This window comes from Ovis canadensis, chromosome 13 (assembly GCF_042477335.2).
Source record: "Ovis canadensis isolate MfBH-ARS-UI-01 breed Bighorn chromosome 13, ARS-UI_OviCan_v2, whole genome shotgun sequence".
Taxonomy (NCBI): Eukaryota; Metazoa; Chordata; class Mammalia; order Artiodactyla; family Bovidae; genus Ovis; species Ovis canadensis.
The window spans coordinates 62,150,351-62,378,842 of record NC_091257.1 but is presented as its reverse complement, the minus strand read 5'-3'; the positions used below and the strand labels follow the sequence as shown (position 1 = coordinate 62,378,842).

The 228,492-nt window shown below is 41.0% G+C and overlaps 1 protein-coding gene across 1 annotated transcript; it reads left to right on the top strand.

Moving 5' to 3' along the window:
* The first annotated feature begins 70,308 nt into the window (after window positions 1-70,308).
* Window positions 70,309-208,593, top strand: SLC23A2 (solute carrier family 23 member 2). The gene is made up of 16 exons (XM_069547962.1): window positions 70,309-70,419; window positions 121,179-121,396; window positions 136,464-136,562; window positions 154,932-155,048; window positions 158,391-158,548; window positions 173,467-173,555; window positions 174,575-174,645; window positions 175,628-175,809; window positions 186,962-187,082; window positions 187,753-187,909; window positions 191,209-191,356; window positions 192,291-192,396; window positions 198,079-198,208; window positions 199,282-199,419; window positions 202,307-202,402; window positions 204,215-208,593. Exons 2-16 carry the CDS (start codon window positions 121,289-121,291, stop codon window positions 204,445-204,447), a joined length of 1,953 nt encoding a protein of 650 aa, XP_069404063.1. The 5' UTR covers window positions 70,309-70,419; window positions 121,179-121,288; the 3' UTR covers window positions 204,448-208,593.
* Window positions 208,594-228,492: the final 19,899 nt, after the last annotated feature.

Genomic DNA, 228,492 nt, shown 5'->3' with positions numbered 1-228,492 from the left:
AGAAATCAAATTAATCGGAAGTCACTGAATATATTTGAAGAAAATAATAAAAGCTTGCTGAGATACTTGAGAGATTAGTTTAGTCGCCAAGTTGTGTCCAACTCTTCGCAACCCCATGGACTACAGCACGCCAGGCCTCCCTGTCTTTCACCATCTCTCAGAGTTTGCCCAAGGTCATGTCCAAATTAGTAAGTTTATATTGTAAAGAGTTATACATTTTTCTACAAATATAATTCCATTGTAATCAAAATCATGTAGAAGGGGTAAGGAGGACTTGACAAAGTGATTCTTAAATCTATCTAAAAATTAAAGGGATGATACTAACCAGAAAAAGATTTCAAGAGAGAAACTTGAGGGGGTACTTATTATCCTTTTTGATATTGTATGACATTGTAAAGCTACAGAAATTAAAACAGAATAATTCTGCACACACATGAAAAGAGAAGTAAGTGGAACAGAAAGATTATTCAAAAAGAGGCCTAAATATCAATAAAAAATTTAGTATATGACAAATGCACAATTAAAATCATGAGAGGAAGGATGAGTTGTTTTAAAAATGGTGTTAGAACAATTGGTTAACAAATGTGCCCATTCCTGGACTCCTCTTTGTACTTCCTTGTTCCTTCAGGCTGGTGTCCTCATGTGACTTGTGATTGGCCAATGAAATGTGAATTTGAGTCATGCTTGTCACTTCTGATAAGCTGTAAGAGCCGGTGCACAGTAGCCCTTGTTTCCACTTCCTCTAGTGAGTCCTGAGTAAGGATGATGCACAGAAGAGCTCCTAAGTGACTCATAGTAAATGTGTAGTGTGAGAGGGAAATAAACCTTTGTTTAAAGCCACTGGAATTTAGAGTTTCTGTTATGCATCATAACCCAGCCTACCCTGACTGATATAGTTTCTATCTCACACTTCAAACTTGTCATGAGGCAGGAGGCAAATGAGTCCCCCCAGAGTAAAGCAACTGGAGATTCATTCTCTATTGATGGAGATTCATTCTCTATTGATGGGATTCATTCTCTATTGATGGAAATTCCAAAACAAGAATAGCAGGACAATTAAGGGAGGAGGCTAGATCCTGCACAGACCACATATTTCTCATTCCCAAAGTCAGGAGATCTCCCGGACCGTACAAACACAGAAAAGGCTCCTAGGAGGCCAAAGGGGAGTCATGTCAAGGGGTATTCTACCCAGCTGACTTTTCAGTAGGATCCATCTTAGCTAAGAGATGTGTGCACACACAAGGAAGGATCCTGAGATATACCAAATATGGAAAGTGAACCAGGTGAATCATAATGATTGGCCAAAGAAAACCAGAAGAAATGCCTCATTTAAGTGATTTTAAATGTTATGTGGGTGCAACTCAAGCACTCTCCCTCTGCCTGTGTGTCTGTCCACATGTACTATACTCTTTTCTCTCCTACTAAATACTTTACTTGCTTCACTACTTTCCGACTTTGTGGAAATTCTTTTCTGCAAAGTCAAAGAGCCAGGGCCCTTGTCACTGACCACTGGTCTAATGGCTAGGATCTGGTGTTTTCACCACTGCAACCTAGCCTTAATTGCTGGTTGGGAATCCAAGCCATGCTCCAAGCTATTGCAGGCCACCCAAGATCAGTTAGAAGAAAAACAATTCACACCAATATTTTAGAGATGCAAATCATTGATATCCAGAGTATTAATGTTTTGTAGTACTTGTGGTTTTGAGGGGAGTGTTAGGGAGAAGGCATTCAATTCAGTTCAGTTCAGTTCAGTCGCTCAGTCATGTCTGACTCTTTGTGACCCCATGGACTTCAGCACGCCAGGCCTCCCTATCCATCACCAACTCCCGGAGTTTACTCAAACTCATGCCCATTGAGCCAGTGATGCCATCCAGCCATCTCATCCTCTGTCGTCCCCTTCTCCTCCTGCCTTCCATCTTTCCCAGCATCAGGGTCTTTTCTAATGAGTCAGTTCTTTGCATCAGGTGGCCAAATTATTGGAGTTTCAGCTTCAAAGGCATTGCTGAACCCCCAAAATAAAGTGCTATATGCAGGGCCAGCTACATAATAAAGCACAAAATGAAAATGCAGGGTCCCTTGTTTTAAAATTTATATAATTTCAAGATGGTGACCACAGAGCATAAACTATGCATTGGGTGCTTCTCAGAGTGGGTCCCTGTAAAATTTCATAGACTACACATCTGTGAAGCTGGCCCTGGCTGTGTACAACTGATGTGGCTGCATCCTCCCTTTTCTCCTGGCACAATTTCCTCACTATGCTGCCTCAGATTATACTTCCACAAGGCAGTGAGGTTGATGTTCGTCTTTCATTCATGAAATCTTTACTCCAATGTTGCCTTCTCATTTAGGCTAACCTCTGTCCTCCATATTCCTTATTTATGTTTCTCCTGTAATACTTTTCACTATCCATCATGGTATACATTTATACATTTATCTTATTTATGTGTTTCTCCCCTACTAGAATGTAATCCATGAGGGCACATATTTTTGTCTGTTTTGGTCATTATCATATCTTCAACACCTAAGACAGTGCCTATCATATAGTGATTACTCAGTAAATATCTATTGAAAGAGTGAATAAATTAATTTAAAGAATATCAATAAGAATATCTAACAGGCATCCACACATTATTGGTCCACCTGCTCAACAATAGTTAATGATTTTGTTTCAAGTCACAGAATCACGTTATCCCCTCTGAATAGGGTAACAATTGCACCACAGCATTCCCTGTCCAATAAGAAAATTGGGTCCTTGGCCCATTGCTGGAAATCTTGACAGTAATTGTGAAATTGCTCATGACACAGGATATCATGAGGTTGGGACTCTATAGAACAGAGGGTCCCTGCCACCCACACCTGTTAGGAATTGGGCTGCACAGAAGGAGGTGAGCAGTGGCAAGCAAGCAAAGCTTCATCTGTATTTACAGCTGCTTCCTATCACCATCTGAGCTCTGCCTCCTGTCAGATCAGCAGCAGCATTAGATTCTCTTAAAAGCACAAACCCTACTGTGAACTGCACATTCCAGGGATATACATTGTGTGCTCCTCATGAGAATCATCCTGAAACCAACCCCCACCCCTGCCCTTATCCCCAGTCCGTGGAAAAAAATCACCTTCCATGAAATTGGTTCCTGGTGCGAAAAAGGTTAGGGACTGCTGCTACAGGGAAAGAATCTTTTTTAAAAAAATAATTTTACTAGGTTGTAATTTACCATAAAATGCACTCATTTGAATGGTATGCTTGATGCACTTAGATATATGTATATACTTACATTCTATGTTGTTTTATTTGGTAAAAACACACAAAATTAAGTTTACCATAATAACTATTTAAATGTACATTTCAGTAATGTTTAGTATATCCACATTGTTGTACAACAAAGAGTCTCTAAATCTTTTTATCTTGCAAAATTGAAACTGTATACCCACTGAACATGAATTCCTCCTCCCCAGGGGAAAAGTTTCATTTTAATTCATCCTTATAATGAAGCATTCAGAATACATAAAGAACTCCTTAAAGTAATCTCAAAATCAGACTACTTCCAGAAAGAGTCAAGGAATCATTTAGTACTCTTAAGTGTACAAATAAAAGAAAAACTATCCAACTCAAATCAACTAATAAATTAATAAAAAGGAATTTAGAGGCTCCTGCAAATAATAGTCTTCTATCTGGGGCTCAAATGATGGGACCAGGACTAGCTTCTCTTGCATTTCAGTTCTGTCTATAGGTGTTGTTTCCCTTCCCAGGGTGGTGGGAGCAGCACCAGCCAACCCTTTCTTCCTGGGCCTTGTGAGGAGGCTCTTCCTTCCCGGCAATCCAAACAGACAACTCCTCAGTCTAATGGTAAGATCACTTCCCATTAGATCAGTCTGGTTTCCTGCCCAAGATGGAACTAATTTCTGTGGGCAGAGGAATGGAGTCTATTGATCGTCTTAAACCAATTAGGATCCATGTGGGAGCTTGGGTAGGAGTCTACCTTCCATGCACTGACTGGCTGAGAATATGAGAGTGATGATTTTAATTAAGAAAATTGAGTGCAGGTGATAAGGGGGACTGCCTGCTGGGGCAACATCAGAATGCCATCATTGCTATGTACTTTATCAGTCAATTACTTAGTATTCAGTGAGTTCCAGTTACAAAACGAGCACCTCGATGAACTTTGGAGTTGTGGATCAGGTTGTACCTGAATTTTCATTTAGGGTTTATGAAAGAAGTGTTTCCAGGAGAAACCTGTAAGGTGGTGAGGCGGGGGAAGCAGGACAGGGAAGGCGAGGAAGCCTAGCAAGAATGTCAGGCCTGGCCTGATCATTCCAGAGCTGAGAGTAAATTACACACCCAGGCAAAGGAACTGGGCTATTGTACTCCCACACCAATGTTTGTCTACTGGCCATGGAGAAGGGGGGAAATTCCTGGTACTTCCAGCCCTCCAAGTAATCACGGAGGCATCTATACCCAGGGGCACTCTTCTGAAGGTTTCTAGTGGTAGCCATTCACAATGAAACTGACCAGAGATAGATGCACAGAGCTGGTCAAAAGTGCGCTTTCAACAGAAACCACTGCAGAACAGATGTGACCATGATCTTCTGTGAAAGCTGCTTCCAGATGAGCAGGCTCAGGGGCCCAACATCAGGGCAGAGGTCAAGCATTCTACCTTGAGAGGAGTTGTTACCAAAAGTGCCACACAAAGGAGCACGGTGCAAGGATGGCACTGGGAACAGCCACCATGGGCCTAGAAGAATGTAGTTGTGGAACAGAGAAGAGTGAAATGCAGGTGTCAAGAGGGACAGTCAAGTGGGTGGGGGGCTTCGCTAGTGGTCTAACGGTTAAGAATCCACCTGCCAATGCAAGGGGCACAGTTTTGATTCCAGGTCTGGTAAGATTCCACATTCGTTGTTGTTCAGTCACTCAGTTGCATGTGATTCTTTGCAGCCCCATGAACTGCAGCATGCTAGGCTCCGCTGTCCTTTACCATCTCCCAGAGTTTGCTCAAATTCATATACATTGAGTCAGTAATATCATCCAACCATCTCATCCTCTGTCACCCCCTTCTCCTCCCGCCTTCAATCTTTCCCAGCCTCAGGGTCTTTTCCAGTGAGTCACCTCTTTGCATCAGATGGCCAAAGTATTGGAGCTTTATCTTCAGCATTAGCCCTTCCAATGAATATTCAGGGTTGACTTCCTTTAGGATTGACAGGTTTGATCTCCTTGCTGTCCAAGGGACTCTCAAGCATCTTTTCCAGCACCACAGTTCAAAAGCATCAGTTCTTCAATGCTCAGCCATTTTTTATTTTCCAGCTTTTACATCTGAGAGTCCAACTTTGAAGGTCAGCAGGATTTAATTACAGAAGTTCTACAAGACTGGGGAAACAGAGACTCTTGGAGGATACAAGCAAAACCTTGTGCACACCAGGACCCAGAAGAAAGTAGCAGTAACCTCACAAAAGACTGAGCCAGACTTGGCTATGTGTGCTTGGGAGTCTGGTGGAGGTGTGGGTCAACTCGGCCTACCACAGGGTCAGGGGTACTGACTACAACAATCCTGAGAGGCCCAGCATGCTGGCGTAAGTCCCTTTGAAGGAGGTCACCATTGCCCCTACCATTGCCTCAGGTCAAACTACAGGGAGGGAACACAGCCCCACCCATTAGCAGAAAATTGGATTAAAGACTTAGTGAGCATGGCCTTGCCCACCAGAACAAGACGCAGTTTTCCTCATGGCCAGTCCGTCCCATCAGGAAGCTTGCACAAGATTCCACATGCCTTGAAGCAAATAAGCCTGTGTGCCACAACTACTGTGCCTGTGCTTTAGAGCCTAGGAGCCACAGTAAGAGAAGAAAAAAGTGAAAAGTGAAAGTGTTAGTCGCTCAGTTGTGTCCGACTCTTTGCAACCCCGTGGGCTGTAGCCTGCCAGGCTCCTCTGTCCATGGGCAAGAAGAGAAACCCCATCAATGAGAAGTCCATACACCACAATGAAGAGTAGCCTCCACTCACTGCAGCTAGAGAAAGCCCACATTCAGCAACGAAGACCCAGCTGAGCCAAATAGATAACTATAAATAAATAAATTAAGCAAATAAATCTTTCAAACAAATTTTCCTACTTCTTAACAACATAAAAAAAAAAAATGTGAGAAGGACAAGATAGCTCTTTTCCTATTTTCTCACCTTGCACCATCAACACTCACCAACCCAAACCTCAGATTGGCCTTGGGCTCACCCATCCCAGAGCTTGTTTGGGCTTGGCAAACTGCTCTTCACCTGGGCTCCAGAGATGCTCTCCCGGTGGTGTCACTGGTGCAAGGCCTCAGTCTGAATCTTCAGCTCTATCCCTCCAGCAGTGCCCTGACAACACCCAAGACCTCCAAGCTCGCTCCAGCAGTTAACTTTCCAGATAGTGACTTTGGCTGTGCAGCAGTTACTATCAGTGTGGCATCCAGATCCTCTGGCAGTCCTTTCACTGGTTATGTGTGCCCAGCCCTGGGGTTTCTGTTCTTTTTCAGGTCTGTGACTTTCATGGGAGGATGGTTTTGGAGTTCTTAGAGCTCTCCTATAAGCTCTAGGATTCTACATTCCCTGCGTGCTAAGGCATCTCAGTTGTGTCTGAATCTTTGTGACTCTATGGACTATTGCCAACCAGGCTCCTCTGTCCATGAGATTCTCCAGGCAAGAATACTGGAGTGGGTTGCCATGCCCTCCTCCAATGGATCTTCCTGACTTAAGGATCAAACCCATGTCTCTTATGTCTCTTGCATTGGCAGGCAGGTTCTTTATCCCTAGTGTCACCTGCATTTCCTGGGACAGCCCTTAATCAATGAGTGATAGCATAGGAGAAGGAAAAGTCCAGTTCTCTTGCCTGAGGGCAAGGTAACTCAAGAGCTCAGGTGAGGCTGGACTGCACCTGAAATGCTGCCCTAAATCAGGTTTTCTTCCCTGTCTTCTCCCATCTCATTTCCCCTAAGAAGCCCTTCCTCAGGAATCTGTTGCACATAACTCTTTTCAAAGTCTGTTTCCAGGGAATAAGACCTAAGTTACTATGCTGGTTGGCTCCAATTACTTGGGCCATCAGTCTCCATAAGAAGGCTGGAACTGAAACTGTACAACTTGGATTGGGACTTGAACTCATGATCTTTTAATTGAGATCACACACGTGGTCTCAGGACTCTATGAAACTCAGGTTCTTAATGTCTCACTGCAGAAAGAATTCAGTGAGAGACAAAGTGTTGGGTAAGAAGTGGATTTATTTAGAGAGGAACACAGTCCACAGAGTGTAAGCCACCTCAGAAGGTGAGAGTGGCACTAGAGTACAGGGTTGTCAGTTTTTATAGGGGTGGCTAACTGCACAGGCTAATAAGTGGGAGTATTTCAGCTATTTAGGGGAAGGAGTGGGGAGTTCCAAGAATCAGGCTATGACCCACTTTTGACCTTTTATGGTTGGCCTTGGAACTGTCACGGTGCCTATGGGTGTGTCATTTAGCATACTGATGTGTTACAATTAGTGTATGCTGAGGCTCAAAGTCTAGTGGAAGTCTTGTCTTCCACCTTGGACCTAGTTGTTTCTAACCATTTATGTCATGACCTGTGGCTATGGCATTCTTTTAAAGTTTGTGCCCTGTCCCCTTCCCTCCTATTTCAGAACGAGATCCTTAGGAATCTTCAGTTCATGCTCTGATAGCCTCATAACTGGTAAGGAGCCAGCTTCAGGTAGAAAAATCCCAGAAAGCGTTCTGTTTGGCCAGAGTGGATCCTGTGTCCATTCCTACAACCCTTACAATGGACAGGAAAATGGGACTCTGCAGACTCCCCAAGACCTGCATTGTTAGAAAGTAGGAAAGCATTCCCTAAGTGATAGGGACACTGTTCTGGTTAGATAGAGGAATAAATGGTAACCGCATTTGTGAGAATATAGGCTTGCTGCAAGTGACAGAGATAGAAAATAATACCACCCGAAGAAGATAGAAATGGGCTTTTCAATTGCCCTAGTGGTAAGGAATCCACTTGTCAATGCAGAAGATGCAAGAGACACAGTTTCAGTCCCTGGGTCAGGAAGATCTCCTGGAGTAGGAAATGACATTCCACATCAGCATTCTTGACTGAAAAATTCCATGGACAAAGAAGCCTGGAAGGCTAAATTTCATGGGGCTGCTAAAAGTTGGACATGACTGAGCAACTGAGCACAAACAGAAATAGTTTTTTCTCTCACAAAAATGTCCAAGGTGGTATAGCATCTTGACTTTATTCTTGGAAGCCATGTGCCCAACTAAAATTTGTTGTTCTGGAAAAACGGGAGAAGAAATATTGGGAGACAACTGGTCTCTCAAGACTCTTTCCAAATGTTTATATTCATGGGCATTTACGGAAAAGACTAAGGTGAGTTGAAGTCGCTTAGTCATGTCCGACTCTTTGCGACCCCGTGGACTATAACCTACTAGGCTTCTCCATCCATGGGATTCTCCAGGCAAGAATACTGGAGTGGATTGCCATTTTCTTCTCCAGGGGATCTTCCTGACCCAGGGATCGAACCCAGGTCTCCCATATTGGAGGCAGACGCTTTAACCTCTGAGCCACCAGGGAAGCCGAGGGAAAAGACTACTGGGATTCAAAAATCCCAGTGAAAAAGGACCAACTTAAAGTAATATTTCTCAGTCATATCCTATAAAATGCTTCTTCTAAGGGATTCTAATAGGTGTGACAGTAAATCAGAGTTCCATAATCAAATACATTTGGGAAATTCTGGGCTAAATGCTAGGGTTTTTTTTTCTTTAATCACATGACTTCCGTCATGCCCTTATGGACACTATGACACTCCCAGGAGGACACAGATTGCAATGACATGTACTGATATCTCCAGGAGGAGTGTTTTTAGGAAACTGTTTGGAAAATATTTTCTTCAAAAAGGGTCATCTTCTCCTCCAACTCTCTCATTGGCATTTTTCCATTGTAACTCCTACATTCACAAAGATAACTACCATACACATGGTCATTTTTCAGTTCATTTCTACTGAAACTTTTGTTATATGCCCCAAGCTGGTTCAGTTTTGGAGAGGTGGAGAGACCTGTGCACACACAGTCCCAAAGGTAGGGAGGAACAAGCAAGTATCTCAATGGGATGCTGACTAGGTTGATTTGACTGAAGTCAAGTACCTGTAGGGGCTCAGCCAATGAAGAATCTATGTGCAATGCAGAAGACCTGGGTTCAATCCCTGGGTCAGGAAGATCCCCTGGAGAAGGGAATGGAAACCCACTCCAGCATTCTTGCCTGGAGAATCCCATGGACAGAGGAGCCTGGAGGGCTACAGTCCATGGGGTCTTAAAGAGTTGGACATGACTGAGTGACTAACACTTTCACTTTCTTTCACGTATCTGCAGAGTTGGTTAATGTCAGATGATGACAGACTAGGAAAATAGCAGGCACTGAGGAGGCAGGCACTGAGGGGTCCTTGAAGGTTTTCGTTTATGAGGGAAGCAATACACTCAAATTTGTATTTTAGCAGGATAATTTCTTGGATGGCATTACCGATTCAATGAACATGAACTTGGGCAAACTCCAGGATACAGTAAGGGATGGGGAGGCCTGGTGTACTGCAGCCCATGGGTTTGCAAAGAGCTGGACATGACTTCGTGACTGGACAACGACAAGTAGGTGTGACAAGCTGGGGATGAGAAGAGGACATACAAAGTCAATGAAAGTCATTTTTGGAACCATCCAAGTTCATGTGGTACCAGGCGCAAACGTTTCTCTGTTCCATCTCCCAGTTTTGGCAGATTATGAGGGACTTTGAAGACAGGGCAGTGCAACTCAGCAGGCAGAGCCGCAGCTGTTTAGGAATGTCCTCAGACAATAAGCTTCTATTTTCTGGAATTAAGGTGGACCCCAGGTCTGCAGTTTGACCCATCTTGATACTTGTTCTTCCACTGTTTCTTAGCCTCGGCTCCATTCAGAGCTTTGTCTCTGTGGATATCCCTGGATTATTAATATCCCTCGCCCTGATTCCTGGACCTTGGGAGAGGTTAAGTTGCCCTCAAGAGTATCACAAAAGTCCACGAGTTTCTGTTGTCCAAAGGCTATTCTGGGCATATAGATGGTCCCAATACAGACCATCTTGGAGAAGGAGGTGGCAATCGACTCCAGTACTATTGCCTGGAAAATCCCATGGACAGAGGAGCCTGGTAGGCTACAGTCCATGGGGTCACAAAGAGTTGGACACGACTGAGCGACTTCACTAATACAGACCACAGAGGGCCAAAGTCTGTTGACTTTGTGCAGCCCAAATATTTACTTGTCAAGCCCCCTAAAATGAGGGAACAAGAGTAGAAATGAGTCAACGCATTGTTGTGTTTATTTTTTGACCTGGTTTGCTACAGAAGGACTCAGAAAACCTCAATGTGGCAACTATCTGCCCATCACCATGCTGAAGTTGCTCCAGTGAACTTAGAGGCCAAACTAAGTGAATTCTGGGTCTTGAGACACATCAAAGCAGACCACTCCTCCTACTTGGGTGAGCCAGAATTTTAAATTTCAGTGTTTAACTTCCTCTCTCCTTTTTCTCCTTTACTTTTTAACTGTTGTTATTGAAAATAATGCAACATTTTAAAATTGTACGTAAAAATAATTACCCTCAGGGAATTCCCTGGTTGTCCAGTGGTTAGGACTCAGAACTTTCACTGACGATGACCTGAGTTCGATCCCTGGTCAGGGAACTAATATTCCACAAGCCTTGTGGTGTGGCCAAAAAAAATTTTTTTTTCACCCTCAGCCCTCTCCCTTAACACAATCCCACTTATTTCATGTTTGGTTCCAGTTTTTTTCATTTTAAGATATTTTTGTGTGTAATTGTATTCATAGCACACATGCTATTGTGCACCAATTTTAAAACTTGCTGTTGATTAATTCCTAGGTTGTTTGAAAATATAACCATAGTTTTTAAAGATAAGATAACCTAATAGTAGTAAAAAAAATCAAAATTAGAAATACTCTTAGTATTACCAGCCCTCTTAACTTTCTATCCCAGTCTTATCTCAAGAATTTATTTTCTAGAGTCAGTTAATTTGGGGCTCAAATTCTGGGCCTGCCACTTAATACTTTGTGTAAGGTTACAGAAATTACTTGACATCAGATGTAAAGTTGACATAAAGTTATGAGAGCTCAGCTGGTAAAGAATCGCCTGCAATGCAAGAGACTCTGGTTTGATTCCTGGGTCAGGAAGATCCACTGGAGAAGGGATAGGCTACCCACTCCCATATTCTTGGACTTCCCTTGTGGCTCAGCTGGTAAAGAATCCACCTGAAATGCAGGAGACCTGGGTTTGATCCCTGAGTTGGAAAGATCCCCTAGAGAAGGGAAAGCCTACCCACTCCAGTATTCTGGCCTGGAGAATTCCATGGACTGTATAGTCCATGGGGTCGCAAAGAGTCGGACACGACTATATGACTTTCACTATGGTTGTAGTGAAAAATAAATAAGAGAATGTACATGAACTATCTGGCACATTTTTGGTCATGGTAAGTTTTCAAGACATCTGATTTCCTTTTCTTTGGTTTTACTATACACACATATTTCTGTAGAGTTGCAGTTATGAAATACTTGTTAGTTTCCCATTGAAATTGTATTGTAACTAATTTCTGTTACTGCAGCTTTCAGAATTACTATTTAGAAGTGGTGGAGTTAGGATTTGAAGCTAAGCACTTCAAATCCTGCTGTCCTACTCTTGATTTATTTTTTTTCCATCAAATGATTTGGAAGCTATATATCTCATCTTTATTTTATGTGATTACCTTTGAAATTTAAAGACATCTGAACTTATATTTTTTAGTCAGATGTCATCAATGAAACAGAATCTATTGCTTTCATTTGGTAAGGTAATTTAAACACAATTTTTCTTCTTTCCTCTTCTCTTGCCTCCTAGTTTCTATTTAGATCATTTAAACTTTTATTATTCATAGTGAAAATTTTTTTTAATTCTTTTAATAACTATTTTTATATCAGTAATGTTTTTAATAGTAACATAAACAAGAATTACTTAGACTTAGTTCAATGTTTTATTCGTTTCATTGTTCATCATCATTTATTTTATACAACTCTTCTTTCAAAAAACAGTCGTAAAGTTCACATAACATAAACTTTGCCATCTTAACCATTTGGGGGCTTCCCTGGTGGCACTAGTGGTAAAGAACATGCCTACCAGTGCAGGTAGACGTAAGAGTCACAGGTTCAGTCCCTGGGTCAAGAAGATCCCCTGGAGGAGGGCATGGCAACCCACTCCGGTACTCTTGCCTGGAGAATTCCATGGATGGAAGAGCCTGGCACATAGTGTCACAAAGAGTCGGACATGACTGAGTGACTTCACTTAGCAGCACTAAGTACATTCACATTCTTGTGCAACCATCAGCACCATCCATCTCAAGAATTCTTTTCTTTTTGCAAAAAAATTCTGCACCTTTAGTGGGTGCACTAACTCCTCATTTTCCCTCTCGCCAGCACTGCCAACCACCATTCTAATTTCTGTTTCTTTTAATCTGGCTACCCTAGGTACCTCGTGCAAGTGGAATCATACATTTGTCCTTTTGTGAATGGCTTATTTCACTTAGTATAATGTCTTCAAGGTTTATCAGTTGTAGCATGTGTCAGAATTTCCTTTCTTTTTAAGGCTGAATAATATCCACTGTATGTGTGTAACACATTTTGTTTATCCATGGGTTTCCTTGTAGCTCAGCTGGTAAAGAATACATCTGCAATGTGGGAAACCTAGGCTTGATCCCTGGGTTGGGAAGATACCCTGGAGAAGGGAAAGGCTACCCACTCCAGTATTCTGGCCTGGAGATTCCACGGACGCTATAGTCCATGAGCAAAGAGTTTGATACAACTGAGTGACTTACACTCACTCATTTATCCATATTCAGCTCTTTCTTAAGTTCTTTTTTTTCTTTTTAAAGAAATTTATCTGCTGAACTAATAGCAAACACATTACTTAAAATTATTTTAATTATTTAGAACTTTAATATTACTTAACACTATTTTAATAATTTCTGTATGTGCTGAAAATAGCACTTTGAGCTATCTTTTCAAGTAGGGCATTTGGTTCATCTCAAGCTGAATATTTCATGCCTGGCAGAATTCTAAAGATGGATTCCCTCCACCTCAGATTCTCATCCCCTGGATATCCAACAAACACTAGCCTAGGTACTGCTGGAAGGTGATGTTGCAATTACTAATTAAAGTTCCCAATCCAGAGGAACTTTAAAATACAGAGGTTATCTGGGTAGTCCTGATCAACTTATGTGGAGCCTTTTAAAAAGAAGTGGAAGGCAGAAGTAAAAAATGATTCACAGAATAAGAATGACTTTACATGTCATTCCTGAAGACTGCAGGGATCACATGAAAAGGAATGTGACTGGCATTAAGGAACTGAGAGAGAAGTCCCTAGTCATCAGCCAGTGAAGAAAGAGCCCTCAGTTCTCTAAACTTCAAGGAACTGAATTCTGCCCACATCAGAAGGAGTTTGAAAGAACCACAGTAGAAACTCCGGAGAAGAATGTAGCCTACTCCCACCTCAATTTTCAACCTGGTGAGACCCTGAGCAGAAAAACAAGCCAAACCTGCCCAGATACCTGAACTATAGAGAAGTGTAAGATAATAAAGAGGTGTGTTTCAAGCTGGTAAGTTTATGGTGATTTTTACACAGAAACAGGCAACTAATACAATGCTTCACTGTCTTTGTTCTCCCACATGGTTAGTAATAACTTTTTCTTTTAGATTTATTTTTTACTTTATTTAATTTTTTGGCTGTGGTGGGTCTTCGTTGCTGCATGGGGGCTTTTCTCGAGTTGCCACGTGCAGAGCTGCTCTCCGCTGTGGTGCTCCGGATTCTCTCGCTGCAGAGCACGGGCTCTAGAGCACTGGCTTAGTAATTGTGGTGCACAGGTTTAGTTGTTCCATGGCTTGTGGGCTCTTTCCAGACCAGGGATCAAACCAGTGTCCCTTCCATTGTAAGGCAGATTCTTAACCACTGGACCAGCAGGAAACGCTGGTTAATAATAACTTTTGATGCTTCATATAACAAATCCTTCCTCAGAGGATAAGAATCATTTACAATAAGATGAATCCATTTTATCACGGACCTATTTGTATATTATCATTAATAAAAGAATGTGCTGGAGGTTCTGAAAGTAATGTGCATGTTAAAAAGCCTTTCTGGATCAGAAATACCCACAAAGAAGCACTACTCTGTCCTGGAACAGCTTGGTTTAAAATTGGATATTTATCAAAGATGGTCATTTGTTGATAGTAACTATTTCACAGAAATAAAATATAGTCAGTTATATTATTAACTAATTGGGACCATGCACATAGCTTTAAAGATTTCCTCTTTTTCCTGATGATGGAAGCCCTCTACTTGCCTCGATACCCTAACTAGATGTGAGATAACTGAATGTGTCTGTTAGTCTGAAGCATTTCCTACAAAATGCTTTACACTTTTTCTGTATCTTTAGTCTTGTCTTTTCTTTTTTTTAAAAAAAAGGTTTTCTTTTGCACAAATGATACACAAGTTCATTTTAGGAAAACTACAATGTGTTGATGAGCAAAAGGGAAAAACTCCTACTTGCACTATCATCATACATAGGGAAATGAACTCTCATGTATAACACTTCTTTACACTTTTCTGTTTATACCTCTCTCTCTACGTGCACTTATTGGTATCTATATTCACCTCTATACATATTGCTATAATGATAAATCTATACATCCTTGTAAGTATATTCATGTCGTAGTCTTTCTCCAGCTCCCCATCTCCACACCTGTTTCTTTATCTGTCCAGATAACCGTGTGTTCTTGACTTGCTCCTTCCCTGGATTAAGCCACACATAGTTTAGTGATCCTTACTTTCTGAGCCGAGACGTTCCCTAATGACTGGAGTCAAATATATTGCCACTCCCAGTTTTACCATCCAGGTTTTACAGGGCATCTAAGGATATGAACATCTGATTTTTGAGTACATCCTGACAACCACCCCTTTGTGGATCACAGCCTTGTCATGATCAAAGGGCTTGTATAACTCAGTAAAGCTATAAGCCATGCCATGCAGGGCCACCCAAGACAGATGGATCACAGTGAAGAGTTCTTAGAAAATGTGGTCCACAAAATGGAGGAGGAAATGGCAAACCACTCTAGTATTCTTTACTTGGAACCCCAAGAACAGTGAAGAGGCAAAAAAGATGTGACATCAGAAGATGAGCCCCCCAGATCAGAAGGTGTCCAATATGATCCTGGAGAAGAGTGGAGGGCAGTTACTAATAGCTCCAGAAAGAATGAAGTGACTGGGCCAAAGGAGAAATGATGCTCAGTTGTGGATGTGTTTGGTGGTGAAAGTAAAGTCTGAAGCTGTAAAGAACACTATTCTAGAATGTTAGGTCCATGAACCAAGGTAAATTGGACATGGTCAAGCAGGAGATGACAAGAGTGAACACTGACATCTTAGGAATCAGTGAACTAAAATGGATGGGAATGGGAAAATTTAATTCAGATGTCCATTATATCTGCCATTGTGGGCAAGAATTCCTTAGAAGAACTGAAGCAGTCTTCATAGTCAACAAAAGAGTCCAAAATGCAGTATTTGGGTGCAATCTCAAAAATGACAGAATGACCTTGGTTGGTTTCCAAAGCAAACCGTTCAACATCACAGTAATCCAAGTCTATGCCACAACTACTAGTGCCAAAGAAGCTGAAGTTGACCTACTACATGACCTACTTCTCTCATGATCTACTTCACTGAAGATCTGCAAGACCTTCTAGAACTAACACCCAAGAAAAACGATGTCCTTTTCATAGAAGATTGGAATGCAAATGTAGGAAGACACCTGGAGTAACAGGCAAGTTTGACCTTGGAGTACAGAATGAAACAGGGCAAAGCCTAACAGAGTTTTGTCAAGAGAACACACTGGTCATAGCACACACCCTTTTCCAACAACACGAGATGACTGTATGCGCGGACATCATCAATGGTCAATATCGAAATCAGATTGATTATATTCTTTGCAGCCAAAGATGGAGAAGTTCTATACAGGCAGCAAAAACAAGACTTGGAGCTGACTGTGCCTCAGATCGTGAGCTCCTTACTGCCAAATTCAGACTTAAATTGAAGAAAGTAGAGAAGACTACTAGGCCATTCAGGTACAACATAAATCAAATCCCTTATGATTATACAGTGGAAGTGATGAGTCTATTACTCAGGGAATTAGATCTGGTAGACAGAGTGCCTGAGGAACTATGGACAGAATTTCACAACATTGTACAGGAAGTGGTGACCAAAATCATCCCCAAGAAAAAGAAATGCAAGGCAAATTGGTTGTCTGAGGAGGCTTTACAAATAGCTGGGGAAAGAAGAGAAGTGAAAGGAAAATGAGAGAGGGAAAGATATACCCATTTGAATGCAGAGTTCCAGAGAATAGCAAGGAGAGACAACAAGGCTTTCTTAAATGAACAGTGGAAAGAAATAAAGGAAAACAATAGAATGGGAAAGATTAGAGATTTCTTCAAGAAAACTGGAGATATCAAGGGGACATTTCGTGCAAGCATGGGCACGATAAAGGACAGAAATAGTAAGGATCTTACAGAAGCAGAAGATATTAAGAGGTGGCAAGAATATGTAGAAGAACTAAACAAAAAAGGCTTTGATGACTGGGATAAGCAAGATGGTGTGGTCAGTCACCTAGAGCCAGACATCCTGGAATGTGAAGTCAAGTGGGCCTTAGGAAGCATTACTACAAACAAAGCTAGTGAAGGTGATGAAATTCCAATTGAGCTATTGCCAATTCTAAGATAATGCTGTTAAAGTGCTGCACTCAATATGTAAGCAAATTTGGAAAACTCAGCAGTGGCCACAGGACTAGAAAAGTTCAGTGTTCATTCCAATCCCAAAGATGGCCAATGCCAGAGAATGTTCCAAGTACCATATAATTGCACTCATTTCACATGCTAGTAAGGTTATACTCAAAATCCTTCAAGCTAGGTTTCATCAATACATGCACTGAGAGCTTCTAGAAATACAAACTGAGTTTAGAAAAGGCAGAGGAACCAGAAATCAAATTACCAACATCCATTGGATCATAGAGAACGCAAAGGAATTCCAGAAAAACATCTACTTCTGCTTCATTGACTATGTTAAAGCCTCTGATTGTGTGGATCCCTGGGTTGGGAAGATCCCCTGGAGAAAGGAATGGCCAGTATTCCTGCCTGGAGAATCCCATGGACAGAGGAGCCTGGTGGGATACAGTCCATGGGGTCCCAAAAAGTTGGACATGATTGAACAACTGTCTCTCTCAGACATTCAGATGATACCACTCTAATGGTAGAAAGTGAAGAAGAACTGAAGAGCCTCTTGATGAGGATGAAAAAGGAGTTTAAAAGCTGACCTAAAACTCAATATTCAAAAAACTAAGATCATGGTATCTGGTCCCAACACTTCATGGCAAAAAGAAGGGGAAAAAGTGGAAATAGTGAAAGATTTTATTTTCTTGGCCTCCAAGATCACTGCAGACAGTGACTGCAGCCATGAAATTAAAAGACACTTGCTCCTTAGAAGGAGACAATGACAAACCTAGACTACATATTAAAAAGCAAAGACATCACTTTGCTGCCAAGGGTCTGCATAGTCAAAGCTATGGTTTTTCCAGTAATCATGGATGGATGTGAAAGTTGGACCATAAAGAAGGTTGAGGGCCAAAGAATTGATGCTTTCAAATTTGGTGTTGGAGAAGACTCTTGAGAGTCCTTTGGACTGCAAGGAGATCAAACCAGTCATTTCTAAAAAATTAACCCTCAATATTCATTGGAAGGACTGATGCTGAAGCTGAAGCTCTAATACTTGGCCACCTGATGGGAAAAGCCAATTTATTGGAAAAGATTCTGATGCTGGGAAAGGAGGAAAAAGGAGAAAGGAGTGGGAATGAATGAGATGGTTAAATAGCCTCACCAACTCAAAGGATGTGACTCTGAGCAAACTCTGGGAGCTCATGAAGGAGAGGGGAGCCTGGCATGCTGCAGTACATGGGGTCTCAGAGTCGGGTATGACTTAGGGATTGAACAACAACTGACAACCACTCCATTGCCATTCACCTGGAAACAGGACTTTGTCAGCTCCTAACCAAAAAGAAGGAACAACAACAAAAAAAATTCCAGACATCTTCTGAGAAGTGTATTTCTTTTCCTCTGCCATACTTGGTCCCAACAACAATAACAACAAACAAAGCTTGCCAGATTATTTGCCCAAGAGGGACAAAATCCTATGCAAATAATTTTAAAGTCTTCTCCCACTCAATAATGACCGCTTTTCACTTCCACTTGAATGAGTATAACCAGTGTGGTGGAAGAGTACCACCTGTTCCCTGCCACAGCTCTTACTGCACCTGGAAAAGGGGTATGGCAGAGCAGGTGTTGGGCTGTGCTTTCTCACCAGTGAGATTCCTGGTAATCAGAACAACTTCTTCAAGGTTCTCCTCTTTAGATTTCCTTCTTTCCATGTATCACTTCCCCACTTCTTCCTGCAATCACTTCCAAACTACTCATACCTAGATCCTACCTTTGTTGGGATTCACACTAAGACTAGTTGGAGGTCACTGGGTGCACCTAGAAGTTTCAAACAAGAGCTATAAAGTTGTGCCAATTTTTAAAATCTATTCATATATCTATAGTTTATTCTCTCTCATCCATCATGAGGGATCTTTGTTCCCTGACCAGGAATCGAACCCTCTAAACAACGGGGAAGTCCCAATAATTTTTTCTTATTAACATTGTTAAATGTTATTTTTGTTTTCTCCTTTTTGCTTTGATATTAATAATACTTTTCAAACTTGTCTATTTTATTGTTTTTCCTCCAGTTAATTTTTAGTTTTCTTTGGGGATTTTATTTGTTTTCATTTTATTCATTTATGCTTTTACTTTTAGTGATTTCTGCTTATTCTTCCTTTGGATTTATTTTGTTATTCACTTGCTAACTTCTTAGGTTGAAAACTTAATTCATCTAATGCCTGTCTTTCTTGTTTTGTCCTCAAAGCATCTGTGGGTATACATTTTCCTGACTACTGCTTTGACTACATGCCAAGATGCTGACATGTAGGTTTATAATTATTGTTTATTTCTGAATAGTTTATTAAAAATTCATTTTGCAAACAAAAAGAATCATTTAGAAAGCTTTTCCAAAAATTTTGGAAATAAATTTTTCTTATTTTGTAATTTTGTTGCATGGTGGCCAGAGAATATGGCCCATGTGAATTTTCACTTTTCTATAACTCTCACCCACCTCAAATATGTTCTTTGATCCTTTCAAAGAAACTTTAATTTCTTTTTCACAGAATGCCCCAGTGAACATGTGCCAGCAGTTCATCTGGAGGGAGAGGGGTGTGGTTCTCCCCTGGAAACTTCTTCATGGTAAGCTCTTCAACTGCCCACTTTTCTGCTCTCCACCCCATCACTGTCATTGTTGACCCAGGAGAGGAAAATCTGCTCTTAGACATCCACAGTAGGACCTGTGTGGTTTGCCTCTACTGACCTGGGGTGCATCTCTGGAGATGTTTCAATCTCCCCTCAATAAACCTAGGAAATCAAGATGGCATTCATTAGTTTTCAGGAAACTGGTGCCTCCTCTCTTTGCCCTGAAAACTATACTTCTCTTAATGTGTTCCAAAAGCAGCTTACTCTTTTTCACGGCCCAGACCATAAACTAAAACACCAAGCCAGTGTTTCCCACACTGTGTTCCATAATATCAGTCCTGTAAATATTAATAGGTGATGTACAGAAAGGGTTCTGTTTGGGCACTGTTGAATTAAACAAAGAGGAAATGACCACTTCAGAGCCTCTATATTTTTTAGTGCATTAATTGACATAATAAAAGAGGAGAGCATGAGTGTGTGTCCCAAACTAATCCGGAATGCAGCCTTTCTGTGGGACAACAAGGGTAATGTTTCACAGCAGACACTGTATGCCACTGCTATTTTCTTTTTTATTGTTGTTTAACGTTTTTTTTTAAATTTAAGTGCAGTTAATTTACAATGTGTCAGTTTTAAATGTACAGCAAAATGACTCAATTATGCATAGATATATTTATGAAGTGAAGTGAAGTGAAGTCGCTCAGTCGTGTCCGACTCTGTGACCCCATAGAATGCAGCCTGCCAGGCTCCTCTGTCCATGGGATTTTCCAGGCAATAGTACTACTGGAGTGGATTGCCATTTCCTTCTCCAGGGAGTCTTCCTAACCCAGGGCTCGAACCTGGGTCTCCTGCATTGTAGACAGACACTTTACCGTCTGAGCCACCAGGAAGTCCACACATACATTTATATGCCACTACTATTTTCAAATATGCTCCTACAAAGTCTTTAGTCTTGGTCAAATTTTATTTAGCCCAATGGTTAGAGCCATTCCTTCACTCCACACTCTGAATGTGCTTGTATCTTGATTCTGAAATCCAGTGTTTTTGCTACCCCTCTTGAATTCTTACTGTGGGTATATCAGATCAGCTTGCCATCTATGTTCTCGTGCAGTGCACAGATAAGCACTTGGGAAGGACAGGACCAAGGACAGAGCCTCACAGTGTGTTTCTGGAATAGGGAGGACACATAACGTTTCATTGATATTTTTTAGACAATGCCTAAGCTATCCCATGGAAAAGGCAATGGCAACCCACTCCAGTACTCTTGCCTGGAAAATCCCGTGGACAGAGGAGCCTGGTAGGCTGCAGTCCATGGGGTCGCTGGGAGTTGAACACGACTGAGCGACTTCACTTTCACTTTTCACCTTATGCATTGGAGAAGGAAATGGCAACCCACTCCAGTGTTCTTGCCTGGAGAATCCCAGGGACGGGGGAGCCTGGTGGGCTGCCGTCTATGGGGTCGCACAGAGTTGGACATGACTGAAGTGACTTAGCAGCGGCAGCAGCAAGCTATCCCAGGGACGGGGGAGCCTGGTGGGCTGCTGTCTATGGGGTCGCACAGAGTCGGACACGACTGAAGCGACTTAGCAGCAGCAGCAGCAGCAAGCCATCACTTCTCATACTTACTTGTGCAGGTGATCATCTGGGAATACTGTTAAATGCAGAATCTGGAAGATTGGACAAGAGTCTGGTATTCTGCATTTCCAACAAGCTCCCAGGAGATGCTAACCCTGCATGCCCCAAGACTACATTTTGAGTAGTAAGAGCACTGAGTTGAGGTGGATTCTAAGGCTACATTTGTACTCAGTGAGAAAGAATACCATGATCAGTTAGTAATGCTTGCCATGCACAGAGGAATGAGTTGATAATACATGTCATCTTTGTCCTATAACTCTATCTCTGTTTTGAAGATGATGCATTATTCAAGAGAGTAGAGAAAGAAAAGTCATAACATCCTGGGATGTGAAGTCAAGTGGGCCTTAGGAAGCATCACTATGAACAAAGCTAGTGGAGATGATGGAATTCCAGTTGAGCTATTGCAAATCCTGAAAGATGATGCTGTGAAAGTGCTGCACTCAGTACACCAGCAAATTTGGAAAACTCAGCAGTGGCCACAGGACTGGAAAAGGTCAGTTTTCATTCCAATCCCAAAGAAAGGCAATGCCAAAGAATGTTCAAACTACCACACAATTGCATTCATCTCACACACAAGCAAATTAATGCTCAAAATTCTCCAAGCCAGGCTTCAGTAATACATGAATCATGAAATTCCAGATTTTCAAGCTGGATTTAGAAAAGGCAGGGGAACCAGAGATCAAATGGTCAACATCCATTGGATCATCGAAAAAGCAAGAGTTCCAGGAAAATATCTACTTCTGCTTTATTGACTGTGCCAAAGCCTTTGACTGCGTGGATTACCACAAACTGTGGAAAATTCATAAAGAGATGGGAGTACCAGACCACCTGACCTGCCTCCTGAGAAATCTGTATGCAGGTCAAAAAGCAACATTAGAACTGGACATGGAACAACAGACTTGTCCCAAATCAGGAAAGGAGTACATAAAGGCCATATATTGTCACCCTGTTTTTTTAACTTATATGTAGAGTACATCATGAGAAATGCTGGACTAGATGAAGAACAAACTGGAATCAAGATTTCCAGGAGAAATACCAATAACCTCAGATATACAGAAGTGAAGAACTAAAGAGCCTCTTGGTGAAAGTGAAGGAGGAGAGTGAAAAAGTTGGCTTAAAAGTCAGCATTCAGAAAACTAAGATCATGGCATCTGATCCCATCACTTCACGGCAAATAGACGGGGAAACAGTGAAAATAGTGCAGACTTTACTTTGGGGGCTCCAAAATCACTGCAGATGGTGATTTCAGCCATGAAATTAAAATATGCTTGCTCCTTGGAAGAAAAGTTATGACCAACCTAGACAGCATATTAAAAAACAGAAAGATTAGTTTGCCAACAAAGGTCTGTCTAGTCAAAACTATGGTTTTTCCAATAGTTATGTATGATGTGAGAGTTGGACTCTAAAGAAAGCTGAGTGCCAAAGAATTGATGTTTTTGAACTGTAGTGTTGGAGAAGACTCTTGAGAGTCTCTTGGACAGCAAGGAGATCCAACCAGTCCATCCTAAAGGAAATCAGCCCTGAATATTCATCGGAAGGACTGATGTTGAAGCTGAAACTCCAATACTTTGACCACCCCATGCAAAGAACTGACTCATTGGAAAAGACCCTGATGCTGGGAAAGATTGAAGGCTGGAGGAGAAGGGGACGACAGAGGATGAGATGATTGAATGGCATCACTGACTCAATGGACATGAGTTTGCGTAAACTCCGGGAGATGGTGATGGACAAGGTGGCCTGGCATGCTGCAGTCCATGGTGTCGCAAAGAGTTGGACACGACTGAGTGACCGAACTGAACTGAACATAGATTCTCTAGTTGCATTGCCTGGGCTTATTTCTCCCAGGCATACAGTATCTTAGTTATCAACCACAGATGAAACTCATGTCCCTTGCATTGCAAAGTGGATTCTTAACCACTGGTCCACCAGGGAAGTCCCCTATCATAGGGATTTTTATCAATTGTTGATATCCAATTAAAGAATTAAAAATAAAATGACGTTGTTATATTACACTAAAAGGGGCAAGATTGGGGAATGAACTTTCTATGACTTTCCTATTTCTGTAAAATAATAATATATTCTGACAATACCAAGAACTAATAAAGCTATGGAAATTTCTTACACTGCTGGTGAGAATATAAACAGTTACAAACACTTTGGAGAACTGTCTGACAGTATTATTAAAGTTGAAGGTATTTGTGCTCAAAATCCTTAAAGCTAGGCTTCAGCAGTATGTGAACTGAGAACTTTCAGATGTACAAGCTGGGTTTAGAAAAGGCAAAGGAAACAGACACCAAGTTGCCAACATTCACTGGATCATAGAGAAAGCAAGGGAAGTCCAGAAAAACATCTACTTCTGCTTCATTGACTACACTAAAGTCTGCGACTGTGTGGATCACAATAAACTGTAAAATTCTTAAAGAGATAGGAGTACTGATCACCTTACCTGTCGCCTGAGAAACCAGTATATGGCTCAAGAAGGAACAGTTAGAATTGAACTTGGAACAACTGACTGGTTCAAAATTGGGAAAGGAGTATGTCAAGGCTGTATGTTGTTACCCTGTTGATTTAACTTATATGCAGAGTACATCATGTGAAATGCCTAGCTGCATGAATCACAGGCAGGAATCAAGACTGTCAGGAGAAATATCAACAACCTCAGATATGCAGATGGTATCACTTTAATGGCAGAAAGTGAAGAGGAACTAAAGAGCCTCTTGATGAAGGTGAAAGAGGAGAGTGAAGAGTTGGCTTAAGACTCAACATTTAAAAAACTGAGATCATGGCATCTGGTCCCATCACTTCATGACAAATAGAAAGAGAAGAAGTGGCATCAGGGACAGATTTTATTTTCTTGGCCTCCAAAATCACTGCAGACAATGACTACAGCCATGAAATTAAAAGATGCTTGCTCTGCAGAAGGAAAGCTATGACAAAGCTAGACAGCATATTAAAAAGCAGAGACATCAATTTGCCAATAAAGGTCCATATAGTCAAAGCTGTGGTTTTATCAATAATCGTGTATGGATGTGAGGAGTTGGACCATAAAGAAGGCTGAGCACCAAAGAAAGGGCACTTTCAAATTGTGGTGCTGGAGAAGACTCTTGAGAGTCCCTCGGCCAGCAAGGAGATCAAACTTGTCAATCCTAAAGGAAATCAACTGAATGTTTATTGGAAGGACTGATGCTGGATGAAGCATAAGCTGGCATCAAGATTGCTGGGAGAAATATCAATAACCTCAGATATGCAGTTGACACCACCCTTATGGCAGAAAGCAAAGCGGAACTAAAAAGCCTTTTGATGAAGGTGAAAGAGGAGAGTGCAAAAGCTGGCTTAAAACTCAACATTCAGAAAACTAAGATCATGGCATCTTTTTGGGTGTTATTTCTAAAAGGTCGTGTAGGTCTTCATAAAACCGTTCAACTTCAGTTTCTTCAGCGTTACTGGTTGGGGCATAGACTTGGATAACTGTGATATTGAATGGTTTGCCTTGGAGACGAACAGAGATCATTCTGTCGTTTTTGAGATTGCATCCAAGTACTGCATTTCAGACTCATTTGTTGACCATGATGGCTACTCCATTTCTTCTGAGGGATTCTTGCCCGCAGTAGTAGATATAATGGTCATCTGAGTTAAATTCACCCATTCCAGTCCATTTTAGTTCACTGATTCCTAGAATGTCGACGTTCACTCTTGCCATCGCTTGTTTGACCACTTCCAATTTGCCTTGATTCATGGACCTGACATTCCAGGTTCCTATGCAATATTGCTCTTTACAGCATCGGATCTTGCTTCTATCACCAGTCACATCCACAACTGGGTATTGTTTTTGCTTTGGCTCCATCCCTTCATTCTTCCTGGAGTTATTTCTCCACTGATCTCTAGTAGCATATTGGGCACCTAATGACCTGGGGAGTTCCTCTTTTGGTATCCTATCATTTTGCCTTTTCCTACTGTTCATGGGGTTCTCAAGGCAAGAATACTGAAGTGGCTTGCCATTCCCTTCTCCAGTGGACCACATTCTGTCAGACCTCTCCACCATGACCCGCCGGTCTTGGGTTGCCCCGCAGGCATGGTTTGATTTCATTGAGTTAGACAAGGCTGTGGTCCTAGTGTGATTAGATTGACTAGTTTTCTGTGAGCATGGTTTCAGTGTGTCTGCCTTCTGATGCCCTCTTGCAACACCTACCATCTTACTTGGGTTTCTCTTACCTTGGGCGTGGGGTATCTCTTCATGGCTGCTCCAGCAAAGCACAGCTGCTGCTCCTTACCTTGGAGGAGGGGTATCTCCTTACCGCCACCATTCCTGACTGTCAACATGGGATAGCTCCTCTAGGCCCTTCTGCGCCTGGCAAATTTGGCCTTGGGATGCAGAATGAAGCAGGGCAAAGACGAATAGTTTTGCCAAGAAAATGCACTGGTCATAGCAAACACCCTCTTCCAACAACACAAGAGAAGACTCTACACATGGACATCACCAGATGGTCAACACCTAAATCAGATTGATTATATTCTTTGCAGCCAAAGATGGAGAAGCTCTATACAGTCAACAAAAACAAGACCAGGAGCTGACTGTGGCTCAGATCATGAACTCCTTATTACCAAATTCAGACTCAAATTGAAGGAAATAGGGAATACCGCTAGACCATTCAGGTATGACCTAAATCAAATCCCTTATGATTATACAGTGGAAGTGAGAAATAGATTTAAGGGCCTAGATCTGATAGATAGAATGCCTGATGAACTATGGAATGAGGTTTGTGACATTGTACAGGAGACAGGGATCAAGACCATCCCCATGGAAAAGAAATGCAAAAAAGAAAAATGGTTGTCTGGGGAGGCCTTACAAATAGCTGTGAAAAGAAGAGAGGCAAAAAGCAAAGGAGAAAAGGAAAGATATAAGCATCTGAATGCAGAGTTCCAAAGAATAGCAAGAAGAGATAAGAAAGCCTTCTTCAGCGATCAATGCAAAGAAATAGAGGAAAACAACAGAATGGGAAAGACTAGAGATCTCTTCAAGAAAATTAGAGATACCAAGGATACATTTCATGCAAAGATAGGCTCGATAAAGGACAGCAATTGTCTGGACCTAACAGAAGCAGAAGATATTAAGAAGAGGTGGCAAGAATACACAGAAGAACTGTACAAAAAAGATCATCACGACCCAGATAATCATGATGATGTGATCACTAAAGTAGAGCCAGACATCTTGGAATGTGAAGTCAAGTGGGCCTTAGAAAGCATCACTATGAACAAAGCTAGTGGAGGTGATGGCATTCCAGTGGAGCTGTTTCAAATCCTGAAAGATGATGCTGTGAAAGTGCTGCACTCAATATGCCAGCAAATTTGGAAAACTCAGCAGTGGCCACAGGACTGGAAAAGGTCAGTTTTCATTCCACTTCCAAAGAAAGGCAATGCCAAAGAATGCTCAAACTACCGCACAATTGCACTCATCTCACATGCTAGTAAAGTAATGGTCAAAATTCTCCAAGCCAGGCTTTAGCAATACGTGAACCGTGAACTCCCTGATGTTCAAGCTGGTTTTAGAAAATGCAGAGGAACCAGAGATCAAATTGCCAACATCCGCTGGATCATGGAAAAAGCAAGAGAGTTCCAGAAAAACATCTATTTCTGCTTTCTTGACTATGCCAAAGCCTTTGACTGTGTGGATCACAATCAACTGTGGAAAATTCTGAAAGAGATGGGAATACCACACCACCTAACCTGCCTCTTGAGAAATCTGTATGCAGGTCAGGAAGCAACAGTTAGAACTGGACATGGAACAACACACTGGTTCCAAATAGGAAAAGGAGTACGTCAAGGCTGTATATTGTCACCATGCTTATTTAACTTCTATGCAGAGCACATCATGAGAAACGCTGGACTGGAAGGAACACAAGCTGGAATCAAGATTGCCGGGAGAAATATCAATAACCTCAGATATGTAGATGACACCACCCTCATGGCAGAGAGTGAAGAGGAACTAAAAAGCCTCTTGATGAAAGTGAAAGAGGAGAGTGAAAAAGTTGGCTTAAAGCTCAACGTTCAGAAAACGAAGATCATGGCATCCAGTCCCATCACTTCATGGGAAATAGGTGGGGAAACAGTAGAAACAGTGTCAGACCTAATTTTTTGGGGCTCCAAAATCACTGCAGATGGTGACTGCAGCCATGAAATTAAAGGACGCTTACTCCTTGGAAGAAAAGTTATGACCAACCTAGATAGTATATTCAAAAGCAGAGACATTACTTTGCTAACTAAGGTCCATCTAGTCAAGGCAATGGTTTTTCCTGTGGTCATGTATGGATGTGAGAGTTGGACTGTGAAGAAGGCTGAGCGCCGAAGAATTGATGCTTTTGAACTGTGGTGTTGGAGAAGACTCTTGAGAGTCCCTTGGACTGCACGGAGATCCAACCAGCCCATTCTGAAGGAGATCAGCCCTGAGATTTCTTTGGAAGAAATGATGCTAAAGCTGAACCTCCAGTACTTTGGCCACCTCATGGGAAGAGTTGACTCATTGGAAAAGACTCTGATGCTGGGAGGGATTGTGGGCAGGAGGAGAAGAGACGACCAAGGATGAGATGGCTGGATGGCATTACGAACTCGATGGAAGTGAGTCTGAGTGAACTCCGGGAGTTGGTGATGGACAGGGAGGCCTGGCGTGCTGCCATTCATGAGGTCGCAAGCAGTTGGGCACGACTGAGCGACTGAACTGAACTGAACTGAAAATCATGGCATCCAGTCCCAACACTTCATGGCAAATAGATGGGGAATCAATTGAATTAGTGACAGACTTTATTTTGGGGGCTCCAAAATCACTGCAAATGTTGACTGCAGCCACAAAATTGAAAGACACTTGCTCCTTGGAAGAAAAGCTATGACAATCTAGATAGTATATTAAAAAGCAGAGACATTACTTTACCAACAAAGGTCCATACTGTCAATGCTATGGGTTTTCCAGGAATCATGTATGGATGTGAGAGTTAGACCATAAAGAAGGCTGAGCACTGAAGAACTGATAACTTTCAAACTGTGGTGCTGGAGAAGATTCTTGAGAGTCCCTTGGACTACAAAGAGATCAAACCAGTCAGTCCTAAAGGAAATCAGTCCTGAATATTTATTGGAAGGACTGATGCTAAAACTGAAATTCCAATATTTTGGCCACCAGATGTGAAGAGCTGACTCATTAGTAAAAATCCTGATGCTGGGAAAGATTGAAGGCAAAAGGAGAAGGGGGCAGCAGGGCATAAGACGGTTAGATAGCATCACCGACTCAAAGGACATAAATCTGAGCAAACTTGAGAAATAGTGAGAGACAGGAGAACCTATCTCTGCATGGTGTGCTGCAGTCCATGGATTTGCAAAGAACCAAACATGACTTTTTCAATTTTCCATGACTTTTTGAAATTTTGAAATGTCCATGACTTTTTGATTTTTGAATCTCTATAAGAATTTTCCACAGTTTGTTGTGATCCACACAAAGGCTTTGATGTAGTCTATAAAGCAGAAGTGGATGTTTTCTGAAACTCTTGCTTTTTCGATCATCCAACAGATACTGGAAACTTGATCTCTGGTTCCTCCGCCTTTTCTAAACTCAGTTTGTACTTCTAGAAGCTCTCAGATCGTGTATTGATGAAACCTAGCTTGAAGGATTTTGAGTATAACTTTACTAGCATGTGAAATGAGTGCAATTGTGTGGTAGTTTGAACATTCTTTGGCCTTTCTTTGGGATTGGAATGAAAACTGACCTTTTCCAGTCCTGTGGCAACTGCTGAGTTTTCCAAATTTGTTGGCATATTGAGTGCAGCACTTTCACAGCATCATCTTTCAGGATTTGCAATAGCTCAACTGGAATTCCATCACCTCCACTAGCTTTGTTCATAGTGATGCTTCCTAAGGCCCACTTGACTTCGCATTCCAGGATGTTTGGCTTTAGGTGAGTGATCACATAATTGTGGTTGTCTGGGTCATGATCTTTTTTGTATAGTTCTTCTGTGTATTCTTGCCACCTCTTCTTAATGTCTTCTGCTTCTGTTAGAGCCATATCATTTCTGTCCTTTATACAAACACTTATATCTTTTAACCTATTCCCGCTAGGTAAAGATTAATGAATATAGTGATCACGGTGGTTTTTCAGGTGTTCAAAAGATTGAAATAAGATCCTCTGAAGTTTAAAGAAAAATCCAAATGGATGGTCATGATGCAAAGGACTGTCTTATACATTTCCACTTAGGTGGACTTTTAGATGAGGGATAGTATGGTTCCCTGTGGGGAGGAAGAGAATGAAGGTTAAAAGAGGGAAAAAGGATGCTGATGAGGCCTACTCAGTGATGAAAGGATTTTTCTTACTTAGTTCCTCTGCATCTCTTTCTCCATAACCCTAAAGAGCCTCCTAGTCTGGCCCTGGAGAGAAGATGCAGGACCTGGAGAAGGGTCTACATTTCAGAAAGGACTATCAGAAACAGGGAAGAGGGAACATTTACCAACAGTGACTGAGCCATGCATGCTTTCCTTTTTAAATAATTTTATGTATCTATTTAATGTATTAATGTCTGGCTGTACCAGGTCTTTGTTGCTGCAGAGGCTTTTCTCTAGTTGTGGCGAGTAGGGGCTACTGTCTAGCTGCCATGCACAGGCTTCTCCTCACAGAGGCTTCTCTTGTTGCAGAGCACAGGCCCCAGGATGCGTGGACTTCAGTAGTTGGGGCGTGTGGGCTCATTAGTTGTGGCTCCCAGGCTCTAGAGCACACGCTCGGTAGTTGTGGCACACTGGCTTAGCTGCTTCATGGCGTGTGGCATCTTCCCAGATCAGGGCGTGAATCTGTGTCTCCTGCATTGGCAGACAGACTCCTTACCACTGAGCCTTATGCATGCTTTCTAATGCAAGGAACATGTGAGTTGAAGACTTAGAAGACTTAGTGGATCTGAATATAAGCCTAACCCATGGGAACTGCCCTAAAACCCTTTGTTTTCAGAGCTGGGCCAGGGGTCCAGGGGAGCCTTGGGCTTCCCAGTTGGCACTAGTAGTAAAGAACCCACCTGCCAATGCAGGAGACATAAGAGGCTCAGGTTGGATCCTGGGTAGAGAAGATCCTCTGGAGGAGGGCAAAGCAATCCACTCCAGTATTCTTGCCTGGAGAATCCCCAAGGACAGAGCAGCCTGGCAGGCTGCAGTCCATAGGGTTAAAAAGAGTCAGACACGACTGAAGTGACTTAGCACACTTGTGTTATTACCTGATGTACTAACTGTTCCTTCATCCTTTGAGTCATTTACAATTTGATGAACATTTCTTCCATTTTTCATTTCAAATCACTGATTAATACGTTAAACAGGCATGGACTGTACAGGCTTCCATTTAAAGAGTATGAAAGTAAGCCTCCATTAATAAAGAAAGTGAAAGTGAAGTCGCTCAGTCGTTTCTGACTCTTTGCGACCCCATGGACACCAGGCTTCTCAGTCCATGGAATTTTCTAGGAAGAGTACTGGAGTGGGTTGCCATTTCCTTCTCCATTAATAAAAGATCCACACAATTCCTTGATTATGTTCACAAGGGTATCTCAAATTCAGATAGCTTATTATCAGGAAATGTTGGGATTTGGCTCACACAAGAGGATACTATGTAAGACTATGGACTTCTATCTTTGAGATCCATGAGTATATTGAAATATTGTTTAGTAAATGATAATATTATTGATTAAGCTTCCTTTGTGACTCAGATGGTAAAGAGTCTGCCTGCAATGCAGGAGACCTGGGTTTTGATCCCTGGTTTGGAAAGATCCTCTGGAGGAGGGCATGGAAATCCACTCAAGTATTCATGCCTGGAGAATCCCATGGACAGAGAAACCTGGTGGGTTACTATCCATGGGGTCCCATAGAGTTGGACATGAGTGAGTGGCTAACACACACACACACACACACACAATGCTGTTCCTGAGTCTGAAATTCTCTCCTCCTTCTGGGCATGAATACAATTATTTCCAGCCTTCAGGATTATCGGAACGACCTTTGGAAGGCAACACATAAGGTCTACTAATCATTTGGTTGTGTTCTTTTGTTTCTCTTATCCTGTAGTTATATAAAAAGATACATCGTATCTCTCAGTCTAGTTGTAGTCATGAGCCTTGAAGGGGGTCTTCATGATAATCACTTCATGGTATTCATGCCCTTGTGTAATCTCTTCCCAACCTGAAGCAAGCCTGGCCTGTGTGATCAATAGAATATGCAGAAGTAATGGTAAAGGTGGATGTCTTCCAAGGCCAGATAAGAACAGGCAATACTGCTTCTGCCTTGGTCTCTTACTTTGCTTTCTCTGGGAGAAGCCAGCCTCCATGTCATGAGGCCATTCAGCAGTTTCACAGAGAAACCCATATGGGGCCAGAGGAACCAGCTTGCCAACCATGAGAGAGCCTTGGCTAACCTTCCAGGTCACTGCAGTCCTGGCTGACTGTGACCTCAGAAGAGATCCTGAGCCAGAAACACCCGATGAAGCAACACCCAAATCTCTATATGGCAGAAACCATGGGAGATGCCATTAAATTTAGAATATTTTTCACACAGCAATAGTAACTAGTATACAAGTCCTTGAGCTCATGACATTAATCAATATCATAAAAGATGAAGATTTTGAAGGGAATAGTGCAGCAGAAAGATAGAAAGGTAAGTTAGGGACAAGCCCTGCTTACCAGCCTTACCAAAAAAAAAATTCTCCCAGCTGTTCCCAGGGGGGAAGTCAGGTTCTTTCTGCCCCTAAAACATGTTCAGTTCAATTCATGAGAAATTTAGTGAGCAATTGCTATGTGGCAGGTCCTGCATGAGATTCTGGGGTTTCAAGGACAAAACAAACTGCTTTTCCTCCAAGAGCCCACATTTGAGCTGGAAAGGCAGCCTCATATACAACTAGTAAGTGGGTAGTGAAAGAGCGATTCCTAGCATTCTGTGATAATGAGGTTGGGGGGCTCAGGCAAGAATGGAGCACACAGGTGGTAAGGCTTTGGGGAAAAGCAATATCTTCCCAGATGAAATGGAATGCAAGGGCATGAAATAAGCATTCATTCTAGGTAGAGAGGGCAGGCAACACGAGTTAACACCCTGTGATGAGTCTGGGGGAAGGTTGAGGTAGAGCCAGTCTAGGAAGGGCCTTGAAGGCCTTCCAAAGGAATATGGACTGTCTCCAGTAAGCAAAGAAAGGTAAGTGATGAAGGATGGTATTAGGAGCAAGCTGAGTGATGGGTATTAAACAGTTTTAAGCTGGACTAAAGTTTTATTCCTAACAGTTTTATGAAAAGGCACCATGCACCTCTGTACTTTAGCTGAAGTTAAAAAGAATAAAAGAAAAAGTTATTCAAATGCTGAATTCAAAAATTAATATCAATAAGACATATGAACAGTAAGCTTTGCTGTTATAAACAAGCACTTCATATACTGTATAGTGTTTTGGGTCAAATACATTTAGGAACATTTATACTTTGGGTAGCTAGATCATTAATATTGATATAAATGTATAGTATTTGTCATTGCATTATAATAAAAACTGATATACAATTGAGCTCATGAACACCAAATATTAATTTAGTTAATTAATATTTATAATTTATTAATATTAATTTGGTTTAATATCAGGTTCAGCAAATTGTTACTATTAAGTAGCAAAGTGAAAAAAATTTTAAGGAAATATTTATTATAAGGATATAAGGTAAGTTTTTATAATGCAGAAATGCACTAGGCTGCAGAAAGGAATTGGAACCAGAAAGACAGACAAGTCAGGAATCCAGGCTATAGTTCCTCTTTCATCTTGGCCTTTCTTTGCATTATAGCCTTCTTCTCCTTCTCTTTCACTTTGTCCTCTCTCCCTTCCTCCCCTGCCTCCTCCCCCTCCTACTTCTTTTTCTCTGTCCCTGCAGATTGGCTTTCTCTGCTTCTTGGGCCTTGCAGGTGCAGTGGTATGTTACAGTTAGCATCTTTATAGATTCTTGAAAGCTAATTGCTATTTTCAGGAATTTTGTAGGCTACTGCTTAAACACGCTTATTAAAAAATGTTATATAAATTAAAGATAGACATATTTTATTAAATATAAAAGTAATAAATACTTGAAAGTCATCAACTCTTAATTATGTATTTTACTACATTTTCTATTGCCTATGCTCTGGAGGCTATTTGTATCTGTTTTATTTGTATGTTGAAAATACAATATAATGGTATAGCATTGTGCATCTCTTTCCAACTCTGCATTTGGTTACCTTCATGTCTATAAGCTGAAATCAGCTATGATAGGAATTTTTACACCACAGAAATTGGCAAAAAATATAATTGATTCATTGTTTTGTTGACTGTCAAAACTTAAGAAATTAATGATAAAATGCTAATAATGCAGAGAAGACCACGTGAAAGGATTACCCATTCAAAAATTAAGCTTACAAGAGTATTTTTAAAAAATTATTTGGCTGTGCCAGGTTTCACTGTGGCACTCAGGATCCTCTATCTTCCCTGCGGCACGTGGCATCTTTTGGTTGAAGCGAGGGGGAATCTTTGTTGTAGCATGTGAACTTTTAGTTGCTCATGGAGGATCTAGTTCCCTTCAGTGCAGTTCAGTCGCTCAGTCGTGTCCGACTCTTAGCAGCACGCCAGGCCTCCCTGTCCATCACCAACTCCCGGAGTTCACTCAGACTCACGTCCATCAAGTCCGTGATGCCATCCAGCCATCTCATCCTCGGTTGTCCCCTTCTCCTCCTTACCCAAATCCCTCTCAGCATCAGAATCTTTTCCAATGAGTCAAATCTTCGCATGAGGTGGCCAAAGTACTGGAGCTTCAGCGTTAGCATCATTTCTTCCAAAGAAATCCCAGGGCTGATCTCCTTCAGAATGAACTCGTTGGATCTCCTTGCAGTCCAAGGGACTCTCAAGAGTCTTCTCCAACACCACAGCTCAAAAGCATCAATTCTTCGGCGCTCAGCCTTCTTCACAGTCCAACTCTCACATCCATACATGACCACAGGAAAAACCATTGCCTTGACTAGATGGACCTTAGTCGGCAAAGTAATGTCTCTGCTTTTGAATATACTATCTAGGTTGGTCATAACTTCTCTTCCAAGGAGTAAGTGTCTTTTAATTTCATGGCTGCAGTCACCATCTGCAGTAATTTTGGAGCCCAAAAAAATGAAGTCCGACACTGTTTCTACTGTTTCCCCTGTTTCCCCACCTATTTCCCATGAAGTGATGGGACCGGATGCCATGATCTTCGTTTTCTGAATGTTGAGCTTTAAGCCAACTTTTTCACTCTCCTCTTTCACTTTCATCAAGAGGCTTTTTAGCTCCTCTTCACTTTCTGCCATAAGGGTGGTGTCATCTGCATATCTAATTCCCTTTCCAGGGATCAAACCTGGGCCTCCTGCATAGGGAGCTCGGATTCTTAGCCACTGAACCACCATGAAAGTTCCAAAATAGTATGTTATGAACTGCAAAAATAGTATACAATTAACATATTGTGTATATGTAACCTTGCACTGAGAATAGCACAAAAATTTAAGGAAATATTTTTCCAGTGTTCAAAAACCATTGCCTTTTTTAGCAAAGAAGTTTTTTGTGTTTTTTTTTTGCCACTTTATATTTTTAATTGAAGGATATGTGCTTTACAGAATTTTGTGGTTTTCTGTCATACATCAACAAGAATCAGCCATAGGTACACCTATGTCCCCTCCCTCCCCAACCTCCCTCCCATCTCCCTCCCCATCTCACCCTTCTAGATTGTCACAGAGCCCCTGTTTGAGTTTCCTGAGTCATACAGCAAATTCCCATTGGCTATCTGTTTTACATATGGTATTAGAAATTTCCATGTTACTCTCTCCATACATCTCACCCTCTCCTTCCTCCCCTCCCCCAGGGTCCTTAGGTCTGTTTTTCTATGTCTGTTTCTCCATTGCAGCCCTGAAAACAAATTCATCAATACCATCTTTCTAGATTCCATACATATGCATCAGTGTACGATATTTATATTTCTCTTTCTGACTTACTTCACTCTGTATAATAGGCTCTAGGTTCATCCACCTCATTAGAACTGACTCAAATGCATTCCTTTTTATGGCTGAGTAGTATTCCATCGTATTCATGCACCACAGCTTCCATATCCATTCATCTGTCGATGGACACCTAGGTTGCTTCCATGTTCTAGCTATTGTAAATATTCCTGCAGTGAACACTGGGGTACATGTGTCTTTTTCAGTTTTGGTTTCCTCGGGGTATATGCCTAGTAATGGAATTGCTGGGTCATATGATGGTTTTACTCCTAGTTTTTTAAGGAATCTCCATACTGTCTTCCACAGTGGCTATATCAATTTACATTCACACCAGCAATACAAGAGGGTTCCCTTTTCTCCACATCCTTTCCTGCATTTATTATTTGTAGACTTTTTGATGATGGCCATTCTGACTGGTGTGAGGTGACATCTCATTGCAGTTTTGATTTGCGTTTCTAATAATGAGTGATGTTGAGCATCTTTTCATGTGTTTGTTAGTCATCTTTATGTCTTCTTTGGAGAAATCTGTTTAGGTCTTTATCCTACTTTTGGATTGGGTTGTTTGTTTTTCTGAAGTTGAACAGCTTGTATATTATGGAAATTAATTCTTTGCAAGTTGTTTCATTTGCCATTATTTCTCCCATTCTGAGGGTTGTCTTTTTCACCTTGTTTGTAGTTTCCTTTGCTGCACAAAGGCTTTTACATTTAATTAGATCCCACTTGTTTATTTTTGCTTTTATTTTTTATTTATTTTTTTGAAAGTCACAAAACTTTTATTTACTCATTTTTCAGGATTGATGGCAATGTCTATTTTAATGGGGTTGAATTTATATAAATATACAATCCATTTGCAAAAATTCAGCAAATGAACACTTAATCTTGTGCAGTTTGTTGTACATATATTTTACATCAAAAATTTGTAAACAAACATTGAACTAATTCACTCTGAAATACTTTTTATTTTTTTTAATTTAAAAAAATTTATTTTATTAAAATGTAAACTTATTTATTTTAATTGGAGACTAATTACTTTATACTACTGTAGTGGTTTTGCCATACATTGATATGAATCTGCCACAGGTGTACATGTGTTCCCCATCCTGAACCCGCCTCCCACCTCCCTCCCCATCCCATCCCTTTGGGTCATCTCAGTGCACCTGAGCACCTGTCTCATGCATTTTTGCTTTTATTTCCATTACTCTAGAAGGTGGGTCATAGAAGATTTTGCTTTGATTTATGTCATCGGGTGTTCTGCCTATGCTTTCCTCTAAGAGTTTTATAGTTTCTGGTCTTGCATCCATTTTGAGTTTATCTTTGTGTATGGCATTAAGAAGTGTGCTAATTTCATTCAGAAAAATACCTGGCAGGTTTTTTTTTTTTTTTTGTAAAGTTCTAAAATATGTTTTCGTTGTCTTACTTTTGTCCTCCTTGGTTACATAAATGAAAATTCATATTCATAACATTCATATTGGAGCTATCAGTTCAGTTCACTCAGTAGTGTCTGACTCTTTTTGACCCCATGGACTGCAGCACAGGCTTCCTTGTCCATCACCAACTCCTGGAGCTTGCTCAAACTCATGTCCATCAAGTCAGTGATATCATCCAGCCATCTCATCCTCTGTCATCCCCTTCTCCTGGCTTGAATTTTTCCCAGCATCAGGGTCTTTTCTAAGAAGTCAATTCTTTGCATCAGGTGGTCAAAGTATTGGAGCTTCAGCTTCATCATCAGTCCTTCCAATGAATCAGGACTGATTTCCCTTAGGATTGACTGGTTTGATCTTCTGGCAGTCCAAGGTACTCTCAAGAGTCTTCAGCACCACAGTTCAAAAGCATCAATCAGTTGGAGCCATACTCATTTTTAATTGCAACTATAGTTTTGCTACAAATACAAGAGTTCAGCAAAAATCAGTGAAAGTTTTCTGTTAGAATCAATTGGCTAAGTGGAATTTGCAATAAACAATATTGTATATTTTATTATCTATAAATTTTTTGCCATGCATCTTTATGTCAGAAGGGTTTGTAATAAATTTATGTATTAATACATTATAGGCATTTATTTTTCATGAAGGCTAGTAAACATCTACCAACATACCACCTGATGGTCACCTTTTTATTTTTATTGTTTTGCTGGTGCTGGATCTTCACGGCTGCGCTCAAGCTTTCTCTAGTTGCGTGTGGGGGCTTCTCGTTGCAGTGGCTTCTCTTATTGCAGAGCACAGGCTCTAGGTGCATGGGCTTCAGTAGTTGCAGCACTTGGGCCCAGTAGTTGCCCCTCTCGGGTTCTAGAGCATGGGTTCAGTAGTTGTGGCCCACAGGCTTGGTTGCTCTGTGGCATGTGGAATCTTTCTGGATCAGGAATCAAACCCATGTCCCTTGCACTGGCAATCAGATCCTTAACAATTGTACCACCAGGGAAGTCCTGGATGGCCACCTTACACTCAAATTTCCAACCAGATTAAAATACTGCCTTTAAATTCCAATTTCATATTTCCATGTCAGGTAATCTTTCAGTATGAGTCAATTGGTTGCCTTTGGTTTAGTCAGCTGAACTGACGATGCTGGTCACATAGTATTTAAATCTTCCCCCAAGGCCAGGGAGCCCTTAGAGAAGAGGGGTGGGCGATGGGCTGAGCATGCATTCCAAAAAAATGATGTCTACTCTAACATATTCAGTAGACAAACTCATATTTCTTCAAAAAGTAAGCAAAAGTCACACAGAAGGAAATGGCTGAGACAAAAGATAGTAGGATAAGTTAGAAGAGGAAAGATGGATGAGATCAGAAAATATTGCAGAAAAACTAAAATTTAAAAACAGAATTAAAATCCATTTGGAGAATGACCTTTAGAAGCGGACCTCTAGTTTTGTTGGAGTTCACATTAAATACATTTTACCATCTCCCTTAAAGAAAGCTGAGTGCCGAAAAATTAACTCTTTTGAACTGTGATGTTGGACGAAGACTCTTGAGAGTCCCTTGGCCTGAAAGGAGATACAACCAGTCAATCCTAAAGGAACTCAATCCTGAATATTCATTGGAAGGACTGATGCTGAAGCTAAAGCTCCAATACTTTGGCCACCTGATGTGAAGAGCCAACTCACTGGAAAAGACCCTAATGCTGGGAAAGATTGAAGGCAGGAGGAGCAGGGAATGACAGAGGATGAGATGGTTGGATGGGCATCACCGACTCAACAGAGCTAGCTCCCGGATCTGGTGATGGACAGGGAACTCTGCTGTGCTGCAGTCCATGAGGTCGCAAAGAGTCAGACACAACTGAGTGACTGAACTGAACTTGCCCCCAGATGACATTTATTTTTATGACATACTTCTGTCCAGTGAGATATAAGCTGAAGACTTCTGGGAATTACTGGGCCAGTTTTGTTTTCCTGATTTAGGTGCCATCTCTTCTTCCCTCTAGCTTCTTCTTTTTCTCTTGTTGAATTATGGGTTGCATGCTCCTTATGAGAATTTAATGCTTAATGATCTGAGGTGGAGCTGAAGCAGTGATGTTAGGATTGGGGAGTAGCTGGAAATACAGATTATCATTAGCAGAGAGGTTTGACTGCACAGAGACCATAGTAAATTAACTGCTTTCAGACTCATATTAAAACCCTAACAGTGAGGGGCAAGTGACAATTTAGCTGCATCTGGTGGCAGACTTTATAGTGGCGAGTTTGGTGTATTCCAGTTCTACAGCTGCATCTGCCAGCAGGCTTTAAGTCAGAATCTGAAACCTATTTTAGAGTATGTGTGACCTGCCCATTATTTTATTTACCACTTCTATCTTTTTGCTCTTTCCTGCAGGGCACACTTGTCTTAGTCACAGTTTTGGCAAGCCCACAAGCTAATCCTGGCCAAAATATAACACCCTGTAGATGCTACTATTAAGACTAGGCTGATATTTGTTTCTTTGTTGATATCCTTGTCTTTTCTACCTGGACCCCATCTATTTTCTCAGATATTTTTGTTGATTTTATTCAGGACATGGTAAGCTCTTTTATCTGCACATTTCCTCATCTCAGGATAATTTTATTCTCATATAGTTTCAGTTACTAGGTCTAATCCATTTGTTCTGTTCTCCTTCTAAGAAACTAATTATAGTCATGCTAGCACAGCCATCAGGGATTTTGAGTTCATGTTTCAGAAAATTTGAATTACTAATGGCTTAAATAAAATAGGAATTTATTTTGCTTACATCATGACATGGCCAGTGATAGGCAGTTACTAGTCTTGGTCCGGTGTTGTAAAGAACCTAAAGCCTTGATTCTCTTGGTCTTTTCCCTCATGGTCAGAATATTGCTGCTCCAGCACCAGCTATCACATACCTAGATCCCTCACATATACAGTTCACAGTAGGGTTCATGCTACTATGAGAATCCAATGCCACCACTGATCCGACAGAAGGTGAAGCTCAGGTAGTAATGCAAGCAGTGGGGAGTGGCTGTAAATACAGATGAAGCTTTGCTCACTCACCAGCCACTCACCTCCTGCTGGGCAGCCCAGTTCCTAACAGGCCACAGACTATATTGGTTTTGGTCCATGGCCCAGGGCTTGGGACCCCTAACATAGAGGACAAAACAAATGTCCTCATATTTATTGTAGAGCTGATTGTAATACCAAACAACAATGCCAAAAAATTGAAAGAATATATATAATAATTCAGTAATAATCATGTTGATCAAAAGCTTGGATTATATTATAAATTTTATTTAAGAAAAATAATGTTGTTCCTAATTCTAACAGAAGATAATAGATTAAAGAAAGTTTTTTATTCCCAAAACATATTTTATTTTTATTTATTTTTTATTATTTAAGTTATCTTTAATTTTTAATGGCAGCAAAATTGATTGATGACAATATTATGTAAGTGTCAGCGTACAATATACTGAGTCACAATTTTTGAAGGTTAAATTCCATTTGGAGTTAATATAAAATAGCAGTTGTGTTCCCTGTATTGTATCCTCATAGCTTATTTACTTTACCCACAGTACTTTGTGCCTCTTAATTCTCTACCCTCCCTTGCCCCTACCTTCTTCCTTTTCTCCACTGGTAATCACTGCTTTGTTCTCTATATCTGTGAATCTGTTTCTTTTCTGTTATACTCACTATTTTATTTTTTAGAGTCTACACATAAGTACTATTATACAGTATTTGTCTTTCACTGTCTGACTTGTGTCACTTAGTATAATACCCTCCAAATCCATTCATGTTGCTGCAAATGGCAAAATTTCATTCCCTTTTTTATGACTGAGTAGTATTCCATCAAATTGCTGACATCTGTTGGATCATAGAAAAAAGCAAGAAAATTCCAGAGAAACATCTACTTCTGTTTCATTGACTATGCTAAAGCCTTTGACTGTGTGGCTCACAACAAACTGTAGAAAAGAGATGGGAATACCAGACCACCTTATCTGCCTCCTAAGAAACCTGTATATGGCTCAAGAAGCAGCGGTTAGAACTGGACTTGGAACAACGGACTGGTTCCAAATTGGGAAAGGAGTACGTCAAGACTGTATATTGTCATCCTGCTTATTTAACTTATATGCAGAGTACGTCATGCAAAATGCCGGGCTGGATGAAGCACAAGCTGGAATCAAGATTCCTGGGAGAAAGATCAATAACCTCAGATATGCAGATGACACCACCTTTATGGCAGAAAGTGAAGAAGAACTAAAGAGCATCTTGATGAAAGTGAAAAAGGAGAGTGAAAAAGTTGGTTTAAAACTCAACATTCAGAAAACTAAGATCATGGTATCGAGCTCCATCACTTCATGACAAATAGATGGGAAAACAATGGAAACAGTGACAGACTATTTTCTTGGGTTCCAAAATCACTGAGATGCAGCCATGAAATTGCTCCTTGGAAGAAAAGCTATGACCAACCTAGGCAGCATATTAAAAAGCAGAGACATTACTTTGTTTTTCCAGTAGTGATACATGGATGTGCGAATTGGACCATAAAGAAGGCTGAGAGCAGAAGAATTGATGCTTTTGGACTGTGATGTTGGAGAATACTCTTGAGAGTCCCTTGGACTGCAAGGAGATCCAACCAGTCAATCCTAAAGGAAATCAGTTCTGAATATTCATTGGAAGGACTGATGCTGAAGCTGAAGCTCCAGGACTTTGGCCACCTGATGTGAAGAGACAACTCGTTAGAGAAGATCCTGATGCTAGGCAAGATTGAAGGTGGGAGGAGACGGGGATGACAGAGGATGAGGTGGTTTGATAGCATCACTGACTCGATGGACATGAGTTTGAGTAAACTCTGGGAGTTGGTGATGGACAGGGAGGGCAGGTGTGCTGCAGTCCATGGGGTCGCGAAGAGTTGTCGCAATGACTAAGTGACAACGAAACTGATACACATACCAATTGCATGTATGTGAAATTCTTCAGGATTTTCCCTAAAGACAATTATAATACCTGGAGATAATGACAGAGTTTTTTGTTTGTTTTCTTTCCAATGCTTTCACTTTTCTTCTTTTTCTTTTTTGATCTTTCTTTACTGTGAACAATGTGCTGACAGAGGCTATTCTTATTTGTATCTTTAAAGGTTAAACTTTTAACTTTTTCACCACTGAGAATGAGGTGTTTTTCTTTTGGTTTGGGTTTTTTCACCTGTTTGTTTTCTTTATGGTAGCATTCTTAACAATGAAAGACAGGTTAAAGTAATTACATGATTCTCTTCTGTTTCTAGTGTGCTAAGTGCAGCCCCTTCCCTATGTTACAGCTTCAGGATGCTTAGGCCCACATTCAAATACCAGAATCAGCCTCTTTTGGTTTGAGGCCTCCCCTGATCCCCCCAAAACTTAGGAAGGCTGCTCTGCCCCAGCGAAGAGAAGGCTGGACTTTCTGGGGAATCACAGGTCCAGCATCAGTACTCAAGCAATGACTTTCTCTTAGGAACTGGACTATAAATCCGCTTGTTCCCTCATCCCTCTGATGGGATGATTGTGAGGGTCTGCAGACTGTTTTCATAAAATGGTTGTTAAATTTATTATTTGCATCTTTTTTCTAAATCTGTTGAGATGATTTTTTGCTTTTCAGTCTGTAGCTGGGTAAATCAATATTGCTATTTTCTAGTGGCTAAATGGCATCCTTTCTTCTTGGGATAAACACTCCTTGGGAACATTTGTTTTCTACAGTTGCTGCATTTAGTTAGCTGTGCATACGTGCTCAATCACTTAGTCATGTCCAACTCTTTGTGACCCCACAGACTGTAGCCCACCAAGGTCCTCCTCTGTCCATGGGATTTTTCCAGGCTAGAATATTGGAGTGGGTTGCCATTTCCTACTCCAGGGGATCTTCCTGACCCAGGGGTCGAATCTGCATCTTCTGCGTTGGCAGGCGGACTCTTCCCTTTTGTGCCACCTGGGAAGCCCCATTGGTTAGCTAGTGGTCTATTTATACTTGTTACATCTGTAAAGTGAAACTGAACTCTCAGTTTCCTTCTTTCACTGTCCTTTCTGATTTGCTGTGAATGATACACTAGCAGTGATTAGTGACCTGTTGTTTGGTCACTAAGTTGTCTCTGACTCTTTGAGACCCAGTGGACTGCAGTGGGTCAGGCTTCCCCATCCTTCACTATCTTCCAGAGTTTGTTCGAACTCATGTGCACTGAGTCAGTGATGCTACTCAACCATCTCATCCTCTGTTGCCCCCTTCTCTTCTTGCCCTCAATCTTTCCCAGCATCAGGGTCTTTTCCAGTGAGTTGGCTCTTTGTACCTGATGGCCAAAGTATTGGAGCTTCAGCTTCAGTATTAGTCCTTCCAAATCAGGATTGATTTCCTTTAGGATTGACTGGTTTGATTTCCTTGCTGTCCAAGTGATTCTCAAGTCTTCTCCAGCAACACAGTTTGAAACCATCAATTCTTCAGCAATCAACCTTCTTCGTGGTCTATCTCACATCCATACATGACTACTGGAAAAACCATAGTTTTCACTATATAAACCTTTTTTGGCAAAGTGATATCTCCGCTTTATAATATATTATCTAGGTTTGTCATAGCTTTCCTTCCAAGGAGCAAGTGTCTTTTAAAATCATGGCTGCAGTCACTGTCTGCAGTGATTTTAGAGCCCAAGAAACTAAAATCTGTCATTGATTCCACTTTTCCCCTTCTATTTGCCATGAAGTGTTGGGATTGGATGCCAAGATCTTTGTTTTTTGAATGCTGAGTTTTAAGCCAGCTTCTTCACTCTCCTCTTTTACCTTCATCAGGAGGCTCTTTAGTTTCTCTCTACTTTCTGCCATTAGAGTGGTATCATCTGCATATCTGAGGGTGTTGATATTTTCCCTGGAAATCTTGATTCCAGCTTGTGATTCATCCAGCCCAGCATTTTGCATGATGTACTCTGCATAGAAGTTAAATAAGCAAGGTGACTATTTACAGCCTTGATGTACACTTTTTCCAATTTTGAACCAACCTGTTGTTCCATACCTGGTTGTAACTGTTGCTTCTTGACCTGCATAGAGGTTTCTCAGGACACAGGTAAGGTGGTCTGGTATTCCCATCTCTTTAAGGGATGGTTAGTGACTAGCCTCACACAAATTGGTGAATCTTGTTTCTGAGTTTGGGTAAGACAAGAGTTTTTCTGTTTTTTGAAGGTGATATAGGTGCCTACAAGGACATCTAGGTTTGGTGAAGTATTTTTGTGCCTAGAATTTTTTATTTGGATTCAATTTCTTTAATGTATAAATCTATTCAAGCTTTCTATTTCTTGAATAATTTTTTGGTAAGTGATATTTTTACCAGTAATTGTCTACCTTATCTCATTTTTCAAATGTTTAGTTTAAAATACTGAGTTCAAACCAATACAATATTATAAAGTAATTAGCCCCCAATTAAAATAAATAAATTTATATTAAAAATATAATAGAGAATCATCTAAAAAATAAATAAATGAAATATATAAAATCCATCAAAAAATAAAAATAAAAATACTAGAATCGTATGTTTTAAAATATAGGTGATGAAATATAGGATAAAATAAGGAAAATAAATTTGCCCAGTTTAAACAAAGATGAAAATTGAAAAGAGGTCTTTGTAGAGCACAAAATAATAGATAAAAGCCTATACCTAAACATGAATCAGCCATAGGTATACATAGGTATCCATATTCATGTTGAGGTTTGACAGAAAACAACAACATTCTGTAAAGCAACTATCCTTCAATTGAAAAGTAAATTTTTAAAATGTTAAAAAAAAAAGTACTGAGTTCAGAGTTTTAGGAGAGCTGCTCATCTCTCCTCCCTTGCAGGGTTGGGTAAACATAGAAAGGTGACAAAGAAAGAGATGCTTTTGTTCTGTTCTGAGATAAGCCTCCAAAAGACATGGGGGAGGAGCTGTGAATTTCTCAGGTACTCCTAGTTATATTCATTAACAATTTTAAATATTTAATTGCAATTTAAAAAGAAAACATTAAATACCACATTCTAAGTGTGTAGGGGACAGGGTAAACAAGGACCCATGGGCTAGGCAGAGGCACTAAAGGTGACTTCAGGTGAAGGTGAAAGATAAGTAAGGCAGGATGCTTATTTGGCACAAAGGCCACAGCCATATGATGGAGACCGAGGCCAAGTCAAGGAGGTAGAACTTCATTCCATAGTTACTTGGTTTCTCACCTTTTGCTGAAATGCACCATTTTGGAGAGAATAGTAGAATGGTGAAAGACACAGACTTTTTCTTAGTACTTTAAAGCTTTGTTTTAACATAACTTGGGGTGAAGGGGTGATAAGGATAAAGAGAGATGAAGAAGAGGCTGGATCAATAGAGGCAGTCCCCTTAGAGTAACTAAGTATGTGGTGTGACCAGAGTGACAAAAGTCTGCAGTCAAGTGGGAGAATTTGACCTGGGTGTTGGGAGGAAAGGGTGTGAATGGAGCCTTGGGAAAAGAACGCACGAGGGGTTCGGGAAATCAAGTGCTTTGCAGCTGTGTGACCTCGGGCAAGTTATGTAACTCCCAAAGCCTTGGAATACCAGAATAAGGTCTCTGACTTTCAACTGAGTTCCATGCAGTTTGAAATTTCTGTGGCTAGGTCGCAAGTATCTGAGGATCAATACAGGTGGGTGGAAACTCCAGGGGTGTATTTCCCAAGGTCGCATCTTCAACCTCAGTAGCACCCATATTCTGTCTCATTTGTGCAGCAGGGACCTGAGCAATAGCATTGTTTGGGAAGCCAAAATGCAATAGGAAAAATTAAAATAGTAAAGAGTAACTGCCACAGCTGATTCATGTCAATGTATGGCAAAAACCACCACAACATTTTAATTAGCCTCCAATTAAAATAAATAAATACCACCACCACCACCACCCCCCAAAAAGAGCAACTGCCATGGGTATTCAACAGCCACTGGGATTTTTAAAACAATGAAACACAGCATTCTAGAAAAATTAATGCACAATGATGTGCAAAATGGAATAGAGAGGGGAGAAACTAGAACCTTGGTTCTCAAGGAATGGTCTGTGGGCCAGGAATATCAGCATCACCTGGAAGCATGTAAGAAAGGCAGGATCTTGAGCCCTGACTCAGAACTGCTGAATCAGAATCTACATTGACTTTAGATGATTTAGAAATACTTCAAGGCTTTGTTAATGAGGACCCAAACCAGGAACTTCAGATTTAGTGAACTGCTGGGACCAGGAAGGTCCAATAAATGAATGATGAGCCCCACTGTGTGGGACTGATGAATGGCAGAGAGACGCCACCCCTTACCCCCAGTGGGGAAGGACCCTCAGATCCAGCCCCAAAGGTGGTGGTCATACCACAGCAGAGGGATCAACAGGACTTCTGGTTTTTCACAGGAAGCATGAAATCCTGATTCCAATGTTTAATCTTCTGACTTTTTAACCTTGACAATGTTAAATTTCCTGAAAGTGATATTGTGGTTGTATAGAATGTTTTTGTTCATAGGAGACTTACAGTGAAGTGTTTGAAGGTGAAATGTCATGATGTCTGCAGTAACTCCCAAATGGTTCAGCCAGGTGAAAAAAGGGAGAATGAGAGAGAGGAGGTACAATTGGAGAATCTAGGTGAGGTGTTTATGAGTATTTATTATATCTTTCTTACAACTTTTCCTGAGGGTTTGAAGTTTTCAAAATAAAAATTGTTATGGTATTGATCTCTAATATCAGTCTATATTAAAATTTCCTTATTTGTCCTAATAATAGTCCTTTATATATATTTTTCTTTTAGATCTTAAATCCAATTAAGGTTCACATGTTGTATGTTGACATTTAGCTGTCATGCCTCTTTAATATTTTAATCTGCAGGAGTTTCTTTGCTTTTTTTTTTTTTGTCTTTCATGATGTATATGTGTATGATTTGCAGTCCTGATGTTTGGCCAGTCTCCCCTACTCAAAAACATCTCTGCCATCCCTATCACAGTGCCTAACAAGACAGACATTGCTATAATCTCACTATAAACTCTGAGCCAGTCTTGAGGAAAGATGACGAAATGGTGTGATAAGTGATTTGGAAAGGCCCCTTAATGTGAGCTGGTGAGGGAACAGTGAAAAGGGGGCAGTGAAATAGGCTCCCCAGAGGAAAGTAACTGACAAGTTGGGGAGAAGGATAAACTAGCTGAGGTTTGTGGGAGATGAGGGTGTTAACAATGAAGAGAATGAGAAAAAAAAGTGAAGAGAGAGAAGTGAGTTATCGATTTAAGTGTACTTTCTTCAAGGGACACTATTCAGACAGCTTTCTTTGAATTCTAGCTCATCACCTTAAAACTTGTGCAACATTGAGCAGTTACTGAACCTCTCAGGCTCTGTAATCTTGGAGTGAAAATGGAGGAAATAATGCCTCCCTGCAAAAGGAAGGAAAAAAATATGGTGCAAGGAGCACCTGGCACCTGGAAGACACACACAAATGTTCATGCGGCATTCTCGTCTCTTCTCCACCATCCTGTGTTCAGTTGAATTTGCTCCTTGCTGCTTCATCTCACAAGACTTTCAGGGTCAAGTGATTCCTGGCAAAAAACCAAAGCAAGATTTTCCTATTCCCCCAACAAATTAAAATGAAAACTGGCAATAGAACAGGTACAACCCCAAGAGAAGACATTGGAGCAGAACCAAGCTGGGTCTGTAAGGAGCCCCACACATGAGGCAAACACATTTATGTTGTGTCAAGGTCATGTGCATCTTCTCATATCACTCTGAGAACATCACTACTTGAACAACTGGATGTGTTCCTTTGGGGAAATGATTTTTCTCTTTGTGTCAGTGTTTCTGCACTAGTGCTTTGGCTTGGTAGCAAATATGTAAGACCTTTTGTTGGAAGGAAAAAAAAATGATAACATGACCTTCAGTTTCACAATTTTGCCTGAGGCCAGTTCTTGTAGTACTTGTACATGTATCTGAGAATGTCTCAGTATCCAGAATATCCAGAATATATAAAGAACTCTTTTTTTAAACCATGATGAAATGCTGTTTATTACCATAAAACCAATTACTAATTTTCTATAGACACATAGCACAAATTTCCATATTTTAAGTTACCTGTTGGCCTTTTTATATTCAAAAAATAGCTTTATTGAATGTGCAAATTAAAATTGAGTGTATTTTACAGTGTGTGCAATCATGATCACAATCAAGTTTTGATCCTTTTCATCACTCCTATTAGCAGCCATTCTCCATTTCCTTCCAGTTCCTCCAGCCTTAGGCAACCACTGACCTACTTTCTGTGTTTGCAAATTTTTCTCTTTTGGACATTTTGTATAAATGGAATCATACAGTGTGGTCTATTGTGACTTGCTTCTTTCACTAAGCATGTTTACAAGGTTCATTGATATTGTGGAAGAACTCAAAAATTAGTAACAAGAGGCAAATAATTCTTTAAAATGGGCAAAAGTCTTGAACATTTCACAAAAGAACATATTATAATGACCAATAAACACATGACAATATATTAATCTTCACTGTAATTGAGAAAATATAAGTTAGGGATTTCCCTGGTGGTTTAGTGGTTAAGACTCTGCACTTCAAAGCATGGGCATGGGTTCAGTCCCTGACTGGGGAACTAAGATCCCACATAGTTGATGGTGTGGTCTAAATAAATAAATAAAAATATATCTTAAAAAAGAAAATATAAGTTAAAATTACCTCAAGATATCTTTTTACGCAAACTAGATGGTTAAAATTTTTTTAAATTAACAATATCTAGGATTGAGGGTGTGTGAAGCAACTAAAAACCTCATACACTGATGGTGGGAGTGTAAAAATGGTGCAATCACTTTAGAAATCTGATTGCTCTCTAACCCCATAACCAGTAATTCCACTCTTGGTATTTATCCACGTGAACGGGAAACATTTATCTGTAGAAACAATCAAAAAAACAAACACTTGTACATGAGTGTTCATAGTAGTCTTAGTCATAAAATCCAAAAAATTACGTAAATAATTTCAAATATCCATTAACAGTATGGGCCATCTATCAGCAATAAAAAGGAATGAATGATTGCTGCTTACAACAACACAGGTAAACCTCTAAAACATTATGCTGAGTGAAAGAAGCCAGACACAAAAATTATATGTACACTCTGTTATTTCATTTATGTGGCAAAACTAATTGATGATGAAAAAAGTCAGAAAATGGTTACCTCTTGGAAGGTTACTAACTGGGAAATGACATGGAGGAATTCCTAGAGTGATGGACACATTCTGAATCTTGAAATGGGTGGTGGTTATGTGGGTGTATATAAGGATGGATAGTCATCCAGATGTCTACTTAAGATCGTCACATTTTCTCCATGTAAATTATACCACAGGTAAAAATATTAAAGGTTATTCCTTGACTTTGGCTGGCAGGCAACTTCTTGTTTGGTTAAGCACCCCAGCAGCACCCCCCGTTCTACCTCCTTCATCCTGTGCTGTACCATTAGTTGTAGTAATACTAAAAGAAGATGAGTATTCTGCCTTTTGAGCAGGATTAGGGCTGGCTCTGACCTGGGGAGGGGGCTGGGGCTCAGGGCAGCTACTCAGCAGTGCCCTACCAGGAGGGAAAAGAGATGAGTCAAGATTTAAAGGGAGTTTTGACTCAGAAAGGAAGGGACTTGCTAGAACAAAAAGTTGTGTGTAAAGCACCTGGCACTGGGCTAGGAATCTTGTTGTATGGCCTCAAGCTTACTTCTGCTTGTTTTTGAGGTCTTTGCAAACCTGCCTCCTCTTTGACCATACAGAGTTTTGTCGGCAAAGTGATATCTCTGCTTTTTAATACGCTCTCTAGGTTTGTTATAGCTTTCCTTCCAAGGAGCAAATATCTTTTAATTTCAGGCTGAAGTCACGGTCCACAGTGATTTTGGAGCCCAAGAAAATAAAATCTGTCACTGTTTCCACCTTCTCCTTTCCTGACAAAGGTCTGTATAGTCAAAGTAATGGTTTTTCCAGTAGTCACGTCTAGATGTGAGATTTGGACCATAAAGAAGGCCGAGTGCCTAAGAATTGATGCTTTTGAATTGTGGCGCTGGAGAAGACTCTTGAGAGTCCCTTGGACTGCAAGGAGATCAAACCAGTCAATCCTAAAGGAAATCAACCTTGAATATTCATTCAGTTCAGTTCAGTCGCTCAGTTGTGTCCGACTCTTTGCAACCCCATGAATCGCAGCATGCCAGGCCTCCCTGTCCATCACCATCTCCCGGAGTTCACTCAGACTCACATCCATCGAGTCGGTGATGCCCATCCAACCATCTCATCCTCTGTCGTCCCCTTCTCCTCCTGCCCCCAATCCCTCCCAGCATCAGAGTCTTTTCCAATGAGTCAACTCTTTACATGAGGTAGCCAAAGTACTGGAGTTTCAGCTTTAGCATCATTCCTTCCAAAGAAATCTCAGGGAATCAAGGCAAATTGCAAGTGGTCAAACAAGAGATGGCAAGGGTGAACGTCGACATTCTAGGAATCAGCAAACTAAAATGGACCGGAATAGGTGAATTTAACTCAGATGACCATTATATCTACTACTGCGGGCAGGAATCTCTCAGAAGAAATGGAGTAGCCATCATGGTCAACAAAAGAGTCCAAAATGCAATACTTGGATGCAATCTAAAAAAAGACAGAATGATCTCTGTTCATCTCCAAGGCAAACCATTCAATATCACAGTTATCCAAGTCTATGCCCCAACCAGTAACGCTGAAGAAACTGAAGTTGAACGGTTTTATGAAGACCTACAAGACCTTTTAGAACTAACACCCAAAAAAGATGTCCTTTTCATTATAGGGCACTGGAATGCAAAAGTAGGAAGTCAAGAAACACCTGGAGTAACAGGCAAATTGGGCCTTGGAATGCGGAATGAAGCAGGGCAAAGACTAATAGAGTTTTGCCAAGAAAACGCACTGGTCATAGCAAACATCCTCTCCCAACAACACAAGAGAAGACTCTACACATGGACATCACCAGATGGTCAACACCGAAATCAGATTGATTATATTCTTTGCAGCCAGAGATGGAGAAGCTGTATACAGTCAACAAACACAAGACCAGGAGCTGACTGTGGCTCAGAACATGAACTCCTTATTGCCAAATTCAGACTTAAATTGAAGAAAGTAGGGAAAACCGCTAGACCATTCAGGTATGACCTATATCAAATCCCTTATGATTATACAGTGGAAGTGAGAAATAGATTTAAGGAAAAAAAAAAAGAAATAGATTTAAGGGTCTAGATATGATAGATAGAGTGCCTGATGAACTATGGAATGAGGTTCGTGACATTGTACAGGAGACAGGGATCAAGACCATCCCCATGGAAAAGAAATGCAAAAAAGCAAAATGGCTGTCTGGGGAGGCCTTACAAATAGCTGCGAAAAGGAGAGAGGAAAAAAGCAAAGGAGAAAAGGAAAGATATAACCATCTGAATGCAGAGTTCCAAAGAATAGCAAGAAGAGATAAGAAAGCCTTCTTCAGCGATCAATGCAAAGAAATAGAGGAAAACAACAGAATGGGAAAGACTAGAGATCTCTTCAAGAAAATCAGAGGTAAGAAGGGAACATTTCATGCAAAGATGGGCTCGATAAAGGACAGAAATGGTATGGACCTAACAGAAGCAGAAGATATTAAGAAGAGGTGGCAAGAATACACGGAAGAACTGTACAAAAAAAGATCTTCCGACCCAGATAATCATGATGATGTGATCACTCATCTAGAGCCAGACATCCTGGAATGTGAAGTCAAGTGGGCCTTAGAAAGCATCACTATGAACAAAGCTAGTGGAGGTGATGGAATTCCAGTTGAGCTATTTCAAATCCTGAAAGATGATGCTGTGAAAGTGCTGCACTCAATATGCCAGCAAAATTTGGAAAACTCAGCAGTGGCCACAGGACTGGAAAAGGTCTGTTGTCATTCCAATTCCAAAGAAAGGCAATGCAAAAGAATGCTCAAACTACTGCACAATTGCACTCATCTCACATGCTAGTAAAGCAATGCTCAAAATTCTCCAAGCCAGGCTTCAGCAATATGTGAACCGTGAACTCCCTGATGTTCAAGCTGGTTTTAGAAAGGGCAGAGGAACCAGAGATCAAATTGCCAACATCTGCTGGATCATGGAAAAAGCTAGACAGTTCCAGAAAAACACCTATTATCTGCTTTCTTGACTGCCAAAGCCTTTGACTGTGTGGATCACAATCAACTGTGGAAAATTCTGAAAGAGATGGGAGTACTAAACCACCTAACCTGCCTCTTGAGAAATCTGTAGGCAGGTCAGGAAGCAACAGTTAGAACTGGACATGGAACAACAGACTGGTTCCAAATAGGAAAATGTGTACGTTAAGGCTGTATATTGTCACCATGCTTATTTAACTTCTATGCAGAGTACATGATGAGAAATGCTGGACTGGAGGAAACACAAGGTGGAATCAAGATTGCCGGGAGAAATATCAATAACCTCAGATATGCAGATGACACCACCCTTATGGCAGAAAGTGAAGAGGAACTAAAAAGCCTCTTGATGAAAGTGAAAGAGGAGAGTGAAATAGTTGGCCTAAAGCTCAACATTCAGAAAACGAAGATTATGGCATCTGGTCCCATCACTTCATGGGAAATAGATAGGGAAACAGTGGAAACAGTGTCAGACTTTATTTTGGGGGGCTGCAAAATCACCGCAGATGGTGACTGCAGCCATGAAATTAAAGGACGCTTACTCCTTGGAAGAAAAGTTATGACCAACCTAGATAGCATATTCAAAAGCAGAGACATTACTTTGCCAACTAAGGTCTGTCTTGTCAAGGCTATGGTTTTTCCTGTGGTCATGTATGGATGTGAGAGTTGGACTGTGAAGAAGGCTGAGTGCTGAAGAATTGATGCTTTTGAACTGTGGTATTGGAGAAGACTCTTGAGAGTCCCTTGGACTGCAAGGAGATCCACCCAGTCCATTCTGAAGGAGATCAACCCTGGGATTTCTTTGCAGGGAATGATGCTGAAGCTGAAAACTCCAGTACTTTGGCCACCTCATGCGAAGAGTTGACTCATTGGAAAAGACTCTGATGCTGGGAGGGATTGGGGGCAGGAGGAGAAGGGGACGACAGAGGATGAGATGGCTGGATGGCATCACGGACTCGATGGACATGAGTCTCAGTGAACTCCGGGAGTTGTTGATGGACAGGGAGGCCTGGAGTGCTGCGATTCATGGGGTAGCAAAGAGTTGGACACGACTGAGCGACTGAACTGAACTGAACTGAACTGATCTCCTTCAGAATGGACTGGTTGGATCTCCTTGCAGTCCAAGGGACTCTCAAGAGTCTTCTCTAACACAACAGTTCAAAAGCATCAATTCTTCAGCGCTCAGCCTTCTTCACAGTCCAACTCTCACATCCATACATGACCACTGGAGAAACCATAGCCTTGACTAGACGGACTTTAGTTGGCAAAGTAATGTCTCTGCTTTTGAATATGCTGTCTAGGTTGGTCATAACTTTCCTTTCAAGGAGTAAGCGTCTTTTAATTTCATGGCTGCAGTCACCATCTGCAGTGATTTTGGAGCCCAAAAAAGTAAAGTCTGACACTGTTTCCACTGTTTCCCCGTCTATTTCCCATGAAGTGGTGGGACTAGATGCCACGATCTTCGTTTTCTGAATGTTGAGCTTTAGGCCAGCTTTTTCACTCTCCACTTTCACTTTCATCAAGAGGCTTTTTAGTTCCTCTTCACTTTCTGCCATAAGGGTGGTGTCATCTGCATACCTGAGGTTATTGATATTTCTCCCGGCAATCTTGATTCCAGCTTGTGTTTCTCCCAGTCCAGCGTTTCTCATGATGTACTCTGCATAGAAGTTAAATAAGCAGGGTGACAATATACAGCCTTGACGTACTCCTTTTCCTATTTGGAACCAGACTGTTGTTCCATGTCCAGTTCTAACTGCTGCTTCCTGAGCTGCATACAGATTTCTCAAGAGACAGGTCAGGTGGTCTGGTATTCCCATCTCTTTCAGAATTTTCCTCATTAGAAGGACTGAATATCCATTGGAAGGACTACCTCTGCTCAAAAGGCAGAATACCCATCTTCTTTTAGTATTACTACAAGGAAAGGTACACCACAAGGTGAAGGGGGCAGGATAGAGGGTGCTGGGGTGTTTAACCAAATAAGAATAAGTTGCCTGCCAGCCAAAGTCAAGGAACAACCTTTAATATTTTTACCTGTGGTATAATTTACATGGAGAAAATGTGAAGATCTTAAGTTGACATCTGAATGACTATCTACCCTTATATACATCCATATAAGCACCATCCATTTCAAGATTCATCAGTCCTTCCAATGAATGAAGGATTTGAGGCTGAAGCTCCAATACTTTGGCCACCTGATTCAAAAAGCCAACTCACTGGAAAAGACCCTGATGCTGAGAAATATTGAGGGCAAGAGGAGAAGGGGGCGACAGAGGATGAGATGGTTGGATGGCATCACTGACTCAATGGACATGAGTTTGAGCAAACTCTGGGAGATAATGAAGTACAGGGAAGCCTGGCATGCTGCAGTCCATGGAGTCACAGAGTCAGACACAACTTAGCGACTGAACAAATCCTCTTTTTGGTCCCAGGGCCAAGAAGCCTCTTCAGAGAGACTGTCCTGGATGCTGTATCAACACGGACCCATCTTTACTCACTCTCATCTTGCTCTATTTGAATCATAAGTCACGATCTGGAGTGGTCCCCTTGTATCTGTTGACTTGTCCTTGATTCCATCTTAATTGTATACTCCAAAAGATCGAAGACCATGTCTACCCTGTGTGCTGCAATAACTTGGGCCTTAGTGCAGTACCCTAACCACAGTAAGTCTTCGACAGATATTTATGGCATCAGTAAATAGTAGCTATTACCAAGCTAGAGCTATTATTGATATCACCTTTGTTGAATCAAGGAAGAAATGGGTGATTTTGACAAACAGCCTGGAGGAAGCTGAGGGGTGGCAAATGATGGGGAACTCCAAGGTTGGTGAGAATGAGAAAAAATGTCAGTGAAATTGGAAACTGATTGGTGATGATGGAAATGAGGGCTGATGGGAGATATTGAAACTCAGGGGAGGACTTCCCTGGGGGCCCAGTGATATGGTCTTCTAATGCAGAGGGTATGGGTTTGATCCCTGATCGGGGAACTGGGGAACTAAGATCCCATATGCTGGAGGGTGTGACCAAAAAAAATTTTTTAATGGATAATAGTTTCCTTTTAACAGAAACAAAAATCAGAAAATTTTGAGGCCCACAAGACCAAGTCAGGTCTTGGCTGACTCTCCCTTCTTCTGTCTCTCCAGGATGAGGTATCCCTGCTGCTCTGTGGCCCCCTAATATCCTCTGGGTAGATTTATGGAGATGATGGCCAAGTCTTTATCTCCAGCCCTAAGCTGTCTCCCAAGCTCCTGACTCGTGTTTCTAAATATCATCAGGCATTCCTAGTCTGGCATCCCACAAACATACAAACCTTAACAAGAGTCAGACACAAAGTCCTTTTCACCCTCTGGTCTCCAGCCTCTCTACCCTCCACTTACACGCCCATGTTCCCAATAATGCCATGTCATCTGTGAAGTCAACATCTATCCATCCACCAAATTGGACTCTTAGATGATTTTCATCTTTAGCCTTTCTCTCCAAATCTTCTTTTAAATCTTGTCACTCCTAATATCAGCAATAATAATAAAAATAATGATGATAATTATTGTTTATGGCTGTTATTTTATTGTTTCAACAATATTTTGAGAAAGGTGCTAGTCATGGGCCCTTAATCTCTCTGAGCCTCAGTATCTTTGTCATACGGGGACAAGAACTGTGTACTTCATGGGGTGGTTGTGAGGGTTACACTAATAATAAAAATTGTGAAGTATTTGGAACAATCAGTATCTTGATTGTAGTAAAGTGCTTAACAAACATTATTGCCACTAATTTTATTTTTTCACTATTATTAAAACTGACCCATTTCACAGGTGATGACCAGATAGGTTAAGTAACTCTTTCAAGCTCAGCTAATTGAGTTTTTCCACTCTGACTCTTCATATCTATCCCTTTTGCCATAGCATTAATTAATCACTTCTCATGTAGACTTTCATCACCTTCTAAGTAGTCTTCTCTGCATCCATCTCTTTGACCAGTGCTCCATCCTCCACACAAGAAACATCTCAAATGCCTATAAGGGGTGCTTAGTATATGTTCTCAGTGCTCCACCCAAATGCTCAACCCACCCTGGGTTCCACTGACAACAGCCGTTCGTCACTCACCTGGCTTCTCTGTGCTTTTGCTTCCAATGGCCTACATCTATTTAGAGGACTATCCTACATCTGTACTGGGCTACTGGAATTGTTCTGCCTAAAAGCACAGAGAGGACAGGAGCTTATGTCTTGACTGACAAGTACTGGGTATGAGCACCCAGCTCCCTTATTGAGAATTAGCTTCTTCTCCAGAACTCCCCTATGGATCAGGAGGAGGCTGAGACCTTACCTAAAATTACTTCTCTCTTAGCTTCTGCTTTCCTCATTCTGCTTTCCCCACTGTTTTAGCAATTTCTCCTGGCAGCCTTTCCTTCATAAATCACCTGCAAACAAACCTTTATCTGAAGTCTGCTTCTGGGAAATCTGATAGAAGACACTGGCTATTACAAGGGTCTCAGGAATTTCTCCTGGTTTCTGTCTTTAGTTTTGTAGCACTTGACCTCTATGAATGAACTATATAGTATTAGCCTTGTGGATCACCTAGAGAAGAAAGAATTTGACGATTAGGTGAGACATCATGGTTTCTTGGCCAGCCAAGAGACTCATGGCATAGTACAGGAGACTAACCTGAGTACTGTGGAAAAGCAGGTGGGAAGAATCGACTAGAGACAGAAAGGTAATACGAAGATTCTAGTATATGTTTATTGCAGAAACTTCAGAACTTCAAGTACAACAAAGAAATTGAGTCACTTGTAATCCGACCAACCCAAGGATAATTACTACTGATAACTGGTATCTTATTGTATTCCTGTTAGTTACCTATTGTTGTACAATAAATTATCCCCAGATGTAGAGGCCTAAAACAAAACTAAACATTTATTATATAACTTCTGTGGTCAGGAATTCAGGAACAGCCTAGCTGGGGTTCAGGCTTAGGGTCTTGGGAGGTTGCAGTTTTAAGACATTAGCTGGGTCTGCAGTCAGCTGAAGGTCTAACTGGGACTGAAAAATCCTCTTCCAAGATGATATGCTCACAGGGCCTTTGGCAGGGGGCCTCAGTTTCTTGTCACATGAACCTCTCCCAAGAGCTGCTTGAGTATCCTCATGGAATGGCTGCTAGCTTCCCCTATAGCAAGGGATCCAAGAGAAAACAAGATAAAAGACACAAGGTTTTCACAGCCTTATAAGTCACACATTGTTCTTTCTCCAACCTTCTTTGATTACACAGGTCAGCTTTGTTCACTGTGGGAGGGCACTACCCTGTAAACCATTCACCTACCCAAAAACCATTCACAAATGTTTGAATAATAGAAGGAAAGGATCATTGGGGGCCATTTGGGAGGTCGGTTATCATGATCCCCTTCCACTTTTCTCTTTCATTTTGTATTTCTCTCTCTCTTTTAACTGTACACACTATCTTTCATAGGAAATTATACTGGTTGCTCACTCAACTGCCATTTCCTTTTTCTTTATTGTTAACAGAGCACCAACTCATTAATGTTTTATTTTTGGGGATTCTTAGCAGCAGACAACATAATCTTCTCTAGCAGAAAGTATGTTGTTCACAGAATCATTGGCAGGGCTGAACAAACATGATCTATGTTAGAGGTAGGTAAACTATGGCCAGCAGACTTACTGCCAATTTTTATAAATAGAGTTTTATTAAAACATAGTAACACTCTTTTGTTTACATATTGTCTATAGTTGCTTTCACACTACAATGCAGAGTTAAGTAGTTGTGACAGAGACCATATATAATCCACAAAGCTTAAAATGTTTACCACTTGGCCTTTTAAGAAAAAGTCAGAATGGTGAATCCATTATAGTATGGAAGTTCTTCAGAAAAATTAAAAATAGAATTACCATATGATCCAGCAATACCACTTGTGGGTGTATATGTTCAAAAGAATTCAAGGCAGGATCTTAAAGAGATGTTTACATACTCATGTTTATTGCAGTACTACTTAAAATAGCCAAGAGATGGAAATAATCTTAATGTCATTGACAGAGAAATGGATCAAGAAAATGAGATTTACCTAGTGGTCCAGTGGTTAAGACTTGGTGCTTCCAATGCAAGAGGCATGAGTTCAATTCCTGGTGAGGGAGCTAAGATCCCACATACCACATGGCATGGTCAAAAAAACACAAACAAACAAGATAATGTGATATATATTGTTTGTTTGTGTTTATGACTCAGAGAGAAAGAATCTTCCTGCAATATAGGAGACCGGGCTTTGATCCCTAGGTCAGGAAGATCTCCTGGAGAAGGAAATGGTAACCCACTGCAGTATTCTTGCCTGGGAAATCACATGGATAGAGGAGCCTGGTAGGCTACAGTCCATGGAATTGAAAAGAGTCAGACACGACTGAACAACTAGCACACCACCACACATACATACAATGGAATATCACACAGCCTAAAAAAGGAGGAAAACCTGTCACATGCTATAACAGCAATGAACCTTGACGTCATTATGTTAAGTGTAGTAAGCCAGCTTCAAAAGGACAAATACTATATGAGATCACCAACATGAAGTTTCTAAAGTAGTAAAAAGCATAGCAACAAGGTCAAAAGTTGGTTGCCAAGGGGTAGGGGATGGGAGAAATTCATGTTTAATGGGTACTTTCAGTTTTGCAAGAGGAAAAGGTCCTAGTGATTTGTTGTACAACAATGTAAATATACTCAACATGGCTGAACTTAAAAAATGGTTAAGATGATTCTTTTATTCCACAATAAAAAAAAAAAGGAGTCACAGAATGACTCCTCAAACCGCGCTGAGAACTGGGATGCCAATGACCCTAATGCCCATGCCACAGTCAGGATATTGCAGATGAGGAAACTGCTGCCACCTCCAGAATCCAAACCCCTGTGCACCATTCCCAAGTGGCTCAGTGATAAAGAATCTGCCTGCCAATGCAGGAGATGCAGGAGAGGCAGGTTTTGGTGCCTGGGTTAGGAAAAACCCCTGGAGGAAGAAATGGCAACCCACTCCAGTATTCTTGCCTGGAGAATCCCGTGGACAGAGGAGCCTGGTGGGCTACAGTCTACAGGACTGCAGACTTGGACACGTCTGAGCAACTGAGCACACATGCACGTGCCATATTCACACCAGCACGTCAGTCTTTTCTGAGTCCTGCCTCTCAGCTTTCTTTAACAGGTTCACAGGAGCATTTTGAGGGGGTGGAAGTTCTGATGGGTGGGAGTTTTAGCTTCTAGCCTTCTTTGTCCAGGAAAATATGCTAGAAAACCAATCCCAGTATTAACCATGACTATCCATCAACCTCTCCCTAGTCATATGCCACAGTCACATTTTTCAGGTATTCCCAATTCAACAGTAAATCCTGAATAGTCTAAGTCAATGATTTTCAAACATTATAATTACCTGGAGAGTTTGTTAAAACATAGATTACTGGGCCCTACCTCCAGAGTTTATGAGTTAGAAAGTCTGGGATGGAACCCAAGGATTTGTTTTTTTTTTTTTTTTTTAATTCCCAATTGAAACTGGTGGTTTAACTATTACCCTTTGAGAACCACTGGTCTAAGTCACTGTTTCCTAACCTTTTTCACACCCTGCCCCACATCCTGGAAAGAATTTGGGTTCTCAAAGACATTATGAAACTATTAATCAACCCTAAATCCACCCTTACCTCTGGGCTTTTGTTAGAAGAGAAAATACATTTTCCTTATGCCCTTACATTCTTTATTCCTTATGCATAAACTTATTCAGCATTCTTTGTTATTTCCAGCCAAAGGTAATTTAATTTATATGCACTTCAAACTGCTTTTATGTTTCATGAACACTGTTTCCAATCATTTGATATTTTTCTACATCATCAAACAAAATAGTTGCATAACACGTGTGTTGAAATGTATTTAGTAATTCCTCTTGGGAATTCCATGGTGGCCCAGTGGTTAGGACTCCACCACTCCACTGCAGGGGCCTTGGGTTTGATCCTTGGACAGAGAACTAAGATCCCGCATGCTGTGCAGCTCAGGCCAAAAAGAAAAAGAAAAAACTTAAAAATCTCTCTTATGAGATGTTTAGATTTTCCATTTTTTATTATTACAAATTATACTACAATAGACATCCATGTCCATAAACCTTTGCATACATTCATAATTATTTCCATAGGATAAACTTCAATAGGTCATAGCTGAATGGTCTAGTGGTTTTCCCCACTTTCTTCAATTTAAGTCTGAATTTGGCAATAAGGAGTTCATGATCTGAGCCACAGTCAGCTCCCAGTCTTGTTTTTGCTGACTGTATACAGCTTATCCATCTTTGGCTGCAAAGAATATAATCAATCTGATTTCGGTGTTGACCATCTGGTGATGTCCATGTGTAGAGTCTTCTCTTGTGTTGTTGGGAGAGGATGTTTGCTATGACCAGTGCGTTTTCTTGGCAAAACTCTATTAGTCTTTGCCCTGCTTCATTCCGCATTCCAAGGCCCAATTTGCCTGTTACTCCAGGTGTTTCTTGACTTCCTACTTTTGCATTCCAGTGCCCTATAATGAAAAGGACATCTTTTTTGGGTGTTAGTTCTAAAAGGTCTTGTAGGTCTTCATAGAACTGTTCAGCTTCAGCTTCTTCAGCATTACTGGTAGGGGCATAGACTTGGATTACTGTGATATTGAATGGTTTGCCTTGGAAACGAAGAGAGATCACTTTGTCGTTTTTCAGATTGCATCCAAGTACTGCATTTCGGAATCTTTTGTTGACTATGATGACTACTCCATTTCTTCTGTGGGATTCTTGCCCACAGTAGTAGATATAATGATCATCTGAGTTAAATTCACCCATTCTAGTCCATTTTGGTTTGCTGATTCCTAGAATGTCGACGTTCACTCTTGCTATCTCCTGTTTGACCACTTCCAATTTTCCTTGATTCATGGACCTACATTCCAGGTTCCTATGCCTGGAATGCAAAGATGTAGAGGGAAACAATGGAATGGGAGAGACTAGAGATCTCTTCAAGAAAATTAGAGATACCAAGGGAGCATTTCATGCAAAGATGGGCTCAATAAAGGACAGAAATGGTAGGGACCTAACAGAAGCAGAAGATATTAAGAAGAGGTGGCAAGAATACACAGAAGAACTGTACAAAAAAGATCTTCATGACCCAGATAATCATGATGGTATGATCACAGATCTTCATGACCTAGATAATCATGATGGCGTGATCACTCAACTAGAGCCAGACATCCTGGAATGTGAAGTCAAGTGGGCCTTAGGAAGCATCACTACCAACAAAACTAGTGGAGGTGATGGAATTCCAGTCAAGCTATTTCAAATCCTAAAAGATGATGCTTGAAAGTGCTGCACTCAATATGTCAGCAAATTTGGAAAACTCAGCAGTGGCCACAGGACTAGAAAGTGTCAGTTTTCATTCCAATGCCAAAGAAAGGCAATGTCAAAGAATGCTCAAACTACTGCACAACTGCATTCATCTCACATGCTAGTAAAGTAATGCTCAAAATTCTCCAAGCCAGGCTTCAGCAATACGTGAACCGTGACCTTTCAGATGTTCAAGCTGGTTTTAGAAAGGGCAGAGGAACCAGAAATCAAATTGGCAACATCTGTTGTGTCATAGAAAAAGCAAGAGAGTTCCAGAAAAACATCTATTTCTCCTTTATTGACTATGCCAAAAGCCTTTGACTGTGTGGATCACAATAAACTGTGGAAAATTCTGAAAGAGATGGGAATACCACACCACCTAACCTGCCTCTTCAGAAATCTGTATGCAGGTCAGGAAGCAACAGTTAGAACTAGACATGGAACAACAGACTGGTTCCAAATAGGAAAAGGAGTACTTCAAGGCTGTATGTTGTCACCCTGCTTATTTAACTTCTATGCAGAGTACATCATGAGAAATGCTGGGCTGGGAAAAAGCACAAGGTGGAATCAAGATTGCCAGGAGAAATATCAATAACCTCAGATATGCAGATGACACCACCCTTATGGCAGAAAGCAGAAAGGAACTTAAAGAGCCTCTTGATGAAAGTGAAAGTGGAGAGTGAAAAAGTTGGCCTAAAGCTCAACATTCAGAAAACTAAGATCATGGCATCCGGTCCTATCACTTCATGGCAAATAGATGGCAAAACAGTGGCTGACTTTATTTTTGGAGGTCCAAAATCACTGCAGATGGTGACTGCAGCCATGAAATTAAAAGACACTTATTCCTTGGAAGGAAAGTTATGACCAACCTAGACAGCATATTAAAAAACAGAAACATTACTTTGCCAACAAAGGTCTGTCTAGTCAAGCCTATGGTTTTCCCAGTAGTCAGGTATAGATGTGAGAGTTGGACTATAAAGAAAGCTGAGTGCCAAAGAATTGATGCTTTTGAACTGTGGTGTTGGAGAAGACTCTTGAGAGTCCCTTGGACTGCAAAGAGATCCAACTAGTCCATCCTAAAGGAGATCAGTCCTGGGTGTTCATTGGAAGGACTGACGTTGAAGTTGAAACTCCCAATACTTTGGCCACCTGATGCGAAGAGCTGACTCATTGGAAAAGACCTTGATGCTGGGAAAGATTAAAGGCAGGAGAAGGGGATGACAGAGGATGAGATGGTTGGATGGCATCACTGACTCAATGGACATGAGTTTTGGTAAAGTCCAGGAGCTGGTGATGGACATGAGGGCTGGCATGCTGTGGTTTACGGGGTAGCAAAGAGTCGGACACGACTGAGCGACTGAACTGAACTGAACTGAAACTTCTATAGACTTGTAAGATTAAAGTGTAAGCATTTTTTTAAGATTTAAAATATACCTTGTCAAGGTTTCCAGAAAGGTTGTACTGATTTAACTTCTGTCGAGTGTGGGAGGGTTTTAATTTCCTCATGTCTTCACCAACATTGGGTATTACACAGTCTCCTGTGCTGGTGAAGACTCTTTGGGCTCATCTCTGGGACTTCACTCCTCTCCATCTGTATACTCTCCTACATGATCCTATTGGATTCATTGGTTTTAAATATTACACAGAGCTGATGACTCCCAGGTGTGTAACTCCAGCCTAACCATCCTCCCTGAGCCCATAAGAGTGAATCTGGATGTAGCTATCCTTTGTTCCCTCTTGAGATGTCACAGATAGAAGACTTTTCCAAAGCTCCTCCATTCATCCTGTCTATGAAGTAGTTCCTCACCTTTCTGACTGCCTAAGCTCCAAACCCAAAAGCCTTCCTTGATACCTCCCTTTCCTTTGCACTCCAATACAGCCTGGTAGCAATCCCCGTCATTTTATCTTCCAAGGATATTTTGAATTTGCCTCCTTATGTTCATTTCTACTGCTCTCACTTCAGGTCAAGCCACCTTCTTCCATCTGAGCTACTATAATTCCTCCCTGTTCTGTTTGTTTTACTTTTAATGCATCCCAAACCACAGAGCAACAGAGTGATCATCTTAAAACAGAAACGAGATCATATTATTTCCCTGCTCATACCCTCTAATGACTTCTTATCATACTCAGAAACCCTGTTCCATCTGGGCCTCTCTTGACCTCTTCCCCAATCTCATTTCATCACATTCTCTGTCCTACCTTCTGTGTCCCAATCACATCAGTTGCTTTTCAATTTATCAAACATGACATGCTTTTTCCTGCCTCAGGACATTTATACTTGCTATTCCTCTTTCTGGAATCGTCTTTCCCAACTGAGTATAATTGACTTTGAGTCACAGCAATAATGTCCCTTTAGGCCTTCTTTACCACTTTACCGAAGATGGCGCCCCAACCTGGATTATAGTCAGCCCCTTTTATTGTCCCTTTTTAGCATTTATCACAGACACAAATTTTACTTACTTACTGGTTACCATTTCATGACTTAGAACACAAGTCCACTGGGTACCAGGAGCCCAGCTAGACACTGGGTATACAATTACTTCTCTCCTGACCTCCCATACTTACCAGTATGTAGGCTCACTGCGGCAGGTGAGGTGAGCTTTGTCAATGATGCCCAGTGCCTGGCAGGTAACATGTGACCAATGACATGGTTATACTAACTTAGATGAGTAAGTGGAGCAGTCAACAATCTGGGCACAAAAGACCTAAATTCCAAGTGACCTTATATAACTGGAGGTCTTATCAAAAACAAAGAGAATGAAATTCATTATAGATAGAATGTAAACATAGTCTAGGGAAAGAATGAGTGTGTGGTATGGCTCATTTTTATGGCTCAAAACCAACTGTGGGTTCAGTTTTACAGCTAGATTAGGCCTCTTATACTACTATGTAATTTTTATTTGTAAAGGGCTATGAAAAACATTTGTAGAAAATACATTCACAGTAATTATATCATTAATCCATATACTCACTAGGTGGTAGATAGAGTAGACAGAATTATCTTAAGTTTGCATAATGGGACACCTACACGTAGCCTGGTTAAATGGTTTCCCCAAGGTCATCCAGCAAGGCAGAGATGGGGCAGGTACCCTGTGCCTTTTCTCTAAGGCTACAAGAATTTCATGTCACAATTATCTGAAGACTAAAGTATATATTCAAAATTAAACCTTCACATCCTGTAGTATATATATGCACATCACTGTTTCCTAAAGTATCCATTCCTGGAAACCACAACTTGGATCAGTTCATTTTCCTTGGCCTGAACTTCTGCCCCAGAACCCATTCTAGATTGGGGCTTCATTGCCACTTTTTTCTGGAGATGGACCATGTTATTTAAAATGGGGAATACCTGATTTATTGGATATAAATCCAATAAATGGACTTTTTTCTAAGCCTAGTTGTTGCATTTACTTACTAAAGATTTTTCATAGTATGCTGTGTGTGTGCTAAGTTGCTTCAGTTGTGTCTGACTCTTTGCGACCCTATGGACTGTAGCCTGCCAGGCTGCTCTGTCCATGGGATTCTCCAGGTAAGCATACTGGAGTGGGTTGCCTTTCTTTCTCTAGGAGATCTTCCCCAAGTAGGGATCGAACCAGCATCTCTTAAGTCTCCGGCACTGGCAGGCGGGTTCTTTACCACTAGCGCCACCAAATGCACATGTCACAAGTGTGTAGCTTAATGAAATCTCACAAAGTGAATACGCTTGCATGCCTAGCACCCACATCAAAGCAAAGAACATGACCAGCTCTTCAGAAGACCCCATGGGCTTCTCCTTAATCACTATCCCCCCACAGGGTGACAGCATCCTAAATTCCAATGCTAGAATTAGTTTTGCTTTTTTTCTACTTTAGATAATTACTGATGGATTTTTATTCTTTTTCTATTTTTTCCCCCAAAGACTAAATGTCTCTCTGAGGGTCTAGGTTCAAATGACTCCTTTACAGAATAAAATTCTATAATTTCTTATTACCTAACATTTGAGGCTTTTGTGTTTTGCCTCTAATTTTTGTTTCTCTCTTAGCTTCCAATTCTCCAGGAACCTAGGAGTTAATCCTGAGTATGCCTCTCTCTTCACACCTTCCCCTCCATCAGTGATCAGGCCCCATTGGTTCAGTCCAGCAGCTGAGATCACTATGTGCTTGCTGAGCACCCACTGTTGTCCAGGCACTATTTTAGCCATGTGCAGGGTTACATAGATTAAGATCTCTGTCCTAGAGGAGCTGACAGTTAGTGAGGCAGCGGAGTGAGACAGAAAAACAAATCATTTCAATATAATTCCATTCTAAATACTAGGAATTACTCCAGGGTACACGTATACCAGCTGAGGGGCTCAAGAAAGGTTTCTACAAGAGGCCAAGATGAGACTTAAAGGATGAACAAGAATGATCCAGAGGAAAGAGTCCAAGCAGAAGGAACAGCAAAGCCCCTGAAGGGCTTCTGAGGGGAAAACAGACACAACCACACTCTATCTCTAACCCCAGTGTTTGAAGCAGGCAGGAGGAAAATGAGTCTGAGAAGAAGCAGGAAAAAAAAAAGATGGTCAGAGATGTATAAGAACAAGTCTGAAATGCAGCCACAAAGCCAAGGAACAAGAGCTTTTCCTGGGGGAACGTAGCACCAGCTATGCCAAATATCTCCAGAAAGTTCTAGTAAGATGTATGTAGAAAAGATCTCCTGGATTGTGCAGTTTGGAGGAAATGGGTAATTTACTTGGGTGGTTTCAGAGGAAAATAGGGATAGAACCTGATTGCCAGGGGGTGGTGAGAGGAGAGATGTCAGAATGAGGAGACAGGGACTGGAAGTGTCTCTCTCCAGAAGCTGAGCTGAGAAGGGGAGAGAGGTGCACCAGCTGGGGAGGAAGTGGGTTTTTAGAAAGGAGGGGGCAATACTGAAATGCAGTGAAGGAGAGCACCTGAGGGAGGGAGGTCTCAGAGGGCTCTTTAGGCCAGAGGCTGGTGGAAGGGCCTCCCAAGGGTAGGTGGGATTGTGGATAAACAGAAGCAGGGCCGAGGGAATGCACGGCTCATGGGGAAAAGATCTTTTGGAAGTAGGAAACAAGTAGTAGTGGGTATGAATAGATAGGGAATTTGATGTTAATGGGGTTGGGAATGGGAGCGGCCTGAGGCCAAGAGGGGCTGTTGAGCAAAGGGGGACATGGAGGAGGTTGAAGGGGAAGAGGACGTGTCTTCTTGAGCATCCGTGTCCATAAATCCTTGTGCCCACCAGTGTGTTTGTGTCATTCCCAGAACTTGTCTTCTGGGTTAAGAGCACATACATTTAAACAGATATTTTAAGATATATGTGCATTTAAACAGACAGATAAAAAAACAAAAAAGACAGATAATACTAAATTCTATTCCGGAAAGGGTAGACCAATTTAGACTTCCTCCCACAGATTCCCTTTGCCATAACCAACCTTGTTATTAATCTTTGCCAATCTGATAGCTGGAAAATGATACGATGATGTCTAAATTTTTGTCCCTTTTTGGGGAATAGAGGTTCCAGCTTTTAGAGAGGGACTGAGTCATTTTCTACAGTGATCAAATACAAAGCACAAGTCTCTCCAAGCCTCAGGCCAGCTTTTTCTTGCTCACTCACCACCTGGACATCTCTGCCAAGCCCAGCCCTCCTGCTGAAGAAACCTCAGCTTCTTACCTTTGTACATTGACTTCTCTGGCAGATTTCTCACCGGTACTTCCAGTCCTGGCTTGCACCTTAAGGATATTGCTACCCATAGCTGTCTCTCTTGGTGTCAGCCTGGTGGTGAAGATATCATCTATGGTATATCTACACATAGAATATATTCTGACCTTAAAAAAGAAAGAGAACTTCCCTAGTGGTCCAGTGGCTAAGATTCTGTGCTCCCAATGCAGAAGGCCTGGGTCTGATGCCTAGTTAGGGAACTAGATTCCGCATGCTGCAAGTAAGAGTTTGGTTGCTGAACTTTAACCCAGTCCAGCCAAATAAATAAATAAGTATTTTTTAAAAAAGAATGGAATTCTGATATGTGCTACAACCGGGATTATTGTTCACTTAGGCTAAGTGAAAGAAGTCAGATACAAAAGGACAAATATTGTATGAGTCCTCTTAGATGATGTACTTAGAACAGGAAAATTCAGAGACAGTAAATAGAATAGTAGTTACCTAGGGGCATGGGAAGGTATTGTTTAATGGGTACACAATTTCAGTATGGGATGATAAAAAAGTTCTGGAGATGGATAGTGGTGATGGTTACAAAGTAGCATAAGTGCACTTAATGCTACTGAATTGTACATTTAAAAATGACTAAAATGGTAAATTTTATGTTGTGTATATTTTACCACAATAAAAAAAGGAATGAAATACTGACATGCTACAATATGTTTTAATCCTGAAAACATTCTGTTAAGTGAAAGATGCCAGTCACAAAAGATAACATGTCATATCATTCTATTTATATTAAATATCCAGATTAGGCAAATACATAAAGTGTAGATTAGTGGTTGCCAGGGGCTGGTGGGAGGCAAGGAAGGGTGAATGACTGCTAATAGGTATGCTGTTTCATTTTGGGGATGATGGAAATGTTCTAAAATTAGATAGTGGTGATGGTTGTACAGCTTTGTGAACAAATTAAAACTACTGAATTATATACTTTAAAAAGGTGAATATTATAGTATGTGAATTATATCTCAATTAAAAAAAAGGAAAGTAAGGGGGTGGGACTGGGGAGAGGGCTACATGATACTCCATACAATGCTATACCACAGTTTATTCAGCCACTCCCCAGTTAATGGACATTGGGTCTTTCTTTCCCTTTTATTCTTTCTTTCATTTTAAAAAATGGTGCAATGTACATCACTGAATATGCAAAAAAAAAAAAAAAAAGATACCGTTTCAGGTAGGTCTTGGGTCCTCCCATGCTGTGCCATGCCTAGGTATGTCTCAGTATGGGACTGATTTAGTAAGCGTCAGTTCCCCTGACACCAAGAGATGTAGGGAAGAAGCTTCTGCCCTCTTCTCCAAGTACTTTCTCAGGGCTCAGCAAACTACAATGCATGGGCTGTTCTGGTTTCAGCTAAGAATGATTTTACAGATGAACATTTGCAATCAATTTAATGGTAGGACTCCAACTAATTAATTGGATCCCAATTAAGCAAAATCTCCCCCTCCACTGCCAATTCTATTCTCATTAGTGCCCTGCATTACAAAAATATTATATCAATGATTACTATATTTTGAATTTCATCAATAAAAATTTTGTGGTGATGCCATATTTAAAATTCCTAGATAGTATCCAGGAGAGGTTATCTGGAAGACAATTAGAAATGTGTGCCTTGAAGTTCAGGAAGACGTCTGTCTGGTCTGGAGAGAGATTTGGGAATCATAAGGAGATGGCTGACTTTCAGAGGACAGGGCAGGGGAAAAGATGGAGAGAAAGGAGATATTAAGGAAAACTAACATTTCTAGAGGTGAGCATGAATAATTCACTGAGAGGGAATGAGTGTAGAATGATATATAAGACCCAGTGGTATTACTGCTAGAAAAGAGTTTTGAGGAGGAGGGAGAAATCAATGGATTGTTACAGAGGCATCAAGGAAGAAAAGGTCCGTACACAGGCAGTTGGATTTGGCAACTAGAAGGACACTGGTAACTTTGTCATTAGAGAAAGCAAAGAGTGACAGGACCTGAGGAGTGAGAAGGACAGGGAAGGAAGAAAGGTAGGAGGGTGGGAGAGGCCAGGATAGCGGAAGTTTTTCACAATAGAAAAAGCCTGTAAATGTCTAGGGAAGGAGAGGAAGATACTGATGATGCAATAGTTAGCTCCCCTTCTATTAGAGATCTCTCATCCCTGGCTGAACAAAACAGTAGTACCTCCTGTCCACATTCCACAGTCCCCCAAAACAGGTTGGCTGGAAAAGGCTCTCTCTGGTATAGGAGGATGGTGTAGATGTTAAAACGGACAGGCAGTGTGAACTTTTCTTCAGGTACTGGTCACAGAATTTTTGTCTCTTATTTTCTCCATCTTCAGTGTGGATCAAAACACCTGGCCTTCCAGGGTGTACTGAATTTTACAAGCCAACTCTTTTATTTTAAAAACACAAGTTATTAGAGAAGTAAATAGGATGACATATTGATTCTCAAAGGCGCAGACCACATCTATTTTATGAAATTCCCACAGTTGCTGGTCACTACTCTCCATCATTGACATTTGTGATATCCATAACACCGAGGCCCCCAAACTGTGTAAAACAGGCAGAAATTCGATGATAAAATCTTCTCCTAATGTAAGGTCAGACACCGTCCACTGTTCTTTAGCTCTCTAGAGTTGTTTGGGGGCACTAATCAGTTATTACTCAGTTGTAACAACAACTAGACAAACTTCAAGATGGAAGGTGCTATGAGAGTATTAATTATTAGGTTTTTGTTTGTTTGGGCTTGAGTTCAGATAGTCTTCAGCAGTGGCTCGCGAAGTGTGAACCCCAGAGAACAGCATGATCATCACCAGTAGCTTGTCAGAAACGCAAAACCTGGAGCCTCACGCCACACCTCTGGTCTGAGAAGCCCTAGGGGTGGGACCCAGCCATCTTGAGATGGTCAAGGTGAGGCTGCGGTGCGCTAAAGACGGACGGCTACGGATTTATTTGCGGCCTTTCCGCTAAGCCACCCTTATCCAGTGACATCTCCTGGGTTTTTTTTTTTTTTTTTAGAAATGTAGACTGTGGGGCTGCATCCCAACGCACTGAATCAGAATCTGCAACTAAATACGACCCTCAGGGGAGTTTGAGAAGCCTCGGTCTGCACAATATAATGAGGACCTCTTCCCCAGTAAGTTAAAAAACAAACAAAACAAAACAAAACAAAAACCCTGACAGCCTAACTGGAGAAACAGTGAAAGTGCCTTAAGACATCCAATCCACTGAGCCCAAGGCGCCGCAGATTACTTTATTATCTTCACTGAGAGACGACAGAGCTCGCTCGGTGTCAGGCTGGTTAAAGAGGGGATACGAGGAGGACGACACTCCAGGCAAGCGCTCTACAGTCCAAGTGGGTCCGCAAGAGCGGTGAGACTGGAAGGCACGAGAAGGGGCGCGCTTCCCACGCGAGGGGCGGTGGGAAATAAATGGAGAGTGGCGGGGCAGAGAGGACGACGAGGGGAGGGCACATGGGGGGCCTGACGGCTGCCTTAGCTTTGCGGACGGGCGGGGAGCCCCTCCCTCGGGGGAGACAAGAGGGCGGGGGTCGGGCGCGGAGAGAGAGGTGGGTCCAGGTCCGCGCGGGGGCGGGCGGCTCCACGGCTCCCCGCCCCCGGCCCGCCCCTCCGCGGCGCCATTTTGCAGGCGGCAGTCGCGGGAGCCAGAGGCAACGGCTGGTACTGCGGAGCTGAGGCGCAGCGGAGGCGCAGCCGGCAGGACGGGAGCCCGGCGAGCTGCAGCCAGGTGAGAGCCCGGCCGCCGCGCCCCCTACCTGGCCGCGGGCCGCAGCTGCCAGGCCCGGCAGCGAGGGGCCTGCGGCGCCCACGAGGCCAACCAGGCACGGCCCCCGCGCGCTGTCAGCGGCCCCGCGGCGCGGCCTGCGCCCCCACACCCTGGCCCGTCTGCCGGGTCCCCGCACCGGCAGGTCATCCTGGCTGCGGGACCCAGGGATGCCTGGCGACCCCCAGCCCCCGCCGGGCCCCTGAGCGCTCACCCCTGCTCGTGGCCGGAGCCGCGGGGCGCTCGGGCCCTCAGGCCGCGCGGCGGGCAGGCTAGTGGGGTCTCCCCGGGACCCAGTCCTTGCCGCCTCCTCCCCGGCCCTCGGCCCGCGCAGCCTGCGATCGCTCTCCGGTCGGCCCTCCGCAGGCGGTGCGCCCGGGCATCTCTGTGCCCCCAGGAATGCAGGGCCATCAAGAGGGACGGCAGAGGATGGGGGGGTTGCCCTTTATATTTTTGCTTTCTTTCTCTCCTACAGTGGCTGCGCCAAGTAATTTTAGCAGCTCCTGCCCGGTCCCCAGGGCCTTCCTCTCTGACAAGACTCGCGGGGGTTGGGGTCCCCCTGTTGCCACCTTCTTGGAAAAAGAAATTGACATTTTCGAGTGTGACTAGTTTATGGGCGCAGAATTTTCTCCTTTTGACTCTAGATGTCCCTTTGATGGGTAGCTGACAGGAATTCGGCCTGCAGGCTGGGGGTTTTAAGCATGACTTTAAATTCTTGATTGTCAGTGCAGAGGGTAAATGAGGGCAACTGCAGGTGGAAGCAAGTCACCCGTATGGGATTTCTGGGTCTGAGGCATTAGGAGTCGCTGCTACTTTTAGTCTTGCAGTGCTGTAACAGAGGAGATGGAAGATGCTAACCCTTCTAATATTTGGACGCCTATGTTCAGAGAAGGCTGGACAGGGTGAGGACATGGCTGGGAGTCCTGAGACAGTCATTATGAGCTGTCATTAATTGCCATGTGACCTTTCTTACCCAGTTTCTTCCTCTTTGAAGCCAGAGGCTAGAGGCAGTGGTGGTTGGAACATTTTAATTTTTATATGTTTTGCATTTGGATGCTGTTGTACTGAGACATCGCTCTTCCAGTTGTCTGTACCTGCCTTTTCACCTTTACATATGACTTTGCGCATTTAGCCCCTGAAGGTGAGTCTTATGAGATTTATAAAAAGAGTCTTTCAGCTCAGAATTCTGAATTCTTTGCACTCATCCAGAATTTAATAGCTTTCTGGGCACTTGTCTTTTGAAAGCCCAGCAGTGAGTGTGCACAGAGTAAGCCCTCATGGCACACGTTTTAGTTAAAAGGGGGTGAGTAGGTGTGTCCAGCTGACTACTTGTTTTACCTGACAGCCTGAACATGAGCTATCTGCTTTCTAGACTATTTCCTTTGCTGAAATGGTGACCAGATTCTTTCTTTGAATCCCAGGGCATTTCACTTCTTTGCTTGGAGTAGGGAGTGAATTTTTTTTTTTTTTTAAGAAACTTGGTATTTTAATACCTTGTTGTATTAGTTCTCCACCCCCATGCCTCAAATGGTCGTGTGCAGTTGTATTTTCTGACTGTGGCAAGTCACTTAAGTTGAGTTTTTTTTTAATCTTTGTTTAAAAAAAATTATTTCTTTATTTGGCTCTTCTGGGACTTAGGTTCTACACAGGGACATAGTTTTCTGCCCCAGGGTGGAACCCTAGCCCCACTGCCCCCTGCATTGGGAGCTTGGAGTCTTAGCCAATGGACCATCAGGGAAGTTCTAATTAAGTTGAATGTTAATGTCTGTTAGGATATTTCAAAAATGCTTATGAAAGTACCTGTCTAGAATATTGGCTAGGTTTCAGACCACACTGCCTGTCTCTTTTGTGTAGCAAAGGCTCATAGCATTGCAGGAATGAGTTAGGTGTACCTCAGCTAATTTGGTGACTGATGCTGTTAATCTAAACATTATTGACTGAAACCTGGTATATTGGAAATTCTGAGTTGATTATTGCCACCCTCTTCAGTGTCTCCATAGAAAAACCTGGGATCCGTTTGGGGACTCGTTTCTTATATTACTGATGGCTTTAAGGAATTTTCCCATTATGATTAAGGGAATTAGAAGTAAGCAGTCATAATTTGCAGTTATATAGAGCTTGTACTTGTAAATGGAAGCTTTTAAAAAGCTGATTTATTTTTATTTAATACTCTTAGGTTATTTTAACTTAAACATTTTGCAATCCTTCCCTGACCTGTTTCCAGGTCTTGCCTAAAGAACTCCCAACACACTAGCCTGTTCCCGATGCTAGGTAACCTTATTTATTCATTTTCACTCCCTGCTTTTCTAAAAGTTATTCTTCCCTCAGAGGGCCTGACTCTGGACTTTCTTTCATTCTTTTGCTGGGGGAGAATTCCTGCTTCAGATTAGGCTATGAGCTACCACCATGGGGTTTACTGGTCTTTTGTGCTCCTTATGGCACTCTCTTTATTTTCTCCTTGACTTTGCTGTTTCTGGCCTGTTGTTTTGTAACCAGTTCTAGATTGTTGGCCCTCCAAGATTTGAGATCTGCTTGCAGCTTAGGCTTTTCACAGTCCTCCCCACATTTAGTGCATGTATTAACTGCAGACGGTGTGCCAGGTAATGCTTTTGGTGCTCCAGATGCTGTGTGGAGATTTCCTCCACACACATAGTTCACACACTAGTGTGGAGGCAGACAATGAGACTTTGTGCTCTGAAGAAGAATCTGGCAGGATTTCGGGTAGTAAGTGTTGGGTGGGAGCTGAAATTTTAGGAAAGGTAGAACAGGAAGCTGAGTCACCTTTGAGTGGAGATGGTAGGAAGCGAGTCATGTGGATGTCTGGGGTAAGAGCATTCCCAGTGGAGAAAACTGCAGATTCAAAGGCCCTGAGGCAGGAGGAAGAGATAATGATTTTGAGGTCAGAAAGACTATGGGAGTTGAGTGACGGTAGGCCACAGGCACCTAGGAGGAAGGCCTGTAGATTTTACTTTGAAAGCGGGGTTGGTGGTGGGAGCCGTTGGAGAGTTGTGAACAGAGAGGGGATAGAGACATGCTGATTGTTGATGTCTGAGAATAGACTGAAGTCTGGGTGAGCAGGGTAGGTCTGCAGGGGAGCTAGCTAGTACAGGGCTGAAGATGGTGATTGAGTGGGGGGGGGGGTGGTGAGAAGTAGTCATATTGTGAGGTTGGAATGAGGAGATTGCTGATGGATCATATGTGGGGAATGAGAGAGGGAGTTGAGGGCAAGAGCAGAGTTCTGGCCCAAGCACCTAGAAGGAAAGTGGCTGCCCCAGGAACCACACATTCCATGGCATGTTAAGTTGCCATGCCAACCTGGTGTGACCAGATGCAGTAGTAGAGGGGGGGGGTGAGTGTTTGGTGGGGGATTCAGTTACTGAGTTGAAGCTTGCTCTGCTTGCCACAGGTGGTGGTTGTTTTAGTTGCTAAGTCATGTCTGACTCTTTTGCGAGCCTACTAGGCTCCTCTGTCCATGGGACTTCCCAGGCAAGAATATTGGAGAGGCCTTTTCCTCCAAGCATGCTTCTCCAGAGCATCTTCCTGACGTAGGGGTTAAACCCTATTCTCCTCCATCGGCAGGTGGATTCTTTACCTCTGAGCTACCAGGGAAGCCTGCTTGCAGTAGGACAGGCCAATAAATCAGAAACCAGGTGTTGAAGGAAGGAATAAGGACTTCGTTTGGAAAGCTGACAGACTGAGAAGATGGCATACTAATGTCTCAAAATAGCCATCTTATTGGAGTCTGGATGCTAGGTTCTTTTATAGAGGGGTGGGAGGTGAGGAAGTAAAGTAAAAAGGCCATTAATCTTGCAAATATCTCCTGGAATGGCCAGCCTTATGGGGGAGGCCAGATATGTTAATTTCTTCTTCCCTGTAGCCATCCGCAGGTAGACGGGGTTCTGAACGAAGATTCAAGCAGAGGGACAGGGTTCCCCTTGGCAGACCATTATGTATGGACAGTAACCTTTTAGTGAACAAAAGCAACTGGAAGCAAAGGTTAAAGTAGCAGAAACAGGTCCAATATGGAGTCAGATTTTGTTCTTTCTTGTAACAGTTCTTCTTGCATGGAAATGTAAATCTTCTTGGGAACTTCTCTTTGTCCTTTGTCTTAATTCTGTCCTCTTACCTCAGACAGGCAAACCCCTGACCTCAGGTCTGGGTGGCCTCTAAAACCTTCCTTGAAAATTTCTCATAAAGGAAAATTCCATCTACTTTTTTTTTTTTTCAGAACTGTCTCTTGCATTACTTCTTATTTTTCTTTGCCAGGCTTAGAATCTAAAGGTAGCACAAAAAGCAAAAATCTGGATTCATCAAAAATGGCCTGTTCCCTCCATTAGGATGTCTCATAGACATGATTTGTATATCATGCAATATATATATATATATATATAACATAATATATATATGTTATACTATATATAGAAATATCTAAGTATTGAAGTGTAATGGGTACAGTAGTGGGCAGTGCATAATCTTATGGAGGATCATACTTAAGATTTCAACCAATTAGTCTCACTGCCCATGAACTTTTCAGCAACTTGAGAGTGCAGCTCACAGCCTCTTTCTGTTGGCTATGGTCTTGACTCTGGGTCTTCTTCATCATCGTTTTTCTGTAGCATTGATGAGTTTTTCACTTTCTTCTTTTCGTATGAGGAGGTCAAGGTTGCATTGGACTATAAACCACGGCTTTTTCTGTTCTGTGGTCCAGAAAGCCTTCTTTAGTAATGGGCTCTTTCCACAGGCTTTTCTGAAAGCGGCTGATCCTCAGTCTCGTTGTGTCAGTTGCCCTGGGGTGTCTCGGTGAGTGCCTGGTGTAGGCCTACCTATTTGGGTGGCTACCGTTCTCATTTATGTGCATGTGAATCTTACAGAGTTGAATCTTCCCATCTTCTAAGTTGAACTCAAAAGAAGTTTAAAAATTGTTCTTCTCTCCAGGAATCTGTCTAAGCAATAGAGGGGACCCAGGAAAGACCAGACAGTGCTGATGGGCACTGGCTATGGATTGAGCACTTGAGGTCGTTATTGTTGATTCCAACAGCTGGCAGCCAACGTGGTTCTAGTCTGCATCTTATCAATGAAGAAACTGGAGCTTGGTTAACTTTTCTAAGTTAACTCTTGGGTCTTGAATTCTGCTCTTAATGCTCCAATAAAGCTTGGGTCCCTTAGTGATAGAAGTCTTTCTTGAAGGTCTGTGTTTCTTAGCTCCTGTTGGCATAGAAGAGAGCAGAGAAACTAGTATCAGTTGGTCACCAGGTGCTTAGCCTGGCACTTCTTGTATTCACTAACAGCAGCCCTGTGGAAGTAGGTATTATTCTTAGTTTACTTCTGAGAATGCTTAAGTTGGTGGTGGTTCACTCCTTGCCCAAGAATATGGTAGCTGAGTCAGAATTTGACCCAAGTCTGGTCTGCACCCGAACTTGGAGTCCTTTATTCCTTCTGTTCCCTCATTTGTTCCTGGAGGAACCTCCCACAAGCCCTCAAACCCAACATATTCACCTTCCTTTTATAGTCTTCCTTTGAGGTGGCTTCCCTCTAACCCTTTGTTCAAGTAACGACATACATGCCTGTGTTAAACTTGCATGAACTTTGCCATTCTGGACCAAGACTTCATTACAAAGTTGTTGGTATAATAACTGTGGGTGGTCTTCTCCTGCTTCTGATGAAAAGCACTACTTGAAATGCTGTTTATTCTGTGGTTATTTCAGTATCCAATTTGGAGACTCTTGTCCCCTCTGCAGTGCTGGCTTAAATCCTTTGCTGTCTCCAGAAGGCACATTACCTGGTTGAGGGTACAGCCTCTTTTTTTGTCTGACATGGTAGATCTTAAACTTAAGAGTTTTTCATTCAGAAGTTCTGGGGTGAGGCCTGGTAATCTGAATTTCTAACCAGTTCCCAAATGATGAGAATGTTGCTGATTGGGGAACCACCAGCATCTGTTTTTGTAAAACAAGTTTTATTTAAACATAGTTGTGACCATTCAGGACACTGTATGACCAGCAAGCCTAAAATATTTGCTATCCGGCTCTTTGTAGAAAGTTTGCTTATTCCTGCTTCATAGTAATAATTAATATTTACTGAAAAGTTTGAGTTCACATTTTATTGTCAAGAGCTCTTTCTATATTAAGATACCGCTTCACAAATTACTCTACAAAAGTGTGGTATAGGGGAATATTTGCATATTTTGAAGTGCTGGGAGTATGAAAACTCTGACACTTTTAAATCTTTTTATCTAAAATTAATGTGGATTTTATATTCTATTCCAGAAACATCAGTACTTGGCTTAACATTAAACACTTTTCCTCTTTAATCTTTGAGTAAAGTTGATGCTGTTAGACAAGTTATATTTGATTCTGGTTTCCCTCTGTTTGAGAAATATGCTATTAAGATTTGCATTTTTTAAACAAATGCTGGAGAGGGTGTGGAGAAAGGGAACTCTTCTGCACTGTTGGTGGGAATGTAAGTTGGTACAGCCACTATGGAAGACAGTATGGAGATTGCTCAGAACACTGAAAATAGAATTACTGTATGATCCAACAGTACCACTCCTGGGCGTATATCTTGACAAAACTATAATTCAAAAATATACAGGCACCCTATGTTCATAGCCACACTATTCACAATGGCCAAGACATGGAAGCAGCCTAAATGTCCATTGAGAAATGAATGGATAAAGAAGATGTGGTATATATAATATATATAATAGAATAGTACTCATCCATAAAAAGGAACAAAATTAGGGTTTCAAAATAACTTTTAATGGGCTGTTTGATTAAATATATGTTAATTTGGGGAGACTTCATCCTATAATATTGAATTGTTCTATCAACAAATGATTCATTTAGATTTAATAGCTCTCATTTTTAAAGTTCTCACTAATGTATGGTCTACAGATCACTTATTTATTGCTCTTTATTTTAAAATGTTTGCTATTTAGAGTGAGATGATTTTCTTCCTCCTCCCTCCCATCTACCCTATTTCCTAATTTTATAAAGCAAGTGTAAAGAAAGTGTATATGCAGTCCATATATTTTATACCTGACCACCTATTATTCAGCTTAATTAATGCTAGCCAAAGTCTAGCACTAACAAAACAAAAACTTATTTCTTGCTCACATTTTTCTAGCTGATTCTCCCCTAACAGGTGAGTTGGGAATTTAGGCTCCTTCCATCTTGCATCACAATTAACTTCAAAATCTGGCCTCTGATTTTGCGAGATTTTGTCAGATTTTGTGCATGGAAAAGTTTTCTTATGGGCCGAGCTTGGAATTAGTAATATTTTCTCCCATAGTCCATATCCTAGATGCAAGGGGAGTCATTTGTGTGTCCATAAGGGAAATGAAGTAGCACTGTGTCTGGCACACTACCTGACCACAATCTGTTAAGTTTTACTTTTCAGTTGATTCTCTTGAGTTTCTTGGGTCAACAGTCATACTAGCTGCAAAAGGTCTTGGTTTTTTTCCTTCTTAAATACTTATTTTTCCTAATATAAACTGCAGAGTACTTACAGAACAGGTCTAAATGTGATAGTGGTCCTTTTTATTTTCAGTATTTACTGGTGTGTATTAATGTATGTAATCTTTAATGATTTTAAAGTGTCCTATTTTCAGTGTCTTTTTCACTTAATTAAAATATCATACTTAGTGTTTGAATGAACAAAAAATTTCTTATCTTGAGATTAACCCTGGGATTTTTGCATACCGCAAAATAAATTTTTGGTAGAATCTGTCCCTGTTTCTGTAATTCTACAAATTCATTTTTTGTGCTGTTTTAAGGATGAGCTCAGATTTTTAGCTGGAAGGAACTACACAATTTATACCTTTGCTTCAGGTTCAGCTATTCTGTGCTGTTCATAGTTTTTGTATCAGGGATTCTGACCCTCAGTCTTAGAAAATGTTCCTTCCCTCAGAGTAGTTTTGTGGGTTCTTGTTTTCTTTCTTTCTTTCTTTTTTCTTACCTGTGGAGATAAACTGAATATACTAGCAGTATCGATTTTTCCTTTTCTGTTGAAGTTCTCCTATCTGTACATGCTTTTTGACACCCAGTGTAAGTTGGGGTCCTGTATTTCCAGCAGTGATCCTGAACTTCCTGGGAGCAGGAGGCTCCTCTGAACCCTCTCAGAAGTCCTGGGAAGTTAACAGGGTAGGGAATCTTTTATTCACGTGACTAGTAAAAACAGACATAAGAGTCCAGTTCACTTCTAGTGTTTAGTTCAGTGCCTAGGGTAATGCTCCAAAGTGCTTTCAGCTTTCTTGCACTTTTTTTTTTCAACTCTGAGATCTTGTACTTATTGTTTTGTTCCTTGAGTAGGTGTCCGTCAACTTCTAAAATATATTTTCCAGACTTTGTTTTGACTGACTCACTTTTCACCGACATATATATGTCTCTGTGTATATCTCAAAAACAAGTTTCACAAAAATATTATTTGATGTATATTCTGATATTTACTTTTTCTACTGAAAAAATTAGTTGTGACATCCAAAGTAATTTTTTGATCTGGTTGTGAAATACAAGACTCTGAAGTAAGGCCTTTGGGTTAATATGAATAAATAACCTTTCTGTCTTACGGTAAAGGAACCACATGAGGTTCTGTGGGAATGACAGGGAAGGGGCTCTTGACAAAATAACCTTAAAAGAAAAGCTTTATTGAGATAGAATTCACAGACCATAAAATCTTCACTTTGAAAGGTATGTTTCAGTTGTTTTTAGAGTTGTGTAACCATCACCACTGTCTTAATTTGAGAAACCACATACCTATTAACAGTCATCCCCCTTTTTCCCCTCCGCAGCAGGCCTTGGCAACACTAACCTGCACTGTTTCTGTGAATTTGCCTTATCTGGGTATTTCATATAAATGGAATCATACAACATGTGGTCTTTTGTGATTGGCTTTTTACTTAGCGTAGTGTTTTTAAGACGTCTGCGTTGTTGCAAGAATCAGTGCCACATTTTATCTACTAATGAGTTGATGGTCACTAGGTTGTTTCTAGATTTTAGCTACTGTTAAGAATGGTGCTGTGAACATTGGTGTGATCATGTTTTTAATTTTTCTTTGATAAATATCAGGGAGTGGAATTACTGGATCATATGGTAATTCTTTGTTTAACATTTTGAAGAACTGCCAGATTTTTTCAAAGTGGAGGCATCAGCAATTTTCGACGGTTCTAATTCTCCACATGTGTTATTGTCTGACTTTGAGTATACCCATCCCAGTAGGTGTGAAGTGGTGTCTCACTGTGGTTTTTATTTACATTTTCCTAATGAAGTGGGGCAGTTTTTCATGTGCTTGTTCACCAGTTTTATGTCGTCTTTGGAGAAATGCCTTAAGTCTTTTGCTCATTTTTTAGAAGTTGGATTGTCTTTTTATTGTTGAGTTATAAATTTTCTTAATATATGTGACATGTCCCTTACCTGATACATAATTTTACAAATAACTTTTTCCATTTTATGTGTTGTCTTTATTTCTTTGCTGATGTCCTTTGAAACTTTCCAAGTTTTAAATTAAGCTAAACTTTCTGAAGTTTTAATTAAAAATGTAAAGTACTGTTTATCTTTTTTGTTGCTTGTACTTTTGTTGTAATTTCTAAGAGGATTTACCCCTTTGTTTTATTCTAAGAGTTTTATAGTTTTATCACATAGATTTGGGTATTTGATCATTTTTTGTATATGGTATGAGGTAGGGGGGCTCCAACTTCAAGTCTTTATTTATGGATTTCCAGCAGCATTTTTTAAAAAGGCTATTCTTTCCCCCCCATTGAATTGTCCTGGCATCCTTGTCCAGATTTACCTGACAAATGTTAAGATTTATTTCTGAATTCTCAATTTTATTCTGTTGATTTGTATGTCTATCTATATGCAGTGCAGGTCAAGAAGATCCCCCGGGAGAAGGGAGTGGCTACCCACTCCAGTATTCTTGCCTGGAAAATTCCTTGGATAGAGGAACCTGGTGGGTTATAGTCCATAGGGTCACAAAAGAATCGGACATGACTGAGTGACTAACAGTTTATACCAGGACTATGTTGTCTTAATTATCACAACTTTTTATTAAGTTTTGAAATTGGAAAGCATGAGTGCTCCAGTTTTGTTCTTTTTCAGAATTGTTTTGACTATTCTATGTCCTTTACATTTCCATGTGAATTTTAGGATCAATTTGTCAATTTTTTCCAAAAAACAACTGAGATTTTTGATAGTGATTATATTCAATCTTAGGTCAATCTGGGTAGTATTGTCAAGAATTACATATTATAAACAAAAAATTTCATGAGGAAATATGTATCTGTGCTAACAGTAATACATTCTGATATTTTCTGATATTTTCATTCCATTCTTTTTTTTAATATTTATTTATTTGACTGAGTAGAGTCTTGGTTGCAGTACATGGGATCTTGGTTGAATCATGCAGGACCTTTCCTTGCAGTGCATGGGACTAGCTTGTTGTGTCTCACAGGCTCAGTAGTTGCAGTGTGCAGTCTTGGTTGGTCAGGGGCATGTGGGATCCCAGTTCCCCGACAGGGATGGAAACTGAGTCCCCTGCATTGTATTCTTAACCACTGGCCCACCAGGGAAGTCCCATTTTTTTTTTTTTTTGATTGATTTTTTACTTAAAAAAAATTGCTGGCCCCAGTCTACTGAATTGATTTCTCTACTCACTCTGGTATGATGTTTGGAAAAAATGCTTCAAGTCAGCAGCCTTAACGGCAAATTAACAGCCTTAATTTCCTTAACAGCAAATTGGAATCAGCTAGGGTGCAGTTGATCAGAGTGTATATAGCATATAAGTGTAGGGGTTAAAAAAAAAAAATCTCCCAGGTGATTACAGTTTGCATCTAGAGTTGAGAACCATTGCTATAAAAGTTTTTGTAGTAGTGAGAGCCTCGTGTGAAGCTTTCAGTCACTTTGGTGAAGATTGTATTCAAATTAGAGAAGTCTGTGCATTTCCTCTTAATATTATCACTGATGTCATTCTCTCAAGGAATGGTTTTGCTTTAGACTTCCTCCTAGGTGTGTATAGTTGTACCTGGTCTGTACAGAGAGCGAAGATAGTGCACACTCCCTGGAGAGTGTCTGTTATTTCTCAGGAATTTTTGTGTTCTTTTTCTTTTTGCTATAGGAAATGGGCTGATTTGAGAAGAATATGCAGGAAATTGACAGTAATTAACTATGATATGGGGAACATGGAAGCTGTTGGTTAGAATTGCTACTGAAGTATATGAAGGCATTGGTCAGGATTAAGATAAGAATTCCTGGAAAAAAGATCTGAAAGTGGGACCAGTGTCCCATCTTAGAGATGTTAAGGAATTTGGGAATTGTGGTGAAAACTTACACACAAAAAAGCTTAGTTTACTCATTGATGATCCCTCTTTTTTTCTGATTTGTTTGAAAGTATACTGTCTTTCACATATGCATATATGTTTATTTGTATGTGTTTCAAAACAGACCTCATGGGGCCTTTTATTTTTGTCCTTGCCACACAGCTCATGGGATCTTAGTTCCCCCTTCCAGGATTGAATCTGGGCCGCTGCAGTGAAAGCACCGAGTCCCAACCACTGGACTGCCAGGGAATTCCCATACAGACAGGGGCCTTTTAAATCCCATTTTTAAGCTTAGCAATGTGTCTTAGGCTTATAACTAAATCATTAAATAGTCCCATGTTTTTTAACAGCTCATTTGTGCTGAATGAATCATGTTTTATTAGACAGATCTTTCTACTGTTGGGTATTTGGTTTATGAGCTATTTCTTTCCCCACTGTAGTGAACAGAATACAGTGGTGAATAGCCTTGTATGGAAATCTATATGCTTTTTTCTGATTTTTTTCTTCAGGCTACATTTTTAGAAGAAGGGATATCGTTTGCATTTTTAAGGCTTTGATACATATGTAACATATATGCCAGATATTTCTGCATCCAGGTTAGGGAATCAATCTTATTATTTATTTATTTATTTTTAAATTTTTTTCAATCTTATTATTTAAACCTAAAAAATTTTTTTTTAACCGAGAAGAACCATGTTTCTTTTGTTTTGATAACTAGTGAATTTGAATACTTTTTAATGCGTTTTTTTTGTTTGACTAACTTATTTCTTTCACTAGTTTTTCTAATCCTGTGTTCATCTTTTTCCTGGTGATTTATAGCAGTTCTTTTTATATCCTAGATATTAACACTTTAATAATCTTGCCTGCCCATTTTTTCTTATAGTTTTATGATGTACTTAAGACATAAGCTTTTGATTTGTGGATCGTTTTTCTTGGGATTTAGTTTTCAAAATAAAAATCTCATTTTTCCAAGGAAATATTTTTCTTATGGATGAATAATCTATCAGAACATGATTTTGTTTAAAATTTTTTCAGATTTCAAATTTGCTTCTCTTTTAAAATATGCTTGGGTTAATCACCTGAATTAAAAAGTAAAATTTGAACTTTAAAAGTTGTCAACATCTTGGTTCCAATAAATGGGAACTTAAACTGTGATGGTCTGGAAGTTGGGTGCCCTTACTCTAGGCAGCCAGAATGGGAGACTGGGTGTCATTGGTAAGCTCTCCACTCAAGTTTTAAACTTGGGTACTTTTGGTGCTTAGTGCTCGTCTTAGAGCATAGGCTTCCCTGGTGGCTCAGAGATTAAAGCGTCTGCCTCCAAGAGACCTGGCTTCGATCCCTGGGTTGGGAAGATCCTCTGGAGAAGGAAATGGTGACCCACTCCAGTATTCTTGCCTGGAGAATCCCATGGATGGAGAAGCCTGGTAGGCTACAGTCCACAGGGTCGCAAAGAGTCGGACGCGACCAAGTGACTTCACTTTCACTTTAGTGCATAGGGCACATATGATGTCTCTTTCTGGTTGATGGAGCTCTTGTGCCTTAATTCCTTACTTTTGCTCCAGTACTATTAAAAAGTAAAATCTGAGACTTTTGTGTCGTACTTTGGTAATTTCCTTGCGTGCACGTGTTCTAAGTCACTTCAGTCATCTCTGACTCTGCCACCCTGTGGACCATAGCCCTCCAGGCTCCTCTGTCCATGGGATTCTCCTGGCAAATACTGGCGTGGGTTGTTATGCCCTTATCCAGGGGATCTTCCCGACTCAGGGGTCGAACCTGAGTCTTCCACATTGCAGGCAGACTTGTTACTGTATGAGCCACCAGGGAAGCCCATATACTTTAGGCTACTAAAGCCTGCCTGCCCTAAGGATCCAGAGGCTGCAGCTACTGAAACCCAAATGCCCAGAGCCCATGCTCCACCATAGGAGAAGCCATGCAGTGAGAAGCCTGTGCGCTGCAACTGCAGATGCCCGCATGCAGCAACAAAGATCCAGAGCAGCCAAAAATAAAATTAATTAATTTTAAAAATCTAGAAATTTCTTTAAAAAAAAAGGCATTTACTGTTCATAGGAGAACATTTACTGTTCATTTACTGTTCAAGTATATACACATGGATCAAAGAAATCAAGATTAAAACCAGGTGTCATTTTTTGCATGTCAAATTTGCAAAAGTTAAAAAAAATCTAGGAGTGGCAAGTGAGGTTAACATACAGTTTTCTTTTGTGCTTTGTTAGCTTGACAGTTTTTCCAGAAGAAATTGGGAAGGTTACCAATTTCCCATTTCTTTCCAGAAAGTTTAGGAAATAACTGGCCTGTGAATTTGTCTGAGTCTGACACTTTCTTGAGAATAATTCTTTTGCTTTTCTATTTTTCTGTAGTTATTACTTATTCAGGATCTCAAAAAATAGTTTTACTAAAAATGTGCTCATTAATCTAGATTTTCAGGTACATACAAGTGCTTTCGTAAATCCTTTAAAAAATACAAATGTAAAAGCATGAAAAGTGTATTTTGTGTTTGCCCTTGTTTTTAGAAGATATTCTTTGCCATATTCAGCAAGTATCATTTTAATTTTAATTGAAGAGGTTTTGTTTTTGTTTTTTGAGTCCAAAGTAGATGGGACTTCTCTGGCGGTCCAGTGGTTGAGATACCACACTTACAGTGCAGGGGGCATGGGTCTGGGACGTTCTGCATGCCGCATGGTGCAGCCAGTAATAATAATAAACATCAGAATAGGTGTTTGGACAGCCTATTGACATCTCCTGAATTGATGTAATAATTTTGCTTCTCAGAGTTTCTGGCCTGTGAATGGCATTAGCTCTGGGGTTAGATTTGTCCTGCTTTTGAAGTGTTAATGTTCCTTTTTAAAGAGACGGTGAATGCAAAAATGACAGTTCTGTATTATTCTCACTGCATTAAAAAAGATGTTTTTATTTATTTGACGGCACCGGATCTTAGTTATGGCACACAGGGTCTTCAGTCTTGCTCGTGCATGCAGGATGTTTTAGTTGTGATATGCAGATTCTTAGTTGCTGCTTGTGGGATCTAGTTCCTTGCTCAGGGATTGAACCTCAGTCCCTTGAATTGGAAGTGTGGAGTCTTAGCCACTGGGCCACAAGGGACGTCCCTCCCATTTTTTTTTTTTTTTGATGATTTTTTTTCTCTAGAAAATCAGAGTTGGAAATCACTGCATGTAGTGCTTGGGCCTAGGCTGTGATGTCAGCTGTGTAGCCTGTGTGCAAAGGACAGGTTTTCAGAGTACGAAGGGAGGGGTGTTCCAGTGGCACTGTGGATGCTCACTTGATAACTCAGTCTTGTTTTTGTTGAGTGGCTTCTCCTGCTTAATTTCTTTCTCCAGGTTCTTTTCTTTAAAATGTTTGCATTTCCCCAATATTAGAACCTCTGACCCAGTTCTATGTTTTGTTTTCTGATAGTTGTTCAGTTGCAATCAGCTTTACAAAATATTTTCCAAAAATAAGTATTCAGAGTCATAGTTCTTTCACCTTCAGAATTTTTCTATGATATGTCTAAGTGATATTTTGTCAAATTGCAGCTTTGCTATCATGGAACCTTTTTTTATACAATTTTTTTTCTAACTTTTTAAAGGATTTATAAAAGAAGCATATGCATGTTGGAGAATAACTAATTCTCACTCTAATCAGAATTCTAACTAATTCTAAATAATCAGAATTGGATAATGTAAATTTTGAAAGTCATATAGATTCTTATATATCTTATATTTATAAAACAAGCATATGCATGTTGGAAAATAACTAATTCTAACTCTAAATAATGAGAATTCTAACTAATTCTAAATAATCAGAATTGGGTAAAGTAAAATTTGAAAGTCATATAGATTCTTATACCCCCTACACTCAAGGCAGTTTGATGTTTATCCTTTCCAGCTCATTCCTGTATCCACAAATATAGTCTGTGTAATTATAATAAAAGTCAAGTGATGCTATGCATATTATACAACTTGCATTTTTCAATATACAAAATGTATAATTTATTTCACTAAAAATAAGATGTTCTTTTAAAGCCTTTCTTGTTACTTTTTTTCATGTTCTTTCCAGTATTCTTCTTCTTGGCTAATCTTCATTGATTGTTGCCTCCCTTCTGCCTCTAAATTTTTAATAAACGTAGCTTAAAGTAGATTTATGTTTATGAAGATTTAATTTTGGGAAGTAACTTATGCTTTTTTTTCCCCTTCTATGCAAAGTATGTTTTAGATGGAGAAAACCATAGTTTCTCTATTCATATTCTATATCATTTAAAATGAGTAGTGTCTTTAGTTCCAAACAGCAAAAGATCAATGTTTAGTTTCTGAAGTTAAATATACAGGATCACTGGAGGCTTCTTGAAGGCTGCACTGGTACAGCTCTGTTGGCATTTATGTACTTATTTACCTAGAGTCATCTGTGAGTGGTGATGCTAAGTTGGCCTAGAATAATCAGTGATGTTGAAAGATTCACAGCCTAAATATTTCCCAGTGAAGAACTTGTTGGTTTCTGGCTGAACTGTAGTTGTCTCATGCATTTCTCTTTATAATGGAGAGCCAGGCTCCTAATTGCACTGGCTGTTCCAGAGATGCCGCCTGGGTTTTTATTGTGAAATTCATGCATAGATACAAGAGTACATGAAATGGGTTCATTTAATAAACATTAAGATGTTCATTTAATAAACATTAAGAAGTTTATTTAATAAACTTTAAGAAAGTGATTTTTGAGTAATTAAGTCTTCGGTTTTCCTCTCAAAATATATTACCCTCAGTTTATTCTAAGGGTAGCCTTGAAGGCAGTGTAGAGTCGTAATGAAAGGTGAAGGTTCTGCTGTCTCAGTCCTCTTGGGGCTCTATTCTGTGTACTGTCACGTCTCCAGGACCTTGACCAGGAGGCCTCACCCCTTCTGGGTTTTCTTATTCGTAAAGTGTGGGCCCAGTTATCAAGGGTTGTTTGAAGATGAAATATTACACATGATGTATAGTACAGTGCCTGGCACATAGTGAGAACTAAAATCTTTAACAAGTTTTAAAAAATCGAGGCGTTATGTTAAGGCATATGGAGTTATCAAGAAAGCCCATTGGGTACAAAATTGCTTTCTCCTGGTGCTCTAAAATACTGTCTTCCAAAATATTTTGTGCAAACGGGGAGTTACTTTTTGAGGGACTGAAGGTACAGTTTGTAATCCTGCCCAGCGATGGTGTAGGGCCTTGGATATTTCCCTTTGGAGGAAAGAAGTAAGAGAGCGAGTTCTAGGATTGAGCATAGTCCGGTGAAAAGTAGACTGCATTCATGCCTAGTGCCTCCTGCCAGGTTGATTATTACTTTTTAGTTTGATTTACCATTTGTTTTTCTCTAGCTAGGTCTTGACTTCATAACTGGAACTCCACATGCTGCTTTGAGCTTGGACTTTGGCAGCACAGGGAAATATAGCTCGGCAGCTTGTAATGGAAAGCACATGGACATGTCTGCATTGAGGTGCATCCAAAACACAGTCTTTCTTGTTCTACATTTTGTGACAGAGTTGTGCTGATGGTCCCTTTGTGCTTGACTTTGCTCTTTGTACAGGTCAGCAAAGATCTAAATGCAGTCCTGGGAATAATGATTAGGTTGCTGCTAATGATAAGGTAATGGACTTCTTTGAGGCCAAATTCCACATAAGTAGATTAAACTAGAAAACAAACAGGCACAGTCTTGCCACTTATGCTAATTACAAGGTAGGAGGTAAATATTTTCATTTTCATTTACGTGGGCTTTTGACTTTTTTTTAATCCACAAACATTTAAACTTCTATTGCTGTCGGAGTTCTTGGTCAGCGTCACAGATGTGAAGCCTGGGGGTAAAAAAATTGAAGACCTATCGCCTTGCTTTAATTTAGGTACTCACCAACGTAAGTAGTGAGACTATGCACAAATACCTTACTAAGAAACATTTTTTTCTCTTCTTTCCTCCTACCATTTCCCTCAACCCTAAGCTTGATGGCCATTTTGGTCATTTAAAATTTTTTACTGTTATAAATAACACTGAAGTGAAATTTCTTGTATGTACTTTGAAGAGACTTTTCTTGTATGTACTTTGAGGAGAAATTTAAATTTCTGGGAGTAAAATTGTTGGGCACAGTGATAAGATTTTCCAGTTAGTTTTGATAGATTAGCAAACTGAGAATTGAGACACTGCAGGAATTTATATTCCTGCTTTGCCTTGTTACAACTAAATTTATTCAGCATGGTGAATGTAAAATATTATATCAATGATATTTTTGTTTAATTTTAGTTTATATACAGTAAAATTAATTCACTAGGTGAAAACTTACAAGAACTTTCAAAAATGCTCAGAGGGAGACTTCCCTGGTGGCCCTGTGATAAAGAACCCTCCTGCCAGTGCACAGGACACAGGTTCAGTCCCTGATCAGGGAGGATTCCACATGGTGTGGGGCAGTTAAGCCCATGCATCACAGCTACTGAGCCTGCTCTGTAGTGCCTGTGAGCTGCAACTGCTGAGCCTGCTCTGTAGCGCCTGTGAGCGGCAACTGCTGAGCCGGCTCTGTAGCGCCTGTGAGCGGCAACTGCTGAGCCCGCTCTGTAGCGCCTGTGAACGGCAACTACTGAGCCTGTGCACACAGCTGCCAAAGCCTGTGCTGTGCTCTGCAACAAGAGAAGCCACCACTACGAGAAGCCTGAGCCCTGCAACTGGAGAGTAGCCCTCACCCACCGCAGCTACAGAAAGCCTGCTTGAAGCAACAAAAGACCCAGCACAGCCAGAGGAAAATAAAATTTAAAAAATACTTAGAGGAAATCATTCCTTTTTAAAGCATCTTTAATTTTCTAAAATGTTTTTGTTGTTCATTCGCCCAGTTGTGTCTGACTCCTTGCAACCCCATGGACGGCAGCACGCCAGGCCTCCCTACCCCTCACCATCTCCCGGAGTTTGCCCAAGTTCACGTTCATCGCATCGGTGATGCTGTCCAGCCATGTCATCCTCTGACACCCTCAATCTTTCCCAGCATTAGGGACTTTTCTAATGAGTCATCTGTTCGCATCAGATGACTGTAATACTGGCGCTTCAGCATCAGTCCTTCCAGTGAATATTCAGGGTTGATCTGCCTTAAGATTGACTGGTTTGATTTCCTTGCTGTCCAAGGAACTTTCAGGAGTCGTCTCCAGCACCACCAGTTGGAAGGCATCAATTCTTTGGCGTTCTGCCTTCTTTATAATCCAGCTCTCACAGCCATATGTAACCACTGGAAAGACCATAGCCTTGACTATACGGATGTTTGTCGGTGAGTAATACCCCTGCTTTTCAACACACTGTCTAGATTTGTGATAGCTTTCTTGCCAAGAAGCAATCGTCTTCTGATTTCATGGCTGCAGTCACCATCTGCAGTGATTTTGGAGCTCAAGAAGAGGAAATCTGTCACTACTTCCATCGTTTCCCTTTCTCTTTGCCATGCAGCATGGGGCCAGATGCCATGGTCCTGTTTTTTTTTATTATTTAGTCTTAAGCTGGCTCTTTCACACTCCTCCCTCACCCTTATCTAGAGGCTCTTTCGTTCCGGTTCACTTTCTGCCATTAGAGTGGTATCATCCATATTAGAGGTTGTTGATGTTTCTCCCACCTGTCTTGATTCCAGCCTGTAACTCAGCCCAGCGATTCTCATGATGTGCTTAGTGTATAGGTTAAACGAACAGGGTGACAGCAGACTGCCCTTCTGTACTCCTTTCTCAATCTTGAACCACGCCGTTTTTCCATACGGGGTTCTAACTGTTGCTTCTTGACTCACATACGAGTTTCTCAGGAGACAAGTAAGGTGGTCTGGTTTTCCGTCTCTCTAAGAGCTTTCCATAGTTTGTCATGATCCACGCAGTCAAAAGCTTTAGCGTAGTCGATGAAATAGAGATAGACGTTTTTCTGAAATTCCCTAGCTTTCTCTGTAATCCAGCAAATGTTGGCAGTTTGATCTCTAGGTCCTCTTCCTTTTCTAAACCTAGTCTGGGCATCTGGAAGTCCTTGGTTCGCCTAATGCTGAAGCCTATCATGCAGGATTTTAAGCATGACCTTATTAGCATGGGAGATGAGTGCAGTCGTCCGATGGTTATCACGTTCTTTAGTACTGCCCTTCTTGGGAACTGGGATGAGGATTGACCTTTTCCAGTCCTGTGGCCACTGCTGGGTCTTCCAGATTTGCTGACATAATGAATGCAAAACCTTATGGCATCATTCTTTAGGGATTTGAATAGTTCTGCTGGAATTTCATCACATCCACTATCTTTGCTAATAGCAGTGCTTCTTAAGGCCCGCTTGGCTTTGCACTCCAGAAGGTCTGGCTCTGGGTGACTAACCACCCAGTTTTCTAATAGAAGTCTATTTAAAAATTAAATAAAACTTGGGAAATAACAAAAATTAGGAAGAAAAAATATCCTCAATCCTCTTTTTAACAACAGCACTGTGAATATTTTTGTGTATTTCTCTCATTCTTTTCATTTTCTGTATGTAGTTTTTTTCACATAAGACATCATCATTAAATTGTATGTTTTGCGTTCTTAAAGTGATGATTACTAATGAAGAGGGAGGTGAGGGAAAGGCAGTTCTGCCTGTGGATATCTGCAAAATAAATGGTCTCCTAACTCCCAGAGTTTCAGTTACTGTTTTCATATTTCAGTTGACAGATCTTTCTCTGCTATGTTCTTTCACAGAAGTGAAGTGAAGTGTTAGTTGCTCAGTCGTGCCGGACTCTGCCACCCCAAGGACTGCAGGCCACCAGGCTCCTCTGTCCATGGGGTTTTCCAGGCGAGGATGCTGGAGTGGATTGCCATTTCCTTCTCCAGGGGATCTTCCTGACCGAGGAATCGAACCCAGGTCTCCTGCACTGCAGGCAGATTCTTTACTGACTGAGCTACGAGGGAAGCCTTTCAGAGAGCTTCTCTCAATTTCTGGTGGTCTTTGGTGGCCCCTTGTCAAATGTACATGCCACCACCAGCTCAAATTCACCATGTTTAAACTTCATTCACTACTTGCCAGTCAAATGTGTTCCTTACATATTTGTGAAGCAGAGACAGTCTTGTTTTCCCAGAGGTCATCTTTGACACCAGGTGTTAGTATTATTTTTGGAACTGCTCCCTCTAGCCATCCCTTTTTATCCTTGTTGCTTCTGTCATCCCACTTTCCAAGATCCGTATACTTGGATTAACGCAGTAGCTTCTTGATCGCCTATCTTGGTTATCCAGCGGTGGGCTCTTCCTACTCTCCTCACACACCCAGAAGCTCATGTGTCATAAAGCTGTATTGCAGTCACATGGACTTCAGAGACTCCAGTGACCATGTGAGGGGTCGTCTTCCTCCATCGCCCACTGTGTGCCCTCTTTAACCTGTTTTCATGCCTACCTTTGGACTCCATGATGACCTCCTGTTCAAGCCTCTCCATCCTTCAAGGCTGGTGCCAAGTTCCACTTTCCAAAAGTCATTTCTAACAGTTTCAAGCCCTGTTGAGTTGCTACTTTTCTGAGCTTTCATGCACTGTTCGATAATTATGCTGTGTTTTTTTAATTCAGTAGTTGTCCCAGTCTGTCCAGTTGGGTGGTATGTTGCTTCACGTGTACTCTTAATTTCCATCTCAGTGCTAAGATAGTTGTGGTTCAGGAAGCTAGCTGAACAGTTGGTTTATTCCATTCTTTTTGAGATTATCAGTACAGATGCTAAGATATGGAGCTCTCACTGAGCTAAGAGAAAGCAAAGGCTTAATAGTACTTTTCATTATTGTTATCAAGAGCATACAGGTGACAGTTCGCTGCCTGGGTGTTCATGGCTGAGAACAACAGCTCTGCCCGGTCCCTGGAGCCTGCAGACTGGATGCTGATTTATGTGCATTTTAGGAATTGATTTGACTACCACAGATCTGGAGGGTCTCGGATAAATATACTGAATGAAAAACTGAGCAGGGAAGGGAAATTTCTGTTTTATTGGAGGCTGATTTCTGAGAGACCTCACTGTGTCTGGTAGTTCTGGTATTTTTGGTTTACAAACTCTTCATGCTGTTGACATCAGTGTCCTATTATCTCATGACTAAAAACGTCATATAGAAATGCTGTGTTGTTTATATTAATAGTTCAGTCAGTGGCAACAAGAGAATTAAATATTTATGAGAGAAGTTGAGTAGTTTCAAAAAACTATATAAACACTGATGATGATTCCAGAGCTTGCATGAGAAAGGGAAAGAAGGAAGATGAAAGAGTTATGTAATGGTTATACGAAAGACATTCCAAGTATATTAGAACAGCTGTGGTCTTTTCAGTTGGATATATTTTAAAATCAACATGTTAGTGTTGGATTAAGACATATAAATTGCTTAAGTTGTTTGCTGACTTCTTGTTTGGTATTGACCGTAAATTTGTCCCATTCCCTCCGATGTTAATTCCTTTTAAATACAAGTATTTTGTTTTAGGTTAGCCAAGTAGAACCTGAACCTACAATTCATTAATTATAAAGCCCCTTTGGGGTCTCCTTGGTGGCTCAGTGGTAAAAAAAAAAAAATCTGCCTGCTAGTGCCAGAGACGTGGGTTCGAGTCCAGATCCCACAAGCCGAGGAACAGCTAAGCCCCTGCACCACAACTGTTGAGCCTGTGCTCTAGAGCCTGAGAACAACTGCTGAGCCCATGCATCATGGCCGCTAAAGCCTGTGCATCCTGGAGCCCCTTCTCTGCAACAGGAGAAGCCACCACAATGAGAAACTCGAGCCCTGCAACTAGAGAGGAGCCCCGCTCACCACCACTAGAGAAAAGCCAGGCTCGAGCAGGGAAGACCCAGCACAGCTCCCGCAAAAACAAACAAACAAACAAACAAACAAACAAAACCCTCTAGGTTTGAGTAGATTTTACCCTTGGATGGACCCTGTGTTTTTATTTAGATTTATTCTGGTTCTGAGCCTCTTAAGAAGAGCTCCTGACTCCTCTTTTGGCCTTTCAGCTTGTGCTTGTTACCACATGGATTTCAGCTTTGGTCTTCCCCTTCCCCCTCTCAGTGCTGAGTGAGAAATGAGGTGAAGGACTTGTTCCCATCTATCACAGTGCAGGCTGCAAAGTTGATTATATAGGACATGATATAGGATTTGCTTTGATATTTGGATTAAGACGCCCATGTTGTGTACATGTGTATTTATAGAAAGGTGTCAGAACACACTCTTTGAATGAATCTGATTACATACTGGTTATGTACTATGTACTGGTTATGTACTATGTAATAGCATTTACTTTTTTGCATGATACCTACTTTTTTTAACCTTGGTCATATTTTATTATTAGTAATACCCACTTTGTTAGACTGGTGCTGTCTGATACAATTATAATGGAAGTCACATACATAATTTTCTGGTAGCTATGGTGAATAAAGTTAAAAACAGGTAAAATTTATTTTAGTAACATATTTTATAAAATGTTATAAAATTGATTATTATTAGTAATTATCATTATCACTTCATTATTATTCTCAGTTGGGCTGACCAGGTCTCAGGTCTCAATAGTCACATGGGGCTGGTGGCATTGGGTGGCACAGCTCAAGACCACATTACTTTATCTACTACTGAGTTGTCAGGTTCTAAGCTTTCGGATTTTTGAGTATTTCATAATGGAGGCCACTTCCACTGAAGGACTGAGTAATGTACTCATAGTTTAGGATGTTTCTATCAGCTTCCCCTTTCTCATTTTTTTCCTGTCAAGGGTAGAGTTTTCCCATTGTCCAAAAATGTTACTGAGCCACCAAAATTAGATCAGTTTATAGGCAGTATTTCTAGATGTTAATCCATATATTCCCTAGCCTGAGAAGTAGAAAAAAAATTATTTAAAAAAATTTATTTATTTCACTATTTCTTGCTACATGTGGGGTTTCTCTAGTTGTGGCAAGCATGCAACTAGAGAGCCTGCACACTGCAACTAAGACCCAGTGCAGCCAAATAAATTAATAAGTATCTTAAAAAAGAAAAAAAATATTTAGTAGTTATATGGTTTGTTGAGTAAATTTTATTTATACACTTTTGGGTTTCTCATATTATCATAAGAAAAATTGCACAGAATTATATTCCCATCAGCAGTATAGTGAGAATCACATTAAAATAAAAAAGGAATCTTAATATGTTAGAAATTCTTACCAAGTGAACTACTTTTGAGTGTGTATGGCTAAGGTGTCCTAAAACCAGTTTGTTAGAGAACCTGCCTTCCTGACCTGGCAGTTCTGGATAGATTCTTGGGTATACCCTTCTCTTTCTGAAATCTTTTATTTTGCTAGTCCAAACTTACGAACCAAATAGATTCAGGAAAATGTGGATTCCTTGCTGTATGAACTCAGGAATAGCATCAATTTGTGTAAAGAATTGGTATGAGTTGTGTCATTGCCTTGAAGGGAACAGTGAAGGGACATGAACAGTTTAATTTGGCTTTTGAGGATACTGCAGAGGAATTGCTGAGAAATTGATCATTTAAACAGAGATCTGAAGTATGAGTAGGAATTCTCTAGATGCAGTGTTCCAGGTAGTGAGAATAGCTGGCTGTATTCTCTAGCCATAATGCTTGTCTGTCTGAAGTTCATACCAGTCATTGATACCATTATCCCTTTACTTTTTTGCCATCATCTATAAACTTCTTGGCCATTATGTGGCCTTGGATGTTGGCTCCTGCCTTGCTCTGTTTCTTTGCACTGTGCATCATCTCTAAGTTGTTGGCTCATCCAGTCTTCCAACCTTGTGTTCCTTCACATTATCTTTTCCAGGGAGTTTTACATCCAGTTCACTTAAGCTTTCTTGGGCCTTGTTATCTCCCAGATGATACTTTGGAACCTTGAGTTTGGAGAATCTCCCTTCTACAAACATCCTGTCCTTCATGCTCATTCCTTCTCCTCCAGTGGTCCTTGATCGTTGGGTACTTGGGTGCTCTCTGGCTTCCTCTAGGCTTCCCAATCTGTCTTACCTGCTGTGGACTCCAGGGAGTCATGTGACTCTCATCTCAACAACACCTTGGTTTTCTCATTCTCTGAACTGGCTGCATAACTTGCCAGCTTTTGTCCGTGGTGCAGTCCTACTTATGTAACTTTTCTGTCTTTTTTTTGTTGTTAGTTGCACTCTGCTAGAGAGAAATTGGCTAGCATGATGACTTTCTTTACATATTTCTAAGTTTTGGACTCAGTTAGATCCTTGACTTTTTTTTTCCTTTGTCAGTCATTTTACTCATCCCTTTCCCAGATTTCATCCTTGGCCTTCTTACTTTTCACCGTGACCTCCACTTTTTAGTTCAATAAGAAAATAAGTCATCAGATAAGTGCTCCCTCAACTTCCTGCCTCATTGAGTGTTGAGTAACAGTGAATATCTGTGTACATCTCTACCCACGGTTTTCCACAGAGGACATGAGGCAATCACTGCAGATGGTCTATGTGGACCTGTTATAACAGATTCTAAAAGTTTTCCACCCAGGGTTGCAGGAAAACTGCTTATTGCTCCTTGCTGGTATACTTAGAACTTCTGATCTCCCATTTATGGAGAGGTGTTTTCACAGAAAGTAGGATTTTAGAAGTGGCACAGCACTTGGAGAAGGGTGGATTAAATCACCTCCCAAGATGACAGAGCTCATTCATGGCAAGTCTGGGCTGGAATCTCCATTCGTGGCATTTCTTTATCCAAAATGAAAATACTTTAGTTTTCTTTTTCCCCCTTGGAGGTGAAGAGTACATCAAATTTATTTGTAATTAAAAATAGTGGATATACATGGAACAAAATTCAGAAAGTACATGAAGACAGACAGGGAAAGACTCCTGTCTGATCCCAGCTTTTTTGTCTATGTTTTGTGTATACTTCTAGAGATTATTTGTTAAAAATTAGTTTTTAATTGGGACATTTCAAATAGAAAGAAATTGAAAGAATGAACCCTCATATGTCACATACCTCAATCTAATAAATAAATGTTATCTTTGCTTTAGGGTTTTTTTTTTTAATAAGAATATAAGACATTTTAAATACCCTTTTTATATCCTAATCTCTCTCCCTCTTTCTCTCCTATAGGTAACTTTGCAGTCCACATTTTTACTTTTATATCACATGTTTCTATATCCATAAGCCCACATATAATATTGACTGATTAAAAACCTATAATCATAATAAAAGATTTCATGTGATACATTTTCTGCAGCCTACTCACTCATTCAAGTGTGTTTTCAAGCCATGTTGATCCAAGTAGTTAGAGTTCACTTGTTTTAACTGCTCTGTTTTATTCTGCTGTTTAAACATACCAGCACTTATTTTTATATTGTCCTATTGATGTGTTGGTTGCATACTGGTAAAATGGGGGAGAAGTGTCATTGCTGGATCATAGGGTACACACATCTTCAACCTACTGCTGTTGCTGCTGCTGCTAAGTCGCTTCAGTCGTGTCCGACTCTGTGCAACCCCATGGACGGCAGCCCACCAGGCTCCTCCGTCCCTGGGATTCTCCAGGCAAGAACACTGGAGTGGGTTGCCATTTCCTTCTCCAGTGAGTGAAAGTGAAGTTGCTCAGTCATGTCCAAGTCTTAGCAACCCCTAGACTGCAGCCCACCAGGCTCCTCCGTCCATGGGATTTTCCAGGCAAGAGTACTGGAGTGGGGTGCCATTGCCTTCTCCAGTTCAACCTGCTAGATGTTACCAAATTATTCTCCCAAGTATTTCAACTAATTTACATTTCTGGCAATGGTGGGAAAATTCCTGTTTATCAGCAGCATCGCTAACACTTGTTATTATTAAACTCTTTTATTCCTGCATTATCTGATAGGTGTGAAATGATATCGCGTTTTAATTGGCATGTGCCATGGTTTTATTCATTCACTAGTCAAAGGTGAATGTTGTTTCCCGATGTGGGCTATTATAAACCACTATAAACATTTATGTTACAGACTTTGTTTGAGCATAAGTTGTCATTTCTCTGGAGTATATTGCTAATAAGATACCCAGGAGTATATTGCTGGGTTTTAGAGACTGTGCCATTTTAACAAACCCATCAGAATTGTATGAGAGTTCCAGTTACTCTGTATCCTTATTAGCATTTGGTGTTAGCAGTTTCTTTTTGTTTTAGCCATTGTAATAGGAATGTCATGTTTTTTTAACCCAAAGAATTAAATTTAAAAATGGATTATATTTTTACATTAAAGTAGTTGATATTTTTGCTTTCCTTGGTCTTGCATGTTCTCCCCACTGCCTCCCCCCCATTTTTTAAAATAAAATTTTTAAATGGTTCTTTGTTCTACTTATCTATTTACTTGCCAGTACTGAGCAGGCATGTGGGATCTCAATTCCCTGACCAAGGATTGAACCCATGCCTCCACATTGGAAGGCAGAGTGTTAATCACTGTACTGCCGAGGAAGTCCCCCCTTAATTCAAAATCAACATTGTGTTAGGGTAACTAAATAATGATGGTGTAGTGCAGCATAACATTTGCAGGCTGCTGCTGCTAGAAAGCTTGTAAATGTACTTTTCTTGCTGCTCTCAGCAAAGTTCGTATAGTTATGGAATCTTTGATATAGTGGTGGACATTTTTTTTGGTATTCTGGAAAGTGTGCACTAAAACTTTACAGTAAAGAGTATCAAGTCCTCATTTTAATAACATCATCTACCTACTTATGTAAACCACTCCCCCTCCTAGCTTTGAATTTGAGGATGCTTATTTCATTACTAACAGAAAAAGTGCAGAAACCACAGATTTAGACCAACATCCTTATTTTACAGAGGAAGACAGCTGAGGCCCACGGGATAATGGTTTTCCTCCACTTACACCATCATTCATGGTCTGAACAATTGTGCATGTTGTATGGCATGGGCTTCTGGATGCTCAGTGAGTTCTGTCTTCCCACCCCTTGTATTCCATGCCAACGTTCTGACGACAACACACCGTGATGTGAATCTTCAGTTTGAAGGATGTGGTCTTCACTATGGATTTACTTTCAGAGTGGAAAAAGTTTATTTTTACCTTTATTGCTGAATTCTTCCGAGTTGTGCTCTGAGATTATGTATGAAAGGCCAGCGTTTAAGTGTCTGCCAGTGAAGCCTTTGGTAGTCAAGGGAAACAGTGAATTTATTCACCTCATGCAAATGTGTATTCTTTATTGTGATCCATCTCTGGAGAGTAGCATTCAGTCAGGTTTGAAATATGTACTGGTTTATTTCCTACTGAAAATTTAGTAGCTGGGCTTATTCTAAATATGTTGTCTTATCAGATTTTCTTTTACGCATGTTTTGTTGTTTTTTGGAGATGGGGTATAGTTTTGGCTGTTTGAATATACACAAATATGAAATAGCTTTTCACATAATCTGACTCCTTTTTTTCTTATAGTTTCACCATTTCTAGAGTACTGATTCATTCACATGGCTCAGGATGTTTGCTTCAGTCAGTGGGAAAAGGGAAAGGAGCACATGTTTATTTCAACTCCCATCCCATTAGCCAAACATAATCACATGGCCACCTCTAGCTGCAAGGGAGGCTGGGAAGTGTTGCCTGAATTTAGTTGGTTGTGTGTTCAACTTAAAATCAAGGCTTTTCTTAAAAAAAAAAAAAAATCAAGGCTTTTTATTAGTTTAATTATTAATTGAATGGCAGCAGACTCACAAACACCTGGTAGTCTCTTGACACTTCTAATGAAGTAAAGAAGTTGCCATGTGAATCAAAACAATACATAGTCAGAAATAAATTGGATATGAAGTTAAAATGTAGTTTAGTTTTGTCTACTTTTTATGTGAAGTTTTCCAGAATATTAATAAAATAATTTTCATATTTTTTAGTTTGTCTTATAACACTAGAAAATGAAGTTGCTTAGTCGTGTCCGACTCTTTGCAGCCCCATAGACTGTAGCCTGCCAGGCTCCTCTGTCCATGGGATTCTCCAGGCAAGAATACTGGAGTGGATAGCCATTTCCTTCTCCAGGGGATCTTCTGACACAGGGATCAAACCCCCGTCTCCTGCCCTGCAGGCAGACTTTTTACCATCTGAGCCACCAGGGAAGCGCTTGCAACACTGGAGGGTGCTGTTAATGTATTTCCTTTTAGTGTTTACAGAATTCCCTCCCCCTCTCCCTGGATGGCTCAGGATAAAGAATCTGCCTGCAGTGCAGGAGTTGCAGGAGACACAGGTTTGATCCCTGGGTTAGGAAGATGCCCTGGAGAATTCTCGGAAATGGCAACCCACTTCAGTATCCTTGCCTGAAAAATCTCATGGACAGAGGAGCCTGGCGGGCTGCAGTCCAAAGGGTTGCAAAGAGTCTGAACATGACTGAGTACAAACACTTACGTACTTACTGCCCCCTCTGCCTCAGTTAATCTTATCACCAGGATCACAGTAGTTTTGTCCAGTTGATAATTATAAACCTTCTTTGTTGTTTTACTCAGTTTTACAAAAGCAGGGACGCTGAAATGTCAATATGTAACATTTATCTGGAAAGGCAGAAATAGATAATTACCAAATGGGTAAGGTTTAAAAAAAGAATTTACATTTGTCCTTAAAGGAAAAATATAAATCAGCGATTACTTTAATCAAATTAGATATTTTCAAATACATAATTATTTCTGAAGAATTAAACTTTTTTTTTTTCTTCCAGTATTTGGCCATGTTTACAGCCTTTTGGTTGTTTTGCCTAATTTTGGTCCTAGATTTACTAACCGTATATAGGTGCTAAGTATTGAGCTACTACTAATTTTGCCTTCTAATACATTGGGAGGGACAAAACTAAAGCTTAAATTAAAACTTTTTCCACAAAGTAAAAACAATTATAATCACACTTTACAGAGATAACCACTGTAAAGAGCTTGGTGTCATCTTTTGCTTTCTTAGCCTGCTTGCATGTATGTGTATGCAGTACTTTAAGAGAGCGTTATCCTTTGAGGTGACGCCAGTCCATGAGGTGAGGTTTCCCTTTGTTCATTTGTAAATGGCTGCTTTTTTGAAGCGTCAGGTTCCAGTGCTCCCCCTCACCCCTGAAACTCATTTTCTCTGTAGACAGATCTGTGAATAATTCTTTTGTCTTCCTTTTTTTTTTTTATTTTTAAAGATTTTTTTTGATGTGGACCATTTTAAAAATCTCTGTTGAATTTGTTGCAACATTGCTTCTGTTTTATGTTCAGGGTTTTTTTGTTTGTTCGTTTGGTTTTTTTGCCAGTGAGGCACGTGGAATCTTAGCTTCCCAACCAGGGATTGAACCAGCACCCTCTGCATTGGCAGTGAAGTCTTAACTAGTGGACTTAACGTGGAAGTCCCCTTCTTTTCTGCTGTTTGAACTTTAAAATCCTTTCATACTGAATTAGAACTTCCAGAACAGTCTTTTCTAATGGAGACATCACACTCCCTTCTGTTTTTGGCTTTAATATGACCTTGCTGGATTTTTCAGAGAAAGTATCTCGTTGGTTTTGGCATGAGATAAGGATTCTTTTTGAGGAATCAAAATCAAGAAGAAAACATTTTTCTTCTATATTGGAATGCATGACAGATTTCATTTGAAAATTGATTTTGAGCTTTATTAAATACCTTTTTGGTTTCTGATTTTCTTTTTGGATCTTAATGGTTTTCTCCCTTCTGCCTGTTGATATGAAATGTAATACTAGCTTTTTTCCTTCTCTTGTGCTTTGTCAAATGTGGAGTCAGGCTTATGCTTAGATTCTAAAATGATTGACAGGCTTGTCATCCTTTACCAGTGCTTTGGCACAGAGTAGCATAGAAAGAAACTTCCTTATACTGGAAGGCATTTGCCTGGGAAATGCCTTGGGTTTCCCAGTTGCAGAGGGATGATGCACCAGGACTGGGGTCTCTGTAGCATATGCATCTGAGCCCAGTGTGTTTTTGAATGGAGGGTCTCTATCTGCCTTGGCCTTGTGCGTGCATGCTCAGCCATGTCCGACTCTTTGCAATCCTGTGGGCTGAGCCCACCAGGCCTCTCTTTCCATGGAGTTTTCCAGGCAAGAATATTGGAGTGGGTTGCCATTTCTTACTCCTGGAAATCTTCCAGATTCAGGGATCAAACTTGTGTCTCTTGTGTCTCCTGCATTGGCAGGCAGATCCTTTATCACTGCACCATCTGGGAAGTGCCAAAAGGCTTGTTTAAGAGCCCTCTTGGATGTGTTTATCAAACTTATCAACTCTGTTGCTTATTTCCTAGCTATTTTCTCTTCCTCTCTTTATTTTTAACTTTCTTTAGAGTATTTTGTTGCTTATTCTTTTTTTAATTGTAAGGATATTTTTTAACAATCTTAGTTTCACCTTTGAACTAACATATTTGGGAGAAAGGCAGAAAATTTTGAAGTTGTTAAATTTTCTTGGTTGATAATTCTTTTAAATCTGTTTTTAACATTATGATCAAACAATGAGAAACGTTCTTTTTGTGGAGGTTGAAATTTTCATCTGTCACGGTGGTCAGTTTTCACTAATGCTTCTTAGCTTTGAAAATAAAGCTCTACTTCCTGTGGTGTGCAAAGTTGGATACTTACTATATTAGCCTTATTCATTATATTGGTCAGATTCTCTAATTGATGGACAATAGAATTAATATGGAGATCAAGTCTGTGCTCATTTCCCCTCTACCCTCTTGCCTCCTATCTTCTTGGAGACCAATAGGTATGTTTATAAAATGTTAGTCATTCTTCTGTATTGATAAATATTATGGACCTTATTTCAATGAAGTAATGTTCATAACATAAAAATTAATATACTTCTATTGTTAATTTTATAATTTAGCAATGTAAAATGATCCTTTTTCTCCCCTTTAATACTTTCTGGCATGAATTCCATTGTGTCTGACATTTAAAAATAACAATTATTGTTGTTGTTCAGTTGCCAAGTTGGTGTCTGACTCTTTGGACCACATGGACTACAGCACGCCAGGCTTCCCTGTCCCTCACCATCTCCCAGAGTTTGCCCAAGTTCATGTCCATTGAATCGGTGATGCCATCCAACCATCTCATTCTCTGTTGCCCTCTTCTCCTGCCTTCGACCTTTCCCAGCATCAGGGTCTTTTCCAGTGAGTCAACTGGTTGCTTCAGGTGGCCAAAGTTTTGGAGCTTCAGCTTCAGCATCAGTCCTTCCAAAGAGTATTCAGGGTTGGTTTCCTTTTAAGATCAACTGGTTTGATCTCCTTCCTTTCCAAGAGACTCTCAAGAGACTTCTCCAGGACCACATGTTCTTAGTTCCCACTGATTATAAAATTCTTTGGGAAACTCTCTTCTCCAGCTCTTTACAGATCTCTGTTTTCTTTCAACTTCTGACATTTATCAGAAGATCCAGGGGCTAATCTCAGTTATTGCTACTGTTTAAGTAAACCAGAGTTTGAACCCAAGTGTCCTGTGGAAGCTTGGAGTTATACCCACTGAACGTCCGAGAAAGTCCTTCTGCCACCTCTTACAGCCTTTGCCCTCAGAGCCATTAATCAAGGGACCTAGAATGTGACAGGGCAGCCACGCCACTGATTTCCAAATTGATGCACAATTTCTTTGAAGTCCCTTCAGTTTGATCCCTTATAAATCCTGAACTTTTAAAAAAGAGCACAGGGTCTATTTTTGTTTCATTTTTTAACCATGGGATCGCCAGGGAATTCCCCTTGTTTCATTTTTAAGGTCTATCTTAGGCGTTTATTTTTTGAGAAAACAGGGAATATTTTTAATGAAATGAATTTGATTTACAGGTGTAGTTTTAGTCTTCAAATTCTGATAATGGTTTCTTTTAAATTAAAAAATAAATGGAAAACAACTTTCTTCAGTTGTCATAGCTGAAATCTAATGATATTTTTCCCATTCCTGTCTGTTTGGAAGGGCTTCATCATTTTTCTGTGTTTAGTCTTTAATAACGTACTCTTGTTCACTCTGCTTTGTTTTTAATTACATTTTTAACTCATGTAGTGGCTCAGATGGTAAAGAATCTGCTTGCAGTGCTGGAGACCTGGGTTCGATCTCTAGGTTGGAAGATCCCCTGGAGAAGGGAAGGGCTACCCACTCCAGTATTCTTGCCTGGAGAATTCCATGGACAGAGGATTCTGGAGACCTGTGGTGCATAGGGTTGCAGAGTTAGATATGACTGAGTGACTAATACTTTCACTTTCAGTATATGCTTAGAGAATAATTTGATATCCTGGGTTTATGTTCTAATTTTGATGGTTTTGGCTACCATACATTGTTAGTAGTCTTGTTTACTAGTGACCTCTCTGAATTTTGCTTCTTATCTGGCTAGAATATAGCCCCAGGCTTTGATTTTCTATTTCATGCATTTCTGAAGTTTTTGGCTTTAACACACAAAGGACAACTTGTTTGATTATAAAATTCTTTGGGAAACCTTTTTCTGCAGCTTTTACAGATCTGTATTTTCTTTCAACTTCTCGTGTTTATTACTGCCTTGGAAAATCCTGGGGCTAATCTTAATTATTGCTACCATTTAAGTAAACCAAACATTTTCTCCATCTCCGAGTGTGTCTGTTTCATCCCATAGCTAAATTATTTTGCCAGGATATGTTGAAGTTTAATTTCTTCTCTTGACTTTCTAGTGACTCTAGTGTGCCCGTGTATGTATGTACTCAGTCATGTCTGACTCTGTGACTCGTCAGATTCCTCTGTCCGTGGAATTTTCCAGTCAAGGATACTGGAGTGGGTTGCCATTTCCTATTCCAGGGGATCTTCCCGACCTGGGGATTGAACACACATCTCTTTCGTCCTGCATTGGCAGGCAGTTTCTTTACCACTGAGCCACCTGGGAAGCTTGGTGTGCCCATCTCTGTACTCAGATTTTTCTTAATCTCAGAATTAGTTGTGATTTTTTCCTGTATCTTTTGTATCTTTGTTTCATTGTTTATTTGGCTGCGTCAGATCTTAGTTGCAGCACTAGGGAACTTTGTTGTGGCATGTGGGTCTTCGTTGCGGCATTTAGGGCTTCTCTAGTTGTGACACAAGGGCTCTGGAGCCTGGGGGCAGCATGCAGGATCTTTTCACTGTGATGCCAAGGTTTAGTTGCCCCATGGCCTGTGGGATTTTAGTTCCCTGACCAGGGATCAAACTTGCATCTCATGTATTAGAAGGCAGATTCTTAACCACTGGACTGCCAGGGAAGTCCTCTTCATTGTTCTTTAGAAAAAAATTTTTTATTGAGGTATAAATCAGAAACTGTAAAGTTCTCCCATTTAAAATGTACAGTTCAGTGGCTTCTGGTGAATCAGCCTTGGGCAACCATCACGACAATCAAGTTTTAGAAATTTTCTTCATCCTATAAATAAATCCCAAACCCATTAAATCACTCTCATCCTGTCCCCTATTTCTACCCCAGCCCCAGGCAACCGCTAATCTTCCTGTTTCTATAGATTTGTCTGTTCTGGACATTTCATATAAATGGAATCCTACAGCATGACTGGCTTCTTTGTTTTTTGTTTTTAAGTCCATTTAAGAAGCACTGGATTATTCATGTCTTGACTTTGCTCTTTGCTTTTTCCCCCTCCATGGTACTCATCTCTGAACTGTTATTGCCTTTCTGGCTTTTTCCACATCTAGGAGTTTCTCAGGCTTGTCCTTTACCTTTCATTTTTCTGCTGTTTTATGCAGTTTCACTTCTCTTTGTTGCTTCTAAACTAATTCTGTGCTTTTTGTTTCCTCATAATTCTTCCCCACCCCAGCTTGTTGTTTCTTGGTCTTAGACCATTTTCTTTATGTAATTGTTTGATCCTGTTTCCTGTGTTTATATTCAACTGTCTTTTTTCTTTCTTTGCTCCTTTTTTCCAAATTGAAATTTTCTTTTGGTTCCTCCATTGGAACCTTTCTGAAGCTTTTCTTCACAGAACATCCTGATTATAGTTCTTGTATTCAGGATACTGAGACTTGAGTATTTTTTCCATAGGCTAGACCCTGGGTTAGCTCACCTTGGAGCAAGGGACTACCTGGGCATGTTGCCTGGTGGGTTGAATGTGTCACATGTCACCTGTGTTTTGGGCACTTGTAGTTGTGATCTCTTGCCCCTGAACAGTTGAAGTACTTGGCTTCCAGCCATCCCTCTGGCTTCTGCTATAGCTTCTCCCCTAGTCCAGTGGCATCTTCCTCTTATGTTCATTGCTGATTTCCTTAAGATTACTCATGAATAAGTAACACTTAATGCTGCTTTTCACTCCAGAAGTTGTCCTGCTCCTTCTGCTTTTATCTCAGGGATCTCGCTTCCAAGATGCATCTTCTGTCTGGCTGTTTCTCATCTGAGTTTCTTGGTGTTCCGTTTGAATTTGGGAAGTACAGTGGTGTTGGCAAGATGAAGGCTAGTATTTGTCCTCTCACAGCAGAGATGAGGTGCCCATTGCCCAGGTTTTGGCAGTCCTTTCATAGGTCAGGACTGGAAAGGACAAAGTCTGATTGCAGGTGCAGCTTCTTCCCTTTCAGTGTATATCTGCCCCTTTCTGTGTCTTCATGAGCACTTCCACTGTCTGGTGGGGCCTCTGCAGCTGGGAGTGCATATAACAGGTGCCACATCCAGCTGGGCCCCAGAAGTTAGCTTTCAATGTAACAGTTATTGTTGGCTCTGCCTGTCATTTAATGAAGAAATCATACCTTCAGATATATTTTTAATCTCTGAAAGTCTTTGAGTTTTGAAAACAGTTGTCTGTGGGCCCCTGATTGGGGAAATGAAAAATGACCCCCCCAAAAAAAGGAGTAAAATTAATCTCCCTTTTCACTGAGCATAAAGCAGTGTGGGTGGACTTGTTCATCTGAGTGGAAGGGATTGGAAAGATAGGTTTTAATTTTCCTTATTTGTGTAAGTTTGAGAAATGTAATCCCAGCAGTTGCTTGGTTTTCACAATGGTATCCAGCCTGCCACATAGAAACCTGCTACAGATTGATGGTAAACAGACCATACTGGAGGCATGCAGTAACAGTTTGTAACCAGGTGGTGGCTGTTGTGTAATACAAAGTAGAAGCATTTCTGGCTAGGTGGGGTGGTTATACAATTTCGGTGAGCCTCTGTGGGTTATAAAAACCGAAGTTCCTTCAGCACCTGAAGCGTCTCATGCTGAGCATCCGAATGATCCCATCCTTGAGCAGAGCCCAGCACAGAATTGGTGGGTGGGGGCAGTGAATACAAAGTATTTTGGGAGATACTACAGTAAGATTTCATTCTTCAGGTAAGACCGTTTCTTGGTACATACGCTGTACTGTGGGGAATTAGCATCTGCGTCTATGTGTCTGTCTGTGCATCTGAGTTCGTGGGTGTCTGTTTCCATGCCTATGCATCTGTGACTGTGTGTGCCCGTCTATGGCTGTGTGCTGGTTTGGGGCGGGAGGGGACTTTTTTTTTTTTTTTTTTTTTTTAGGCTAATACATGGCTCCGTAGGTGGGTAAGGCACCTATAGCTTGAGTTTCCCCAGCTGGGTTACTAGAAAATCTCCAAAGTCTTTTTTGGTGCTGTCAGACATTATTTGAATATTAATAACATTAACATTTATGCAACTCTTGGAAGACAGTGCTCTTCATTAAATATGTGAGAGTGCCAATAAAAAATCTGATCTGCAGCAATTAAATTCAGGGAATTCCCTGGTGGTCCAGTGGCTGAGATTCTTGAGTTCCCAATGCAAGAGGCATAGATTCCATTCTTAGATCTGTCAGGAAAGTAAGTTCTTGCGTGCCAAGTATCTTGGCCCCAAAAAAGTTAGATTGAGTGTTTTTCAGGTATTCATTTACCCTATTCTCTGAGTGAGGTCCAGTCCGGGGACTTTCAAGGCCTTGTCTGCTCTTTTATACAGAATTTTAGGGGTTTGAGGAAAAGTAAGTTCACAGACAGCGAGGAACATAGATTAAACAAACCTCACGGAGAGCTAGAGCCTCTTTTATAGCTGAATACATCCATTTTTTAATTCTTTTAAGGTTGTGGGGCTGTAAAAATGTCAGGTTCAGACGCCAACAAAAGCCATATATCTGTGCCATAGGATTCTAAGTAATTGCAGTCTCTGTATCAACTGGATGTCGTTTTCTTTTCTTTCTTTTTCTTCTTTTTCAAATAGGTTAGGAGGAACATGCCCCTCTGAAGGAAAAAAAAGAAAGGTATGGAATGTTTATTAAAGGTCAGGAAAAAGGCTCCCATTTAATGAAAGTCAAGGGAAGGCTGTTTCACTTGCTGTGTACTTGGTGTGAGTCTGGAGAAAAATTAGTGTCCCAGCCCCAGGTATTGCAGAGCAGTGTAGTTAAACCCTGGTGTAGCTTCCCTGGTAGCTCAGATGATAAAGGATCTGCTGGGAGTGCGGGAGACCTGGGTTGAAAAGATCGTCTGGAGGAGGGCATGACAACCCACTCCAATATTCTTGCCTGGAGAATCCCCATGGACAGAGTAGCCTGGCAGGCTATACAGTCCATGGGGTCGCAAAGAGTCGGACACAACTGAGGGACTAAGCACATTCCACTATTCAGCCATCAGGTAGTCCATCAAGGTAGGTGAAATTGCAGAGCGCCCCTTGTCTCATCTTGGGAGAGTCTGTGAGGAGGAGACAGAACTCTTAATAAACTGGAATAGGGGGCAGCAGGGGTGAGTGAGGAGAAAAAAATTATTGTCGAAGAGATTTGCAAATGGAATTTCTTCCAGATTATAGGAAGAGAGCAGGTAGTTGAGAGAAGTAAGTGGGCCAAAGTCCAGCAAAACAGAGCAGATATAATGGGTAGTCAGGAAATTAGGGAAAGGTGGAGCTTGACCTCTCTCTGCAGGTGCAAGAAAGAAATTTTGTTTTCGCAGTTGGGGCAGAAGAAAGGTGAGAGCATTCCAAAAAGGGATGGATTAGTCTGAAGAGTAATTCAAGGAGAGAGCTGGTAAATCAGTTTGAGCTTGAGGCACCAGGATGCTGTTCCCAGCACGTGAACAGTGCCTTCTCTTCTGCAGTGGGGGCAGCAGTGGCAACAGTAGCTGGAGGTGACAAATAAGTCATCAGCTGTCCTGGAAAGGGAGGATGAAGCAGGAGCTGAGGGGGCACAGAGTTAGCAGAGCAGGGCCATCCCCTGGAGATTACTTGAGCACTCAGGGTTGCTGTTGTACTGGAAAGGTGGGGTGGGAGAACATCAAATAACAGAGGTTACTTGGAGGTGTAGAAGTGTCTTTTTATTCCCTAATGGTAACTGGGACTTTGCTCAGCTTCCACGAAAATGACCATCAGACCTAACATCTCAGGCCTTTACTGGCAGTTCATCTTTCGAGCCTTGCTCTGTCAGTCAGTCCATGGGGGAACAGGAGCAGTGTCCGTGCTCTCAGTGATCTGTGTGTCTGCTGCTTCCCCTTGGCTTTTGTCCAAGGGTATGTCAACCTCTCTGTGCCTCAGTTTTCTAAACTGAGGGGATAATAACAACCCCTCCTAGAATTTGAATAAAGTTAAGCGAAATTATGCAGTTTTGCACATTTTGTCATTAAAACTGCATGTAAAATTAACTTTTCAGTGCCCCTGTACATTAAAAATAATATTAATACATTAAAAATAGTGTTTCAATAAAAAATATAATTTGTACAAAAAGTGACGTGTTAAATCACACAGAAGTAAATGCAATAAAATGCATCTTGATTCTGCTTAAGTTTTCTCAAATATCTGTTTATAGTTTAATCCTGGCCCACAGGCTATACTTTCTCCTCTATTACCTCGCCCTCACCTTCTCTCTTATCCCAGCCATATGTTTTCCTTGCACAAACCTGGAGAGCAGGGAATAGGTTTTGTTTTGATTGTATGGCTAACTGGTGCTTGGAAAAATGCTCAGGTTTTCTCCATATATTTGAATCCCTTTTATGTGATGAACACCGTGTCCCTGTCCAGTCCCTGCCTGGTTGGGGAGCCGGACCAAAAAACTGTACTATGGAAACAGGAAAGTGGAGGGACAACTAACCCAGAAATACTTCCTATAGGAGGAGGCTTTTTGAGCTAAGACCTGGGAACTCTGCATGTCAGCATGGTTCGAGTGGGTAGTACCCACTTGGGTCAGGAGAGGCACAGTGAGGATGATGGATCTTAAGGTCTTATAATTTTAAATAAAGTTTGGGGAAAAGATTTCTATTGGATGATACTAGCCACAGCATCTGACACCTACATTAAGTCAAAAACAGAGATCAATGATGACTTTGTGTTTTAGAGCCATCAGACTAACAGAACATCAGTTGCTTTGTCCTCTTACTGAAAACTTGACTCCAGTTTTCCCCTAATGGAGCAACTGATGAGTCATTGTCTTCTCCAGATGGCATGACCAGCAATTTTCATGACTCAGGCTGTATGTAGACTGACATCAGCGAAACAGCCTGTCTTGGGCCGGATCTAAGCTTCTTTAGGGTTTAGAGTTTAATCTGGGACTAGAGGTTATTCTGTACCAAAGGCTTCCCAGGCCATGTCTCTGGAAGGAACCAAAGGGGTCTTCTGCATTCAGAGAATACTTGTTAACATCTATCATTTTATCATTTCATCTTATGCTCCAAAAATATTTGCTTTGAATTGGGAATGGTCTTCCTCACTCACCTCACACCATAGATGTGCCAGGGATATTTGCCATGTCTATTCAGTGGCTTTGTGTCCCCTCTGTTGAGGACCCTGACTCCATTTTTAGGTGATTCCTAAGTAGTCAAGCCCCTGGAGAAGGACATGGCAACCCACTCCAGTATTCCTGCCTGGAGAATTGCATGGACAGAGGAGCCTGGCGGGCTGCAGTCCACGGAGTCACAGAGTCAGACATGACTGGGTGACCATCACTCACTAAGTAGTCGAGCAACACTCGTCCCAGGGCCTTTCCCTTCCAAGTTCCCTGTAGGCTTGCATCATAGGCTCCTCGTAGGTCCTGGGGCTCCGGAGGTTCTTAGCAGGTGGTTTCTGAGATGAAACCTGGCAGCCAACCCTGATTCCCCTTCAGAAAACCAGGTTCTATTTGACTTTTTAAAAATTTCCTTCTTGAGAACAAATTGACAAACCAAGACAGTGCCAGAAGCTTACACAACTTATTGCAATGTAAACAGATACTGTCTTGAATGCAGTTACTGAGGTGTTTTGATTTAGGGCTCTGAAAGATTTTAAAGAAAGGCCACTCTGAACCATGATTCTGGACACTCTCTATTGTTAAGGCAAGGTGACGTTATGTTTTGTTATCAGTGTTGTCATCTTGTATCACGTGGGCAAATTATTTTTGTGAGTATGTTAAAGTTTAGCAAATGACATGTATTAAACTGAGTGCTTGAAATACGCCTTTTGTGTCACTGGGCAGAGCTTTAGTTTACATCACTGACTTTTAGACTCTTTTTGACTGACCCACAGTTTTTGCCTTTATAAGGGTTACCTTTATCTTGTGAGGTGTGCTCTGAATTTTCTTTATTCTGTTAAATTTCATTGTTCTACAAATTCTGGTTGAGATCAAGTTGATTTCTTGGCCCGTTAAGTGGATGGTGACTTGCAGTTTGAAAAATAAGAGCAAGAGTTCTTAAGAGTGTTTTGGAAATGACTGTAGAATGATTTCCACCCCCGCTAGTTACAGCCTGTGAGCCTAACTGTAATCACAAGATCAAATAATAACCACTTCTTACAGGTTCATTTCATTACTGCTTAAATGGAATAATGATAGCCAGGGTCAGAATTTTAAACTGAATGTTAAACCCTAAAGCAAGACTCAATGTTAGGCAACCATTTAAGTCATTATATTTAAAGGGAGTTTGATCATGTACAAGTTGAGGATATTTTTCCCAGTAATCTTTCTTTTGGCTTGAATTACAAGTATTTAGGTCACATGTTAGCATTTAACAGAATTTAATGGAGAGCCATAGTTCAACTATAATCCCCTAATGATGGGATTTAAACAGAGAGCCAGAGATTGACTTTTAAAATGTGCTTTATCATTGAACTTGGCTGGCTCTGAGAGTTCTTGTTTATCTTTGGAAGGACCAGACTACCACTTGGCAAGTTCAGGTTTTGAATTTACTTATTCCAGAGTTTTCCTTCTTGGTCATTTACTCACACCTGTCTAGATATGTTTATGCTCGTAGAGAGCATAGCTTGATCCCATCCCAGGTTGCCCAGTCCAAAGGTGTTGATCTGACCACTAGCATCAGAACATTTATGCACTTGTTAAAAATGTCAGCCCCAGGTTTCAATGCAGGTCTATGGAATCAGAATTTAGGGGAAGGGACATTTTTTAATGTTGGTGGGATGAGAGTTAATTAAGTTTCTTTTCTTCTAAAATCAATTTTATTGAGCCATAGTTAACAAACAATAAATGGAAGAAGTGGAAGTGTTAGTCACTCAGTTCTGTCCGACTCTTTGATCCCATGGACTGTAGCCTTCCAGACTCCTCTGTTCATGAGATTCTCCAGGCAGGAATAGTGGAGTGGGTAGCCAGTCCCTTCTCTTGGGTATCTTCCCAACCCAAGGATCGAACCTGGGTGTCCTGCATTGCAGGTGGATTCTTTACCATCTGAACCACCAGGAAGCCAATGAATGGAGCCACCAGAATCATAACTAAGATCTGGAACATTTCTGTCATTCCATAGGTTCCTTCCTCTGCCTTTGGAGTCCCTTCTTCCCACCTTTGCTCTGTAGGCCACCATTCTCTGCTTTCAGCCACCAAACATTAGTTTTGTCTATAGGGAATCAGGCAACATATCTTGTGTCTGGCTTCTTCTACTCAAAGTAGTATCTGCCATTTCTCCTTCTTGTTAGGTACATCAACAGTAGCTTCCTTCTAATTGCTGAGTATCCCTTTGTTTGGACCCACCATGATTTGCTTATCTGTTTGCCTGTTGGTAGACTTTTCTGTGTCTTTAATTTGGGAATGTTATAATAAAAACCCAGGTTTCCCACCTTACAGGCAGATTCTTTACCACTTGGGCTACAGAGGAAGCCCAAGAATACTGGAGTGGGTAGCCTATCCCTTCTCCAGGGGATCTTCCTGACCCAGGAATTGAACCAGGGTCTCCTGCATTGCAGGCAGATTCCTTACCAGCTGAGCTACTAGGGAAGCTCTGATAATAATAATAGCTTTGAATATTTTTCCGCCAGCATTTGTATAGAAGAAATCTGTATACTGAATAAGATTCCCAGTTGAGTTTTAGGGATATGAACCACTAAGTCTTACTCTCTATTCTTTTCTTTCTTATTCTGTGTCATTTTGGAGAACTGTAGGTTTTGTATCTAGATGAAACAGTGGATTTGCTGTGCAGTTATGGTTTCAATGTAGCATTTATTCAATGCCACCTTTTTGGGGTAAGTGTGTACCTCATCACCGTTTGTTGTGTGTTGTTTTAAGAACTCCCTACCTACCTAACAGGGGGCTTCCCAGGTGACACTAGTGGTAAAGAACCTGCCTGCCAGTTCAGGAGATGTGGGAGACTCAGGTTCAATCCTGGGTTGGGACAATCCCCTGGAGGAGGGCATGGCAACCCACTCTAGTTTTCTTGCCTGGAGAATCCCGTGGACAAGGGAGCCTGGTGGGCTACAGTCTATAGGATCACAAAGAGTCGGACACGACTGAAGAGACTTAGCACACACACACCAGCCAACAACCTGAAAGCCAGACTTATTCAGACATTCTCAAAGGCTATACATGGACTTCCCTGCTATAGGGATCCCTCTCAGACCTATGTTGTGCTGTGGCAGGAGATTCAAGTCTAAGAAATTACTATTTGAGGTGGGGTATTCTGTGTGGTTTAAGTGCTTGATGCTATTGTGTGAGAGGCCATCCAAGAATTGCAGGCTGCCCGACCTGGAAAACTGAATGAATTATAACCAATTGGTGCTGCTGAAATTTGAAGGAACCTCTGTGGCAAGGTTGAAAAGGTACTATTGAAAGAGTTGGCATTTGTATGTGTAGTAGGATGCAGGAGTCTAGAGCCTGGACCTTCGGCAGTTGTAGTGTGTTACTAAGAGTTCTGAAGAGACCTGGGCCAAAGGGAAGGCTGGTCTTGGACTGACAGTTGCTTTTCAATCAGATCTGCTAAAGCTTTTTGAATATAAGGATGCAATGTTTACAGGGGTAAAATGGTAAGTCATAGTTGAAAGAGTTGACACTGACAGGGGAGAAATGGTCAGATAAAAAAATTCAGTGCATAAGAAATGATCACTGACTGAATAGCTGATGAATAGCTCATGAAATAAACAAAGATTAAAAATTGTTATTCTGCTTGGAAACCTATGCATTATGATAGGTAAAATAGATAGCCAATGGGAATTTGCTGTGACTCGGGGAACTCAAACCAGGGTTCTGTAACAACCTAGAGGGGTGGGATGGGGAGGGAGGGGACACAGATATATCTATGGCTGATTTATGTTGATATTTGGCAGAAACCAACACAATGTTGTAGAGCAATTATCCTTCAATTAAAAATAAATACATTTAATTATAAGAAATTGTTATTCTGCATTTGTGCATAATTATTGGTGACCTGCCAACGCTGAAGATGCAAGAGATGCAGGTTTGATTCCTGGGCTGGGAAGATCCCCTGGAGTAGGAAATGGCAACCTGCTCCAGTATTCTTCCCTGGAAAATTCCAAGGACAGAAGAGCCTGGGGGGCTATAGTCCACGAGGTCACAAAGAGCATGCACACACACACACACACACACACACACACACACACCCTGATGGCTAGACACCCACACCCACACCCACCCTCACGGCTACAGAGCTGGTGGCTCAGTCTTTAGGGAACTGAAAGATTTGTTGAAGATCTGATTATTTTACTTTTTATTTACAGCAGAATCTCCCAAATTGCTATTTTCCCACCATGTCAGCCTTATGTTTATTGAGGTTGATTTATTATTTTTTTGAGTCTGTAGTGATTTCTTACTTGCTCTAAGGTAGTGATTTTTAACTATGGCTGCAGGAGAGTTAAACAAAATCCAGATGCTCAGGCTGGGCAGTCCTATTCGCTAGACTCTAGGTATTTTTAAAGTTCTTAAGTGGTTTCGACATAGAGTCATGGTATACCTCTTTTATGGGGAGTTTCCTCCTTCACTTGTTAAGTATAATTTACAAATCCTTGGCTTTTCTCCATGCTCTTCTGACAACAAAAACTACTTTACAACTTTAAACATGAGAACTGTATTCTATACCACTTTGCTTTGTGTCCCCTTGGTAAGGAGAAATGATCACTACTCTGGATTTGATTCTTAATAGCAGGGAAGACAGAGAAGGCAATGGCACCCCACTCCAGTATTCTCGCCTGGAAAATCCATGGATGGAGGAGCCTGATAGGCTGCAGTTCATGGGCTCGCTAAGAGTTGGACATGACTCAGCAACTTCACTTTCACTTTTCACTTTCATGCATTGGAGAAGGAAATGGCAACCCACTCCAGTGTTCTTGCCCCGAGAATCCCAGAGACGGGGGAGCCTGGTGGGCTGCCGTCTATGGGGTCACACAGTCGGACACGACTGAAGCGACTTAGCAGCAGCAGCAGCAGCAGTAGGGAAGAACTGGGTACTGATGTGGCTCCTGGGGGAGAAAGTGAGCATAGCTTGCATTAAGTACATAACTTGAGGAAATACAGAGGAATAAGAGGAAGAAAATAAGTCCTTTGCTGTCCCACCAATCAACAATGCAGCTAACGTTTTGGTGTGTTTGCGCATGTGGCACACTTACACATACACAGTGAGTTATTGCTGTACATACTGCTCTTTTCATCTTTCAAATTGCTTCTAATCCTTTTCATTCATTGCATCATTTTAGAATATTGGCATTGTTATACATTACTGAGATCTACCCTCTTAATGAACTTTTAGGTGAACGATACGTTACTGTTAACTACAACAGATCTCTATAACTTACTCATGTTGCATAATAAACTTTATATCTGCTGAAAAGCAACGTCCTACTTTCCCCTCTGCACCAGTTGCTGGCAACCACCATTCTACTCTCTGCTTCTATGATGGACTGTTTCAGATACCTCATACAAGTGGAATTGTGTGGTATTTGTCCTTTTGTGACTAGCTTATTTCTATTAATATAATACTGTTTTTATTTTAATACCAGTTTTTGTATATAACGTAGGGCACACATTTCCCCACATCAGTCAGTATTTCTGTGCTATCTTTTTAATGGCTACAGTGGCATTCCTTTGTAGGATCATACCATGGTTTTGGGCTTCCTTGGTGGCACAGTGTGAAAGAATCTGCCTGCCAGTGGAGGAGACGCAACTGATCCCTGGGTCGGTAGGGAAAAGTGAAAGTGAAGTCGCTCAGTTGTGTCCGACTCTTAGCGACCCCATGGACTGGAGCCAACCAGGCTCCTCTGTCCATGGGATTTTCCAGGCAAGAGTACTGGAGAAGGCAGTGGCACCCCACTCCAGTACTCTTGCCTGGAAAATCCCATGGACAGAGGAGCTTGGAAGGCTACAGTCTGCAAAAGGGTCAAGCATGACTTGGCAATTAAATTGCAACAACAATCTCTTGTATCACAGATGAATTTGATATTGGCTGTTAATTTCCTTTTCCAAGATTAAATAAAAGTATTGAGCAAGAATGATTGTTACATTATATGAAAGTGAAAGACACTCAGTTGTGTCTGACACTTGGTGACCCCATGGACTGTAGCACACCAGGCTCCTCTGTCCATGGAATTCTCCAGGCAAGAATACTGGAGTGGGAGGCATTCCCTTCTCCAGAGGATCTTCCTGACCCAGGCATCGAACCGAGGTCTTCTGTTATATGATTTACATTAATTTTTAAGCACCATTCTACATATTTTGGGGTATGTTTAATATAGGTGCTAAGTTCAGCACTGGGGATAGTGCCTCATGTTCTGTACTTCTCTGGCTGAGCAGGTAGATATTATCGTGCTGTGTCATAACCATCTTTATGGTTCCCAGATGCTATGATGAAATACAATGCTCAGAGGCCAAACTGATGGAGTTACCCTGAGGGAAATGGGTGAGATGAAAGTGTTTGGAGGAACAGCATGTGCAAGGGCCAGAGGCTAACATCTGACGCCATCAGGGAACTAACTGAAAGATGGAAACCACAGCGTAGCAGGGTCAAGTTACATAGTAGGCTTCACAGTGGACCTGAAACCTCATTAAGGAATTTGGATGTCATTCTTGGGCTAATCAGGACACAATCAAACGGTATGGTAGTTTCTGTAGCATGGCCGTTCCTGCTGCGGTAGAGCCATCAAGATGAAACACAGGAGGCTTTTGTGCTGTTGAGATGATGGTTTATGCAGTAGAAGTGCACATATTTGGGAGTTCTTGGTCTGAGGAGGGCAGGCTTAAGCTCTGGAGAAGGAGCTCTGCCAGCTTGAAACTTATGTCTTGTTTGTATAAACATTGTTAGGACAGGAATACTGATTTAAAAGTTTGAGTTCTGTTGTTGCACTGCTTATAACTGGGTGTCCTTTGGCAAGTTATTATTAATTTCTCTGAAGCTCAGTTTCCACTTTCATAGAGTTAGTGTGCCTATCAAGTAGTCATTTTTGTTTATATAATGAGAGGTAAGAGATGTCTCTGGCACACATGGACACATAGCTGGAAAACTACTGTCATTATTATCATTTTCATTATTGATGAATCAGACCTTTTATCCCTCAGCCCCGTCTTTCCCCTTGTCTTGGGCTCAGGGGCAAGATAGCACTTGTTATTCAGTCACTCAGTCGTATCCGGCTCTTTGTGACCCCATGGACTGAAGCACACCAGGCTTCCCCGTCCTTAACTGTCTCCTGGAGTTTGCTTAAATTCATGTCCATTGAATGAGTGATGCAGGATGCAGATAGCATGGGCGTTGCTTGTTCTCTGTGTTTTGCACAGAGTAGGAAGAAGAGTCAATTAGGCACTGTGGGAGGACACTTTCCCATTTCAGGTTTTTTGGCAGATTTTGCCTTCTGTTTTACCACAAATTCTAACATAGCCCCTAAACTTCACTGTTTAAAATCTTTTGCTGCATTTCCTTTAGGCCTTGACATTTCCCCGCTTGAAAGTTCAACTCTACACATAAAAGACTCTCATCTCAGGTTAGTGCGTGGTTTCTGGCCTTGAGGCGGTCTTCATAAGTCTTGAGTACTTGGCTGTTGAGTGCTTTGTCATTTTGGGACTTTCAGAAATATATTTTCATTTTCAGTGGTCACTGTCTTCTCCTTTTCTTCCTTTTCTTCTTCCCTCCATTTGTCCATCTTCCTGGACTTTGTAGCCCTCTGCCCCAAAACCTTTCTCAAACTTCCTGCCCTATACTTTCTTTGGCCCCAGAACCTTTTAGGCTCACTTGGGTCTACGTCTTTAGGACTTTCCAAAGGCTGATGTTCTGTGAGAGACAGGCAAAAGGGAGTGGATGGGTCCCCTCAGTATAGCTTGTGTTGTTGTTCAATCACCCAGTCGGGTCCCACTCTTTGCAACCCCATGGAGTGCAGCATGCCAGGCTTCCTTGTCCTTCACTATCTCACTGTCTCAAACTCGTGTCCACTGAGTTTATGATCCATACAAGCATCTCATCCTCTGTCGCCACCTTCTCCCCTGCCCTCAGTCTTTCCCAGCTTCAAGGTCTTTTTCAGTAAGTCTTAGTATCAGATGGCCAAAGGATTACAGCTTCAGCTTCAGCCCTTCCCATGAATATTCAAGGTTGTTTGCCTTTAGCATTGACTAGTTTGATCCCTGCTGTCCAAAGGATTCTCAAGAGTCTTCGCCAACACCACAGTTTGAAAGCATCAGTTCTTTGGTGCTCAGCCTTCTTATTGGTCCAGTTGTCACAACCATACATGACTACTGGAGAAACCATAGCTCTGACTAGATGAATCTTTGTTAGCAAAGTGATGTCTCTACTTTTTAATCCACTGCCTAGGTTTGTCATAGCTTCTCTTCCATGGAGCAAGTGTCTTTAAATTTCATGGCTCCAGACACCGTCCACAGTGATTTTGGAGCCCAAGAAAATAAAGTCTGTCACTGTTTGCATTTTTCCCCTCTCTATTTGCTGTGAAGTGATGGGGCCAGATGCCATGATCTTAATTTTTTGTAAGTTGAGTTTTAAGTCAGTTTTTCACTCTCCTCTTTCACCTTCATCAAGAGGCTCTTTAGTTCCTCTTCACTTTCTGCTGTTAGGGTGGTGTCATCTGGATATCTGAGGTTATTGATATTTTTCCCTGCAATCATGATTCCAGCTTGTGCTTCATCCAGCCCAGCATTTCATATGATATACTCTGAATATGTTAAATAAGCAGGGTGACAATATACAGCCTTGATGTACTCCTTTCCCAATTTTGAACCAACCTACTGTTCTATGTCCAGTTCTAACTGTTGTTCTTGACCTGTGTACAGGTTTCTGAGGAGGCAGGTAAGGCTGTCTGGTATCCCCATCTCTTTGCAGAGTTTCTTGTGATCCACACAGTCAAAGGCTTTAGTGTAGTCAGTGAAGCAGAAACGGATGTTTTTCTGGGATTCCCTTGTTTCTCCTGTGATCAAGTGGATGTTGGTGGTTTTGTCTCTGGTTCCTCTACCTGTTGTAAATCTAGCATGTACATCTACACTTAGGGCTTCCCTGGTGGCTCAGTTGGTAAATGGTCTGTTGCACTGCAGGTGGCCTGGCTTTGATCCCAGGGTTGGGAAGATCCCCTGGAGAAGGAAATGGCAACCCACTCCAGAATTCTTGCCTGGAGAATTCCATGGACAGAGGACGCTGGTGGGCTACAGTCCATGGGGTCACAAAGAGTCTGGCATGACTGAGCGACTAACTTTACTTTTGTACATCTGGAAGTTTTTGATTCACATACTGTTGAAGTCTAGCTTGAAGATTTTGAGCATTACCTTGCCTTGCATGTGAGGTAAGTACAATCATGCAGTAGTTATAACATTCTTTGGCCTTGTGCTTCTTTGGGATTGGAATGAAAACTGACCTTTTCGAGCCCTGTGGCCACTGCTGAGTTTTACAAATTTGCTGGTATACTGAGTACAGCACTTCAACAGCATCATCTTTAAATGATTTTAAATAGCTCAGCTGGAAATGCATAACCTCCACTAGCTTTGTTTATAGTAATGCTTACTAAAACCCACTTGACTGCACACTCCAGGAAGCTTGTAAGGGTCAGTTAAACATTGGGTAGAGAAATGGAGTACAGAGTACTTGATGAAAAGTGGTCTCGTCCAGATGGAATTTTATCCCTCTCTGTTTCTGGTGATGAGGGCCAATGGGGAGGGTTGGCTCCTGCAATGGACGTATACGTCTGAAACAAACATGAAGATAAAATTAACTTAGTAAAATAAACGTATTCTGCATTTAAGTCCTGTCGTTTTAGCTAAAGTTAACGTGGGTTTAGTTCAGTTCAGTTGTTCAGTCATGTTCAACTCTGTGACCCCATGGATTGCAGCACGCCAGGCTTCCCTGTCCATCACCAACTCATGGAGCTTGCTCAAACTCATGTCCCTCGAGTTGGTGATGCCATCTAACCATCTCATCCTCTGTCGTCTCCTTCTCCTCTTGCCTTCAGTCTTCCCCGGCAAGTAGAATAAATGTATTCTGCATTAAAGTTCTTTCATTTCCCCTAACTTGGGTAAGTATAGATTTGAAAGCTCTGCTGGCATGCAGATGGCAGTGGGGCTGGATGTAGAGCAAAGAGGTTATGGTCCCTCTGGAAGTGACTGGCAGGTAGTCTTATAAAGACCCAACAGTTTCCACCATCCACTTTGCTTGTCCTGTCTTCTGGAAAACATAAGGTCTTGGCCATGGTAAAAATCTGTCAGGGTCTCTTCTGGCAGATTTTATTAATATATTTAGGTATGCTTGTTGTCACACTCTTTTTGTTCAGATCTTGGAAAGCTGATGGATGGCAGTGGCCAAATCACAATGTAGGAGACTGATGGATTTGGTTACATAAAAATAAAAACAATTCTAAAAGATCATTCACAGAATTCGTGAGCAAGCAAAACACTGGACTAAGATATTTGCATCGAATATAACAAAAAAGTATTATCTGTCCTATGCATTCTACAGAATGTTTAGCAGCACACCTGGCCTCCATTTATTAGATACTAGCAGCTATCTCCCAGTTGTGATGACCAAAAGTATCTTCAGACATTGCCAGATATCCCCTGGAAGAAAAAAAAAATCACTCCTCACTGAGAGCCACTGCGTTAAAGAATGATGGATGAGATGTGAACAAGAATGCAGAATGTGGATGAACATTTAGACCGAAAGAGCCACCTCAAAAATTTTTGTGTTTGTGTACCTAGCTCTATCCTACTGAGGCAACTTGACATTCTGGCAGCTATTTCTATTATTTTTCCTTTTTGCCCTTTAACTGTTGAATTCTCCAATTTTTTGTTTTCTTATTGTTTATATTTCTGTTTTTCTCCAGCCTATCTAAAGTATTTATTGATTGAGGTGTCTTAAGAAAATTCCCTGAACAGAAGGTTTTCTACTTGTCTTTCCAAACTTCTTGTAGGCCTGCCTTCTCATTTGCAGGACAACTTGTCTGGCTTATTCATTCTCTGTGGGAAATTAATTGATGCTAAGATCTGACATTGTTCTAACCTGAGTGCCAGTGGATGTCTCCTGTCCCTTTTCCCCTCTACCTGCATGCGGTATTTTTTTATCTATCTTAGGGAATTCCCTGGTGGTCCTGTGGCTTAGACTCCACATTTTCACTGCTGAAGGTGCAGGTTCAGTCGCTGGTTTGGGAGCTAAGATCCATACAGTCCTAGTAAGTGGGCTGTGGCTGAGCTGTCTAGTATGATCACCTCTAGCCAAACTTAAATTTGATACAAATAAAGGTTCAGTTTCTGTATCTGCACTAGTTACATTTTCAAAATAATTTTATTTATTTATTTATGGTTGCGCTATATCTTTGTTGCTGTGGGCTTTTCTCTAGTTACCGCAAGTGGGGGCTTCTCGTCGTGCGCCTTGTCTAGTTGTGGAGCACAGGCTCTAGGGTGCACAGGCTGCAGCAGTTGTAGCTCCCAGGCTCTAGCACAGGCTCAGTAATTGTGGCACACAGTCTTAGTTGCCTCTAGTTGCCTCGCGGCATGTGGAATCTTCCCCGACCAGGGATCGCACCCGTGTCTCCTGCATTAACAGCTGCATTCTTTACCACTGAGCCCCCAGGGAAGACTTGGGCTTGTCACATTTTAAGTGCTTAGTATCCTGTGACTAGTGACGAATGTATTGGACAAGACAGATGTAGGATATTAACATTGTTGTAGAAAGGTTCTGTTGGATAGTGCTGGACTAAAAGATAGATACTGTACTGCATGTCAAAGAAATGCCTCTTCTATTTTTTTCCTCCCTAATATTATGATATTTTTGATAGTCAATTTTGGTGGTCCCCCTCTCCAGAGGGTGGTTCAGAATCTGAATGACTATAAATGAAGGTGGATGAGGACTTGAAAAGTGATAAAGTAATGAGTGTTTTTAATGTTTGGATATAATTGTACTCTGACTTTCCTGTGCAGGAAACACAAGGTCTGTGTGTCTTGTGTGTTGTTTGTATGCTTGACATGATTTGGCTGCTTTCTTTTTTTCTAGGTGCTAAGAAATGGCACTTGTGGGGCTCATCTCTGCCTGAGAATCGGCACTGGAAGAGCTGACTCTGAACTTCCAACCACTGCAGTCCCCGAGCTACTCTTTTTCTCTTAATGATGGGTATTGGTAAGAACACTACATCCAAATCCATGGAGGCTGGAAGTTCAGCTGAAGGCAAATATGAAGATGAAGCGAAGCACCCGTCTTTCTTTACTCTTCCGGTAACAGCATTCCCTGTCTTCCTTTCTTCTTATGTCACTGTAAAGTAGTTTCTGCATTGAATAGGATTAACATTAATACTTCTGTTCTCAGTGAAAGTTAAGGCGATTGAAGAGCAAATGCTTTTCACACAAGATAGTCTTTGGGAACCCTGTTGTCTGACAATGGTTGGCTTGCTTTCTGCCTAGAGTCAGGGCTTTCCTGGTGGCTCAGAGGGTAAAGCGTCTGCCTGTAATGCGGGAGACCTGGGTTTGATCCCTGGGTTGAGAAGATCCCCTGGAGAAGGAAATGGCAACCCACTCCAGTATTCTTGCCTGGAGAATCCCATGGACAGAGAAGCCTGGTAGTCTAGAGTCCATGGGGTCGCAAAGAGTCGGACTCGACTGAGCGACTTCACTCACTCACTGCCTGGACTCACCTGATAGGATTAACTCCAGGAAGGAAGCATGCGTTGCTGTGCACACTGTAAAACTGGCCCAGTGTTTACTGTGTACTAGAGGATGCTGAAGGCTTAATTTTATCTCCCAAAATGTGTTTTTATGAAATAATCTGTGACCCAACTTCAGACTTGTATTTCAAGGTGGGAGGATGAATGAATGCATTCATTGTTTGGAACCCAAATGTCCGTGACTTGTATTATGGTAATAGCATCCAAGATAGAGATATTTTGCCTGGATAAGTGATATCAGATAAGTCAGATAAGGTTGATGACACACATTCATTATATTCAATGCTAATATTTTTTTTCAGATATAGGATTATGACTCGATGTGTGTAAAGATACCTTTAGTGTTAGTTTAAAAAAGAAAAAGCTCTTTAGAGGGATCTTGCCTCAGGTTTTTTCCCCCTTAATATTAGAAATGGTAATGTCAAGAATACCGTTCTAGGATTCTTTAAAACAGTGTCCTGGAATTTGCCTTGTTGCAAATACCCAGTAAGAAAAATACGAACACAGCATCTTTGAGTACGTTGGTTGACCAAATCTACAGTAATATTTTTATTTTGACTCTGTGAAATCAGGGAGATATTTCACTGATTTTGTAAGTGGTGTTACTTGTTTTCTTTCTTCAAAGTAGAAATTTCTGTTATACTGAAGGCTTATCTAGAGGAAGAGAGAAATCAGGTTTTCAGATTTCAACTGGAGCATCTTTGAAAAATGAAAAGGAAAGTTCATGCCTGGGTTTTGACTTGTCTCTCCTGCACCATTTGCTCAGCAGACCATTTACCCTGCCCTACTCTACTTGAGAGACAAAAACTTTAGTTCAGTTGGGTCTGCTTTGTCATTATGGTTTAGGGATTTAGGCTTATTTTAGCATTCAGATTGTGATAGTACACAATTAGTGGTTAAATTCACCCATATATGTTATCAGTTTTCATATTCACTGTTGTTTTTTGTGTCCCTCTTCTCTTTGTTCACTTGTCTTTTAAACCATACCAAGGGTCTGTGAATGGTCACTGTCTTTGTGTGTTTGCACTTCTGAAAATAACTGTATTTTGCTCTGAACTCTTGAATGGATTTCTGTTAACTGTACAGTACAGCCTCCTGTTCTAGCTCCATTTTTCTTTAACTGCTTTCTTATGATTTGTAAGTCTTTCTCTAGTGCTTCCTTCTGGCTGGATTCCCCAGTGTTATTTTCCAGTTTATTAATTCTTTGTGTACAGTTGTGTGTTTACGTTGAACTTTCATTGCCATGATTGTATTTCTTTTTTCTAAAGTTACTATTCAGTTTATATCTGCCTGTTTTTGGTTCTTAATTTCTTATATGTATGTGTTTTTAAATGTTTGTGAATTTTAAAATGTACAAATGACCTTAATGTACTATTTTTCTCATTGTTCTATTATACTTTCATCTGGTGTGAAATCCTCTCGTTACTTTTGATATTTTCTTCTCTCTCCCTGCAACTCCCTGCTTCTCTCTCTATAGTTTGGCCTTTTCTTTCCTGGATCCAGTCCAGAACCTGGTCTTACAGTGGGAGGTCTTCCTGTCTTCCCCCGGTGGTGCAGACCAAGGAGTGAGGAGACCTGCTGGCCCTTGTGTACTGCCTGGTTCTGGCCCTCCCCCTATGCGGGGACCCCTGAGCCCCTGTTTCCCCATGGAAGTTGCCTGACTAAGGTCTTCTGGGCCCAGAGCTTCTTGGGTCCCAATGTCCGCCCATTCATTGTTTTATGTTTCTTGTATTCTAAAAGACTTGTCAGTTTCTAGCCTTGCCTGTTTGGAGGTTTTCCAAATGCCATTGTTTTTTTAGAGGTGCGGTTGGGAAGGAGTATTCCTCAAAGCCTTAATTTCCAGATTCATTTTCACCAGGAGTACAACAAGTATATGGGAGCTGGGAATATGGATATACTATGTAGTTAGACATAAAAATAATGTGAATATAAAGTTAATTTAACACTTGAGCAGTTTCATTTAGAGATGTTATGGAATTTTTACTTTATTCTTTGGCTATAAAAGTTAAGCATTAAAAAGGGAGAAGAAAAAGAGGAGTAATAGAACTGAAATCAGTGGGATTGAGCTACTGGGAGGAATGTGACATATCAAGGAGAGAAGCTGTAAAGATCAGCACGTGAGCCACCAGGATGACTTAGAACAGGGATGCCAAGAAGTGTGTTAACATGGGCTCCCTCAGAGCTTATAAGAAAATAGAAGATGAAATAAAAGAAGGAAAACAGATGAAAAGAAAAGCTTATCCAAAAATGTTCATGAAGAAATAATTCATGTGTTGGAATTTGAGGTTGTAGAAAGTTTTTGTCAGAAAATATTTTGTAATAAAAATAGGAACAGTATGCCGCCCTTATTTAATCACTAGTTAAATTACTTACGCTAGGAAAACTTAAAAAATAAGGTAAAAGGCAGTTTGAAAATATTTATTATTTTTATTTATTTGGCTGTGCTGGTCCCTGTTGTGCATGGGGGATCATCAGTTTCCTTTGTAGCATGCAAACCGTTAGTTGTATCACGTGGGCTCTAGTTGCCTGACTAGGGGGATCAAGCCTGGCTCTTGCATTGAGTATGTGGAGTCTTAGCCAGTGGAGCATCCTAGTGGGATTTTGAATCTCATTTTGAATGACTTCTTGTTGATAGGGCGGAGGTAGGGGGTTAGGTTAGAGCTGGTCCCTTTTTGATACCCAGTTGGTAGGATTATTTTGGTCACTGCCTCTCTGCTCTTAGGACATGCATCCATCTCCTTCCTCATTCAAGGACCACAGGGTCTGCACACTAATTTCATAGAATCTGATAGTCTTAGAATTGAAAGTGGCTTTAGAACTTTCGTAGTGGTTCTGCGGAAAGGTGAAATGTAGGACTTTGCCCAAAGCATCTAGCTAACGTGATGTGTTAAGTTTATCAGTTGGATCACACAGGCTCTTGTCCCCAAGGAGTTCACAGCCAGGTGAGCAAGACAAGGGCTGCACATGCATTGATCATCTGAGTTTCACTGATGTTCCTGGGGATAGTCTTCAAAATAAAGAGTTGAGAGTGGTGGTGATTTAACTGCTCTAGTTGATGCTCCAGTGGGAGCAGTGGTGAAAAATAATACTCAGTTTTGTTTCTTACAGCTACTTGTCAGTGTTAGCATCTGACTGACTTTGTGGTTCTGGTTGTGGTTTTGTTTTCTTTTCCCTATAATGTGGCCCCTCGGTGGGTTTGAGAAATGGTGTTTTGGATTAGAGGGTTAGTCCTCCTAAGAGAATCTCTAAGCCAGTTTCAAATATAGGTGATTTTCTTTTCCTTCTGACTATATTCTCTCATGGAAAATGTGATTGCATTAGAAAAAGACAGGTATGGGTAGAGGCAGGAGGTGTTGAGGTGGGGAGAGGACCCTTGGCTATGTTGGTCTCTGGATGCAGTGGCAGCTGAAATGGACCCTGAAGTGAAAGGAGGCAGGGTCAGAACATGTCAGGATAGTGCAGGGGAGGGGAGCAATCTGAGGCAAGTCAGGGGTGGAAGAGTAAAGGTGTGGAGGATGGTGTTAGAACAGTAGGCTAGAAGCTGAGATTCCGGGTAGTTCCTGAACGATTGATTGGCTAAAAAGTTTAGAAGTTTGTAGTCTATCAGTAAAAAGCTCTCCAAGAGTTTTGACCAGGGGAGTAACCTAAAAGGTTGTGCTTTAGAACACCCTGGAGTTGGGCACAATTAGAGAAGTGTCATTTTAGTCAGTTCTGGCTGCTGTAACAATTTACCGTAGACTGGGTGACTTAAGGGTTTTCCTGGTGGCTCAGACAGTAAAGAATCCTCCTGCAATGCAGGAAGCCTGGGTTCGATCCCTGGGTTGGGAAGATCTTCTGGATAAGGAAATGGCTACCCACTCCAGTATTCTTACCTGAAGAATTCCATGGACAGAGAGGAGCCTGGCAGGCTACAGTCCATGGGGTCTTAAAAGAGTCAGATACAACTGAGTGACTAACACTTCCACAGACCTTTCTTTCTTACAGTTTTATTGGAGTCATGGAAGAACAAGATCAAGGTACCAGCAGATTTGATTCTTGATGGGGACTTTTCTTGGCTTGCAGACAGCTGCCTTCTCACAGGATCCTGACAAGCCTGAGAGAAGCAGCTCTGGTGTCTCTTCTTAAAGGAATACTAAGCCTGTTATGGGGGTTCTACCCTTAAGACCTTATCTAAATCGAGTTACCTTTCAAAGGCCCTACCTTCTAATCATGTTGGGAGTTAAGGCTTCAACATAATGAATTTTGGGGGGATGAAACATTCAGTCCATAACAGATATCTGTTGCAGTTCTCATTTAGCAAGTATTTATTGAACACATTCTGTATTAGAGGTGGCCCATATCTATGCATAAAACCTTCCAGTTTACTTTTGGCTTCAAGTAGTGGGTGAGCAGGAGCAGTGAGTGGATAGTTCTAGCACAGTAGAGTGAGCGTTGCAGTAGGAATTCCTGGAGCATACAGTTGGAGCCGACTGGAAGGGCCCTGGACTCTTTTGGGGAAAGCTGGTTGAGGGGAGTACAGGTTAGGACAGGGAGGGTCAGGGAGGCTTCGGAGATACCAAAGTCTCAAGTGTGGGTAAATGCAGCAGGAATGGAGATGAGGCTGATAGAAGAGATGCTGAGGAGATTTTGAGAGCTGAGAGAGAGGAGAAAGTTAAGGGTGACATTTAGATTTATATAAAAGGAACGTGGTTGCGTGATGGTACCTTTGCAGAAAAGAAGAAGTACAGGGAAAATCATAGGTTTGGAGGATGGGGGAAGATAGAAGATAATGGATTACATTTGAGAAACTGTGGATTTGAGATGCTGATGAAATTCTTGGAGACGCTGGGGCTGTGGAACTTGAAGCACAGAGAAACAGGAGTGTAATAATAATAAACAATTCTTTTAAAGACATGGGGCTAAGGTGGCTGGTGGCTGGATCCAAAGAGAGCTGGCATAGGAAGAAAGGAGAGTTGAGAATCTCACTGTTGGAGATGCCTACCTGTGGGCGTCTTAGAGCACTGAGACAAGGACATCACTGCCTCTCAGGGCCTTACTTCATCCTGGCTTTCCAAAATGTAAACATTGAAAAGTAACCAATAGGGCAGCTCTGTATTTGTTTTTTTCTCTAGATCTGTGCCACCTCCAGATTCTCTAGCTCTTGTGCTGCTAGCATAGTAGCTGCTAGCCGTATCTGGCTATTTAAATGCAAATTAATTAAAATTAGATAAAATATAAGTCCAGTCTCTCAGATGGACTAGTCAGCTTTTTTTTTTTTTAATTTGCTAGCTGATCTAGCCCTTCCTAGACTCTAAAATTCAGGCTCTTATTTCCCTGTTTGCTTTGGAGTTAGAAGTTGGGCCTCAGGCTGGCTAAGACATCTAGAGGCCAGTGTGCTGGAGTGCAGGGAGGTGGGACAGTGGGAACAAAGCTGGCTGTTACTCAGAACCAGGTTTGGTGATGGTCTTAGGAGTGAGTTGCTGGGGGTACAGGTGTAAAAGATCTCGGGGCATCTTATGTTAGATAATTGTTTCCTCAAATGCTATAAGTGCTGATTTTTTCAAAAACAATTCCTATGGAAGGAAATAAGTGAAAATTTATTTTATTTTATTGTTAAAGACTCATGACAATAATGAGAGAGAGAATAAGCCATACATAGAGGAAGAATAATGAATAAATCACATAAAGATCAAGAGACATGCAAAGCCCCAAGGTTTATAGACATTAGGTCATATGTTCAGTTCAGTCGCTCAGTTGTGTCTGACTCTTGGAGACCCCATGAATCACAGCACGCCAGGCCTGTCCATCACCAACTCCCAGAGTTCACTCAAACTCATGTCCATTGAGTCAGTGATGCCATCCAGCCATCTCATCCTCTGTTGTCCCCTTCTCCTCCTGGCCCCAATCCCTCCCAGCATCAGGGGCTTTTCCAGTGAGTCAACTCTTTGCATCAGGTGGCCAAAGTATTAGAGTTTCAGCTTTAGGATCAGTCCTGCCAATGAACACCCAGGACTGGTCTCCTTTAGGGTGGACTGGTTAAATCTCCTTGCAGTCCAAGGGACGCTCAAGAGTCTTCTCCAACACCACAGTTCAAAAGCATCAGTTCTTCAGCACTCAGCTTTCTTCACAATCCAGCTCTCACATCCATACATGACCACTGGAAAAACCATAGCCTTCACTAGATGGACCTTCGTTGGCAAAGTAATATCTCTGCTACGTTCAGAGTTGGTATTAAATAGGAGAAAGATAGTAAAAGAGCTTCTCTATATCCCAGGGGAATCTTGTTAGGCAAGTTTGTTTGCTTTTAGAGGCAGGGTGCTGCACTCAATATGCCAGTAAATTTGAAAAACTCAGTAGTGGCCACAGGACTGGAAAAGGTCAGTTTTCATTCCAATCTCAAAGGAAGGCAATGCCAAAGAATGCTCAAACTACCGCAAAATTGTACTCATCTCACACGCTAGTAAAGTAATGCTCAAAATTCTCTAAGCCAGGCTTCAGCAATACGTGAACCGTGAACTTCCAGATGTTCAGGCTGGTTTTAGAAAAGGCAGAGGAACAAGAGATCAAATTGCCAACATCCGCTGGATCATGGAAAAAGCAAGAGAGTTCCAGAAAAACATCTATTTCTGCTTTCTTGACTATGCCAAAGCCCTTGACTGTGTGGATCACAAGAAACTGGAAAATTCTGAAAGAGTTGGAAATACCAGATCACCTGACCTGCCTCTTGAGAAACCTGTATGCAGGTCAGGAAGCAACAGTTAGAACAGGACATGGAACAACAGACTGGTTCCAAATAGGAAAAGGAGTATGTCAAGGATGTATATTGTCACCCTGCTTCTTTTAACTTCTATGCAGAGTACATCATGAGAAACGCTAGGCTGGAAGAAGCACAAGCTGGAATCAAGATTGCTGGGAGAAATATCAATAACTTAGATATGCAGATGACACCATCCTTATGGGATAGTGAAGAAGGACTAAAAGGCCTCTTGATGAAAGTGAAAGAGGAGAGTGAAAAAGTTGGCTTAAAGCTCAACATTCAGAAAACGAAGATCATGGCATCTGGTCCCATCACTTCATGGGAAATAGATGGGGAAACAATGGAAATAGTGAGAGACTTTATTTTCGGGGGCTCCAAAATCACTGCAGATGGTGACTGCAGCCGTGAAATTAAAAGACGATTGCTCCTTGGAAGGAAAGTTATGACCAACCTAGACAGCAAATTAAAAAGCAGAGATATTACTTTGCCAACAAAGATCCATCTAGTGAAGGCTATGGTTTTTAGTGGTCATGTATGGATGTGAGAGTTGGACTGTGAAGAAGGCTGAGCGCCAAAGAATTGATGCTTTTGAACTGTGGTATTGGAGAAGACTCTTGAGAGTCCCTTGGACTGCAAGGAGATTCAACCAGTCCATCCTAAAGGAAATCAGTCCTGGGTGTTCATTGGCAGGACTGATCCTAAAGCTGAAACTCCAATACTTTGGCCACCTGATGCGAAGAGCTGACTCTTTGGAAAAGACCCTGATGCTGGGAAAGATTGAGGGCAGGAGGAGAAGGGGATGACAGAGGATGAGATGGTTGAATACCATTACTGACTCAATGGAAATGGGTTTGGGTGGACTCCGGGAGTTGGTGATCGATAGGGAGGCCTGGAGTGCTGCAGTTCATGGAATCACAAAGAGACGGACATGACTGAGAGACTGAACTGAACTCAACTGAGGAAATGTGTAACGAATGAATGCAGACCAGCACGAAATCAGAACAAGAAAACAGAAAATAAGCCTTAAAGAACTGCCATACCCTAAGGGCACTGGCCAGGAAGTACCGCCAGGAAGAGGCTTACTCTGCAGTTCCCCTGTGTTGGTAGCTCCTATATCTTCTGAACCTGGAAGCACATCCAAGGAAAACTAAGTAAATAGTTGGAACTTAACTGTTGGCATAGAGTGGTGATACAGTCTAATGTTTCCACTGAGCCTTAAGTTTTTGTTTTTTCTCCTTCTAACAGGCTCTATGAGAATATTTGAGTCTCCTCTCTCAGGTGCCAAGAATAGATCATTCAGTTTGGAGATATTAAGGGGATGGACTGAGGAGTAGCTTTATTAGGTTCAGTTTTATCAAAGAATAGGAAAAATATTCATCAGTGTTCATACGAATCTGTTATTTCAGATTTCCTTGGTATATTTTCTGTGGAGCCATATAATGTTAAGAACCCATGATCCCTAACTTGGTAGGTACCACGCAAACCTTGTAACAAGCTACTTACAGCCCAGTTGACGTGTGAGATATTAGAAAAAAAAAGTATGTATATCTCTTTATCTGGCTGTTTTCCTGTATCCTTTATTATATCCTTTAATAAACTGGCAGACATGAAGTGTTTCCCTGAGTTCTGTGACCTTTAGCAAATTAATCAGACCTGAGGAGAGGGGGTTGTGGGAACCTCCAATTTGTAGATAAATTGGGCAGAAGTTGTGGGAAAGACTTGGATTACTACTTGGGATTGACGTCAAAAGTAGCAGGGGGAGCAGTCATGTGGGGCTGAGCCCTTTAGCACTCTCTAGGTGGACTGTCAGAGTTGAGTTAATTGCAGAACCTCTGGCCGATTTCACAGAGAACTGCTTGCTGTGGAGAAAAATCCTCTCCCATTTGGTGGCTGGAGTGTTAGAGGGGAAGTATTCTGTGTGAGCAATAAAGGAGACACCGGAACGACAGAGTAGGTAGACCAAACTGGATTTTTCTAATACAGCAGGAGATACAGCAAGCCAGCAAACAAACATAAGTGTTAGGGTTTGAATTCAGTAAGGGTGCTGTGGGCGTGCCCATGAGGAACCCCTGCCCAACCCCAGTGGAGACGACATCAGAGTCCTGAGAAATGTCTGGGTGTAGCAGGTCCAGAGGAGGGAGAACGAGGATCTTCTGGCTGAGGGAACAGTGCAACCATGTCCTCCTCTGGGCACAGGTTCATTGTAAACAATACGGTAGAGTTGGGTTGGGCAGTAGGGGTGCTCGTGAACAGTTGTAGCAGAATCAGTTACACTCAGGTTTTAGGGTAGAGAGTTCCTGCTGTAGGCACAAGGAGGTCTGGAGATAAGGAGAGTTAGGGTTTAAAACAGTTCAGGTGGGACTGATTGTGACTTGATCTGGGAGAGCAGAAAGAAAAGGAATTCTTTCCTTCCCAGATGCTTCATGTGAGGCTCTGGGAACACAGATTACTACCCCTGTGAAATTGATCTCCAGGTGGTGAGAGAAGACAGATGATAAATAAGCAGAAGCATCATGTGGTGGCTGGTGACAAGTTCTGTGAAGAAAATCAATCAAGGAAGGGAGATAGCAAGGGATAGAATGTGAAGTCACATTGTGGTCATTCAGGACCTGCAGACTATTGATTAATTTATCCTTTAAAAATGCTCTCAGTTATTTCCCTCAGGTTCGAAACCCTAGGGAACAGCAATGAATTAAACAGCAATCCCCGCTGACCTCACAGAGCTTTCATTCTGGCAGGGGAGACAGGTAATGTACACTAAAAATAGATCACATGTGTAGATGTATGTCTAAGTACCAAGGAAAAAATAAAACCAGGAAGAAGGATAGAAACTGCTCAGGCTGATATGTTAAACTTTCAAGTGGCCAGGAGAGGTGGCACTAGAAAATGGAAGACCATCATGGCAGTGTGTGAGCTGCAAGTGCAGAGACACTGAGGCAAGAGGTGCCTGGTGTACCTGAGGAGCCCTGAGGAGGAGGTGTGGCTGGACAGAGGGTAGGGTGATGTCGGTAGACTGTGTAGGCCTCATGGCCCTGGTGAGGATTTTGGCTTTCGAGTTAGATAAAAAGCTGTTAGTGGGCTTTGAGCAGAGGTGTGATGTGCTCTGCCTAATTTTAAGCACTCCTTCTGACTGCTGAGTGGGAAGCCAGCTGAAGAAGCAAGCAGAAGATCAGTCGGGAGGTAATTCCCACAGAGCAGGTGGGCTGACTCCAGCTAGGGTGCCAGCAGTGTAGGTGTGGTGACAAGTGGTCGGGCATTGGAGGAGAGCTGACCTGGATGCTGATGAACTGGAAGAGAGTAGGGACAAGAGAGAGGAACCAAGCATGGCTTCAGGTTTCCCCCTGAGCATCTGGGAGATGAATCGGCCAAGTACTGAGATGGTGCAAGGCAGAGGGAGTCGTGAGTTTAGTGCAGAAGCAGGCTGCTAGAAGACAAGCCATACTTGTTGATACATCTCCCCTTTATGCTCACAAGGGTCCTGGTTTGGTTGATATCTGGTCACTTTAATTACAGCAAAAAGTCATGTGTTAATTTTAGTTGTTCAGTCACTAAGTTGTGTCCAACTCCTTGCAACCTCTTGAACTGCAGTGTGCCAGGCTTCCCTGTCCTTGACTATCTTCTGGAGTTTCATCAAACTCATGTGCATTGAGTCAGTGATACCATCCAACCATCTGATCCTCTGTTGCCCCCTTCTCCTTTTGCCTTTAATCTTTCCCAGCATCAGGGTTTTTTCCAATGAGTTGGCTCTTCCCATCAGGTGACCAGAGTATTGGAGCTTCAGCATCAGTCCTTCCAGTGAATAGTCAGGATTGATTTCCTTTAGGATTGATTGGTTTGATCTCTCTGCTGTTCCAGGGACTCTCTTCTCCAGTACCACAGTTTGAAAGCATCAGTTCTTCGGCACTCATCCATCTTTATGGTCCAATTCTCACATTCGTACATGACTACTGGAAAAACTGTAGCTTTGACTATACAGACTTATGTTGGCAAAGTGATGTTTCTGCTTTTTAATCCACTGTCTAGCTTTGTCATAGTTTTTCTTCCAAGGAGCAAGCATCTTTTTCATGGCTGCAGTCACCATCCACAATGATTTTAGAGCCTAAGAAAATAAAGTCTGTCACTGTTTCCATTTTTTCCCCCTTCTATTTGCCATGAAGTGAAGGACCAGATACCATAATCTTAGTTTTTTTGAATGTTGAATTTTAAGTCAGCTTTTTCACTCTCCTCTCTGACCTTCATCAAGAGGCTCTTAGTTCCCCTTCACTTTCTGCCATTAAAGTGGTATCATCTGCATATCTGGGGTTATTGATATTTTTCCCGGCAATCCCGATTCCAGCTTATAAGTCATGCAGCCAGGCATTTTGCGTGATGTACTCTGCATGTAAATTAAATAAGCAGGGTGACCATATGCAGCATTGGCGTACTCCTTTTTGCAATTTTGAACCAGTTCATTGTTGCATGTCTGGTTCTGCGTGTTGCTTCTTGTCCTGTACATGTTTCTCAGGAGACAGCTAAGGTGGTCTGGTATTCCCATCTGTTTAAGAATTTTCCAGAGTTTGTTGTGATCCACACAGTTAAAGGCTTTGGCATAGTCAATAAAGCACAAGTAGATGTTTTTTGGAATTCCCTTGCTTTTTCTGTGATCCAGCAGATTTTGGCAATTTGATCCCTGGTTCTGCTGCCTTTTCTAAATCTAACTTATACATCTGGAAGTTCTTGGTTTATGTACTGCTGCAACCTAGCTTGAAAGATTTTTCCCTTGGACAGCAAGGAGATCAAACCAGTCAATCCTAAAGGAAATCAACCCTGAATATTTATTGAAAGGACTGATGCTAAAACTGAAGCTCTGATACTTTGGTCACCTGATGCGAAGAGCTGATTCACTGAAAAATACAGAGTTTGGAGCATGGTTGGAGCGTGGTTCTTTCGGTAGTGAGAGTTTCATGTTGTGGATTGGCTGGGAGATGTATCCTGCTGGCAGATAGTTGTGTAGGCAAAGAAATGTCACAAACCCAGTTGTCTTGTGTAAAAAGCCATAACATAACTCAAAGATAGTTTTAAAAGAAATTCTTTATTTGAATTAAGACTATTTTATCCTGTAAGAATTATATACAAGTGAATTGAGATTTTTTTGGAATACTTTGAAACTAGCCTTATACTTGGGTTATATAATCTGTATGACCTCAAAAAAGAAATGAAAATTTTCTGTGGCCTTATTTCCTCAACTGCAGAAACAGGTGGATTGAAATCTCTCTGGACTGCCTTAGCCAAGCCATGCTGCTCAGCTCTTTAGTCTTTTTAAATTCTTCCCTGTTATAAAAATAAATTGTCTCCATTGTGGAAAATTACCAAAATATGTAAAGAGAAAAAGAGGGTTAAAATGGCTCCATTGATTAAAGGCAATCACTGTTACTACTTTGGTATACTGGCGTATGCCTTTTATATTAGCCCTTTTAAAAAGCAATGTACAAACAACACCTGCATGTGTACTGATTATAGAAGATCTGGGACTTCCCTGATGGTCCAGTGGTTGGGAGTCTGTTTGCCAGTGCAGGAGACGGGTTTGATCCCTAGTCTGGGAAGATCTCACCTGCCTTGGGGCAGTTAAGCCTGCTGCACTGCAACCACTGAGCCCATGCTCCCTGGAACCCATGCTCTGCAACCAGAGAAGCCACTGCAGTGAGAAGCCTGTACACCACAGCTAGAGGAAGCCTGCATGCTACAGCAAAGACCCAGCACAGCCAAAGGGAAAAAGGATCCAGATCCTTCTGGATCCCAGTCCAGAAGGGTTGGGAATGAGAAGTGCCTATCATTACTCCTTGCCCTGAGGGCAGCCTATTAGTGATTTTGACTTTTCTGGATCCTTTCCCACATATTTTGGACAGATAGAGAGGGTATTAAAATTGTATTTTTTTTTTTTTAGCATAATCCGGATAATTGTAGGCTTATACTTGTGACTTAAAAAAAAAAACCAACAGTATTTCTTGGGCTTGTTTCCTTGTCAGTACATCAGTTTTATGCTTTTATTTTTTATTTTGTTTTATCATTTATTTATTTTTGACTGTGCTGGGTCTTGGTTACTGTGTGGGCTTTCTCTTCTGTGTCGAGTAGGGGCTGTTCTCTAGTTGCGGTGCGCAGGTTCTCATTGCAGCGGCTTTTCCTGTGGCAGTGCTCTAGGGTGCACAGGCTCAGTAGTTGCAGCACAACAGGCTTAGTTGCCCTGCAGCACATGGGATCTTCTCAGACCAGGGATCAAACCCATGTCCCCTGCACTGACAGGCAGATTCCTAACCACTGGACCACCAGGAAAGTCCACTTTATTCTTTAAAAGGCTGAATATTGAGAATTCCTTAGCTGTCCAGTGCTTTGGACTTGTCACTTTCACTGCTCTTGGCCAGATTCAAGCCCTGGTTGGGGAACTAAGATCCTGCAAGCCTTGCAGCATAGCCAGAAAAATTTTTTTAATGGCTGAATGCTATTCTTGAAATAGATACCCGATGATTTTACAATGACTTTTTGATAAACATTTTTGGTTTTCTGAGTATTCAGCATTTTAAATAATGCTGTAGTCATCAACTGTGGACATATATATTGCATAGATATTTCTGGAGGATCAGTTTCTGTAAGTAAAATTGCTGGCTCCAAGAAAATGCCTATTTCAAATCCCAGTGGTAAGTTACTCTCCAGAAAGATCATTCTACCAGGAACATAATCTCTCTACACCCTGGTCAACACCAGATTCCTCTTTTAAAATTTCCTCCTAATTTATGTTAAAAAAATGGAATTATATTTTGTCACTTTTGTAGCTTTAACTAAGGTTGAACGGGTTTTTGTTTGTTTCATTGGATATTTTAATTTTTTTTCCTATGGATAGATTCCTATCCTTTGGGTTATTTGTAGGTATTCTTTTTGAATTACTAGTACCAGTCATTTGTTACATGTTGCCCTGTTTTCTCTTACACCATCACTCATCTTTTACTTCTCCTTAGTGTGTTTTATAGCACTAGAATTTAAACTTTTAATGTAGTTTTTCTTTTTTTCCTCAGTATTTAAAAAATGTGGTTGTATTGTTATTCACACATAAAGTCATTTTCAATATTGTTTTTTTCAAGATAAATTTTTAAAAATGGAATCACTAAGCTAAAGACTAAAAATATTTTCAGGTATTTGCTGCAGTCAGCCAGGACCTAGGTCACACCTCACCAAGGGTAGGCATGAAGGAGGTCATGACCTGCCAGGTGCCCAAGTTTTCTTTGAATCTCAGGATACCTTCTAGTCCTTATCTTGAGGGTCTAGAAACTGAATTTTGTTGTCATAGACGGCCACTACCCATCCACATCCCCTCAGTGCCACAAAGAAGTGGACACACCAGTGGACCAGTTTATTGCTGTGAGAAATATAAATTAGTAAATTAGGGTAACAGCAGTGCATGAATTGTTCCAACTGCCACACATTTCTTCCCTGTAGGGACATAGAAGTTGTTAATCTGGCGTTGGGAAAGGGCTTTAACCAAGGCAGCTCAGGATGCTTCTCACCCACTCAGAAATCGTAGCATTGTCCTCACAGCCAAGCCTCCCTTGTCCCTAGAGGCTGCTGGGGGTCCTGCCCCTTATAGTTCCTTAGAGTGTTCCATTTCTGGTGTCCTTTAGCTGACTCCCATTCATGCATCCTCATTCTATAGGACACATGACATGTTTCCCCATCAAAAGCACATGTGTGGTCACTGGTGCATATGTGCTTGTCAGGAGTTTCATTTAAGGAAACTTAAAACTTGGCTAGTCTGATAGGGGAAATTCATGCAGTTATTTTCTTTGAGGGAAAACATTTTTATACAACAGGGTGGTATAGGGTGAAACAAACCTCTAAATGAATTGTTTCTCTTCAGGTGGTGATCAATGGAGGGGCCACATCCAGTGGTGAACAGGACAATGAAGATACTGAGCTCATGGCAATATATACAACAGAAAACGGCATCGCAGAAAAGGTACCTCTTGTCAGCCCCATCCATTCACCCACCACTATGCAAGGAAGATCCTGTATAAGGAAGTGGGTATCCATCTGGAGTTTTTGTCTCTTCCTTTCTGAGTGTGTATATGTTTGTGTTCTTTATAATGAAAATAGAAGGAGTGATAAGGAATAGTACTTAGAAATTTTTATTTTTTTAATGGCAATATTTAAGTGAGAACCATGTAGAGGTCTTTAACTAGATATTTTTAAACCTCAGCCAGGATCCCACAGTGAAGTGGTTAGGAGTTTGAGGTCTGGGTACTAATATGACTCCGATCCTGAGGGAATTACTTAAGCTCTCTGGGCATTAGTTTCCTCACCTCTAAAATGGGTATAAAAATATCAGCATCTGCCTTAAAGTTGTGGGTATTGAAATAATATATATAAAGTTATTAGCATTGTGCCTGGTACATACTGTTCAGTTCAGTTCAGTCGCTCAGTTGTGTCCAACTCTTTGCGACCCTGTGGACTGCAGCACACAGTACATACTGTGTACAGTAAATAAAAGACACCAATAGGTAAGTTATGTAGACTGTGAAAATGCCTTGAACAAAGATATTTGAGAATCACACACTGAAGTGGGTGATCCCTCATCCCATCTGCTTGGCAGGTCAGTCTGTGTGATCGTAGAATGTATGACCATATTCACAAGGGCCTGGAGAAAGCTGCCCAGAGAGGGTCCACATGCCTTAATTTCTTTTTCTCTTTGTATCTGCTATATATGATATATATGAAAAGTATAACAACATGGAATTTCCAGACTGCTTTGCAGCCCTTAGACTTCTCAATTTCATTTGAGTTTCATTTGACAGATTTTTAAGACAGATTTTATTTTTTATCATCAACTTATATAATGATGTGTTATATTCTAGAACTATTGTGTTGTACTATAGACAGTATATACTATATATTCTAATAACAGACCCCTGGGAAGTTGATATATACAAATATAATTCCTAGCTCGGGTACTAGCGTATTAAGTATACAGTATAATCACAAAAATGGTAAAGAACAAAATAAATTATGTTGAAATTCTTAAATAATCAAATTTTTGTATCTGTGATTTCTTTTTCTCTTTCTCTCTTTTTCTTTCTTTTCTAGTTTGGGAGATGGAAATTTCATTTTTGGCTATCTTGACCAGTACTGCTGTTATTTGGTCAAGCTATTATAAGTTATGTGAATCTGAAGTATAGATTCATGCCGAGATGTTTAAATTTCTATAGTACTGATTTCCAAGTTGCTCCTCAGAGCACAGAGATGGGAGCAGCCATTGTTGAGGCTTTGGTCTGCAGCAGAGACTTTTTGCATAGGGCAGGATCTGGGCAGGGCTTACTCCTTATCTGGCTTGAGTTTCAACATCCAAGAGACACATCTTGTAGCAAAGTGCTTCTGTCTTTTACAGACTTGTTGAACTCCATCCAAACCTCAGATATTTGATCCTTAATCAGAGAGTCACCAGAATTTCCAGGCTGTAGGCTGTCATGATTTCGGATGTTCATTATCCAGGAATTGATGGCTCTCTTTTGAAATGATTGATAGAGTATTAATTTTTCAGGGTGTAAAATATCTGTAGGTGTACCTTTTACTGCTCTGCTGGCAGGAAAAATGTCTAGTATGATAATGTTAGCACATTTATGCTAGACATTTATTGTTCGGGTGAACATTTTTTTCATCATCTGAACTTTAATAGGTGTGTATTTCCTTGAACACTAGTGAAATAGAATATCTTCCTATTTTACTGGTCCTTTTTCTTTTCCTATGAAATGGCAAGGATAGTAAGAATTATTGTATGTTGAATAATGCCAAAGGTCCAGACCTTTAGCTTCAACAGCCTGTCACATTTAGTCCTCTTAGCAACCCTGTTAGAAAGGTACCATCACTATCCTTGTTTTAAAGGTGAAGAAAATGAAATATTAGGTCTTTTGTTGCCTTGAATTTGTGTAAAGAAAACTTGACACCAGAGGATTTTACTCTTTGGGATCTTGCTTTTCAGATGGCATTGAAAGGCTCTCTGAACACTTGACTATGAAATAAGAATGAACCATTCAAGGAAAGAAAAGAACTGAAAGCAAGAGATTCTGTCCTATGTGTTCTCCATATCCATAGGGTTTCTTAGCTATTCATTTTAATGTACTTACTTATTTTATTAAAAACTTTGCTTTTCTGGTGTCCATTAAAACTCTTGAATTTCTTGTAGTAAATTCTGGCTAATCTGATATTAGCTACAAGAGACTCATTTTGGAATTTGCTCAAAGGGATTTTTTTGCTGAAAAGACCAGAAGGTTAGTGCCCCAGATCATCAAGCTTAAGTCCATAGGATGATGTTGGAACTCATGTCCAGTACTTTCTTAGTATGGACTTCAGTATCATTAGGATTCTTCAATTTGGGAGGCTGAGGGACTTGAACTTCATAATGAGGGTGTTTCTTTTTTAAGTTTTAACCTTTTTTGGTTTATGAACCATGTAGATTCTCTCTCTATCTCTTTAACACCAAAAACATTTTGTATTGGGATATAGCCAATTAACAATGTTGTGATAGTTTCAGGTGAACAGTGAAGGAACTCAGCCATATGTATACATATATCCATTCTCCCCCAAATCCCCCTTCTGTCCAGGCTGGCACATAAGATTGAGCAGAGTTCCATGTGCTGTACAGTAAGTTTTTGTTGGTTATCTGTTTTAGATATAGCAGTGTGTACATGACCTTCCCAAAGTCCTTAACTATCCCTTCCCCCTGGCAACCATGAGTTTGTTTGCTAAGTCTGGGTCTCCTTCTGTTTTGTGAGTAAGTTCATCTGTATCATTTTAGATTCTATACATAAGGGGTGTCATATGATATTTCTTCTCTGTGTGACCTACTTCACTCAGTATACACTCTCTAGGTGCATCCATGTTGCTGGAAATGGCCTCATTTCATTCTTTTTAATGGCCGAGTAATAGTCCATTGTATATACATACTGCATCTTCTTTATCCACTCATCTGTCAATTGACATTTAGGTTGCTTCCATGTCTTGACCACTGTAAACAGTGCTGTACTGAACAGTGGCGTGCATGTGTCTTTTCAGGCTGTGTTTTTCTCTGGTTATATGCCCAGAAGTGGAACTGCAGGGTCATATGGTAGCTCATAGTTTCAGTTTTTTAAGGAACCTCCATACTGTTCTCTGTAGTGGCTGTATTTTACATTCCCACCAACAGCACAGAAGGATTCCCTTCTCTCCACACCCTCTCCAGCATTTGTTGTTTGTAGACTTTTTGATGATAGCCATTCTGGCTGGTGTGAGGTGATATCTTATTGTAGTTTTGATTTGCATTCTCTAATAACTGGCAGTTTTGAACATCTTTTCATGTGCCTGTTGGCCATCTGTATGTCATCCTTAGAGAAATGTCTATCCAGGTCTTCTGCCCATTTTTGAGTGGGTTGTTTGTTTTGATGCCATTAAATGTCATAAAGAAAGAAAGAAAGTGAAGTAGCTCAGTTGTGTCTGACTCTTTGCAACCCCATGGACTGTAGCCTACCAGGCTATTCCATCCCTAGGATTTTCCAGGCAAGAATACTGAAGTGGCTTGCCATTAAATATCATAAGCTGTTTGAAAATTTTGGAAATTAATCCCTTATCAGTCCCATTATTTGCAAATATTTTCTCCCAATCTGTGGGTTGTCTTTTTGTTTTATTGTTTCCTTTATTGTGTAAAAGCTTTTGAGTTTAAGTAGGTCCAGTTTGTTTATTTTTGCTTTTGTTTCCATTATTCTGGGAGGTGAGTTAAAAAAGACATTGCTGTGATTTATGTCAGAGTGTGTTCTGCCTATGTTTTCCTCCAAGAGTTTATAGTGTCCAGCCTAACATTTAGATCTTAATCTACTTTAAGCTTATTTTTGTGTATGGGGTCAAAGAATGATCTAATATTTTTTACATGTGGTTTTCCATTTTTACTAGCATCATTTATTGAAGAGACTGTCATTCCCACATTGTGTAGCCTTGCTTCTTTTGTCATAGATTAATTGACTATAGGTTCAGGGGCTTATTTCTGTTTTTTTTTTTATCCTGTTCTATTGATCTATATTCCTATTTTTGTGCCAGTACCATACTGTCTGGTTGATTGTGGCTTTCTAATATAGTCTAAAGTCAGGGAGCCTGATTCCTCCAGCTCTGTTTTTCTTTTTCAAGATTGCTTTAGCTATTCATGCTCTTTTGTATCTCCATACAAATCTTGAAATTTTTTGTTCTAGTACTGTGAAAAGTGCCATTGGTAATTTCATAGGGATTGCATTGAATCTATAGATTGCCTTGGGTAGTATAGTTATTTTGACAATACTATATAATATATTAGTTCTTTCAATCCATGAACATGGTATATCTTTCCATCTGTTTGTCATCCGATTTCTTTCATCCGTGTCTTACAGTTTCGGGAGTACAGGTCTTTTGTCCCTTAGGTAGGTTAATTCTTTGGTATTTTATTCTTTTTGATGTAACAATAAATGGAATTGCTTCTTGTAATTCTCTTTCTAATCTTTCATTGTTAGTATATAGAAGTGCAACAGACTTTTGTGTATTGATTTTGTAACCTGCAAATTTACCAAATTCATTGATCAGTTCAGTTCAGTCGCTCAGTTGTGTCTGACTCTTTGCGACCCCATGAATGGCAGCACGCCAGGCCTCCCTGTCCATCACCATCTCCTGGAGTTCACTCAGACTCACGTCCATCAAGTCCGTGATGCCATCCAGCCATCTCATCCTCGGTCGTCCCCTTCTCCTCCTGCCCCCAGTCTCTCCCAGCATCAGAGTCTTTTCCAGTGAATCAACTCTTCGCATGAGGTGTCCAGAGTACTGGAGCTTCAGCTTTAGCGTCAGTCCTTCCAAAGAAATCCCAGGGTTGATCTCCTTCAGAATGGACTGGTTGGATCTCCTTGCAGTCCAAGGGACTCTCAAGAGTCTTCTCCAACACCACAGTTCAAACACATCAATTCTTCGGCGCTCAGCCTTCTTCACAGTCCAACTCTCACATCCATACATGACCACAGGAAAAACCATAGCCTTGACTAGATGGACCTTAGTCGGCAAAGTAATGTCTCTGCTTTTGAATATGCTGTCTAGGTTGGTCGTAACTTTTCTTCCAAGGAGTAAGCGTCTTTTAATTTCATGGCTGCAGTCACCATCTGCAGTGATTTTGGAGCCCAAAGAAATAAAGTCTGACACTGTTTCTACTGTTTCCCCATCTATTTCCCATGAAGTGATGGGACCAGATGCCGTGATCTTTGTTTTCTGAATGTTGAGCTTTAAGCCAACTTTTTCACTCTCCTCTTTCACTTTCATCAAGAGGCTTTTTAGCTCCTCTTCACTTTCTGTCATAAGGATGGTGTCATCTGCATATCTGAGGTTATTGATAATTCTCCCGGCAATCTTGAGTCCAGCTTGTGTTTCTTCCAGTCCAGCATTTCTCATGATGTACTCTGCAGATAAGTTAAATAAGCAGGGTGACAAATACAGCCTTGATGTACTCCTTTTCCTATTTGGAACCAGTCTGTTGTTGATGAGTTCTAGTAATTTTCTGGTAGCATCTTTAGGATCTTCTGTGTATAATATATCATCTGTAAACAGTGACAGTTTAACGTTTTATTTTCCAATTTGGATTCCCTTTACTTCTTTTTCTTTTCTGATTGCTGTAGCTAGGACTTGCAAAACTATATTGATTAAAAGTGATGAGAGTGGACATCCTTGTCTGTTCCTGATCTTAGAGGGAATGCTTTCAGCTTTTCACCATTAAGTATGATGTTAGCTGTAGGTTTGTCATATATGACCTTTATTATGTTGAGGTATGTACCCTCTATGCCCACTTTCTGGAGAGTTTTTATCATAAATGGGCACTGGATTTTGTCTAAAGCCTTTTCTGCATCTATTTAGATGATTATATGTTTTTTATTCAATTTAATTGATTTACAGGTGTTGAAAATCCTGGCATCCCTGGGATGAATCCCACTTGATCGTGGTGTATGATCTTTTTAATGTGTTGTTGGATATGGATTGCTAGTATTTGTTTTGCATCTATGTTCATCAGTGATACTGGTCTCTAGTTTTCTTTTTTTTTGTCATATCTTTGTCTGCTTTTAAATGAGTTGGAAAGTATTCCTTCCTCTGTGGCTTTTTGGAACAGTTTCAGAAGGATAGATGTTTTAACTGTTCTCTTAAATGTTTGATAAAATTAGCTTGTGAAGCTGTTGGGTCCTGGATTTATGTTTTTTGGGAGGTTTTTAATCATGGTTTCAATTTCAGTGCTTGTGACTGGTCTGTTCATATTTTCTGTTTCTTCCTGTTTCAGTCTAGGGGAACTGTACCTTTCCAAGAATTTGTCTATTTCTTCCAGGTTGTCCATTTTATTGGCATACAGTTGTTCATAGTAGTCTCTTTTCATTTCTAATTTTACTGATTTGAGTTCTCTCCATTTTTTTTTTTTTTGGATGAATCTGGCTAAAGGTTTATCAATCTTGTTATCTTTTCAAAGAACCAGCTTTTAGTTTCATTGATCCTTGTGATTGTTTTCTTTGTTTCTATTTCATTTATTTCTGCTCTGACTTTTATGATTTCCTTCCTTCTGCTAACTCTAAGTTTTGTTTGTTTTTCTTTAGTTGTTTTAGGTGTAAGGTTAGGTGGTTTATCTGAGATTTTTCTTATTTCTTGAAGTAAGATTATATCGTAATTACTTTTGCTGCATCCAGTAGGTTTTGAGGTGTTGTGCTTCCATTTGCATTGTCTCTAGGTATTTTTTTTAAATTTCTTTTGATTTCTTCAGTGAACCAGTGGTTGTTTAGTAGCATATTGTTTAGCTGCCATGTGTTTGTGTTTCCTAGAGGTTTTTCCCTTGTAGTTTATTTCTCATCTCATAGCACTGTGATCAGAAAAGCAGCTTGATATGATTTCGATTTCTTTACATTTGCCAAGGCTTGCCTTGTGGCCCAGCATGTGGTCATCCTGGAGAACATTCTGTATGCACTTGAGAAAAATGTGAAGTCTGCTGCTTTTGGATGGGATTCTTTATAAATAACAATCAAGTCTAAGTCATCTAAAATATCCTAGGTGGCAAGAATACACAGAAGAACTATAGGAAAAAAATCGTAATGACCCAGATAATCACGATGGTGTGATCACTCACCTAGAGCCAGACATCCTGGAGTACGAAGTCAAGTGGGCCTTAGGAAGCATCACTATAAAGAAAGCTAGTGGAGGTGATGGAGTTCCAGCTGAGCTATTTCAAATCCTAAAAGATGATGCTGTGAAAGTGTTGTACGCAATATGTCAGCAAATTTGGAAAACTCAGCAGTAGCCACAGGATTGGAAAAGGTCAGTTTTCATTCCAGTCTCAATGAAAGGCAATGCCAAAGAATGTTCAAGCTACCACACAATTCACTCATTTCACAGGCTAGCAAAGTAATGCTGAAAATTCTCCAAGCTTGACTTCAACAGTATGTGAACCGAGAACTTCAAGATGTTCAAGCTGGATTTAGAAAAGGCAGAGGAACCAGAGATCAAATCGCCAACATCTGTTGGGTCATAGAAAAAGCAAGAGAATTCTAGCAGAACATCTTCTTCTTCTTCATTGACTACACTAAAGCCTTTGACTGTGTGGATCACAACAACCTGTGAAAAATTCTTAAAGAGATGGGAATACCAGACCACTTTACCTGTCTCCTGAGAAACCTGTATGCAGGTCAGGAAGCAACAGTTAGAACCAGACATGGAACAATGGACTGGTTCAAAATTGGGAAAGGAGTATATCAAGGCCATGTATTGTCACCTTACTTATTTAACTTCTATGCAGCGTGCATCATGTGAAATGCTGGGCTGGATGAAGCACAAGCCGGAATCAAGATTGCAGGGAGAAATATCGATTACCTCAGATATGCAGGTGACACCACCCTTACGGCAGAAAGTGAAGAGGAGCTAAAGGGCCTCTTAATGAAAATGAAAGAGGAGAGTGAAAAAGCTGGCTTAAAACTCAACACTGAAAAAGCGAAGATCGTGGCATCTGGTCCCATCACTTCATGGCAAATACATAGGGAAACAATGGAAACAGTGACAGATTTTTATTTTCTTGGGCTCCAAAATCACTGCTGATGGTGACTGCAGCCATGAAATGAAAAGACGCTTGCTCCTTGGAAGGAAAGCCATGACAGAGCTAGACAGCATATTAAAAAGCATATTAAAAAGTAGAGACATCACTTTGCCACCAAAGATCCGTATAGTCAAGGCTATGGTTTTTCCAGCAGTCATGTATGGATGTGAGAGCTGGATCAATAAGAAAGCTGAGCCCCAAAAGTTGATGTTTTTGAACTGTGGTGTTGGACAATACTCTTGAGAGTCCCTTGGACTGCAAGGAGATCAAACCAGTCAGTCATAAAGGATATCAGTCCTGAATATTCATTGGAAGGACTGATGCTGAAGCTGAAGCTCCAGTGCTTTGGCCACCTGACGCGAAGAGCTGACTGATAAGAAAAAATCCTGATGCTGGGGAAGATTGAAGGCAGGAGAAGAAGGGGATGACAGAGGATGAGATGGTTGTATGGCCTCATTGACTCAGTGGATGTGAGTTTGTGCAAGCTCCGGAGATAGTGAAGGACAAGGAAGTCTGATGTGCTGCAGTCCTTGGGGTTGAAAGAGTCAGACATGACTGAGTGACTGAACAGCAACAACAAAGGCCTGCATTTCCTTACTGATTTTCTGCCCAAATGATCGGTCCATCGTTGAAAGTGGGATATGAAAGTCTTCCACTATTAATTTTGTTACTGTCGATTTCTCCCTTTTTGTTTGTATTTGTCTTACATACTGAGGTGCTTCTGTGTTGGGTGCGTATATATTTATAATTGCTATATCTTCTTCTTGGATTGAGCTCTTGATCATTATGTAGTGTCCTTCTTTGTCTCTTATAACAGTCTTTGTTTTAAAGTTTATTATGTCTGATATGAGTATTGCTACTCCAGCTTTTTTATGATTTCTATTTGCATGAAATACCTTCTCCCATCCCCTTATTTTCAGTCTGTAAGTGTCCCTAGGTATGAAGTGGGTCTCTTATAGACAGTATATATTTGGGTCTTGTTTTTGTGTCCACTCAGCCAGTTTATGTTTTGGTTGGTGCATTTAATTCATTTACATTTAAGGTAATTATTGATATGTATGATCCTACTCCTATTTTGTTGTTTGGGATTTATTTTTTATAGATCAGTTCCTTCTCTTGTGTTTCCTGACTAGAGAAGTTCTTTTAGCATTTGTTATAAAACTGATTTAGTGGTGCTGAATTCTCTTAATTTTGCTTGTCTGGAAAGCTTTTGATTTCAGTATCAAATCTGAAAGAGTCTAGTTGGGTAGGGTATTCTTGGTTGTAGGTTCTTCCTCTCTATCATTTGAAATATATTTTGCCATTCCCTTCTGGCTTGTAGAGTTTCTGTTGAGAAATCGGCTGATAACCTTATAGGTTTTCCCTTGTATGTTATTTGTCTTTTTTCCCTTGTTTCTTTTAATGATTTATCTTTAATTTTTGTCAGTTTGATTACCCTGTGTTTTGGTTTGTTCCTCCTTGGGTTTATCCTGCCTGGGACTCTGTGCTTCCTGGACATGACTGACTATTTCCTTTCCCATGTGGGGGATGTTTTCACCTGTTAGCACTTCAGATATTTTCTTGGGTCCTTTCTCTCTCTTTTCTCCTTCTGGGGCCCATATAATGTGAATATTGGTGTGTTTAATGTTGTCCCAGAGGTCTGTTAGGCTGTCTTCATTTCTTTTCATTCTTTTTCCTATATTCCATTTTGCAGCATTGATTTCTACCATTCTGTTTTCCAGGTCACTTACCCATTCTTCTGCTTCAGTTATTCTGTGCTTGATTCTGTCTAGTGTATTGCTTACCTCTGATTGCTTGTTCTTTAGTTCTTCTAGGTCCTTGGTAAGCTTTTCTTGCATCACCTCAATCTTCGCCTCCAGTCCTTTTCAGAGATCCTGAATCATCTTCACTGTCGTTATTCTAAATTCTTTTTCTGGGGGGTGCCTATCTCCATTTCATTTAATTGTGTTTCTGGGTATTTATCTTGTTTCTTCATCTGGTACATAATCCTATTTCATTTGGGGTAGTTTTCTGTGATTGTGGTATTAGTTCTAGAGGCTGATGGGATTGTAGTTCTTATTTCTTCTGTCTGCCTTCTGGTGGATGAGAATAAGAGGCTTGTATAACCAGTCCATTCTGAAGGAGATCAGCCCTGGGATTTCTTTGGAAGGAATGATGCTGAAGCTGAAACTCCAGTACTTTGGCCACCTCATGCGAAGAGTTGACTCATTGGAAAAGACTCTGATGCTGGGAGGGATTGGGGGCAGGAGGAGAAGGGGACAACAGAGGATGAGATGGCTGGATGGCGTCACTGACTCGATGGACGTGAATCTGAGTGAACTCCAGGAGTTGGTGATGGACACAGAGGCCTGGCGTGCAGCGATTCGTGGGGTTGCAAAGAGTCGGACACGGCTGAGCAACTGAACTGAACTGAACTGATAAGCTTCCTGATGGGAGGGACAGACTGTGGGGGAAACTGGGTCTTGGTCTGGTGGGCAGGGCTGTGCTCAGTAAAACTTGAATACAATTGTCTGCTGATGGTGGGGCTATGCTCCCCTCCCAGTTAGTTGTTTGGCCTGAGATGACCCAGTCCTGGAATCTATAGGTTTCTGTAATAGGACTATGGGAGACCTCCAAGAGGGCGTAGTGTCCATGTCTCCATAGCAGGCCACTGCCAGCCCATGCCTCTACAGGAGACCCTCAAACACCCACAGGTAGGTCTGACTCAGTCTTCTGTGGAGTCACTCCTCCGTTCCTTTGGGACCTGGTGTGCACAAGATTTTGTTTGTGCCTTCCAAGAATCTCTTGTTTCCGCAGTCCTGTGGGAGCTCTGTAATCAAATCCCACTGGCCTTCAAAGTCAGATTCCCTGGAGATTCCTAGTCCCTTGGCCAGATCCCCAGGCTGGGGAGCCTGATGTGGGGCCTAGAACCTTCGCAACAGTGGGGAGCTTCTTTGGTATAATTGTTCTCCAATTTTTGAGTCGCTGACCTGGCAGGTATAGGATTTGATTTTATCATAATTTTTCCCTCGTACCATTTCGTTTTGGCTTCTCCTTTGTCCTTGGATGCTGGGTATCTTTTTTAGTGGGTTCCAGTGTCTTCTGTCGATGGTTGTTAATAGCTAGTTGCGATTTTGGTGCTCATATGTGAAATGAGTGGGAATTTACTGCTGGTCTGGGACAGTCTCCTGGAGAGGTGGAGGTGGCTGCGGTGCATGCTGGGGAGTGCCTTCTACCTTGTGAAGCCGGTGACAGTGGGTGCCATTGTGGAGGCTCCTCCCCCTCGCTTCCAGACTCTCTTTACCTTTTAGTACCATTTGTTCTTGAGCATACTTGCTTAATATAAACAGCTCAAAATTGTATTAAAATGTTTAAAATGTGCTGCCTCCATTCTTGGTCTACCGAGCATAGTTGACAACTGGCAGTCTGATGTGTTTATTCCACATGCTTTTCCACTCATGAGCACACATATCTGAGAGTGTTGTACTATAGACAGTGAGCTACTAGTCACTACCCCACCTACATCATGTATATACCTCACTAGGCTACTAAGTGTATGTGGAATTTTTCTATTTTTAAAAATTAATTTTAATATTTTGAATAGATAATCTCATGATTTAAAAAATCATTTGCTCTATATACACCTATTATTTCTGAACTGTTTGAAAGTAAGTTACAGACACAATACTCCTTTTTCCCTAAATATTTCAATGTGTATTTCTAAAAACAAGGACATTAGAATATTCACATTGATAAAAATATTATTGATAATAGATCTCATTAATTTTAATTTTAAAATAAAACTGAATAATTTTCATTTATCTACCATGAACAGTAACAAAATTGGTGAGTTTTCTTCTTTCCCTTTTCTTTCTTCTACTATCTGATTTTGATCAGAAATACTACTTACACTTTCTATTATAATTGATTTGTCAGCTTTAAGTATCATGCTTTATCTTCCAACTATATTAGATTACAATTTACTGCTTGCCTTTTTCTTTTTCCCTCTCACATTTTGTTAATGGTAATGTCTGTATCTTTTTGGTGCACATGACTTTTATACATTCTGGCTACCTACTTCCTACTTTTAGTTTTATTCCTACAGCTAATTTGAGTCAAACCTTCTGCTGATTCTCACCAGTAATTTCTTGGTTGACTGAAGTTCATCCTCCAGGCTCTTGATATTAAAGTGTAGTCCATGCATCAGCTTTGTTGACATCATTACCTACAAGCTTGTTAGAAATGTAGAGTCTCTCTCCCAACCAAAACCTGCTGAATCAGAATTTGCATTTTCATACGATTCCTATGTGATTTGATATATTCACTGACATTATAGAAATAACACTGAAGAACTGGATCATGGGAATAATTTTGGATTAGAATTTATCTATAGCATTTAGGCTTGAAGGAAAGTTTGGCTGGATGTAAAATCTTTAGGACATTGTTTAGATCCTGACTCAAATAAATCAGCTGTAACAAAATTTTGACATAGGATGAAAAAATTGTAATAAGCATTGGGTATTCGCTGATATGAAGAAATTGTTAATTTGATTAGTATGTAATGGTATTTCCGTTCTTTTTAGGGTCTTTATCTGCTGAAGAGACATATATGTGTTTCTGAGCAAATGTATGTATTTTGAGGATTTGGTTTAAAATAATCCATCCCTTTACTCCAATAAAGTTAGAATGAGATGGGGAATAGATTAAATAAGAATCTAGGGATAATAAATTTTGAAGCTGGAGCTGGGGGTAGATACAGAGCAGGCGTTTCAAGTTCCTTCTAACACTATAGTTTTCAAAAATTATGTAATACAAAATTAAGGAAATAATTGAGTCATACCTTATTGTTTGCTCTTTTCTCATTTTCTGGTATTGAATATGGCTTTGAAGAACTCAGGCTGGTCTTTTTTTCCCCCTTGTAAATCAATATCTTGATCTTTTTGCCTTTTCTGTGGATTATTTATCTTTTATATTCAGTAACTTTACTGACTATCATATAATAATAATCATAAGTTTTGAAGCTGACCTTCTGTGTCAGCTTTTCCTGGCACTTTCAGTGTTTAGCTTCAAGTCTCCTGTTACTTCAGCAATGTTGTCTTGAATTATATCTTTATTTTTTGTTCTAGTTTCTTCTTTTGGTTTTCTTACTTGGGGGCTCCATTTGTGTCTGTTTTGGACCTACTTTGTCTGCCCTCTCTATCACTTCTCTCTAATCTTTTTTTCTCTTATACTTTTTTCATGTGGTCTTCCCTCTTGTGCTCCTACCATTTTGATTTTTCTTTTTTTTCCCCTTCTGTCCAAATTCTTAAAACTCATATTTTATTTCCCCTTTGTCCTTAAATTTCTTGACATATTAGATTCTTTTGTTGAGTTTTCAAAGACAGCTGAATCTTTTTTAATTAATTTATTGAGAACTTGGTGTATTTTTCTAATTTGCAAGCATATCCTTTAGTTCTTAGAAATTTTCTTATTTCTTTGATTCCTGTGTTCTGTTTTCTTGCATAAAAATTGTTCTTAATCTACATTTGTCTTTTTGTTATTTGGGACTCTCAACCCTTTTGTTGAATTTTTTTTCCTATCCTGTTTTTAGTTCCTAAGGTCTGTTTTACTCTTTTTTTTTTTTTTAATTTACTGATTAGAGATTTGAAAATGACATTTCTTTCCTCCCAGGTTCAAAATACTTTTGTGAAGAGACAGGTTTCTCCCCTGCCAATGTGTTTTCTTTCTACTACATGGACCTGTTTCCTCTATTTGGCTCTTATTTTCGGAGGAATGTGAGGCAATAAAAAATATGATTGTGGAATCATTGTGTGTGGGTAAAATGTTCTGTTCAGCCTTTCCACTGAATAGGGAAAGCTATCTTGTTACTGTAGGGTCTGTAGATGGTAGTGTTTTATCTCTGAGGCTGATCAAATTATCTGGAAAGGAGTCCTCTAGTCTCTTCCTATAGCTTCTGGTATTCTGGAAACAGATAAGGATCTCACTGTTCATGCTTGTGGGTTAAAACCACACATAGTATTCCTCAGTCTGAGGTATTTCTGATTTGTATTCTTCAAATAATACATTTTTGTGTCTTGAAGGGGGAGAATAGCAGTTAGCAGGCAGCAGGGTGTCTGATTGGTTTGCAGAGTTAAATCCCATTTTTTTCCCATCCCTATTCTGTCTTCAAGCATAGAACATTTTTCAGCTTCTTGTTGGTCAGCCAGCTCACTTCTTTATACCTTTCCCTCTCCCAGATGGGTCACAGCTCATATAGATGCTCTACATATTCCAAAAATAATGGGATATAGTCAGTTAACAATGTTAACGATAGGGTGAATAGTGAAGGGACTCAGCCATACATATACATGTGTCCATTCTCCCCCAAACTCCCCTCCCATTCAGGCCGCCATATAACACTGAGCAGAGTTCCGTGTGCAATACAGTAGGCCCTTATTGGTTATCCACTTTAAATATAGGGTTTGTTTATGTCCACCCCAAGCTCCCTAACTTTCTCTCCTTCCATCTTGCCCCGATCCTCACCCCCTCACCCTCACCATAAGTCTTGAGTCTCTTTTCTGTTTTGTTAGTGAGTTCATTTCTTTCATTTCTTTTTAGATTCCATATAGAAGGGATGTCATCCAATATTTCTCCTACTCTGTCTGACTTAATGTAATCATCTTTCAAAGAAACTTCTCTGTTGGAGGTTTTTGTTTTTGCAGTTTTAAAATGGCTCATATTGTTCATGCTGTGATAACAGAATGTGGTACCATGGTCCTCAGTGACCATTCTCCTTCTGTCTCTGGGAGGAGCAGTGTAGCATTTGTCTGACAGGGTTCACTGATCCCCTTGACCACACAATTTCCTGCCTTTTCTTGATATCATCAGTGGACATTTACATTAGTTCCATTACTGAGTTGTAGAACCACCCTCATTACTAAGAAAAATCCTGTGTATACAGTATATATATATATATGTTTGTGTACACATCTTAATCTTAGCCTTCCAGATTATAAAGAGGACAGATTCAGTCTTTTCAGTTCTGTTCTTGTGTTTTGTAGGTAAAACTAGCCATTTGGGAATCTTTAGAGTAATAATGCTTAAAATATTATTGTAACAGATTATACTAATCTAGTAAGTGTAGTGTTACTGTCCTGTTTTCAGACATTTCTTTTTGTTACTTGGTGAGCAGTAACACTCCCACCTGTAGGCCCTATGATAGTGTTGAGTTGTCCTTTGTGTAGTGAGTCCAGTGTCCATTGTTACATCGTATCAGCAAATGGTCAGCTTCGTTCAGAGATATCCAAGACTGATTTGAAGTGAAGTGAAGTGAAGTCGCTCAGTCGTGTCCGACTCTTTGTGACCCCCATAGACTGAGGCCTACCAGGCTCCTCTGTCCATGGGATTTTTTAGGCAGTAGAACTGGAGGGGATTGCCATTTCCTTCTCCAGGGGATCTTCCCAACCCAGGGCCCGAACCCGGGTCTCCTGCATTGTAGACAGACGCTTTACCGTCTGAGCCATCAGGGAAGTCCAAGACTGGTTTAGGAGTCCCAAATCAGGTTCAGTGATTGGCTTGGATGACTCACACTGACTCAGTGGACATTAATTTGAGCAAACTCAGGGAGATATTGAAGTCCATGGGTCGAAAAGAGTTGGACATGACTTAGTGACTGAACAAGACCGACTCATAGAATTCAGAAAAGCTTCTGGTTATAGCTTATTTGAGAAAAAGCGTTCAGATTAAAATCAATTTAAAAAACCATGTAGGGCGGGGTATAGGAGACACTGAGCAAACTTTCAGTTGTCCTCTTCCTAATGAGTCATGTGGGCAGTGCTTAGCTTCCCCCAAAGCAATGTGTGAGGACACTCAAGAAGTGTTGCCAGACCCTCTCAAGTCAAATTGATACCATGTGGCCCAAGGCCCCCATCGTCAATTGCACTGTTAGAATAATCTGTGAAGGGCGGCTCAAGGATTCAGGTAAACAAATATACTCTTAAGAGGAAGGATATTCCAAAAAACATTAAAGTATCTTCCAGGTGTCAGGTAAGGACCAAACTTTTCTTTCAAAGGTGCAGGGTTTGGACAGCCCAGACCTGCTGAGTTAATCCTTTACTGCGCATCACTGCATATCATGGCTTCCCTGGTAGCTCAGTAGTAAAGAATCTGCCTGCAATGCAAGAGACCCAGGTTCAAGCCCTGGGTTGGGCAGATCCTCTGGAGAAGGTAATGGCAACCCACTCCAGTATTCTTGCCTGGCGAATCCCCACGGACAGAGGATCCTGGCGGGCTATAGTCCATGGGGTCAGAGTCGGACATGACTGAGCGGCTAAGCACACACACAACTGCGTATCAAGTTCCTCACCATGTGTACCTTCTCTGCCACCCCTATGAACAAGTTTTGAAAGACACATATGATATGTTTAAACCCATTTAATAATGCAGACCTGCCAATATCCATTGTTTGAGTGGAACAAAAATTCTTTCAGAAAGGTCATACTCAATTCACATTTGGATTAGATCAAATGTCCGTTTACTTTTGATATTTACCTTTAGGACTTCCCTGGTGACTTAGACGGTAAAGTGTCTGCCTACAATGCGGGAGACCCGGGTCCAATCCCTGGGTCGGGAAGATCTCCTGGAGAAGGAAATGGCGACCCACTCCAGTATTCTTGCCTGGGAAATCCCACGGACAGAGAAGCCTGTTAGGCTACAGTCCATGGGGTCGCAAAGAGTTGGACACGACTGAGCAACTTCACTTCACTTCAGGCTTTCGAAAGTGATGGTGAATTGTGTCACTAATACAACACTCTTTGTTCAAGAGTATTTGGCCAGTGTGTGTTCAAATTCCAGTGTATGAAAAATGGAGTGATAAACAAGGAGTCAGCATCTTTCTCAGAATCTTTTTGTGGATCAGATCCATTGGAAAGTGGAATAGATTGAGCCAGATGTGACCAAGGTTGATCTTTATCTTTTTTGTGGCACATCTTGTAATTTTGTTTCCTCTTAGGCGCTTTATTATTAAAAAACTTAAAAAAAAAATCACATCTTGGATTCCGATAAATTATTTGTATGGTTTTAGAAACAGGGTAACGTTAAGGGTATATAGGGGAATCCCCCGAGTTTTCAGTTTGGCTCAGATACTGGATGAGTTCAGAAGTGACACTGAAGCTGATCAGCCATGTCTGGAGTATAACCTGTGGTCTCTGTAAAGATTCTGGTTTTTAAAGCATACAACACAACATCTTAAAAAATCTTCAGTAATGGAGGTTGGTGGGGTTATCCTCAACTATAAATACATTTTTAGTCTTTTTTTTTAGCATCTTTAAATTTTTTTTCTTTTTTAAAAATTTATTTTTTAATTAAAGGATAATTGTTTTGCAGAATTGTGTTGGTTTCTTTGAATCATAGAATCTGTATACCTTTGCTCTTTTCACAAACATTTGTGTCTGAGCAGAAGTGTTTTAAAAGAAGGGTGTTTTCCTGGGACTTCCTTAGTGGCCCAGTGGTTAAGAATCTGCCAGCCAGTGAAGAGGACATGGGTTTGATCCCTGGTCCAGGAAGATCCCACATGCCGTGGAGCAGCTAAGCCCCTGTGCTGCAACTGCTGAGCCCATGCACTGCAGTTACTGAAACCCGCATGCTCTAGACCCCGTGCTCTGTGAAAAGAGAAGCCACTGCAATGAGAAGCCTGTGCAACGCAACTCGAGAGTAGCCACCACTTGCTGTAACTAGAGAAAGCCCACATACAGCAACAAAGACCCAGCACAGCCAAAAGTAAAATTTACAAATAAATAAAAGAGGGTGTTTAGGTACAAAAATTTTTTTCCTTGCAGGGATGGGTTGGGATAGGAGGGGCAGATTAGTGTTATTGAAAGTAGTTAGCATTTTATAGTATTTCTTAATTCAGGTTACCACCCAAGGATGGCCTCACTCATGCCGTGGTATTACTTTGTGGTCTCAACCTTGGGAGCATCTCTCTCTATGCAGGAGGTACCCAGGTTTGGGGAGCAGCTCTGAGCAAGCTGGTTGCTCTTGGGGATGAGTTGATGGCAAGTGATACTGAGCCCCTAAATCCTGAGAACAGACTATCCCACTAAGTGTGCTTGACATTGTGTCAAAGGTAATAAAGGCTTAATTTTACATTAGAGTGACAGCCACTTTATAAAATTGTTTTTCAGTAACAGCCTATGCTGTTAACCTTAGACCTTGCTTTTATTTATTTATATATTTTTTAGACCTTGCTGTTATTAAACAACTTCTTTTCTCCCTTGCTCACAGAGCTCCCTTGCTGAGACCTTGGATAGCACTGGCAGTCTAGACCCCCAGAGATCAGATATGATTTATACCATCGAAGATGTTCCACCCTGGTACCTGTGCATATTTCTGGGGTTGCAGGTAAGATGATTCCTTTGGAATGTAACCACCAGCAGATGCTTGAATTGTCTGTCTAGATTATTTAAAATTCAATTTTTATTTTTTACTTATTGACAGCTTTAAATTACTCTTTTAAGGATGATGAATGGTAATTGTTAATATGAATTTCAAAACAGTGAAAGGAAGAAAACAGGAGGAGTACGTTAACCATGGTAGGAAAAAAAGAAAATATTCAGGAAATAAGAGAAATGACATGGAAGGAAGGGGAAAAGTTCATAGATGTATGAAAAGGGGGAGAAGAGGGAAGAGAATGTAGAGGAATAGAAATAAGAAGGATTAGTGTTCATCTCTCATTCCTAGTTAACCAATCCATAGTCACTGTCAACTGCCATGAAATATGGGTGACATTAAGAAGTGCTGTGTTGCCGTAAAAAGTAATGCATTTGAGTCAGTTCTGAGAAGGTGGATGAACCTAGAACCTATTATACAGAGTGAAGTGAGTCAGAAAGAGAAAGATAAACATCGTATTCTAACACATAGATATGGAATCTAGAAGAATGGTACTGAAGAATTTATTTACAGGGCAGCAATGAAGAAATAGACAGAGAATAGACTTACGGACATGGGGAGAAGGAAGGAGAGGGTGAGATGTATGGAAAGAGTAACATCGAAACTTACATTACCGTATGTAAAATAGATAGCCAATGGGAATTTGCTGTATGGCTCAGGAAACTCAAATGGGGGCTCTGTATCAATCTAGAGGGGTGGGATGGGGCAGGAGATGGGAGGGAGGTTCGAAAGGGAGGGGATACATGTATACTTATGGTTGTTTCATGTTGGGGTTTGACAGAAAACAACAATTCTTTCAAGCAATTATCCTTCAGTAAAAAAGGAAATTTAAAAAAAAAAAAAAAAGAAGTGCTGTGTTGGTCAGGACATAAATGTGGAGGCTTCAGTCTTATTTTTAAAGGAAGGCAGGCTTCCCTTGGTAATGTCTGCTTGCAATTTCCAGTGGGAGCAGAGCAAGGAGGCTGCCAAAGAATGGGTAGGAGGGATGGGGCGAGAGGTGACCCAAGCTGGTGCAGGACTTCTGCATCTTTGATATCTGCTCCCCCTTCTCCCCCCAGCCACCACTCCCTTTTCCCACTTATGATCAAAGTGGGGCTTTAGGAGAAAGGGGATGATATGGAATGCTCCTTGCCCAGACACATAGTTCTGGTCTGTGTATGCCTTGGTTTTGAGGTCTTGCTTTGCATTCTTACTTTCTCAAGTTTGAATGATCAGTTCATGCTAAGGAAATCAGTCTCATTACCCAGACAAGTTTATTCACTTGGAGGTGGACTGTACCTGCTGACAGCTGATACTTTGGTTCAATTTCCAGGCCCTTCCCCAATCTTAGGTATTAAAACAGTTGGCAACCTGGACAGAAAGGCATTCTAATAAAGAAGTCGTAACCAAAGGACCTGACTGGTTGGGCACATAATTTCCCTAGGGCTGAATGTCTCAAATGAGGTTCAGGAAGCTCATTTTTTGAAGTGTTTATAGATGTGTCTAGTAGTAGTCTTCCCTTTCAGATAAGATTGGGACACCCTGTATATATCATTCCCTTCTTGACAGTGCAATCTTGTGAGCAGCTCTGGGAAGTCCTGATGGGAATGTTCTGTCCCCTTCACGAAACACCTGTTAGTGTTACACAGTTGATCATTTTGGGCTGCAAGCAGCGCATTTTGGCAAAAATGAGCAGAGATGGGGAACTGTAAGGAAGAAAAGAGGAAATTTGCAGAATGAGCAGGGATGGGGAACTGTTAGGAAGAAAAGAGGAAATCTGCAGAACAGAAGTAAGAACTGAACAGGCAGGCCTCTGGGAGGAAGGGATGTGAGCAGTGAGAGCTGGAATGTCCTGCCCAGGCTGTAGGGAATGGGGGAGGGGTCCTAAAGGAGGAGTGGGATCGGCTCTTTCTGGATGATTCCCACAGCTGCTGTGTGAGCCTCAGTTCAGTTCAGTCGCTCAGTCGTGTCCCACTCTTTGCGACCCCATGAATCGCAGCACGCCAGGCCTCCCTGTCCATCACCAACTCCCGGAGTTCACTCAGACTCATGTCCATTGAGTCAGTGATGCCATCCAGCCATCTCATCCACTGTCGTGCCCTTCTCCTCCTGCCCCCAATCCCTCCCAGCATCAGAGTCTTTTCCAGTGAGTCAACTCTTCACATGAGGTGGCCAAAGTATTGGAGTTTCAGCTTCAGCATCATTCCCTCCAAGGAAATCTCAGGGCTGATCTCCTTCAGAATGGACTGGTTGGATCTCCTTGCAGTCCAAGGGACTCTCAAGAGTCTTCTCCAACACCACAGTTCAAAAGCATCAATTCTTCAGCACTCAGCCTTCTTCACAGTCCAACTCTCACATCCATTCATGACCGCTGGAAAAATCATAGCCTTGACTAGACAGACCTTTGTTGGCAAAGTAATGTCTCTGCTTTTGAATATGCTATCTAGGTTGGTCACAACTTTCCTTCCAAGGAGTAAGCATCTTTTAATTTCATGGCTGCAATCACCATCTGCAGTGATTTTGGAGCCCAAGAAATAAAGTCTGACACTGTTTCCCTATCTGTTTCCCATGAAGTGATGGGACCGGATGCCATGATCTTTTTTTCTGAATGTTGAGCTTTAAGCCAACTTTTTCACTCTCCTCTTTCATCAAGAGGCTTTTTAGCTCCTCTTCACTTTCTGCCATAAGGGTGGTGTCATCTACGTATCAGAGGTGATTGAGCTTAGTGCTTCCCTGATTACTGTTAAATAATGCCAGGTCACAGGAAAAGATGGAAAATCCCTTGTGCAGTGAAGCTTGTAACTCTAATCCCCAGACCTAAAAGAAGTTTTAAAAAAGCATGAATTATCTCAAAACATAATTGTAAAATTCTACATAAAATATTGGCAAATCAAAATCTAACATGACTGACTAGGGTTTGTTTCAAGAATGGTTCAGTGCCACACAATTCATGTTAACAGGTTAGAGGGGAAAGATCTATGGTTTTAGCAATTAAAGCAGTTAAAAAAACAAAAATTCTCAGTAAAAATTCTATATATAAAACATTACTGGTATTTGTATTGCGTTTCCTTTGTGCTGGCCCGGATTGCTTCACGTAATAAGTAATAATACCGGTCAGTTAGAAGACGAGAAAATGTAGTAGGAGAAATGCTAGGGAGAAAAAAACAATTTTGCATATGATGAGTGTGTACCTAAAAAAACAAGTTCATGTGTGCTACTTTTTAAAAACAATAGGGGAGTGGGCAAAGTTAGGGTAAAATCAGACAAAATACAAAAAAAGATTAACTTCTCCCCTCTGTCTCACTGTCCCCGCAGCATTATCTGACATGTTTTAGCGGCACCATTGCAGTGCCCTTTCTGCTGGCCGACGCCATGTGTGTGGGATATGACCAGTGGGCCACCAGCCAGCTCATTGGGACCATTTTCTTCTGTGTGGGAATCACGACTTTGCTGCAGACTACTTTTGGATGCAGGTGAGATTGGGACACTAAATTGGGAATGCTGACGTGCCCGTGAGGCGTTGTGCACATTCACCTAGGGCTGCTTGGAAGGACTGACTGGAGTATGGGGAAGCGTGGCCTACTGGCATTTGCCTTGCCTCTCCCCAGCTCTGTTGTGTTTCTTCTCTAGGTGGGTGGCACCACTTCCTGACCAGTTGTGCAGGCTGGAACTCAGCTCCTTCCATCCCACCAGCTGGCAGGGCAAGTGTTCCCTCTAGTACTCTGTCACTTTCCCCAATTCCTGAAGTTCAGACCTGGACTGTGTTCTGCTAGGTTTCCAGTTGGTTTCCCTGCCTCCAAGGCTACTCTCTGCCCCGCTCTGTGTGCCACCCTGGTGTCATTTTTTCAATGTTTGCATCTTCCTGGGTGCTAGGAGGCTACAGCCCTACTCCCTGTTTAAAAACTGGGATGTGCCCACCCTGTGGGCATCTCCTTGTTCTCTGTCCCACCGCCCTTCCAGGTATGTCCCTGCGCCCTGCAGTCTCCTTCCGTGCACTCCCCAAGAAATGAGCTCCTCCTCAAGCCCACTGTGCTGTCTTCCCTGTGCTTGTGCTCCCATGCAGCCTTCCAGTCTTGGCTTGTTCCTCTTCTCTCTGAAGCACCCTTGACTTCCCAATGCCTCCGTTGTTCTCTCTGAATTCCCACACATGCGTCTTGTGTATGTTCTTCTAATGTGACTCTTATTCCACTTTGTCCTTTTTTGTTTTGTCTTTTCTTGCTGAATTGTGTTTCCTCAAAGTGCAAAGTGCACTTTGCATCCCCAGGCCCCAGCTTACATGGATATGGAGCTGGCATAGGAAGGAAAAGAACTGTCTTCTTTTACCTTCTCCTGCAGTCTTGCTTTGTCCCCTCCCATCCCCTTCTTCCACCCTCTTCACATTCAGCCTTTTCCTTTACCCTAGGATGTTGCCCAAGGGGTGGAGCCTGTGGCCACAGGACTAACCTCAGGGCAAGGACAGCAGAGTAAATGTATAAGTTATGTCTCTCCCTGCTAGGGAAGTGGGAGCAAACACAGAGGCCCTGCTAGGGAAGTGGGAGCAAACTCAGAGGGCAATGAAGGCAGCCTGGTAATCATGGACTGTATTCAGTGAGTCAGAATCCTCAGAACAACCTTCACTTACAGGGGACAGGAGAATATGGGAAGGACAGTGTTAGGGCATTCTGGTTGGCAGCTTAAGCAATGTCCTCATAAGGACTATGACAGCTCCATAGCAGGTCTGATGACGGAAGGAAGGCTGAAAGGGCTGGCCAGCTCCTGGGGTTCTCAAATCCCCAGCTCCTGCAGGACTGCCTGAAGCCACCATGCTGAGCAGATCCCTTACCTCAGACAGGAGGGTCATCTTAGGGGACCCCTGAGGGAGAGGCAGCGTGTTACTGACCTGTTAGGGGAAGGAGATGTATTTGGACACTCCAGAGAGGACTTGATTAAATTTTTTAGTGCTCAGGTAGTTAAACTTGGCTGACAGTATCTTTCATTCTTTTGTTATAGCATTCAAGATTTTGTGTTTCAAAGCCAGGGTGGTTTAGAAAGTTTTTATTGGCTGACTCAAGGGCCTTACCTTGTACATGGGGAACTGGTTCTCTGGGGAAATACTTATTTTCTAAACAGCTAGCTCATCAGAGAACTTGTAGCACAAATCATCTATAAATTTAGGCAGTGTCTCTAGTTGAGAATTGTTGGTTGACTTGAAGAGGAAATGAAAGACGTGTTTACTGTGGTATGGCAGGTACCAGGTACAGCTCTGCCCTGGTCTCATATCAAGAAGGCTACACCTGACTCTACTTCCCTCTTTGTGCTAACACAGCAGCACCTTTTTCTTGCCTGGGATCCTTGCCTCGAAGTTCCCATCTAGTAGGGAAAAAGTGAGAAGGCACTTAGTAGCTTGGTTTCCAACTCCTCAAAGCCACAAGCTGTTGTTGATACATTCTTTTAAGTTTTGTCCAGCATATATTTGAGGGCCTGCTGTGTGAAGGCAAGCCCAGATGATGAGGTGTATGAGAGGCATTTCCCTCCCTACTTAATTGGTCACCACCTCTGAGGTTGTTTGTTTGCTGTATCCCATGTTCCCTATTTGTTTGCAGTATCTCATCTCCCCCACCCCCTGCATCTCCCTGTCCTTCACCCTTTTCTGTTAAAACTCTTAACTCCTCTTTTCCCAACTTCCCCTTGTTTCACTGTGCCTGAAGAGGCAGGGCTACCCCTTCCAGCTGAATCACCTCTCAGATTCTTGCCCCCAGGTCTCCTGTGGCTTTTGTAAAAGAAGAGCAGATATCTCAAGAATGGCCAGATACCACACTCCCCTAGTATTTCCAGCAGACCAAGGTTGACACTCAGACCTCAGTAGAGTGGGGACCCACCCCTGGTACTCAGACACCCAGTACTTGTACTCAGAACGGGTCAGGGTTAAGCATCCCTGAGTCTATTCCAGGGATGTCTATTCAGCAGAGTCAGAGCAGCAGCACTGCCAGTGTTGGTTAAAATCAAGTTGTTGACCATTGTAATGATAAAACTGTAATCCCATGGACAGTCAGAATCTACAGTGCCCAATAAAGCGTTAGCTCATGCCACATGGCAAATGATGGTTTCTTTGCCGTTCGCACATGGGGGAGTAAAATGAGTGCATATGAGGAGTTAGAGAGACCTATGCAGTGTTATAACTCTGGACAGAAGACCTCTCCAGCTCCCAGTTTGCTTTTGTGAAAATAATAGGAGGCTCTTCCTAAGGTGTCCTGTGGATGACATTTGCCGTCATTGTGTGTTTGTAGATTATTATATTATATGCTTCTTTCTAAAATACATTTGAAAAGTGACAAGAGTATGAATAATATGGAAAACCTTCTAATTCTGCTGCTTACTGACATAGACCCTCATCGTCGATTTTAAATTGTCATGTTTACAGACTTGTGCATTTACTTTCTGAACACAAGAGAATCAAACAAACAGATAAAGCAGTTGGGGCGTTGGAAATACAGGGTGGGACAGCGCAAAAGAAAGGCTGACGTGGCCGAGAGTGGAATTTATTCCCAGTATCACAGCCTTAAGGATTGCAGGTGGCCTCTGCATGTTTGTTGGTGTTAGCAGTTCACACTCATTTCCTTAGGTGGAGAGTTGCAGAAGAAAAAGGTTTTCATGTTCAGCTATTGTCATTTCTAGGGCAGATTTTCAGACTTTTCTAACTGAGTGGTTTGCCGTGTGTGTCTGAGTTCTGTCTGTTTCTTTGTGTGTTTGCCTGACTCCCGTGTAGTACCCAGAACTCCCCTGCACTGAATGTCATGGGTATATGGGACCTAGAGACTAGTGATGGCCCATGCCTCTGAGGGATAGGGCCTTTATTGTGAGGAAGCCAAAACCATAATTGCAGGTCTAGAGCAGGGGAAGGAAGTGTAACCATTTCCATTCTCTGGGCTCTGGCCAGGTCATCCTTGCTCCACATTTCACATGGGTGTGCTGAAGAGTGGCCTGCTGTTTCTGGAAAGTTGTTTCATTGCATAAAAATAACCAACAGTGATACAGAAAAAGTGAGAGTGAAACAGAGGTGTGCCTTTACAAACCTGAACCATGAGCTTGCAGTGCCAGCTTTATGATACTATGTCAAAAATACTTCTTTGGAGGTCTGTTTTCCATGAGCTGGGCTGGCTAAGGCCACAGAAAATGTGTCTGATGCAGCACGTGCTGCAGACCCTCCTTCCTTCCCTGAACGTCTCCCCTGGCATGAACGTGGTTTCCTTTCCTCCAGAGATCATGACTTGTTTTGGAATGGAGATCATGTGTCTCAGCCCCAGTTGTGTGACTTCTATGGCTTCAGTGCTTCCCAGAGCCTCTGCCTGTTGGGGATGGGATGTTTCTGTTACAGCTGCTTCTTTCATCCCCTTCCTTCCATCCAGCCTTTTCCTTCTTCCTTCTTTCCTTTGACTTTGGTCCCCTGCACTTGGCTTTTAACAAGGTCTTTATTGCTCAGTGCCCTTGAGTAAGGTTTCAGCAGTTCTCATTCTGGTTGATTTCAATCCACCTTCCCCCTTGAGGTCTTTGTAGGAATTAGTGCAAAGCCTTTAAAATCCTATGAGTGGGGGCAAGAGTCAGAGTCTCCCAACCCAGGTGTTAACCAGCCCGCAGCAGCCATGCCTCCCTGGCTTTGGGGAGGACTCAGTCAATGCATCACTTTGGCTGCCATTGTCTTTTCCATCAGAGACCAAGCCTGGGTAGCAGCTCTGAGCTTCCCAGAGTCCCTGCCCTTGACTGCAGGTGTTAGTGCATAGCTGGGGATGAAGGAGAGCCCTCTGGGATGGACTCTGCCCTTTGCACATCATGCTGACCATTTCTGACCTTCCCTAAGGTGTGCAGGTGCTGTGTTTGGGGACCACATCCAGTCTTTTGTTCTAGGTTCCTCTTGGAGTCCTTTCTGTCAGCTTTCCAGAAAAAGACAATATTGCAGGCTGAGAGGCCCTTTCCTTGAGAACCTCTCCTGGCTATAACAGGCCTGCTGGAGAGTCACAGAACTTTCCTTTGGCTGAGAAAAGGTAGGGTTTTGGCTAAGACAGTAGCTAGCACAGCAGCCTGACCTCTAACAGAGTTGTCTGTCCTGAGGTCCCCTGTTTTTCACCTCCTTGGGTTCCAATGCTGGTACATACTGTGTGCTCACTAACTAGGGGGTGGCTCCAGGATACTTCAAGATCTCAAGTCAGAGGCTTTGAACTCTTAACTGTTGTTAATATTTAGAAGAATGGAGAGATGCAGTGCTTAGATTGGGGTATGGGAGACTGGGATTTCCCTCACATTCTTTCTCTGTATATGTATTTCTGCTGGGGTATATATGCAGCTTTTTGAATTAATTGAGTGTTGAAGGCAGCATGGTGATGGCTCACTCCTAAATACTCTCCTAGAGATGAGGGTCTCTCGTGTAACTATTTACCACACCTGATAAATTTGAGTCATATCATCTAATACTCAATCTATGTCTAATTACCCTAGTTGTCCCTAAAATATCTGTTATGGCTATCCTGGCCACCTCTCTGAACCAGGATCCAGTTAAGTTTGTATGGTGCATTTGTTGTGTTTCTGTGGTCTGATACATTTTTCTTCCACATGATCCACTTTTTTTTACGTAATGATTAAAGGTTTTATTTGGCAGGAAGATACGTAATAATTCTAACCATACATAAACATAACAACAATGCTCAAGATATAGAAATCAAGAACTAATAGAACTATAAAAAGAAATAGAGAAATACACTATCATAGTGGAAGATGTCAACCTTTTTGTTTTAAATTGAAGTCTGTTTGACCTATAACACTGTGTCAGTTCAGAGTTGATATTTCTATACATTAAAAAATGATTGCCACAATAAGTCTAGTTACCATTTGTCACCATACAAAACTATTACAGTTTTTATTGACTATAAAATTGTGATTATTTTATTTATTGACTCCTGCTGTATAGTGCATCCTAGGTGACATTTATTCTATAACTGGAAGTTTATACTTCTTTAACTCCTTCACATCTTTACTCATCCCCTCCACCCTCTACCTCTAATGATCACCAGTTTTTTCTGTATCTATGAATCTATTTTTGTTTTGTTATGTTTGTTCATTTATTTTGATTTTTATGTGTTCATTGATAGATGAATGGATGAAGATGTGGTTTATATATATATACACACAATGGAATACTACTCATCTATAAAAAAGAATGAAACCTTACTATTTGTGACAACATGCATGAACCTAGAGCATGTTATACTAAGTAAATAAGTCAGATAGAGGAAGACAAATATTATATGTTTCTACTTATAGGTAGAATTTAAAAATCAAAATACATGGTCCTCTTTTTAAAGAGTCCAGGGCAGTTGTCTTGTTGAACATCCCATGGTCTGAATATGTCTAATTGTGTTCCTGGGGGTGGTATTTGATTTGTTCCACAATTCTAAACTGGGAGATGGGGCCAAAGGCACGGTTGATTCCAAATGAACATTTTTGCCATCATTACTGTATAGATGATAGTGAGTGTATCATGTTAAGTAGGTTCTTAATAGCAAGTTGTAGGTTTTTCCTGTCTCCATGTGTAAAAAAAAAAAAAATTTATATATATATATATATATATATATATATACTATTTAACTCAAAAAATTTTAGGTGGTATATTAAAAACATGGGCATCAGTGAAAAACTGGAGGTCACTACCTTGGAGAAAGAGGGGAGCTTTGCGTGGCTCCCCTCACCAGCTATGTAGTGGGGCTTTGGCTTCAGAGGTGACATCACTCCCATTCCACTGTTTACCAGCTGTCTAGCTTTTTAAAAACATTTATTTGTTTCGCTGCCTTGGGGCTTTGTTGCGGCATACGGGCTCTTCATTTCGGAACACAGGATATTTTGTTGTGGCGGGTGCGCTTCTGTAGTTACAGCAAGCGGGCTTAGTTGCTCTGTGGTATGTGGGATCTTAGTTACCCAACCAGGATTCAAACCCACATGCTCTGCATTGGAAGATGGATTCTTAACCCCTGGATCACCAGGGAAGTCCTCAGCTGTGTGGCTTTGGCTAGTTGACTGGTCTCAAAGTCCCTTCTCTCCTCTCTAAAATGGTAGTAGTATTAAAGTTGTTAGTAAGCATCAAATAAGATAATATCTGGCACCTGTCCACTCTTGCCTGTTGGTGCTTATTATTTTAGTGGCCCCTCAGAAGGGTGTGCAGGTGAGGCAGATAAGGGTGCACCTGCCTTGGGGCACCAAGTCTGGAACACCAAATGGAGCAGCTAGTGCTTGATGACACGGCAGGGGTTGAGTGTGCTCCTTGGCCACACAACCACTGGTGAACTCCTTCAACTCTAGCTTTTCTGAGTGGGCTCCCCCTTCAGTTAGCATGTTGTTTCTCTGCTAATATTTCTGATGCATCAGATGACTAGGAGACTAAGTCCCCTTATATGTGGGGTTAAAGATTCCCCATATAAAGTAAAAATAAAAAATTAAAAATAAATAAATAAAGATTCCCCATAATCTTTTTTTCTTTGACTGTCACATCTCACTTACCCCTTATGTTTCCACGTGTTCTAAAATGCATGTACTCTTCCTCATGGCCCACTGACTCTCCCTTTTATCCTTCCTTTTCAGGCAGGTGGACTGCCTGACAAAAGCTGCACCAGGAGCAGCTGAGCCACAGATAGAGCTTCTCGTCAAATACCCAGAGTGAAGCTCTTTTCTTTTTCTTTTATAATTTTGTGGTTTTTGTAACTATTTGACATAACTAGTATTTTAAGGAATCATCCACCCCATTTCTCCTCCAAGAAAGACACTGTATAGACAAAAAAAATTTTTTAAGTCAATCTATTGAAGGGTAATTGACATAGAGTAAAATTTGCCTTTTTTCCTGTGCATAGTTAGATGAATTTTTATTCATGTGTACAGTCACTTAATTACCACCACAGCATTGTCCACATCAAAGAATTCCCTCATGCTTCTCTGTGACTGACTAGATAGTTATGTAATAAACTTTTGACTTAAAATAGTTAATACTATCATGCTTGAAAAAGAGGTTATCAAAATTGGACCCAGCCAGGCCCCCTAAATTCCTGTGCTCTGTCTGGACAAAGCCTCCTGCTGGGAGAATAGCCAGTTGACTGGTTTCTGTTGAGGTCCCCCAGGAGTGTGTCTAACTGAAAGTGTTAACTGAGCTAATTCATATACTTTTGATATTTACATGTAAGACCAGAATATCATGGACATGAAGATAAACGTTAGACTTGCCTTTAGTTAAGAGTTTTCTTTGAATCAACTCAAAATGGATTAGAAATCCAAATGCAAGAAATGTGAAACCATATAACTATTAGAATAAAACCAGGGTGAATTCCTTTATAACTTGAGTAGGGAAAGAGTTTTAAAATAGGACTCAAACTCAAGAATCAATAAAAGGATGAAAATATAATGCCATTAACTGTTTAAAAATTTTAAGCTTTGCATTGTAAAAAATATTTTAAAATGGCAAACTGGGGGAAATATTTGTAATACAGGTAAGTTCTAATATCTGTAATTGGGGCTTCCCAGATGGCTCAGTGGCAAAGAATCTGCCTGCCAATGCAGGAGACTCAGGTTCAATCCCTGGGTCAAGAAGATCCCCGTGGAGAAAGAAATGGCAACCCAATCCAGTATTCTTGCCTGGTAAATCCCATGGACAGAGGAGGCTGGCAGGCTACAGTCCATGGGGTCACAAAAGAGTTGGACACAATTTAGCAACTAAACAACAATGTGTCTAATACATTGAACTAATGTGTCTAATACAAAGAACTCTTAACAAAGTTAAAAATATATATATAGAAAAAGCAAAAGACACAAATAGACAATTCTCAAAAAAGCTATATGATGGCCCTTCATCATAGGAAAGGATCAAATTGACTTTATAATAAAAGTACGAACTAAATCTACTCTGAGACACCATTTGTCTCCTTTGTCAATTGACAAAAAATAATTTTGACAAGCCACTCTGATGGCAAAACTGAGAGAACGGGCATTGTTATACATTGCTCTCAGGAGTGTGTGGCTCAGACAGTATAGAATCAGCCTGCAATACAGGAGACCTAAGTTCGATCCCTGGGTTGGGAAGATTCCTTGGAGAAGGGAATGGCTACCCACTCCAATATTCTTCCCTGGAGAATTCCATGAACAGAGGAGTCTGGTGGGCTCCAGTCCATGGGGTTTCAAAGAGCTGGACATGACTAACTGACACTTTTACTTTTTCAGAAACAAAATCTACCCTAAGACACAATTTGTCTTGTCAGATTAACAAAAATAATTTTAACAAGCCCCTCTGATGGAAAAACTGTAGGAGAACAGCCACTGTTACGTGCTGCTGTCAGGAATGAAAATAGTTCAGTGCCTATGAGGAAGGGCATTAACAGTATTGAGTGCACATATGTGTTTACCATTCAATCTAACAGTCCTACTTCTAGAAATTTACCCTGCAGATATGCTCCCACAAATGCAAAATAAATGCAGAAAGTTTTTTTATTGCTGTGTAATTTGTAATGACAAAATAGTTAACACAACTTATATGTCCATATGTAGGAGACTATCATACATCACAGTGAATGCAGCTCTGAGAAAGAATAAAGAAGATCTTCTTGAACTGGTATAGAGTAAGTTGTAAGGATATATTGGAAAAAGCAAGTTGTAAAACAGTGTGTATGTTTGAAGAAATAAGGATAAGTTAGAAATTAATAAAAATGGTTAATAATAAGTGAGATTTGGAGGGTGGAGGTGATAGGAATGGGAATGACCATATATTTTATGGTTTTATTTTAAAACTATAAAATATTCAACATGTTCAAAATATAAACTCTAAAAAGATGAAGAAAGACAAATTCTAAAATTGAATACAAATAGAAACAAGTGAACCTATGACAAATTGCTGGTCACATGGGAAAAGAATTAATTCATAGACTTTAGAACATAGTACTTTGCACACTCTGAATGAAATATATTCTAAAGGGAAAAAAAAAAAAGGGAAACCTTAAACTTTCACTTTGGTTCAGTTGCTCAGTCCTGTCTGACTCTTTGCGACCCCATGAACCGCAGCATGCCAGGCCTCCCTGTCCATCACCAACTCCCAGAGTCTACCCAAACTCATGTTCGTTGAGTCGGTGATGCCATCCAGCCATCTCATCCTCTGTCGTCCCCTTCTCCTCCTGCCTTCAATCTTTCCCAGCATCAAGGTCTTTTCAAATGAATCAGCTCTTCGCATCAGGTGGCCAAAGTATTGGAGTTTCAGCTTCAGCCTTAAACTTAGTAGTCTTGTTAGTAGTGACATTGGTATAATTCTGGAACTGTGGTGCTTTGGGCAAATTTGGGACAGTTTATATTAAAAGGAATAGTCATGGAAGTGTGTTATTAAACTGAATAAAAAATGAGTCCATGTGTTTATGATGATATTTTCTTTTTGGACAAAAAGAAAAGCTCTTTACAAAAGGACACTAAGGGACCTCCCTGGTGGTCCAGTGGCTAAAACTCCGAGCTCCTAATGCAGGGGGTCTGGGTCCAATCCCTGGTCAGGGAACTAGATCCCACATGCTGTACCTAAGACCTGGCACAGCCAAATAAATAAAAGCATTTAAAAACAATCAAACAAAAACCAAAAGGACACTAATTAATATCAATGGAATGATAAAATTAAAATTATACTTTTTAAGCCACACTGTAAGAATGTTAATAAGCTAGTGAGAATATAATTGTACAATTTAAGAATCACCTTATAGATAATTTATTCATTACAAAAGGAAGAGGTACTTTTAAAATGGAGAGTTCCAGTAGTCACTACCCTGACCAAGTTTTCTTACCTCCTGGGACAGCCTGACAGGCCTCCTGATGTGATGCTATAAGAAAGGTATGACACCTGAGCAGTCTTTGCCAAAAGTATTTGAAAGTGAAGGTCGCTCAGTCATGTCCGACTCTTTGTGACCCCATGGACTATACAGTCCATGGAATTCTCCAGGCTGCAATACTGGAGTGGGTAGCCGTTCCCTTCTCCAGGGGATCTTCCCAACCCAGGGATCAAACCGAGGTCTTGTGCATTGCAGGCAGATTCTTTACCAGCTGAGCCACCAAGGAAGTCCAAGAATACTGGAGTGGGTAGCCTATCCATTTCTCTAGTGGATCTTCCCCACCCAGGAATCAAACTGGGAGTCTATCCCTTCTCCAGGTGATCTTCACCACCCAGGAATCGAACCGGGCTCTCCTGCATTGCAGGCGATTCTTTACCAGCTGAGCTACCAGAGAAGATATGACACCTGAACAGTCTTTGCCAAAAATGTTTAGCCTGACTCTAAATATGACGCACGATAACCAGCTGCAGTGTAGAAACTGTGATTGGATATAAGCACTTTTATAAACAATTAAGGACTTCTGTGATGGTCTAGTGACAGATTTCACCTTCTGATGCAATGGGTGCAAGTTTGATCCCTGACTGGATCAAAGGTCCCACATGCCTTTGGCCAAAAAAATCCAAAAAATGTAAAACAGAAGCAGTATTGCAACAAATTCAGTAAAGACTTAAAAAATGGTCCACATTAAAAAAAAGTCTTAAAAGAATTTGGAGAATTTAAGTATGGCCTAACTATTAGGCCTTGTTATTAAAATTCATGTCCCCTTGGGTGTGATTACGGGGCAGGGGGCAATGATGTGGGAGGATTTATTTATTCTTAAGAGATGCCTGCTGAAGTGTTTGGGTAGAGGACTGCAAGCCCACAAGCTCCTTTTCAGCAGTCCAGCAGATACATACATACATGTAGGTGTAGTAAACAGTACGGAAATATTTCCAATTAAGAAAAGAATGTTCTCTGAGACATTGTATTTTGCTTTTCTTAAGGCCAAACTTGCAGTTGTGCTGCAGTTTAGATTCAAGTAAATGTTTACTTGGTGATGAAAGTTTTTGTTACCAACTTGATTACTTTCTTGGTAGATGGAGGAAGCCAGGCACAGAGTATATTCTCTGGGCTGTTGAATTATGTGTTTGCTTTATTCATTTTCATTAAATGGTTTAATTCTAGGCAGATGCATTTCATCCCTTCTTGGTGCTGCTTGTGGGACTGTTTCCTTTTAAACTTTTTGATACCTTTTCCTTGATGGCACCGTGGAGGACTGCCAGCCTCTGGGGCATGGGAGAGTTACCTGATTTTATCTTGAAAATCCATGCACATTCAACACTCTACTCTCTCTACCCAGTGCCTTTAATCTTAACAAATTTCTCCCCCAAATTTGCAGTTAAAATCAACATGGCAGAAAGACATAACCTCTTATTTCTAGTCTAATAAAATTCCTCTCGAAAGACATTTGTCAATAACACCTTTAATTCATTAATTACTAAGCGAAAGTTAGTCTGGGGGTCCAGTGATGGGTAAGCAGGCTCAGTTCCTACTGTCAGGGCGATACCACCCCCTTGGGGAGATGAGCAGGTTAGCAGTAGGGAGCTCTTCAACACAGAGGCTTCAGTGCTGTGAAGGGAGCTGTAGAGGCCGAAACCTGACATGAGCAGGCTGGTCATCTGAACGGCCACCACAGGCTGGGCGGAGTCAGTGAAACAAGGACCGCTAACCAGAGCTATGTCACAGCCTCTTGGAATGCCTTGAGAATAGTTTTGGAGTTAAGGTCAACTTTTGCGTTTTCCCCCCAGAAGTGATCCTTTCAGAGCAAGGTTCTTCACTAGTTTTCCTCTTGTTTACAAGAAGATTGCAAGGCATTTGCTCTTTGATCCCCTCTGACCTTCACCATACCAGTTCCCACCCACAGTAAAGTATCTGCAATTCTTTAAGGATTTCTGGGTCTGCTTTGTGGCTCTCATTTGCATCTGCTCTCCTCTGCCTGGATTATTAACCTCTTGCTTATGGGCCGAAGTACTTCTTGTCCTTTAATAAGATAATAGACTCCCGTGGCATCTTGCACCGTCTCCCTCACTGCCCTTCATGTATATCCATGTTAGATAATCTCTTTCACACAACAGAAACCCCTAAAGGGCCCAGGGGTGTGCCTGTGTCAAGCAGACACCCAGGAAGTGTTTATCAAGAGACCAAAATGATAAATCCCTTCATCTGGCATAGGTTGTCTTCGTTGCCTAGTGCATCAGCCTCACCCAGAAGTAATTATTCAAAATGCAGATTCAGAGACTCCACCTGAGACTCTGATTAACTTGGACTGAGTGAGATGAAGAAATGTTCATTTTTAACCAGCGCCGCCCCCCACCCCACCCCAGGGAATCATGAAGCAGTTCCCCGGCAACTTGGGGAGTAACTTGTAGAAATCATGGCCAGAATGTCCTAAGTAGGGGAGTGCATTATAGATCCTTAGTAGAGCCAAGAATAGTTCCTGGAGGAGATGGTATTTTCTGTGTCCTTTAAATATTGAATAGAAATGGAGCTTTAGAAATGAATTGATAACTGAAGAGATAAGCAAAGGCTCGGAGGTAAGAACATAGACTACTTGCCTGGAGTGCAAGTGTGTGACATGATGGGTGAGAGACTAGACTGGGAAATGGATTCAGGTCACCTGGATGCTCAAGAAGAAATGAGGCACTTCCAGCAGAGTTTTGAACAAAGTAAGAACTTGTGTGGGGCTTGTTAGGTTCTTTTTCTCTCCTGGGGCTACAAAATCTGCTCAGATTTTCTTAATGACATCTGCTACTGCTGCTGAGTCACTTCAGTCGTGTCCAACTCTGAGCGACCCCATAGACGGCAGCCCACCAGGCTCCCCCGTCCCTGGGATTCTCCAGGCAAGAACACTGGAGTGGGTTGCCATTTCCTTCTCCAATGCATGAAAGTGAAAAGTGAAAGTGAAGTCGCTCAGCTTAATGACATCTAGTTAACACTATTTATTAACTTCTAAAATGTCTACTAAAAAATAAATTCTACATTTTTGGGGTATCTTCACATATTTAAGATATACTTTCCCTGTAGTCAAGGTTAGCAATTTTATTTTTTCTGTAGTGTGTTAACCAGTGAATATTTTAGGCTTTGTGTTCCCTGTTGTAACTATTCAGCTCTACCCATTGAAGCATAAAAGTAGGCGCAGACAGCTCCTGAATGAGTAAGGGTAGTGGCTGTGTCCCAGTGAAACTTTACTCATAAAAACAGGTGGTTTTCCAACTCCTCGTGTAAAGAAAAGCACAGTTTAATTTGTTTCATTTCCAGTCATCAGTACAGAATAAAAGAGCAGACAGTCCCGTCTGCTTGGAGAGCCCAGGGATCTGAAGTTTAGGTGATTGTATGGGGGAAGAGCCTCAGCTACCTCAGAATAGTGTGTACCAGCTCTGTATTTGTAAAGCGGTTCTATGTCCTTCAGCCAGAGGCACTGTTTCTCAATCCAGTTACTATGTCACTCAGGGCGAGGACGAACTGTCAGCTCAGAGGAGAGCCTGGCTGGGTTCCTATCCTACTGGCCAGGACACTGATTCAAGGCTGCTTAGGAGTATTTTAAGAATGATCTAGATATCTGAAAGTTCCAAACCCTGCAAACCAAAGGGCTAGTTTCATATTTTATCCTCAAAATAATGTTAACGATAATGATTGAGTTCCTGTGTTAGCCCATTAGAACCACTTTAATACAACTCCAGTGGAAAATACTCTATTATACTCTAATAATAAAGAACAAAATCTTTTGAATTTGAGTGGCACCAGTGTTCATAAAATCAATATGAATTATCTAGAATGTAATTGAATGATGGTATCTGAGGATCTCTGCATTTAGTTTGACAATGTAGGCAGGATATTTAAAAGAATCTACAAGTTTTCTGGGTCCTTTAGAAATAAGGGTACAAGTGCTTTTTTTGAGTATTTTTTATGATTAAACAGAATATTTTATCTACTGTTGGTTTGTAACTTACAGTTTTCCATTTTCTCAATAGATAGACAACTAACGTAATCTTAATGCTTATCCCCAGTGATTCATGGCAGTTTTTGACTTACAAAATGGAACGACAGGGGGAGATAGGTTTTCTCCCATGATAACCAATAAGAATTTGAAAGGGAGGAGGATGGTAAAATAGAGGAGGTACATTGGTGTTTAATAAGGAGCTCGCAAGCTCAGCAGGACAGAGACACCCAAATGCCTGCGTTCCCCCCACCAAGGGGAAAGGTGGTAATGTCAGGGGCTGGTGTTGGGGTGCTGGCACTGACTACAGAGCTCCCCTAGAACCTACCCTGGGGCTCCCTGGGGAGAGAGCATTAGGAGGGGAGAACGGAGAAGCCAGCGTCCCTGGCTGCATGGCCGAGGATATCTTTGCAGACTGGGGCTTTTTTTCCAGGTGTGCCTGCATTTACTCATGTGCTGTTTGTCTGTGGAAAAGACTGTTAAGCTGTCAAATAGTGAACTACCTCGGTAGTTCCTGATGCCGTGATCATGGTTTTGGTCTCGTTTCTTTTAGGTTACCCCTGTTTCAGGCCAGTGCTTTTGCATTTCTGGCCCCTGCTCGAGCCATCCTGTCTTTAGATAAATGGAAATGTAACACCACAGGTAATTGCAGTTATTTCCACATATGTCATTGGGGTCCTTTAATGCAGGTGATAGAAGGGAGGCCTGGATGTGCTGCCCCCAGCAGTGATAAATCCTTTCTGGAATCAGGCACAGAACACACAACCAACAAAACAGCTTAGAATACTCCAATCTGTGGATCGTTTTTCTGTCTCTCTCTGTATCCACTCATTCATCCCTACCCCTAGAGCAAGGACGGACCAGGAAAGGACCTCATTCCTCTGTGCTAATGAAATTGATAAATATGGAAACAGAATAGAAAAATATTTGTGCTGTTTTTCTGCCTCTTTCTTTCAGTGGATTTTATGAACCACCAGTAGTCACTCTCTTTGCTGCATCAGCATCCTTTCTCTGAAACATCTTTGCTTTTTAAGGATCTGGCTGCTTTGGTTTTCTGCAAATAACTTTCATTCCACCTGCTGTCCTTCTCATAGTGATTGCAAAGATCCTTAAATAACCCTTAAGGTCAGGAAGAGATCAGATAGGGGATTTGAGGAAAGCAGACAGACCTGTTGTACTCTCAAAATACTGTTAAATTTTTAGGTTCTAGGAGCAGAATTTTCTAGCCCTTATTTCCTTCCTTGCTCCTAGGAGTTACTTTGTGACCACAGATTTGATTTAGGAACAGAAAAAGGGCCTCAGTTTTATCTAGGTTTTTAAAACCTCAGTCAGGCAACCTTGCTGTTGGTCATTTCAATGAGCTGCTTGCAAAGGTTGGTCTTTGTATGAGACTGGAACTAGCAGTGTGTATCATCAGTTCAGTCAGCTTCTGAGAAACCAGGAGCTCTTGTTGGTGAATAAATTTGGTTATATTAGTGATAGGGAATCCACCTTTCAGTATGATATGCTGTACTGTTGTAACTTGAATTTTAGGGTTGGGTATTTATGCAGATATACTTAGAACAGGGAGGAAATTCTTCTTTACAAGAGTAAAATGAATATGTCCCGTCAAACATCAGTGTCACTCCAAGAAAAATTTTGTCTTTGTTTTTGTTTTCAAGATGTTTCGATTGCCAATGGAACAACAGAGCTGTTACACACAGAACACATCTGGTATCCCCGAATACGCGAGGTAAATGATGAGCATTGTCTACTTACGGCTTCTTTGTGTTTCTTCTTATTTTCAGTGTTGGTCATGCCCAGTATATTGCAGTTGCTTACACTAAGCTCTTTTTTTTTTTTTCCAGCTACTGATATGTTCATTTGTGCTGTGAAATTCAATTTAGATGACATTGCTATAAAATAAAGCATGTAGAAATGCTTTGTGACACCAGACAGTATTGTTTCTTGCCCTCTTTTCTGTCCTTCTTTCTCTTCCTCCTCTCCTATGCCACCACAGACCTGTCTGCTTACACTCTCCAGCGTAACCAGCTGAGGGACAAGACTCCCTTTGGAGGGAGCCACAGAGTTGATAGGTTGCAAAACTATTTATTCTTGCCTCAGCGTTTGTCTGTGTTGGTTGAAGGAATTAAAGCCATTTGTCTGCTTCAGTGCATTTGAATAGAATAGGGTATGGGAGTCCTTAGATACAAAGAATGACTGACATTTTATCCAGATCTTCCAGAATGTGTAAAACCATTCACCATTAGTTCAGAATTAACACAGATATGACCATTCTGTACAAAAGAAATACACCTTTAGAATTTTTGTCAGTAACACTACCTTTTAAATGTCTTACAGGAGCTTACTTCTTAAAGTCAAGAATCTTTGTACTGCATTGTACCTTTGAGGCTTGTTTTGAATGTCGTGTCTTAAATGGGAATGATAAGACAGTTAGTTACATCTGTCTTGGTCAGTGGAATAGGCAAACTGATTTTGTGTCCAGTGCCCATTTTGGTAATACTCTTACATCAGTTGGGTCATACTTAGGTTTGGTAGGTCCCAGTCATACCCACTGGTATCTTTAGGGTTTCCCAGGAATTTCTCAGCTATGTCATGCCTATTTTATAATAGCTTGATACCTTACAGAATTATCAGTTGTGGTTGCAGGTGACATTTAGAGTGTGTGATTTATAAGCAGCTTGCTCTTACGTCTGTGTCCTCTCTTGCTCCAGATCCAGGGAGCCATCATCATGTCCTCATTGATAGAAGTGGTCATCGGCCTCCTAGGCCTGCCTGGGGCTCTGCTGAAATACATCGGGCCCCTGACCATCACACCCACGGTAGCCCTCATTGGCCTCTCTGGTTTCCAGGCAGCAGGAGAGAGAGCAGGGAAGCACTGGGGCATCGCCATGCTGTAAGTGTTCCAAGACCACTTAGGAGTGGGCAGAAAAAATCTTCCTTCCCAGCACTGAGGGGCAGCTTCTCCTTCCTTCCCAGCACTGAGGGACAGCTTCTTTGAATGTTTTGAACATGTATACAGACATTAGGAGATATGTAAGATTAGTCTGATAGTTTGTTTCATGCCGGGGAATTATTAAAGTGCCATGCAGTCGAGGTATCCTAAAGATTGGGAGGGTTGTAAGGTTTTAAACTTTGAGAAAGGAGTAAGATGGTGGTGCCATTAACTCTTGACTTTTGGAGTCTCATACATGGAAATTGAAATACCAAGAAGCTGAATCCTTTAAATGAGACTCAAAAATACTTCCAGACTGGCAGGAGACAGAGCTGTGACCTGCAGTGTTGGCATCAAGGGTGATGTGGCTTTCAGGTCAGACAGCTCTGCATACCTGTCACAAAGCTGTCATTTCTGCCAAAGTCCTGCTGGTCGGTGCCAGTCCTTTCGCACAGTACTTGAAGTGAATTAAATATGTCACTTATCCCTTTTTTCTGTAATGCCAGTAAAGACATTCAGAACTTTATAAGATTGATTGTTAAGAGCCACAGCTTTCTGCGTACCACAGATAGAACCCACAGTCTCTGCATATCTCTGTAGAGCATATGTAAGAGTTGACCACCTCATAGGAAATGATTCTAAGACTCTAGAATTTTAGCAGTCAGATTTCTTGAAAAATAAGTAACACAAGAGGATTTCTAATTTTTTTGTTTTGTGAAAACTTCTGTAATTATTCAATGAAAAACAGTACTTATTGAGCCTACATATCATGCTTTACATAACTCTGGTTGTATATATTATAAACTAAGGTAGGTACCAGTGTTATCCCTATTTAACAAGTAAAGAAATCCAGGGACAAAGATGCAGTGTTAGTTTTTCAGGGTCACACAGTTAGCCAGGGTGCTTTTCAAAACCCAAATAGTCTGACTTGAACTTAATCCGTAACACTTAATTCTGACTCTCTGTGTTAGAATGTGGTTCACAAATAAAGTGAATCCTTACATAATTGTAATCCATATATCATTATAAATTAAAGTATAAGAAAATATCCAGTTTTGTTCTTAGTTTTCTCATTGCAGCAAAGGTTGTCAATATTTCCATATCAGGATGGGTGGGTTGAAGGCACGTGAGAATGTTCACTCAGTGAAATGCAGTAGGTTCCAAAAAGGAGAAATTGTGTTTACTGTCTTGCTGTAAACTTTAGGTACCAATAACAAAACCCCCAAACCACTTAGAAGCAAGAGAATACCATTATAAATAACTCAGAAAAGAACTCCAAACTTTACAATTGACAACAATTTAGAAAATGATGATAACAGGACTAGTTTCACACTTATTGAACAGTCAGTTCTCAAGAAGAGTCAAATAAAAATGAAGAGCTTATCTTCAGAAATGAGAAAAACAGGATGAAAAATGAGCACAGTTAAAGCAGGGGAAAACATTGGTAGAGATAAAAAAATATGCTAGCAAAGTAATGCTTAAGATCCTTCAACCTAGTCTTTAATGGTATGTGAACTGAGAGCTTCCAGATGTACAAGCTGGATTTAGAAAAGGCAGAGGAACCAGAGATCAAATTGCCAGCATCCACTGGGTCATAGGAAAAGTTAGAGAATTCCGGAAAATACCTGCTTCATTGAATATGTTAAAGTCCTTGACCGTGTAGATCACAACAAACTATGGAAAATTATTAAAGAGACGGAAATACCAGACCTCCTTACCGGCTACCTGCCTCCTGCAAAACCTGTTTGCAGATCAAGAAGCAACAGTTAGAACTGGACATGGAAAAATGGACTGGTTCAAAATTGGGAAAGCAGTACGTCGAGGCTTATTTAAAATCACCCTGCTTTTTAAAAAGCAGAGATGTTACTTTGCCTACAAAGGTCTGTATAATCAAAACTATGGTTTTTCCAGTAGTCATGAACAGATGTGGGAGCTAGACATAAAAAAAAGGCTGAATGCTGAAGAACTGATGCTTTTGAACTATGGTGCTGGAGAAGACGCTTGAGAGCCCCTTGGACTGTAGGAGATCCTAAAGGAAGTCAACCCTGAATATTATTTGGAAGAATGACGCTGAAGCTGAAGGTCCAACACTTTGGTCACCTGATAAGAAGAGCTGGCTCATTGGAAAAGGCCCTGATGCTGGGAAAGATTGAAGGCAGGAGGAGAAGGGGACGACAGAGGATGAGCTGGTTGGATGGCATCATCGACTCAGTGGACGTGAGTTTGAGCAAACTCTGGGAGATGATGAGGGATAGGGAGGCATGGCATGCTGCATTCCATGGAGATGCAAAGAGTCAGACACAACTGAGCAACTGAACAACAAAATAAAAAATAGGAAACAAATAGAAGTGATGCGTGCCAAAGCTTGTTTTTTGGAAAATGGCAAACATATAGACAGACTTCGGGCAGGGCTAATTAAGGTAAGAAGGGAATGCACACACAAAGCAGTGATAAGACTTATAGATCTAGGTTTATATATATATATATATATGTATTATATATATATGTATTATATATGTATGTATATATATTATATATATGTGTATATATATATATATAATAGGTGGTTTTCCAGCTGCTTTTTTGGTAAATAATCAAAACTGACCCCTTCTCCCCCAGACCTCTGGATGTTGGGGCTCCTTAGAACTTGGTCCTGGGCCTCCTCCTATCTCCATTCTCTTCCTCTGGGGTATCTCATCGAGTTCATGGCATCAGCAGACATGCATTTTGCTGGTGGGCTCCACATGAACCTGTAACGTGGACCTCTAAACTCAAGACTTTCAGATCGAACCCCTGACTTCTGTCCATTTGCTGTTACACAAGACACCTCAGACGTTAAAGTAAAGGAAGAAAACTCCAGCTTCTGACTCCCTCCTTCCCCTTAAACCATTTCCTTCTGAGGTCATCCTTGCAGTAGCACAGCCGCAGGTGCAGTGGTAGCACAGGTGCCTAAGCCAGAGCCCTGCAGTGATCCTTTTTTCTTCACTTCCTCATTCACCATGCACAACCCATCACTCTCTCCTACCTCCAGAAAAAAGTCCTGATTCTATCCTTGGTCATCATTGCCACAGCACTCAGCCATCACTTCGAACCTGGTCTCCGGTTTATTTTTTTCTCCCTTACTGTGCATTGTCAGTCCTATAAAATGCTTAATCATTATCTCTTCAAGACTTTCTCTTCTGTCCCCAGTTCTTGCTGGATTCTAGAATCTTTTAGGTCTTCCTGTCATCACGATGTCTGAAACCTTGCCTGCTACTCTTTGGTGGTCTGTTTACATCTCAGGCTTGGCACTCCGGGCGGTTTTACTTTGCAATCTTGGGTGTTCATGGGAAATAATCTTGAATTATTTCACAGATGCCCCCCCACTTCCATCCCTGCTTATCTCTCTTTTTCTAGAACTTCTAGGATGTTGGTCCTCCCAAAGTTGTCCTCTTACTTTCCTCATCTGTTTTTCATCTCTTTGTTTTTTCCCTCTGTTCCTAGGACTTTTCCTCAGCTTTATCTGTGACTCCTTCTCTTGAGGGTTTTTTTTTTTTTTTCTGTCCTGTTTTTTATTTTCCAGAGCTCTTCTTTTGTGCTTGGATGTTAGCTCTGTGAGGGCAGGACCTCAGCTCTATATTAATCACCACGGCACTGCTAGTACTTGGCTCACTATCTGTTCCAGAGCAGGGATATTCAGTAAGAGCATTGTGAATAAGTTAGGGGAGGCGGGGGAGGTGTGACCACACCCTTGACCATGGGAAGAAAAGTCAAGGATGTTGTGGAAGGACTTTCATTCCTAAAGGATGTGCTCTACTGGTTAGGCATTGAGTATATTACATCTCCAAGGAAGAGAGAATTCCTCTACTGTTTAATCTGTACTGGAGCTTTGAAAAAGAAGGGAAACTTAACAGTTTTATCTTAATGGCAAATTGTGACAGAGCTAATGCAGAAGGGAGATCCTGGACCAAGTTTTTCCTTCCTAGGGTTGTATAAAACCCTAAGGAAATCTGTTCAGGTAGTAGCCTCTAAAACTCAGTGTCTTAAAAGGCTTGATACAGTGTCTTAAAAGGGCCTTACTATACAGCTCTGCACATACTTAATTTTTTAAGTGCTATATCTATAAACATCTGAAAAGAATGTTCCTTGGAACATGGTTTGGGAAAATGCTGCTACAGATAATACAGTAAAAGGGCAGTGTATTTATCATTTCAGGAACTCAAGGATGATTAAATATTAGAAATTTTAATTTTATGAAAATCCACTATGTTTTTTATTTAAAAAACATGGTGATGATTTTTAAAAATTGAACCTATGTTTCAACTGCAGACTGTTAGCAGTGATAAATATGATTTTTAAATGCCCCATACACCTTACTTGCTTCCTGAGAAACCTGTATGGAGGTCAAGAAGCAACATTTAAAACTGGACATGGAACAATGGATTGGTTCAAAATTGGGAAATACATCAAGCCTGTAAATTGTCACTCTGCTTATTTAACTTATATGCAGAGTACATCATTCAAAATGCTGGGCTGGATGACTCACAAGCTGTAATCAAGATTTCCAGAGAACCGGAAATATCAGCAACCTCAGATATGCAGATGATACCACTCTACTGGCAGAAAATGAAGAGAAACTAAAGAGCCTCTTGATGAGAGTGAAAAAGCAGACTTAAAACTCGACATTAAAAAAATTAAGATCATGGCATCTGATGCCATCACTTCATGGCAGATAGATGGGGGAAAAGTGGAAGCAGTGACAGATTTTATTTTCTTGAACTCCAGTATTACTGTGGTTGATGACTGCTGCCATAAAATTAAAAGATGCTTGCTTCTTGGAAGAAAAGCTATAACAAACTTAGATGGTGGATTAAAAAGCAGAGACATCACTTTGCTGATAGAGGTCTGTATAGTCAAATCTATGGTTTTCCAGTGCTCATGTATGGATGTGAGAGTTGGACCATAAAGAAGGCTGAGTGCTGAAGAATTGATGCTTTTGAACTGTGGTGCTAGAGAAGACTTTTCAGAGCCTCTTGAACAGCAAGGTGATCAAACCAGTCAATCCTAAAGGAAATCAACCCTGACTATTCATTGGAAGGGTTGAAGCTGAAGCTCCAATACTTTGGCCACCTGATGCGAAGAACTGACAAATTGGAAAAGACTCATGCTGGGAAAGATGGAGGGCAGGAGAAGAAGGGAGTGACACAGGATGAGATGGTTGGATGGCATCATCGACTCAATGGACATCAGTTTGAGCAAACTCTGGCAGATACTGAAGGACAGGGAAACCTTGGGTGATATAGTCCATGGGTTTGCAGAGAGTTGGACATGACTTAGTAACTGAACAACAACATACATTAATGGTGAAAGACTTAAATTAGACTGCCTGCTGTAATCATAAACTGAGATAAGAATGTTTATTATCAGAATCATTTAAAGTTCTGAATATGCTAGCCAATAAAGAAGACAAAATAAAATAATATGGATCAATGCAAGAATAGGGAGAAGGGCTTGATGACTTGTCCTTAACAATAATTAAAGCACATTGTAGGACTTAACACTGTGATCTGGGACAGGGTAGATATTGATAGAGTAGAACAGAAAGGATGGAAAAGTGAAAGAGAAGTCGCTCAGTCGTGTCCGACTCTTTGCGACCCGTGCACTGTAGCCCACCAAGCTCCTCCATCCATGGGACTCTCCAGGCAAGAATACTGGAGTGGGTTTCCATTTCCTTCTCCAAATAGAGTAGAACAGAAAGGATAGAAACATGACCAATAAAACAATTAATACTTAATATATGATGTTTGAAATCAGTGGAGAATGAACTGTGTAGAAAATAATTGTTTGGAAAAAAGTTAGATTTCTGATTTATATCAAATTACATTTCAGTTGAATTAAAGACTCAAATGTAGAAAATAAAATCATGAAAGGGCTATAAGGAAACCTATATTAAATAGGTTAGATAAAGCAGATAGGAAAAGAGAAAGACTGATTTTACCACTGATTAATTTAAAGCTCATATCAAAAACCATTGAAACTAAATTTTAAGTGTATCTGAGAAAATACAGCAAACTCCATAAGAAAGGCTAATGTTCCCAATTGATAGAATGTCACCAGGTAATTTAAAGGAGAGAGGGTCCTGGTAGAGTAATGAATGAAGGATGTAGTATGAACAACCACTTAACAAAAAAATAATAATACAAGTAACCGATCAGTGTTTAAAAAGGGCTACCTTCACTTGTTGTCATTATACATATTCACATGGAAGGGGGCTCTATAGCAGTAGGAGTATTGGTGGTGGGTCACTGTGGTCTCCTAAGTCAACCAATAGATGTGGCCTTTAGAGACAGACTGTCTCTAAAGGAAGAGTCAGTGTGGTGAACTAGTATCTGCCATTTCTAAAACCGTACATAAATTCTGAGTGGGAACAGTGTTTTTCCTGAAAATATTTTTCCATTTACTTTTCTTAGGGATAACTTAAAACCTATTCAAAAGTAGAATAGTTTAATAAATTGCCATGTACCATCACCAAACATTCCAGAAAAGTCTCATTTTACCTGTTTCCCCAAATTCATTGAGATTCTTGGCATTTGGAGTTTAATAATAATTAAACAGAGAAATCTAAAGTAAAATAAGACCCTCCTACACAGCCCATCCCTCAAAAAAATCTTCTCTTGAATAACTAACAATAATATAGGGTTTATCCTTCCATATTTTGCATTATTGGTACAGAAATACAAATTGCACATATACAGCTTTATCATTATTTTACAGTTTTCACCTCAATAATTTGTTGGGGTCACCTTCCCAAGACAGTCTGTTTAAATCTATCTCATTCTTTGTACAACTGCACAATGGTAAGTAGCATCAAAAAGTCTATTAAACTACTCCCAGGGGATGCAACAGTAAAGAATCCACTCGCCAGTGTAGGAGATGCAGGTCTGAGCCCTGGGTCAGGAAGATCCCCTGGAGGAAGAAATGGCAACCCACTCCAGTATTCCTGCCTGGGAAATCCCATGGACAGAGGAACCTGACAGGCTGTAGTCCATGGGGTCACAAAGAGTCAGACATGACAGAGCACGCACACACACGCACGCACACAGGCCATTTCCCAGTTGATACACAAGCATGTTATTTAAAATATTTTCTGTTGCAGACAATGCTGAAATACCTATTTTCATGTTAATGAATATTAAAATAAATGATGATAGTGTTTTTAAATTGATGAAATTGGTAGGGATTTACAAGTATAAAGGCCTTCCCTGATAGCTAAGTTGGTAAAGAATCCACCTGCAATGCAGGAGACTCCAGTTTGATTCCTGGGTTGGGAAGATCCGCTGGAGAAGGGATAGGCTACCCTCTCCAGTATTCTTGGGCTTCCCCTGTGGCTCAGGTGGTAAAGAATCTGCCTGTAGTGCAGGAGACCTGGGTTTGATTCCTGGGTTGGGAAGACCCCCTGGAGAAGGGAATGGCTACCCACTCAGTATTCTGGCCTGGAGAATTCCATGGACTGTATAATCCATGGGGTCGCAAAGATTCAGACATGACTGAGCAGTTTTCACTTTCACTTTTAAAAGTATAAAACCCCCTGCTACAGTGAGTAGGAAATGGACATTTTAAAAAATTTATTTCACAGAAGTATAGTTTATTTACAGTTTTGTGTTAATTTCTGATGTATAGCAGTGATTCAGTTATACATATATGTGTGTGTATATATACACACACACACTTTTTTCATTATGATTTATCACAGGATATTGAATATAGTTTCCTGTGCTATACAGTAGGACCTTGTTGTCTCGTTTGGTTTTGGTTTTTTCTGGCCAGGCCACACAGCGTATGGGATCTTAGTTCCCCAGCCAGGGATTGAACACATGTCCCCTGCAGTAGAAGCATGGAGTCTTAACCATTAGACTGCTAAGGAAGTCCCAGGACCTTGTTGTTTATCCATTCTATATATAATATTTTGCATCTGCTAATCCCCAAATCCCAATCCATCCCACCCTTACACCACCTTGACAACTACAAATCTATTCTCTATGTCTGTGAAGCTGTTTTATAGATAAGTTCATTTGTGTCATGTTTTAGATTCCAGATGTAAGTGATAATGGTATTTGTCTTTCTCCTGACTTATTTTACTTAGTATGATAATCTCTAGATCCATCCACGTTGCTGTGAATGGCATCATTTCATTCTTTTTATGGCTGAGTAGTATTCCAGTGTGTGTGTGTGTGTATCACATCATTTTTTTTTAGTATAGGTTATTTTAATTTTGGGCTTCCCGTGTAGCTTACTTGGTAAAGAGTCTGCCTGCAATGCAGGAGACTTGGGTTCAATCCCTGGGTCAGGAATATCCCCTGGAGAAGGAAATGGCAAACCACTCCAGTATTATTGCCTGGAGAGTCCCATGGACAGAGGAGCCTGGCAGGTTACAGTCCATGGGGTCGCAAAGAGTCGAACACGACTGAGCGACTTTGACTCGATTTTAGTTGTAATTGAAATCTAGTTGATTAGTTTCTGTACCACATCTTCTTTGTCCATTCACCTGTTAATGGACATTTAAGTTGTTTCCGTTTCTTAGCTATTGTAAATAGTGCTGCAGTGAACATTGGGGTACATGTATCTTTTTAAATTTCTCCAGACGTGTGCTCGTGAGTGGGATTGCAGGATCATGTAGCAACTCTATTTTTAGTTTTTTGGGGAACCTCTATACTGTATACTGTTTTCCGTAGTGACTGTGTCAGTTTACATTCTCACCAACAGTGTGGAGGGCTCTCCATACCCTCTCCAGCATTTGTAGACCTTTTTTGGTCTGATCTTCAGATATATTATTTCTGGACTTCTTAATGATGGCCATTCTGACCGGTGTGAGATAATACCTCATTGTAGTTTTGATTTGCATTGCTCTAATAACTAGTGGTGTTGAGTATCTTTTCATGTGCCTGTTGGTCATCTGTGTATGTTCTTTGGAGAAATGTCTATTTAGGCCTTCGGCCCATTTTCCAATTGGGTTGTTTTGTTGTTGTTGAGATATATGAGCTGTTTGTATATTTTGGAAATTAAGCCTTTGGTGGTCACATTAGCAAATGGACATTCTTGGTCTCTTTTAGTATCCTTCATTGTCATACTGGTTTTTGTTAAACATCACCATTCACGGGGGAGTTAGAATAACTTGGGCACCATGTATGTTTTCAACCTTGAACTGGTACTGATGTGATGATTTTGTGGTGGCACCAGGTCAGTGAAGTGCCTGCATAGGTGAGGAAACGGTAGAGTGGCAGCCAGCTGCAGTCCACACTTCATTTGGAGAGTGGCTGTGAAGCGGCACTTGACTGGCTGTCAATGGAACTGATAATTCCTTTTCAGCAATTAGAACTGTTCCCAGGAACAATTAAGCTTAACTTTGAGAATCCTCTCTTCCTGTCAACTCTACCTTAGGTTATAAGAGGAAGAATGAATCCCTACAGATGATGAGACATATTATGGTATACCTTCATTGCTTGAATATGGGAAGCTATCCCACACCTGCCACACATGGGGCACCAGACACATGAGGATGTGTTGGGTTCTGCTCCAGGAGGTCACCGGACCACCTGCTTCCTGCAGCACTCAGCATAGCTGGATCAAGAGTGTAGGACTTGTTACAGAGAAACTTTTGAGTTAGCCCAGACATCCCTGCCCTCACAATGTGGCAGCATAGTTCAGAGCCCAGGCTGTAGAGCTAGACCCCTGGCCAGCTTAGCTGCATGATCTTGGACTGCTGGCTTTCTCTCTGTAAAGTGAATGATTATAGCAGCTACTGTGGAAGGGGAGGCTAATGGGCAGGAAGACCAGTACATAATGTCAAGACAGGAATCTCTCAGGAATATTGTTTATATATGAATGTATTGTATGGGCTTCCCGGGTAGCTCAGCTGGTAAAGAATCTACCTGCAGTGCAGGAGACCCCAGTTCAATTCCTGGGTCAGGAAGTTCACCTGGAGAAGGGATAGCTAGCTACCCACTCCAGTATTCTTGGGCTTCCCGGTGGCTCAGATGGTAAAGAATCTGCCTGCATTACAGGAGACCTGGGTTCGATCCCTGGGTTGGGAAGATCCCCTGGAGGAGGGCATGGCAACCCACTCCAGTATTCGTGCCTGGAGAATCCTTGTGGAGGGAGGAACAGGAACATGGCAGACTACAGTCCATGGGGTCACAAAGAGTCAGACACAACTGAGCGACCGAGCACACGTGAACATATATGTGTATATATACTTTTTAAAAATTTATCTGTGGCCGGGCTAGGTCTTTGTTGCTGCTTGGGCTTTTCTCTCGTTGCTGTGAGCAGGGGCTGCTCCAGTTGCAGTGTGTGGGCTTCTTATTGAGGTGGTTTCTCTTGTTGCAGAGCACAGGCTTCAGTAGTTGAGGCTCCTGGGTTCTAGAGCACAGCCTCAATAATTGTGGCACATGGGTTTGTTGCTTTGTTGCATGTGGGGTCTTCCTGGATCAGGGATCGAACCCGTATCTCCTGCATTGGCAGGCAGAGTCTTTATCACTGAGCCATGCTAGGGAAACTCAGGAATATTATTATTAATATTGAATGCTATTATATATAGCTTTCTTAAATATTTAAGTTTAGTTTTTTCTTTTTAAAAGTAATTCATGTCCCTTCCAAGGAAATCAGAACATACAGAAAAATGAGGAATAAACCAATCCTTGTGAGCATTTGGATCATGTCCTTCTTACCTGTTTGCATTCATGCATATGTGTACACATGCACTCTTGTGTGGGAGTTGCTTGTTTTTTAGTTAATTCGTACTTGTAATTTTACTATGCAGTACGTTGTATCTGGCACCTTGTCTTTTCTTCACATAGCGTGAACTTTCCCTATCAGTATGTACATGCTTTGTTTTTTCTTCATCTGTTAAAGAATATTTAGCTGAAGCATTTACATGACAATCTCATTTCCATATCTAGAAATGTTAAGATCTAAAAATGGCATTTCCAAAAGACATTTCCCAAATAATAGAGGACTAGCAGCTCTCTAGAGAAATGAATTGAACACATGTGGTCAATTTTGTCATTGAAACTTTGAGTATTATTTTTAACATAGATGTAACAACCTTTAACCTAGTTCATTTTCTTTTTCTCCTCAGGACTATTTTCCTAGTATTACTGTTTTCTCAATATGCCAGAAATGTTAAATTTCCTCTCCCAATTTACAAATCCAAGAAAGGATGGACTGCATATAAGTTACAGCTTTTCAAAATGTTCCCTGTGAGTAATTACTTCTTTTTTTTAATTTTTTTGAGACAGTATTGTATTTGGTTCATATGTAAAATGTTTATAATGAGAAGAGGGGGTTAAGCAGATGGTCCTGAGGGACCATGTCTGTGTGATGATATCGGAGTACTAATGACCACCCAAATCATCATGGACCTAAATTTTAGAAGTGGTAGAAGTTTCCAGTTCTAGAGTCCCTTTTCAGTTCAGTCACTGAGTTGTGTCTGACTCTTTGCAACCCCATGGACTGCAGCACACCAGGCTTCCCTGTCCATTCCCAACTCCCAGAGTTTGCTCAGACTCATGTCCATCAAGTTGGCGATGCCACCCAAGAGTCCTTGGAGTTTTTTTAACAGTACGTGAGAGGACATTGATTCTCCTTGGAACTGAGGGAGGTCAGACTCCACGTGGCCCTTTCAGGCCCATTGTCCATTGTTCTCATTTTACTGGCCAGTTTCAAATTAAATAACTTTACTGTATGAAACTACTCTCTCTAAATGTGATTCCATTCAAGGAATAGGTTCTACGCAGATCCTTTATTTGTTTTTTTATGCAAAGTACTGATGGGCTCTGAGATATAGTAATCCCACTGCAGGAAGGCATGTTTTGCTAGCAAGCACCACTTCTGTTGGCCTGACAGAGCCTTTTCCTTTGACCACTTCAGATCATCCTGGCCATCCTTGTGTCCTGGCTACTCTGCTTCATCTTCACAGTGACAGATGTCTTCCCTCCTGACAGCACGAAGTATGGCTTCTATGCTCGAACTGATGCCAGGCAGGGTGTGCTGCTGGTAGCCCCGTGGTTTAAGGTCCCATACCCATGTAAGTATTCTGGTGGCCAGGAGTGGTCAGGAGCCCACAAGGGTCCAACCTAGAAGAGCTGGGAGTTGGCAGAAAGCTCTGCCAACACCAAAGGCCTTCTTTGTTGCAGAGCATGCCCTGAAAGTCGTACCATTCTGGCCTTCAGAGGATCAGATAGCAGAGAAGGGAGGCAGGAGGCTCTGTTTCCAGAAGACTAGAGACTAACCAGCTCTCTTCTCAGTTGTACCAGTTGATTGTTTTGGTTCCATTCGGACAAAATCCCAGGCTCAAGGAGCCTCTTGCCAGATTTGAGCTCTAATGGCCAGGATTTGAGGTCAGCAGCTTAGAAAGGCAAGTATAGAGCTGTACAGTACCCAAACTACCAAAATGAACAGACTTGAGTAGGAGGGGCCTGAAGATTAGTAGACTGCTCAAGCCTGGTGGAATTTGATAATCTTTCAATAGGTAGCCATAATCATTTTTTTTTTAATTTCGTCACAGCTGTCAGGTGAACTAATATTCACAAACAGACAATTGATCTTAAGTTATAATTTCATTGTTGGGTAACTCTTGGCCAGGTGGCAAGGGTGTTTGAGCCCCGGCTGTGAGGTACCACTTGGATTCATGTGTAGCATTTTCTGGACCCCAGCCCCAGAAGTGTTTTGTGTGAACCCAGTGATTATTACGTGCTTGTTGTAATGTGAAGACTCTGTTCCCAGCATTTAAGGTTTTTAATAGAATAAAGCCTGAGCTTAGTCAGATTGTGCCAGTTTACACCCCTGTCCAGATGTCACATTTTCATATTGTCTGACAATGAGGAAAAGCCAAAAATATTAAGCTTGGGTCAAAGATAAATGTTCTAAGCATGTTAAATGATAGTGATTCTGGCAGTTGTTCCTCCTGGTCTTAACACATTTACAAACACTGTAAAAAGTTTAGTCTTTCTAAAGCATTTTGAATCTCATCAGATTATATGGTATAAGTATATATTTATGTATGCCTGTCCCCTCCATACAAGGTTCGTAAACATACATGTAATCTGAGGTAAAATGAGATTAAAAGTCAGTTGATGAGGGAGTCAGGAGAAGGCATGGGAGGGGAGGTAGGAGGAAGCCCCCACAGCACATATGGGTGGTCCTCTCTGCCTGTACATGTGGCTCCCAAGATGAGCAGAAATATTAATAGAAACACAGAGCGGGCTGTCCAGGAGAAGCAGCTGTGCGTGTGTTGAGAGATGAGACTTTGCTCAGGGACCATGGGGCCTGTGCACAGGGAGGCGTAACTAAGTGGGCAGGTCCTTAACATTATGATTGCAGAGGGTACTGTCTGGTTTCTTTTCACAACAGCCCTTGAGTGCTACCAGCTCCTCTATTGCCAGAGCTTCCCTAGATAAGGAGCTGTTCCCTGAGCCAGAAGGGTGTAGTCTTACATACTTCCTAATCCAGAGATAAGTTTTCATGTATCTTAATCCAGAGACAAGTTTTTATATATCTAGACCAGTAGTTCTTAGTCTTTAGTGTGCTAGGAATTACTTGGACTGGTTGTTAAAATATAGATTTCTTGTCCAAAATGTCAAAAGTGTCAGGCTGAGAAACCCTGCTATCAAGTAACAAACTAAAAGTTCTAGATAAAAAGAAAGATGAAATAACAGGCTTAAATAGAAGGCCGGAAGCCAACAGGTTTACATTTTAAATAAATAATCTGAAGGAAAAGCAGTCAAAAATTAAGATTACAAATTTTAAATGTTGAAGTAAATGGGATAAAGATTTTAAAAATCTTGCTGAGGATTTCAGGCAAAGTGTGGGAGATAAGAAAGCAATTAAAGTAAAAAGTCTGAGAAAATGCAATTTCTGATAAATAATAAATGGCAAAATAAAATAAGACTCCCACCCCAAAATCTAGATACATAAATGAAACCATATTGCTGTAAAGGTAACTGTATCAAAGGTTATTTAGAAAACACAAAATGTTGCTTGGTAAAGAAATCATCTGCATGCGAAGAATCTATTCCAAACCAATCTAGGGACAAGATGTTGACCAAACTAGTTGCTGGTGGCTCTGCACCTTGAACCCCTGAATACAGACTGCCTCAACATCCCCTGGTCAGCTCCCATGGGGTAAAGTGAGCTCCAGGAAGGAAAAGTTCTGTCCATACACACACCCAAGGGATATTCTGTACACCTTACTTTATGTATTAACCTTTCTCCTCCCAAACTTGGGGTTGCTCCCATGACCCAGTAGACAGAGGCCAAGGCCCTCCAGGGGTTGGTCAAGGCCTTCTAACCCTACCTGCCCCAGGCCTCCTCTGGTGAGCAGCAGCCTGTTTCTCCCCCGCTCTGTCCATCCACTGATTGCCCATCCAGAATGCCTTCTCCACTCAGTGTGCTGCTTTCCAGACTCTTCTTCAACAGGGTCTGTGGCACTTCCTGACTTCCTAACTGGTACTGATTGCGGCATCCAGCCATTGCACTGTTCGAAATCTTTTAGTGTCCTGATCCCTCAGTATATTGTTGGCCCCTGCACAAGACATTTTATACATTTCTCTTCATGTACTTTCTGCTTAGTAGCTCTGTAATAACTAATAGTTCAGGGAAAGAAAGTCTAGGTACTTTATAAAGAAGTCTATTCGGTTTAACAGTGAAGGTTCCTCATGCTGTTTTTATTAAATAAGATCAATGGTTTTCAGTGTCCAAATAGATATACTTTTAAATCTGGATACTCAAAATGAATCTACCTGGGGTCTTTGCTTTGCTTTCTTAAAGGGAACTTTTAAATTTTCTGTAACATGGTGTACTTTTAAAAAAAGTGCTGGTATTATACTAGAAAAGGGTTGGCTACACTTTGTGCCATGCTCTACTGTTGTAATTTAAATTTGCGTGATGACTTTTCACTGCTTTTTCATTTGATGCCTCCCTCTGGACAGGAGCACTGTTTCGTACCATGCTTTGCACAGCAGGGCTAAGCATTCTCTGCATACAAATACCCATCCCAACATAGCAGGCTGTGTTAAATTCTAATTTAGCAGACACTGAGTGTGGCTTTGAAGCAAGAAAGAGGAGCTCCCACCTCTTCTAGTCAAACAATTTCTTCTTTTAAATAAAGCAGACCAATCCTGATTATGACTGTTTTCATTCAACTCGGGAACTATTCCCAGGCATTTTGCACTGATGACTTATGTGTAAAAATAGTTACCATGAGCTTTAAAAATCTGAGTGGTTCTTGTACAGTCCTGACATACTGAATGATTCAATATCCTGATAACTTTTGCCTGCCCCTCTAAGAAAGTTTATGAGGCTTTCATGCTTGTTTTTCTTCCTTAGTTCAGTGGGGACTGCCCACCGTCTCTGCAGCTGGTGTCATCGGCATGCTCAGTGCGGTTGTTGCCAGTATTATCGAGTCTATTGGGGACTACTATGCCTGTGCAAGGTTGTCTTGTGCCCCGTCACCTCCCATCCATGCAATAAACAGGTGGGTTCCTGAGAAAATGAACTCTTCACAGGGCCCAGTGCCTCATACTTTGCTCTTTGGTTTGGACAGTCAAGAGTTTCAACATGAAGTAGCCAAGCATCAGGGCTCTTTATTGGCTGTTTCGAATAAGTAACTGCCCGTTTTGCTCTCATTTTCCACATCCAAATAATATAGAGCAGAATTCCCACCCTTCTTTCCCATGGTGACAGTCATATAAGACATTCTCTGTGAGATCTCTCCAGACCTTAAACTCACCAAAACAAGTACCAGACACTGCCATTGTTCTTTGCTTGGTTTGGGGTCATGGATGTTTTGTCCTCTTTGATTTCTTGTTTTCCCTACTGTTCATTTCACAGTTACAATTCATATAGAGAGAGACAAGAGCAGGAATAAATGAAGTCTGTAGAATCTAGAGGTTTATGAGCTGTGAAGCTTATATTCTCAGTAGATATAGTGTTTAGTTTCTCAATGCTGGGGTTAAATTGGGCCCTATAGAAGCTGTAAAGAAAATAAAGTAGCCCCGATCATCCTGCCTTTCCCAGCCAGCTGCCACCCTTCCAGAAGGAATTGTGTGTCATGAGAACGAAAGGGCTGATATCTCCGCATCTTTTGCATTGCTCCTGTTGGTGTTTAGAGCCCTAGTTTTTCCATTTTTCTCTAATGGAGCTACTGCATATGAGTAAATAACACTTGTATCTAATGTGTGATTCAGAGATGTGCTTCTGAAAGTTGAATGAGCATGGAGAACCCTGTTAAAATGTGCGTCTTCAGATCTGGGGTGTGGCCTGAGACTCTGCATTGCTAACCCCTCCTGGGGAGCGTAGAGGCTACAGGTCTGTGGACTCTGCCTTTGGGTCATAACCATTTAGACTGTTTCAGAGCGTTTCTCCCATTGAATTAATGTTTTTCTTTACTCCATTCCTTTACATTTTAGGGGGATTTTCGTGGAGGGTCTCTCCTGTGTTCTCGATGGCATTTTTGGTACTGGGAATGGCTCTACTTCATCCAGTCCCAACATTGGAGTTTTGGGAATTACTAAGGTACAGATATTTTTATAATTAAATGGTTGGGCCTCTAAATGTTGATCGATTTTGTTGATTGGTCTGGCCACTGTGAGTTCCAAAAGGATGGCCTCCAATGCTGAGATTGTCTTCCCCATCTCATTTTGATTTATTGATGGAGTTTTGGAATGCTGATAGAGGTCTCTTTCCCCTTGACTGGCCTGGGTAGGCAGGCATTCAGGTGCTATTCCTTCATGCATTCTACAGTTTTTTATTAAGCACTGACCCTTTGCCAGGCCACTATTCTAGGCACTTGGGATACATCAGTGAATGAAAAAGAAAAATATTTCCATCATTTATGGAGTTTACATTCTGTCAGAGGAAGACAAGCAATAAATAGTAAGCATAATAAATATGACAGAAATATGGGGCAAAATGGGGGGATCAGGGGTATAGCTTAGGGTGATCAGGCTAAGCCTCTTTGAGAAGGTGACCTTGAGCAAAGCCTGACAGAGCTGAGGGACAGAACCGTGCAGGTACCTAGGGAAGGGGCATTCAGGCAGGGGGCACTGCCAGCGCAGAGCCCTATCACAGAACCACCCTGGCATGCTGCAGGTCAGCAAGGAGGCCAGTGGAACAGGAGCATAGATGGGAGTGGGGGTTGTTGGGTAAGAGCAGATGAGGTTCTTGAGGTAATTGAGGACCAGGTCATGTAGGCTTTAAAGGCTGCCAAAGTCCAAGTGGAAGTAGTCAGGGAGAGAGTCCTGCAGGGTGTGAGTCCATCCAGTTTTTTTTTTGTTGTTGTTGTTTTTAAGAATTACTATGGCTGCTATGATGGAAGTAGACAACTGGGGTCTGGGAAGAGGGTGGAAACAGGAGACCAGTTAGGAGATGGCACTAATTCTAGATTAGAAATTGCATTCTGTCTGTGTGCTTAGTTGCTCAGTCTTGTTTGACTCTTTGCGACCCCTTAGACTGCAGCCCACCAGTCTCCTCTGTCCATGGCAATACTCTAGGCAAAAATACTGGAGTGGGTTGCCATGCCATCCCCCTCCAGGGGATATTCTGAACCTCGGGATCGAACCCAGGCAGATTTCAGGCAGATTCTTTACTGTCTGAGCCACCAGGGAAGCCCAAGAATACTGGAGAGGGTAGCCTGTCCCTTCTCCAGGGGAACTTCGCGACCCAGGAATTGAACCAGGGTCTCCTGCACTGCTGGCAGATTCTTTACCAGCTGAGCTACCAGGGAAGCCCCAGAAATTACTTTACTCATTACAAATAATCAATCTTACAGTAAAGAATTAATGCAGTTTTCAAAGTGTAGCAGCATCATTCTTCTCTTTCAGATGAAATCTGTTGTGGAGTTAGTGAACAGAACAAGCCATAGCAAGTCACTCAGGTTGAAGTGGTACCTGGTCTGAAGTCCTCCCCGCTTATTTCTCCTCCTAACCCCACTCCAAGCATACATACCACAGTCTAGCTTCAGGAACAAGGAGGCTGCTTCTCGGCCTTTCAGATTTACTAGGAAATAAATTTTATATCCCAGTTGCTTTGGGCCAATGCTTGCTGTTTGCCCAGGGTGTTGAGGAATGCAGCCAGGCCCTGGCCATTGTATGCTGAGCAGCTAGACACAGTTAGAACTGGTTCACCATCATCCAAGATGGACTAACTTGAGGGTGAGCTGGAGCATTCTAGAATCGTTTGACCTCTTTAAAATTAGAAATCTTCCTCCAGCTCTTTGCACGATTCTATAACCAGGAAAAAGAAACCATATACTTAGTTTGGTTAATTTTAACTGCAAATCCAGGTGAGAGGGAGTAGAGCATACATCGTACCAGCCTGACTGGCTGGTTGGTTTTTCTGTAAATTGGCCAGGCCATCACAGAGCTCAACCTTAGGTGTGCCAGTGGCCACGCCTGCTGCCTGTCTCTCCTTGCGCATGTGAGGGCATGACATGTAAGGGCTGCCTGATGGGCATTTCCTTTCAGAATGCCTGGGTCCTGTTGCTGCAGATACTGAGCACCACAGAGCTAAGGAGAGGGTCAAATGGGCACCAAATGGGGTGTAAGCCATTAACTCTCTAGCAAGTTTGCTGCCATGAACCTGTAGACCTATAACTAATCCAAAATAACATAATGGTAAAATTATTATAGATGGAGGGACTTTTGGGGAAACAGTTTAATAAGCCAGCTCTCTTTCTGCACTTCTTTAAAATACATCACAGATCATTTAACTCGAGTCACTATAGGGAGTAAATAGTGCTGTCATCAGGGTTCCTTCTAAAACATTACTGAGATGGTTTGAGGAATAATTACCTTTATTATAATTTAGATGGTGCTGGCTTATTCTGAAAAGGCACCCTGCCAGCATTTTTTAATTGAGCCAGTTGATCTTCTCTCTGAATTCCTTTGGAGCTGCTTCCCCTAGCAGAGGCCTTATTGATTTGAGGGGCATTATCGGCCCTGGAGTTAGCTACGTTACCCTGACTCACAAGGGGCTATAATTGAGCCATCTACACGGATGCCTTGGGGTTGGGAAGTAGAACTAGCACCAGAAGCTTCTCTGTGGCCTAAACCATGTGGCTAATGGAAGATCCCTGCTCAGGAAAAAGGAAGCAGAAGTTTCAAGGCTGTATCCTGCCTTTTATCCAGCTGAAGGGCTTGGAACAGTTGCTTTTCTGATAAGAACTCATATGTGAAATCTAGCAGTTCTAGGTCTAGATCTGTGTTGTACAGTATGGTAGTCAGTAGCCACATGTGGCTGGTGGATGCCAAAGGAAAGCACAGATACAGAACATTTCCATCATTGTGTGCAATTCTTTTAGACAGCCTTAGTCTGGACCATTGTATCCGTCTTCCAGAACATATAGAAAGAGGGCAATCTGTGGCTCTTTCTGAGGATCTGTCTTCATTTCCTGGCAACTCTGCTATTTGCTATCCTTTATCCAGTTACGGCATTCCATGTACAGACATGGACATTCTGACTACTTGATTAGAGGTGAGGCTGCCTACCCTGCTGTGTGTTCTGAAGTTCTGCGGGTTGGATGGGTTGGGTTCCATGTGCAGGACTGCTATGTTGAGAGTGTTCCACGGTCTGTTCCACAGAAAAGGGCAGCGTGACATGGTAGGGAGGCGGTTGCTTTGGATTCAGCCCTGGCTCCATCATATTCTTCTAACATGACCATGGGCAAGTTACATCTCCTCTCTGAATTTCTATGCCCTTGTCTATTAACAATAGCTTGCAAAATTTTGGAATTACTTCATGTAAAGCATTTAGCATGTGGTTAGATAAGCAAACTAGAGATACTGTTATACAATATTTAGACCTAAGTTTATTTCTAGGAAGAATAAATACCATCTTCTTGGCCATACTATCTTTTTTGATGGTATCCGAAAGGAGATCATTTCTTCTCTGCAGCATACCACCCTGTTGAACACTTTTGGAAAGTCAGAAATGCAGTGTCAATTTTTCAGTGGCCCTGGACACAGAGCTGCAATTCAAGGAGATCAGAAGGGAGCCTAGGAAGTAATTCCAGGGAGTGTGCAGTGAGAAAGATGTGAAGGCTTCACATAAGCACCAGGAGGGCAGGGATTTTAGGGCTGTGTCTCTGGTATTTAGAATAGAAATGTATAACAGGCACTTGGTTAATGTTTGTTGAACAAAAGAGTGACTAACTTGCTGCTTTTTTTGGACAGCGTCTAAGGGAGATCAGCCCTCCATGCATGGTTTTCATACAAGATTTATCGTTTCAGGCATCCTTAGGGCCAGCCCAGTCCTCCCCACTGCACATCTAACAGGACTGACTCTGCTGGGAGATGGATCCCTCTGTCTGGTTGCTCTTTGTCTTACTCATCCCTCAAGACCGTCTCTAGGGAATCCTCCCCAACTTTTCAGAGTTTTTTCTTCCCACTGGACAACCCACAACCTAGTAATTGCAGCAGTACCATTATTTGATCATAAGCTTATGACTTACTTATATTTGTATCCATCACCTCCCCCTCACTCTGAAGTGCTGGTCCTTGAAAATGTTTGCTGAAAATGCTTGCTTTTTGTAAATGAAAGGCTTCCTTATCATGTAATACAGCCAAGCGTAAGTCATTTTTGCTCCATTGCCAGTTTGCATGACCCTTTTTGCTGCATCCCTGCACTTAGTGGTGGTATAATGGGATGGAGCTGTAAATTGGAATAATGGAAGCTAGGCTCCAGCATCAGCTGTGACTGATTCTAGCTGGGTATCTTAGTAAAAGATTTGCTTCTTACTTTGAACTTGACCCTTGGGCTCATTGAGAAGCTCTTGGAAGGTCTAGCCCAGCATCATCCAGGAGAATGGCACAGTAGTAGAAATGTTCTGTACTTGCACTATCCCCTGAGGGACCCCCCCAGCTGCTTATTCCTGCTGAACACTTGAAATGTAGCTAGTACGACTGAGTCCGTTTTTACATTTCATTTCATTTTAATTATTTAAATAGCCATTCCTATTCATTGTAACTCACACATAAAGCATTGTGGACACTATTCCATTTCTGGAAGCTCTTTTATTCAGTTTATGTCCTCAGGATCTTCTCTTGGGAGAAGCAGCACAGAGTAGAGACCAATAGTGCAGGATTCTTGAGCCCAGTGCCAGCTCCGTCTCTTGCTACCTGGGTGACAGTGGACTAGATAGAAGCTTCAAGAAGGCAGAGATCAAACTTAACCAATAAAGTTGGGACCACATGGGAATGCTGTGTGTGATGCTGCAGAAGTCCAATGTTGGGAGAGTTGAGCCTTGGAATGAAAGAAGGCTTTGCAGAGCAGGTAGCTTTAGGGTAGTATCAGTACTTTGATATGTGTCTGAGAACTGGCCAGGAGGGGGATGAGCACCAGAAGACTTAGGCAGGGACCTGATCTCCTAAATCATGATGTTAAAGAGATTGCTCCATTACAGTGGAGAGGACAGGTGGGCAGAAGAAAGGCCAGAGGAAGCAAGTTCAAGTGGGAGGCTATCAAATAACCTAATGCCTGCCAGGTGTTGTTAAGACTGTTTTACATGGAGCTTATTTAATCCTCAAAGCAGAAGCACACTGTTCATTGTTACGGAGATGAGGATCCTGCCACCCTGAGAGGCTAATGCCGTCATGTGGTTAGAGACGGAGCAGACATAGGAGTCAGGCCTCTCGGCTCTAGAATCCTGCACACTGTGGTCTCTAGGCTGTGCCACCTCTCATGGTTAATGTGCCAGAAGGAGAAGTTCCAGAACTGTTTTGTCTTATCTGCCAGAACCCAGAAGAAAAGCAGGGGCCAGGTGTACTTTTCGCATTTTGGATTTGAGACACTACAAGATCATCCTGGCTGGTGGCTGTGGGCATTAAGAAACCCAAGACCACAGCTCAGGAATGAGTGCAGAGTGGGGTGACATTGCCCAGGGCTCAGAGACCCATAGGTCAAGCCCTGGGGTCCCCATAGTCAAATGAAGCAGAGGAGTCAGCTTCCAGCAGGAACCAGATGGGATAGGAAGAAGGAAGGGTGGTGAGAATCTTTTTACCCTCGATGTGCTTTCAGTAGTTATGTATTGATATCAATCCTCATTGTAAAGTTAGACCCTCTTAACTAAAAGTTTTAAGAGTAATGTAGATTTTGTCTGTGGGTTTTGGTCACATTTGCCTGCTGGGACCTGAGTAGTTCTGCATGCTCTTGGAGGACCTCAAGGTGAATGCCTATCTCTGCCCTCTGTGTGTCCTGCAGGTTGGCAGTCGTCGGGTGATACAGTACGGCGCAGCCCTCATGCTCGCATTGGGCATGATCGGAAAGTTCAGTGCCCTCTTCGCCTCCCTTCCAGATCCTGTGCTTGGTGCCCTCTTCTGTACTCTCTTTGGTAAAATTCCATTTCTTTGTTAGTTGGCTTTCTTCTCAAGCTCCTTTTCTTTCTTCACATTGCTAAGGAATTCCTTCAGTGAGACTGAAGGTAATGATAAATTTCTATTTTAAAATACAAAAGGATATACCTTATAAACATATATAAACATATAAATGCATATCACTTTCTGAGTTGAATTGATATTAACGGTAGAATAACTGAGCTAAGAAAAATCAGATTAAATTTTAGTCTCTAGTTGCCATTTTTTTAAGGTTCTTATCATGCTTTATTGAAAGCATGCTGCCTTGAATATCCTCTGCGGATATCTTTGGATATCACATATTTTAATGTGGTATAGAAGCTGTTTCTTTTCTTGTATCTGAATTATTCCATTACGGATTTAGTTGCAGATAAGACCTTCAGGAGCAATGTTCTTTTCTTTTCTCTTTCGTTTGTCCGTACTGTACAGCATGTGGGATCTCCCATGCGAGTACTAACCAGGCCCAACCCTACTTAGTTTCTGAGATCAGATGAAATGTTCAGGATGGTATGGCCATAGACAACCATGTGGGATCTTAGTTGCCAGTTCTCTGACCAGGAATCGAACCCACACCCCCTGCATTGTAAGCACAGTCTTAACTACTGGACCACCAAGGAAGTCCCTAGTTGCCATTTCTGATTGATTTAAGCTCAGATATCTTCTCCCTGTGGGCCATTTAAAACTGTCAGTTTTTACATAAAGGGAGTCAGTTTTATCTCTGTGCCATTCACATTAGTAATCAGGGACCTGATATTCAAGCCCGTATCCTAATGTAATTAAAATGTTTGAGTTGAGTTTTTAAGGGGAACCATTGTCTTTAGTTTTCTGCCTGGTCTAAAGAAAGTGTAATGTTTATGCCCCTGAATAAACCCAGATAGTGCCTGGGTCAAGTGGTCACATTCTGGTTCCATCCTGACACTACACAGGTCTCCCAACTTGTTTCTGATGGGACAGAGAAAGGCCATTGTAGGGAGTCTGCCCTGGACAGCGTACTTGTCATCCATGCCATAGGTGAGATAATGGATCTTGTGGTCTGATGTTTTCTCTCTAGGAATGATCACAGCTGTTGGACTCTCTAACTTGCAGTTCATTGATTTAAATTCTTCCCGGAACCTCTTTGTGCTTGGATTTTCAATCTTCTTTGGGCTCGTCCTTCCAAGTTACCTCAGACAGAACCCTCTTGTCACAGGTAGGAGAAAACAGGCCTTGAATCTTGTGGCAAAACTGGAACCACAACCACCAGTTCATGAAACTTCAGGAATCATTTTAATGAATGTTCATCTGTGTATTTCATTGTAGTCCCACTTGGCCGAAGTTTAACTTGAATCCCTTTGCACTCCCCACTTGAGTTGGCAAATGCATATAACTGATGTGCATGGCACAGTCTCCCTTCTTCCTTTTTTCTTTTTTCCTTTCCCTGCTTCCATCTGTTCTTTTTTTTTTTTTTTTTAAGCCAAACAAATCAGCACCCTACCCTTTTGGAGAATGCTTCTGTAAAACCTTTTGATTTTTCAGACTAAGGCTATATTAAAATTTAGAATTTCTTGAAACTCAACTTCATATACTTTGGCATACATGTTTTTCTGTTGGAATTACAACTATTTTGAGTTCAAGATCAACCTTCTTAAAAAAATTTTTACTGGAATATAGTTGCTTTACAATATCGCATACATTTTTATCGTACAGCAAAGTGAATCATTATACAAGTACACATACCCCCCTGTTTTGTGGATTTCCTTCCCATTTAGGTCACCACAGAGCACTGAATAGAATTCTTTGTGCTATACAGTAGGTGCTCATTAGTTACCTATTTTATATATAGTAGTGTGTGTATGTTTAATTCCTTTTTAAAAAAGTTCTTCGTGATGTGGACTATTTTTAAAGTCTTTATTGAACTTGGTGACAACATTACTTCTGTTTTATGTTTTGACATTTTGGCCACAAAGCATGTCGGATCTTAGCTCCTTGACCAACCTGCAACCCCTGCATTGGAAGACAAAGTCTTAACCACTGGACCACCAGGGAAGTCCCTAATTCCTTTTTATGTTAATACCCAAATGTCATAAAGAATGAGCGAAGGAAGAACATCTTAAGAAACAACTTTTGCTGCTGACATTTTATGCAGAATTGGGGATCATTTTATATATGTGTGTATGTATTTTTTTTTTAGCTGATGTTCACATAACATAAAATTAATCATGTTAAAGTGAACAGTTCAGTGGTATTTTAGTACATTTACAATGTTGTATAATCTAATCATCACCTCTCTCTGGCTTCCAAAACATTCTCATCAGCCCAAAATAAAATTTCATATCCATTAAATAGTTAACCCCCATCATTTCCCTTCCTCTCAGTGCCTGGCAACCACCAGTCTGCTTTCTATTTCTATGAATTTACCTATTCTGGATGTTTCATAAATGGAATCCTACATTATGTGACTTTTTATGTCTGGCTTCTTTCACTTGTCAGAATGTTTTCAAGATTTATCCATATATAAGTATTTCATTTATTTTTATGGCTAGATAGTATTCCATTGTATGTGGATACCATAATCTGTTTATCCATTTTTCCACTGATGCACATTTGAGTTGTTTCTACTTTTTGACTAGGGTAAATAGTACTGTTATGGACATTGATGTGCAAGTACAGGCAGTTCTCTCTCATGGTAGTTATGTTCTGTAAAATCCCCATGAATATAGAGTTAGCAAACCCTGAACCATTGCTCTTGGGAGAACACAGTCAGTAGCACTAGATCTCATGCCTGAATGACATTCATCTCCCATATTTTCTCTATTAGGCATATCATGACCATCTTGTAGTGGGGCTTTTTTAAATAGCGAGATCACCAATGAAGAAGCACAAAAATGCCCCCCCAAAATGTGTTATTATACAGACTGCTAAAAGAATATTGTTTACAGTCTGAGAGCTGAAACCAGAAGACAGAGCATTACCTTGTTTAACCTCAGCTGGGAACACGTGTGTCGGGTGACTCAAAATTTTCACTGCTTTGTACATGTCCATGAATGACTAAAAGCACCACAAGTATTCATTTTGGGTTTACAAATAAATTTTAGTGTGTAGGCAATTCACAAATAACAGAATCTGCCTGGTAATGAGGACTATTTGAGTACCTGTTTTTAATTCTTTGGGGTATATGCCTAAGAATAGAATTGTTGGGCTGTTCTGTTTAACTTTTTGAGGAATACCTGTTTTCCATAGCAGGTGAGCTATGGAACATTGCTCACAACATTCCCATCAGGTATGTTGAACACAATGATTTCTCTTTCTCCACATTCTCACCACACTTGTTATTTTTCTGTTGGAGATCATTATATTTTTAAATATAAAAAGTGTGTGAATTTCTATTTTAATGTATCTCATTCATATAATGACATCTTTGCAAATAAATTTGCTCTAAATTAAAAGCAGCTAAGCACTAATTAGTAACCCAGAATTCTGAAGCCCTTCATTTGATTGCTGATCTCATGAATATTTTTGTCATCTTGTTATTCACTTTGTAAGTTTTTCAGCCTTACAGTAGCCATCTTTTATATTGATATATTTTTTTTAATCTGCAAGCAGCACTCCCCCACACTCCTGAAGGCGTCATAGTTGATTACAGAGTAAACTCCACTCTGTTAGATTTGGGGTGGGGACTGTGCTGGGTCTTGGTTGTGGTGCACAGGCTCTTTCATTGAGCAGACAGGCTTAGTTGCTTTGAAGCATGTGGGGTCTTGGTTCCCTAACCACGGACCGAACCCTCGTCCCCTGCATTGGAATTCTTAACCACTGGACCACCAAGGAAGTCCCCTCTGTTAGATTTACTTTCTGTGAATCATTGTTAGAAATTTTCCTTATGGAGATAACTTGATTATTGTTGAAGGTAGTTTAAATAATTTATTTACTATTATTGTCATAGCAGTTTAAGGCATTACTGGCAAAAATTTATACACGCACAATAGAAATTTACACTTTCATGCACTGCATTGACTGGCAATTAGGGTCCACCCCAGTGTTCCTTTCTAAGTCAAGGACAAGTCTATTCTGTCTGTGACCTGTTGCTATGTTGTTTTTAGGGATAACAGGAATCGATCAAGTGTTGAATGTTCTTCTCACAACTGCTATGTTTGTAGGAGGCTGTGTGGCTTTTATTTTGGATAACACCATCCCAGGTATGTGGCATATATCAAACATGCTTATTACATATGTGACCAACTTTTTTGCCAAATAAATATGGGAAGCAGGAAGCATGAATCAGTTCAAAGCCATCACTGATTAAACTTTTCTAAAGTGGTTAAGATGATACCTTGAGCCACCTTTCATGAATCACTTTAGTTTTTTTCCTTCTTGCTGAATTATTTCTAAGAGAAAACAGGTGAACTCTTTGTATATGGTGATATGGCAGCAGGATGCCTTGAGCATGCTCCAGCTACCTGCCCTCCTGCTCAGCCTTGCCTGGAGCCCTGCAGTTTGGCTTTCATTGACCTGTTCACATACTTCTGAGCCAGCTGCTACCAGCGGACAGCACTCCTCCTCCTTCTATGCCAAGTGCTGGGTGACAGACTTAAGATGCAGTGCAGGGCCTGCCTTGTGGCTTCCTAGCGAAGGCTACTTTATATTGTAAAATGCCGCCATGGACAGACTGGTGGATTCATCCTGTCAAAGAAGGGTGATGTTAATTTTTGAGCTTAAAGGTTCTGTTGAGATTTTGCCCTTGATCTACCTCCAAAAGCCTCAATCAAGAAGAGGTCACTGGGGAAATGAGAGATGAACACATCAGGCAGAAGGAATCACACACATGAGTAGGTGGAAGGTGTTAGATTTGTGGGAGGTCAGTAATATCCTCTTTCTTTCTTAACTCAGCACTTAATAGAGAGAGAGACAAAGGAGTCAGGCAGATGGAAATGGTCAGTTTCATTACTGAAATGCCCATGTGAGGGCATAGCTTATACGTGTGAAAATAATGAGAAGTTCTTAAGCCCTGCACCATAGGATAGACCTCATCACCCAGGCTCAGGCAGAGAAATATACTGTTAGGGCTCCCACGGAGCTAAAAGCAGGTACCAGTGCTATCTGCACTGTAAAGACTTTTGAAAAGGAATCCAGGAGTGCTGAACCATGAAAATCCAGGTCTTTCTTGCTGACTCATCTCTCAGGGTGCAGAATTGCCAGGAGTGTTACACCAGTGGAAGTTCATCCTCATAGGACCACAAGTGGGTAATTTGTGACAAATGCACCCCACCCCCTAGTAAAATGGAGCAAAGCAATACAAAAAGTGGTATGTCTAGATAAAGAAAGCTGAGCGCCAAAGAATTGATGCTTTTGAACTGTGGTGTTGGAGAAGACTCTTGAGAGTCCCTTGGACATCAAGGAGATCCAACCAGTCCATCCTAAAGGGAATCAGTCCTGAATGTTCATTGGATGGACTGATACTGAAGCTGAAACTCCAATACTTTGGCCACCTGATGTGAAGAACTGACTCATTTGTAAAGACCCTGATGCTGGGAAAGATTGAAGGTGGGAGAAGGGGATGACAGGATAAGATGGTTGGATGACATCACTGACTCAATGGACATGAGTTTGAGTCATCTCCAGGAGTTGGTGATGGACAGGGAGGCCTGGCATGCTGCAGTCCATGGGGTTTCAAAGAGTTGGACACGACTGAGCAACTGAACTGAACTGATGTCTAGATGAGGGGGTGGTGGGTGTGCAGTGACCGAGTAGTGAAGTCATTGTGAGATATACTAAGGATTCGGAACCTATTTTGCAAGATCAGATCTGTGTTTTAGAAATATTTGTTTTGAGTGGTTAGTGATTCTTAGATTTCTGGCTTGAGCATCAACTACTTCCTCAAGTGTTCTTTTCTATCATCCTATTCCATTCAATCTACGGGACAACAGAAGCAGAGAATGTCAATTCTTGGTAGAACTGTTCAACTAAATATTCCATTGTTCTGTTTTTGTTTTGCTGTGTGTGTTCCACAGGTACTCCAGAGGAAAGAGGAATCAGAAAATGGAAGAAGGGCGTGGGCAAAGGGAGCAAGTCTCTCGATGGCATGGAATCCTATGATTTACCATTTGGCATGAACATTATTAAAAAATACAGATGTTTCAGCTACTTACCCATCAGCCCAACCTTTGCAGGCTACACATGGAAAGGCCTCGGGAAGAGCGCTAGTAGCCGGAGTTCAGATGAAGACTCGCAGGCCACAGTATAGCCGTAGCTCATCCTGTGGCCTGGCCACAGTGAGGCATGAACCTGTAGTTCCTTGCTGCGTAACAGGAAGTAACATATATGTTTGTAGATCTGCATTTACATTCTCCACCCCAGAGCTAAGACAGATTACAGGTAGCTTTTTCTCGTGGGTGTGATCATGTCTGATACGATGTCTCACCTATCTTTTTATTTAAGCCCTTGAGAACATCTGTTGATGGTCATGGTCACTGAATTTGAAGTTCCTGCTCTCCTGTGGGAGCGGATGCTTGAAGTCTGCAGTGACTTCTTGTTTTCAGTCCCCTTCTAACACCCTGTGCTAGCTTACTTACAGGCCACTTCCAGGGTTCAGGGGCTTTCTGTCCTTGAAAGCACCAGGACCTGCACCTACAGAGACCTCCTCTGGTCAGGGGGTACCAGTATCCTTGCATTGTCACAACTGACTGGTCAAGTGTGATTTTATGATGCCTGATGCTGTGTATAGGTGGCTGCTGGCCAGTTGAAAACAATGAGATGCTTTACACTGTGCCCAAATCTGTGCATGGGTAAAGTCTGTACAGATAGAATGGAAATTGGGGGATTGGACAGGAAGGGAAAGTACCTTGAAATCAGTATCTGATTCTCAATTACACTTTCTTGGTGCCACCCTGGCCCAAGCTAGGCCAACCCATCTCTTATTGGTCTCCTTTTTACTAGTAGCTGAGACACTCTATTTGGTATTTATCACTCCTGGCTGGTGTGACGGGTATAGAGTGCCACACAAAGGCACCAAGCAGATGTTTATGAGGATCTTGGCTCTGCTGACATGTGGATGTCAGTTATTGTTGTGTGTATTTGTAATTACAAGATTCTATTCCTATTTAATGTTACTGATTATGGATTTTTAAAATCAGTGTTTTTCCACGTGACCCTGTTACCTAAAATCCCTATTACTTGTCCCTTATCTCCTATCCCCCATTAAGAAAGGAACCAGCATTTGTGAAAGCTGTGGACACCAACAGGGACGTTTGTTGTCATGGCTCTAGAAGGCCAGTAACCATTATTGTGGTTGTGTTTTGTATTGCTTGATACCATGAAAGTGTAAATACATAATGCTTAATCTGTTCATCAAACTGACTGCTGGACCAGAGCCCAGAAACCATGAGTTAAGTTATACATTGATTTGTTTTGTGAAGAAGGGAAGCCAGGGCAGGTGACAAAACAGCTGCCGTACTGAATGGTTCCGCATCCTGGTAAATTAATCACTGCAGTTAAGCTGCCATTCACATCTGGCAGTTAAGGCTTAAGGAGACTTTCTGTGGGTTGTCATGTTGAATGTCTGCTGGATTTTTATTTTCCAGAGGGGAAGGCTAGATCCCCTGACCAAATGCTTCCTTTCTTGTTGAAGGGATAAGAAAAGCAGCTAGCAGTCCCCCTCTGTTAAATTCTTATTAATAACATTATTTCTGACAAAAATGACTTATTGAATTTGGTTTGAAATTTTCAATCAAAGGAAAAGTCTGAGTGACCTTGTTTCATGAGATAGTGCTTCTTAAGTGTTTATTTACCTGATTGTTTACAGGCAGTGGGCACATGGCTCTTAGGAGCCTTGAATCCACGTGGTGAATTTCTGGCCCCCACAACTGGCCTCCTTGACTCCTGTAAAGTTTGGGGCTTTAAGGCCTATTCTGGCAAGAACACTCCAGAGCTACTGCATTGTTTTGCCAAAACCTTATTGCAAATTAAGTAAAGAAAGACTCTAAATTTAAATTTGTATGGGTTTTTTTTTTGGGGGGGGAGCATATTTAGAAGCACACTGGTTAATGATTTTCATCCTGTTGACTTGGTAAGCCCTGAAGACTGACAGCCCTAGTTGTCACCTTAATTGCCTAGTTTATTCTTTATATTTTGCTTAGCATCTCCAGTTTCTCTCCTCTGAATAGTGGGGAAAACTGTTAAACATCCCAGAGATTTACAGCATTTTTGGTCTCTAGATGAGCAGAATGACCAAATACCCAAATGAAAGCCTCTGAACCATTGGTAATTCAGGAACAAGTTCCCTTCAGCTTAACTTGACCCAGGCATCTTCTCTCCCAATGGGTAACACTCAGGATGTGTGCAAGTCTTCAAAATGTGCAAAGAAGCCCTGTGCCCATACCTCCTATTGGAAAAAGAGGGTTTTCCCCCTTCTCGTTCCATTGGGACCAACTTAGATTCTCTGTTCATGGCAGGGAAGGCACAGGAGGTTAGGAAGTGTCCTCTTGCTTGCAGATACACTGAAGAATGAGTCTGTAGTTGAAAAAAAACTATATTCATCTGTTTCTTGGTTTGAGCACATACCTGAAGAGGGGGTTTTGGGGGATACTGTGCCTGTGCACCTGCTATGTGCATTACTGGGGCCACATACACCCCGTGCTTTGGCCAGTTGGACATTGTAGGATGTTTTGAATGTGAATGTCCTTGGACAGAGCATTCATTCTCCAGTTCCCACTTGTACACCTACCCCCTCATTTTCACATTTATATTGATGATCATGATGTGAAAAGTAGAAACTTACAAATAGGACAAAAGACACTACAGTATCACTGGTGGGGGGGCAAGGGAGAACCCACACTGGTTTTGATAAAATATCTAACATGGATCGTAGAAAAACGGGAAATGGCTCCAGTCTTCGTAGGCAATTGTCATTCTTATTCTCACTAGCGAATTTCACATAGATTTACTGATACAGAATCTTTCTTAAGGGGGCTTCAGTGTTAGACTGTAGTAAGTTTCTTGTGATTGATCAAGGCAAGGGTCCTGATGGTTTCCCGTTTTCATGGTAACAAATTCATACACAGGATTTGCTTCATACTGTAGAATACTGACTTTCATGATGATAACCTGGTTTATGCATGAATATTGCAGTATTTCCATATAGTAAAATATTTCTACCCAGGATAATAGTCACAGTTTTCCAGGGAGGGAATGATAATTTTCATGACAATGTCATGTGATGATAGAATTTCTCCATTGATGAATCTCTAGTATGTGTTTATACTTTATTTACCCACGCATATATTTTATGACCATGAGCTAAGTTGTTATTTCTTTAATTCATGTCCCTGCTGAAATATTAGTACTAGCAACTTAGACTTGAAGTTGACAACTATAATCTTCCATAATAATCAATGCCACAAGAATGGTCAGGCCAGATAGGAGATGAATAAGGAACTGTGGCAGAAGCCTCATCCCAGAACCTGTCTGGTGCACAGAAAGGCAGCATCCTGCATACTCACCCCCACAGCTTGGGGTGGACACACAGCTGCGGGCGACATGCCTGGCATGGCTGTTGCTGCCTCCTGGTTTGCTCACCCGGCTGTGCCCCCCTGAATGCCCTGGCAGCCTGAGCTCTCACAGGGCCCACTTCTCCAGCGAGCCACCACTTGGTCTTTGGGAAACACTTGGGGCCTCACATGTTCCTTGTGTTGTGCTCTGTCCCCTTACAGTTTTGACCCAGAGAATAGGACCTCCTCTGCCCTCCATTCCTCCTGTAGTCACAAGTGGAGTAGTGCAAGATGGTTGCCCATTTTTGCCAGCATTCAGCCTCTGCCCTTGGACCCTTGAAGCATGTTAACGCTGAAGATCCCTTTTCAGCTGCCTCTCACACATTCCTTTCCTTTTAGGCTATTCTTGACCTCCTTGTCCTCGCCCTACACTGGTGACATCCAGCCTCCTTAGAATTGCTCTGTGTGTTTCCTGGCACTTAGGACACCCTCCCCAGTGGTGCCATCTTACTGACAGTCAAGTTAAAACCCTTTTTGTTCATTCATAGCAACCTTTGTCATGTTAGCCAATTTCTGACTGTTCTTAAAACAGTAGGGATGCCTATATTTTCCTTAAGTTTTTGTGACTGACTTTGGCTATATACCTTTCTGGGATTTTGTTTGGTTTTTATTTTTATTTTGCATATTGAGGGTATTTGGGGTGGGGTTGTTTTTTATGTCTAATTCTTTTATGGCGTTTTTAAAAAGAATTTTCATATTGTTTTTCTAACATACCTTCATTAAACGTTTAAGTATTTTAATATGTAATATTTGGACCAGATGTTGTGAATAATAGTAGAGATAAAGCTATTTTATTCTGTATTTTTAAAACTGTTGCGTACAAATAAAAGCTCTCCTGGACTCGATTCTGCTGTTCATGTACTTTGCCTGGTCTTTAAGAAACTTGTCGTTAATTAAAAGTCATCACCTGGGGAGGGAAATCAACTAATAAAAATTTCGGTTCAACAGTTTCCGATACATTAAAAACTCAAAGGAGGATAGCAGTTGCTGAAGTATCATTGGCCCCCATGGCTAGAGAACCTTTGTCTCCTTGGGAGAATGCCTAATGGGAAAAGGAGACCTTGGTTGGAGGATGCACTCATGCTGGGCTTTGGGGTGAAATTATGAGTCTCTTAGTAAGTTAGTGGCATCTAGAGGCTGGAGACCTTTTAGGTATTGGTGACCAAAAAGACTGTCGTGTCTACACAGTGAAATCTAAGGTTCCCAGAGTAATCTTGGCCCCTTTAGGGTTGAGGCTGGTACAGGAATTGCTGAGGTGTGGGTGCCAGAAAAAGCTCAAAGCCGAGCTTGAGAGCTGCTCATTCAGTCAGAGGCATGGTTCCCAGCGGAATATGAAGACAAATCCAGAGGTGCTTTTTGGGAGTATTTGTTAATTTAGAGCAGACTTGGAGCTCCTCCACCCCCATCTTTTCTCCAACTGCCTTCAGTCTTTCCTAGCATTGGGGTCTTTTTCAATGAGGCAAAAGGAGAAGAGGGTGGCAGAGGAAGAGATGGTTGTATGGCATCACTGGGTCAGTGGACATAAACTTGGGCAAATGCCAGGAGATAGTGAAAGACAGGGAGGCCTGGTGTTCTGTAGTCCATGGGTTCTGAAAGAGTCAGACACAGTGACTGAACAACAATAAATCCACATCTTTATCCCTCGTTTGTGTCTGGCCGTTTGAGCCATAGTGAACACCATAGCTACTTCCATAGGAATTCAACCTGCTGCTTCCAGTGTCCGGTATCCTGACCTGTGAGTCAGGATAAGCATCCAGTTACAAGATGAACTGTTGCACCTTGCACCACTGTATACGTGAGGGAAATACATGTGAGGTATTTCATACCCATGTTCTCACCCCCAGTTGGGACAACAGCACATTTCAGTATTAAAGCCCCACCCCCTACCCCATGGACCTCTCACCTGGTACACCCCCATTCCTCCCCAAGAGAGGCCCACTCCCTGGATTTCGGGTTTACCCTTTCCTTGCTTTTCTTCACAATTTTGCTTATATATACATTTCTATGCCACTTAACTGTTTAGTTTTGCATGTTTTCAGACATTTAAAAGGTGTATGTGCTATCACATTTTACTATTGTGAGATTATTTCATGTTGGTTGGTACATAAGCTTCCAGAGAGAATGAGCAAAAATGAAGCCCTGTAGAGCTAGGATCATCCCATGAATGCCAAATTTTCTATCAGCCCTGTTAGTGGAGTTAACATTTTTCAGTTCAGTCACTCAGTCATGTCCTACTCTGCAACCCCATGGACTGCAGCCTGCCAGGCGTCCCTGTCCATCACCAGCTCCCGGAGCTTGCTCAAACTCATGTCCATCAAGTCAGTGATGCCATCCAACCATCTCATCCTCTGTCATCCCCTTCTGCCTTCAATCCTTTCCAGCATCAGGGTCTTTTCCAATGAGTCAGTTCTTTGCATCAGGTGTAAAAAGTATTGGAGTTTGAGCTTCAACATCAGTCCTTCCAAAGAGTATTCAGGACTGATTTCCTTTGGGATTAACTGATTTCATTTCCTTGCAGTCCAAGGGAATCTCAAAGAGTCTTCGCTAACACCATAGTTCAAAATCATTACTTCTTCGGCACTCAGCTTTCTTTACAGTTCAACTCTCACATCCATACATGATTACTGGAAAAACCATAGCTTTGACTAGATGGAACTTTGTCAGCCAAGTAATGTCTCTGCTTTTTAATATGCTGTCTAAGTTGGTCATAGCTTTCCTTCCAAGGAGCAAGCGTCTTTTAATTTAATGGCTGCAGTCACCATCTGCAGTGATTTTGGAGCTCCAAAAGATAAAGTCCTAACTGTTTTCCATTGTTTCCCCATCTGTTTGCCATGAAGTGATGGGACTGGATGCTATAATATTAGTTTTTTAAATGTTGAGTTTTAACCCAACTTTTTCACCCTCCTCTTTCACTTTCATCAAGAGGCTCTTTAGTTCTCTTTCTGCCATAAGAGTGGTGTCATCTGTGTATCTGAGGTTATTGATATTTCTCCTGGCAATCTTGGTTCCAGCTTGTGCTTCATCCAGCCTGGCATTTTGCATGATGTACTCTGTATATAGGTTAAATAAGCAGGGTGACAATATACAGCCTTGACATACTCCTTTCCCAATTTGCAACCAGTCTGTAGTTCCATGTCTAACAGATTGTAACTGTTGCTTCTTGACCTACATATAGATTTCTCAGGGCAGGAAAGGTGGTCTGATATTCCCATCTCTAAGAATTTTCCACAATTTGTTGTGATTCACACAATCAAAGGCTTTGGCATAGTCAGTAAAGCAGAAGTATGTTTTTCTAGAACTCTTGCTTTTTTGATGATCCAATGGATGTTGGCAATGTGATCTCCTTGCGTTTTTAAGGACTGGAAGATAAAAAAACACTGAACTTGGAATTTTATGTCTAGCCCCTCAAAAGCCCCCATTTAAATACTTTGGGTGAAGTACTTAAATACAAGGGAAAACAAATCTAGGAAATACTGTAGAAGATAACTGAAGGAAAGGTAAGCAGTAAGGATCTGGGTAAACTCGGTGTCTTGGTTCGTTATGATTATGAGAAAACCATAGAGTGAGTGGCTCAGAAACAAAAACATTTCTTACAGTTTTGGAGGCTAGAAATTATGGCATGGCAGATTTGGTATCTGGTGAGGTATCTTCTGCTTCCTGGTTCAGAAATAGCCATCTTCGTACTGTGTCTTTACATGGTGGAAAGGGCAAAAGATCGAGCTCTTATGAGGGCACAGCTTCCATTCATGGGGCCTTCAGCCTCATGACCTAGGATCAGTTCAGTCGCTCAGTCGTGCCCGACCCTTGTGACCCCGTGGGCTGCAGCACGCCAGGCTTCCCTGTCCATCACCGACTCCCAGAGCTTACTCAGACTCATGTCGATAGAGTTGGTAATGCCATCCAACCATCATTCTCTGTCATCCCCTCTCCTGACCTAACTACCCCTCAAAAGCCCTACCTCTTAGTACCAACACACTGGAGATTAGGTTTCAATATATGAATTTGGGTGGATGCAGTTTAGCACTTGGTTGTTAAAATGCAGTGAAGGCCAAAAAAAAAAAAAAAATGTAGCAAAGACCAAAGGAAAGAAAAAAATGCCAATAATATGCTCAAATTATAGTTTCAGGCCATATCAACTTGGTGATGGAAGGAGACAGACTTACATAGATGAGAAAAACAAGCCCAGTGTACCAATAACAATAAATGGACTAAACTTGTCAATTAAAAAGTAGATCGTTAGACCAGGTAGCAGAATAAAATCCTGATCATATACTGTTCGCAACACTGAGTTCATCAGTGTGGCTGTGATTGTTGAAGGGTGCAACAACTTATGTCCAGAAGTTGATAAAGCTATTTGACAGTCATTTTTATATGTGTTGAATCCAGTACTAAAGTATCTGGCCTGTAGTTTGCATGCCTTTAATTCTAGAAATTTATTTTTTGGTATAACCTATAATGGATTGGGAAAAACAAAAAAACTATCCTTCATCACAGATGTGTCTAGAAGTACTATTTACAGACTGGTTTACAAAAGAGTGTACAAAATTTAAAGTAAAAGCATGGGTGAAAGAATCTCATGGGGCAAATACTAACCATCTATTATATTATGTGCAGACAAAATAAATCCTAAGACAAAAGTTGCTAAGGATAGGGAGGTTCTGGGAGGTCTTTGGTGGTCCAGTGTTAGGACTAGAGCTTTCACTGCCATGGGCCTGGGTTCAATCCCTGGTGGGAGAAATAAGATCCCACAAGCTGTGTGGTGCCACCGAAAAAAAGGATAGGAAAGTTCAGTTGACAGAGGAGTATTTTAAACATATTCACCTAATCAGATAACCTCAAAATTTATGCAGTATAAATGGATGTAACTAGAGGAAGAAATTGATAAGTCTACCAGCCAGTGGGAGAGTCCAGTACTTCTGTTTTGATATGTCAGGCAGACAAAAACTAAGCAAGGTTAAGTGATCAAAGAGCATGTTTAGAATCAGAGAGTACACAATCAGAGAGTAGCCATTCCTCACAAGCACTCAGAGATGTTTCTAAAAGCAGTTTATGTTCTAGGCCCTAAAGCAAGCCTCAATTTTTTTTTTCAAAAATAAATATAGGAAACATGTTCCCTAACTATATACACAATTAGAAGTTAGTAATAATTAAGAGTTTCTATGTATTTGGATGTATAAAATACTGCTAGATAACTTGTGGGTAGAGAAGAAACCAATAATGGAAAGGTTCTTTAGTGAAGCTTATTTCCTGCATTCTGGAATCCTGATGTTGTACTCACACTGCATCTCCTTTGTCTATCTCAAGTTTCATAGTTTCATTCATACTATACTATCCTTTCCCATTTTCTCTAAGTTCTGGGACCATGTCCTGTAACAATGATCTAAGTCACTGACAGGATTTTCTGGAATACTCAACGTACCTCTTACTCATGTGCAATTTGGGAACAATTTGTTTTTAGTAATTTTCAAACATACGCAAAAGTAGAATTGCATAATAGCCCCTGATGTGCCCATCATCTGGCGTAACGGTATTAACTGCTAGCCCCTCTAATTTTATGTCCATCCCTCAATTTCCTGTTCCCCATTGTTTTGATCAAGTCCTAGGTATTTTACTTGATCTATAAGCAACTCAGTAGTTAACCTCTAAAAGATATTTTTTTAAAAAACAAACAATTATCTTAAAAATTAAGTGTTTAATAGGATACATTTTTAGTGTTCCAGTTTCCAGTTTTTTCATAAATATCAGAAACAGGAGCCACATCGTGTCCTGGCTGCCACACATCATGTCCTGAATGTCCACACATTGCCACTGGTGTGGATTGATACACCTCTCAGGCTCTCTCACTTTTTTTCTCTTTCTTTTTATTAAAAAAAAAAATGTTTATTTATTTTTTGTTGCACTGGTCTTTGGTTGCATTTATACTGCATAAGTTTTGGTTGCGTGGGCTTTCTCTAGTTGTGGCAAGTGGGGGCTCCCCCTTGTTGCAGTGCATGGGCTTCTCATTGTGCTGGCTTTCCTTGTTTCAGAGCCCAGACTGTAGGAGCGGAGGCTTCACTAGCTGCAGCATGTGGACTCTAGAGCATGCGCTCAGTAACTGTGACACTGGCTTTGTTGTTCCAAAGCATATGGAATCTTCCTCAGCTGCAGATTGAACCCATGTCCCCTGCTTTGGTAGATGGATTCTTAACCACTGTATCATCAGAGAAGTCCCTCCTTGAAGTTTACTTGTTGAGCAATTTATTTGTCCTGTAGTTTCCTAGAGGAGGTGCTGAGTGCATCCCCCTCAAGCATATTCCTTTGCCCAGATGGTCAGCACCGAAATCAGATTGATTATATTCTTTGCGGCCAAAGATGGAGAAGCTCTATACACTCAGCAAAAACAAGACCAGGAGCTGACAGTGGCTCAGATTATGAACTCCTTATCACCAAATTCAGACTTAAATTGAGGAAAGTGGGGAAAATCACTAGACCATTCAGATATGATCTAAATCAAATCCCTTATGACTATACACTGGAAGTGAGAAATAGATTTAAGGGACTAGATCTGATACATAGAGTGCCTGATGAACTAGGGACGGAGGTTCGTGACATTGTATAGGAGACAGGGATCAAGACCATCCCCATGGAAAAGAAATGCAAAAAAACAAAATGGCTGTCTGAGGAAGCCTTACAAATAGCTGTGAAAAGAAGAGAAGCGAAAAGCAGAAGAGAAAAGGAAATATATAAGCATCTGAATGCAGAGTTCCAAAGAATAGCAAGGAGAGATAAGAAAGCCTTCCTCAGCCAACAATGCAAAGAAATAGAGTAAAACAACAGAATGGGAAAGACTAGAGATGTCTAAAAGAAAGAGATACCAAGGGAACATTTCATGCAAAGATGGGCTTGATAAAGGACAGAAATGGTATGGACCAAACAGAAGCAGAAGATATTAAGAAGAGGTGGCAAGAATACACAGAAGAACTGTACAAAAAAAGATTTTCACGACCAAGATAATCACGATGGTGTGATCACTCACCTAGAGCCAGACATCCTGGAATGTGAAGTCAAGTGGGCCTTAGAAAGCATCACTATGAACAAAGCTAGTGGAGGTGATGGAATTCCAGTTGAGCTATTTCAAATCCTAAAAGATGATGCTGTCAAAGTGCTGTACTCAATATGCCAGCAAATTTGGAAAACTCAGCAGTGGCCACAGGACTGGAAAAGGTCAGTTTTCATTCCAATGCCAAAGAATGCTCAAACTGCTGCACAATTGCACTCTTCTCACACGCTAGTAAAGTAATGCTCAAAATTCTCCAAGCCAGGCTTCAGCAATACGTGAACTGTGAACTTCCAGATGTTCAAGCTGGTTTTAGAAAAGGCAGCGAAACTGGAGATCAAATTGCCAACATCCGTTGGATCATGGAAAAAGCAAGAGAGTTCCAGAAAAACATCTATTTCTGCTTTATTGACTATGCCAAAGCCTTTGATTGTGTGGATCACAATAAACTGTGGAAAATTCTTCAAGAGATCGGAATACCAGACCACCTGACCTATCTCTTAAGAAACCTATATGCAGGTCAGGAAGCAACAGTTAGAACTGGACATGGAACAACAGACTGGTTCCAAATAGGAAAAGGAGTACATCAAGGCTGCATATTGTCACCCTACTTATTTAACTTACATGCAGAGTACATCATGAGAAATGCTGGGCTGGATGAAGCACAAGCTGGAATCAAGATTGCTGGGACACCACCCTTATGGCAGAAAGTGAAGAGGAACTCAAAAGCCTCTTGATGAAAGTGAAAGAGGAGAGTGAAAAAGTTGGCTTAAAGCTCAACATTCAGAAAACGATCATGGCATCTGGTCCCATCACTTCATGGGAAGTAGACGGGGAAACAGTGGAAATAGTGTCAGACTTTATTTTTTTGGGCTCCAAAATCACTGCAGATGGTGATTGTAGCCATGAAATTAAAAGACGCTTACTCCTTGGAAGGCAAGTTATGACTAACCTAGATAGTATGTTGAAAAGCAGAGATATTCCTTTGCCAACAGAGGTCTGTCTAGTCAAGATTATGGTTTTTCCAGTGGTCATGTATGGATGTAAGAGTTGAACTATAAAGAAAGCTGAGCACCGGAGAACTGATGCTTTTGAACTGTGGTGTTGGGGAAGACTCTTGAGAGTCCCTTGGACTGCAAGGAACTCCAACCAGTCCATCCAAAGAAGATCAATCCTAGGTGTTCATTGGAAGGACTGATGCTGAAGCTAAAACTCCAATACTTTGGCCACCTCATGTGAAGAGTTGACTCATTGGAAAAGAGTCTGATGCTGGGAGGGATTGGGGGCAGGAAGAGAAGGGGACGACAGTGGATGAGATGGCTAGATGGCTTCACCGACTCAATGGACATGAGTTTGAGTGAACTCCGGGAGTTGGTGATGGACAGGGAGGCCTGGTGTGCTGCAGTTCATGGGGTTGCAAAGAGTCAGACACAACTGAGCGACTGAACTGAGCTGAAGGACTAATTTACAAGTAACTGTGTGTGCTTCCATCAGGTAACATGTGGTCTCTTGTTTCCTGATGTTAATAGCCAGGAAATCTCAGTTCCAAGATCCAGCAGTTAATTAGGGGCATTGCCTTTTTAAGTTTAGCTTTGTAATTGTATTTCAAATTAAAACACAGTCTTCCATGATGCAGTCTTTTCATAGATGCAGTAAACTCTGAAGTCCCCTGAAAATGTATCTTAGCGACTTTGCATGAAAGTTTTCTCCCATGTCATATGAGTGTTTCATTGTGAAATGTTTCTTTCAGTTCCTCAGAATAGACCCCTTCTTTGGACTATTGAATCTTTCATGTGTACTTGGTGATTTTCGTTTTTCTCTTTTTCTGACTGTTCAAAGGAAATTTGAGTTTTTTTCAGCAATAGGATTTACTTTAGGATTTGGTTACTTTCCCCCCTAAAGTTGAAATTAAAATCCTTTATGTGTTTTGAATTGGCCTCTTCTTGGAGTTTGGCTCCCCCTGCATCCATTTACCAGATTCTTGTTTATTCAGCAATAGATACTCTTAGATATTCTTGCAATTAAGTTTTGTTACAAATACATTTATATTTATGTAGATGTGTGCTTAAAGTAATGAAAATGTCCTCCAAAACCTTTGATCATAATCTTTGGGAAATGGGATTACAGGTTACATTTATTCATTTGTTTTCTTTTTATTTTTCTCTATTTGAAATAATTACTCATATAAATGCTTTTTCCAAAGGAGATGAAAATTGTTTTACCATTGTTTCTTACTGAAGTATAATTCATGTACAATATTATATGTTACAGGTATACAATATAGTGAATCACAGTTTTTAAAGGATATACTCCATTTATAGTTATTATAAAATATTGCCTATATTCTCTGATTTATACAACATATCCTGTAGCTTAGTTTATAGCTAATAGTTTGTACCTCTTAACCCCTTACTCCTATTTTGCCCCTCCCCCCTTCCCTCTGTCTACCAGTAACCACTAGTTTGTTCTCTGTGAATCATATTTTTTTTTATTATAGTCACTAGTTTGTTGTAGTTTTCAGATTCCACATATAAATTATACAGTATTTGTCCTTCTGTCTGACTTATTTTGCTTAGGATAATACTCTCCAAGTCTATCCATGTTGTTCCAAATGGCAAAATTTCATTCTTTTTTTTATGTATGAGCAGTGAAAAATATAGTTATATTCAGCAATATCTCAGTTTAAGAAGTTGGAAAGTCCCTGTACTCCTCTAATGCTAATATAAAATATTCAGTTCAGTTCAGTTCAGTTGCTCAGTCGTGTCCAACTCTGCAACCCCATGGACTGCAGCACGCTAGGCCTCCCTGTCCATCAACAACTCCCAGAGTTGACTCAAACTCATGTCCATTGAGTCAGTGATACCATCCAACCATCTCATCCTCTGTTGTCCCCTTCTCTTTCCACCTTCAATCTTACCCAGCATCAGGGGTCTTTTCAAATGAGTCAGTTCGTTGCATCAGGTGGCCAAAGTATTAGAGTTTCAGCTTCAGCATCAGTCCTTCCAGTGAACATTCAGGACTGATTTCCTTTAGGATGGACTGGTTGGAGTTCCTTGCAGTCCAAGGGACTCTCAAGAGTATTATCCAACACCACAGTTCAAAAGCATCAATTCTTTGGTGCTCAGCTTTCTTTATAATCCAACTCTCACATCTATACATGACTACTAGAAAAATCACAGGTTTGACTAGACGGACCTTTGTTGGCAAAGTAATGTCTCTGCTTTTTAATATGCTGTCTAGGTTGGTCATAACTTTTCTTCCAAGGAATAAGAGTCTTAATTTTATGGCTGCAATCACCATCTGCAGTGATTTTGGAGCCCTCAAGTCTGACACTGTTTCCACTGTTTCCCTATCTATTTGCCATGAAGTGATGGGACCAGATGTCATGATCTTAGTTTCCTCAATGTTGAGTTTTAAGCCAACTTTTTCACTCTCCTCTTTCACTTTAATCAAGAGGCTCTTTAGTTCTTTGCTTTCTGCCATAAGGGTGGTGTCATCTGCATATCTGAGGTTATTGATATCTCTCCCAGCAATCTTGATTCCAGCTTGTACTTCTAGGTTGGTCATAACTTTTCTTCCAAGGAATAAGAGTCTTTTAATTTTATGGCTGCAGTCACCATCTGCAGTGATTTTGGAGCCCATAAAAAGGTTTAAATCTCAACATTCAGAAAATGAAGATCATGGCATCTAATCCCATCACTTAATGGGAAATAGAGGGGGAAACAGTGGAAACAGTGGCATTAAAATAGTCTTAGTCAAATATATCTCAGTAAAATAATGAAAGTGCTAAAGCTAATGCATGTATATTTACCACCTTTTGTCCTGCGTAGGAAGGTATCACCTAATAAATGACATGGCTTGTTGGATGAAGTCTTCCAGAACATTCTAATAGTCTTTTTTGATATTTTACATGGGCTATATGTCCAATATCTATTTCTCTGCATGTATTGTACAGATTTGATACTTGTTTTTATATGTTTGTCTTATATCTAGTCAGATATGATTAAATTCTTTTCTTAATCACTTTAGTGTTTTTTAATTAGTCAGTTAGATTTTCTTTTTTTGCTGACCATACTGCAATTACTAGAGTTCCAAGGTGATACTGCATAAGAGTAATGAAGTTGGGCATCCTCTGAAGTTGCTGACTTAGGTTAAGTGTTTGTTCTTAGAATATTTGTCACTGAATCTTGGTAAATTGTCTTTATTATATATTTAAACAGTTTATAATTTTATTTAGCATTTTAATTAAGTGACTGCTCATTTTTTTCAAATGGCTTTTCACCATTTAATTATTTATGATATGGTCTTGGTCCTTTAATTTATTGTAATGAATTAAATTGCCAGATTTGCTGATTTTGAACTGGCCTTGCATTCTTAAAATATATCACACATTGTCACAGTGTCACACTCCAGGTACATGGATGAGTTCTATTTGCTAGCAGTCTTTAAGGATTTTTACTACCATATTCACAAGGGCAATTGATCACAGTTTTTAGTTTTTGTATTTAAATATCAGAATTAAATGTTCAGGTTATTGTGGCTTCATAAAAGAGATTCAGTTCAGTCACTCAGTCACATCCGACTCTTTGCGGCCCCATGGACTACAGCACGCCATGCTTCCCTGTCCATCACCAACTCCCGGAGCTTGCTCACACTCATGTCAGTGATGCCATCCAATCATCTCATCCTCTATTATTGATGTCATTGATATTTCTCCAGGCAATCTTGATTCCAGATGCCATCTAACCATCTCATCCTCTGTCATCCCCTTCTCCTCCTGCCTTCAATCCTGCCCAGCCTTAGGGTCTTTTCTAGTGAGTCAGCTCTTCACATCAGTGGCCAAAGTATTAGAGTTTCAGCTTCAGCATCAGTCCTTCCAATGAATATTCAAGACTGATTTCCTTTAGCATGGACTGGTTGGATCTCCTTGCAATCCAAGGGACTCTGAAGAGCCTTCTCCAACACTACAGTTCAAAAGCATCAATTCTTTGGTGCTCAGCTTTCTTTATAGTCCAACTCTCACATCTATACATGACTACTGGAAAAACCATAGCTTTGTCTAGACAGACCTTTGTTGGCAAAGTAATGTCTCTGCTTTTTAATATGCTGACTAGATTGGTCATAGCTTTTCTTCCAAGGAGCAAGCATCTTTTAATTTTATGGCTTCAGTCACCATCTGCAGTGATTTTGGAGCCCAAAATGTAAAGTCTCTCACTGTTTCCATTCTTTCCCCATCTATTTGCTATGAAGTGATGGGATCAGATGCCATGATCTTAGTTTTTTGAATGTTGAGTTTTAAGCCAACTTTTTCACTCTCCTCTTTCACTTTCATCAAGAGGCTCTTTAGTTCTTCATTTTCTACCACAAAGGTGGTATCATCTGCATATCTGAAGTTATATATTTCTCCCGGCAATCTTGATTCCAGCTTGTGCTTCATCCAGCCTGGCATTTTGCATGATGTACTCTGCATATGAGGTAAATAAGCAGGGTGACAATATACCCTTCCTAATAAAAGAAATTATGAAGCTTTAAATCACTTGTCCATAATCTAAAATAAATAACATTAAAGATTTTCTTTCTTTAGATATAAATAAACATGGCTGTGAGTCCATCTAGTTCTGATGCCTTTCCCCCCCACCAAGTGGTAGAGGTTTAATTACTAAGTATAATTATTATAATAATTTGTCTTTTATTATAATTAATTTGTCTTTTCAAATTTCTTCTTTGGGGGTCAATTTTGCTAGAAAATTCTGTTTTCTCTTAACTTCAAATAGGTAGAGTTGGGTAAATATTCTTTGATAATTTTTATTTTACACTTTTCTGTATCTCCTTCCTTCATTAATCAACTTTTCTTTACTAATTTCTTCTTCCTATTTTCTTTTGCTTCAAATTTTTTGCTCTTTTCTAATTTTTAAAAACTGATCACTATATTCCTTTATCTTTCTAAGTTAATGAAATTTTAAGGCTACACAGTCTATTTTCCTTTGGATATAGTTTGTTACTACTAATAGGTTTTGATATGAATTATTCTCCTCTTTATTGATTTCTAGATAGTTTCTAATTGCTCTGTTAATATCCTTGGATGTCTAAAAATCTATTCCTTAATTTCCAAGTAGTAAAATTTTGATTACTTAATTATTTACAGTTTTATTGAATTATGATTAGAAAATGTAGTCAAATACATGATCAGTTTTTACAAATGATCCATAAATATATAATCTATTCTTTATTCAAAAGATTTAGGTATGTTGATTGTATTACATAGTTACTCTGTCACCTTCAATTTACTTTTGTTAGGTCAAAATAAAAAGTTATATTTAAATCTCTAACAATATTTTTATTTTTTTCTTAATATATATTTTACTGAAATAGGTTCACCCACAGTGTTTCAGGTACACAGCAAGGTGACTCAGTTACCTATACACATATATTAGTTTTGAAATTATTTTCATTGCAGGTTATTACAAGATATTGACTATAGTTCCGTGTGCTATACAGTTAACATTTGTTGCTTGTTGCATATCAATTTTATTTTAATTAGAAACCTAGCATTCCATTCATACTAAGTCAAACTAGTAGAATCAAAATATCATAAATTTTTTAGTTTTAGGCAAAAGTTCATACGTTTTCTAAAATATATGTATTTTACATATTATTTATATATATGTATGCAAAAGCTTTTCTACTGTGCTTGATAAAGTCTTGAGAAAGAACATTAAAGAAAAGATGGAAAATTGAAAACCATAAACTAAATGAAATAGAAGCACTGATGATGAAACAGAAAAAGTGAAACAAACTAAATAAAAGTAAAAGAACCTCATATAGTCCAGCTGTTTTTACACATGATTGCTCATTAGAAACATATCTGGAGCTCTGGAGAAACAAAAAGCAATATCTGGGCATTTGTATTTTTCAAAAAAATTTCAAGATAATTCTGATATGCAACTGGATTTTAAAACGTAATTACAGGTTTTTCTATTAAATCCTAGTTTTGGCGATACAGAGTTTTATTATTATTTTTGTTGACCAATCATGATACAACGGTATTAAGTGAGCAGTAGTTACATAATCACAATAGTGAAAGATGTTTATCAGTTTTCACAATCAATAGCCAGACAAAAAATAAAAGATAATTACAATTGCAAGCCATAATGGGAACATGATTAACTTAACAATATAAAATAACTGCATACAATTTGGGGAGTCAAGCAGAGTGATGTGGTAAGTGGAAGTGCATACATGCACAAGTTTTCAGTCTATGTCTTTTGGTTGGTGCACTTAATTTATTTACATTGAAGGTAATTATGTATGGTCCTACTACCATTTTCTTGTTTTAGGTTTATTTTCTGTTAGGTCTTTTCCTTCTCTTGTGTTTCCTATCTAGAGAAGTTGTTTTAGCATTTTTGTAAAGCTGTTTGGGTGGTACTGAATTCTCTTAACTTTTGCTTGTCTAGAAAGCTTTTGATTTCTCCATCATATCTGAATAAGAGTCTTACTGGGTAGAGTATTCTTGGTTATAGCTTCTTCCCTTTCATCACTTTAAATATATAGTGCCATTCCCTTCTGACTTGTAGAGTTTCTGTTGAGAAATCAGCTGATAGACTGATGGGAATTCCCTTGTATGTTATTTATGATTTTTCCCTTGGTGCTTTTAATATTTTATCTTTGTCTTTAATTTTTTTCAGTTTGATTACCATTATCAAACTGGTATGTTCCTCCTTGGGTTCATCCTGCCTGGGACTCTCTGTGCTTCCTGGACTTGGGTTGACTGTTTTCTTTCCATGTAAGGGAAGTTTTCAACTATTATCTCTTCAAATATTTTCTGAGGTCCTTTCTCTCTCTTCTCCTTGTGAGACACCTATGGTGTGAATGTTGTGTCATCCCAGAGGTCTCTTAAGCCATCTACAGCTGTCTTCATTTCTTTTCATTCTTTATTCTGTGTTCTGTTCTGTGGCAGTGATTTCCACCATTCTGTGCTTCAGGTCATTTATCCGTTCTTCTGCTATTGATTCCTTTTAGAGTATGATTCATCTCTGTTTGTCTGTTCTTTAGTACTTGTTGTTGTTCAGGGGCTCAGCCACGTCCAACTCTTTGTGACCCTATGTACTGCAGCATGCCAGGCTTCCCTGTCCTTCACTCTCTCCTGAAGTTTGCTCAAACTCATGTCCATTGAGTCAGTGATGTCATCCAACTGTCTCATCCTCTGTCACCCCCTTCTCATTCTGCCCTCATTCTTTCCCAGCATTAGGGTCTTTTCCAATGAGTCAGTTCTTCACACCAGGTGGCCAAGTATTGGAGATTCAGCATCAATCCTTCCAATGAAAATTCAGGGTTGATTTCCTTTAGGATTGACTGGTTTTATCTCCTTGTGGTCCAAGGGGGTCTCAAGCGTCTTCTCCAGAATCACAATTCAAAAGCATCAAATCTTTGGCACTCAGCCTTCCTTATGTTCCAACCATCACATCCATACATGACTACTAGAAAAATAATTGCTTTGACTATATGGACCGTTATCAGTAAACTGATGTCTGCTTTTTCACATGCTGTCTAGGTTTGTCATGGCTTTTCTTCCAGGGATCAAGTGTCTTTCATTTCATGGCTCCGGTCACCACCTGCAGTGATTCTGGAGCCCAAGAAAATAAAGTCTCTCACTGTTTCTATTGTTTCCCCATCTATTTGCCATGAAGTGATAGGATGGGATGCCATGATCTTGGTTTTTTGAATATTGAGGGGTTTTTTTTAACATTTTTTTTAAAATTTTTATTTATTTATTTGGCTGCTCTGGGTCTTAGTTGTAACATGTGGGATCTAGCTCCCTGACCAGGGATCGAACCTGGACCCCCTGCACTGGGAGCTCAGAGTCTTAGCCACTGGACCACCAGGGAATTCCCTGAATATTGAGTTTTAAGCCAGATTTTTCACTCTCCTCTTTAACCTTTATCAGGAGGCTCTTTAGTTCCTTTTCACTTTCTGCCATTAGGATAATGTCATCTGCATATCTGAGGTTATTGATATTTCTCCTAGCAATCTTGACTCCAGCTTGAGCTTTATCCAGCCTGGCATTTCTCATGATGTACTTTGCATCGAAGTTAAATAAGCAGAGTGACAATACACAGCCTTATGGTAGTCCTTTCCCAATTTTGAACTAGTCCATTCTATATTCGCTTCTAACTGTTGCTTCTTGACCTACATACAGTTTTCACAGGAAGCGGGTAAGGTGGTTTAATATTCCCATCTCTTGAAGTATTTTCAACAGTCTGTTGTAATTCACAGTCAAAAGCTTTTGTGTAGTTAATGAAGCAGAAGTAGATTTTTTCAGGAATTCCCTTGCTTTTTCTATGTTTCAACGGATGTTGGCAATTTGATCTCTGGTTCCTCTAACTATGAGCCATGCCGCCTAGGGCCACCCAAGACAGATGGGTCACAGTGGAGAGTCCTGACAAAATGTGGCCCACTGAAGAAGAGAATGGCAAACCACTTGAGTGTTCTTGCCTTGAGAACCCCATGAACAGTATGAAAAGCCAAAAAGATATGACACTGAAAGATGAACTCTTCATGTCAGTAGGTGCCCAATATGCTACTAGACAAGAGTGGAGAAATAGCTCCAGAAAGAATGAAGAGGCTGAGCCAAAGCAAAAACAATCACCAGTTGTGGATGTGACTGGTGATGGAAGTAAAGTTCAATGCTGTAAAGAACAATATTGCATAGGAACATGGAATGTTAGGTCCATGAATCAAGGTAAATTGGAAGTGATCAAACAGGAGATGGCAAGAGTGAACATCAACATTTTAGGAATCAGTGAACTAAAATGGACCAGAATGGGCAAATTTAATTCAGATGACCATTATATCTACTACTGAGGGCAAGAATCCCTTAGAAGAAATGGTGTAGCACTCATAGTCAACAAGAGTTTGAAATGCAGCACTTGGGGGCAATCTCAAAAATGATAGAATGATCTCTGTTCATTTCCAAGGCAAACCATTCAGTATCACAATACTCCAAGTCTATGCCCCAACCACCAATGCCAAAGAAGCTGAAGTTGAATGGTTCTAAGAAGACCTACAAGACCTTCAAGAACTAGCACCCAAAAAAGTTGTCCTTTTCATCATAAGTGACTGGAATGAAAAGTAGGAAGCTAAGAGATATCTGGAGTAACAGGCAAATTTGGCCTTGGAGTACAAAATGAAGCAGGGCAAAGACTAACAGAGTTTTGCCAAGAGATTGCACTGGTATAGCACCCACTTCCAACAACACAAAAGACGACTCTACACATGGACACAACCAGATAGTCAATACTGAAATCAGGTTGATTATATTCTTTGCAACTGAAGATGGAGAAGCTCTATACAATCAGCATAAACAAGACCAGGCTCAGATCATGAACTCCTTATTGTCAAATTCAGACTTAAATTGAAGAAAGTAGGGAAAACCACTAGACCATTCAGGTATGACCTAAATCAAATCCCTTACAATTATACAGTGGAAGTGACAAATAGATTCAAAGGATTAGATCTGATAGACAGAGTGCCTGAAAAACTATGGACTGAAGTTTGTAACATTGTATAGGAGGCTATGAGCAAAACCATCCCCAAAGAAAAAGAAATTCAAAAAGCCAAAATGGTTGTCTGAGGAGGCCTTACAAATAGCTGAGAAAAGGAGAAGTGAAAGGCAATGGAGAAAAGGAAAGATATATCCATCTGAATGCAGAGTTCCAAAGGAGAGATAAGAGAGCCTTCTTACATGGTCAATACAAAGAAATAGAGGAAAACAATAGAATGAAAAAGACTAGAGATCTCTTCAAGAAAATTAGAGATACCAAGGGAACATTTCATGCAAAGATGGGCACAATAAAGGATAGAAACAGTATGGACCTAGCACCCAGAAGAGAAGATATTAAGAGGAGGAGGCAAGAATACACAAAAGAACTATATAAAAAAGATCTTCATGACACAGATAGACCACGATGGTGTGATCATTCACCTAGAGCCAGACATCCTGGAGTGCGAAGTCAAGTGGGCCTTAAGAAACACTAGCATGAACAAAGCTAGTGGAGGTACTAGAATTCCAGCTGAGCTATTTCAAATTCTAAAGGACGATACTGTGAAAGTGCTGCACTCAATATGCCAGCAAATTTGGAAAACTCAGCAGTGGCCACAGGACTAGAAAAGGTCAGTTTTCACTCCAAACCCAAAGAAAAACAATGCCAAAGTATGTTCAAACTACCACACAATTGCACTCATCTCACACACTAGCAAAGTAATGCTGAAAATTCTCCAAGCTAGGCTTCAACAGTACATGAACTGAGATTCAAACTGGATTTAGAAAAGGCAGAGGAACCAGAGATCAATTTGCCAACATCCATTGGATTGTAGAAAAAGTAAGAGAATTCCAGAAAAACATCTACTTTTGCTTCATTGACTGTGCTAAAGCCTTGACTGTGTAGATCACAACAAACTATGGGAAATTCTTAATGAGATGGGAATACTGTACCATCTTATCTGTCTCCTGAGAAATCTGTATGCAGGACAAGAAGCAACAGTTAGAACCTGACATGGAACAATGGACTGGTTCCTAATTGGGAAAGATGTATGTCAAGGCTGTATATTTTTACCCTACTTGTTTAATTTCTGTGCAGAGTACATCATGCAAAATGCCAGGCTGGATGAAGCACAAGCTGAAGTCAAGATTGCCTGGAGAAGTGTAAATAACCTCAGATGATACCACCCTTATGGCAGAAAGAGAAGAGAAGTTAAAGTGCTTCTTGAGGAAGGTGAAGGAGGAGAGTGAAAAAGCTGGCTTAAAACTAACATTCAAAAAACTAAGATCATGTCATCTGGTCCCATCTCTTCGTAGCAAATAGGTGGGGAAACAATAGAAATAGTAAGAGACTTTATTTTGTGGGGCTCCAAAATCACTGCAGATGGTGACTGCAGCCATGAAATTAAAAGACACTTGCTCCTTGGAAGGAAAGCTACAACCAACTTAGACAGCATATTAAAAAGCAGAGACATTACTTTGCCAGCAAAGGTCCATCTAGTCAAAGCTGTGGTTTTTCCAGTAGTCGTGTATGGATGTGAGAGTTGGACCATGATGAAAGCTGAGCACCAAAGAATTGATGCTTTTGAACTGTGATTTGGAGAATACTCTTGAGAGTCCCTTGGACTGCAAGGAGATCCAACCAGTCCATCCTAAAGGAAATCAGTCCTGAATATTCATTGGAAGAACTGATGCTGAAGCTGAAACTCCAATATTTTGGCCACCTGATGGGAAGTACTGCCTCATTGAAAAAGATCCTGAGGCTGGGCAAGATTGAAGGCAGGAGAAGAAGGGGATGACAGAGGTTGAGATGATTGGATAGCATCACCAACTCGATGCTCATGAGTGTGAGCAAGCTCCAGGAGTTGGTGACAGACAGGGAACCGTGATGTGCCACAGTCCATTAGGTCACAAAGAGTTGGACACAACTGAGTGACTGAACTGAATTGAACTGTACATCTGGAAATTCTCAGTTCATGTACCATTGAAGCCTAGCTTGAAGGATTTTGAGCATTACCTTGCTAGCATGTGAAAAGAGCTCAATTGTAATAGTTTGAACATTCCTTTTCATTGCCTTTCTTTGTGATTGGAATGAAAACTGATTTTGTCCAGTCCCATGGCCACTTCTGAGTTTTCCAAATTTGCTGGCATATTGAGTGCAGCACTTAAACAGCATCATCAGGATTTGAAATAGCTCAGCTGGACTTCTTGTAGGTCTTTGGTAAACATTTCTTGCATCTTCTCCATTCCTTTCCTTAGAGCCTGGATCATCTTTACTATCATTATTCTGAATTATTTTTCTGGAAGTTTGCCTATCTCTACTTCATTTAGTTGTTTTTCTTGGTTTTTGTCTTGTCCCTTCATCTGGGACATAACTTTCTGATTTTTCATTGTGATTAACTTTCTGTAATATGGTTTTTGTACTAACAGCTGTGGGACTGTGCTTCTTCTTGCTTCTTCTGTCTGCTCTCTGTTGGATGAGAGGCTAAGAGGCTTGTATAAACTTCTTGATGGGAGGGACTGATGATGGAAAAAAACTCAGTCTTTCTCTGGTGGGCAGGGCCTTGCTCAGTAAAACTTTAATCTAATTATCTCTTGATGGGTGGGGTCGCACTCCAGTTCAGTTCAGTTCAGTCTCTCAGTTGTGTCTTTGTGACCCCACAGACTGCAGCACTCCAGGCTCCCTGTCCATCACCAACTCCCAGAGCTTGCTAAAACTCATGTCCATTGAGTCAGTGATACCATCCAACCATCTCATCCTTTTTTGTCCCCTTTTCCTCCTGCCTTCAATCTTGCCTAGCCTCAGGGTCTTTTCAAATGAGTCAGCTCTTCACATCAGGTGGCCAAAGTATTGGAGTTTCAGCTTCAGCATCAGTCCTTCCAATGAACACCCAGGACTGATCTCCTTTAGGATGAACTGGTTGGATCTCCTTGCAGTCCAAAGGACTCTCAAGAGTATTCTCCAACACCACAGTTCAGAAGCATCAATTCTTCGGTGCTCAGCTTTCTTTATAGTCCAACTCTCACATCCATACATGACTACTGGAAAAACCATAGCTTTGTCTGGACAGACCTTTGTTGATAAAGTAATATCTCTGCTTTTTAATATGCTGTCTAGGTTGGTCATAGCTTTTCTTCCAACGAGCAAGTATCTTTTAATTTCATAGCTGC

Excerpts from the sequence above, each read along its gene's own strand:
- SLC23A2 (XM_069547962.1), top strand. The coding sequence starts at position 121,289 with ATGATGGGTATTGGTAAGAACACTACATCCAAATCCATGGAGGCTGGA. Across the intron at positions 174,646-175,627 it reads GGTATCCCCGAATACGCGAG|ATCCAGGGAGCCATCATCAT; the intron begins GTAAATGATGAG and ends CTCTTGCTCCAG. Across the intron at positions 175,810-186,961 it reads CACTGGGGCATCGCCATGCT|GACTATTTTCCTAGTATTAC; the intron begins GTAAGTGTTCCA and ends TTTTCTCCTCAG.